Source organism: Equus caballus, chromosome 20 (assembly GCF_041296265.1).
Source record: "Equus caballus isolate H_3958 breed thoroughbred chromosome 20, TB-T2T, whole genome shotgun sequence".
In the NCBI taxonomy this organism is placed as follows: domain Eukaryota; kingdom Metazoa; phylum Chordata; class Mammalia; order Perissodactyla; family Equidae; genus Equus; species Equus caballus.
In genome coordinates, this window is record NC_091703.1 from 56,100,809 (window position 1) to 56,370,887 (window position 270,079).

The 270,079-nt window shown below is 37.4% G+C and overlaps 1 protein-coding gene and 1 long non-coding RNA gene across 7 annotated transcripts; one reads left to right on the plus strand and one right to left on the minus strand.

Annotated features, from left to right (window-relative positions):
• Positions 1-6,510: 6,510 nt before the first annotated feature.
• HMGCLL1 (3-hydroxy-3-methylglutaryl-CoA lyase like 1) lies at positions 6,511-151,226 on the minus strand. 5 transcript variants are annotated; one of them, XM_001499426.6, is made up of 9 exons: positions 150,763-151,220; positions 111,109-111,189; positions 110,793-110,900; positions 93,277-93,372; positions 91,126-91,274; positions 80,843-80,906; positions 77,521-77,709; positions 10,324-10,449; positions 6,511-7,530 (listed from the first exon to the last, which is right to left on the minus strand). In XM_001499426.6, exons 1-9 carry the CDS (start codon positions 151,126-151,128, stop codon positions 7,408-7,410), a joined length of 1,302 nt encoding a protein of 433 aa, XP_001499476.4. In that variant the 5' UTR covers positions 151,129-151,220; the 3' UTR covers positions 6,511-7,407. The 5 variants fall into 5 exon arrangements, with proteins under 5 accessions (XP_001499476.4, XP_070101811.1, XP_070101810.1 ...); XM_070245710.1 differs by lacking the exon at positions 10,324-10,449 and having other exon boundaries at positions 150,763-151,225; XM_070245709.1 differs by lacking the exons at positions 6,511-7,530; positions 10,324-10,449 and adding an exon at positions 27,916-34,259 and having other exon boundaries at positions 150,763-151,226.
• On the plus strand, positions 150,370-179,391 carry LOC111769353 (uncharacterized). Of its 2 annotated transcripts, XR_011430064.1 has the most exons (6): positions 150,370-150,533; positions 167,524-169,302; positions 170,938-171,122; positions 171,435-171,472; positions 171,942-172,197; positions 176,779-179,391. It is a non-coding gene; the product is annotated as an uncharacterized lncRNA (long non-coding RNA). The 2 variants fall into 2 exon arrangements; XR_011430065.1 differs by lacking the exon at positions 171,942-172,197 and having other exon boundaries at positions 150,379-150,533.
• The last annotated feature ends 90,688 nt before the right edge of the window (positions 179,392-270,079 follow it).

Genomic DNA, 270,079 nt, shown 5'->3' on the forward strand with positions numbered 1-270,079 from the left:
GTCATGTGAAATGCAAGAAAGGATCAGCTCAGAGTGCATAGCTCAGTGATGCAGCATAATAAGTAAGTCCTGAGACCTTGGTGCCAATCCGAGATTACATGATTCTGGAGTTTGATGGTGAGCTGTCTCTTTTGGGATCATGGCAGGCCCTTTAAGACAATGCAGCCTTCACATGGAAGAGGAGGATCTCTTACAAGAGGCTCTCTGAGCCATAAACAACTGTAAAGGAGGAAGAGTTCCACTTCAAGGCAGTGCCATAGAAAGGGACAATAAAAGTGATGATGGTTAACATTTACCGACCACTCGCTAAATGCCAGACAATTTGCCAAATGCGTGTAACCATTATTTCATGAAATCCTTCCAACAGCTGTATAACTAAGTGCTATTATTATCCAAGTTTACAGGTGAAGGAAGTGAGGTTTGAAGCGAATTTTAAAGATATTGACCAAGGCAATATAGTCACTGAGTCGCAGATCAGACGGTGCCAAAGAAGACTCAAAACTGGTGGCTATGCAGTGAGTCCATTAAACCTCCTGTCTCAATGGGACAGCATAATTTGGTGACAATGTCTCCCTCCCTCAATAGATGCATTATTTTTTTTTTTTAAGATTTTATTTTTTTCCTTTTTCTCCCCAAAGCCCCCCGGTACATAGTTATATATTCTTCGTTGTGGGTCCTTCTAGTTGTGGCATATGGGACGCTGCCTCAGCGTGGTTTGATGAGCAGTGCCATGTCCGCGCCCAGGATTCGAACCAACGAAACACTGGGCCGCCTGCAGCGGAGCGCGCGAACTTAACCACTCAGCCACGGGGCCAGCCCCTAGATGCATTATTTTTAATCTTCCTTTACGACTATCCCTAGTGCTCCCTTTAATTTGCTTTTATACTTTATCAATAAGCTTGAGGGATACTAAATATAGAAAACTGGTGAAATTTGTCTCTCATCCATGCCTCCTGGAGAAATCCTGAGGATAAGCCTGTTCACATGGCTCTTCCACCTTAGGCAGCAGGGAAACAGAGTCAAGGGGATGAATGTGGCAGGGGATGCTGACATCTGTTCTGCGTGCTCCACTCTCCCTTGTTTTATGTTGGAAACGTGGAGTGATACGGCTGTTTGGATTATATGAGTTTTATTTTAAATGATGCTTTGTTGTGTGAATGTAGAACATGCAATAAACTGAGTCTTGTCTGTTTTTCTCCTCAATTACAAGGGTGGTAAATCACTGTTTTGGAAGGCAGTTCACCCTAGAGCAGTATTCTCAAACTTTATGGTGCCTGAGAAGTGTCTGCAGGGCCTGTAAAAACACAGATTGCTGGGTCTCACCCCAGAGCTGCCGATTCAGTAGAACTGGGTTGGGACTTCAAATTTGCATTTTTAGTAAGTTCTAATTTGTCTTCTAATGAATTGGTATTCTGTTGCTTCCCTCATCTCTGGAGTAGACACATATTAATGATATGCATTTTGTCAGCTGACTCCCAGAGGACCCAGGTACATCTGAATAAAGCTTCTGGGAAAAGTAGGCCATATTGCTGACGCTGCTGGTCCTGGGACCACATTTTAAAAGCCACTACACGAGAGCAGATTTTCAACTGTGGCTGCACATGAGACCGCCCTTGTACACACGCTCTTTTAAATGCTGATACTTGAAGTCCCACTCCAGACCAGATACATGACAATCTCGGAGGTGAAGCCCGGGCATCAGTGCTGTTTCTTCCCCCTGCCTGCACCCCCAACCCCCACCAACCTGTCCTCCACTGATGGATCGAATGTGTGGCCGGAAGTGAGACCACAGAGAGGAAGTTTGTGTCAGCCACGAAAAATTGAGTATTATATCTCTCCCAAGACATGATTCTGAAATACCTATAAATGACAACTACTTAAGGAATACTAAATTAATGAGGTCTTCACAGCAAATTATCATGAAATCTTTAACTCTTAACCACAAAGATGGCAGCTGATGGAACGGGCTTGCTCTTCTTGATGACATGTCCCAGTGGACTTTGAATAGGCAATGCAGATCTGGCTCCTTGGATAGGAGAAGAGACAGTTCCAGAAAGTTTCAATGAGGAAACTGGGCTTTACTGTCCCTCAATGGAATGGTGTACACGTGTGTGTGTGTGCCTGTGAGTGTGTATGTGTAAGAGAGATACAGATAGGAAGGAATTACACGTATTCTTGTAGCTAATGCCTCTCTTCCCCCTCAGGAAGGTTTTTGTTGTTACTGATATGGTCAACCTTTTGTACTGATTCTGATGGATTGATTCCTGCTAAAAGGATATTTGTTTCTCTGACAATTTTACTTTCTCTAGCGTTTCTTAACATTCTCTCAAATTTCTTTGGCACATATATGTATCCATTCCTTAATTCAATTATTCAATATGTATTTTGAGGATTTTTAGTAAGCATTGCTTCCAAACTGTTATGAAACAAATAAACTCTAAAGAACTATCAAGGATTCAGGAAATTTTAAAAAATATATTAAAAAGACAGAGTTCAAGTGGAACGGTTTCCTGTCTTAAATTCCTAAATGTTTGAGTTAAACTCATTTCTTTTTTTTTTTTTTTGAGGAACATTAGCCCTGAGTTAACTGCTGCCAATCCACCTCTTTTTGCTGAGGAAGACTGGCCCTGAGCTCACATCTGTGCCCATCTTCCTCCACTCTATATGTGGGATGCCTACCGCAGCATGGTGTGCCAAATGGAGCCACGTCCGCACCCAGGATCTGAACCAGCAAACCCTGGGCTGCCAAAGTGGAACGTGTGAACTTAACCGCTGCGCCACTGGGCCAGGCCCTCATTTCTATTTTTATTTTTCCTTCTAACTAACATTTATTGGATAGCTATTGTACTAGGCCCTCAGAAGTAAGAGTGAAGCTGGTGCATATATTCTGTCGAGGAAAGAAAGAAAATAAACAAATAAGGAGTGAAAAATTCTATAATGAAAATTAGAATTAAACTAGTTGATGCGAGAGAAGGTAACTGAGGCCTTACTCTAGACTGAGTTGTCCAGGAAGACTCACTAAGGAGGTGATATTTATGCTGAGACCCGAATGGCAAGAAGGAGCCAGTCACGCCCAGAGAAAGAGCTTTACAGGCAGAGAGAATAACTGAGGGAAAGGATCCGAGATGAGTCTGAGTCTGGCTCGTCCCAGGAGCAGAGCAAAGACAGTGAGCTGGAGCGCAGTGCATGAAGGGGGTGGTACAGGTGTTTTGAATACACAAAGCTTCAGATGCCCAGCACACACCTAACGAGAGGCGTCCAACAGGCAAGTGCGTCTTAGACTGTAAAGAGCATAGGAGTCCTGTGAAGAGCCTGTTCAAAATGCAGATGGTGATGCAATCATCTTGGGTGGAGCCCAAGATTCTGCATTTCTCACAAGGTCCCAAGCGATGAGAACTCTGCCAGCTGTCGAACACATTTCAACTAGTGGGGATGTAGGCAGTTTTGTATTTGTGAGTCTATAGTTAAACACAAAGGAGAGAAGGAGGGGACCCCAAAATTAAAGAGGTGGTAGGACGTGGGACCAAGGAGGTAGGAGTGGGACGCGAGATGGACACAGAAACCAAGGAATGCTTCGTGTAGTTGGGACTGTGTCAAACAGAGAGGTAACAAGAGCAGGAGGACACATGGGTGGACTTGGGTTTAGCAGGTAGCAGCCCTTAGGAACGTTTCATAAAGTAAGTGACCTTCTAATCCTGCTCTGGGTGGGTTTCAAACTTCTCCCTTCTTCTCAAGCCCTCACTCCACCCCGACTCTAATGTCTGATGTCTCACTTCCTATAGTCCTGAAAAAAATAGAGACCAATTAGTAGGATCAACCACTTTCCTCAAAAAATCTACACCCCTGAAATTTAAAACTTGTCCTATTTCCATCCTTTTGTCCTGTCTCTGAGAAATTGGATATGGTCCTTCCTTAGAGTTGTTAACTCACCTGCCTTCAATTCCTCTACCCTGTCTCACCACCAAAGGCGCTCCTGTCAGCTGGTGTTCCCCACTACGTCCCTGATCTGCTCAAGGTCACCAGTGACCTTCAGTGGTCTATCCAAAAGGTCTTCCCCACTCTTAAGAGTTTAAGGAAGGGGCATGTGATGGTAGTTTGCCCAATGAAACATGAAAGGAAGACTGGGATGGCGGTGGGGAAACACTCTTCATTGATTTAAAAAAAAAAAAAGAAAAAAAAAAGACATTCCAGAAGAAAAAAGCCCTCTGCAGAGGCTGAGCACAGCGTGGAACGTGAGGCCCGGAAATGTCACAGAAACCTTGCAGTCTGAGGAGCAGGAGCCTGAAGGTGAGCCAGCACTTCGAGACAGGAACACGGGGAGAAACTTTTTGCTTGTAACACAATTCAGCCACTGAGTTAAACGATGGTGAAAAAGCAATATTTCTGAAATATTTGAGAAAATTGTTGTCCTTGCTTAAGCCTATTAAGGTTTTCTGTTACCACAGTTTAAAGCAGCCTGACCCATATGCTCTACCACAGCAGAATGTGCCCTTCTGCCAGAGCTGCTCAAAGGCAGGAAACACAGTTTCTCTCCGTGCTCTCTCTCTCCTTCCTTTTCTCCCACCCTCTCCCCCTCCCTCCATCCCTTCCTCCTTATCTCCATATCTCCAAAACTATTCTTTTCCCTTTCAGGCCTGCCTCACACAAGCAGAAAACTTATATCTCCCAGTCCACGAAAGCAATTTGCAATGATTATTGGTATTCACAACAATCCTTCACTTGCCTGTTATTTTAACTCAGTTTCCTGGCTGGTTCCCAGGCCTTAATTTTCTCTCTTCTTCACAATTGTGCTAGGGATGACATTTGTGGCTTATTTATTCAATGCTAAATCACCTGTGACTCTTACATCTGGAGTTCATCATTTCAGAGATGCAGGATGCACATATATAGAAATAAATAGCCATGTAAGTGCAGCTAAAAGGGTGTTTATTAAATGTTATAGTAATCAGAATAAATAATATGAGGGTATTCTGAATTTTCTCATAAAGTCATAGCTAGCTTCTATTTATGTGCTTTGTGAGTTTCATGAATCCAGAATTTAGAAAATCTTTAGTTTTCAGAAGACTTAAAGTCTTTGTCTATACTAGGTCATCAACATATATGTGTGGTAAAATACATCACGTATTCTAGAACATAGAAAGGATGTTTTCCTTAACTTAAAGGCACATGTCATAAAAGATTGCTGGTATGTGTTTCAGTAAAGGTCATAACTGCTTGGCTGCTTCTAAGCCTTCCCCAAGGCTAACCCTGGTACGGGTTTATGTGTGGGTAGGTTGTTTGGGTGGGTCCTGCAATGATTCCAAATAGTCCTGGTTCGTTGAAATATAGCTCTGGGGAATTCTGCCTATGGACATCAGGCAGCTTTATGTAATCATGTGGGGTTTTTTTCAAAAACCAGAAAAGAAATTCTCTTTAAGCTAGCAGAGGGGTTTAGACGGTTTGGGTGGAGGTAGGATAACAAACACCTAGAACACACACTTTCTCGGGGTGAGCGTGATCAGGAAGCATCGAGGTATTCTCAGAAATGAATTGGTAGACTGATGTGCGTGCCATGCAAGTGTGTGCTAGGCTGCACCTGGGGTTTCTGACTACCTGCTCTGCTTTTTTGAACAGTCCATGGTGTTTATTCCAGAACAGCAAAGTTCTGTCCTTAGCTGTTTCTATAAGCAGTTTCTATCAACAGATGCTTTCCCAAATATCTCAAAACTAACAACTTCACAGTTCTGTAAGAGATAGGAAAAGTCAGTCTCCTCAGAAGACAGGAGGTGTATACCTGCTGTGCACACTTAGGGCAGGTGTCCCGTTACTGCCCCAGTGCGTAGGACGGTGTTCTTTGTGAAGAGAGATGTACAAGGGAGATGGAACAGGCATATCCACGAAGAGCTGCAATTTTGTTTGCTCCCTGCGCTGCCGCCACCCCTCAACACTAACCCAAATGCAAAGAATTGCTCGGTACTCTGGATGACAAGCTCCTGCTCTGCTGCCCATCACAACCTGATGAGTTGGCCTCTTCCACGGAAATAAAACTTGGTTTTGTCAATTACCAATATATTTCCCTTGTGATTCTTTTCCTATTACTGTATATTTTTAAAGTTAACTTAGTTGTAATCAGTACTTCTCTTATGTTATTGAATTTCTTTTTATCTCAATGGTTTTGATGAATATTTAATAGAAATCCCACAATGTTCACTTTCACATTCCAAGTTATATTCAAATTTATTCAAAGATAAGATCACCCAGTATTATTGGAGAAGTCTGCATAAATAATAGAACTGACGTTTCAGAACTGCATGTAATAATACTGTCCCCGTATGATTTGCATAGGTTACAGAAGTGTTTTTCTTAACATAGATTCCTTGCTCCTCTTCTCAACTTTGATATATTAATTTTTGCTATTTCTGGCAATGCTTTCTAGCACATAACATAAAATTTCAGCCGCTTGAACATCAAAAATAAGCATAAAAAAGCCAGCCAAAAAAAAAAGACGTGATTTAATCAAAGGACACTGAATCAATGGAATAGAGTTTATTTCATGAATTAAAAACTGCCTTAATATTCCCAGACTCACAGTGACATTTCCTAGGACAATTTGGAAGTGATCTGGAAATGACAAACATGGATTATGGTATATGTATACATCTATTCTCATCACTGCAACTTAGACATCAGGATGAAGTTGTACCTTATATTTCTCAATAGTTGAGTAACACCATGCTGGTTTTTACTATAACTGATGAAAGGGAAAGGATGGTAAACTGGATGCATGTAACAAACATTGGAGGTTGGGAGGTTGTAATATGTTTCCAGGATATGGCATCTTGCCATTGACCACAGCCTCTTGGAACAAGATAAAGTCATTGAAATAGTTAACAGATGTTAGCCACACTTGAAATATAAAAGTTATGTTGCAAAAAATTACGTAGGGTCAGATGGTGATTTGGCGCTTGGTCCATAATTTCACTGACTTGGCAAATGGAAAGTTGAGATCCAGAGGCATAACACATAATATCGAGGCCACACACTTTGCACACTATGCAGGAGCTCATAAACTACTGACAATATATACACTGTGCTAAGCCAGCTTGATTAAGTATTAACACGGTATTTGATACTTAGGGAAATCTAAAGTCAGTTTTCATGTCTACTAAATTAAAAAGTTATTTTTATGAGAGCAAAAGAGTAGACTTTTCTCCAAGTTCAAAAGCATGTCGACAAATTTTATTATTTAGCCTCAGCTTGCAGTTTACCTGATAACTAGTATTGCTTTCCGTTGGCTTTGTAATCTATCCAGTTATACTCTTTCTAATCTTTTTGCTCCCACTCGTGTCTATTACTTCACATTTCAGAATAAGTTGACAGTAATGATTCTCAGATGAAGATCTGGAGCTGCAATGGATCTTCTCAGCCTCAGGCACAGATTCTTTCAAGTCGACCCTTGAAGGAGGCTTGTGCTACTTTGGAGTTCGTGCTTTTATTCACGGCTTTGCAGATAAAGTCACCAGCTTCCATCACTTTGTAAAGATTCACACCCTGGGAAGGGAAAGGGGGATACCAGGTGGGAAGGGGGATTAGGGAAGAAGAGAACAGACGGGCCCCTTTTAATTTTATTAGCAGTTACTCAACCACTTAAAATTATTAAAGAAAATGCTCATGATTGATTTGGGGGCAACGTTTGTCTCCATGAATCATGTAGTCAGCATTTTAGATTTTTCTGCTTTACTAAAAGATATCTTGAACCTAACCCGTGTATAAAACCATAGGCTGGCCACACCTGAGTAACTCAGTGTAATTCAGCCTGGTACCTAAACTCTAGGAAGGAAAATAATAGAACTAGAAACAGTCTATGAAACACCAGTGAAGGATAATTCAAATGGTAATTGTTTGGAGGAGATTAATGGTTTAGATAAAGATTTAGAAAAGAAAATCTTTATAAAGAAACAAACTTGACAAAGCTACAAGAAATATGAAAGGTGAATGCATAATTTTTATTACCACATTCAGAAGGACTATTACTGGTATGATACTGAAGGAAGTAGTTGTAGGTCAAATAAAATGAAGTAGTATTTAGTACACATCTGGAACTTGTTTGCCTGAGAAGTTGTTCTGTCTGAAAGCATAAATAGGATCAACAAAGGCTTAGGTAAATCCATGGATGACAGATAGGCAGTCAGGTATGAAGGCCAACTTCAGGGCATGCTCCTCATCTCTTGGGCTTGGTGTAATGAAAGGTCACCATCGAGGTCTCCACCACTCACCTTTGCTGTCACCGGGTGAGGAGAGCATGAGGTGGATTAACCAGAGAGCTGTCCTCATGTAGCATTTCATAAGCTCCTATGTCCTCCCTCAACATGGACTAGAAACAACGTGCACTTAAAATTGAACAGACTCAGGCCTTCTTGCTATCAAGGAGTAGTTTTTAATATTTATTTAAGTCTGTCATTTTCTTAAAATACACAAGTACAGTATAAATACTCATAGGGGCTTTTTATAACAATGATCATAAAGAGGTCATCGTTTTAACATAGCCAATTACTCCTCTCTAGACACTTTCAGAGCACTGGTTTCTTTGTAGTTTACTTCTCTTCACTTAAGAATATTCAAGAAAAATATTTTGTAAAATGACACATAAATGATTTTATTATTTCTTTTGATTATAAAGTTGTTCTTAGGGTACTAACATTTGCTTTGCTTTGAGAAATTTGGTTTTGTCACAGTGATGACTTTAGGTGAAGTATCTGTTAGGCACATCCTTTAGTTGTGTAAATTTAACATCCTTAATCCAGTGATATTTAAATTTTGTAAATAATTAGCTATATGTGTCTTTCGCTTCTGATTTACACGTAGCAAGGGATCATAGGAAGATTTTAGTCACCAATGTTCTTAGCTTTCCAAGAATTTCACTTATAGCAATCATACAGTGGGATTTGTTGATATCATATCAAAGAAGAATTTTATTTTGGCCTTTCTCTAATATTTTATTTAATTAACAGATATCATTATGAAGCAACATTGTATTTATTCTTGAATCACTCACCAGGTGCTTAAGTATGTCCCATGTACTATAATATGTTCTGGAATTTCAAGAACCTCATGTAGAATATGGTTTCTGTCTGCAGGATGCTTATGATCAAGTAGGCAATATGCACCCCTAAACAGAAAGTCATCTCCTATAGTTAGTCAATATAGTGAACATGGTTGAGCATCTCTATGCAACAAGCAGGCATGGAGTATGAATAAGCTGTAATAATTGCTCCTGCCTGCAGAGGGAGCTACACACAGAAATAAGATCATCATAGAATTCAGAGCAGGTTCACAGGTAGAGGCACACTGTTAGGAGAGGAACCTAACAGTATGGCCTGGGGGATAGACAAGGAGATGCTAGAAGAAAGAGTTTTTGAGGATGGTGGTGTCTCGTTCACAAGGTAAAATCCAGTATGGGGTCAAAGGCCATTCCAAGTGGCGGTGAAAGCTTGAATGAGGGGTGGTGAGAGACGGAATGGTGCAGAAATGGGGAGGACAGGCCAGTTTGGTGTTGCAGGAGCACCAACATAAGTAGATTGAGGAAAGAGGAGAGATGGAAGAGATAGAGAAGGAAAATTCCATATTGTAATCCAGATGATGCTTTTACATCTCAGAAAAGGTTTTGAACTTCTAATCACCGGTGAACAGTTTTCTCCCCTTTTATATTTTTTCCCTAAAAAAAAAATCTGTCTTACAGATTAATAGGTCATGTTAACAAATACGTGGCAAAAAAGGTGCTGATTTTGGTGGGTGTTATTACAGAGCATGTGACTTTTCACAGACTACCTGTACAGAGGCTACTCTTGCTCTCCAGTGTCTCACATGCTAAATGTCATTAAGCTCTGCTCTCCCACTGACCATTTTAAAAGTGTCCCGGGCTCTTTCCCAGAAGCATTAGTTGTCACTGTGAGAAAATCAAGATCTCAGTTTCCTCCGAGGAAAACATCCATACCAAAAAAAAAAAAAGAAAAGAGGCAGAAACAACAATCATAACAGCAAATGCAGGGGCTCCAACTCACAGAGTGTGAAATCAAATCAGATAATACGTGAAGAAGTACTTTGGAGGCCATGAAGCACTATAAAAATGTGAAATGGTAGCCTTATTGGCGATTGAGCGATAGCAATAAGTTACTTTCTAAAGCCCCCTGAAGAATTTTTAATGTGTTTTCCCAGTGCGCATTTTAGCAAATAGCAAAAACGTAGTAAAAGTCTGACCTCAAAATTGCTTCCCAAATCTGAGATGCATTCCAATTTGTATCTGCAAGGAATTCATGAATATTAAAGTATGTTAAATTAACTTACTGTATGGAGCCCTAGGCCATGAAGCATGTATATCAAATCCTCAGTGGCTACGTTCCCAGAAGCACCTTTTGCATAAGGGCAGCCACCTAATCCCGCTACTGCAGAGTCCACCACATTAATCCCCATCTGAAAAACAAACCAAAACACCCAAGGCCTGTGCATTTATGGCAGGTAAGTTGCTGCATTTCTATTTAACCTGTTCCACAGAGCAAAGAAACAAAATTTGAACCTGTTAACCGAACATATTCACCTGTTGCTGCCAGAACAGCCCCTGGGGTGTTCTTTTCTGACTAATCTTGTCTTTTTGGCTAACAGGAACTCTGCTAAGGATCTCAGGAACGAGAATAATTTGAGATGAAAATTAAAATGGTGCTATTCATTGATAATGAAGCTTGAAGTAAGTTTAACTCACTCCCAGGTCAGATAAACTCTCCAACCGCTTCCCTTGCTCTCTCCAAAAGGCATTATATAAACAACATGAAATATTTCCAACCCCCCAACTCAAAATCAAGGTGCCTTAGAAGACTCGAGGGGGTGGTGGGGTCACTGTGTTTAAAATAAGACTTTTTGCTCAATTCACCCATTCAATCCACCCAATCTTTACTGAGCCATTATTTTGCACACATGACCCTGCTGCTTTGGGAGAAGAGAAGAGATATTTAAGAGGCAAGACATCTGCCACTGACAATAGCACCAGCTCACATTTATTCGGTCCTCACTAAGTGCTGGATATGATTCTTACCTTATGAGCGTTAACTCCCAATCCTCACAAAAACCCATGAGGTAAATACTCTCCTATCTTCTCCAAATCACAGAGGAAGAAACTCAAGTACAGAGGGATCACACAGTTTGCCCAAGGCCACTTCTGTCTCCAGAGAATTCACACTCTGCTATGATTTGTGGCCTCTGGAAACATGCAAGGTGGTACACGTTATATGTTTGAATTTATCAGAAGAAGAGGGGATCTGGGTGTGCTGCAGATGTTGTGGAAGACATGAGCACAACAGAGTCTGCAAAGGGCCCCGGAGATCGGATGTATCGACATATCATTGCTCTGTGAAAGGTGACAGCTGGGTAATCAGAAACTACCAAGAAGCCTAACGTGATTCTTCACTCCTGGGCATTGAAGAAAAAGTAACACAGCTTCATCTAAACTGAGAAGCACCTGAAGGCGGAGTTCTTGGCCAACCTGCTAGATCAGCCGTTCTCATTTGTGGAATCAGAATCCCAGATTGCTGTCACATCCCCAGAGCTTCTGATATAGAAGGGCTGGGCTGGGGCCCGAGAATCTGAATTTTTAACAAGATCTCGCTGGTCTGGGAAATCATACTTTCTTTTTCCTTTGATAAACTTTTTATTTTAGAATAGTTTTAGATTTTCAGAAAATGTGTGAAGAAAGTACAGAGCATTCCCATATATTATGCACCTAGTTTCCCCTATTGTTCCATTATCTTACGTTATTATGGATATTTGTCACAACTAATGAACAAATATCGAGATGTTATTATTAACTAAAGTCCATATGTGATTCAGATTTCCTTACTTTTGAGCCTGATGTCTTTTTATGCCCCAGGACCCTACTCAGGACACCACATTCCATTTGGTACTCATGTCTCCTCACGTTTCTCTGGGCTGTGGGACAGTTCCTTAGACTTTCTTTGTTTATGTTGACTTTGACAATTTTGAGTAGTAGTTGTCATGTATTTTGTACAATGTCTTTCAATTTGAATTTGTTTGATGTTCTTCTCATGGTTAGACTGGAGTTCTGAAATTCTGTGAGGAAGACGACAGAGGTAAAGTGCCTTGCTCAATACATCATATCAAGGGAACCTATCAGCAACATGATTTATGATTGACGATATTAATGTTGATCACCTGGCTGAGGTAGCGCTTGCCAGGTTTCTTTTTTTTTTTTTAAGGATTGGCACCTGGGCTAACAACTCTTGCCAATCTTTTTTTTTTTTTCCTGCTTTTTCTCCCCAACGCGCCCCCCCCCCCCCCCCCCCGCACCGTACACAGTTGTCTATCTTAGTTGCAGGTCCTTCCAGTTGTGGGATGTGGGACGCCGCCTCAATGTGGCCTGACGAGCGGTGCCATGTCGGCGCCCAGGATTCGAACCCTGGGCCGCCACAGCGGAGCACGAAAACTTAACCACTCAGCCACGGAGTCGGCCCCGCCAGGTTTCTGTACCATAAAGCCCTCACCTTCACCCCATCCCCCACTTCCCATACTGTACCCTTCGGGGAAAGTCACCATGTGCACCTCACACCTAAGGGGCGGAGAATATCCACATAAGTTATTTGGAATTCTCCCATGTGGGAAATTTGTCCATTATCCCATATTTATTTATTCAAACATTTTTTATTAATACAGAGTCATGGTACTTATTTTCCACTTTGTTTTACAATCCAATATTTACTTTATATATTTTGTTACTGAAGTTGTTTGAGATTTGGCCATTGGGAACTCTTTCAGTTGGCTTCAGTGTCCCTTTGACATGCTAAGGGGACTGCACTTTTTGAACCACTCCTCTAGACTTAAGAGGACGTTTACCAAGGCTCACAAGGGCAAAATCATAGTTCAAAGGCCCTGGACGTCTTTGGGACCTAAAGCAGATTTATAAATATAATGTTTGCTTCTGCACCTCCATTTCTCCTCATCATACTCCTCCAAATGGGAAGGTCTCAATAGCTCTTCTTCCATTACCACAACCTCACTCAAATAGTGATCTGACCAGCTCAATTCTATTTAGGTGTGAACAACTCACCAGTTACAGTACTAGTCCATTTAGGACAACCTACATTTGCTATGAATCAAAATAATGAGTATAAAGAATTACGATCTAGGAGTGAAATGTGGTATTGTCCAGGAGTTGGGAAAGACAAACATTAAGACATTGACTCGTCTCTGGGAGTCTGCCGTGACATCAAATAGGCAGAGGCATTCTTCATTTATAGGCTAAAACTTATCAATTCAGAAGAATTGAATCCACCGCCCACAGAGAAAGAATTTTCAGTGGTTTTCAATCCTGGCTACCCATTATAATCACCTGGGGACCTTTTAAAAGTAAAACCCAAGCTTCTCCCCAAACCAATTAAATCAGAATCTGTCTTGGAATGGGGTCAAGCGTTGGTATTTCTTTAAAGCTCCCCCTGGTGATTCTCTTGTGTAACTAGGTGTGGGAACCCCTGAAACAGAGATTCTCATCCTTCTCACCCTTTATCAATCTTGGTTGTGAGTCAGCTTTAATTTTAGAGAAAGTTTGTACCCTAGGCAGCAAAGAGTTAACCGTGGCTGGTCAACTTTTCAAGGAAACCAATTTTTGAAAGACCCAAAAAAAGTATGAGGTAGCAAAAGTCAGAGGTACCAGGACGATAGGTAGAAGGTGGCTTTAACCCGCTATGTGGGCTGATTCGCTCTTGAGGTCTGGAATCCACGTATCATGTTCCTTTTCCCACCATTGAGGGTCAAGACCCTGCAACTAGAGAACTACAGAAAGGAAACATGTTGTCTTGTCAAAAGAACACAATCTTAACTGCCCTTTTGGGAGAGAGTGAAAAAAACAAAAGTCACTCTTCTCTTTTGTAACCAAGGGCCGATGTGACCCATTGCATGGGCAGAAGGGAACGGTTTATTTACAATAGGAACAGTAAGTAACCAACGTCCAAAGAGAACAAACTTGTTCTAATAATAACAAGTGAAGGTAGGAAAACAGGTTCAACCTCACACGAAGCTGAAGATGTTGAGTGAACACTACAACACTGTGATATTTTATGCTTTCAGACTGACAAAGGCTGTTGGCGATGAAATAGTATAGAGCAAGGGAATACGAAAAAGACCTACGACTTCAACAATATGGACAAATCTCACAAACAAAAGGTTGTATGAAAGAAGTCAGGCTCAAAAGAGGACAAATATGATTCCATTTAGATAAGTCTTAAACCAGGCAACAATCAAAACTGTTAGAAGTTAGGATAATGTTAACCTTTGAAACGTAAATGAAAATTGACACAAGGAGAGCTTCCAAGATGCTGGCAACATTCCATTTCTTGAACTGGGTTGGTTACACTGATAATATCACTCTGTGATAATTCTCATCAGTTTGAGTTTATGATGTGGGAAGTTTTATGTATGTGCATTAGACTTCAATAAATATCAATGACAGAAAAGGCAGTGTTTTTGGAACTGAAGGTAAACAGGGAAATTTAAACTGGTAGGAAAATAAATTGGAATTCTTTTTTCTGGTTAGCAATTAATTAGTAATCAGTCTTAATTGCTAACATCCATCATCCCAGCAATTCCTATCAAAAAAGTCCTTCCTAGGAATATTTCACAAATCCTAAGTAAATAATTAGATAAGAAATAAAAACAAATATATATGGGTGAATGTATGTGTGCACATGAAACACACCCCCCCATCACAACACCCCTAATATGGATTCATCACAGTATGTTTTACAAGAATAAAAATTTGGGGGCCGGCCCAGTGGCTCAGTTCGCACATTCTGCTTCTCAGCGGTCTGGGGTTCTCCGGTTCGGATCCTGGGCGGACATGGCACTTCTTGGCACGCCATGCTGTGGTAGGTGTCCCACGTATAAAGTAGAGGAAGATGGGCACGATGTTAGCTCAGGGCCAGGCTTCCTCAGCAAAAAGTGGAGGACTGGCAGAAGTTAGCTCAGGGCTAATCTTCCTCAAAAAAAAAAAAAAAAGAATAAAAATTTGAAAATATTCCAAATGTCTATAATGGGGAATAATTGAAATTAATTATGGTGTAGCTATAGAATAGAATGATAAATGCTATGTAAATGCATAGTTAAGGGAAAGAAACAGGTTAGGGGATGTTATAACCGAATGGTGATCCAGATTTCTAAAAAATAATAGGATTTGTATGATATACCAGGATGCTAATAGCAGTGAATGCTGGGTGGTCTGATTGTAGATATTTCTTTTATTTTAATTCTGTCTGTCTTTGTTTTCCAATGTCCCCACAATGAATGCTAATACATATATAAGCAGAAAAAGAAAGGTTTCTGCAAACTTTCGCCTGTCGTAGAATGATAGTAAATAAATGAGAAGGAGCATAATAAATGCAAGACTCTGAATGTCTTGATTAACATCATTATTTCGCATCTAACTGATCCTTCCAGGACTGCACAGCTCGTCTGCACACCTAGTCTGGTAAAGGCAGACATGGTCTGGGAGAAAGGCTCCCTGGAAAAGGCTTTCCCTCTTTCCTGCTATTAGATTAGCTCTAGACATGAATTCTCTTTCAGTAAGCTCTTCACAAATTAATTGAATCAATTCTAAGAGCAATATGTGGATCTAAAGTTTAAATAAGCAAATTTAAAGAGGGTTTATTAAAGTATACATCACCTATGAAAGAGAATATTAAGATATTAGTTCCTTTTAAAGCCTCTCTTCAAAAAAAACCAAACAGTACTTTAAAAATATTTCTATTCATTCAATATCCCCCAAAGTCTGTCCTCTATTAAATGTGCAGTCCTATTCCCCAGAAACCTTGTCAATGGATAATGTTACCCACATACAAAGTTACACGCTTTTATTTACAAACAATCTGCTTTGGAAGTTCCTAGTCATAGTCATTTAAGAATATTTGATTTTACTATGCAGTTTTAATTTACATCTGCTTTCCTATGCCATTAGAAACAGTGCGTAATATGATGGAAACAAGTTCCTAACAGAGTAGGAAGAAAAACATTATTTCTTCTCTTGATCCTGTCTTTATGGCAAATAGAGGGAACATATTTGTACTTTATTATTGAAATCATCATATTATAGTAAATGCCATTACGTTTACTATAACATCATCATATATTTAAAAATAACAGATGGGCCACTTGGTTGATTTTATCATACAAGAGATATCTGCATTAAAAGATTATTCTTGGAAAGATGTCGTTCCCTTTCTCAACTCTCAAAATATCAAGCACTACTTTCAGACTTTCAGATTCCCGGGGTGGGGGGAATGCATGGGGGTGTGTGTGTGTGTGTGTGTGGCGTGTGTGTGTAAGCACAAGTGATTCTTTGCGCTATATACTGCAAAAACAAAGCATTTGTTTTTTATTTTGAAGGAAAGTGCAACTTTAGATGAGTAACCAGAAGGTGGCAATGTAGCACCAAGATCCACCAGGTTCAAGCCAAGCATTTACAACCTCACCGTGTTCGAGCCCAAGATAACGGCAAACAGCTAAATAAATCACTTTATATAATCCAAATAACTATTTTTCTTACTTTTAAAAAAAGGAAACTTACTAATGATGTAGGACACATAAACTGTGCTCCAATATATTCAGTATATTTTTTATTACTCTTCCTTTGACTTGAGCGTGTTTATTAAGCATGTTCATTAAGCGTGTTCTATGTGCCAGGGACTTGGAACATGTAAAACCCTGTAGCCCACAGAGCTAAGCATTAGAAGTTAAAATTACTATATGTTCTGTCTGTTACTGAGAAGTAGCCTACTATTATCAAATGAGAAACACTTCTCTTTAGAGCCCAGAACGCTAATTCTCCCTAAAGTAAAACAAACCCAGAATTAAAGGATTGAGGTGTCCTTGGCTCTCACTTTCCTCAAAGCTCATGATTAAAACTATTAACCCAGTGACTCAGATATGATAAACCTGGTGAATTCAATTACGCATGCTTTATCTGCTTGGGCTCTCCAGATGTGCATTAGGACTTAAGGGACAAGGAAAATGGATAAAATATTAGTGGCCACTTTTTCTGGAAAACGGTAAATTGGCTGCAGGTATACCATGAGCATATCACTCTGTACTACAGTCTTAGGTGAGCTCTCAGGAGTATTAATCTTGTGTGCTGCGTAGTTCCCCAGACCGTGCTGATATGCTAACTCAAAGAAAAGTACATCTTGACTTTTTCTTGGTGCTGTAAGAACTTACTCCCCAAACAAAACTGGGAACTACAATAAAAGAAGTCAAAGAAATCATTTTGCAAATTTATTATCTTCTGTATATTCATGATTTCAAAATATTTAATGAAATCTGAAATATTAGGTATTGAAGATACTAAAGTCTCAAGAAACTTAAAATTTTGGTAACATTTTTTGAAATGAAATCTACTTTACCATCTAAGATCAAATTTTTCTTTAAAAATCTGTAATAATGTTAGATTTAATTTAAAATAACAAAATTTTTCATAGTGGAAATTACTCATTTTTGGATTTAAGTTACTCAGGGGGAAAAAGGCAAAGTGCATGTAGGATAAAATATTAAAAATATGCTCATTTTTCTAAAATTTATCTCCTGAACTGTTCCTCTTAGACAATATGCCCTCCAACAGAGGGCTACAATTACCCACACATGAGGTGCTACCTCTATTCCAGTGTCCAGGCCAGGCATCACTAATGGATCACAGTGCTCTTTCCAATAAGCCCAGATCTTGCCTTGAGGTGCTTCTCAACCAGTACTCTAAATAGTTACAATATACGGAGTTATGGTACCATCTGAGAAAGAACCCTATTTGCCATTCATGTGTATTGTGAACATAATATTCTATGTAAAGCAAAGATGATGGGTAGTTAGCATACATGAGTAAAGCCCAGTGTTCTAATAAAGTTAAGTATATACCAAAATTGGCAGGTAAATGATGATAGGCATATATACTGCTGTTGGGGGAGGATTAAGCTAATGGTGATTGATTACTAATGCTTTCATATAACATCGCTCACCTTTGAAAGGTTTTCCTACATGCTTCACTCCTTACCTTACCACATTCAGTGAGACAGATTATATTCTTAGCCTTATTTACTATATTTCAAATTGTGATAGAGATGGGAGTGTGTACATAGAAGGGGGTAAGGAAATAGAAAAACAGATAACAAGGAAATTCTCGATGTCAGTAGGATTGAGAAAATAATAAATACTAATAGCAAGCATTTATTGAGTGCGTTTTTTGTTTTGGGTTTTTTTTTGGGTGAGGAAGTTTGGCCCTGAGCCAACATCTGTTGCCAATCTTCCTCTTTTGCTTGAGGAAGATTGTTGCTGAGCTAACATCTGTGGCAATCTTCCTCTATTTTTTTCCTCTCTGTGGGACGCCACAACAGCACCGCTCAATGAGCAGTGCATAGGTCCGCACCTGGAATCTGAACCCACAGACAGCAGGCCGCCAAAGTGGAGCATGCAAACTTCACCACCAGGCCAGCGGGCTGGTCCATATTGAGCGCTTAGTTTGTCGCAGGTATTGTGCCATATGCTTCACCTATGATAAAGCCCCACAAATCAAGGTGAAGTGGGTAGTAAGACATGCCCATTTTACTGATGAGGAAACTGAGGCTCAGGGAAGGCAAGTGATATTTCCTGCTTCATACAGTTACTATGAGGCAGAAACCCACGTCTCACCACTAAGCACCACTGCCCAATATGAACAGTTAGCATTTAATGAGCACCGACTGCATGCCAGGTGCCTTACTGAAGACTTCACGTGCACTGTTTCATTTATCCATCCAACAACTCCAGGGGGCAGCATGTGAATTAGGGAGAGAGCATTGACGGATCAAAAGGCTTCGTTTTCTTATGAGACTTTCTTCAACTTTCTGAAAAGTTTCTACACAACCTAACAACATTTTCAAGAGACTTGCTGTCCCAGTGATTGTATTTGTAGGAAGCTAGTCCAAGAAAATAGTCAGAAATGTTAATAAAGATTTATGTTCAAGGATGGATATTCTTTGTAGCATTATTTGTAACGGTGGAAAAAAGTCCATAAGTTAAATGTCCAACAATAGGGAAATGTTAACAAAGTATGTAAGATAGACTACTATGAAACAATTAAATATTTTCAAAGAACATTTAACGGTATGGGAAAATGATTATAAGAAAACAGAAGATAAGAGAGCAAGATACTAAGTATGTTTGGTATGATTCATTTGTGTTTCTAAGACTTTTTTGATCCTCTATAATCAACACATACCACTCACGTAGTTAGGGCAAATGAACCTTATTAATAAATGTATATTCTTCTTTCACAATCATTCCTTTCTTCTGCCAGGACAACTCCCCCAAAAGTAAACTGGCCTACCTTATGCTCGATTTTCCCCTTTCTTGGACCCAATTCAAATTCTACAGATGAGACCTCTCGGACTTCTGCATTTCTAACAACTGCCAAATTGTGCTAAAGCTGCTGGTCCCCAGAACACACTTGAGCGGCAACAGACTCCGGTTCTTCTAGGCAACATCTCAGGTGTCAGCATATCCACATTCCCGTCACCACAATGGCTCCCTCCTGCCCTTTGCAGTGTTTCTCAGAATGACCCCATCCGAGTACCAGAACTACCTAAAGTCCTAGTTAAAAATGCAGATTTCTCTGCTCTATCCCAAAATCTGAATTTTTTATTGTAAAGCCCAAGTATATGCATCGTTTCAAACCCCAAGATGACTTTATGGATGATGAACCTTGAAAACCTCTAAGCTTTTTATTGAACTCCTCCTCTGTGGCAGGTAGTGCTAGGTCTCTTCTTTTGAGACGCAGCTAGATGACATTACCCAGCTGCCCTTGTGGTCGGGTGTGGCTAAGTGACTATAGTTAGCCAATGGCATGTAAGCAAAGTGATGTAGGTTTCTAGAGGTCTTTTCAGAAACTGTGTCTTCTTCCTCTTTACTAGTCAAATGCAGATGACAAAGCTGCCTTAGAGAATGGTGAGCCACAAAATGAGAGATGTCTGGGTCCCTGATCACCACCTGGAGGATCAATGCCTACTGACAGGAACATGTGCAGTGAACTATCTAATGAGCGAGGAACAAACATCCTTGTGCTTGAACACCTATTCATTTTGGGGTGTCCGTTTATATCAGGGTAGCCAATTAGAACTAATATATCAACTAATATAGTTGGATTAAAATCTGCCATTTTGCTATAAATTTTCTATTTGTTTCATCTGTTCTTTGTTTTGTTTTTCTCTTTTTCTACCTTTTCTTTTGTTAATTGAGTATTTTTTTATGATTCCATTTTACCTCTTCTATTGACTAAATATTTCCCCCTTTCCTTTAAATTATTTAATAGTTACTCTGTGGTTTACAATATACGCCTTTAATTAATCATACTCTGCCTTCAAATCTCCATGCCACAGGCGGGAAAGACCTTGCAACAGTATGTTCTCAATTCTTTCCACCCATCCTTTACTGTTTATCCTGATATTGTTTCCCTGCCTTTTACTTTTACATACATAAACTCACAATACATTGCTATTCTTTTCACTTTAGGCAGTCAGTTATCATTAGAGCGATTAAAAATAGGGGAAAAGAGTAATTTTATCTTGATTTATTCCATTTCTGAGTTCTCTGCAGGAACTTGTCTAGAATAAGAATAGCAGAGATTCAAATCCTGGGTTTTGGTGAACACACTTTTTGGAGGAAAGAGAAGGAAGACAAGTTAGTGAAAGAGAAAAGAATTCAGGAGGAAGTTCAGTGTCACAAGCCAGAGGGGAGAACGTTTCTCTAAATACTAATATCACAGTGATGAATGCTTCACATAGTCAAGGAAAACGAGAGCCGAGAAAACCTACTGAACTTATGCCACTGACAAATTTTGAAGTGGATTGTTTCAGCAGAGGCAGGATGGGGAGAGCTGGCAATAGATTTAAAAACAAATGGAGAGCATACAGCCTAATGCTTAAAAGATCAGTTTAGGAGACAGACTTCTGTCTGAATTTGCTCTTCCACTAGTCAACTGTGTGATCTTGGTAATGTTGATTTACCTCTCTGCTCCCCCACTTCCAAAATGAAGATAAAAGTTCTGATTCATAGGCTTGTTGAGGAGACAATGACATCTTCCATGGAAAGCATCTGTCACATAGGTTGGCACATAACACTCAATAAACATTGGTTTTAAGAAGTAGATGACAAGGATTTAGAGGCAGACAGAGGACGTGTGTGTGTGTGAGACAAAATGAAGAAGAGAGTTGGGGCAGACTTTGAGACGGGGGCATATATGAATAGAGGGATATGGGAGTTATGTGAGATATGTAAGTTGGAAGCCATGAAGGACAGAGCTAACTGAATAGAAGTCAAGATGATGCTGCATATGGAGGAGAAAATTGACAGAGAACAAAATCTTAGAGAGGTGGATGAGTTTGAGATCAGGGCAGCAAAATGGAGTTGAGCTGGGAAATTAGTGGTGAAAAATCCTCTGAGGTAGGGTGAAAGGAGAGGACAGACAGAGGTATGGAAATATGTCAAAGGAACAAGGACTTTGAAGCTTTTGAGGAAAATAAATGATGCGTCTTCTCAAAAACGTAGTAATTGAGTCCATCTGCTAAGAGTCGTGGAAGGAGTTGATCGACTCATTTCCAGCTCCCTGACACTTGCTCCTTAGACCCAGGCTTACCCTGCATTCACAATGCTCTTCAATGTGTGCACACAGAGAAATGGACGAAAATGATGGCAGTGAGGACGAGGAGGAGAGAGAAAAGTGGACAGATCAATAAATAACACTGTGTAAACAATAAAAATATTGTATCTATAAAGGCAGAAGTCACCATGTATTTTTCCTAAGAATCTGTAAATCATGGATGTTTACAGCCAGATAATTTAAATTATCCCCCAAATTAGCCAAAATCCCTTATATGATTGATTGATTGATTTTGGGTTTACAGGGAACTAAGTCACAGAGGTCTTCAGTTGTGGAGATGGATCTAGAACTTAGGCCTTCATGTTTCTGGAATTGCACTGGTAGGAGGTAAGTAATTTCTAGTTTCAAAATGGATGTTAGAGGAGGGACTGCCTAATATTGTGAAAATATAACTAAATGTTAATAAGTAAAAAAACAAAGTTAAAAGAAAAAAGAATTGAAAACACAGTGGTGCTGACAAAGAATTGAGAGTTATCAATACTCACAAACCAGAGAGGGCCTGTGAGAATGGGAAGACCAAATTAAAAAAAAAAACAACAAAAAAAAGTCCTTAGGGCAGGCCCAGTGGCATAATGGTTAAGTTCACACGTTCTCTACTTCAGTGGCTCTGTGTTCACCAATTCAGATCCTGGGTGCGGACCTATCCACCACTTGGCAAGCCATGCTGTGGTAGGCATCCCACATATAAAGTAGAGGGAGATGGGCACGGATGTTAGCTCAGGGCCAGTCTTCCTCAGCAAAAAGAAGAGGATTGGTGGCGGATGTTAGCTCAGGGCTAATCTCGCTCAAAAACAAAAAAAGTCCAAGCAGAAAGCAATATATATTAGCTTCACGAAGTCAGGAACTTCACTGTATCTCACTCCACTATACTCTCAATATATGGCCCAGTACTCAGAACATAACAAGTTACTATTCAAATACGTTTCAAAGAATAATTGAACAATTGTGCATAGAACAATAATAAACAAGACCTTGAAGCAAGTTTGTCTATCCGTGGTAATAACTGAACTTGACACAATTCAGTTGGAGACAGAACGACAGATTAAGCATACCAAAGTAAATGAAAAATTTCAGTGGATCACTACCTATTTTGTTTGCTCCCGAAATCTTCTTCTCTGAGAAATGCCTTGTCATAGAGATGGGTTTCTAGAAGCCGTTTGTTTGCTCAGTGACTCTATTAATCCTGGCTGCAGCTGATTGGACCTAAATTGAGTCAATCACAATCTCCTCCCCAGGATTTAGAGCAGAGACAAAGACAGAATCCATCTTTCTCAGAGGTGAGATGTATAGCATCTGAGCTATGGACAAGCAATTTTTTCTACGAACAACGGGGAGAGAGAAATTCAGTCTGTAGTAAGAGTGAAAGTAAAGCATAGTTGAATCAGAAATGCCACCTGAATTCCAAACAGCTATTCGGTCCTTCCTGAGGTCCAGCTTCATTTCCTCCCCACCTTTGTTTCTGAAATAACATTTAATGAGAACTATGCCAAGTGCTTTAAACCATACAATAATCCTAGGAAGTAGGTACTATTACCATCATCCTTATTTTGTAAATGAGAGAACTGAGCTACAGAATGTTTAATATGATCATGCCTGGTGTTACACATTTGGTAAATAGTGAAAGCTGAGATTCAGAATCAGGTGGAAAGGCTTCCAAATCTTTGCTCTTGACGTGTGTATGTACTTCCTCTAAGAGGTTTCCATGAGACACCCCTGTGTCCTCACAGTAAAGTCTCCTTTTTGCTTAAGGTAGCTTGAGTTGGCTACTGTTGCCTGGAAACAAAGAGTAGTAACTAACACAACATCAAGTTAATGACCTGGCAGAGAAGATATTAATAAATACAAAGTGCTATAATACAAAGTAGAGTGTGGAACTACTATGAGAATTATAAACGAAGCTATTCAGAAACACTAGTGAGATGGTTTTGATATTTTCTAGTGGAGCAAGGAAGGGGGTAAAAGGGGTAGGGTGAAAAGGTTGATGAATAGTTTGGCTCTGAATTGGGTTTTGAAGGATGTTGACAAGTGGGGGATGGTAAGGGAAGGGATATTCTACAGAGAGAGAAGAGCTTGAGAAAAGACACACACAATGAACAGGCCAAGGATATACTCATTTTTTATTGTAGGTAGTGTTGCAGTGTGGATGGAGTACAGATCCTCATCACAATAGGCCCTGAATGACTTTTCATAGGGTATAAATTTAATTCTCTAGGAAATAAAGACCTACCTAAAGTTTATGAATAATCATGTCATCATCAGCATTTTGTTTTACTTAAATTTTGTTAGTAAGGTATTGATAACGAAGATGAATAGAAGGTTGAGAAATGCGTAAGTAGGAATACTAGTTAGAAAATTTGTGCAATGCATCAAGTCAATGGTGATGAGTATTTAAAATGAAGCAGAAGGAGGATTTTTGTCAAGGAATAAATTTGAGATAAATTTCTGGGGTAAAATATTGTCTAATTAAATGCGGAATGATGTCAGAAAGAGGCATCATTAACAAAAGCACTGTGATTTCTAGCTTAACAACCAAGTGGAGGATGATCCATTAACAGGAATGGAATATAGAATCAACTCCAGTGAAAGGTAGAAGTTGCTTTCTTGAAGATCATTATAGACAGAGAAAACTGGATATTTAACATATGATGTTTCTTAAAGCATCCTTGATTTCGCAAAACTAACTTTAATTCCTTTTTTAAATCTTTCATTACAAACCTATTTCCACTTGCTTATTTGCATCTGGGGTGATTTCATGGTTTGGTAATGCTCAAATACAAGATTAAACATTCTTATAACCCAAAGCTTTAGTCTCTCTTGGGCAATAAAATAACTTAAAAACATACGACAATGTGCTTCCTGGGTCCCTGAGAAGAGTCCAAGGCTCCTCCTCTCTGCTGAATACCAGGGGTATGGTTGGGGGTAATGTGTGATAGAGATTCCAGACAGGTTTAGGGGGGCCCTAGAACAGAGGGGACTACATCCAAAGGCGTGTACTGAAGGGGTTACAAGATTCAAAAGCTCCCATCCAGCTGGCTGAGATGCTAGGGCATCAAAGTCTAAGTGAGGTGCCCGGCAAGTGGGACTCAAGGTAGCCACAAAGATAATAGGGCACTCAAACCTGACTAGAAAGAAAGCATACAACCATTTCCCATTTCCCCCAGTAGGGCTGATATAGCACTGGTGGGCATGAGGGATCTAGGATCACGTCCAGGAAGGTGTAGAGAGTATGGGCCAACATCCATAGGCCAGTTAGGGTACTATCACAAGGACAGAGGCTGAATGGGCTGGAGAGAAACAACGCAGGGGAGACAAGGAGGACTAAGAATGCCAGCCGATCAGGTAACCCCTAATTAATGACAGGATAGTACTTAAATTCCCTTCAAACTTAGCTCACTCATAGGAACAAGAGGAAGAGATGGGGGAGAAACTTGAGATACTTTATTTTAAATGAGAAATGACTAAGCTGATTAACATGTGTATTCAGCTATTTATTAGCAGATATTTATTTGGGGGCATTTCAACTGAAGGATTCATTAAACTGGACATTGTCACATATTTATTAGATAATAGAGTTTAAAATATTTTACAACGTTACATCACTGTATGAGTATTACTACTCACATCCTTGTTGTTCATCTCAAATAGCTCAAGTTCAACTTGATTTCTAAATGACTTCCAAGGACCTTGCTTATTCTTGAGCCATGATTTATCAAAATATCTCACAAGATATTTATGGTAACAGCAGTATTAATTTTTCCAAGCAGTGAGTACAACTTGAAAGAAGAGAGAAAGCTGAGCACACTGCAACCAGAAGGGGTTTTCCCTGTTCAAATCAATTATTCAAAGAAGGTAGGAAAACAAAATTAGGTATACTTATAGTTAAATATATAGGAGATGAAACAGGTTTGGAGCAACCAATAGATCTGGAAAACATGATATAATCAATGCTTATGGCAGTTGTGGGTATTCATCCTGGATAAGACTCGGAGGTAGATGACAGTTGTAGTTACACAGTTCAAGATAACTATGTGCTCAAGAAAGCACACATATTCTATATGATTCCAGAGGAAAGTAGATAGAGGTAGATTTTGGTTAATTATGAGAAATAACTCTCCCTAGCTATTTAATGCTGCCCAAACTTAAGTGGGTTATCTCTCGAAATAACGACCTCCCTTCCGGTGAAAGCATTAAAAGCCAATCCAAGTTTGTAGAAGAAATCTTTTCTAAAGTGAGTGAAGCTATTGGCTTTGACCTCTAGGGTTTTATCCAATCCTAAGGCTTTCTATAAATGCACGCTGAATATAGCTTGCTCAGTAACATCCTATTCTGTCATAAAGTTATAAACATAGCCAGATAAAATTAGAATACTAACGGCTTCTATTGTAGTTTGAGGCACACACTACTGGGGTAGGTCTACTCCTTGGCACCTCAACATCCAACAGGCACATTCTAAGCAAGACACCATGACTTCTTGGGAAGGCCACATGCAATAAGCCTCCAGATGGCATACAACTGTGATGTCCAGTGCTAATAGCCAAGAAAAAGTCATATAAAACATAGTTTTAAAAGAAAAATACTTGTTGAAGATTCCCCTGAAGAGTGCCAAACCCACACAGACTTGGAATTTGTGCCAAGGCTGCCAAATACCACTAGGCTTACAAACGCTTCCATGTGACCCGTCACATATTTTAGGATTTTTTAAACTTTAATACCTCCAATCACCTAAAATTCAATGCCATCCCCTATTTAAGAATAAAAATAGATAAGCAGATGAGAATCTTTAGATCTGAATCCAATTCAAGTGCTATTTCCCTCACTGGCTAGATAACATTCAGGAAAAAAAAAAAATCACTTACGGGTTATGCAGGAAAATACACCAAATGTTAATCATGAAAAGACCAGATTGATATGGCCAAATATCCTATCTTGGCCAGAATACGAGGTAGCCTCCTCAAGGTTCACAACAGAACAAGAAAGGGACCATCTGCACTTCTGATCTCCAAAGGACACAGCCCTGTCACAGTCAAGTGCCTGTTTGCTCTGAGACGTCTGGCTTGTCCATCCCTTTTCTGCTCCTTATCACGGGCACTGATCCCTGCAGGCTGCATTCCCCAGGCTCACTTATCAGCTGGATTCCTGCTGGATCCAGCCAGCCTAAGGCTCTGATGGCAGGAGAAGCCAGAATAGTTTCCCTCTCTGACTGCTTCAGGTGGAAACTCCGGCACTGCCTGTGTTTCCTCTGTGGTTCCAAATGCCCTGTTCACTATGGACAGGCCCACCATAGTGCCAACTCCCTCCTGGTGATTCCGGATGCTGGGCGCCAGTAACATTGTCCCCTTCCTTTTTTCCATCTCTTCCAACCTGGGGACCCCATTACTGTTGCTAATCTCAGAAGTGCCTCCTTAAAAGTGAGGTTCCCAGGGAGCAAGATTTAAGGAGGCACTCACTCTCAGGGTTGGACAAGTACAGAGTCAGCACCAAGAAGGAGTGCCTCCTAAATTCTGTACCCTGGGAACCTGGTTTGCCCTGCCCGATACAAGCCCTTCTTGTCTCTGAGTTGCCTCATTGTCTGATGTTCTGTTTTACGGTGCTCTCATCACCTGTATAATGAATTCCCTATAGTCATTTGCTTGTATGTTTCCTGCTTTCTTGCTGGACCTTGACATATCCTAGCATCTCTTTCATAAAGTTTAATCTTGAATTTGCTTCTACCTAACTCTTGTCAAAGGCAAATTGAGAGAATATGAAAGGAAGATGCATTAGGGAACATAGTGCCCATCCTCTTCTAAGTATTTGAGTTCTCTCCTTACATCAGTTGAGTTCGCCAGAAAGACACATACCTGGATCTCATTACCTCAGACTCCTGCAGAGAGAGCTTCCCTGAATCCCATTTTAAAGTTACTCTCTTGTCATTTATTGATAGTCTTACAAAACATTAAAAAAATAATCTTGTGATGAGAGATTTTTTTCCCCCCACATTTATCCTGAAAACTGCTGCTGGAGCTATTGTCCATTAATTTTACTATATTGTATCCTGTATTAATCAGGGTGATTAGGTTGAATTATTTAGGGGAAAACTATTGGTTCACTTAAGTGGACTGTGGAAAGAGTTTGGTGGAGCCGATCTCGGGAAGAACGAGAACAAAGGACTCCAACACCATCCTTTCCCCCTTCCTCGCTTCTCTTTCCTTCCCTTCCTTTCCTTTTTTTTCCTATCATCCTCTGTCTCTGTCTCTCTCTCTCCTCCCCCCATCATTTCTTTTCCGTGTGGGCTTTATTCTTTCATGTCCGCTATGCCAAAAGCCACAGGGTTTTATATAAGAAATGTGAGCACTTTTTCATGAGCTCCAGCTAAAGAATTCCTGGGAAAGGGATCTTTATTGACCTGCCTTGAGTCACATGTCAATCCCGGGACCAGTTATTGAAGCCAGTATACTAGAACACAAAGACGGCCAGCCCTGGGCACTGGGGCCATAAGGGGGGTGTGGGAGGGAGGGAATGCTGCACTTTCTAGGCCCTCACAAGAACCACATGGTTGGCATGGTGAGGGAAACAGTTTCCTAGAAGAAGGGGGATTTTACTTTGAGCAGACCCAATAATAAATATTTACTAGATGTCTTTTATACAAGTCACTCAATGCATTCTATTTGAAGTCTAATATCATAGACAGATTAATTAGTGTTGAGCTCTCTTGTATCTCTTTAAGTCTTTGTTTTTAGGAGACTTAAAATATCACTGATGCTTGGTAGTGACGACTGTTCATTCCATCATTGAACAGGTACTTACTGAGTTCCTACATTGTTCTGGGTGTCAGGTACACAATAGTGGAAACCATGCATCAAAATCTGTGCTCTCATGAAGCCAAATTTCTAGTGGAGGAGAAAACCACCTATGATGGTTAAAAAAGATAAGAATAGTGCAGCAAAGCAAGAGGAGAGATGCTAATTTAGACCATTCTTTTGAGGAACACTGTTCTGATAAAGGAGAATTTGAGCTGAGACCTGCATGAAGTAGGGAAGTAAACTATGAACTTACCTGAAATAATAGTGTTTAAGGCAAAATGAATAAGGTCAGAACAGATCCTTGAAAAGGGATGATGCTTGGTGTGTTTAGAGAGAGGTAGGAGACCGTTGTGACTAGAGTAGAGGGAACTGGGAAGACAGTGTGAAAAAATAACATCAGATACATAGCAGGGCCAGATCTTGTGGACAAGTATATTTTAATCATCAGTATAATTAATGTATCAGTTTGAAGCCCCGATCAGCATTTTTTCAATGATAGAAATAGAATAAAAAGTTCACTGTACTTTCTTTTCTTGTTTTTCCATGAGGAAGATTGGCTTTGAGCTAACATCTCTGACAATCTTCCTCCACTTTATGTGGGATGCCATCACAGCGTAGCTTGACGAATGGTGCTAAGTCCATCAGGTCCACACCTGGGATCTGAACCTGGGAACCTCTGGCTGCTGAATCAGGGTACACGAACTTAACCACTACGCCACTGGGCTGGCCCCTCACTCTACTTTCTTCCATATCACAAACTCTTTCTTGTTTGATAGACCACAATGTTTTGGATTAGTAAGCCACAATGGGCTAGGGAGCATGTTACGAGCCAAAGCTCATAAGAAGTTATTAAATTAATTGTGGCCATATTTACGCTTTCCTGTCTAATAAAATATGTTTACTTGAACAAAAGTCTCCTGCAATTGATTACGGGGTATTTTAGTTTCTTAGTGGACAATACAATATGAATTTCATAAATGTCTATTAGTTGAACAAGTTATTTCACAGGGAGACCTCCTCTTCTGTCAAAATTACTACAGAATGATAGCTCTTAGGAGCACATTCAGTTTTATGTAAATTAAAGAATTTATGTAAATTAAAGAATAAATCAGGCAATCAGCCAATATTTACTAATTATTCACTCACTCACAAAAGGGTTACATACGAATATATTTAAGATACAGTCCTTGACCGAGAAAATTCACAACCTAGTAGAAAAGATATGATATCTATGTTAATATTTAAAATTAGGAAAATATTATAAAAGTTCAAGGGGGAAGAAAATTATTTCAGACTGGTTTAATCAGGACAGCTTTCACGGAGGAAACGACATCTGAACTTGGCCTTGAACAGTAGGAAGATTCTACAGAGTATGGGCTTGGGGAGCAGTCCTTACAAAAGAACTCAAAACAACACCAGCGACTCAACTTGTCAATAACAATTTCCTGTTTACTGACGTTTAACATTAACCCTGACTTAATGCTGGATCCCTTCTGCTATGTAGCACAATTCGGTAGAAGTACCCCAAATATTATTCATTCACTATTTATTAAGTATTCTCTATGGATAACTCAGTATGGGTGACATAAATAAGAGTAAGATGCAGTATGATAAATAACTCTAGATGCTACATAAGAATGGATTTTTAAGGTAATGTTATGTATATACACACACATAAACTTTTAAAGTTCAATCAAATGCTGCATTAATGAATATGTTTAAAATAACTATATACAAATATAGAGAGATATGCATATCTATATCTAGTTATCTATGTGTGTGTATATATTTCAGCTATACCACATAATAATTGTTTAATTTAGAATTCTCACTTTCATTACAGCTAACGTCTACAGGACATCTGTAAGTACTATTGCATTTCTTAATATAAGTCTGTTCTTGCTCAGTACGTGAGGCCAGTACCTAATCATGTATCAATCACTCACATCATCTCCCATGTCCAGGAGGAATTTATATCAAAGTCTGAGAGCCATCTAACAAATGCACGCATGCTTCTCGAATATACAGCTATATTAGACACCTTACAGAGGCGGATCGCTTCCAGGTGTCATATCTCACTACGGATAAGAAAAACCCAAAACTTTACACAAAATGAAGTACACCATAGTATAGTTATCTATGCAAAAAAGAGCTATTTCTTTCAACATATAAAACAAAAATATTATTTTCAAGTTCGTATTTAGCTCTAAATTGAATCATTTATGTATGCAATAACTTATTTTCACTTTACCAGAGAAAAATGACAGACAACTGAAATTCATAGAAAGTTTAACTTTACACAAGTTTTTGTGCCTTTCACCAACCACATGTTTACAAACATTATTTGAAACCAAACAAGCTTTCGTGGAACACAGCAGTGTGGCCTTTGGTTTTGCTTTCAGTTCTTCAGTAACTGGATATTTGACTTTGGAAAAGTCGCTTTAATTCTTTGGGCCTCAGTTTCCACATTTGAAAGCATTTGAAGTAGTTCCCTTCAAAGTCCTACCTTTAGAGTGTATAACAACATTCTTGAAAAACAAAAAAAGAAGAATAGGGTTCATGGTTACTTTCCTAATTATAAAAGAAATGAGAGTGGCTTAAAAATTCCCCATAAAGTTTTAATAAAATGGCATCCAAGGTACTAATATTTACACCTGCCATATATTTATAGCACAGTTGTGCACATGGTAGGCAGGCAGCCTATAAATGTTGATTAAATTAACATATTTTGCACTTCTAATATATTATTCACCTGAAAAATATGACAGTTAAAAAATGCATGTTTAACATAAAAAGAATAGCATGTTTATTGTGCTGTAAATCTTCACGCTTCTTAATACCACAAAGAAAGCCTCTTCTTCAAGGTCACTGTTCTAAATACTTTTAAGTCAGATTCCTCTAGAAATCTGAAGAAAACATTATATCCTTCTGTTAGAAAAAAAATCCACAGAAAAGAAACACACTCAAAATTGTAGATAGTGATCTGATCCACGGGCAGAACACTTTCCTAAAAGAAGCATATTGAATTCACTTAATTGTCACCATCTCTGAGAAAGGAAAAACATTCTGTTGTTACTTGTGAACTCTGTAGCCCGTGTATCTAAACATTTCTGTGTCATTTAGTGTTTTTTAACTCAGCAACTTCTGAAATTTAGTATGAAGATAAGTTTTAATGTCAACATTCTTTATTTATTGTTACAACACTAACAACGTTTAAACATTTATCTGACCAATAAAGTTAAGTAAGAAATCTCTCTGAAACATACAAAATATAAGATGCAATATCTTCTCATGAGAAACAACTTAATGTGTTTTATTAAGACTTTTGCCCTTATGGTGCTGCTACGGGATTTGGAACCAAAAATCATTTAACTCTATGTCCTGAATATGAAAGAAAAAGAATAAATACAACGTAATTTGTAGACTCTATTCTGTGGTGTTTTGCTGGCAAGCAGTGTAAACATCCTAAAGAATAATGACCCACCATATTTTCTTAGTCATCTAGACATTCTTCAAGGCAGTAAAGATTTCTTTTTGAGAGTAAATGGATTTTTGGAGAGTCAAAAGAAGAAACATGTGGAAAGCATTCCTCAGCTTTCTGAAATCTCCAACTGTGAGTGACACATTACAGTATTTTGAAAGTTTCCAAAAAATGAAACAAGAAAAGCAAATCACATTATAATTCTCCAAATAAATAATACTATATCTACCAAATCCTGCTGCTATCAAGAAGGTGTAGCTAGTGTTTCAATGTCTACTAATCAATTTTGGGGAGAGGTGGCTAAAACCAAATATGTGAAGATTTGCTAATTTTGAAATACAGTCAGGGTTGAGTAAAATACTTGGCACATGGTAAGAACAAGAATAGAACTTTTTCCTTCACGTTACTTTGACTAGTAAATTCACTTATTGAGAAGTGACTTGATACTTCATTTAAAATTAAAACCACCCTTCAAATCAGAAAAAGTGACCATAATTTTATCTGAACTTGAAAAAATAGCAGCATAAAATTAGACAACATATCTACAACATAATAATTTATATTTTAAATATAGGTACACTTGATTGCACTATTTGGACTCAGAAAAACTGAAGAAGCACTCAAGATGATCAATAAGAAATTGGCTCCAAACTATATAGCTGTGCAAAACTACACTAACGCACATTTATAAGGAAATAGTAATATTCCTAACTTTAGAGAGATGAGTTAAACAGTGGTAAAACTAAATAAGAATATAATTCAAAGTGGTTGTGTACTAATAGGAGAGAAGGTTTGTATGAGTCATTGTGATCTATATGAATGACAAATACTGTAAATCAAGACAATCTTTCAGTCCCACGAGATATGCCATATATGCCATACATGCATGTGATTATGGGGACTTTGGGCATCCTAATGCAACCTTTGGTCAAAGTTAGAGTCAAAAACTATGAAAGATTATATAAAAATACCTTATAAATTAAAACAAGATGTGATAGGAAAGACTGCTTTGCTTGTCTATGCTCACTTCGCTAAACCATGAGTTACTTATCGCAAATGCTACAACCCCTTCTCTTGAGACCTTGCCTTCTTCAAAATTCACCTTTAGCTGTTGCAACCATACACAAAATCATTTCCTCTCTTCCTATGCTGGCCATGTATACGCACTTGTTAAACCTATATTTTGCTTCCTGTCTCAATTATACCACGTCATAGCTTTCTCGTCTCCCCCCTCACATATCTGCCTTCAACCACAATATCTGAAGTAACAATTATGATTTTAATTTCAGCTAGAGATTTGTTTCAAAATACAATCTACAATATTGTACCAATAGAATCTTATAAATTCATTAAATTGATCTAAACTAAAGCAGACAAATGATCAGTGAAAATGCCAGCCATCTTCATCTGTGCTTGGATAAGCTGCCATAAAACGGTCAAGAGGTTATTTTGAATACCACCCAAGATCAAACTGATTATGCAAACTTCCTATGTTGTAGGCATGCCCTAGATGCATCAGTTTTCTGGACCTCACATTGCTGCTGTACATTTCAGCCAAAAGGCTTCTCAGGGGTAGCTAACTGCAGAATGTGTAGACACAACAATGACTCCCTCCCAATTAAAAACACTGTTTATGAAGGAAAATTGTGCATGGAAGGTACAAAGAATTTCTTCCCAACTGGAACAATATGTGTAGTCAAAATTCACAAAGAACTTATGCTGGGTTTGGGGTACACAGAATCTTTGTCTGAGATGAGAGATAAAAGCTATGTGGAAAAAGCGGCCCTTGCAATGTGAAAAACTGTGAAGCTATTTTAAAGCAAAGGAAAAATGGATGTTATAATTCATAATTTATTAACTTTTATGCCTTAGTTTCCTTGATTTAGAACTCTATACTAAAGAGAAAATTCCAGAAAAGTTATGCTAGATTATACAAATTTTCAAAGCATTCCTGTAAGACAATAAAATATAGTCTGATACAAGTATTGCAAAATATAACAGGAGAAACATAAAAATTTCGGTCTGAAACATTGGTGCAATGGCAGACTTTCAAGTATCTCAAAGAAAATATCTACGTTTTCTCTAAGTGTAGTAACCCCTAGGCACCTCTCCAGATGGAATCATCGCTGAGGGAAAGCGAGCTTTGTGTTCATTCTGTTTCTGATTGAGCTGTTCGTTTTTCTGCTCCACACACTCCTGCTTTTCGGAGAGAACACATGGGATACACTTTCAGGATAAAATATTTCCAAGCTCTTTTGAATGTCTTGAGTCTCACCTCCAGGGCAATACTCTGTATGTCCAGGATCATAAAAAAAAGAAATGAGAATACAAAACAGGTGGAAATCAGGCACCACACGAGGCTTTAGACTAAAATGTCTTATTTTGATTTTAGCTTGTTTTGCTTCTCATTTTTTCTATACTTTAAATTATAAATATTATATTAATAATGAGACTCTTGTACAGTTACCTAGAGTTAAAATTTTTGTCAAGATACACATCTCTAGGGCACATAACTATGAACAATATTAACATTAAATTCCAAGAGAAATTAATTCTCCTAATTTGCTAATGTGTGATATCAACTGAAAACGTAATTGAATCTGTGTATGTCATTAGCTTTTCATGAAGATGATTTACTGGTTTTAAAAAAGTTCACAAGTTTATTACAGGAAAAAAATTTAGAGTCCTAGCTACAGGTAGAAATTAAATAAAAAAGGACAAAGTAAGGGGCTGGCCCCATGGCCGAGTGGTTAAGTTCACACGCTCCGCTGCAGGCGGCCCAGTGTTGCGCTGGTTCGAATCCTGGGCGCCGACATGGCACTGCTCATCAAATCATGCTGAGGCAGCGTCCCACATGCCACAACTAGAAGGACCCACAACTAAGAATATACAACTATGTAACGGGGAGCTTCGGGGAGAAAAAGGAAAAAAATAAAATCTTTAAAAAAAAAAGGACAAAGTAAAAGACGTGAAAGTCCTATTCTGCAGCCATAACACTGCCTACCATGACTTTTAGTGATTTGATTGCTTTTTTGAGTTTAAGAAAACAGTTCTACTGCCAGGACTCTATGTAGCCACGTGGATAATCACCTAAAGAATATTTTTAATAAATATAACCTAAAACAAAATTCTCCGAACACAAACAAATCATATGGCAATAGATGAGCCTAGCATTCAGTTCTGATAGGGACTCAGATTCATTCACTTCAACGACCTAGTCAGGATGAACCATAAAACAAAGTGCCCTCTGTGTGGTCCTCCACAGGTAAAACCAAATTCCTACCAGAGGGAGAGCGTTGACACTCAGAGGCCAGGCTTCCAGCCTCTCTCCTACTTTCTAGCCTTTAGGAATGAAGTGATGATCATCATCCCAGGCATTGTGAGCCTGCCTGGGATGCCCAGTAGAAACAGTCCGGGAGGCTGCTTCATCGTGAAGGCTAAGAACTTGATAACGCACGTTCTCCTATCGTGTTCTAAACATTTCTTGTTTACTCTTTGCTTCTTCTTCCCGTTTTGTTGTCTTATCCAGTTTTATTAAATATAATTGAAATGTAACATTGTATAAGTTTAAGGTGCACAACTGTGTCGATTTGACAGATTTATATATTGCAGAATGATTACCACCGTAGAACTAGCTAATGCCTTCATCCCATCATATAATTACCATTTCCTTTTTACGGTGAGAACATTTAAAACCTACTCAATTAGTGACTTTCAAGTATATAATAGAGTATTATTAGTTATAATCACCATGCTGTACATTAGATCCCAAGAACTTTTTTTATGTCTTTTTCTTTCTTTTTTCCAATTATTTTATTGAGGTCATAATGGTTTATAACATTGTGCAATTTCAGGTGTACATTATTATTTATCAGTGTCTGTATAGATTGCATCATGCTCACCACCAATAGTCTAATTTTTATCCATCACCACATGTGTGCCTGTTTATCTTTCACATATGAGTGAAATAATGTGGTTTGCCTGTCTCTGTCTGGCTTATTTCGTTTAACATCATACCCTCAAGGTCTATTCATATTGTTGCAAATGGAATGATTTTGTCTTTTTTATGGCTGAGTAGTATTCCATGGTATGTATACATCACATCTTATTTATCTATTCATCTGTAGAAGGCCACCAGGGCTGCTTCCACATCTTGACTATTGTGAATAATGCTGCAATGAACATAGGGGTGCATAAATCTCTTTGAATTGTTGACTTCAAGTTCTTTGGATAAATACTCAGTAGGGGGACAGCTGGATCATATGGTAGTTTCATTTATAATTTTTTGAGAAATCTCCATACTTTTTTCCATAGTGGCTTCTCCAGTTTGCATTCCCACCAGCAGTGTATGAGGGTTCCCTCTTCTCCACATTTTCTCCAACATTTGTTACTTTTTGTCTCGTTAATCATAGCCATTCTGACAGGTGTAAGGTGATATCTCATTGTAGTTGTGATAGGCATTTCCCTGATAATTAGTGATGCTGAACATCTTCTCATGTGCCTGTTGGCCATCTGTATATCTTCTTTGGGAAAATGTCTGTTTATATCCTCTGTCCATTTGTTGATTGGGTTGCTTGTCTTTTTGTTGTTGAATTGTATGAGATCTTTATATATTTTTGAAATTAACCCCTTGTCAGATATATGATTTGCAAATATTTTCTTCCAATTGGTGGGTTTTCTTCTCATGTTGTTCCTGGTTTCCTTTGCCTGGCAGAAGCTCTTTAGTATGACGAAGTCCCATTTGTTTATTTTTTCTTTTGTTTCCCTTGTCTGAGTAGACATGCTGTTCAAAAAGGTGCTGCTAAGACTGATGCCAGAGTGTACTGTCTATATTTTCTTCTGGGAATTTTAGAGTTTCAGGTCAGACATTCAAGTCTTTAATTCATTTTGAGTTAATTTTTGTGTATGGTGTAAGATAATGGTCTACTATCATTCTTTGGCTGTCCAGTTTCCAAACACCATTTATAAAAGAGACTTTCCTTTCTCACTTGTATGTTCTTGGCTCCTTTGTGAAAGATTAGCTGTTCATAGATGTGTGGTTTTATTTCTAGGCATTTCAGTTCTGTTCCATTGATATGTGTGGCTGTTTTTGCACAAGTACCATGCTGTTTTGATTACTATAGCTTTGTAGTATATTTTGAAGCCAAAGATTGTGATATCTCTAGCTTTGTTCTTTTTTCTCAGGATTTCTTTAACTATTCAGGCTCTTTTGTTGTTCCACATAAAGTTTAGGATTCTTTGTTTTATTTCCATGAAGAATGTCATTGGGATTCTGATTGGGATAGCATTGAATCTGTAGATTGCTTTAGGTACTATGGACGTTTTAAGTATGTTTATTGATCCGATCCATAAGCATGGAATATCTTTCCATTTCTTTACATCATCTTCAATTTCTTTCAATAATGTCTTACAGTTTTCAGTGTATAGGTCTTTCACCTCCTTGGTTAAATTTATTCCTAGACATTTTATTCTTTTTGTTGCGATTGTAAATGGAATTGTATTCTTGACTTCTCTTTCTGCTAGTCCATTATTAGTGCACAAAAATGCAACTGAGTTTTGTAAGTTGATTTTGTACCCTGACACTGCTGTAGTTGTTGATTATTTCTAATAGTTTTCTGGTGGATTTTATAGCATTTTCTATATATAGGATCATGTCATCCACTGTTTCACGTCATCCTTCCTTTCCAATTTGGATGCCTTTGATTTCTTTTTCTGGCCTAATTGCTCTGGGCAAGACCTGCAGTACCATGTTGAATACGAGTGGCGAGAGTGGGCACCCTTGTCTTGTTCCTGTGCTCAAAGGGATGGCTTTCAGTTTTTCCCCAGTGTGTATGATGTTGGCTATGGGTTTGTTATATATGGCCTTTATTATGTTGAGGTACCTTCCTTCTATACTCATTTTATTGACAGTTTTTGTTAATGTACTTGTTTTATTTAATTGTTTGTTTATTTTTGGTGAGGAAGATTTTCCCTCAGCTAACGTCCATTGCCAATCCTCCTCTTTTTGCTTGAGGATGATTGTCACTGAGCTAACATCTGTGCCAAGCTTCCTCTATTTTGTATGTGGGATGCCACCAAAGCATGGCCCAATGAGTGGTGTGCAGGTCTGCACTTGGGATCCGAACATGAGAACACCAAGCTGCTGAAGCAGAGTGCATGAACTAAACCCCTACACCATTGGGCTGGCCCCAATTGAGAGTTTTTGTCATAAATGGTGTTGTATCTTGTCAAATGCTTTCTCTGAGTCTATTGAGATGATCATGTGATTTCTATTCTTCATTTTGTTAATGTGGTGTACCACATTGATTGATTTGCAGATGTTGAGCCATCCCTGCGTCTCTGGTATAAATCCTACTTGATTGTGGTGTATGATCCTTTTAATGTATTGCTGGATTCGATTTATCAATATTTGTTGAGGATTTTTGTATCTATGTTCATCAGCAAAATTGGCCTATACTTTTCCTTCTTTGTGTTTTCCTTGTCTGGTTTTGGTATCAGGGTAATGTTGACCTCATAGAATAAGTTAGGCAGAGTTCTATCTTCTTCAATTTTTTTGAATTGTTTGAGACAGATATGTATTAAATCTTCTTTAAATGTTTGGTAGAATTCTCCAGAGAAGCCGTCTGGTCCTAGAATTTTGTTTCTTGGGAGGTTTTTGATTACTGTTTTGATCTCCTTACTTGTGAATAGTCTATTCAGATTCTCTACTTCTTCTTGATTTGGTTTTGGTTCTTAGACTGTATGAGTCTAAGAATTTATCCATTTCTTCTAGATTGTCCAATTTGTTGGCATGTAGTTTTTCATAGCATTCTCTTATAATCCTTTGTATTTCTGTGGTATCCTTTGTAATTTCTTCTGTTTTATTTCTACTTTTATTTATTTGAGACTTCGCTCTTTTTTTCTAGTGAGTCTGGCTAAGGATTTTCTAATTTTGTTTTATCTTCTCAAAGAACCAGCTCTTAGTTTCATCATCCTTTCTACTGGTTTTTTTTTGTTGGTATTCTCTATTTCATTTATTTTTGCTCTAACTTTTATTATATCCCTCCTTCTGCTGAATTTGTGCTTTGTTTGTTCTTCTTTTTCGAGTTCTGTTAGGTGTAGTTTAAGATTACCTATTCGAGATTTTTCTTGTTTGTTGAGGCTAGGACTTTATTGCTATGAATTTCTCTCTTAGGACTGCCTTTGCTGCATCCCATAAGAGTTGGTATGTTGTATTTTCATTTTCATTTGTCTCCAGGTATTTTTTGATTTCTCTTTTTATTTATTCGTTGATTCAATGGTTTTTCAGTAGCATGTTGTTTAGTATCCAGATATTACTTTCCTAGCTTTTTTCTTGTTGATTTCTAGTTTCATAGAATTGTGCTCAGAAAGAATGCTTGATATGATTTCAATCTTCTTAAATTTATTGAGGCTTGCCTTGTTTTCCAACATATGGTCTATCTTTGAGAATGTTCCATGTGCACTTGAGAAGAACGTGTATTGTGCTGTTTTTGGATGGAATGTTCTGTATATATCTACTAAGTCCATCTGATCAAGTGTTTCATTTAAATCCACCATTTCCTAGTTGACTTTCTGTCTGGATCATCTATCCGTTATGTAAGTGGGCTCTTGAGGTCCCCTACTATTATTGTGTTTCTGTTAATTTCTCCCTGTAAGTTTCTTAATAGTTGCTTTATATACTTTGGTGCTTCTGTGTTAGGTGCATATATAGTCATAAGTGTTATGTCCTGTTGGTGGAGTGTCCCTTTTATCATTATATACTGTCCCTCTTTTTCTTTTTTATCTTTTTATTTATATACTGCCACTCACTGTCTTTTTTATCTTAATGTTGGCGTTGTCTGATATAAGCATGGCAACACCTGCTTTCTTTTGCTTGCCATTTGCTTGGAGCATTGCCTTCCATCCCTTCACTCTGAGCCTATGTTTGTCTTTAGAGCTGAATGTGTTTCCTGGAGGCAGCATATTGTTGGATCTTGTTTTTTAATCCATCCAGCCACTCTATGTCTTTTGATTAGAGAACTCAATCCATTTACCTTTAGAGTGATTATTTATATTAGAGGGCTTAACACTGTCATTTCACGTCATTTTCCAATTGCTCTGTATTTCCATCGTTTCTCTTCCCTTGTATTTCTGACTGTCATTTCAGTTTGGTGGTATTCTGTCATGGTTTCCTCAGTTGTCTCTTTATTTACGATTTAAGTCTTTGCTCTGATTTTTTGTTTAGTGGATACCATGAGGTTAATAAAAGATCTCATAGATGAGATAATCCATATTCTTTTTTCTTTTTCTTTTTTTGATGAGGAAGATTAGCCCTAAGCTAACATCTATTGCCAATCTTCCTCATTTTTGCACAGGAAGATTGCTGCTGAGCTAACATCTGTGCCAATCTTCCTCTATTTTGTAAGTGGGGCACTGCCATGCATGGCTTGATGAGTGGTGTGTGGGTCTGCACCTGGGGTTCAAAACTACAAACCCCAGGCCCCTGAAGCAGAGCATGCAAACTTAACCATTACACCACCAGGCTGGCCCTGAGATAGTCCATCTTCTGATAGCTCTTTTCTCCATTGGCCTAAACAGGTTATATCCCTTTGCTCCTCCCCTTATAGGTTATAGTTGTCACAAATTATTCTGTTTTGTGTTGTGAGTTTGTGACTAAACTAAAGTGTTTATTAGTTTTGATGCTTTCCTTCCCTCTATCTTTTATGCTATAATAGTTTACTAACATGTTCTGATATGGAGCTTCAATTTTCTGATTTTGACTATATTTATCTCCTTGCTCAAGGTATTGTAAACCTTTGCCTTTTTATTTCAGGTATGAGGGCATCCTTGGTCATTTCTTGTAAGGGAGTTCTAGTAGGGATGAACTCCCTCAGCTTTTGTTTATCTAGGAAAGCTTTTACTTCTCCTCCATATCTGAAGGAGAGTTTTGTTGGATAGAATATTCTGGCTGAGAGATTTGTCTTTCAGTAGTCTGAATATACCATTCCAATATATCAAACCTATAAGGTTTCTGCTGAGAAATTTGCTGAAAGCCTGGTAGGGGTTCCTTTGTAGATTATTCTCCTCTCCTTACTGCCCTTAAATCTTTTTCTTTGTCATTGACTTCTGCCAGTTTTACTATTATATGTGTTGGAGAAGCTCTTTTTGCATTGATGTAATTAGGAGTGCTATTGGCTTCATGTACTTGTAAGTCCATTTCTTTCCCCGGGTTTTGGAAGTCCTCAGCTATTATTTCTTTGAACAAGCTCTCTGGTCCTTTCTCCATCTCTCCTCCCTCTGGAATACCTATAATCCTCATGTTGCATTTCCTAATTGAGCAGGATATTTCTCAATGAATTTCTTCATCTTTTTAAAGTCTCAGTTCTCTCTCCTCCTCCACCTGAAGCATCTCTAATTCTGTCTTCCATAAAGTCTACTCTGTTTTGTAAGGTTTCTAAATTGGTTTTTTATCTCATTCATTGGATTCCTTATCTCCAGAATTTCTTCTGGAGATGAAGAGGAGGCCCTCTGCCTCCACTCACAGAATTTCCATTTGGTTTCTTTTTTTTAGAGTTTCAATCTCTTTGGTGAAGTATTCTTTATGCTCATTAATTTTATTCCTGAGTTCATTGAACTGTGTTTCTGAGTTTTCTTGTAACTCATTGAGTTTCTTTATGATGAATATTTTTAATTCTCTGTTATTTAGATTGCAAATTTCTGTGACTTCAGGGTTTATTTCTGGACACTTGTCATTTTCCTTCTGCTCTGAAGTATTACTATAGTTTTTGATGGGGTTTGATGAACTCATCCTTCTCTGAGACATTTGTAGTATCAGGTCACAGATTCCACCTGCCACTTCTGGGGGTGGGAGGGCAGAAGCTGTGTTTTCCAAACCCATGACATCCACTGAAAGTTGTGCTGATAGGGTTCATCTGCATTCACCTGCTGGTCACAGCCACTTGGCGGGCCACATATGCACATGTAGGCACTCTAGTGCAGGACTGCCACCTTGTTTTGGACCACCCGAGCTGGTGTTCTAGGCAGGAGGTGAGTGGCACTTTCTTTCATGTGTGCTCTGTGCTCACATGTGGTTAGCTTGGGCAGCTGTGCCTGGTGAGGGCATCCATGCAGTGGCTGAACCACATCACTCAATGTGGAGCATTCCTGTGGGCTAGGCTGCAACTCCAAAAGCAAAAGCTTTGGTGCTCAGGCCTGCCTGCCTCCCTGTCTCTTCTTACAGTCACACGCTCGCTGCTATGAGTAACCTAGATCGTTGTTTCTGGGGAGAGGGAGGGGATCCACTTACCTCCTTCTACTGCTTCCCAGGGATCCAGTACTCCCACTTCAGACATATGGCTGCATGGATCTCTCAGACATCCTATTGTGATTTGCAGGGAATCTTCTGTTGGTTAATGAATGTCTGTTTGGTTGTGACTTAGGGGGCAAAGACTAAGGGAACAACTCACTCCGCCATGTTGCAGACATCACTCTGCCCCACAACTTTTTAATCTCATAACTGGAAGTTTGTACTTTTTGACCAATATCTCTGCATTACCCTACCTCCCAACCCCTGGTAACCACACCATACTCTGTTTCTTTAATTTTGGCCTTTTTTAGATTCCACATATAAGTGATATCCTACAGTATTTGTCTTTCTTTGTCTGACATCTCACTTAGCATAATGCCTTCAAGGTTCATCCAAGTTATCACAAATGACAGGATTTCCTTCTTTCTCATGGCTGAATAATGTTCCATTGTGTGTGTGTGGGTATGTTTGTGTGTATGTATATATACCACATCTTCTTTATTCATATATGAATAGATAGACACTTAGGGCTCCTTTGATGTCAAACATATATATCATGTCTCCTTTGTCAAGGAGCTTTTTCCCTGTTTTCTTCCAGCAGTTTTACAGTTTCAGGTTTCTCATTTAAGAGTTTAATTCATTTCCAGTTAATTTTTGTGAGTAGTATAAGATAGGGGTCAAATTTCATTCTTCTGTATATGATTATCCAGTTTTCCCAACACCATTTGTTGAAGAGAAGATCTTTTCCCCATTGAGTATTCTTGGCTCCCTTATCAAGTATTAGTTTACTGTATATGCAAGTGTTTATTTCTGGGCTCTTGATTCTCTTCTATTGATCTGTCTGTTTTTATGCCAGTGCCATACTGTTTCAATTATGATAGCTTTGTAATATAGTTTGAAATCAGGAATTGTGATTTCTCTGGCCTTGTTCTTCATTCTCAGGGTTACTTTGGCTATTTGGGGTCTTTTTTCATTCCATAAAAATTCTAGGATTGTTTTTTCTGTTTCTGTAAAAAATGCCATTGAAATTTTAAGAGGGATTGCATTGAATTTATAGATGGCTTTGGGTAGTATGGCATTTTAACAATATTAATTCTTCTAATCCATGAACACAGGATGTCTTTCCATTTGTTTGTACCTTCTTCAATTTATTTCAACAAAGTCTTATAGATCTTTCATCTTCTGAATTAAATTTATTCCAAAGTATTTTACTGTTTTTGAGGATATTGTGAAAGGGACTGTTTCCTTTGTTTTTCAGATTCTTTTTGTTAGTGTATAGAAACATAACTGTTTTTCATATGTTGGTTTTGTATCCTGTAACTTTACTGAATTTATTGATTAGTTCTAGCAGTTTTTTGGTGGAGTCTTTAGGATTTTCTCTATATAAGATCATATCATCTGCAAATAAAGACAATCTTACTTCTTCTTTTCCTACTTAGATGTTTTTATTTCTTTTTCTTGCCTGATTGCTCTGGCTAAGACTGCCAGTACTCTGTTGAATAGGAGTGGTGAGACTGGGTACCCTGGTCTTGTTCCTGATCTTGGAGGTAAAAGTTTCAAACTTTCACCATTGAGTAGGATCTTGGGTGTGGGTTTGTCATATATGGACTTTATAGATTTAATTATCAAGTTTCATGAACAAAGATCATTTGAAAGAAAACAAACTTTATAGATTAATATTTGGACAATTGCCATCTTTACAATAGTGAATTCTCTCTTATGTCAACATTACATATCTAGCTGTTTATTCAAATTTCTATATTTCTTTTGATACCAATTTTAACTTGATATATAGGTCTGCCATCAAAGATTTAATATATATTTTGTTTTAACATATATTTGTTTTTTTCTAGTACTGTAGAATTTTTTGTTGCTAACTTGAATGTTTTATTCTTTCTTTTATATCTTATTATTTCTGTGTAGGACCATTGCTATTTTGAATATTTTTTAACCTGAAACTATCCTGAATGCTCTTTTACCATATATATTCCCATTATCACACATGCACACGCACAACAAAATTATCGCAAATGATACAATCGTCTAGATGAAAATCCAAGAGAATATATACCATTATAGATAATCAATCATTTGAAAATATAGATTTTTTACTCTAATTATTTTTTATCATTTTTTTCTTATTTTATTACATTGGCTAAAACTTCCTATGCAATGCTGAAACAGTGACAGACATCTTATTTCACTGTCTTTTTTTAATTGAGATTGTTTTTCAAAGTTCATCAGTAAGCATAATATTCATTGTAGGTTTTTGATAGATATTCTTCATGAGCTCCAGCAAGTTCCCATCTACTCTTAGATTAAGAGGGTTTTATTATAAAAGTGTTTATAATTTTTTTCTGCATTTCTTAAGACATGTTTTTCTGCTGTAATCTGTTAATGTTTGATTGCATCTATTTCCTAATATTGAACTAACCTTTCACGTATTCCTGGTATAAACCTTACATGGTGTCTTAGTCAGTTATGGCTGATATAAAGGAATACTACAGACTGGGTGGCTTAAAAAAACAAACATTTGTTTCTCATATTTCTGGCAGGCTGGAAAGTCTAAGATCAAGACACTGGGAGATCAAGTGTCTGGTGAGATCCCTCTTCCTGGTTTGCAGATGGCCATCTTCACCTTGTGTCTATATGGCTGAGGGATAAATCATCTCTGTGATTCTTCTTATAAGAGCACTAATCCCATTCATGAGGGCTCCAACATCATGACCTAATTCCCCTCCCAAAAGGGTCCACCTCCTAATCCCATCACATGGGGTTTAAGCTTTCAGCATATGAATGGGGAAGGCAGGACACAAATATCCAACTCATAACACCTGGTCATGTTGTATTCATTCTTACTACATTCAATTTTGTAACAGTTTAAAATCTGTTGTGTTAAAACTCTTTCTCATTTTTGTTTAAGATTTTTTTTTCTATTTTTACATTTGCTTGTATGTTTTAAGGTTGGTCTGACTCCAAAACCATTGCACTTAATCTCTATTGTATACTGCCATTAGCAATGGAATGGAATAATGTTCCAAAGACATATTAAGGTGAAAATAAAAGCTGGATGAAAGTATTCCAGACTGTAAGACTCCTGAATGCAGTGTCTATTTGTGGAGACTTTGCTTCTCTCAGGTCCAGTATTGAGGCACAGAACCCTAGTTCATAATCCTTTATGGTTAGAGGGGCAGAAATTTGCACAACATTATACCTGATGGACTTAATTACTTTGACTAATCAGGAGGCAATATTACTAGCCATGCTAGAGGGGAACAGTTTTGTAGGAAGTTTGTAAGGGACGAACTTTTAGAATAGTGGTAGCTGAGGGGAATGAATGAGGTAGCAACTCAAGAACAAGCGCTTTGTCATCAAGTGCCACAAGAAATTGATGACCAAGTCCCACTTTGAGCTAATCTGACAATGTGAAATGACTCGTGTGCTTTAACACTTCTGTTTCCACTGCCTCTCCCACAGTTCAGGCACAACTGTTCTCTGCACTGGAGGACAGTAATAGCAGTTTAATAAATGCTCCTATATGACAATGGTTTGATCACTGATCAAGTCACTCACGCAAAAACCATGGGAATCAGCCTCTCCTTCCCTCTCTCTCTCTCCTTCCATATCCAGCCAATCATTATGTCCTAAGTAAATTTCCAGTAGCCCTCTTTTTGTTCTCTGTATTCTGTATGCCCTACACACAAAGCCTTCAATATCTCTTGCTTGGTTCACTGAAAGAGTCTGTGATCTTACCTGTTTTGTCCTATGTCCCTTACATCAACCCTCTACAGATCTTCCAGATTGATTTTTCTAAAACACAAATCTAAAGTGCAAATATAACTTCCCTGCTTAAAATCCTTTGAGGCTCTCCATAATAACCTACTGGATGAAGTCCAAAATTCTTACCATTGCTAGTGTGGCCCTTCATGTTTTGGCATCTGGAGATGTTGTGCAGCCCCATCCTTTATCATTGTCTTATAATAAATTTACATTACCATTGTCTTTATGTTACCACTGTCTCCAACTTTATATTTCAGCAACATAAAATTTCTTATAGATTCCTCCATACTGTTTCTAACCTCCTTGTTCTTACCATAATGTCTTTCTGCCTGGAAATTTGCCTATATATTAACTAATTCTTCCTCATCTGAAGGAATTGCTTCTTCCAAGAAACCATGTTTTTGGAATAACGTTATAGCTTCAACTAATAAAGATCTCATTTTAAGAAGTTCCTCCACACATGTAAAAAACATTTACTCTACGGATTCCCATACCTGGAGTTCAACTGTACAGCCTCCATATAATATGGAATGTATTTTCTCTATGTGTATATTTTCATCATATTTTTTGCAAATGTTTCAACCAAGAGTCAGTTAGGTTTCTTGTATATAGACATCTAGGATCAAGTTACTATGCTAACTATACTACCTGAGTAGATATTATCTAACTCTTGTTCCACCTTACATCTAACCCCAACTAGAATTGAATGAAAGAGGACAACCAGAGCTCACTTAGGGAAAATCAGCAGACCTGAAAAGAAACAGCTTCTGAATTTTAAAACTTTTTCAAAGATTCCCCATGGATTCCCTCATTACGTGCAGCTATCCTGCTCTTTTTGTATCCTTAGGTACGGTGGTATCAAGTAATCATCTACTTTTTCCACAAGAAAATCAAGTAAAGAAATTCCTCATCACTGATGGAAGACATAGAATGTTTCTATTGAAATTGTATATTGTCAGCAATATTTAATCATTTTGACTAAATAGTGAATATTATTCACATGTTCAATTAAACATTAAACATAAACTATGTGCTAGACCCTATGCTCAGAGCTATGACTCACCATAACACACACAGTCCTTCTTCTCACTAATAAGTGGAGCATAGACATGTAAATGAGCAGTGGATAAGGCTTCAATGGACATGAGAGTGGAGATATCTCTTCGATATCCTGTTTACATTTCCTTTGGTTATATACCCAGAAGTAGGATTGCTGGATCATATGGCAGTTCTATTTTTAATTTTTTAAGGAAACTCCACACAGTTTTCCATAAAGGCTGAGCCAATGTACATTCTCACCAGTTATTGAAGGGGCAGGATGCAGATTCTGAGAACGGACCTGCTCCCTGCTTTGTGCATCTTCGCAGTGTGAAGTTCTCTGATCAAGGGAATAATTCACTCTGTTATGATGCTTATGTCCTCAATGACTGACTTTTGAATGGTATAACACTCATGCACCAGGGTTCCCTTTTCTCTACATCTTCACCAACACTTACCTCCTGTCTTTTTTATAATAGCCATTCTAACAGGTGTGAGGTGATATCTCACTGTGGTTTAGATTTACATTTTTCTGATGATTGGTGATGTTGACCACCCATTCTTCACAATAGCAAAGATGGGGAAACAACCTGCGCCCATGAACTGACAAATGGGTAAAGAAGATGTGGTACATATATACAATGGAATATTATTCAGCCATGAGAAAGAAGGAAATCTTGTCATTTGTGACAACACGGATGGGCCTTGAGAGCATTATGCTAATTGAAATAAGCTAGACAGAGAAGACAAATACTGCATGGTATCATTTATATGTGGCATCTTAAAAGAAAAAAAGTCAAACTCATAGAAACAGAAAGTAAAAAAGTGATTACCAGGGGCTAGGTGAAGGTAGAAATAGGGAGAGGTTGGGAAACGGGTACAAACTTTCAGCTATAAAATTAATAAGGTCTGAGGATCTAATGTAAAACATGGTGACTATAGATGATAACATTGTATTGTATAATTGAATTTGCTAAGAAAGTAGAACTTAAATGTTCTATCTTTCTCACACACACACACACACACACACACACAAAGGATGAATATATGAGGTGATGGATGTATTAAATAACTGGCTGGAGGGAATCCTTTCACAATGTATACGTGTATCAAATCATGACGTACACTTTAAATATCTTACAATTTTATTTGTCAACTATACCTCAATACAGCTAAAATTTTTTTAAAAAGCAGTAGAGATATTGTGTGAACAGCAATAAGACAGGGGATGTGCCACATGGTACAGGCACAAAGCCCAGAAACACCTGTTCAGGAAGTCTTTCTAAATTGTGATTTAAAAGATGAATAGAGGTTGTCCAGAGGTAGAGACAGGAAGAACTGAGCCACAAATAACAGCCTGTGAGAAGTTCTCCAGCCTAGGCGGTTCGGGTGAAGAGGAGCGTGACAAGAGATGAAGCTGTGGTGACAGGCTAAGGGCAGCCTAACAAGGGTTTTGAGATCTACTTTGAGGACTTGATATTAAAGGTACAATGAAGTCACTAAAGACTTTAAGCAGAATGTGATTTATTATGTCAAATAATTTACTTTATAAGGTAACAATGGATTCAACTTCAATGATTTTGAAATTATTTGAAAGTGAATGACCTACTATCATCTCAAGAAAGTACACACACACACAAGTTCCACAACTAGTCAAGTCTGACACCTAGTAAAGAAGGCTATCTTCTAGAAGGTGCTTGACAGATATTTGACGCATTCCTGTGAGGAACATAGGAAAGTTCTTTCATAATGCAATGTCGCCACACCCAATTAAATACATATCTATCTTTTACATTTAGGATTTAGAGAAACAGCCAACCTTCCAGTGGAAAGGTAGAATGATTGAGTGCTATTCTTGATTCTAGTACGAATGCTGGACTGACTGTTAGCTGAGGAATGGAGCCAACAGGAAGGAAGAGAAAAGTGAACACTTCTAGTGCCTACCGGTACTCACATTCATTTAATCCTTACAATTGCTCACAAGTAGATACTATTAATGTTCCAAATTTACAGAGGAGGAAACATGAGTCATAGCAAAATTAAGTAATTTGCCCAAGGCCACAGAGTCAAAATTGGAACCTAGACATTTAGGTTCCAGAGGTCCTGTTTGTAACTACAATACTAAACCCTCCTAATTCAGGAGCTAAGATGCTATAGAAAGAATCAGAAAAAAATATGAGTTGGCTTATCAGAAGCAATAGCTGTACTTTATTTCTTTTAATTAATTAGTGTATTCACTTATGTATCTGCATATCTATTTTGACTAGACATTACACTGGATGTTTGAGCACAGAGGGAGCAAACATCTTGGGTAGCGTGAGTTTAACGGGGAACTATGTAGATCTATATTTAGTTGTGCATATTTCCTCTATTCTCTAAATTGTTCTATGAGTTTCAATCCAGGGCTTTTAGGATAATTTTTGACATTGGAACAAATATATTAATGCTGAAAAGAAGAATTTAATGGAGGTAAAATGCTGGAAAAACAGACAAAAGATTGCTCAAAAGATGAAAAAAAAACCCCAACAACTCTCAAACAGCAGTTCATAATAAGGGAACATGCTACATGCAGTGGGGAGAGGTAGGCAGACCGAACCAGCAGGGAAGCTGAAGTGAGGAATTACAAGAAGCCCAAATCATTGCACTGCTGTCCTACACATATTGTGGACACCACAAGACAGAGGCAGCTTCCACAGTCCATTGATCTTGAAGCCAGACATTTCTGCAGCGACTCTAAAAGCCACTTATTGATAACATGCAAATATATATATATATATATAAATAGTTCTGATGTTTTATATCCTTGATTATTTGAAATACTTAATGCAAGGGGATGGAGGAAGGAAAAGAGGGAGCTCTTGATCAAGCAGGAGAGCTAGCTAGGAGAGAAGGGGAGAGAGAGAGGAGGGGCAGGGAGAGGAAATGGAGAAATTACTGGGTACAGTTTACTAATTTTCACTGGCCCAATGGAATCAATGTAAAAGGGGACAAATTACAAAACTCAAGTATATTAGTCTGAAATCTTATAAATAAATCACTCTTAGGGATAACACCCTGCAAACTATCACTGTCAGTGTGAACTCTTCCATGACTTCCTGGTCAGCCACTAACATCTTGGTTCTCTTCTCCTTATAAGTGAGTCAAGGTCAAAATATGCCTAAGCCAATACAAAAAGAAGTGATTTTTGCAGAATTTCATTTTTTATTACCAGCTGCTAATGTTTTTTCATAATATGAGTAGCTATTAATGTAAGAATGTACTTATTTTTATATTTCTACGTAAAGCTTTAAAGAAACAACCAGAATATCATCAGTATTCAGTATCTCTTCACTCGAGAAAGCCTTAAGTAAACACTAATTAAAATATCTGCGTCCTTAGTTGTGTCAATACTTGTTTAACTGAAAGCTCTTTTAAATGAAAAGGTTTTCTTTTTATTGATTTCTTTACCTAGGATTCTAAGACATTCAAGAAACCAAGAAGTTATAACTTTCCCTCAAATTACACATTACACCCGTATTGTAAAAATACTGAAAATTAAATAAAATAATTAAATGTTGAGTTAAATACATGACTACATATAACAAACTTAGGAAGCGAAAGCATTAATACAAAAGAGGGCTAAAATAAAATTCTACATTTTCAAAAACAATAAAGTCTGTTATTTATTATCTAAAAGCCCATACACTTATAATTAGCTGCAGCCCATGTCAAAACATAGCATCACTCTTTGGTTTTGTTTGCTTTTACATGAGTCTTAGCAGAACTCCTAGAGAAATTAGCACCGAAGGATGTCAGTTCCAGCTCTTATCAGACTGTTAAGAAGGAACCAGTGGGATTTTGAACATATGTTATGTAAATTGTGGCCTGAAAATAACCTAAACTGAACTTCTGTTGGAATACAGTCATATGAATTTCACTGTACTGAAACTACATTGCCCAGTGAAAATTCCCATTGTTTGTTTAATCAAATAGTAGCCTATTGATGAAAAATTTCAGAAATTTGCAATACATTTCAACTTTTTATATTGTGGAAAAAACCAAATGTGAACAAAGAATCCAGAGGGCTTCTTCTGTCACGGCGTTGATGCAGGTGCATATGTATCCTTCGGCACGTTTGGGAAATGAAAATTCTACTCTTTATTCAAATGCCATTAAGTTATTTACAGCTAGATCTGGAGGTTTCATATTTATCATCATGAAGTATAAAGCCAAATGTCCCTTTTTCAGGAGCACCAAAGATTAACAGATTAGAATGTTTTCCACATGTCCATTTTTACTGTCAAGAGAATTTTTAAAAGGTTTTCCAGCTTCCGCAGCCGAGCCAGATGTCAGTGGGTCCCACAGTGAAATAAAATTGGCAGAGTAGCCTTCTCATGACCCTGGGGTTGTTTTATCAGGGATCAGTTTAACGTTTAAGAGCCATTCCTTGCTGAAGACTGTAAAGTTTTTGGGTCCAAACTGCCACAATTCCAGAAATCTGCTGACTTGGTTGAACCACTGAAACCCAGCAATATTTCTTACAGCTTTTCTCACATGGCGCTATAATTGTTGTTGGTGTTGGCACGGGAAAAGTAAAGGGTCTCACTTCCACTGTACGTTTCCGGTCTCTGGTTTCAGAAACATCAGTAGAGAACATTTTACCAGCCACATTTTTTGTTGTGTAAACAAGCCCTGGTGATTTACCCTATAGGTCCCTCCACTGTGTTCTCAAATAACCACGGGCTGAAAGATATCAGATGGACACTTTCTAAAATAACTGTAGCAGTTAACACAAAAATGTTTTTTTATTTTAGTTGATAGCTATGGTTCAGGAAATCATGGCCAAAAGTCTAAATGTGCTTCCACTGACATACTTCCTTCTTTTTTTGTTTAAGTTTAATTTGTGTTATTGTTAATGTAAAAAGCATATTTGTTAATGTAAAAAACATATTTAAACTAGATATATAGTTTAAAACATGATAAAAAAATACTTCTACTTACCACACAGTTTAAGAAATGGGGCATCACCAATATTTTTGAATTCCTCTGTAAGCTCTCCTGGATTGCATGTCCTCCCTCCCACAGAAAATTCTGCAAGTCATTCTTTTTTCTTTCTAGTGTTACAATATAACATGATTGCTAATTTTGTCTGTCTTTGAACTTTACGTAACTGGAATACTTTATAAATTATATAACTTTATGCATTCTTCAATAAATGGCTTTTCTGCACCCATTATTAGGCTTTTGAGCTCAATCCATGTGATTGTAAATAGCTCTAGATATCCTTTCTCATGGAATATTTCATTGTATGACTATGCCACGCTTTAGCCAATTAGAGATGGAAATTTGAACGGGTTTGGTTTTTATTATGATGAAAAATTTTGTCACAAACTCTTTTGCCATGTCTCCAGCTGTGCATGTACAAGAGATTTTCTAAGTAGACACCAAGGAATGAATTGCTGCATCAGAGAGTGTGCCCATGCTCAAAATCACTATAAAGAGCCAGCCTTGTTCAAAGTGGTTGTATTACCACATATTCGCACCAGCGGTATGTGAGATTTTCTGTAAATCCACATCATTACCAACATTGTCTGACTTTTAAATTTTTGCCAATATACTGATATAAAATTGAATAGTTTAATTTGAACTTTTGTGATTAATAACAAGGTTGAATATAGTTTATGTTTATGTGGCATTTCTGTTCCCATTTGTGCTAATACCTAATGAAATCCTTTGACCATTTTCTTTCTTCCAGTTTTTTCTTTAAAGGAAACTCTTTAAGTATAACATACACAAAGGAGCACACAGCATAAGCGTATGACAGATCACAAGTGAAACCACCAACCACATCGAAACAGAGTATTACCAGCAAGGGATGCCCCTCTCATACCCTCTCCTACATCATCCTACTCCGCTCTTAACATCTACCACTACGGATTAGGTTTGCATGTTTTCAAATGTTAAATAAATGTAATCATATCATAGACACTTTATCGTGTCTGACTCCTCACATTCAACACTTTTTTTCAACTGAACCAGGTTGCACGTAGCAATGTTTCGTTCATTCTCATAAATGATAAATGTAGATACCACAGTCTCTCTATATAAATTCTATTACTAATATACATTTGAGTTGCTTCCAATTTTGGGCAATGTAGATAGTACTAGTGTGAACACTCTTGAACATATCTTTTGGTGAACACGTGTCTACGCTAATGGAATTCCTGGGTTCTAAAGTATGCATACATTACAAAGTGGTGGTACCAATTTAAACTCCCACCAGCAGTGTGTGAGTGCCCTTTGTTCCACATTCTTGCCAATACTTGCCAGACTTTATAATTTTAATGATTCTTGTGGCAGTGTAGTGGTAACTCATTGTGGTCTTAATTTATACTTCTTTATTATTTTTACTTTTATTTTTATATTATATTTTATATATATATTTTATATTATATTTACATTTATTTATTATTGATTAATAAATAAATAGTTTAATGGCCATTGGTATACCTTCTTTTGTGAAATGTGTCTTCAAGTCATTTGTTCATTATTCCACTGGGTTATTAATCTTTACTTTTTCATAGATTAGTAGGAGGTCTATAAGCATTCTGTACACTATTCCTTTGTCAGATACATGAACTGCAAATCTTTCCCCACATTGTGGCTTGTTTCTTCACTCTCATAATGTATCTCTTTTTGTTTGAACAAACTTTTTATTTTAGGACAGTTTTAGGTTTACTAAAAAAATGTGAAGACAGTACAGAGAGTTATCGTATTAACCAGACCCAATTACCATGTCCAATTTCTCCTATTAACATCATTTATTAGTATGTATTCTGCTGCCATTGGATGAAATAACCTATGAATGTCAATTCGAACAAATTCACTGATAGTGCTGTACAGATCAACTAGATCCTTACTGATTTTCTGCGTGCTTTGGCTATCCATTTCTGAAAGAGATATGGTGACGTCTCCAATTATAATAGTGAATTTGTCTGTTTCTTCTTTCAGTTCTATCAGTTTTTCCTCATGAATTTTGTTGCTGTGCTATTAGATGCATGCACATTTACAACTGTTATTTCTTCTTGGATAATTATCCTTTTATCATTATTAATATACCTGTTTATCCATGATAATTTTCCTTGTTGTGAAGTCTGCTTTGTGTGAAATTAATATCGCTACCCCAACTTTCCTTTAGTATGGTATGTGTATACTTCTCTATCCCTTTACTTTTAAAACATTTGAATATTCATGTTTAAAATATATTTCTTGTAGACAACAAATAGTTGGGTGTTGCTTTTTTGTCCACGCTGACAATCTGTCCTCAAATCAGTGTATTTAAACTATTCAAATTTGAAATGATTATAGTTGATTATAGGTGGATTAATATCCACCATGTTTGTAATTATATTCTATTCATTGCACTGTTTTTTCTATATTTCTCTCTCTTTTTTCAGCCTTCTCTGGTTTTAACAGAGCATTTTCTATGATTCTACTGTATCTCTTCTTTTGGTATATCCATTATTCTTCTTGTAAAAATTTCTAGTGATTTTCCTAGAGTTTCCAATACACATTTTCAACTAGTCTAAGTTCACTTTCAAATAATACTATACCATTTCATGTGTAGTGCTGGTACCTTATAACAGAATTTTTGCAATTTCTCATTCCCATAGCTTATAACATTGCTATCATTCATTTCATTTCTCCATACGCTAAAATTACCCTATACTTCATAACTATTATTGCTTTGAACAAAAAGTTGTCTATTAGATAAATTAAGAATAATTAAAATAAAAGATGGTATTTTACCTTCATCTATGACATCTCTGATGCTTTCTTTCTTATGCAGATCTGATTCTCTGACATGTTTTTCCTTCTCTATAAAGAATGTCTTGTAACATTTCTAATAGGGCACATCTACTGATGAGGAAATCTTTCGGTTTGTGTTTGTCTGAGAAAGCATTTGTTTCTCTGACACTTCTGAAGAGTAATTTTGTTGGATATAGAATTCTAGGTTAGTGGGTTTTTCTTTCAACACTTTAAATATTTCACTCCACTGCCCTGTTGCTTATATGGTTTCTGATGAGAAATCCAATGTAATTCTTATCTATATTTCTCTATAGTTAAAATGTTTATTTTCCTCTAGCGTCTTTCAAGATTTTTCTCTTTCTCTTTGGTTTTCTGCAATTTGAATAATATACATAAGGGTAGATATTTTTATATTTATCTTTTTGGGTATTCTCTGAGCTTCCTGGATCTGTGGTTTGGTGTCTGTCATTAATTTTTGAATATCCTCAGCTATTATTGCTTCAAATATTTCTTCTACACTGTTCTCTTTTTTGTCTCCTTCTGGTATTCCAGTGGTACCTATGCTATACCTTTTAAAATCCCCCTGCAGTTTTAGTAGTCTGTTTCGATGTTTTCATTGTTTTCTCTCTTTGTTTTTCAGTTTTGTGAAGTGTCTATTGACATATCTTTCAGCTCGCTAATTCTCTCCTTGGCCATTTGCAGTCTACTGCTGAACATATTAAAGGCATTCTTCATTTCTGTTACAGTTTTTTTTTCCCCTAGTATTTCTTTTCAACTCTTTCTTAAGAGTTTCCATTTCTCTGCTTATATTTCCATCTCTTTTTGCATATTTCTACTTTTGCCATTAAAGCCATTAACATATTACTCACAGTTACTTTAAATTCTCTCTCTGAACATTCCAACATCTGTGTGCTATCTGATTCTAGTTCTGATGCTTATTTCATCTCTTCAAGCTGATTTTCTGGCTTTTTGCCTTGTGAATTTTTGGGTGAAAGGCAGACATATTGTATCTGATGATTGGAAAGGAGGTAAATGGGCTGTATAAGTGTGAGAATTTGTTAATCTGGCTAGGAGTCTGGCTGTGTTTAATGTTTGTTGTGGCTATAACTGCCAGAGGCTTCAAATTTCTCTAGTTTCCTTGATTTGTCTTCTGTCTTTTCTGTGGGCTTCCCTAAGTACTCCTCCTCAGAGAGAGTCAGCATCCTGCAGCTCTTCCAGCCATAATTCACTATTACAACACTGAAGTCTTGTTGGTAAGGTGATAAGATGTACAGGAAGAGAGGCACTCTGTAATCTTATGATTGAACTGAACAATTGAATGATTGAATCTCAGACTTAGTTGGCCTGTGGTTCAGGAGGTGACCTTCACAAGTGTTTCTCCAGCAGCATCAACTTTTTCTACCCCTTTGTGAGACATGAAGTCTAGAAGGGACTGGAGTAGGTGGAGTGAATGCCCTTCCCCAGCTGGGATAAGGCTTTAGTAAGCTAATTTTTCCTAGAAAATAGGCCTTTTTATGAAGAATGCTGTAGTTAATATTACACAATGATTATTCTTTCCCACTCCTTGCCTGAGCCACAGGAAGATCATTCTTAGATCCCCACTGTTAGAACCTGTTGGAGTTCCTGGAGGTAAAACTCATGAAATTGTGTTGACTCCTTTGAGATGGTGGCTCCAGGAGTTTCTCACTCTCATGCTGATCCACATTCGCCTTCCAGCAATCTGTCAAAATTATCATTTAAGTGTTCCACCAGGTAAGAAGAGCTCAGCTGTGCATCTCTGGATCTGTCTCTCTCTCTAGATTTCAGGGTGGAAGTTTGCCCTGCAACCTCACTTCTCTGAGGGGTCCAGGAAAAGTCATTTATTTTTGGAGTGTCTAGCTTTTTATTCTTTTAAGGATGAGGGTGAAGATTTCCAAGCTCTGGCGGTGGAGCTGACACCAGAATTTCACAATGTATCTTTTTATGGACAGAAAAATCTCTAATTTTATTGTAGCCTCTTTATCAATATTTTTCTATCTTGTTAGCCCTTTATTATGTAAAATGTAATCTCTGCCTAAGAAAATATTTTCTCTCATGTTATTTTCCTCAGTATTTAGATTTACAATCCACCAGTACTTGATTTTGTGTACAGTGTAAGGTAAGTGTTAAGAGCTTTTTCTATGTGGGTATCCAGTTGAACAAGCACCATTTATTGAAAAGATCATGCTTTTCTCACTAAAGTGTAGTGATGTCTTTATCACAAGTCAGATGATTGTATATGTTCAAGTCTCTTTCTTGGCTCCCTATTTTGTCCTTTTGGTCTATATTTCTATTCTTGCATTATTACTCTGCTGTCTTATTTATTTAGCCTTATAATATTTGTTATCTGATAAGTTCTCCAGGTTTGAAATTCCTCTTTTAGATTGCTTGGTTACTTTAGATCATTTGTAGTCCAACATCAATTTTAGAATCTACTTGTCAATTTCCACCAATAAAAAGAGCAAAAATCTTCTAGGGATTTTATTGGGCTCATACTGAATCTACAGATCAATTTAGTAAAAACTGATATTTGTATAATACTGAATCTTCCAAGCCAGAAATTTATTTGCTCTCTCCATTTATTTAAATCTTTAAAAATTTCTTTTCATAATATTAGCTTGCTTTCTACAAAGAAAATCACATGTCCATTATTACATTTATGCCTTATTATTTGATGTTTTAATATTACATTTGGAAATTCATTTCATAATGAAATATTGTTACTAGTATTCACAGGAATACTGAGTTTTATTTTTATGTTTGTTTTCTACAACCTTGCTAAATTTACTTATAAATTTTAATACTTTGTATAAAAATTCTTTTGAGATTTGAATACAGAATACGACATCTGAAATAATGAACACTTTATGTCATCCTTTCCAACTGGTGTACCTCATAGTTCTTTTCCTTTTCTTATTGCATTGGCTAGAAGCTTTTACTTTGTTAAGCACCAAGCAAGAGTGGGCATCCTTATTTTGTTCTTGATCTTAGAGCGAAAGATTTCAGCTTTTCACAATTGAGTATGATGTTACCTGTGGTCTTGTCATAACTGGCCTTAATTACGGTGAGGTAGGTTTACTCTATATCCACTTTGTTGAGAGTTTTAATAACAAGTGGACGTTGAGTTTTGTCAAATGCTTTCTCTGTATGTATTAAAATGATCATGTGATTTTTATCCTTTATTTTGTTGATGTGGTGTATCACATTGATTGATGTGCGGGTGTTGAACCATCCTTGCACCCCTGGAATAAATCTCACTTGACCATGGTGAATGGTCTTTAATGTATTGTTGAATTAGGTTTTCTAATATTTTTTGAGGATTTTTGAGGATAATTTTCTTTTCTTGTGGCATCCTTGTCTGGTTTTGGTATCAGGGTCATGAGTTTGGGAGTGTCCTTCCTTTTCTTTTTGGAAGAATTTGAGAATGATCAGTACTAATTCTTCTTTGAACATTTGGTAGATTTCACCAGTGAAGCTGTCTGGTCCTGGGCCTTTCTTTGTTAGACGGTTTTTGATTACTGATTCAATTTCCTCACTAGTAATTAGTCTATTCAGATTTCCTATTTGCTCATGATTCAATCTTGGTAAGTGGTATATTTCTGGGAATTTATCCATTTCTTCTAGGTTGTCAAATTTGTTTGCGTGTAATTGTTCATAGTAGTCTCTTATGATCCTTTGTATTTCTGTAGTATCAACTGTAACATCTCTTCCTTCATCTCTGATTTTATTTGTGTCCACTCTGTTTTTTTCTTGGTGAATCTTGCTCAAGGTTTGTTAATTTTGTTTATGTTTTTGAAGAAACAGCTCTTAGTTTCATTGATCTTTCTATTGTCTTTTCAGTATCGATTTCATTTATTTCCATTGTGATCTTTGTTATTTCTTTCCTTCTCCTAACTTTGGACTTCATTTGTTCTTCTTTTTTCTAGTTCCTTGAGGTGTAAAATTAGGTTGTTTGAGATTTTTCTTGCTTCTTGAGGTAGGCATATATCACTATTAACTTCCCACTTTGAACTGCTTTTGCTACATCCCATAAATTTTGGTATGTTGTGTTTCCATTTTCATTTGTCTCAAACTATTTTTTGATTTCTCTTTTAATTTCTTCATTGACCCATTTGTTGTTTGAGAGTGTGTTGTTTTATCTCATCATATTTGTGAATTTTTCAGTTTTCTTCTTGTAATTGATTACTAGTTTCATACCACTGTGGTTGGAAAAGATGCTTGATATGATTTCAGTCTTCTTAAATTTATTAAGACTTGTTTTGTGGCCTAACATATAATCTATCCTGGAGAATGTTCCATATGCACTTGAGAATAATGTGTATCCTGCTGCTTTTGGATGGAATGCTCTATATATATTTCTTAAGTTCATCTAGTCTATTTTGTCATCTAAGGTAAATGTCTCCTTACTGATTTTCTGTGTGAATGATCTATCCATTGATATAAGTGTAATATTAAAGACCCCTACTATTATTGCATTGCTATTTCATTGATTGATTTTAGAATATTTCACTAGAATTTCCGGAATACATCCAACTTGGTTGAAATGGATGTTTCTTTATATGTCACTAGATTATATTTGAAATATTTTATTTAGGATATCATGAAATAGATTTGGCTGTGATTTCTCTTTCCTGTAATATCCTTATAGGATTTGTCATCAAGGTTATACTGGATTCACAAAATGATTTGGCAGTGGGGAGAGTAGCGCAGTTCAGCATATGATATCATACTGGGACCTCGACAGCAACAGCAGCTCCTGAAGCAACTTAAGAATTTTCTCCCCTGAGTTTAAGACCTATTTTTAAATTATAGGCAATAAAAGAAAAATTGAATAGTGAGAAAAACTGGACACACAAATGCCCCATGAAGGAAGAATAGATAAGTAAATAAATAACATATGGTTTATATATATTATACATTGAGATAATCATGTCTTTTCCTTCCTAACCTTTTAAGGTAGTGATTTCTAATAAATTCTCTAATGTTGAACTTAAATTCCTGGAATAAAACTAAGTTCTTTGTGATATGTTACCTCTTCAGACATTACTGGATTTGGTTTGCTAATATTTTGTTTAGGGTTTGGCATCAATGTTCATGAGAGAGAGTGGCCATAATTTTCCTTTCATATACTGTCCTTATCTGATTTGCAAGCTAAGAGTATATTACTTGTAAAAAGAACTGGGATAGGTTCTATATTTCATTATTTTCTAAAAATATTTGTGTAATACTAAAACTGCCTGCTTATTTTACATTCAATATGCCTTACCTATAAAAGCATCTGAGTATGACATTTTCATGGTGAAAAAAATGTAAACAACTGATTTGATGAGGTTCTATTCCTTTTCCATTTCTGATAATTTATGTCATCCTATGAATTTTCTTTTTCACGTAAGTTTTCAAATATGTTAGCATAACCTTGTCAAAATAATCTCTTATTATGTCTGATCTGTGCTATCTTTGTAACGTGCCCATTCTAATTCCTTCCACCTTCTCATACCTACTTATGATGTAAAAACAAGATGATGTAAAGAAACTCAAAAGCCATTCAAGTAGAAAGTAGAAAAAAAATGTAGCTGATTTTCCACATAAATTCTAAACTGGAGAAGAAAGGAAAAAATAAATAAGAGAGGAGTATACATGAATGAGCTTATGAGTTTGATCTGTCAGGCATGGTGGAGAGAAATCTTACACATTTACAGAGCACCACCTTCTTTGGGCGAATGGATTAAAAGAGAACACATATGTGTTTAAAAATAATAAGAAATTTGTTACCAAAATAATGCATATAACCAAAAAAAAAAATTCTTAAAGATGAAAATATTATTTAGAGGAAATCTAAATACAGACATGAATCTGGGTTAGTAATCACATAGATGTTTAAATACTTTATGCAATTGTTTATTTTTTCAATGATATAAGAAAATTCTCAATTTATTAGTGAGGGATCATTGCAATCAGTCTCCTTGTTTTATGTGGAGAAAAAGTTTGCATTTGAAGTGGACATCTTGTTCAACTACCATTAAACTATTTCTTTTTTTCCAGTTTTATTGAGATACAACTGGTATACAACACTCTATAAGTTTAAGGTACACAGTGTAACGGACTTACATATATTTTGACTTACATGTATTGTGAAATGATTACCACAATAAGTTTAGTTAGCATCCAACATCTCATATAGATACAATAAAAAGAAAAAGGCGTTTTTTTCCCTTATGATGAGAACTCAGGATTTACTCCTAACAACTTTCATATAGATCATACACCAGTGTTAACTGTAGCCATCATGCTGTACATTACATCCCTCGTATTTACTTATCTTATACTGTAAGTTTCTGTCTTTCCATCACCTTCCTCCAGCTCACCCTCCCCTTACCTCTGCCTCAGATAACCGCAAATCTAATCTCTTTTTCTATGAGTTTAGTGTCTTGTTTTGTATTTTGGGGCTTTTTTTAGATTCCACACATAAGTAAGATCTTACAGTAGTTGACTTTCCTGTCTGACTGACTTCCCTTAGCATAATGCCCTCAAGGTCCATCAATGTCGTTGCAAATGGCAAGATCTCCTTGTTTTTTATAGCTCGATAATATACCATCATATATATATATATATATATATACCACAACTTCTTTATCGATTCATCTATCCATGCACACTTAGGTTGTCTCCATGCCTTGACAATGGTAAATAATGCTGCAATGAACATGGGTGTGCAGATGTCTTTCTGAGCTAGCGTTTTCATTTCCTTCAGACGTACTCCCAGAAGTGGAATTGCTGGATCACGTGGTAGTTCTATTTTTAAATTTTTGAGAAAATTCCATACTGTTTTCCATAGTGGCTATACCAGTTTATAATCCCAAAATACGGTGCAAAGTGTTCCCTTTTCTCCACATCGTCACTAGTATTTATTTCATGTCTTTTTGATGCTGGTCATTCTAATAGGCATGAGGGTAGTATCTCATTGTGGTTTTGATTTGCATTTCACTAATGGCTAGTGATGTTGACCATCTTTTCATGTACCTGTTGGTCTTTCATATATCTTCTTTATGAGTTCTTTATATATTTTGAATATTAACCCTTTATCAGATATATGTTTTGCAAATATATTTTCCCATTCTGTAGATTATCTTTTCACTTCATTTATTATTTGTTTTACTATGCAGAAACTGTCTTTTTTTTGGTGAGGAAGATTGGCCCTGAGCTAATATCTGTTACCAATCTTCCTCTTTTTACTTGAGGAAGATTGTCTGTGAGCTAACATCTGTGCCAATCTTCCTCTATTTTGTATGTGAGATGCTGCCACAGCATGGCTTGATGAGCAGTGTGTAAGTCCATACCCATGAGCTGAACCTGCAAACCCCAGGCCACTGAAGTGGAGTGCACGAACTTAAGCACTAAACCACTGAGCTGGCCCTGACCCTTTTTAGTTTGATGTAGTCCCACTTGTTCACTTTTTATTTTGTTGCTTGTGCTTTAGTGTTATATCCAAAAAAGCATTGCCAAGACCTATGTTAATCTTTTTTCCTATATTTTCTAGGAGTTTCATGGTTTCAAGTGTTAGCTTGAATTTTTAATCCATTTCAAGTTAATTTTTGTGAGTGATGTAAGATAGGAGTCTAGTTTCAATTTTCCAAGCACCACTTATTGAAGAGATTGTCTTTTCTCCACTGCATATTCTTGGTTGCTTTGTCAAATATTAGTTATCATATGTTCTTGGTTTTATTTCTGGGCTCTCAATACTGTTCCATTTATCTGTCTGTTTTAATGTCAGTACCAAACTGTTTTAATGACTATAGCTTTATAATATAGCTTGAAATCTGCAAGTGTCATACCTCTTGCTCTGTTCTTCTTTCTCAGGATACCTTTGGCTATTTGGGGTCTTTAGAGGTTAGACATAAATTTTAGGATTATTTTTTCTACTTCTGAAAAAAATGCCATTGGAATCTTGATAGTGATTGGTTTGAATCTACAGATGGCTTTTGGTAGTATATACCTTTTAACAATATTACTTCTTTTAACCCATGAACATGGAATAGCTTTATATTTATTTGTGTCTTCTATTTCAGACAGGAACACACTTCTTGTTTCCTGATCCTGCAGCAGGATACCATGATTTTAAATAATAAAACAAACACCATAACCAGGATGGCAGACCTTAACATTTCTAAATGACAAATACTTTGGATTAACATGGTCTCAGACACACTGGGGACTGTTAATCCTTGGGGAAAGTTCTGTGTCTTTAAGCAAATGAGGCAATAATAAAATAGGATAAAATTCAGAAAGTTGTCTTCACCTCTTTATTGAAGTTCTGTCTTAGCAATCAAAATGAGTCCCTCTTCTTTTCAACATTTTATTTTGTTTTTTAGTAGACTTGGCTGTGGATAACTCTCTTGGCCTTCTTTCTGCTGATGTGGGTACTAATATTTTTCACTCTAAGGTCTGTTATCTATAAAGTCTTGTATATTTTCAAGGGGAAGTGTTCCAAAATGTTCTATGTAGAAAAATAAGATTTTCTTTCTTTACAAAATAGAAACAGTATTCTTTTAATTTGGCCCTTCAATGAAAACAGTGGGTTTTGGTTAGTGAAGCAAGTTTCCTTTAAGAATGTTTACTGAACTGAAAACATTTTACTAAGAAATGTGAGCTTTATTTAGTTATCTGTAGTTACTATGAGTTCAAAGTAAAAAGAATACAATTCTCAAAGCATCCTCTTCAAACCTCAACTTTGTTATCTTAGGAAATTGGTGTCAAAACATATTTTCCATATCCTGCAAGGAAAGTCTTTCCCCAACAAATAGGTCAAGATATTCATACATTTAATATAAATAAATTTAAATGTTTTAAGCACAACTAAATAGAAGAATGTTCTAAGAAATATTCCTGATTAATGAGAAAATGAGCCTTGGGGAGACTTATAGTTTCTGAATGAAGGGAGGAAGAGAGATTGATAGAACACAAGGAAGGAGAAATTCAAAATCAGGAAGACAAACAAGCACATATTACAGTGATTCTCAACCAGGGAAGAAGTCTAAATTTGTAGGCCTTTATAGAAGGAAAATAATGATATTTCACTTTTATACAAACAACAACCTGAATAATTGGAAAAACATGGCAGATTCTTAGACAGGGAGATAATATTCTTAAGTCAATCCTCTCTAAATTAATCTATGTACTTAATGTAACGGATATTTTGGTTATGAGATTTTGGTCAAATTTAGTTAAAATTCAATCAGACAAAAGAAATGTATAGATATAATTAAGAAGGGCTTGATAGAAAGACTAAAGAAAGGGGTCATGCCATATCAAATTTAAAATCTAATAAAGCCATGTTAATTAAAAGTATGGCACTTATGAAAAACAAATAGACCAAAGGGACAGGAAGAGCCAAGATAAAGTGGGTTGGCATCCTGCTTCTATCCCCTTTCAAGCAGGGGGCTTTGGATACTGACCTAAACTTGGTAAGCCACAGTTGCCTTACGAAAAAAAAAGTTATAAAAAATTACTTCATAGCATTGTTGTGAGGACAAAATAAGATTATTCAGGTAAAACACGATTTAAAAATTCAATAAATGCCAGCTAATGTTATTGTAGAATAGAAACTCTAGAGATAGACTCAATAACATAAAAACATAGTATGTGTCATAGCTGAACATTTTTGTACTGGTGAGGAAAATATGGGTTATGTGATGAATGGATAGTAATGTGTTTATATAAAAAATAGATTCCTATCTTGCAGCATGAATAAAAATATAGCACACTTGGATTAAAGATTTAATTGTCAGAAATGAAGCCAGAGAAAAGATAGGTAATCATGTATATAATTTTGGAGTATTGAAGGTGCCTCTAAGCAAAATTCCAAAGGCAGAAGCCATAAAGAGAAGACAATATTGTCAATCCTTAGTTCTCATCTTACTTTACCCAGCATTTAACACATTGATCTCCTCTGCTTCCTTGATATACTTCTTCCTTTAGAGTTTAGGACTCAAAACTGTCTTGATTTTCTCCAACCTTATGAGTCACTATTTCTCAGTCTCCTCGATATCCCTCTTCTCTCTGATCTCTTAATGATGTAATGTTTTGGCGCTCCACTCTTGGTCCTCTTTTCTTCTCTACCCACCATCTCACGCATTCCCTTGGATTTAAATACTATCTATATGCTGATTTCTTCTAAATTTATATCTTTAGCAAAGACTCCTTACCAAAAGCCAATTATTATATATCCAACTGCCTACTCAACATCTCCATCTAGATGTTTAGTAGATTTCTCAAAAACAACATGCCTCAAACTGAAATCCTGATCTTCACCCCCGAATGTTATCCACTCATAGCCTTTCCCATCTCAGTTAATGGCAATTCTTTCTCCTGGTTGTGCAGGTAAAGACTTTGGTGCATCTATGATTCCTATCCTTCCCTTATGCTCCACATGTAATTCATTGTGAAGTCAATTCAAATTTTAGCTTAATACACTATCAAAAACATTCATTATATATATGTATATATAGTCTTGATATCTAGATAGATATATCTTTATATATACGAGAATGACGCATTTTAATAACTAGTAGTAATGTAAGCTGTGTGGTGGGACTATAAGTATAGTTATGCACACACAACGACATTTCAGTCAACAACATATATAGAAGATTATATGTATATGGTCCCATAAGATTAGTACCATATAGCCTAGGTGTGTATTAGGCTATACCATCTAGGTTTGTGTAAGTACACTCTATGGTGTTTGCACAATGACAAAATCGCCTGATGACACATTTCTCAGAATGTATCCTCATTGCTAAGCAATGCATGACTTTAATTTTTCTCTGTGCTTTTCTATATTCTCCAAATATTTACAAATTACCATAATTTTTTAACCACTAAAAACCAACCAATAGGAGAAGTGACATCCCCAAGATGGCAACATAGGTCATTTCTGACTTAACTCCCCCTCACAAGAACAAAAACTAATAGCTATTCATGGATAAGACATCACTGAGAGAATCCCAGGACATGGGAAAGAGGCTGAAGCACTCCCCCACGCCACACAGAGGAAGAGGAACTGCATGAGAAGGATAAGAGGAATGGCTACACTGACTGCATTGCCCCTCTGCTAGGCAGGCACAGCACCACACGGAGAGGACTCCCCTGAGCCTATGGTTCATTCAGTGGGAAAAGAAAGCCCAGGGGAGACATGCAGCGTTCCCCCCCCCCCCCACCGGCCCCCTCAGTGTTGTGGGTTGCTTCATAATAGCTCCTACTCCGGTTTTGCCCCAGGGGAATTGCACTGAGAATCTGCAGGCTTCGACCACTGGGAATCTGACTGTGACAGAGAAAGGGGGAGGGGCTTGCAACAACCAGCACTCAGATCTCGGCAGACCCAGTTCACACCTGCAGGGCCAAGTAGTAGTCCCCAGTAGTGGCTGTCCTCACCTGCAGAACCAAATTGATGGTACACTCTGACCATGGAACTTGGCAGCGTGCAGGTCTGCCTGATTTGGGTCATTAAACAAGGAGTTTTGACAGCACTAGTGCCTGATTTGCCCATGCCAGGGGACTAAGTTACAGCCCCACCAATTGTAGAGAATGACCCCTGGACCCATCTGACTAGAAGGGTTGGCAAGAATACCTGGAAGCTGTATAACCTAGCAAAGCTCAAGCAGAGAGGTAAGTGGACAGAGCTAACTGCCCAGAGAGCAAAGCCTGTACCAGGGGTTGGGGGTAGGGAGGTGGTTCCCCTGCTACACCCAGACAGGGGAACTTCCCTGTCTGAGGGTAGCTTCCAGCCTCTCCCAACTAGAAAGCCTATGTGACTAGAAGGGCTGGTGAGAACACCAGGAAGCTGCATAAACTGAAAATGCTTGAGCCAAGAGGTGGGTGGGCACAGCTGATAGTCTGCAGAGCAAATGCAATGGCCCTGTTCAGCCATGAAAATTGTTTATGGTCTTTACTCAAACCGACTCGCATCCCAAAGAGCCTTACTGGCTTTAGAGCTGCTTCTTCTGCTATGCCCAGGATGGGGAACAATTCTTAGCCTACTCTATGTTGAATACAGCCTTCAGCCTGCCCAACCAGGGAACCTAAGCAGAGCACACAGAAAGCTGTGTAGCCCATCCAATAGCCCCGCTTACAGTGGCACTTGAATAGAGAGCACAGCCTGTGGCTTTCTCTGACAGCAGAGCAAAACCAGAGGCCTCACCTGACCAGGGAATTCATATAACTCTTGTCTGATTTGGGTCCCCAAATAACAAGCCATAGAGGCCCAGGGTCTTGTCCTGCTGCCCTGCCAGGACAGGGAAGGCGAGTATAGAACCCAGTCGCAACCATCTAGTAAGGCTGACCAGAGAACTCTGGAGCCCATCTTACAGCCTCACTTGGGCAGGGAACCAAGCCAGCACTCCTATCAAATTTCTCAGGCAGAAGCACATACTCCTACCCCTGACTGCAGAGCTTGAACAGGTGCCTGACTCCATAATAGATTCTAATAGCAGGCCTCATCTGTCCAAGAACATTACCAGAAGACACCCCCAGAAACCCAAACTGAGCTCACTGGTGAAGAAGGGTCTCTGCCAAAGTAAACCTGTAAAAGTCTAGAAGAGGAGTCAGCTCACTCAAATGCACAGACATCAATGTAAGGAAGTGAGGATCTTGAAAAATCAAGTGCATATGACACCACCAAAGGAAACTAAAAAGCTCCAAAAAGTGACCCTGAAGAAATGGAGACATATGAACTGCCAGACAAAAAAAATCAGAATAATCCTCTTAACTTTAATGAACTATAAAAACACACAGACAACTAAACAAATTTAGGGAAAAAATGCATGAACAAAATGAGAAGTTCAACAAAGAAATAGAAACCAATGGAAAAAAAAATAAGACAGAAATACTAGAGTCAAAAAGTACAATGAATGAAGAATTCAATAGAGAGCTTCCAAAACAGATCCCAATATGCAGAAGCAAGAATCTATGACCTGAAAGAGAGGACATTGGAATTATCCAATCAGAGAGGCAGAAGAAAAAAGCATGAAAAAGAGTGAAGAAAGCCTATGAAACTATGAGACACAATGTAAAGAAATAATATTCACATTATGGGAATAGCGGAAGAAGAGAAAGAGAAAATGATAGAAAATACATTTAAAGTAATAACAGCTGAAAAATTTACAAACTTGGGGAGAGAAATGGACATCCAGACCCACGAGGACCAAAGGACCCCAAATAGATTGAATGAACATTAAGAGGGCTACATGGAGACACACTACAATTAAATTGTCAAAAGTCAAAAACAGAAATTTAAAAGCAGCAAGAGAACAAAGAAAATAACAGAACAGGAACGATTGTAAAACTTTATCAACAGAAAATTTTCAGGCCAGGAGAGAATGAAATGATACATATGAAATATTGAAAGAAAAAAACTGTTAACCAAGAATTCTACACCCAGTGAAGCTGTCCATCAGAAATGAAGGAGAGAAAGAATTTCCCCAGCAAATAAAAGCTGAGGGAGTTTACTGCCACGAGACCAAAGGTACAAGAAATGCTAAAGGGACTTTGAGTGTAAGTAAAAGGACACTAATTAGCATCATAAAAACACAAAAAGATAGTATAAATCTCACTGGTAACGGTAAATATATAATCAAAGCTAGATTCTGTAATATGGTGATGGTGGTACGTAATTCACTTTCAACTCTAGATTAAAGGTTAAAATGCAAACCGTAAAAACATCCACAACTATAAGAATCTGTTATTAGTTACAAAATATAAAAAATATCTAACATCAATAACCTAAAATGTGAGGGGGAGGAGAAGTAAAAGCAAAACATAGGAATTCTACTGAAGTTGTTACTGGTTTAAAATAGGGAGCTACAATTTTAAGATATTTTATGTACGCCTCATGGTAACCACAGGGAAACATCTGTAGAAATTATATAAAGATCGTGATAATGAATTCAAAGTATGCTGATACCAAAAAACATCAAAACACACAAAAAAGACAGCAGGATAAGAAACAATGGATCTACAAAACCCAGGAAACAATTGAGGAAGTGGCAATAGTAAGTTCTTACCTGTGAATAATTATGTTAAATGTAAACAAGATTGGCACAGATGTTAGCTCAGGGCCAATCTTCCTCACACACACATACACACACACACAAAAGCTATCTGCACTTCCATGTTCACTACAGCATTATTTACAAAAGCCAAGACATGGAAGCAAGCTAAGCGCCCACTGATGGATGAATGGATAAAGAAGCTGTGGTATATATACCATGGAATATTTTTCAGCCATAAATAATGACGAAATCCTGCTGCTTGCGACACTGTGGATGGACCTTGAGGGGCATTAGGTTAAGTGACAGGAAATACAAATACTGTATGATCTCACTTGTATGCGGAATCTAAAAAAAACCAAAAGACTAAACTCATAGAAAAAGAGAGCAGTTTTGTGGTTACCAGAGGTACGGTGTCAGGGCAGGAGGAATTAGAGGAAAGTGATCAAATGGTACAGATTTCTAGTTTTAAGATCAATAAGTACTCGGGCTGTAACGTACAACATGAGGACTATAGTTACCACTATTGTATGATATATATGAAAGTTGTTAAGAGAGTAAATCCTAAGAGTTCTCATCTCAAGGAAAAATGTTGCTTTCTTTTTTTGCTTTTTCTTTTTATTATGTCTATATAAGATGACGGATACTAACTAAACTTACTGCAGTAATCATTTCACAATATATGTAAGCAAAACCATTATGCTATACACCTTAAACTTATATAGTGACGTATTTCAATCATATCTCAATAAAATGAGGGAAAAAGGCACCATTATTCCAAAAAGTTTTACTTAATTTGAAGCCTTTAGTAGAAATATATAATCATAATCTGATTCTTACAGTTATTACAACTCATATAGGTTTTTAAAAATTTAAATCAATTTTATAAATTTTATATACAATTTTTTGAATTTAACTTGACTAAATGCCTAAGAAGTTTGACATGATTTCCACATTTTATTTGATAGATGAAAAAGTTATTGAGCCAACTGATGGTGTTTTACCCTGCTTCTTTCTTGTGATTTATACCCCATAGCAGAGGCTATCACACAGAAGGTAGCCAATAAATATTTTTTGGTTAAATAGTTTTAAATAATTCATAAGATAATTCTTCATGGTCAGAATTGATAGATATAATTTCCATTTTATATTCTGCTCTATATTGAAGAGATTTATCAATAAATGGAACAAAAAAAAAAGCTTTGTAGCTTCCAGATTGGGTTCCACGTTTGACTTGCACTTACTGAGTTCCTCATTCTCCACTGTTTTCAGTCTTGAAGCTAACCTTTACTGGTACTTTTAAATAAGTTCGGTGTTCTAAAGTGAGAAGTAATTTAATAAAAATGAGCCAGTATGATCTAATAGCATATACTATGTCTGCCTCATTCAAATCCAGAACTAGAAACATTCAGCAACATATGAGAAAGTCACTCGAACAATAAAGCCAAAGGATTCTTGACTTTTGACTATTACAGTTATCAGTGGCTCCAATTTTGTGTGTGTGTGTGTGTGTATTCATGTGTGTACTTGTTTTAGTTTTTAGTGCTGGGCACATAACCATTAACTGGTTATGTTAGAGTAAGCCAAAAAACAGTCATGAGAATAATACTTCTTGTTCAATAACAAATTGACCAATTTCAAACCAATATTCAAAAAAGAAAAGGTCTTTGTCACATTACATTCAAGGCAAGAGAGTATGTGCATAAAGCATCCTTGTAAATATGCATTTTATACAGAGAAAAAATTGAGAAAGGAAATTAGAAAATGAAAAGCTTAATGTGTCTTTATACAAACAATAGAGCAAAACAACAAGCTTTCCACATTAAAGCCACATGTGCTGAGAGAGATAGGACAAGTACTTGGTTGAAAACAAGATATTAAAAACAAGATTAAAACAATAAGATGAGACATTTGCAGAATGGATGAGAAACGCTCAAAAAGATAGTGAGTTTTGCAATTTCCACCTCTTAGGCCAAGGGAAGAATCATATCATATCCTGGCTCCATCCCCACCAATAACATAAAAGCCAAAGTTAAGTCCTAAAGAGAAGAAAGACGAGATTGAGAAGAAAATAATTGCATGAACAGATGTTATTTTTTTCTTGAAGGTGATGATAGCAACAAGGATTCATTTAAAATTAAAAATGGTTGTTTTTTTTAAAAAGGTAAAAATTGAGGCCAGGCTGGTGGTGTAGTGGTTAAGTCCACGTACTCCTCTTAGGCAGCCTAGGGTTGGTGAGTTCGGATTATGGGTGTGGTCCTACACACCACTCATCAAGCCACGCTGTGGCAGCATTCCACATACAAAACAAAGGAAGATGAACACAGATGTCCGCTCAGCAACAATCTTCCTCTAGCAAAAAGAGGAAGATTGGCAACAGATGTTAGCTCAGGGCCAATCTTCCTCGCCAAAAAAAAAGGTAAAAATTTACTAGGATAGGTCTGTCTTCATTATTCAAAAATTATATTGTTATACACAAAGAAAATGAAATAACAGCTTCAGCCCTGGATTGCTGTTTTGGTGCAATCAGAGGGAAAGACAAAGAGACAGCCATTAATCTAATTTTCAGATTAATATGGTCACACTAATAAAGTCAAAATTGCTAAGAAGAGCAAACAAGATATTTTGATTAACTATGCTTTGAACGGATGAAGAAAATTTCATAAAAGACATATGAACACATACTTTGATTTATCTTCTAGTGTAACAGACTTTGCATATGAGGAAACGGGAATCTAGAAAAATATGAGACTTTCCCAATATCACATTTTGTAGATAATAGAAAGGTCAATGTCTTAGCATAACGTTGTTTGTAAGTCTTAAGTGAAAAAGAAAAACGCACATTGAGAGGACAGTGGAGAATTTCCATAAAATGAAGCAGAAAGCACAACACTTAGCCTCGTGGGGAGGGAAAAGTCATCAGGCAGCTCTCTCTCCATCTTCTCTCTCAGCGGCACAGCCCCTGACTCTGCTGCTCTGGACACACTTGCTCCCCAGAGCTCCACCTCTGACTCAGCCTCTGGGTCCCAAGAGAGAGAGTCTAATTATCTATCATGTGTTAGGGATGCTCCTGGATCCTATGAGCTGTGACTTGTGGAACGGAGATCACAAGGTATAACCGTTATTCCTCACGCCTCCTCCTTGCTCCTGGAACGTCAATCAAATGTAAATTAAAGGAGCTGATATAAGGGGAAACAAGGATAAAAAAAAAAAAAGTGAAACCATGATTACAAAGACAGACAAAAGCTTCTGCTGATGAATTCTGTGTCCTTTCTTCTTTACTTTTCTGCCTAATCAGACTTTAAGTAGAAAAACCCTGATTTTCAATTTTTATAACATTTACTTATTTGATGAGCAGGGATGACTTGCAGAGAAGTTCTGGACATGTTTTCTTTCTTGGTGAGCTTCAAGTTTATGATCTAAGCGTAATCTACTATAGAAAGATTAAATACTTTCATTTTTAGCAAATTACAGAAGAATTTCATGTATTATTTCTCAACGTTGATTAATTGAATACCACTTTAAAGCCATCAAGCTCAGAAGCAGCTTTTCTCAACTACCCTTTAAATACCTGTGGATATGTAGAAATAGATAAAAATTACGTTATCTCTGAAAATAAAAACTAATTGGTCACCTATTGCCAAAACCAGAGAGAAGTTTATATTAATTAAAAGACGTTGGACATAAAGAAAACAAAATTATTCAAATGTTTATTCATTTTTCATCACTGATGTAGGCAATTGAACAACTTGAAAAAAATATATAGAAGGGCCTTGGTTCATCTTTTTCTCACTGACTTTTATGGCTCAGGAGCCCTGTGTGTACACACGAGAAGTGGATGGTGGTAATTTCTGCTGGACTTCTTGTCCTCTTTTATCTACCTATTTATTTTTTAATGATAACTTACACATTACCCCACCTTCCTATGAGAATATTTTCCAACAGGATGCCATGCTGTAGAAAGCTAATTGTGTAGCAAAAAAAAAAAAAAAAAACCTATTTCATGATCAAAAAGCTTTTAGAAATACTGAGTTAAACTAAAACAGTTTTCTTCAGAGCAGTACTGCTCAGAGCCTTTAACATGTGAATCTGACAGCTACATCAGTGTCTGATAAAACAAATATCTGTTGAATAAATTTATGCTGCATTTTCTAAAACCTCTGTAGGAACACCCGGTTTTCAACTTTTTGTTTTCTTTCTTGCTCATTGATTTCTGTTTAGCTCTTTAACAGATGATGATGAAATGAACAATATCTAATGCTTGTATTTACAAAACACATTTGTAACACAATGCTTTACTGGCTCTACTCACAGAAAGAGTAATAAGAGTTAGTATCATTGTTATTAGTAGTAGTTTTAATTGTAATTGGTGTAATAATAGTAGGTATTAACCAAATGTACTGTTGCCACAGAAATCATTCTAGAAATTGCATCTCATCTCAATTTGGTGTAATTTGAGGAGGCAGACATCATGGTATGCATTCTACAATACAGACCTGAGAACAGAGAGACTCATGTGGCTAGTGATTAGAATTTTTAAAATTCTCCTCGAGGGGCCGGCCCAGTGGCACAGCGGTTAAGTGCACACATTCCGCTGCAGGGGCCCGGGGTTCGCTGGTTCAGATCCCAGGTGCAGACACGGCACCGCTTGGCAAACCATGCTGTGGCAGGCATCCCATATATAAAATAGAGGGAGATGGGCACGGATGTGAGCTTAGGGCCAGTCTTCCTCAGCAAAAAGAGGAGGACTGGCAGCAGTTAGCTCATGGCTAATCTTCCTCAAAAAAAAAAAAAGAAAGAAATGAATGCTTTGATGTAAAAATTAGGTAAATAATTTGCTTTTTCTAAAGGAGAACAATAAATATACGAAAAACATTATGAGGAAGGGCACGTTAGCTAAGAGTCTATTAAGTTTAAAAGTAAAAAGGCACGTCTTCTTTCTTTAGGAGAAAGCCAAATATTGCCTATTGTGCTTTGTCTGTATGCTACCAATTAACGGGATACTGTATTTGAGGTATTGGATCTCATTTGTTTCATTCTGTTTTTACCCAATTATGAAGACTCAAATCACTTGAGTGGAGAAAAACAGAGACTGTGCAATTGTTTGGTATTCAGTAGGCTAAACAGTTTGTTCACTGGTGCTTTACTCAGGTACTTGGGATTACGCAGGAGGGTGAGTCTCAATTTTTACACAGAAAATTAAGACAAGTATATTGGGCCGTGTACGTTTCTTCCATTATTAAAATGCTGTACATTTTATCACCTCATTTTCTTGCTCTTTCGGTTTTGAGTGGTTATAAATATCCTGCACTTAAATCTATAGTCTCAGAATTATTTCTCTATATTAAATAATATGTGATGATTATGAGTTCTTGACTCCCATACAACCATCTACAGTCCTATAAGTCATATGTTTAAGTAATAAAAAAAAATACAATAAAACCTGGGAACCCAAGAAAGATCTGTCTACTACACAGTTACTGTGTGCTTTCCAGACTGGGGGGATGGTCCATTTATAACTCTCCTTTCTTTTCTACCTCTGTGGCCAAGTTTCCACTATTCCACGTCTCCTTGTCTTAATATTAACCTCCAGTTTGCAGCACTGTAAACTATGTCTCAACCCCTAAATGAAAGCAAATGCTATCCACTCCACAGCCATCACCAATTTTACTAGAAGCCACTTCAAAGATACCATTTCGAAAACTGAGGTACGTCCACTGCTTCCTGAAGCCAAGGTTACCCTGCTCATAATGAAGCGAGACTTTCTCTGACTTCTCTTCCATTTAAGCCCTGGCAGTTTTTTCCAAGACATTTTTTCTCCTCCACTAAAGGTAAACTTGCTCATTTTGTTGTTGTTGCTATCATTAAGGAGAAGACGTGAGATGACAAAAGGAAAAGAGGACTCGAGGACACCACCTTACTAGGTGCTGCCTGGGAGCAGTACCAAGGTGTGTTTGCAGTGACGCTCCAGGACCACATTCGGCTATCTTTAGGAACATAAAAGTTCCAAACATTTAAAGGTTGTCTCAGCCACATTCAGTTCCAAAGAGAGTAGCAGTAGTATATTTCTTTCTTATGCTGTCACTGACTCATCAAACTATACCAAAGTTAACAGCAGAAAACACAAAAAACTCTACCCCTCCAACTTTTAGCTTCCTCAGCAGGTCTCTGCTTTTTAACTATTTCCTCAATCATTCATGTTAACTAGCCCCTCAGGTTTCCTGTCAGGTTGCTTTTTATACAAGCCACTGTTACCCTCTTCTCCACCCATTCACACTTAAGCTACATCTTAAGCTCTGGGGCCACGGAACACTGACCTGGAAAAACACTCTTGCTTTCCCAGGTCCCTAACTTCCCTCCTGCCTTCTTGCCTCCCACATATACCTAGAGCTTGCGCACACAGTCAAAGAACAGAAGACACAGTGGCAGATGCTTGTAGACCCACTTCCTACTAACTACCACCGAGCTGCTGAAGAGCAGACTATCCACCCCTCCCCTGACACACAACACACAGACACACACCCTAAATAGCTCAGTTTAAGTTGAAGATGTCTTCCATCAGAAAAGATTTATATTCTTCCTGGCACCTGTAGGTGCTACTAACCCACAACCATTTGAAAATAATTTATCCACTTGGGTCTTTCCAAGTCTGCAGGCAATGTGAACTGGAACCCTAAACCCACATGAAGGTCAACAAAAGGTTATGATATACAAGCAGAGACTGGATTTCTCCTCTCCCCATACTCAAGGCCCTGAAAATGAATGTGCTTGCCTTCTCCCTTTGTGAGGGGAATATTGGGGGGGTTCACCCTTTGACTGAGGGTGTGGTATTTTGGGGGTTTCAGCCTTATATAGGTTCTCATCCATGCTCCCCATTTTACTGGGCCCCAAGGTTGTTTCCCATCCCCTGAGTGGCTGCTACAGGATGGGCAAATGCCCCAGGATTTCAGTCCTCACCTCTTTGTAAATAGAGACTTTGCAATTCAACTCGTTCAGCAAATGTCAGAAAGCTTAGCTTCTCCTCTGAATACATTAGTCTTCTTCAGTTCCTGAGGCATGATCCTCCCCTCTCCCAAGGCCTTTTGCCCAACTAGTTTCATCTGCTTGAACTATTTGTTTCACACACTGGTGCGCACACAAACACACAAACACACAGATACACACACACGTTATTGGAGTTAGTGCCTCCTCATTGCTTACATCTGACTTTAAACATTACTTCTTCAGATGGATAGGCTTTCCTTAACCATTAAAATCACAATGGGGTATCACAATACTCGGCACATGGACATTTTCAAGAGGAAGACAGTTTCCAGAAGCAGAAGTCTAGGTTCCCAGATTTTGCACTATCGCCCTGTAGCCCAAAGAACTGACCTATCATTAATTATATAAAAAATATGCTACATGAATAAAATATGAGTCCAAGTGTTACCATATAGACGATATATCCATATAGAGAAATGAGAGAGAGAGACACACACACAAACAGACCTTTTTAGGAACTTGCTGGTCAGGAACACTTAATAAGTTACAGAGGAGCTGAACACAGAATCCCGAAGTGATGCCTAGTTCTCTATTGTTTTAGAAACTAGAATACCTAGGGAAGGGAATTTGTAAAAATTCCCACGCCCAAAAGTCCATGGGATATCATTTTCTCTTCTAATTCAATACAACGTTCCTTGCCTGCTTCCAGAGGATAAATAAGGATTTGTGCACATATGTTACAAAATCAGAATAAGCCCTTGTGGGGCTTGATCTTCACATTGTTTTTTAACTTCTGCCAAGCAACTGTACACTTTAGGACTGTGACACTAAGCTTTACATATTGATTTTCAACCGCATCAAAAAGCTTTCATTTAGTCTTATCTTTAGTTGTCAAAATCTTGGGTTTTAAGAACATCAAATGAATCTAATTTTAGCCACATTTAAGAAACTAACATTAGTTTGAAAATAATACCCTTCAAATGCTATTTATATTTATTCTTTTAAATACATTCAAAATCACTGAGTTATCACTAGGACTGAATAAGAAATTCTTCATCCCCCGACTTTCTAAATCTCTTTGTTTTGATCATCTAACAGAATATACTTGATAAAAACCAGGGGTTCTTTCAAAAGTATGCTTGCCAACATCAGGAAAACATCTTAAACAAAGTATTCTATGTTTCAGCACCATATCTTCTCATCACGGAGCACCAAATTATCAAGAGGAGCATGAGTTACATGATTGCAACAGTGCACTCTACTATCCTTGTGCTTTGTGCTCCTCAAAATGCCATCATATTTCAGTCTATTAAATTTTATGGCTGAGAGCATATGGGAGTTGAAAAAAGCAGACATAGCTCTAAGAGGATTAATACTTTAAAAAGAGCGAATTCAGGGATTTTATCAAATCAAATTAACACTAATAAGAGATATCGTTGCCCTAGAAAATATGTGCAATTTACAAATATTTCCTGAGTGCTTGCCACGTGGCAGGCACTGTTTAAACAGTGTAGTCATAGCAATTTATAAATATTATCTCATTAAAGCTCTTAACGTGTTTATATTACAAATAAGGATATAGACCTTTACACACAGACACAAGTAATACCAAATACCTGAAGTGCCGTAAGGATATTTGCTAGGGCTTGTCCATATGTGTCATGACAGTGAACAGCGAGAGCGCTTGATGGGATTTCTTTCATGACACTTTCCAACATTCTTCTCATGCTTCCTGGAGTTCCCACTCCAATTGTGTCTCCCAGCGAGATCTCATAACAGCCCATGCCATACAATCTCTTAGACACCTATTGGGAAAGGTGAAAAGCTAGTAAAACAATGGAAATGAACAGACTCAAACCCTGGGTCTCCTTAGCGAACATCACCTAGATGTACAAGTCACAACCAAGATCAGTTACGTATCCATGGGAAACATATTTCAGCTTTCTGGTCCTTTTCCTTGCTCACTAAATTCTAAGCATTGCATAAAATTTGGAATGACATCACTGCAATTATCTTTTTCTAATATTCAAGTTTGTCTTAGAGTCATAACTATTTATCTACATGTTCAATTATGAAACCATAAGCTACCATTCCAATTATAGGGGGCTTGCTTCCTCAACCCTTTAATCAAACAGAAGCATTGCAAATTTACTTTGAAGGTAGTCTTTCTCAAGGCATTAGATTAGGGGTCGAGAAAGATCAATAGCAATTTCAGCTCTGTTACTGACTAGCTTTGTAATTGGTAGCATCACAATATTTCTGGCTTAATTTTTCTGGCTCATAAATGGATGCACTTGTGCAAGGTAAATTACAAGTTCCCTTCAAGCTGAATAACTAACGTTACATTCAAAGAGCAATGTGACTTTGCATGAGGGCTGCATGGTATGTTGACAAAGACATGGGTTCTGCAAACAGACAGGTTTGGATTTAAATAGCTGCCACACATGTTAGACATGTGATACTCGGCAGAAGAGTAACCTTTATAAGCCTCAGTCCCTACTCTGTAAAATACAAATGCCAAAACACCCTTACTTAGCATATTTTCTAAGCCTTATTAATTTTTAAAAATTACAATAATAATGTTGATGTTAATAATGACATGTTTGGTTGTAAAAATGAAATAAGAATATATGGAGATCACTTTGTACAAATTCTGGCAGGTGATCACTCATTAATTCATTTATTATGTATTTCTTCAGTGCCTGTTTTATGCCAGGCACCATGCTAAGTGCTCGAATATAATGGGGATACAAATATTGAGATGGTTCATGCTGTTATGCAGCTGGGGGTCAAGTAAGGACAGACTTTAATCAATTCCACTCAGGAATGTGTAAATACAGCTAACATAAGAATTTTTAAACAAAGAAACAGGATTTTAAGAGCATGTGGCGAAGGAACTTGGCCTAGGTCTGTCAAGCAGGAGGGCCTGAGATGTAGTAAGCATTTACTTGTTGAAGTGGGTGAGAACAAGTGTATGAGAACAATGTTCCAGGTGGAATATCAAATGCAAAGGCTGATATGTTCCAGGCAGCTGAAATATAAAATGCACAGGGCATACCAGGTAGGAAAAATGTCAAATGCAAAGAACAGGGGTCATAACAAAGCAAAAACCAGGGGAGAATGGGGCTACATGAAGCTGGTGAAGCAGGCGTGGGACAGACCCTGCAGAGTCTTATAAACCAACCAAGCTTGGGATTTTGGTTGAGGACTCTACCATAAGTGCAATACAAAGTCATGAGAGAATTTGGAGAGGTCGTGATATAATCAGATTTATGTTTTAGAAAGGCAATAACAATATTTAAGACAGGTTTAAGGGTACTCAGAAGGGCTACCTAGTCCAGGCAGAAGACGATTATTGGACAGAAACTGGGGTTAAAAAAGCATAATGCTCATTCTCCTCAACTACCTATTAAATGCCGGAATTTCTTAATGGCCAGGTAGAGGAGAATGAGGCTTCAAAGGAGAAACCTAACTGGAGGAAAATTGTAAGTGTGGTGTCACGGGAATACAAGGGACACAGGGATGTCAGGAAGGAGGGAAGGATCATGAGTCCCAAATTCTTCTGAGAAGTCAAGACAAGGACTGAATACGATCTTGCATTTCTGACCCAAGCACTAATTAGTGATCTTATAAAGAAGGATCTCAGTGGAGTGAAGGGTCTAGAAGTCGTCTTGAAGTATGATGAAGAGTTAGTGACACATGACTAAATGGCCACCACCACTGTAGACAGCCCTGTGAAGAAGTTTAGATGTAGGAAGGTGGAGGCAGATAGTCAATAACTGGATGGGGATGCTGAATTAATAAAGGAAGTTTTCAGATGGAAGAGGTTTGAACATGTTCAAGAGTCAATGGGAAGGATTCTATGCAGGTGAATAAATGGGAGTAAATGAGGGGAAGGACCAGAGGCTTGAATAGGGTGAACGCAGTTTGCAGTAGTCACTTCAGAGAGATGGAGAGTGAGTTGGCCACATAATGTATTAGAATAGCACAGAAGACCCATTTAAGGTTGCTGGTCCTGAATTCCTAATGCTTCCGATCTTTCACATGATTCTCTTCAGCAACTCCTCAGGCATTCTGGTGCAAATAATGAAGAACCTGAGGGTGTGTGTTGTCCATCCAGAGATGGCAGGAGGCAAAAGGCAGAAAAACAAAGGGTTTGGTGTACAGACAGAATTGCATCCAGGTTTTGTGAAGCCTGAAGTTACACCATTTTGGAAGTGTTCTTTAGAAAAGAATGTGTAATTGTGAATACAAATTAATAACAGAGTTTTGGAAGGGTTCTATGCAAGTGAAGGACTAAAAAATTTAAGCTTCATTATTTTATAGTACACTTGCCTCTGCGTGTAAAGGTCTTGCTTAAATAATAGACCATGGGATATCTCTGAAAAATCTGCAATATATTTCAAAAGTTCAAATGAATGTACAAAATAGGAATGGCTTTAGCCAAACTGAAAGTTTATCCTGTCTAAATTTTGATTTTCTAACAACGTCATCGTCACTGCTTCAGGACCATATTACTAAATTTATGAAAATTAACAACCTTAACACATAAACATTAATATACTTCATCTACAAATGAGTTACTGAGATAGTCTAATAGAACCTCCAAGACTGAGCATTTTGTATTCATTCCTTTCAATTAATAAACAGGAACAGGAAGTAAAAAATGAACTTCAATAAGCAAATTCTTAACAACTATAATCTACTGTGCACCCAAATGATCAGACGCAAGTGTTATTTAACTTTGAACAGTTATTGCCAATATACAGGTCTTCAGTGTTAACATGAAACTATTAAAGTGAGCAAACATGTCTGCCATTCCACAGTTCTCCTTGTTGTTTGTTGTGCAGGTGCAATAAATAGCAAGTAAAATAGCCCACTTTTTAAAATAACATATGGCATTTTACCATGAACCAAAAAACCGGAGGTCTATCTTACTTCTGTCACTTTCTGCGTCGTGATGCCTCCTTCATATGGACAGCCCAGGGCGCAAGACACATACCTAAATTTAAAATACAGAGCCATATAAATTTGCTATGGTGGATAAGCCATTTCCTAATTTCCATTTTATACAAATGAAGAAATAGCCAAAAATGTATAAGAAATTTACACTATTCTTTCATTATTGTCTTATTCTCAGACCAAACAAAAGCAATTTTGTATTTTCAATTTAGCTTGCAATTTTTACCTTTCTAAAAATTAAAATTTGATATATGTCATTTGATGGCAGATGGTGATAAGATAACAGGTGTTTATTTCATGGGGTTGTTTATACTATAGCAACATATGAACATTCAACACAAAATACCAGTGAAATATATCGTATTATTTAAACAAGTACATACACTCAACTGTTAAATATCCAGGTCTTTGGAATTATATAGAGAGAGCATGTAGATGACTAACTGAATTTCTCTCTTCACTCCCATCTGGATGTTTTGGCCTCATTTAGATACAGTCATTAATCATCCCCAAACTCCTAGAACTGGCCACAACCTCAAAGTTCATCTTGTTTATCTCCCGTGGGTGTACTGAATCATCCCAAACAGAAGAGTGTCTAGTCTGTGTTTAGGCTCCAAATAAAGATATTCCATAAACTTCTTCAACAATTTACTCTAATCTACAAAGTCAAGCCTTTCCGGCAAGGACAATTTCCATCTTAAAGTATTAAGCTTTAGAAAAAGCCTGTTTTAGCTATTTTCAGCTCAACACCAATCCCATTTTATTAAACTTTTCTCAGAGGTTGTATAATACTTCTATTAAAACAATGCATCATGTGTCTGATTGTCAGGAATGAAGTAATTCACATGAGGGAGAAACGGGTGGTGGGAAATGAGGCTGGAGATCCAATATTTTGGGCCAGAATATGAAAGGCTTTACATAACAAGGCCTTTGAATGCCACACCAAGGAGTCTGAAACTTTGAGACTGCCCAAAATTATTTTGAGGCACACAAAATTATTAGGCAAGGTAATGACAAGATCAGATTTGTTTTCCAGAAATGTAACTCTTTGGGAACTCTGGAAGTGATTGCCAGAGGACAATGGAGGCAAAAACGTGAGAGAAGACAATACCATTATTTCCTTGTTTCTAAGATGCTGTCATTTAGAAGATACACTATGAATTTCATAAAAGGTTTTGAAGTAAAGAAATAAAATATACATTCAATGATTCAATACATATCCATTGATTCTAAAGATGTAACCTAATTTCAAAAGTCTTAAAATGTGAATAAAAGTTGTGCTTTGGAATTAAAATAAATAAGCAGTTCCATAAGCCAGGCAAGCAATTATGAGGACAGGGAAGAAGAAAAGAGGACAAATTCAAGTAAAAATTGGACGTTATGCTGGACAGGAAACATCTCTCTGCTCTTTCAATTACTATAATTTAAGCTTACTCTTTGGATAATCTGTATAAATTTAATCAAGATACGTGCAAAGAAAATGTTCTTATGTGAAGGTAACACTGAGAAGGTGGCCAAGGACGAAAAAGGATAAATATTTTCAATTCAGATACAATGATTATAGATTACGCGCTGAAAATATAAGTACACTCATTCTAAACCCAAAATATCTTGACGTGATTAAATAGAAAATCCAAGCCATCCATTTACATGTCACCCCTCTAAATGTGAAAAATCAAACAAGCTAAAATCAACAAATGCAAACCAACAGAAAACAAACAAACCTCTCTTGTATTCTCAACTTACTACCCGGCTACAACTACCCCGTTATGTCATAACCCTAACTCTTTCTGTGTGCATTATCCCAGTTTTCCCTCTGAATCCTCCCAGGCCTATGGTTTGCCTGGTCTGCACACTCCATTGCATTTCATCCTCATATGCTCTTCTCCATCCTTGTGAGCTGTCACTTCTTTAACCTCTTCACACATGTGGCTACTTTCTCCAAAGCAAATGTGATGGTCCTCAACTGTGTCCATTAAGTGTACTTTAACACTCTAAAGCAGAGGTTGGCAAACTAAGGCCCACAGGCCACATCCTGCTCCTCACTCTTTTGCAAACAAATTTTATTGGAACAGAGCCATGCCCATCTGTCTACCTATTTTGCATGGCTACTTTTGCATTATAACAGCAGAGTTGAGTAATTGCAACGGAGACCATCTGACCCACAAAACCTAAAATATTACTATCAGGCCATTTACAGAAAAAGCTTGCCAACCACCAGTACAAAGCGAGCCGTTCTCATCAGGGTGAAAAGGGCTGGATCATGATGAAAAGGCTACATACTCTGCTTTGACTAGTGGCTAAAGTCAGTTTCTAGATTTCTGCTCTTCTTTAGCAATCTATTACAGTGGTTCTCAACCCTGGCTGTACAGAACCTACCTGGGGAGCTTAAAAAACAAAACCAAACCCTGATGGTTGGAACACACTCCAAACCAATTCAGAAACTTAGGGAATGGAATCCAACCAGTAATATTTTAAAATAATTTTTAAAGTTCCATTATTCTACCAAAATTGAAAACCACTCAACTATTAGCAATACTACTCACCTGGAATGCCTGATTGATTTCCGTTAGTAAAAAGTGATATTACACAGACTTGACAGTATCTAATCTCAGGAATTTCCTCATTCCTCCACCACAGCATTTTTAGCCATCTGTTACTGGCTGGTGATTAAATTTCTTACAGACCTATTCCAAATAGTTTCTACTCTGCTGAAGCCTCAAACTGCCAACTCTCCATTTCTTTTTTCATCCCATTCCTTACTTCTCATTCAATGTCCTCTTTACTGAGCTATATCCTATAGGAGTTCTTTCAGTAATGGCAGAATTTTGCAGACTATTCTATCAGCAAATAGTTTTATTTCACTTTCATTAATGTGTAATAGTTTGTCCAGGTATAGAATCTAGGTTGACTGTTATTTCATTTTTCCATTTTGAACATATTATTTTAGTATCTCTAGTCTCAGTTGTAGCTGTTGAGAATTTTGCTGTCTAATGATAATTCTTTCATAGTAACTTTTTCTCCACTGTTTTTAGGATTAGCTATTTATATCTAATATTCTGCATTTTACCATGAGTATGTCAGGACTTGTCATACTTCTTCAATATTAATATTAATGCTTTTCTTCTTTTCTAGAAAATTCTAAAGGTACTAGTTTATCAAATGTACTCTCATATCTATCTACCCCCTTTTCTCCTTCTGGAAATTCTATTAGGAATTTCCTTTTAACTTCACTTTCAAAATTTCTATTAATTTATCTTTCATTAGTGCAATTTCCTCAAATCCTATTTCCAGATCACTAATCCCCTCTCCAACTGTATGTAATTTGCTGTTCAATGAAATCATTAATCATTTTCATTTAACAAATGTATTTTTCATTTCTAGACAAAAATTTTTTTTGGTCAAATCTTTTTTTTTTTTTTTTTTTCAAAAAGGCCTCTTCTTTCATTACGTTCTTCCTTTCCCTCCATACAAATTTAAGGGGTTAATTCACAATCTCCTTTTTGGGTTGTTCTGTTTCCTTCTTTTCTCAAGTTCTCCTGCTTTTTCCTTTGATTATTTCTTCTTAGATAGTTTGTTGCCTGACGTGGTTTATAAGTTTTACTGTGAGTGCCTTTTCACGGTGATTTTTGTTTCTTTATGAGTTCCATGAGAGTCTTGAGTTATTTAAACGTCCCTAATAAAGGATAACTAATTTCCTTTTGCTCTTGCCTTGCAGACTTTACCAGTTCCTGGACAAATTTCTACCTTAATTTCTCAATTTGGGTTCCCACAATACTCATGTGTCATAAATCCATAACCCGTAACTATACCTGGCACAGGTTCCAGTGACTTTGCATTGGCAAGGAGGTGCTTCCAGACTCCAAGAATACTCACTTCCAAATCCATGTTTTAGCAGAACATCTATCTTCTACCATGTAGACATTTAAATCCCATTTCCAAGCCACTAGGGATCATATCTGGAATAGATACCCCGATGTGCTAGTGGCATCAACCTGCGTGCTTGCCACATTTTCTTTGATGACATCTGGGGACTTTTCTGAACTTGGCTATGTGTTAAAAGTTGTTATAATTACATGTCTGTAATGGGAACAGAAAGGGGAGTCTCCACATTAGCTCAGGCCCCCATAGTCTCTCTCTCTCACTCTTAGGCAGGTGTCTCCAGGAACAACTGAAAATCTCCTCATGAACATGATGGAAATTGATTGCTTGTCACATTCACCCGGTATATTAAGCTCAATATGTCCAAAATGGTGCTCATCCCTGTGTCCCTTGCATTTGCCATTTAAAAAAATCATACAGTCATTTTCAGAGTCTGTCCTGCTAAGTTACTTCAAGGTCACCTTTGAGAACATATTCAACAACCAAGGTTGGCTGATTCTTCCCCTCCAGCTGCTAGAGCATGACCTAGAGTGGCCTCTGCCAGTGCCAGCCCAAGTGGACAGAACAGTCCCTGAGTGCCCTCTCCAGGACAGCTGCAGATGTCTCCTAAGAGTTCTCCTTGCCTCAATTCTCACGCCACTCATTTTTACTGCAATATCTATTGCCAAAGCAATATGCCTAGAGCATAGATCTGATGACATATTTTTGCCCTTTGAAGAGCTCTAATGATCTGCCATAGTTTACTGAACAAACCTGGTATTCAAGTTCAACAGTTTGTGAAACCTCAGTCTAACTTTCTACCTCTCTTCCATTACACAGCCTCAAAAACTCCTATTCCAGTAAAAGTTAACTTCTTCCTGTTACATAAACATTTCTTGAGATTTCTCTTCACTATGCCTTTGCTCTTTGTGGATTTCTTGCCCTGCTTAAAAAGGTCATTATTTCCGATTATGTTTCCAGATGTTTACCAACCTTAGACATTTCTTTCTATGGACACCTTCTCCATGAAGTTTCTACAAATAACTCCAGAGAAATTTAATACAGTATTACTTTAAACTTTAATAGGATTTATCTGTGTCTCTCTTAAGGTACTGCCTTTTTTGACAATACAATAATTATTTCTATAGGTATTATTTTCCAAGTTAGCTAGAAACTCTTTGCAATTAGGCTACTTTTTCATTTTCATATTCCACATATTATCACAAGACAGTCAGAACACTAGGTAAAACACTCAATTAATATTTCTGGAATGAATTAACATACAAATATGTTATCATTTTCACTTTCTGAATAATTTTCTACCAAATTCCTAATCTTCACAATAAACATATAGCTAGTTTCAGGTTATTAATGTTCTAAATCTTGTAGCCAGGGATGATAGCACATATTTGGAACCATGTTTTAAACATTATTTAGTATGACAGAGTAATACAGAAATCACCAACTGTATTGAAGCTAATTGTGCTAAAATTAACAAAAAGCATAGTGTTATAATAAACTACGCAGATAGAAATGTGAGTTAAAAAATTTTTGTGAATGCTTGTTGGGGCCATTTATCAGTATTTTGCAAAATCATAAAAGATAAAACTGAGGTATTCAAGTCTTTAACAACATTACCCAGTAGAACTGAGTCATGGAAAAGCACCGGCAGTCAGGCCGTCCTCAGGCCTACCTTCCCACAATTACCCCATGTTCCCCCAATCACCCTAACAAAAAGAAACAAAGGGATGGGTAAAAGCCTTGAATAAATATCACAAACACCTGGAGTGGGGAGAGCCAACAAGGGCTATCCTCAGAAGAGAAAAACAATGCCAAGAGTGATGAGATGATAGTAATGTCAATTAAAGGTAATTAAGACATTTAAATACAGGAGCTGCTTTGATGCACTATACAGAATACAAAATAGCATTCCATTATTTATAAGCCAACCAAAAGCAAATTTTGAGCACCTATTAAGCACTTATCACTGTGGATGATATAAGAAATAAAGACTGTCCTTTGGTCTCAAGGAGCAATTCTACTAAAATTCTCGTTTTGCTCTAAAATGCTAATTTCATGAGAAATGACAAAACACATTCTTTCCTCAAAAGCTCTATACGAAAGCTATTAAACATGACTGCACAAACACAGCTTACACATATTAACTATATGTGTTATTCTGGCACACAGCAATGATGGGATAATATGTAAGGCTAAAAAAAGTATAAACCCTCAAACAAACCATATGTATGGAGGAAAATAGCTTTAACAGATGTCTCACTTTAGAGTTTTATGAACCATATTTTGGTAAATGAAGATTTGAATTGCTCTGCCAGACCGATAGAAAGGACTCACTTTAACAGTAGAAGTTGGAAATGGACTTGACCAATAAGCTGTCCATTTATAAGAAGATGGTGCAAGTGAATTCCACTGGGGTAGGTCACCCGATGGAAGGTATTCGCTACATCAGTCATGAGAAACACCACCTGCCAGTCAATATGTTTTTAAAAAACTGAACCCTTAATAAGGAGGCTCATTATCTCACTCAATAAGACTGCTATTACCTTCAGGGTCAGGATCAGAACCCATAATGATATTTTGCATTAGACAGGGGAAGGGCAGGAAATACAATATCATCTAGCTGGTTTGGCTATCAAACAAGCAGGTTTCAAGTTCTTGAATAAGTGTACTGAGTTATAAATTCTCTCTCAAAGGGAATACCAGTGAAAATTGACCATTTCGAGGGAAAAAAACTGTGCTCTTATTTCACAGTCAAAATATAATTCAGCACAGGAAGAATTTCCTAATATTGAGTGTCTTTCATCAAAGAAAATGGTCACTAATACACATGATACAATCTTATCCAGAACCTTTAAAACCAGATTGGATTTTCACTGGTTTGGGATCCGAGGAGAGTAGGAGGCGAGGGTGATAGACACTAGATGAAGAGATGTATCAAATACGCACTGTAGATGCATGACGGCTGTGGGGAGCCCTGATTCCTCATCCCCTCCTAAATGTTGATAAATATTAAGGATATTTTATATAGAAATTAATGACCAAAGTAAAACATTATCACATCCTACAATTGTCTTTGTTTTTCTGTATCTAAAAGTTATCTACCATTGTCTATGTTGGTTTAATTACTAATGTGCCTTTTACTCCTTGTTCTCATTATTTTGCACATTTACTTGTTCTGGGAATTTGAGAAGTTGAGCAGTTATAGTTCACAGTTAAATATTCTTACATTTTGTAATTTTTTTAATGATGGATGAAAACTTTTGTTTGGCCCCTAGGAGAGATGTTACAAATACACTTCTTTCAACTTTCAGGAGGTTAATCACAGATCAGCCATCTTACAGGAGAGGCCTAAGCCATAATTATGTAAAAAAGCTTTGCTTTGAGATGCACAACGGCTGACCTTATGAATTTATATTTGTAAGCCTTTTAATAGAGAAATTAATCATGGTACCTTAGTGACAGTTTCCTTTTTAAATTATTATTCTCACAAAGAGAGTGAGCATGTGATTCTTGTGACTTCATTAAAGAGAAGCTGATACTCGCTTTAAACACAAAGGAATAAAACCTGAATGTCTAATATATATATTAGAGCACTACTTCATATCCTAAATATAAAGATATGAAGGCATTTCAATTTTAAAAGGATATTGACAAACTAAGAGAGAATTCTTTCAATGCATGCCATGGATAAAAAGAGAGAAATTGATTACATTTATCACAGGCCTTTCAGTTTTAAAAAGATCTTGACAAACTAAGAGAGAATTCTTTCAATGCATGCCATGGATAAAAAGAGAGAAAATGATTACATTTATCACAGGCTTTTATTTTTCTTTGCCTTTTTAACTTTTTAAAAATTTAGACAGATAAGAGAAAAATAACCTAGATTTTTTTCAACATGTCATGTGAATTACACATTAAAGAATGAAGTCCAAAAGATAGACATTTCATTGCTCATTCACATATAATGTATATGCAGCAGTAGTTAGCTGACTCCGCATTTTATGTCAATGGTTTGGCATGGTATCTTTTCCCAATGTGTCCCAGATGTTATGTAAAGTTCTGAGCATGTATAAAAAACATACACATGAGTGTGTGTGTGTGTGTGTGTGTGTGTTTCGGGGAGGGAGGGAATCAAACAACAGCCTTCGGAACTTTAATAAAAGCTGCTATTTAGCCCATACAAAAGTTTACTATTTTTATAAAAATTTAAATGGTTTTAGTGAGCATTTATAAAACGTGTACTGCCTTATGGCCTTTAAATCTGACAGATGAAGACATAAATTTTCTGGATGAGGATCAAGTGTATGTTGATGCAGCTGCTGTCATACTAAGACATACTGAAGTATCTACTTCAGTTTCAACTAGCTGAGCATGGCTCTTTTCCTTAAACAAGCACCAATGGTGTGTGACTCATAATAATGAGTGCCTAAAATCTAGATGGCCAGGAAAAATAAAATGTAATTTAAATTCTGTGAAAGTTTGGGGGAAGAAGAATATAATTTTCAACTGCACAATGAATAGTGAACTCACATACTGAAAGGCGTATTTCTAAAAATGAAGAGTTTCAGAAAATCCAGGAGTGCTCCAAAGTAACAAACTAGCATTGGAAAACATCTTTTTGTCTACCGTATAACTCTACACCAAGTCGCCAATGTATTTTGCCGATTTTATTCAACTGTGGCCCACTTCTTGTTTGTCTTGTAATCTGTGCCCTTTTTATCAAAACCTGGGAAAACTTTTTCGGTTGTAGCATAGTTAGAAGTTTCCTTACTGATGGGACAATATTAATTGTTCAACAATCAGTATTAAAGAGGATTTACGGTTTCAGTTAGCTTTATTGCATGATCTATTCTATTTTATAAGAGAAAACTAGGATGACAAGATCTGATATCACACAATTTATGTTTACATCCATCTTTTGACATTAAAAAAATCTTCCTATTTGAAGTGCGCATGCACTCTACTTCTTATAGGATCCTTTCCAATGAGAATTACTTTCCTCTAAAGCCTATACTCCACATTGAAACACATATTGAAATAGACAAGCTTCTTCATTTTTCCCATTCTTTCAAAGGAAAGCAAGACAAAACAATTTATGGATGTTTCAATTTTGAAACTTATCGTCCATCTCTCCTTTTTGACTGTGGTTATGTAACTTTTGCCTTAAAAATACACATCCTCGACTTTCTGTCTATGGAAATACATTCTTGATTTTTAAATTTTCTTGTATGTGCTTTGTATGACATGCATATATTTTAATAAGAAAAATTATTTTACATCTTTAAAAACTCATGTTGGAAATTTACTATGGAGAGAGGGAAAAGATGTTAAAAAAAAGTAAGCAAACCAGCAAGATCATTCACTGTGGCGTAGTCTAACTCTATTTGCTATCCAAGTGACCTTGGATGAATTCCAATCTTCTTCTAATACTGTCACTCAGAATTGGATCCACTTGTCTTTCTTATTAGTCACTGAACCCTTCCTGCCACTGTGAATTTTGCTCACCTCAACCACAGGAAGTCCTACCTGCATCTAAATCCAATTAGAGCACTCAGCCTTCTCTTACAAATGCCACGCAGTTTAATTTATTAAGATGATAGGTATGCTTATCATATCTCCATAACTATAAAAATCAATAGAAAATTAGCCAACGTCTTAGAAACAACTTCTTTCTTAAGTAACACAGAATTTATTATGCATTTCACAGAACACAGGCCTGGGTGTAGAGCCTGTTCTCAATAGAGGCTGCCACTGCTGGTCCTGGAAGCAGACAATAACCAAAGCAGGTTTTCTCTCTTCCTCCTCATATACCTTTGCTTTGGGGACACAGAGAGAAAGCAGGGAATTCAGCATTGAGGGAGAGGTTGAATGGGTGAAACGACGGAGTCAACTTCCCAATGTAGCTCAAAGGCTCAGTTTTAGGTTTTACATACTCTGTTGAAGTTCTACATAAAATATTCTTGGAAGAAAAGTCATGGTTCTCAAAAAAATTAAAAAAATATTTGGAAACAACAGTTGATGATTCCTCTCCAAATGCTATAATGAGTTTACACCAATTTATCAACTCACACTCGGCTGAGACGAAAAGATGGTGGCATTTAGATAATTCAGTACTAATAAGTAACAATGTCAGAGTTGCATACTAGTCTCTATGATGCCAACTGCATCATACACTTCACAAGCTAGATACACCCTAATAATTGGTAACTGATATTAATGAGATGTATCATTAAACAGTGATGGCCCTGATCACATAGCATACAAATAAGATACCCTGTGTAAATTAGTCTAAATGGTAAAACGGGATCTAGATGGTTCGTAACTGAGCTTTCACAATGGAAGTTAGCTAAATAGAATTTGTGGTATTTCATTAGTACCCTCGTGCTGGAATGTTCATGTGCCTTGCAGACTTAACAACCTCCTCAAACTTCTCCATACTTTCTTCAATAGAACAGTTAATATTCTTCTTGCTAAAGGATTCAGATGCAGCACCAAAAACTGATATCTCAGTGGCTCCAGCAGCAACCTGAAAAACATAATTTAAAGGCAACAGCTAATAATTTCAAAACTGTAAATGACAGCGGTAGAAGAAATATTAACTACTCTATAAAAGCATACTTGTAATTCTTTAACATTTGCCTTAGAATTTAAAATTAGATTCCTCTCATCTTGCCACATATACACTTCTTCGATGTAAAAACATTTTATAACAGCAGAATGCTGCCACAAACTGCAACACTCATATATCTACGAGGCATAAAAACACAGTGATAATGGTCCAATTTCATTTTGCCTTTCCTAAATTACATGTTATCCTCAGAAATACTTTAACCCTAATTATGGAAAACACTAGCACCCTAATAAAACTTATTAACATCTATGGAAAACATTATTTTTAGACAAATTATTAAAATAGAGGATAGTAAATGCTGTTTTCTTCTCTTCCTACAATCCAATGGAAAAATGTTTTTCCAATTCATTATTTAGATTTTGCCCCAAATTTTCTTCCTAACTCAACCTAGCTTCTATTGTTCCATACCTTGACTGCTGCAACCATCAACCATACTCTTGGGTGTCTAATGCCTTAATCCTCTCGCCAGTCTTTAAATCCACTGTCAACCTCATTGATTTCCCTTTGCCCCTTTGCCATCTCCACTCCTCCCCAAGGCTTCTCTAGTGACTTGATTTCAAAGGTCAAGCCTCCTAGTTTTCCACCTGGATTTTTAAGATTGTCTGTTAATGTATCTCTAGCATTGTGCCTAGATTCCCCTCTCTTTCTGATACCCAGTAATACATTAAGAAATAAAAAAAATCTGTCATCTTTCCTCCAACAGTTTTAAAAATATTGACTTCTATTCCTCCATCCAAAGTAAAATTTTAACCTCTAAAATTAAAATTCTAATTATTGAACAGCTACTATGTGCCATTATCCTTGTTAGTACTTTGCATGCCCTGTTTCTAATCCACAAACAATCTTGTCAACTAAGTATTATTACATCCCTTTTACAGATGAGAAAACTGTGGCTCAAAGAGGCTAAATCACTAGTATGAGGTCACAAAGCTAATAAACGTCCTGGGGCCATGTTTTGAGCACAGGCTTGCCTGACTCCCAAACGAAGATTTGTTCCACCTCATCACTTGCTCTTCTAAGCTATCGTATGAGGGTGTCCTCTGAGATAGTATCTTTCTCAAAGTGGAAACACTCCCTACTTTGTTAGCACCGGATGGCAGCCATATTTCCAATTTTTCAAAATGCCTTTTTCTTTCTTTACAATGCAATAAAAAATTTTACCAAATCAAACAAAAGAAAAGTGGTTTCAACAAGATACACTAACGGCCATATGCCAGTTAGCCCTCACAACCTCAACTTCACGCAACACAGTCCCAAATACAAAAGTGAAAAATAACCATTAATTCCAGAATCGGCTGCTGCAAAACTTTTACATTAAAGCTGTATAAGCATAAGACTTCAAGCTTTTACTTAAATTGCATTGATTCTTCTTGTATATGTAATTATTAAAGCTTTTAGCATATACATTCCTAAGTCACATAGGATTGGAAGAAACAAGCCAGAAGAGAAATAGGGAAAGTTGCTAGACACAGTTCCAATGACAGCAATTAGCTTCCCTTAGAGGGAGAGAAGAGCAAGAGAGAGCTGACCCAAAAAAAGTTAACAAAAATAATTATCCACCATAAAAACATTAATAATTATAATATCGTATTAAGAAATGTTTGTTATATTCCATATTCCTTATTCAAGAGGGAAGCACAAAATATACCTTCAAAAGAATTTCATCCAAATGGATAATTGTATTTTTTTATTTTGATTCTGGAAGAGCCATTTATGGGGAGTGCTCTAGTCCCTAGGAATGCCTTGAGGTTACTCTCTCCATGTATCATGTGAGTAAATTGGCACAGTATTTATGCAGGATAAAAAGTGAGTTACATATGACACCATTTTGACTTTGTAAAGATCTTTAAAACAAAAAGAAGCATATCGATTTTAGAAAAATTAGTTACACACTTACAGCACGGTGAAAACCCTGAAGATTAGGAGTAAGGACAGGATATCGAACGCCTGGATGTTGATGAATGCCTTTCATCACTTCAGTGTGATCAGCCATCTTAAATATATAATAGTTATATATAAATATGTAACTTTGGATATTCTATCAAGCATTCTTTTAGTTTTTCGGGACAGTTATAATTATACATGCAATTATCTTCTATAAATAAATGTCTGCAATAACAAAATTATGTCAATGTTGCTAAAGACAAGTAGTTCTTGGTATCATAAATACATAATAACTAGATATGGGTTTAATTTAATCACGTAATAGGATCTGGTAAACGAGCGATTACAAGAGTCAGGAATTCTGAACTCTACTATTTTCACTTGACTGATCTTTATTCTCTTCCTTGCATTTCATGGCCAAGCCTCAAACACTCCTGAGATTGGGGAGAGTCTGAAAGGCAATATGCTATGCATTTACCTTCCACATGAAAATTTTATGTCCAAATAATTTTCAGAGTATGAAATTTTACAATGTTTAGTAAAATGTAAATTACACGTCTCTGTTAGAATAATCTAACAAGGCTGAGACCCTAGGATATTATTTGGTTAGCATAGATGTTTTAGTCAGTAACAGTCATAACGCGTTATGCAGTGCTATCATCAGATTACTATTTGTTCTCATAATGCGAACAAATGAATACAATGGAGTACACAACAGAAAAATGTAACCCATCCTGCCAAGACCTTTTCTATGAATCTATAAAAAGCCAACTTTGAATTAAAATATCAAATTTACTAGTTTGCCACAAAGTCTACAATTTAGCCTCCTAGAGCAATAACTAATGATCAAATCCCACAGTCATCACACAGAGAAATTGCCATTGACACACCATGAGCTTTGCATATTTAAAATAACAAATTATGGCATGAACAATAAATATAAGGAATAATATATAAGCAATAAAAAGTATACAAAATGAGCAAGGAGAAAGCTGTAAAAATATTGGAATGAATGAGGGCAGACTTGCTTTTTTCTCTTTACATCTTGGCTCATTACGATAAGCATGTACTGCTTTTAATTTAAAAATAAAAGAAAATTAAAGTATAAATGCTCTCCTTAATATAAGTACACACTTTTGAAAAATATAAAATATATAGACTTGGATAAAGTCTGGCAGTGCATCATAAAACAGCATAAAGGGCACAAAACCAATTTTATTTTTCAAGAAGTATAGGTCAAATTAACCCGTAAGTGATTATTTCATTCTATATGTAATTTAACAAAAATCTTGAATCATTATGAAGAAATTTATTTAAGTATACACTGATTTAATAGAAGTTTCAATCAGTAAAACTAGAAAATAAACATAGATGATAGTAACCAAATTCCCAGGTCATGCATACTAAACTTTATAACCATTGAAGACACCTTAGTGAAACGATGATAAATGCATTAATTAGAATCCAATAAACCAGTACTTCTTCATTTTTAAAAATAACTACAACTTAATAAGGTCATTTAAGAAATAACAGTATTCTGTCTAAATTTGGTCGGTAAAAATGATTATATAAAGAGCTTCAAGAAATCTTGACAGGTTATAATTTTATTCCAATGAATAAAATAGAGCAGGCTTCAATTAAAGGTATAAAATCCTTGACTTTTTTTTTTTTTACTCTTAGGGTGTCTACATTATATTTCAATCTTAATGCTATTTTAATGTGTAAAATTTAACTATTATTCAAACAATAATGGAACTATTCCTTTACAGTACTATTTGACATTTTAACACGATTTTCTACATCTGCTTTGATTTAACATATTTATAAGATTTTGCTCTGACCTTTCATTTAAGATCATAAAAATCCCCATGATTTGTTTGGTAACATGCTTTGCCATCATCTGGCCACAGTCTAGGAATGGCAATACCTGTATCTATCTAGCCAACAAAACAGCCTATACAATGGTTAATCAATTTCTTAGGCCTCTACATTTTGATGTGGATTCAAATAATCACAATATTTGTGCAACCCGTTGCAGTAATCTTAAAGATATGCAAAAGGTCATAAGGATTAGAACGTAACAGTCATATAGTTTAGAGATTTTATTTGCTACTAACTCCATTCATGGGGTAATTAAATTTGGACACTCCAAATTATACATAGTTAGACATCTTACTAATACTTTGCCACTATCTGAATACTCCCTGAATAATCTCTCCCAAATATTTAGGCTTTCCACGTGTTCTCCAGACAACAGCAACATAGTTAAGGTCTGCACCTGCTATGCAACATTCTGCCTAGTTAGAACTACCGCAGTGTACACTTAAAAAGTTGTTAAGAGGGTAGATCTCATGTTAAGTTTTCTTACCACAATAAAGAAAAAGAGCATATGAAGTAACCTCAGATATTACTTGAATTTTTAAAATACTCTTCCTTTAATTATGAGATATCTTGGATATTTGATAACTTTCAAAACTTTAAAGTTTTGTGAATTTTTTCCTCATTCAAAATTAACATTTATTTTCTTACCTAATTTTGTATTTGACATCATGTATTTTTTTCTTAATGAGGGTTCTCCAAATTGAAACCTTCAGGACCTGAAGTTCCCTGCAAGTGGTTGGCCCATGTCCCCTAGTGATTTCCAGATCTCAGCCAGAGAGACAGCCATGAGCACCAGCACAGCAGTTGCTTCATTTGGAGTGATGAGGCCTGGGTGCTGGCCACCCACTCTCAAAACTAAATGACCTCAGAGAGCAGACCATACTTGGCACCTTATCAAAAACACAATCCTTGAAGAGGAAGGAGAGTGAACCATCCCTAATGCTTGTTCCTTGGAAACTGCATATTCTCTAGTTCAAATGTTTATGATGAGAGACCCTGACAGAAGGCAATAAGGTTAAACTTGTCAGAACTTCAAAAGCATCGAACAGGAAGTAAATTTACCAAGAGAGGGAGAAGGGGAATAGACCATGATAGGTTTTTGAGTCTCACAACTAACACTGATATCTTTCATGGAAGAAAAAAAAAAAAACCCAACAAAATAAAAGTTGGATCAGAGCATTGGAGGACTCTCCATGACCTCACCACTTCCATGACCCACCATCACTCAAAGAAAGCTCTGTCATTGCAGCACAGATCCTTCCCTTACCCAGATCCATAGACTTTCTCTCTGCTGGCCCAAGCCAGGCACCCATCATGATATGGAATCAGGGGACTAAACAAAGATATACAGGGCCTACGAGGCATAAAGCAAAGGAGAATCATTAGAGAATGAGAAACTCTAAAACAGATGTGGGGGAAAAGACATCTGCAGAGGTAAGGAAAGTGGATTTTCCATGTCCTGTGGTAGGATATGAATCGAGTCCCCTTTAATCTTCTATGTGACGGACAAGTGAAGATTGGAATGACTTTTCATTACTTTGACATTCTGAATGTACCTCTAAATATTCAAGTTGTTGCCAAGCCATGATCCTGTGGGGCCCCAAATTTTGTTTTAATTGCACCCAACTGAAAGAATTAAGACCCTTCATCTTGTTAGCTACGCTCTGGGTAGAGCCAGCATTACAGTGAACTGGGCCTGGAAATCTCTTAGAAAATCCATTCCCACCAAGAGGAATGGGCATAGTCTGCAGCACTTACTGCAAGGTCAGGTGTGCCTAGAAAAGTGCCTCTCAAACACTGTGCTCTGAGGACAGCCTGGTCACAATTATCTGGGATGCTTTTTAAGACAGATATTTCTATAGCAGTACCAATGAGCCAAAACCTCTGAGAGCAAAACCTGGACATCTGCATTTTCAATAAGTTCCTTGGGTGATTTATACACATGGTCTAGAGAAGTCTGAAACCCCTCCCTGAGGTGAGAAATAAAAAAGTTTCTCCTTCAACCCACATAAGCCCTATAGAATAAGCCTTTTTTTTCTACTTTATATGAGCATCATCATTGTCCAGAGTCCTGTGGTCAGGTCACACCACACCCAACTTATAGGACTCCAGGAAATTGTGTCATCTTGGATCAGACACCCCTGACCACTATATAGCAGAGGACAGCCTTACATCAAGGTTATCCATTCCCCAGCTGGGACCCTGCTCTCCCCTCCCCACTGTTGAGATTCCAGAATGGTTTTCAGCTAATCCCTTGAAGGTCTTGAGAACTCCAGAATCCTATTTCTCCTTAATAGCTTATCTAGTTCTTGCTGAAGTGCTCCCAGCTTACCTTTAGCCATAGCGAAATGTCTGCAATGCTATGCCATGCTGCTTCACAACTCCCATCCTTGGCCTGTATCATTCCACCTGCCTGAAAACCACTCGGTCCTTTTTCAACTAGTCAATTTATTTCATCCTTCAATATTCAACTCAAAAACGCCTCTTATTCAATATCATCAACAACCAGCTTGATTTACATGTCTCTCTATATCTCCATAGCTCTCTCTGTATATATACAGATATATTATATATAGAAAGATATATATATATATAGTTATCAAATTTTGTATAATTTACATTGATTTATGTGTCTCTCTCTGTGGCTAAATTATTAGTTCCTTGAAGACTTTGCATAAAAGGGGCATTGAATAAATCATTGTTGAATTGAACGGAAATTTCTCCTCCTTGTCCCATATTCTAGTTTGGATTAATTTTAAATTCAATCCACTTTGAATCATGATTCTTTTTCTCCATTAACTTTTCTAAGATTTTATTGTTAGTAAGAACGGTGATAAACAATAAAAGCAAATATTTACTTTACACCAGTGTATATGTTAAGTCTATATGTGCTGAGTTCTTAAATGCATTATCTCTTTAAACATTTTTCACTACCTAATGAGAGAGACAGTCTCTGTTGAAGAACTAGACAGAGATATTGAGGATGAGGAAGATCATCCAGCTAGTGACTAGGAGAGTTGGGATGAGACCCAAGTCTGACTGTCAAGCACACTCTCTAATACCTCCTTGATAAATACACCCTTTAGATCATTTATCTTCTATATCTTTATCTTAGTCATTGCTAAAGATTTTGTGGATCACAATGTCAAGGGAAGAGCTCCCAGAAAGATCCTACACTCCGGCTGAACAGCTTAGGGGACATATTTTATCACATAACCCATGTCTCTCAAACTGCATTCATAATCAGAACAATTTCAGGTACTTTAAAAAAAATACAGATTTCTTGGACCCATCTGTCCAGACTCTGATGTTGATCTTCTATAGAACCCAGGAAGCTATCATCCACAAAACTTCTCAGGAGACGCTGGACATCAACAAGACTGCGAATCACAGTGATTCCATCACCAAGGCTGTCGCTGGGGCTGTGGGAGGCCAAACAGTGAATTTGAGGCCCCCACCTCTGCTTCAATAAGGAAGCTTCATTTTGTTTTTATTCAGAGGTAAATCTAGGTTTTATGGGTCCAAAATGATTGCCATTTTGGAGGAAGCCTCTTTAAGACAAACACCACAAAAATATCTAACTTTTGTAAATTTCACTAAAACATACAAACAGGAAAGCACATTGCTAGGGCCCCACCAAGGAGAGATCCATAAAAATATTTTATGGTAGTTTTCCTGTCTATGTCATATACTGACATTCTAAATAAAATTTTACCCAGGGTGAAAACAGTTCCACAGATAAAAAAATAAATAAATAAAAATTTAGAAAATACCAGCCTTGGTGAAATTTCCATCTTGCTCCTAGCAATCTCAAGATAGTTAAGGATCTTCCTGAAATACAGATTCATGGTGTCTATAGCATTCCTTTTGCTCACCACTCCAGAAATACTATCAAGAAAGAAGTGATATCATTTTGGCACTTCTTATTCTTGGTATATCCATAATATTTCTGAGTATATCCATATTTATAAATTCTCTGCCTAATAAATCAATTTAAATTTTGCCAGGAAATAGACTTAAATTCATTTTCACTGCTCACTAATATAGTTTGCTATTGAATTATTTTATTTTTTTTTTCTTTTGAGGAAGATTAGCCCTGAGCTAACTGCTGCCAATCCTCCTCTTTTTTCTGAGGAAGACTGGCCCTGAGCTAACATCCATGCCCATCTTCCCCTAGTTTATATGTGGGACGCGTACCACGGCGTGGCTTTTGCCAAGTGGTGCCCTGTCCACACCTGGGATTGGAACCGGTGAACCCCAGGCCACCGAGAAGCGGAATGTGTGAACTCAACTGCTGCGCCACCAGGCTGGCCCTGCTATTGAATAATTTTAAAAAATATTTTTGAAGAATTCTTTGTTTGCACACCCTGTCCCCCACCCCATCACCCAGAATAACATTCTTCTCTCTTTCAAAAAAGAAAATAATGTCAGAAGGTATTTGCCTACATTCTCCACTGGCCAGATGAGACATAACTGATGGTATTACTTTCTCCATGCAGGAGTGCAACAGGAAAGACGGATATAGGACGTCCAACTTCTTTAACACATGCCATCGATTACTATAAAAATGTAAATAATGTGGTTTCAGACCCTATAACTCAAAACTCAATTTGGGCAGTAACTCCTCTTAAAGGTAATACATTCGTAAATTCAGTAATGAGAAAAAATGAGACTAGAGCTCTTCCTGACAACCCTGGGTGAAAATGCTCTACCCAGCTATGAACAGCATTGTAGCCTGGGTACTATAGCCCTTTCTCATTCACAGACTCTTTGCACAAACCCCATATATCTTAGCCTCAGTAGCACAGAGGAAATCTTGGTCTGCTTGAAGTAGTAAGACAGTTTTAATAAATCACAGTCTTACAATAATAAACACAGGAAATCTCTGGAAAATTGAACATCCAGTTTTTTTTTTTCCACCCAATACCCTGTCTTGGCTGCCACTGCTAAAGTGGTCTGACACCATATTCACAAAACTTCTTAAGTCCAGAAGCCTTTAAAACTATTTTGGTCTGGTGTATAATTTCCTAGACTTCCTTATTTAACATTACCATTGTGTTCTAAGGACCTTTGTACTGCCCCCTATTGCATGGAATGCACATGCTTTTTAAGAGTGACCAAAGCAAGTAGCACATGACCCATAGTCTTTTACTGTGAATGTACACAAGACGTTTCAATCATAATCCGTTAATGTCTACAAATATTCACTTTTAAATTATAAAATAAACTCAATCTACCCAATGGATTTGTGGGTTATAAAGAAGGAGACCAATGTTCCAGACAGAGAAACCAAAGCCATTTTATTCAATAACATTTCCCGGTTTCCTAAGATAAACATACCAACTATGCATTCGCCATTCTTTGTTCAGGTCAATGCCTTTTGTGACCACCCTCTTGGTCTTCCCCTGTCAAAACAATCATGTTCCCAACATCACTCTGAAGTAGGGGCAAGAAGTCTCAAAGCTCCCAGTATAATTTTCTCTCCATTCAACTGTGTTGCCTCTCATATATCATGCCTCTGTGTTTCATAATAACATTGCCCGTGTCGTTATTTCCCATGCATGGAAGCACAAGTGATTTTTAAAATACTGTATCTAATTGCACTCATTTGATCCTAACTGTAAATGGAGTTTCCCTTCTACACCTACACTTCCTTGTGTAAGCCGCCTCTGCTCACAGTGGATAGCTGCACTGATGAGGAGAGAGGAAGCCTGGGTTGTCTGAGGGAGACTCACTCACTGGCAATAAAATACTGGCAACAAGAAAAGCCTATCGCAAAAAGGGTCTTGTTACCGTACAAGAAATGCCATCACTGTAACAGCTTGTGTGATCAATGGCTACAGTGATTCAGCCATCATATGCATCTGGAGGTCTCTGTTTTGGTAAGCAGCACAGAAGGCTGAATTTTAAAAGGTTAGCCAGAGTGACCAATGACAAGCTGCTTAACATATTACAGTTACCAGCTTCTATTTTAGTGTGACTCATTTACATTTATTCACTTGACTTTAAAACCTCTTTGCATGAGTTTTAATTTTTTTAGTGGTTTTATTCCCATTACACATTTAAACTTTACAGTTGGGGCTTATTACATAGATATTATGGTTATTGTTAGTGACTATGCATTATTCAATTTTTGAATCCAACAAAGAATTCAATGTACTTTTTAATAGAGATACAATAAAAGCAATAAATGGGTACATGAATAAATGGAAATGATCCAAGGCACAGAGAGATGAAAATACTTTGGCAAATCATATGATAAACGAGAGAGTCATGTCTCAGATTTTCTATCGTTCCATCAGAAAATTCATATGTTGTTATATCTAAACCACAGATACAATTATGTTGCCAAAAGCTCAGGAAACCTGCGACCTTGATACACATACTATAAGCTGATTCAATACAAAATGCATTGGTCTTGACTAAGAGTAGTATTACAGTTCGTCAATGGATCCCACATCAGAGCAGGACAAGAAGATCTGGAGTAAGTGGTATTAGTGCTCTGAAGTTATTGGAATGAATTTGCTTCAGCATGCTGATATTTCAAAGAGTACTTAATTATGTATTTTAAAAGGCAAACTTGAATGTGAGTACCTAGAAAAATTAAAACCATAACCTGTGAACTTTTGCAGCTACAAATTTGAAGTTGTCCAAGCCATTCATAAAACAAACAGCATCCTTCAAAGAATGTTCTATATATTAGCAATGAACAAATATCTGAAATTCACGGATGTTAGAAAAAATTCTATTCTCCTAAAAAAAGTATAATTCTAATCAAACGTTAATTCTATAAATTAAATATTCAAGTTAAATGAATTTGGATAAAATTTTAAGTATAATAAGATAAAATTATTTATAAAATATGTTTTCTACTTACAGGTATACTCTAAGTGAAAAAATACACACTACTAGTCCTTTTATTTTATTAAATGTGGAAGAAGTGAAACGTTAGCACATATATGTCTCAATGTCTAAGTTTTGAAATATAAAACTTACCTATTGTTTGATGTGATTTTTGGAAAGCAATATTACTTTTAGCATTCAGATTTATCTCGTTCTTTATGTTTCCTACATATTACTCCTAGAGAGCTTTCCAACAATCTAACCAGGCAATTTTAGATTAGTGTATATGTGGTGTGTGTATGTGTGCCCAAAAATTTTTCTTTAAAAAAATTAACTAGAAAGCACAATTCTTTATAAGCATATTAACAAAAATATGTCTTTTAAAATCATAATCTATTTAAAAATAACTGCTATGATATTTTCATTTTCACAGTTCAGGGACAAGGATCATGAATTTGAAAAGAGGTGCCACTTGGACAGACTTAAAACTGAGGAGCAAAGCAGTTCACATGTAATCTCTTACCACTTTAAACTTTAAACCTAGTTTTCACTAATGGTCGTGATTCTCCACGTGAGGGAGTCATACCTGAGGCTCACTGGAAGTCCTTTCGTTCCTTCCAGTCTATACCTCAGGACATCCTCGGTTTCCCTTAAAGCGGACTGCACTTAGGAGGCTTGGCAGGAGCCACATCAATGGGATGCGCTTACACTGAAGTAAGACTGGCAATGTCTGTCAACCAACTAATCAGAGTAACGTAGAAAAGCCCATTAAAAAGTTAGACCAATGTCTTTTTGTGCCAAACTGTACCTCTATTCAGCTTTTATGCAACTATATTATGTACAGACCTTTCAACTGTCAACACATACAGATAGTCCCACAGGACCAAATTTTAAGATAATTTTAATCAGATACACAAATGGAATTTTAATATGATCAAAATGGCTTGGAAAATTTCTTTCTTTCTTTCATGGGAAAACTTAGAGAAAATTTGATAAACAACATAATTGAATAAAAGGTCAGATAACGTCTTTTCTTTTACCATTTTGTTATGATTCCTTTTATAAATACCCAATTTGTTCAATAATAAGGACAAAAATACCCAATTTGTTCGTCAAAATGTAATTGATCAAATTAAGTAATTAGAAAAGCAGTGCATGCTAAGCGTAATAAATCTTTGAGTATAATTATAGCTTTGGACCTCATGGAAAAAAGTCCAAAAAAATATTGAATTATACCATCAATGTGAAAAGATAAAAAAATCTAACCAGGGGAACTGTTGACATTATTGCTCTTAATTATAAGCTTCGCTTTTGCATTGGACACAGTAGTGAAATGACATCTTACTTAGAGTATAAGTTGCTGTTGAATGCTAAGTAATATGTACAATGTTAACAATACATATTTTTTCCAATTTTATCACAAAGTATAACCTTAAACAAGTTCAGAAAGAAAAAAATGTAGTACCCACTATTCTAACCAAATAACCATTTTTATAATTCCATGTTCTTTTCTGAGAGACACAAAATGTGTTTTAAAAATTTGAGAATGTGCTTTAGGCAATTTGCTTGTCCGATGTGAGAATAGTAGCAATGATCTAATTGTACAAAGGAACAACTTTAAAATATTGCCATTCAGGATAATCACTGCTTAAAAACACAGAAAACGATTAAGCAAACCTCCCCCCACCCCCTCCCTGATCAGAGGAATGCAGGAATTTACACGACCATTATTTGTAAAGTTATAGCAATGCCCACTAATTTAGCAGCAACGTTAATATAGGATATAAACCAGATTCACCGCCATATTGTAGAGAGTTAGTACTCAGAAGGCATGGGATTATTTTCATTTAAAAGAAGAAAATGTTCACTGTAAATTTAGGGAAACATTTTAACACAGCAACTTAAAATAATTCAGGGTGTTTTGTGCTAAGAAAGAGCAACAAAAATCTAATTGCATTTTTCATTTCTTGAGGACATTGACAATTGCTCTGAAAAAAAAAAAGGCCTTCCTGCCCTTTATCATTTTGAAAGTAAGCAGGCATTTCCTAAATAATTTCACACATTGAACTGAATCATGTGTACATGACAAATAGATTACAATCGACTCTCTGAAAAAGTGTTAGTCTAGAAGTCAGGACACCGCTGAGCAGGTCTAGATGTGGAAGGCACAGTTTCATGGGGATCTAGAAACAACATATTCTACAGTGAAGCCAGTGATTTCCGCAGCCGTGTGTGCTCCCTGCTCTCAGAGTGGACGGCAGGGATTTTGGGGTGTGGAGCGAAACTGAAAGCTCTACCTTTTCCCTTCTTCTTCCTGGCTTTTTCTTCTTCCTTCCATCCCCATCTGGCAGGAGGTAAGTCTCCCCTCCTGTGGCCTCCTCTCTAACCTGGGCTACGTGTTGAGAAATCGGTATTTAGGGGGAAGCTGGCTTCACTCCAGGGCAGAAGCGGTGATGAAGGCAAATGCGTTTTACTCTTTTACCAGCTTCCACCTCATTTCTGCCTGAACCAGAGGTGAGGATGAGAAAGACATGGAGGGGGCTGTGGATGCAGGGCCTTCCCCTCATCTCTTAAGTTGTCCAGGGAACACACCTCTCCCTCAAATACCAACCTGAACCTCATGTGAGGCAAAACAACTTCGGAAAGAGAGCGAGCAGGAGTGGGAAGAATTAGCAGCATTGACAGTGCTAAAATATTTAATTTTTTTTTGGAATTTGGGTGTTTCAGAATGCAGAACCTGTTTTTCTATCAACTGTATTTATTCTTTAATTATTAGGAAGAAAAAGCACATAACTAGATTAAGTACTAGACCAGTTTTAGAAACATTAAGTGTCACAGATTATAAAAATGGCTCTAGTGATATTTCTGCCTCCATGTGCTCTTCTGAAACGCATTCCCCAATCAAGAGGTGGCATTTGTCCCCTCCCTTTGAAACCGGGCGCCTTTGTAACTATCTCAATGAATAGAGTATGGAAAAGTAATGCTATCAAATGTACTAGGCTTGGTTATTAAAGGCACACCACTTTTGCCTGCCTCTTGGAACGCCCACCTTTGCAGCTCTGAGCCACCTTTAATGTCTAAGGCTGTGAGGAAGCCCAAACTAGCCCAGACAGAGACCACAGGGAGAGGCTCTGAGAACATACGAAAAAAAAGAGGTGTTTAGCCAGCCCCCAGCTGCCCCAGCCTTCTAGCCCCTGCTGCTCCAGCTCTGACCACCATCTCTGAGAAACCTCTAGCCAGAGGTGCCCAACGGAGCCATTCATGAAATCTTGATCCCAGAAACTATAAGCAAAAACAAAGGTTGCTATTGTTTAAAACCACAAAATTTTGGAATTATTTGTTATGCAGATAATCAAAAGAACCAGTATTAATTCTACCAGCTTTCAGGGATATGTGGCAATTGCACATACTTAAATTCACATATGCACACACATTTGCACAAACACACAGCTTGAATATTTGCCACAAGCTACATAGTCAATGAAAAAACATCAGACTTATTGAAGCAATCTAAAGAGACTATGGTTCATGCCATTAAATGCTGGGAACAAAATGAGTTAGAAAATATTGTATGCTTGCTTTCTATTTTCTTGAAGAGCTAACATTTTACCTATGTGGATATAGCTCTCATAGCACAATTTTATCCCTATTTAACTTTCAATAACCATCCGAGGTCATTTACTAAAGAACTTAGTATCTTTATTTCCTCTCTGAGACCAAATATTAAACACAAAGCAGCAATTATTATTTGCCATGTAAGAAATTCAACATGCTCAAATAAGTTGAAAAATGAAACAAGCCTGGTAGACTTAGAAACTACTGCTAAAGAAAATATACTCTTAAACCTCTTTAATGCAAACCTTTTCACAAGCGAGCAGCTCTCCTGTGTGTTCCTGGCCTACCAATTCAGGAAAAAAGACAAGGAAATGGAAACTTCACCAATGACTAGTCTGGGTGAGTTCAACTGGCTGGTTTCTAACGCTGACAGTGATAATTAAACAGATCCACCTCTATCAGAGAAATAACATGTGGAAAGTGTAAGAATACAGAGGAGGATGGCAACTGAGAGTTAGTCCATCTTAGTGTGTAGAAAAGAGTGTACTAAGCCGAGAATTGAGCATTCCAAGTCAGCCTCCTTTGAAGGGAGTTTAAATTAAATCTTGCTCTCCTCCCCACCTATCTGAGTAAAAGGACTCCTGTAACTCCATGATATGGGCACTATGGTCTTGGTAAATATCACCAGGATCCTCTTTGGGGAGATGGCAGAGGCCAACTCATCTAGAGCGTAATAATGGATGAGACTCCTCCTGGAACACTTCCCAGATGATACAATTATCCTGCCAGTTAACTGTGCCTCATAAGCAAGAGAATTTGAGGGTTCTGTGGATTTGTACATGATCTCTCTCTTTCTCTCTCTCTCACACACACACACACACGCACACACAACCAATGACTCTGCTAAATTACCCCCTTCTTTGCCTCTTCCGCACACACTGATCCCCCTCAAAAAGAGCAGAGCTAGGAAGACAAGCCAGGAAGGGGCTCAGCAGCAAAAGCTACAGCCTCCTACAACTCATCAACATTAATCTAAATCTTAAACTTCAACCTAGCAACTGTGTTTTCATTACCAATAAAGAATTAATTGTATCACACACTAAAAGGAGGGTAGGGAAAAGTTTACACGTTCCTCCTTGCTTACATTGTACTTAGGCCTCATTTCTAAGTGTGAGACTGGCTTGTAAATAATCCTTACCGTCTTTTATGTATATTTCTTTCTACTTTTATAGAGAAAGTCTATTTCTAGCCCTCGCAGACATGTCAAGACTTGTGACCCACCCATTCCAACAGTTACAAATTAATTTAAACAGGGAGTAAATATTTATAATTGAGACTTTGGATATGACATATATAAACATACACTGTTGTATATGTTTAATGTATTATTTCTAAATAAATGATGTTCACTTTAATCACTCACGTGAATGAAAATGTTTAAAACCAAATGGTTAAATGAAAGATGAATGTAAAATTCTAGTTCACTTTTTTAAATTATTGTATTTATAATGATTTAAATAGCTTCCTATGAAGAGGCCACATTCCAAAGTTGCAGTAAACGTCTCTGTTTTTATAAATACGTTTTCTTTCTGCTGTCATTGTTGTTTGTTCCATTGAAGTGAGAGGCTAGCTGGACTCATTTCAAATGTCCTTATATTATATGTCACTCTAAGGAAAATGTTTTCCAGATAAGTTGTAAAGAACGTTTTTTTTTAATGGCAGGTATTTTATTATCTCTGGCCATTTATATTATAGGTGTGGGATCCTGTTTTATATGGCACCCTGCTACCGTGGAACTTTTCTGTTAGCTGCTTTAGTTGGAAAGCTGCTGCCAAATAAAACAGTAGGAGGAAAACTGTAAAAAAAGCTTTAAAATGCTAAAAAAAGAAATAAGCGAACAAGCAGCCATCTAAACATAAACTAGAGGACTATTCCCACGACCTATGTTTGAGGGAAAGAAAGAGAAGAAGCGGCAGAGAATTAACAGAATTCCAATTTCGAGCCACACTCATAGTCTTCAGAAGAAGTAGAAATTACTCCAGACAATGACATGTAAGCTGTTGCGCTAACATTGTTCTGTCACAAATCTCAGAAATTATTTTAGGTTCGATGAGTCTGATGTCTTAAGATTCTCTTCCAAAATGAGAGAGAATGAGATAAAATTCCAAAAGAGAAATTAACATCATGAATTAGTTCTGCTGACTTAAGGCCTTTTTTGTTAGCATAAAAACAATGAAATCAGCAGTGACATGATGAGAGAACTTGCAACTATAACAATAAAAAACGCTCTGCTGAGGCAAGCTCAGGGAATTCTTCAACGCAAACACAACTATGGAAAATCAACTTGAAAAATGGAATATTTTCAATAACACCCTTTCACAAACACTTGCTATATTATATAGTCAGTGACCAGTATAACTTTGGAATATGAATCTCATACTATCTTTGATTCAGGCACCCTGCTCTTTTACAGATATGTGATTTATTCAAAACACTTCTGTTTTTTTGGATTGGAATGCATGTAACTGGAAGAGTACTAAAAGTGAAATATGTAACATATTCTTTGGTATTTGAATGATTAGTATCTTTCATTATTCAGATTTGGCCCAAACAAATATGTAAACTAAACATCTACTTTAATCTTTACAAGAAAGGCTGTTTATCAAAGAGAAGGCAGTTAGCATGTATGGAACCCAGGATAAGGCAGTCAGTCCCTCTGTGAGTCAGGCATTCACTTAAATAACACTGCTGAGCACTGTCAGGAGCCAGGTGCTCTGGATTCTGGGCATTCACACACAGGGACCCATTCACAGGCCTTAGTGCCCCAACTCTCCCATACTGCAGGTGCCATTGCTGGGACTGCCAAGGTTCAAAGAGGTTACGTCACTTACTCAAGCTCAAGGCAGAATGTAGACAGGAATGCAGTACCACAGGTCCTTCTACCTCCTCACAGCTGTCCTCTGGAGCTATGTGGGGAATTTCATCATTTATTCCATAATACCTTGAGCCTAGGAAGAGTTCATGAATCTCAATAGGTTAAGTCCTGAATTCACCTCAGGACCAAGCCCAGAATAAATCAGATTATTTTATGGTCCCTTCACATGTATCTACTTAATGTGAGGCCAGAGGGCATTTTCCTATTACTACTCACAGAGGGACTGCCTTCCCTTTTGTTTTGTCCATCTTTTCTCTTAACTAGCTGTTCAACAAGAAGCATGGCCCTCTAGAAAGAGGTCTGGCCTCGTCCTTCTAAATGTCACGAGGTATGTCCTAGATCAGTCTGAAGAATAATGTATCAATCAATTTCCAGTACTGTATGATAACAGAATATGACCAGAAGCATCGTAATAGTAAAGAAGAATATTTTGCAGGCAGCTTTATAAAACTATTGGGAAATAAAAGTATGTTGAAGAGGACTAGTAAAATATAATGCTTGAAATATATCTTTGGATGGTCATCAATTAATATTACCACGACCTGTCCTCTTTCCTAATACTCACTCTCAAGTTATGCCAGCCTATCCAGCGTCTCTCCAACAATAATCAAACATCTGAAAGGAGCACTGACTGAATCAAACACAGAGGTAAGTTCATGAAGACTTAAAGATGATCAAAGGGTCTCACATTCCCTTAAAATCAATGACAGGTAGTAAAATAATCGCTAGCATTTTACAAAGCGACAATATCAAGGAAATACATCTAGTCTCATCAAGCTATGTACGTCTTCCTAAGAAAAATATTTGTGGCCTTCATCACACAGGACCAAATAAGTGAACAAAAGCAAGTCACTTGTCCATACCAAAGAATTGAAAGTAATACGTTATTACTTTTTCAGGCTGACTGATTCATTGTTCATTTCACAACGATTTATTGGGCACCTACTTACTAGGCACCAAGCACTAGGGATACAGTGATGAACAAGAGAGACATGGTCACTACCTCCTTAAGGCGTACAGTCTAGGAAGCAGATAAGTAGAAGACATTCTCAAAAATATATTATTATAAACAATGACAACTGGGATGAAAAAATTACAGTTTGTTTTGAAGATGAATAAAAGTAACCCTGATATTTAAATACTGATTCTGTGAAAAGTGACATATTACTAAAACTATTAATCCTATTGTAGTTTCTGTTGCTTCCCTTGCCTTGTAACTTAAAAAGCTTTTAAGCTTTTTTTTTACTTCTTTTTACACCATCTGGTTATAATGTCAGAGCAATGCAGAAAATGAGACGTACACAAGCAGATACAGATAAAGTGCTACATAGATGGAGACACAGGACATGTAAACAGGGAACAAGAAGCAATTTGGTTGGGCAGGGCTTCAGCAAAATGAAGTGGGGAAATAGAGTTCAGGCTGGAAAGGAAAGGAGGGACCAGGTATAGAGGGCCTCAATTATCGGGCCAAAGTTTCCAGACTTTTTCAGTGGAGAGAAGGAAACCTCTAAAGAATGGAGAACATGAGTGTATAAAGGCTGCTATTTCTGGGAGATTACTTTAGGAGCAATGGGCAAAATACATAAGGAAAGGGAGAAACAGTGCTCATGAGTATCATTTAAGGGACTATCACAAGAATTAGTCAATAAGAGTGTGGGTTACCACTGTATCAATGGGATTGAAAAGAAGAGGCAGGTAGGCTATATTGAGGAAGAAGAATTTTTCATGAGTCTGTAACCGACTAGATATAGAAGACAGCCTACTGAGCATTCAAGTCCATGATTCCACAGGGAACAGTTAAGCTATTAGCATAAAGTAGGACGGACAACAATGAGTTTGATTTTGAACCCACTGAGTTTGAGGTGTTGGTGGCACATCCAGCTGAAGCTTATCAGAGAGGGCAGGGCTAGAAACATAGATCTGTCACCCTCTTAGAAGTGACTGTTGATGTTGGAAGGATAGGCAAAGAGAGCATAGGCAGAGGAAATCACTGATGGCAGAATCTTAGGAGAACCTTAAACTTAGTGGTGGTGAAAAGATGCTGGGGATGGGCCTTACCCTCTGCTCATTACATTGAATCGTATACTCACCTACGTTTAGGACAGAGTCTCAAAAAACTTTTTAGGACTTAACTGATATATTTCATCAAAAGAGTTCCTCTTTAATCATATCTCAGTGTACGGGCTAATATTTTGTAAAAACACAGCGAATTAGTCATTCTATCAGGTTAACAACACAATGTATATCAACATTGTTTACTAAATCTTGGTAAAGTTGAATTAAGTGTCCAGCTAAGGAATTAGGGATTTACATACCTGTGGAACCCATCGGGAAGACACAAAGCTGGTCACTTCTATTACAGACAAGCCAGTTTGGGAAAGTTGATTGATAAATTCAATTTTTATATCTGTAGGAACTATAACCTATGAAAACATTAAATATTATAAGTAAATCTGTATAGAGCCTATTGAAACATAAATAGAAAATTACTTAATAACTTAAAGCAAATCCTATTTTAGATTCATACATTCAAGTAGCCATTGAGAACAAACATAATGATGTCATATATGAAATCCATGTTTAGAATCTTAATAAATATTAATATTTAGTGTAAAACTAATATCAAACTACCTTTTCATTCTGCAATCCATCCCTTGGTCCAACTTCTACTATTTTAACATACTCAGGGAGTCCAGAAAACTGAGATGATTCCTGAAATGGAAAGTATAAGGCAAGAAAAACAGACAACTGTTAGATCATCAAACATGCTTATGTGAAAAGTCAAACAGTTACACTTTGTTAAATCAAGTAAGAAATCAACACAATGATATAATCCAAATACCAAGTTTATATTATTGGCAGTCTGAGCTCTTCTTTTTCTTATAACTCAGTGATACTCAGTCTAGTTGTGATTAAAATTCAAAAGATTAATTTCTGAAACATAACTGTGGAAAAGACACCTTACTCAAGATCTAAAGAGCAAATCTACTGAGTAATTCTACATGTGATGATAAACTGACTATGGTCAGAGTTCATTCAAAAATTAGATCTTTGTATCAACAAGATTCTACCAAGTACAGTCATACAGATGCCACACTCCATAGCCTGAACTTGAGGAGCATGGATTTGATTTTCCAGCCTGTGCCCAGAAAGCTGAGGCTAAAGAAGGTGTGCTGTTTCTTTCTTTTCTATGTCACACAGCACAACCAGCCCCTAACACAGCTTCCTGAAGGACAGACTTTCCAGTAAGACCTAACCCTAGCCCAGCTCTAGCCCAGTGGAACACTCTGTTCTATTTTTCGCCCAAATATGAAATGACAGAGGGTCTGGACTCTGGAACCCCTGTCCCTAAACTAAGAACTATGAATACACCATAGTTAGAAGAACACTAGTTTAAAACAGGAAAAATAGGAAAAGCCTTTCTCAACTTCACATTTGTGTTGTCTCACTCTGTCCTTGAAACAATTACTGGTCTATACTGGTGAAGTGGCTGTTTTGGATACAGGACCCAGTTTGTTTCTATGACACAGAAAATGCTCACTTGCCCTTTTTCGGTCCATAGTGTTATCTGGTTTTATTAGCATTCTACGCTAACTCACTCAGCAAAGGAATCCAGATGGTCCCTGTTACAAGGTTTACATACTACCCTCCACAGTTTCCATGAAATCAGGCAATTCAATATGTAAAAATTAACCAAGAAGGAAAAGAATTCTCATTTCTGCATCTTCTGAGCAGATTGTGATGCAGGCATTTGGGAGGGTGGGGGTGAGAGAGGAAGATGAGGTCCCTTATCTTTAGGCTCAGTTTTGGATGGTAATCATGAAATTGTGCCTCATTTACAGAGTGCCCATAATGTCACCCAGGCAATAAGGGACAGGGATGGCATGGGAAGGTGGAGTAAACAAGAGAAGCTCACGCCTCTTTCTTATTACCTCCAGTCCTAAGACTGCAGAAATGAACAGGCACAACGAAAACAAAACCAGGCAATCTTAAGGCATGTGGCCTCCTTATTGCTGATTATTTCCTGAAACTGCGTTTTCAACAGCAATTAGCTTGGAGCATTCACGGATGAACAATACTTTTTTATTAAACAGCAAAGTTTAACCAAAAAAAAAAATAAAAAAGGAACATGGGTTTTTTAAAGTGATAACAAAATGCTACGTACAATTAAAGAGCTCAGGACCTTCTTTTGCGTCACTGTTGTAGTTAGCAGAATTAAAAAACAATCTGAAGAAATTAAAGTATAAACCACTACCAATCTCAGCCATTTCAGTCAAAGCAGAATACGTGCTCACTTGATATTACTTTGGATTTCTTCTTGAATCTAATGCTACTATTTTGTCTTTCTAGGCATGGGTATGAGTTCCCTCTGCCTGAATACCTGAGAAATCAGAAGAAAGTTAAAATGTGTCGGGTAAGGTCAAAGAGTAACAGGAAGGAGGGAGGGAAAGAGAGAAAGAAAGAAAAAAATAACGTCAATTAACACATACTTATGGAATATGCACGATGCGAGAGTCCTCTCTTGGTGATCTTTAATCTCTTTCTGGGCATTACTATCTCTGTATTGACTTTTCTAAGGAGCTTCTGCTATACAAAAACAATGCCTACTGGGAAAATCTCCTTAAATGTTGAACAAGCACATAGAATTCAATAATTCAAAATAGATCTCATTATTTCCCCACCTCATGCCTCTGCTCAGATATTCCCCCATCAGATGCTACTCTTCACCTTCTCTCTTACCACTTATATCTAATTAGTCCATTTATTACCTGTTCTATTTCAGCATACACCCAGCACAAAGCTTGACACTTAGACTGTGCTCAATAATTATCTGTTGATTATACTAGCGAACCTCTCCTGTCACTGGCCTCATTAAAATTGTCATTTTTTCTCATCCAGTCTATTTCTATGGCTCCCTAAATATTCTCCCTAATCTTGCTTTTCCATTTTTAAAATTCTTCAGCATCTATCAGTCACCTTCAGAGAGATCTATCAGCCTATGGTAAAAGACGATTCACGACTAGCCTCTCATCTTCTACCACACTCTACTTCATGCATCCTCTGGTTTCAGCCACGCTAAAATCACATCTTCCTCACTTTCAGGTCTGTATACATGAAGTTTCTGTCAGCTGGAAAGAGCTTCCATCTGTGGGAAAGACTTTCCATCAAATCCATTTCTCTTCCTCATGGACACAGGACTAGACCGCATTTCGCCCCCACCTAAGAGCTATCTTTGAACAAGTTCCAGTCAATGGAATGTAAAAGTGAATGATATGCACTACTTTTAGGCTTGGTCCATGAAAACCTCCCATGTGCATTTCTCCATGCTCTTTCCCCTTCAGCCAGCTTGATGCAGATGCACATGGCAAACTTAGAAGCTGATAAACGCAAAGAAAATTGAAGGAGCCTACATCCTTGAATCACTGCTTGAATAAGAATTCCATGCCAAGAAGCACCTATCACTTTGTACCTTATATGGACAAAAATAAATGTCAACTCTTTTAGACAATTGAGATTAGAGGTGTATCTTTTATAGCTACTAATTGTGAAGAATGTTGAAGGGTCGTAAATCTTACCCTACTTGTGAGCTAAGAAGTAAGCCTGCCATGGACGCTGGTGGAAGGCACAAGACTCCTGGGTCAGAGAAGAAAAACAGCTTATCACTCACAGCAATAGCAATAGCTAGACGATCAGGATCTGTGCTGGGTTCTCAAGCCCCAATTCCCCAACTGAAGCAAAGAGAACCATGTGACACTTGCACAGGCAATGTGTTGCATTACAGGAAAGGAACCCTAAGCACAGAGAATCCGACTCTTGGTAATGGGCAGCAAGCATATCTTCCCTCGGCAATGGAGATAGACATTATCTTTATTATGCTGGACCATGAGCATGCCTGTCTTTTGCTTCAAAGGAAGACACTATCTCTCTCATCTGCAGCTTTAAGTACACTTCGCCTTTGCTACAGAAGGAGGCATTATTTCTATCATGCAAAGCTGTCTCCCGTATAGAAAGTCTTGAAAAGATAGTCAGGAACTCAGGAACAAAGGCAATTGTGACTCTGCTTGCAAGATATACAGAAATTCAAGATACCAGTGGAAAATTATTTCCCAATAATATCCTCTCTTTATTTTTATGTCATCTTGGTTTATGGCAAACTTTTCCAATTAGTTAAGCTACTCTGTTGGCCTCTCTGATTAATGTGTCGAACAGATGCTGAGACCAAATTTGTTCAACCTATGTCATAAAACATTTAATTAAGGCTACGTTCAACAGCATTCCCAATAGCAGGAGAAAGCCAACCTGCAGCATTGACTTCAGCCATGCCCCCTCCTCCCAGGGGTCCTGGACCCAACCAGCTGAACAAATCCTTAGCAGTAGTGGCCTCTGCATCAGAAACCAAGAGTTGTTTACTTTGTGCCTATTTTATGATGGTGGATGTTGCCATGTTTACTACTACGATGGATCAGGCAGCAATGGTGGCTGGCCATGCAGGTGATGCCTTGATCAGCAGCTTGATTGCAGTGGGCCTCATGAGAGCATGGGCCTCGAATGATTCAATCAGCAGAGTGACTTGTTTCCACAATCCAGAGCTCCCCAAAAATGTGTCTTTAATCTTTCGGTCTGTAGTTTTCCAAATGGCAGGTAAATAAGCTAGACCACTGACCACAACCCAAGAGTCAGTAAAAATACAGGAATGGCCATGCGTTCTACTGAGTGAGGACAGCAATCACATTCATTTTCAGTTCTGCACAGCTGTTATGGAGGTTACACAACTGCAGCAGCCCAGTGGACATGAGGTCTCAGCTTAGCCAAAACAGCATCCAACCAGCCCCAGGTGTTAAGAAAAGAACAGAGGGGCCCCACTGAGCCAGGAGCTCTGTTTTAGCCAGTGGAGTGGGCAGCATATGGTAACTGCTACTTTTTTTGTGTAAAGCTGAGATTGCACTGGGAATAGGCTAACCGCTTTCCTGAATATACCATTTCCATTTGATTAGTGAAGCCTGTTGAGACTGTCCTACCTTGTTAGTCATTGAGTCTAAGTTGACTCCCCAAATGGAAATAGGCCAGAGAGTCACAAGGCCTCCATGACTCAGGTATCCAGTTTCAACAAGAGCTCAATAGCAAGCGAATAGCTGATTTTTAAAAGATACCTGGTAGCTGTGTCAGGGAAGTGAGGGCTCCAAAACCCCAAGCAGCACCTCCAGGTAGAGGCTGCCTGACTTTATCAGAAGCTCTCATTCGCAAAGTCACTTTGAGACTTGTAGCTCAACGAAGTCAGAAGGATTTGGGGACCCCCAAATATACGTTCACATCACTACACGCAGCTCTTCCTAACTGAAATGTTCCCCTCTGGCACTTATGGGACAGAAAATTATAATCACATCGTATGTCAACTTTCACCACACATTCAGATGTGGAAGCAATAACAGTCCATTGAATTGGGCCCAAAGCCCCACCCCAAGGTTACTTTGGCTCTCCTTTCCCACTGCAAACCCTGCCCGGACCCCATCAATTCAATCAGGACTCCCACTCTTGTGGGACTGAGCAGGCTGGTGACTTTGATGCCTTTATCTGACAGAGTCATAAAAGTTTGAGTCCCTGGTCTCCCCAAAATTCCCCAGCATTTTCAGATGGATGATCTTCAGGCACCGATAACCATCTTTATCATTAAAGTAGCAGAAGGAGGAAGGTTGGGAATAATCAGGGGACGCAGAGGGAGAGATCAGCTCCACATCAGTAAGCAAAGCACATTTACCTTCAATTTAAAGTAGCATAGCAGCTGCTCAGTGGCTCAACCAAATGAACTTGCAGTGTTTTGGCCCCATATAAAGCCCTACACTGGATATCAAAATCATCATTACTAACACCATTTACTTTAACCTTGGGAATCCCTGGACTTAACATCCATCGCTCCAATGGTTTCCAGTATGATGACATGGTTTGTTCCCTCTGACTGAAATGCGCTTGACTTGCATGTGCTCCATTATCAAGATAATATCTTCTAAGTCCTCATCCAGTTACAATATAATGGCTAAGGGAGTTTTGCAAGGTGGCACGGCTGACTATAAAATTTATCCTGAATACTTTGGGTCCTTTCTTATGCTCCGGTGGGTTGCCTTTCAGCATTATAAACACAATCTGGGGCAATAGGACCACACACATTAGTCAATTACCCATCTACACTTCCTCACAGGAGTTTGTCTATCCCAGTGAAATCTCCTGAAGAAGGCTAGAGTTCCTGTATACAGCCAAGACTCACAGCAGAGAACCTCAGAGACCTTCTGCTGTCATCTCCAATCGTATCTAAGTTTGGCAAGATAGACTGCAGCATGGGCTAAGCTGTAAGAAGTTCTAGTTATTGCTAGTCCTCCTTAACAATCATTATATACCCCACTCGCTCATCTCCCAACTGAACCAGTCAAAGTCCTTATGATTCACCAGCTTTCTTCTCATAAAGTTGGCCAAATTTCTTCCTTCTACACTCATAGTAACTCTTTACGGAAAGAGGGAAGAGAACCTTCAGCCCACACAGGAGTCAGCTTACTGCTAGTTGTTACAGAGGGTGGAACTGAGGCTGACCGCCACATTGCCCCGCCCCTAGGAAAGTTAGCACAACCAGGGCACCATTCAGCCTTTGAACCTACTTCCTGGAAACCAGACTGCAACCATCTTCCCAACTCCTCATTATTCACAGGCAATAACGTAGAGGAACATATATTGCTCAATTAAATATAAAATCTGGTCAACAAGTTTGTTACCAATTCCCATTGTCTTCCCTCTAATCTCTTTAATCCACCTGAAGAGCCCTCATTCTTCCTCATTCAGAAAGTCATGTCTCCCTCAGCATCCCATCCTCATCAACAAAACTGTCAAAACCTGTAAGGGTTGAGATTTTCTACGGTGCATGCTAGCTCATAAGGAACCCTACCACAGTTTTATGGCTGCTGGCAGAAGATATGAGACTCTTGAATCAAAGATAAAGGCTTTATTGTTCACATTAATAGCAGTAGTCAGAGCATCAACCCTTTCTTGCACTGGTCCCCGGAGCATGACAGGAGCTGTGTTTGGGGAATCTGAATATTTCATAAAGGTCAGATAGCATGCCTGCCCTTTGCTCCAGGAGACACTATCTCTATCTCCCAAGGCTCTTTACCAGAGAAATACCTCAAAAAAATATTTCCAAGAAAGGTAATTAGTGCCTTGATAGTAAGACCTGCAGAAACCTGAGAGATCCATGAAGAACTGTTTCTCAACATTGTTATTACTTCAATTAATACTCAATTATTGTCCTCAGTCAAAACTCTTATTCATTTCCAAGATTCAATTTGTCATCTACTCAAGAAAGACTTTTCTGACCTCTCCAGATAGAATTAAGTAATTTCATTTCTATGATTCCATAATACTTTGTGGAGACCTCTGTTAAAATATATCTATAATTACTTCTTTGTCTGCCTGTTTCCCATTTTTTATTAGGAACCTTCAGAGTCATCAGAGTGGATACACACTAAGCACGTGGTCACTATTAAATGAATGAATGAATGGAAGAATTAATGAATGAATTCACATCTAAAATTTAGAAAAGTAAGGTTAACCTTTTATTTATCTAACACATATTAGCCAGCACTATTATAGTTATTGGATATATGGAAATGAACCAACCAATCAGAAACCTCTGCCCATCACAAGCTGACATTTTTGTGGCACAGGGATCTGCATGCTACCTTCTGGGAGTGGGGACATGGCACTTTTCTTACATACTGAATATATGAAAGTCAATGAATGACTTGGGAGTTCCAAGAAATTGAATTAAAAAAATAGTCTGCAGAAGTTAGCAACATAGTCTTTAAGCAGCTCTATAGTCTAAATTTATTTTTATAGCATTAAAGTCCCTATGTTACTGAGCTCAGTGTATCCTGTTTAATGTGGAGAAGTGTATGATACCAGTGAAAAACAAAAGACGTATTATCCAGAATGAGGGTTTCAAAAAACCATGTTGTATGGCTGAGCATATGCCCACATTTGGCATCAGATTTCTAATGGTTCACTTTCATAGAGCAACAACAAAAGCAATACTATCTTGCATTTATATGTTGCTTTATTATTCCAAAGCACTTTTCTATCGACATTTCATCTGTGAAGCTACTCTGTGAGGTAGGCAGAACAGAAAGACTTTCTAAGGTTACCCAACCAGGTTCACTGGCTCTTATTCTAGTTTTCTTTAGGATGAGATTAAATATGTCACCGACCACTGAGCCTAGGTTGAAAAAGTAATAAAGACCCATTCTTTTATGCAGAATATAAGTGGGCTGCTTTATTCACATTTTGCAATCTTACATAAAATTAAATGGAAAGCATGTTTTAATGGGGATTTCTCTGAAACCTTCAGGGGGTGTGTGTGTGTGTGGATGCACTTTATATATATACATATATATACATTTTATTTTTCTCCCCATAGGAAAATGACACCATCCACAGTAGAAATTTCTAGCCAGATTTGTATATGTTCCACTCACTTCATTTCTTGCAGAGTAATTTTATGCGTAAATAAAGTCTTTATAAATTTGACATATCCTGTTTCCTAGTCAGTGCTCCCATGGAGAACCGCCACAGTGACCAAACTCAATGTTCCCACAGCACAGATGAACAGTCTGAATCAGGAAATTGTATCATTTTCTTTTGAAATTAAGTCGGACTTTTGAAGGAGGCATTAGACGTCCACTTTTCCAAAGAATCTAATTTTGTCATCTCATCTGAAATATGCACATGGTGCATTTTGTGGTAATGTTAAACTCTTCACACTTGCTCTTTGTTATTTCTTAGATATTAATTTCTCTTTTAACCAAACATAGTCAGAAACACACACAGCATTATCACGGACGGAGTAGATAGCCAGAGTAACCTTGGTCCTCTGGAGCAATCTAAGGACCTTTCTCTCTCTGGGTGCCTTTCTGGGATGAAGGACTGAATCCGCGAAGCTGACATTTGAAACCCTTCTTTCAGAATATCCCTGTCCCAAGGTTGTTTCAAAGCCAATCTCTGGCAGTTTAAGAAGAATTTATTTGTAACCAAGTAAAACTAAGTTTGTAATGTGCTATTAACCACCTCAAACTCCGAGAATAATATATCTTAATTTACTAAATCTAAACGTAAAGGAAGGTATCCACTTACCTTTTAGTAATTTTTGGACAGCCAGGAGGAAAAGTGGAGTATGTACAGTACTTTGTTCCCAACGGCATTCAGTCAGTGTAACAAAGGTTAAAAACAAGCTCTAAAAATGTAACACTCATCTGCATGTATGATACGAATATTTGTTCTCAGCACTCGATGGAAAATTAGTGCTGAGTGTTAGTGTAGATATTCAACATGATTAAATATGAATTCCATCTGGAAATGCGTAAATTTTATAAATGCTTAGATAAATCAAGAGTAGTTACAAAAAAAGAATTAAAAATATTATATAAGGGGTATGTGCCATATACGGCAAATTGAAATGTAGTAGAATGATGGACAACATAAGATCATCTAAAATTACTTATTAAAAGCTAAAGAATGAGGCTCTTAACATCTGCATCATGTAAGCCCACTTCCCCATTAAATAAAATCCATTTTTAAAAGTGTCTTGAGCAATAAATGCATACATATGTATTTAATAGTCATCTGTTAATTATTGTTTTAATACAAAAGCATAACCATATTATAAATAGTGTGTGGGAACTGAAAATGCAGAATATTAAACTAGATTGTGTGAACAGTTTATGGGATGATAAAATAGTAGAAATCAAACAAAAATGAGATGAAGCACATGTAGGGAGGAACAAATTGAAAATATTAAGAAGAAAAGTAATTTTTAATTCAAGAATTCAATAAACCACCCAGTGAAAGCATTAAGAAAAGTTAAAAGATGGGGCCGGCCTGGTTGCCTATTGGTTAAGTTCGCATGCTCTGCTTCAACGGCCTGGAGTTCAAGGGTTCAGATCCCAGGCACGGACCTAGATACCGCTCATCGAGCCATGCTGTGGTGATGTCCCACATACAAAATAGAGGAAGATTCACACAGATGTTAGCTCAGGGCCACTCTTTCTCAAGCAAAGAGGAAGATTGGCAACAGTTGTTAGCTCAGGGCAAATCTTCCTCACCAAAAAAAACAGTTAAAAGAATTCAAAAAAGAAAAACGGCTATGCCTTGATATAGCATGAGATCCTACACACCAAGTTACGCTTCTTTAAGTGGTGGCCATTTACACTATTTAGTTTCAAGAAATAACATTATTTATTCTTGCATTCATGGCAATTTAACAATAAAATTAAATAAACTCTACGAAAAAATAGACATCATCTATAGATTTTTCATTACTATTATTATCACTATTGCTGTATTAAGGATAAGATGGTAAGACAAGTGTTAATTAGAAAATCCAAAGAAAAAGTTTGACTTGAAATATTTTAAGTACGGAAAATTACCTTTTCCTCAGTGTGTTTGCTAAGAATTTTTTTAAACCACTAAGATTGTTTTTGCCTTTTGCAAACACAAAAGCAGCCAGATTGATTGAAAAAAATATACATATTTGGAAAAGCTGAATCTCCCAGGATAAAATATGATATGCCATGTAATATACCAAGTTTCATCACGGAAATATTTTTCAGGATGATAAATTTCTGAAAACACTGGCTTATAATAGAAAGCACAACTAACTATATTAAGCTAGTTATACAAGAAGCATGACCTTACAGCCAAGTTTAAGAAAACTGTCGGGATATATATAACTTTCTCAGAGTTTCGAGTTCATACTCCCAAGCTGCTATAGCGATGCCTTTGCTGGGGAGACTTAGCTTATTATTTATTGGCTAAGAAGCCACAATTCATTGTTCTAAATAGTTATTTAAATTTGGGTTGTCATTATAATTGACAAAAAGCAATTACATTACTTTTTGGTTATGCCATGTTGGTTGTTAACAATGGTAAGTTGGGAAATCACATCAGAGATGTGCTATGAGTTTGCAGGTTTCTAATACTCTTTGTTAAGCACAGAAAGACTCTTCAGTCATCCACAGAATTCATTCAAACTTTGAATAAAATTTTCCAGATCTTAATGAAACCCCTCCATCAAAATACTCCCTTCAGTAATGTGTATTTTCTGATTGGCAAAAGTCAATAGAAATGCCAAGGATTTCCATGGTTACAGATGTACACCAAAAATTCTCAGAAAATAAGAAAACAGATTATCTAATTAATAATTTATAATGTCTCATACCTCACAATATGTAAACAGTTTTGATGTTTGGTAGGGACGAACTGTTGAGTGCTAAAGGTGGCAGAATAAGAGGTTCATAGAAACGCTACCATATGCTAGTGGAATTCGGTGAAGTCTATACCTTTGGGAATTTTGGTTTCTATTATTAATGGACTACAGGGGATGTTTGGTGTGCTGCTCAGATATCCCTTTGAGGACTGAGACATTCCCAGAAGCTGGAGTTACGGCAGCTGATGACATGTCACTGAAGCCTTCTTCAGGAACTGACCTCAGCTAAAGAAAGCCACTTTACCCAAAGTCATAGCCGCTCCCCATGATATCCAAGGAGGGGTTGACACAGAAACATAAAATCCCAGCTTTGCCCCTTTCCTCAAGGTAGTACAACTCTGAAAGGCCAAACCAGCTCGAGAGCCCTGTGGGAGGGAGTGAGGCCTTTGGTATGACTGCATCACAGTTCCACCTCTCCCTCTGCCTACTCCATCTTCCCTCGCTTCTTCACAGGTATCGAATCAAGGGCAAGAACTTCCATCATCCAAGAATCTGATTCCTGGGGAACCAGAATTAAGAAAATTGGTGGCAGAAGTAAGCTGAGCAAGTACCATAGTCTCTAAAATGGGATTTGGGAGCTAGATCACTTGCTTGTTGTTTTTTTTTTTTTTTCCAGTTACTTTTCGTTTTTGGAAATAGGTGGGACATTAATACTCTTTGGCAATCTGCAGTAACACAATTGTTAAAAGATTCACTGGTTCTCAACCAGAGTAATCTTTGTCCCCCAGAAGACAGTTGGCAATGTCTAGAGACATTTTTGGTCGTCACAATTGCTGTGCACTACTGGCATCTAATAGGTGAAGACAAGGAATACTGCTAAACATCTTACAATGTACGCAACAGGCCCCCACAACAGATAATTATCCCACCCAAAATGTCACATGTTGAGTTTCAGGCCTCTTGATCTATATAATCGACATAAACCAAGAATATAGCTGATCAGGTAATTGAGGTTAGCTGCCTCGATAAAAAGTCACGACCCCTTGCATGGTTTACATATCTGACCCAATTTTCAGACCAACAACCAACTACTTGAAGAAAAAGCCAGATTCCCCTGAGGAACACCCTGTACTACTGTGGCAACTATATATAGCAATTTATATTATGTTTTCCCCAAAGGGAGCTGCAGCCATTTATTTGAATAGATGTATACTGGGCAAAAGAGAATACCATACATTTTAGACTCTTGGACACAAGGTCCAAGCTGACATTGACACTTGGAGACGCAAAGTGTCATAATACTCCCCTTGTTAGAATGGGGAATATGGAGGCCACATAACAAATGCAGTCCTGAGCCCTTGTTCCCCCATGGCCATCTTCCAGTCCCCAAATGTGTAATTGGAATAGACATATTTGGTCATTGGAACAGCTCTTACTGCACATTCATTCCTTGACCTACAATGTAAGAAGTGTCATAGCAGGGAAGGGCAGGTGGAAGCTTCTTAGATTCTGAAACTTCACCCCTTCCATGCCCCATTTAGCCAAGAAAGCAGGGAAAAAAAAGAAATCAAAGGAAAAAAGCATCCTGGGAGAAATGGCAGAGATTATTGCCATCTTTAAGTATCTGAAGTAAAGGATACAGGGTGACAGCCCCATCATAAACCCACTTCAATCACCAGTACCACCTCTACTAAAACCAGAAAGATGTTAAGATTTTGAAGGACAACAACGGACCACCCCAAACTCAACCCCAATTGTAGCTTCTGCGCATCTGTGTCAATTGTGGTATCTTTGCAAAGACAAAGTAATATTGCCTCAGATATATGTAGGTAGCCACTGATTGGGCAAATGCATTGTTTTTTAAACCTGATGGAAAGGAGAGCATAAACAATTCCCATTGGCTTGGGATAAACAACAGCAAACATTTATAGAATTCACCCAGGGCTATATTATCTCTCCTACCATCTCTCGTAATATATTTCAAGGGACCTGAAATATCTGGAGATTCTGGAGAATATCACATTGATTCTCTATATCAATGAATAGTTAATCCAAGTTCTAGCAGTATGAAAGGATACTCAAAGTGCATTAAGAAATTTTAGAAGTAATTCAGGGGACTTTGGGGCTGTTTTTTAATGCAGGCATCTAAAAACAACCAAAACAAACCAAAAATGACTGCTGAATATTCAGTACTGAATTCAAGGTGTCAGTCTGATAAATACCATAGAAAACCTGTCTCTGTAGGGCATTGTGTTGGTCAAAAATTCCAAGCATGAATACTACCACTCCTCTAATTCAGACTCAGGGTGGACAGCAGGAATCAAACATGGCAGTCTTTCACAACGAGTCCAGGTATGGTCTCCGAGGCCTTCTCAGGACAACCATCTACTTGAATCTCTACTATCCAGGTAGACACTAACATCTAAGTGCAGGAATCTACTATCAACGATTTAACCTTTCAGCCAGGATAACAACCTATTTGCCAGACCTGTCATAGTGGAAGTGTTCTTCTCACCACTCTGTGCCTCATTTATTCCTCTATAATATTGAGATCATAATGGCCCTAAAGAGTTGCAGCAAAGCCATGCATAGTGCTGTTCATATAAGAGCCATTAGACAAATAGGTACAGGCAATCATGTTTTGTTCATTCTTTCATCCATTCACTTAATTCTGACTGGACACCTAACGTATGCACAAACCCATACCAGACTTGGTCAAAGAGAGCCCATTTGAATATGAAGATCAATTTTAAAGAGGTACCTTCGTTAAAATATTCCTAAAACAAATCATTTGTTATTCTAGTGGCTTTGTTTCTAATGCTACTACTGAAGCAAATCTTAGCAGTCTCTTAAAATGATAACGCAGTGGGCCATCCAGTGTGGTAGGGAAAAGCTCTGGAGATGACCAACCGTGTGCTGATGCACAAACTTGAGAAAAAGATTTAAACTGGGAATCTGACTCTCCTCTGAGCCAAATGGCACTTAGCCCATAAGTTCGCTGAGAAGATTAAATAAGAATGTGAATATAAAGCATGGAGCACAGTGTTTGGTGCAGAGTTCCTACTTGATCAATGTGTTTTGTTTGCCTTTCTTAAGGCTAACTTGAAGACACGAAAAGTTTTTGCTAATACTTTGAGAGAAGAATAGCTTAAAATTATTCCATTTATCATTTTAAAATACACCAACTTCTTTCAAATCTGCAATGAAAGGAATCATTGTTGATAGCAGAGCAGATTACCTTATCCAGTTCTTGCCACAATCAAAATAATACATGGAAATCATTCAAGGTCTTTCAGCAAGGAGCTCAAAACACTTTGGAGACATTATCCCATTCTGGAGCCTGCCAACAATTTTATCCACCTCCAGTGCTGACACCATCATCTCCACCCATCCTGTTCCACTTGGCAATGTCAACCCCGGGTTGAACCTTTGAGAGGCAACAGAGGGGCACTCACTTCATCATGAGAGTAAATAAGAGCTCGTATTCAAAACCTGGCTGAAGAACGCCATAAGTGAACACAGGAATCACAGCTATTTACCTGTTGGAAATGTTTTTATGGAAAAAATATGAATTTAAAAGGCAAATTAAATACATTAGTAATTCTGATTGGCCATCACACGCTCAGAGGCAAGAGTATCAAAAAGGCCCTCTATCCTCTGCACAAGCCAGATTCTAATTTCTTCTCCGACCCCAGGGAGCTTCCTTTCAACTTCAGAGTAGTTTTGGGGCATAGAGCAGTTTTTGTAAAAATGTAGATCTTCCTGTGGAATACAGAGCTGGCAGATGAAGGGTTAGACATTCACACCACAGCATAGGGTTTAAGTTGATCCACACCCTTGAGCAAAAGAGATTTCACAATGCCATAACGCAACTCAATTACTCATTTTGTCATCATTCTTGGAGTACACTGGTTATTCCATCTGCCCCATAGGTAACAGAATGGAAAACGTTCTTGACCTCAAAATCTATCAGAATTTTCAGAAACCACATCATTTGGGACACTCATAATATAAGGGCAATGAAATATACTTTTGAACAATTGAAGCAGTGGAGGGCGGCTTAGACAATTTTCAAAAAGTTATGCCAACGCACGTGGCCCCTAGAGCCTGGAGTCCAGAGCAGGGGCCCAGGTCTAGGAGTGGTTCTGTCTGACATGGAGACTGAGTTCACTCCTCCACGATCTGTCCGCCTGCGGGCCTCCCCATCTCAGTAAACAGCATATTTTTCTTTTAAACTGCTGTTACAGATTGACTGTGTCCTCCTCAAAATGTATATGTTGAAAGCTAATCCCTAAGGTGACAGTATTTGGAGAGAGGGCCTTGGGGAGGTAAGTAGGTCGTGAGAGTGGAGTCCTCGTGAATGGGATGGTGCCTTAGAGACTCCAGAGAGCTCCCTTTCCACTTCCGCCTTGTGAGGACACAGTGAGAGGCAGCTGTCCATGAACCAGGAAGCGGGCCTTCACCAGACTCTGAATCAGCCAGCACCCTGATCAAGGACTTCCCAGCCCCCAAAACTGCGAGAAATAAATTTCTGTTGTTTATAAGCCACCCAGCTATGGTGTCCTGTTACAGCATCCCAACAGATGAAGATAACTGCTGAAGCTTGCATGTGGCTTCACCCGTGACTTCTCTCTTCTTCTTATGCCTTTTATCAGGTCAGTCAGCAAACCATGTTCTATCTTCAAAATAGTCATTTCTCACCTGGATTACTACAAGGGCATGACAAGTGGTCTCTCTGCTTCCACCCTTGACATCCAGTCCCCAGACAGTAGCCTTATGAATACTTTCCAAACAAATCCAATCACATCACTCCTCTGGTTCGACACCCTCCATGACTTCCCATTTCCCTTAGAGAAAATCCAAAGTCTTTATCGTGGCTTTGGAGGCCCTCCATGACATTGTGCATTATCACTTTTCTGAGCTCCTCTCCCACTCTTCCTTCACCCCTGCTCCAGCCACACTGAATTCCTGGCTGTTCTTTGGACACCTGGGCATTCTGCACTTCTCTCTGCCGGACTGCTCTTCCCCCATCTATCTCTGTGACTCACTTCCCTCAGATCTCTGCTCTCCAAAAAGCCTAAATAATACAAGAAAGAAAAAACTCAGAACAACAACAAAACTCCTCTTCACTCTCAGTCACCCTTAATCTTTATTCTCTCTCATTCTAGCCCTCATCACCACCTAGCATGGTATATACAGATCTGTTGATTTGTCTACTGTCTACTTTCCATTAGACAAATTGCCCCTTGAAGGCATGGACTCTTTGAGGTTCACTGCTATATCCCAGCCCTCAGAACAGAGCCTGGCATATGGACCATGCTCCGGAAACACTATGGAATAAACAAATAGGTACGGTTCATCCAATCAGAGTTCACAGAAGTTATTCACATAATGGAGGATGTTCATACTCATACTACGGCTTTGAAACCTAACAAAAGTTCACTACACATAATGCTCCCTGAAACTCTGATGAAGATAATTAGAATCATTATTTGCACACAAATTGTCCAAGGGAAACCTTCAGAAACACTTGAAAAGAGAGTTGCATGTGGTGAGGAGGCTTCAGCAAAGGGAAGGTGGGCCAGATACCTGGACCGCTGCTTTTCTAAAGGACAGAATGCCCTGTGGTCTAAAAGAATATGCATCTTTCTGTTGTGTAGATTCTCCTGGGCAGGGTGAGGCAGAGCAAAAATCTTCCACTGCTATTACTAGCTATGATATATCAAGATAATACATCAAGAGTCTTGATCCTGATGGTCCAAATACCTAGCAGTGTGCCAGATCTCTGCAGGGTTCCCTAAATTGGAAGGGTGTGGGGGGAGGGGGTCATTGTTATCAGCATCAACTTACCAAGATCTCCATGGAATTCTGAGACTATTACTCAGCTTAGCTTTCTTTTACCCATTCATTTCATTAGCCCTGGCACATAGCAGTGAAAAGAACAGACATAAGGCCCTGTCTTCAAGGAGCTTATAGATAACGGCAAAGTAAAATACATAGTGATAAGTGTCATAAAGAAAAATAAATCAAAGAAGGTAGGGAAAGAGGAATTTGGGGGACAGGAGACACGGTGTAATTTCACGTAAGCAGGTGTGCTTTGAGGTGGGTGAGGGGGATGGATGCTAAGCTATCAGGTATTTTGGGAAAGTGTCTTCTAACAGCCAGTGCAATGTTCTCTGAATTTACTAGGGGAAATGTGCCCCATGTGTTAACCATTCTAGGAAGGGCCAGAAAGCCAGTGTTGAATGGCAAAGAGTAAACAAGGAGTAAAATAACAAGACAAAAGCAATTGGAGATATAGAGAGGGCCCAGGTAAAGACTTACTCCAAGGCAGACAGGAAGCCACTGGAGGGCTTTGGAGCAGAGGACTGACATGATCTGAAGCAGGTTTTATTGGACTCACTCTGGCTGATGTATTGAAAATAGACTGAAGGAGGCCAGGGTAGAAACAAAGAGACTAAAAGTTAGGAGGCTATACAACAATCCAGATGAGAGATGATGGCAGCTTGGATAGGATGGTTTGGGTACAGAGGGCAAGAGGAGACCCTGAGGGAACAATAACCTTCACCCTGACTCCTGGGCTGGGCAGGACACATGAGAACCTTATTTCTGATTTTCCCTGTAAGTTTGACAGTATAAAAGGCAGAGAAAGCCAGAATACTTAGGAGACAGAACTAGTCCTAAATGGAAGAAAAAACAAATTGTTAAATTTATTCAAAATCCGCTTCTCCATTAACGTCCTTCCTACCTTCCCCAGAATGCTATTAAATATTTTCCTACAAGAAGCTTTCTCACACTTTATAAATTCAATCACCCTAAAGATACCAATACTTCATTTTCTTCATTTGACTCCCCCAAGCCCCCAAAACTAAGAGTTTATCTGCAGATACTAATTTCTACTAAACAGGGTTATTGTTGTTAGTGTTGTGGAGTGGATTGTGACTCCCAGCGGCCCATGCACAGCAGAGCAGAACCCTGCCTGGTCTTTCTGTGCCATCCTCTCCCCTTCACTATATCAAACAATGCTCGCTGCTATTCACAGGGTTTTCACGGCCAATTTTTTCATAAGTGGTGGCCAGGTTCTTCTTCCTAGACCGTCTGAGTCTAGAAGCTCCGCTGAAACCTGTCCACCATGGGTGACCCTGCTGGTATTTGAAATCCCGGTGCCACAACTATCAGCATGACAGCAACACACAGCCGCCACAGTATGACAACCGGCAGACCAGTGGTATGGTTCCCTGACTGGGAAACGAACCCAGGCCACGGAGGTGAGAGCACTGAATCTTAACGACTAGACCACCAGGGCTGGCAAATAGGCTTATACAAAGATTTAATTTTTCTCCACTTACTAAGCTTTAGAGTATAAGGCTGTGTTTAACCTGTTTCCCACTTTAAGTGATGAGCCCCTGAGCCTGAGCACTTCCCTCTTCTGTCTTGCTGCCTGTGATAGCTAACCTCAGGCCAGCCCACAGCAAAAAAACTACGTTGCACGTTGCCTGGCAGCACCTCCATGCTCCCTGACAGAACTTGCCACCACAACTCCAGCTCTGCATTCAGGGATTTCTAGACCGCTTCTCTCGCACTGACTCTTCACCTGGCTCCGCTCACACACTGACCTCTCCTGGTCCCAACTCTAATTAAAAGTTATGTTGTGTTTCCTCAGAGATCCAAACCCAGCTGATGAGGTTGCTACAGGTGGCCAATTTCATTTTAGAGATGCTCTATGTCGAACCTCAGAGATGTCTCTAATGTTGGGAACGAGAGCAGGCTGTTGAGGGGTGGTCTGGAGCCACTGAATTTCTGATCCTTCTTAAATCACATCACGTGTATATTTGTTGATTCCAGGTAAGCCAAAATCTAGCCCTGCTTACATCTTCTCCATACACCAGGGAGGAGGGGGTTACTCAGTAAATTATGTTGCCTGAATAGAGTACAGCTGGTACCCATACTGTACTTGAAAGTGCATCATATACTTGAAGACTGTGCCTAATTCATCCCACAACCTTCTATTCTCAAGTTGAACAAGTCAGCAATTGGATCCTCAGACAAAAATTTAACCTGTTGGGGTCAGTGTAAGATACCCCTGCCTTCCTCAGGGTTCGGTAGAAGTCTAGTGAGAGAACACAGTCCTGCTTCAGGCTTCATTCTAAGAGACAAAGAACTTAGAAAAAATCTGCAAAGTGATTAACGTAGCAGTTTATAACTAGGATCAGAGAGGGAAAAAAGTACTGGAAATACTTTTGTGTATAGAGAACTAATGGGCACGTTATGACTTACTACGTAAAGGGTTACCCTACAAAGATTTGTGTTTCTGTCGATTTTTATTTAACACAGAAATTGAAACAGTAGGTTGAGTGTGAGGATGAAATTTTCTCAGAGTCAGGGCTCTTAAATATTTTGAAGGCCTATTGTTAGATGAATGCAATATCTTAAAAGCAAGGTGGCCATACATCCCTTGTGGCATGAGGTGGTCCTGGATTACACCTGTGGTCCTAGGGTAATTAATACTCTCTCTTTTTACTTTCAAAGTGCCCATGTGTGGACTATAAGTTATATGATAATCTCATTTAAATTTCCTCTATAAATTTACTTTGAAGGAATACAGGCTTAATTACACTATGCATCCCTTCTACGCCTACCAGAATACAGAGCTTTCACCGTGACAGAACAAGTTCCTGTCTATGCCCCTGCATATAATTCTCCCGGTCCCTCCATGTGACCATGATGACCAAGGGCAATCACAAATAAGCAAAGCTACCCTCCCAAAATACTTTAATCCTTGTGGCCCACCCTAGAGACTGAGCATTTTCCAGTCTCTATGTTTCTACAGTTCTGGAAATGAGTTCTCTGGAAATGAGGGTCAGCTCCAGGCAATGTGAAAAAGGAGCCTTGTTTTCAACCCTGCTTCCCCCAGAGTTGCTTCTTGACTATTTTTTTAAAATTTTGTTTCTATCCCTCAATAGGTCCACCATCCTCAAAAGAATCCAAACTGCAGCTCTTTCCCAAATCTCATCAAAATTTGCCTGGCCTGGACCATAATCTCTCAGGACTACAATCTTGGTTATCTAAGTGCTACCTTCACTCAGAGGGAGCTGAGAACAAATTCTGGGCCGGTGGGCATTCCTGTCCTTTTCACCTCCCAGTGGAACCAACCCTAAGACACATTTTAGCAATCCGTAATTCCTTAGGTTTTAACTTCTCAGAGGCATTTGATGAAACGATCATCCTAAGGGAACACCAGTCTAAAGAGCCAGATATGCACCAAAGCTGGACATAAGAGGCCAGGGAGGTATTTAAATAGAATTAAATGGCACTTCTTGTTCCAAAGTTTTATTGTGGAGCAAAAATTACATACACAGCCCTTTATTTAATTTGCCCAGTTAGTTTGAATGTACCCAATTAGATTTACATTTTCTTCTAATTCAGAAAAAGATCCTGCCTAGAGATTTGGCAGGAAGCTTAAGTCTATATGGTAGAGATTACAATGGACACTCGCCTGCCACCCTCGCCTCTGGGTTTGAGCATTCAAGTGAGTTCCGGACAATGAAGTGAAACAAAAGTGTGTCACTTCTTGAGTTAAGCATTAAGAAGATGTGTCTGTCCTATGATCTCTTTCCCTAACCTCCAGTTAAGCGGAAAGGACCTAGAGGAGGACGGGGCCACAAGAAGAAGGAGTCTGGGTCCCTGAACGACCAAATCATCCACGATGGACGTAAGCAAGAAATCATCTATGATTATTATTTTCCACGGAAAATTTGGAGCTGTGTGTTACAGTATTTAGGTGTACTGGCTAATAAAATCCTATTCTTAGATTTTGAGTCTTGAGCAAAGATTGAGCCTGTGTTTGCAGAATCTTCATACATTAGGATTAAAGGACCTTTAAGTAAGTGCTGGGAAGGATGGCTGGGGCTAGAGAGGGGCATTAGCTTGCAGAATGTTGCCTTATCTTTCTCTCTAATTTCCTACTTTTCCAGACATTCCAAAATCTGGCATCAAGAAGAAAAATTTGTATTCAGAGGGAACTCGATTTTGTTTCTAAGGATAAACTTAAAAGCCTTTCGGGGAAAAACAGTTTTCATCCTGTATCATCTAAACTAAACATGGAGTCCTATTTATTCATTCATTCATTCCTTTATGCACTAATTCATTCATTCATTCACCATCGAGAGTGGGGAATTGTCAGCAGGCAAGAGAAATGGGCAGGAAGATATGACGGTGTAAAGCAATTTAAAGCAACACTGTCTTTACGCATTATGAATGAGTGAGTATTGAACTGCCAAAGTAAAACCACTCACTTGATCAAAGGCCAGAGCTTTTTAGGACTTTAAAGTAGGGCCAATATAATCAGAGTAAGACTATAAAGGTGTAATAGCAGGATGTCTTTCCAACTGTAAGAAATGATTTCCAGTGGCTCTGAATAACTAGACATCATCACTGTCCTTTGTCTTCCAAAAACATATGTCCCAGTATGTTCTGTATTATGCGAATCTTATGTTCTGTTTCACGTGATACCTATAAGCTGTTCTGTCCAAATTCCAATTCCAGCTTTGCATAAGTTCAGCTGTGATCTACAGTGTATTCTAAGTCTCTTCCACAATCCCTCCGTTCCACATTATATACTCACCTTCAGTGCTTCCTTCCCGCCCTCACATCCTAACACCTTCATTTAATCACCTCTTAATCATTTGCCTGAGAAGTAAACCCTCCAGTCACTTATTGTTCCCTTGCAGATGCTGCTGGGGAACGACTCTCCGCGGGCTTCACCTAACATTCCAGCCCTGCTCATTTGGCTGCGCAGACTGCGATTCCGGCACTCCAAAGCTTTTAAGCTCTTTCTTTCCAAGAAAACTCATAGCTAACACCATTATTTCCTCACAAAAAACAGCTAACATCTGCAGACTGAAACATCAAAACAAAGAAAAAAGTGTTGCACAGTTCTGCTAAAGTTGGACGCAACCTTGATCGGCCATTTTAGGCAATAAATCAATGTTCTTTTCGATTTCTATTAAAAAATAAAACATAGCGACTGATTTTCTATTTCCCCTCGGAGGAGCAGTTAACAAACAGGTTATATGCAACGACTCATTAGTCTTAATACCTTCCAGTTAATCGAACTAAGATTCTATTTAGAAACCTAATTGCTAACAAAATTCATCAGGTTGCTCAATCTTTCATCTTATTCTGTGTATAAATTCATTTCATACCCATAAAGTCATAAGTTCATTTCGGCAGCATAATTTAATTTATTCAATAAACTGAAATATCCCAACAAACTGCTAATTATAAACTAACAGTATGCAATATATTTACTATAATTATTCATTGAAGCTCTCATGTTAATTAATAGCTTTGAATATAACTAAACTGTACTATCTTACAAAAGTCATTTTTTAAACTCTGATCTTATTTGTTCTACAATCTCAGTTAATGTAGGGTCCTTTTTAGAAATAAGGAAATAAGGATCCTACAATATAAAACTGAGACGAAACCCAAGCCCCTAATTCCAGCTGTTTCCTGTGTAGATCATAACGGCCTGCAGTCATGGCCTCTTCCTTCAGATCAGTATTTCTCAAACTTTACTGTGCATATGAAACCCCCCGTAGAGCTTGTTAAAACAGTTTCCTGGGACCATCTCCAGAGATTATGATTCACGAGGTCAGGCTGGGTCCATGAATTTACATTTCTAACCAGCTCACAGATGATAGCAATGCTGTTGATCCAACGATGACAATTTGAGAACTACAAGTCTAGCTTAAGCCAACTTAAAAAAACAAACACCTATTTGATTATGCTTAAGTAACAGCCCATCTCCACCAACTACAAAATCAATAAAATTCCTCTATCGATATAATGTAAAAATGATAAAAATTAAAATTCCAATTTTTATATTAATACCCATTCTAATTCCATAGCTTGAATACCACTTTCTAACTCCTTTCTTTCAAATACCTCTATTTTATGTCGAAGTGGAAATGATTTATCTTTCCTCACTTAGACCATTCCAAATCGGTCTTCTCAGCACACGCTAGAGTAAATAATGAGTGAAATTTTAAACCATAACACTAGAATCTTAATTCTACAAAATCTCTTTACGGAGTTCACAAGTCATTTAAACATTTTTCTATCCCTCTTTAAATTTCCAGTGGTATTTTAGAAATACCAATACCAGGAAGATCGACATATGTTAGAGCGCACTAAAAGAAACAGACACATACCTTCACTATTTTAATGCTGCATAGTTCGACAGAATGGGAGAAGACTTTTCAGGAAAGGGCTCAGAAGCCGCTCCTCCCCCGGCCCCGGCCACCTTCCTTCTAGGGGTCTCCTTTCAGTCCTTGTGGAGGGAAGGGTTTGGACATCATTGCCTGACCAACATAGGTTTGGTCTAGCAAGAGTAAGAGTAGATCCTACTGTCCAAAGGCACATAATAACTTACAATGGTCATTTGAAAGCTTATCTGATATACATTGAAGTCTCAAGGATGCTCAAAGACAACAGCAGAACAGGAGAAGCAATCAACTACAAGCCAGGTGGGACTAACGGAGCAGGCACTGTGAAAGATTTATCCCAATCATTGCTTTCTCCCACATGCCACTTCTCAATGGTCTCTCTCAGTTCTTCTCATATCAATCTTACAGGCAATGTCCTCAACTGCTCCAGGTCCTAATTTCTCTTTAGTCAATTCATCATTTACCCCCCGAGTGCTCTAACTCCAAAAAATATGCTTTGACATACCACCATTTACCCAACAGCAGCAAATATGTACTTACATATATTCACAGACATAAACCTACATACACAAGACTGACATTCATACACTCACAAACACGTCTGGATATGGATGTTGTCATTTTCAGTGAGTGTATATACATACACATGTTGATAAATAAACATATATTTACAGGAACAAGTTCATGAGCTATAAATTTTTGTCCTTTTGAAAATTAGAGCAACTAAAATTTATCAACGCTTGGAAAATATTCAAATTTTTAGCTGATAACTAATAAATAAATAAAACCAGTGTTCTAAGAAAGTATTGACATGTGCTGGAGGGGATGTTAAAGTCAAAATGTAAACAATAAAACACACGCCCTATAGACCACATATAACTATGCTCTGCCACAACAGTAATCAAATAGCAAAAGTGGAAAGACTGCGCTCAGTTTTTATGGTTTTCAATTCCTGTGATTTCTACGGCATATAAGAATTGTATATTTACTAACGATCAGGCACAAATTTACCTTTTCACACTTACTTCTCCGTTTTGGAAATTAATGAGATATCATTATTTTACAGCATGTCTCAGCCCATTTTAAATATTTTAAGCTTTCTAAAAAAGTTCTCGGCATTCACTTTCTGGTTAATAGGAAATGTTTCCAACTACAGGATGAGTCTGAAAACGGAAGAAAATTATTACACGTAGTTTAAGTAATTAAATAATCTGACACCAAGTGTACATGTGGCTCCATCAAAAATAGCTAACCAGGAGTTCATAGAAAGTTAATGACAAGGATCGTGTTTTTATCCTCCTTTCCCAACAGTTTGAGACTGAGCTGCTGGTCTTCTCTTGCTCTTGCTTTTAGAAAAGGAGGGAAAGGTGCTTCCTCAGAGGTGGAGGGCACAGCATCAAAGCCTGATGTTTCCTTGAACAAAGCTGCCCCCTGTGTAGAGGAGAAATGAGGAGCTGCTAAAACAGCCATGGGGAACTCCCGGCTACCTCAACACTCCACGCCTTCAGCACAGAGTTTAGAGATGCTGAGGTGAAATGGAGGGACAGCAGAGCCGCATGAAAGTGCGTCTGTGATAGTGGAAACAACTCAAATATTCAGTCGTAACGTGACTGCCTGTGGTTCCTGAGCTCTTCGTTTCTCCAAGGATCCTGTAGTAGTTCTCTGAGGGGCACACTGTGGGTGTTAGAACAACGGCCTTGTCATTATTTTTTTCTTTCTCATCCATTATCTTTTTCGTTCTACGAGCAACTGTATACAATTGGTTTCATTATCTTTACTTTTGTGCTTTCAGTGACAAAGGAGAAGGAAATTACTGTTTTCTATGCTTCAAAAACCCATGTCTCATTAATAAAGATTTCTATTAACTTCACGAGAGCACTTCAGCACATTTGAGGTCACTGAGGGTTTTTTTTATTCCATTTATTCTATTATAGTATGGTTTTACTCCACACACTATGGTTTTGGATGACCACTTAGCAAAAAGAGTAAAGATGCAATGGTTGAAGTAAAGTAATAGATTTTTCCAACAGAAGTTACCCAGGAACTTTCAATATCTATATAAGTCTACATATACAATATTTGGTATGTATACAACAATACATTTTATATAAATCTGGCCACTTTGATAAGACTTTGAGTCAACTATACTTGTCCTACAGGGCAAGTAGCTCAAGACACTTAGTGAAAACCTAAGGAAGGATGTACACCTCAGAAATACCCTATAAAACAATTTACCTGAGCACACGGTAAAAAGAAGGGATGTTGGTAGGTACACAGTGAAAGGGAGAGGTCAGGAAAGGTTACAAAGAATGATGGAATCATTTTAAAGAGCCTAAACAACCTGTCTCGAAAGTAAGAGAGATTCATTCAGTTTCACCCACCTCAAATTTTAAATGTTGGGTCTCAAACTGAACTAATGATGGAAGTTGAGCTATATCATCTAAGCCATTTATAACCAACTACAGTTTGCTTCCTTAAAGTGATAGCTTAATCTAGAACTTTACTAACATGTTAAATGAGGAAAAGTTATATTAAATGAGTACAAAATAATTTTCTTATAATTTAAGTCCCTACTGGTCAATATGCTAACATGATGTAAGGGAAGAAATACAGGCTTTGGAACATGACATAGATTCAAACTCAGTGCCTCTACCAGCTCTGTGGCCTGGAGAGAGTTTTATTAATTCTGAGCTTCCCTTTCCTCCTATTAAGAATGAGAGTAACCGGGGCCAGGCCTGGTGGCCTAGTGGCCAAGTTGGTTCGCCACACTTCAGCGGCCCAGGTTTAGTTCCTGGGTGCGGACCTGTACCACTCATCTGTCAGTGGCCACGCTGTAGTGGTGGCTCACATACAAAAAAAAAAAGATTGGCAGCAGTTGTTAGCTCAGTGTGAATCTTCCTCAGCAAGGAAAGAAAATGAGAATAACAGGATCTTCTTTGCAGAACTATAAGAGTTCAGAAGTTATGTAAAGCCTTCTGCAAAGTCACAGGAATAAGTTTACTATATGATAATGAGTGGTTGATATTAATGTTATTATTAGTATATAATTTCCCAAACTCTTGCTAATAATACTCTAGTAACAGTTAATGTAGCATTTTGTATCTCATATATTCTTTCATTTGTCCCATGCAATATGTCAAGTGCAAAGCCAGAGCAGGTATGCTAAAATAATACTACTGCCCCTAAACAAATACTTTTTGATTAACACAAATAATTGACATTTTATTTAACAAGTTATCACCATGTCTTTCCCATCAAAAGGTCAACATCTGCATACATTCTTCAAAGAGCAAACATGGAAGAGATCATGCTCTCCAGAGATGAGTATTTTTGCAGGCTTGTGTTCCATCTCCTTTAGCTCAAGTTTTCCTTTCAATATTTTCTGGAGCATGCATTCAGCAGAATTATATTGAATTAAATATTAAAATCTTGTCATAAGGGAATGGGGACTAAGTGATAGCAGACATCCATGAGTGAAACTCTGAATAGCTACATCTGTTTCTCCACAAGTCTTGAAAACGTCTTTTAAACTCAGCCCTAAAATCTAGACAAACAGAGCTCCAAATTGCCCTCCACTTTTACGTTTTACTGGGTCCCCAGCTTTCTGGAAAATGCAATGTTTGAACTCTGTCATAGCATTTTAAAAATCCAAGAATTCTCAGCCCTTAAATCAAAATTATCAAAAAGTAGAAGTTGTGTCTAACTAAAATAAGATTTATATTTTGACTTCAACATTAACCTATGATCGGCTTCTATTTCACAGTGAAATAAATACAGATTGAGGAAAGAATTTAAAAAGTGAATGCCAGACTCTGTACACCCAGTGGGTTACAGATGTATGAAAGTGGTGGCAGAGAGCCACTCCACTTCCTTCAAGATCCAAAAACATTTGGAAGGAAATCCCAGAAGGAAAGACGTCTGACAGACATGTTCTCTTCGGGGTTTCCTGCCTCCTCGTTTGCCAAGCTTCTAAGACCCCATTGCTTGTTAATAAAGTTTAACAAAAAGACTTTATGAAATGCTGATTTCACAGAGTGAAATTTCTATTAAAGGCCTTTTTATGTAGTTGAAGTTTCCTCCCATCTGCATTTCCCTACTTCACAAATCCAAGGAAGCGTGACTTGGAAAGCTACAAGCATAAGGTGACATTTGATGCGCTTCCTATCAGTGGGATATTCACCCCCAACACAGAATCCAAATCAAGCAACCATAGCTTAGACACTGCAACAGAGAAGCTGCTGCCCCCTGAGGGTATCCTTATGCCCCTCAATGTTCCTACTCCTTCTCCTGTAAAATGGAATCTTTAGAAGATGCGTACTGTACACTGTGTGAATTAACTCAATAAAAACAGATACAGAAAATGAATGAAAAACTAGATTCTACTTTCTCTGACCTTTACAAAGGTAGCCAAGAGAGAAAAAAATAGGTTTTCAAACTTCCAAAATTAGCATCTAGATCCTACAATATACATTAGTCCAACACAAAAAATAATGTGAGTTAAAACTACTAATTCTATTTTACAAAAAGAATATCTTTGATATAACTAAACACATATTTTTGCTAATCAGAAAGTCAGTTAATTTGGCTAAAAGCACCTGAAGTTTTTCCTGTGGACATTTGCTATATTTAACACATATAAACTACTCAGTTCTATAAACATTTAAAGATGATCTAAGTATTTAGGTCTTTTGGATAACAGAAAGGTAAATAAAATACAGTTTCACCCCTTGTGAAGACCGCAGTCTAGCACTACAAATAGATATTTCACAAAGGATATTTCAATCTATGCAAGCATACTTGGGAGGGAACTCTGCTTCAAGGCAGGAAACAAAGGTGGGTCCACTAAGCACCATACAAGAATTGGGGTTGGTGCAGGGAGAGGTGAAGGACAGAAGAGAAAACACTTAGAAGAAAAGTTTCACCACTTGTAAAAAGTGAGCATCCATCTTCAAATCAAATATAAAACAAATAAGGCAATTGTTAAGATTAGGGGTCTTTAAATTAGTTTTGTTCTGTAAAAACAATAGATTAGATATATGATAAATAGATGGATGGATAAATGATAGATATAGATAGATGTAGATACAGATATAGATTAGCATGTATATACTCATACATATATCTATTTATAACTAAATGAATAATTCTCCATGATTTCACAAGATAATTCTGCCATAAATCTTGAATCATTTTATTCTGACCAGGAATGCTATCTACCCAAATCCCACTTGACCTCAAGTCTACCTCCAACACAAAGATTATCATCATCATGCGCTCCTCCTGCACCGAATTAGAACAAATTTACAGGCTTGTGTTTTTAATTCAATTGCAAGAAAGGAGTGCAGGAAAAAAAATGATGCAAATACAAAGCAAAATGAAGAAATGAGCTTTCAGGGGACTACAGCAATGAAGAATGAAAATGTGGCCTAGACTGTGCCCTTGAGACAGAAACTCCAGCGATTCTGCCTCCCACAACACTCTGTCCGTCCTCCCCGACCATGGTCCTCACCATCTTGCAAGCATCAGAGAGCCAGAGCACAGCTCCTCCTCTCTATAGACCAGGGAAGGAAACACCAGCTCCTCCTATGAAAGCGTGTTGGGAACTCACATCTCTGCTTCCTTCATCACTGCCTAGAAACAATAGCTTTCGTTATATTTCATATTTCTCAGAGAGCTTTTCCATTCTTATTATTACTTGACTTTCATATAAATTATATGAAGAAAGTTTTAAAAAATATAAACTTCTATGAACCTAAATAATGTTTAAATTATCTTCACATAAAATTCTCTTTATATAAAGTCTGATTTTAGAATAAATGTTTTAGGAACAAGATCTGCCAATCAATACTATTTTCCATGAGAAAAGAACATAAAAATTGGCTCATCAAGATGGTTAGACCCAGGAGAAGAAATTCTAAAACACCTGAGTGTTCATTTAGCAATAAAAACCGATCACTCAGAAAAGAAAGATCATCGGAAAGGGAAGATGACACACTTCTTGTAATTTAAAGACAATTTCCTGCCTGCTGAATGACGATGATTAGGTTCTATGTTGCTGAAAAATATTCCAATGTTCAGAAATTTCCTGGATGGTCTCATCAAAGTCTCCCCATGTAACTGTCCATCAGGGATCACAAAATCCAATATCCACAGGCACATATATGGTAACCTGGACCACATATATGAATAGAGTACAAGTTCAGCTTAAGGCACTCGGATGCATTTACTTATCTTTTAAGTGTAATCTCAACCAAACAAAACATTTCCCGAGGTGAAATCTAGCTTACTAGCAGCAGCTAATTTGCATCTCCTACTTAGTCTAGAGAGACCAGCCGGAGGAAACTGGGATTCTAGATGTTGCTTTTATTATTAGGGCCTCAAGCGAGCTGGACAATCACTTCCAAATCAGAATTTCTGTCAAAATGATATTCCCCAAATATATGTTTTTGCTTCATTTCTTTTAAATACCATCTATTACATGAGAGTGACCCATAAAGTTATGGGTCTGCATAGTCTAGCCCCTTCGTTGATTAGGGAAAATAAAAGGAAACAAAAATAAAAGCTAAACTTGGAAGGGGATAGACGAGAAGAGAAGAAAGGGTCAGGGAAAGTTACAACACAGAGTGAAAAGGCACAAAGAAAGCCAGAAGACTTGGAGGAGCTCAGAGCTAATGAAAAAAACAAGGACACAGGGTGGGGGGAGGCAAGGATGTGAAAGCCAGCTGGAATAAGAGAGAGCAAGGAATACAGGAGCCAACAGAAATCCAAGGACAGAAAGTATTGGAGATTGAAGGGAACAGGAAATTTATTGGAAAGCGAGTTGTTTTTCCTTTTGTATCCAATGCAATTCTATTCCAGGCAGAACTCTAGTCTGAACCTCAAAGAGGATAGAAGGGAAGTTGAAACTCATAGGGGTCTTTCATGGGCAGGAGCCAGGAGCTCTGCAAAGACAGATTAGAGGAACATGATATGACAGCAGACCGTCTGACAGCAGGTACAAGGACGGAGGGCTGGCAGCTTCATCCAGCACAGTGTCTTCCAACTTAGGTGAAGCAAAAACAATGATAGCTGGGCTCCAGCTCAGAGCTACTGAATCAGAATTTCCAGCACGTGTAATAAACACCTCGGGTGATTCCTATCACCAGAAAAGTTTAGGAAGCACTAAAAGACTGGGGGCTCTGGAACCAGAACAGCCAGAATTCAGTCACTGGCTCTGTTACTCATTAGCTGTTGACCATGAACAAGTTATTTAACCTTTGTGTACCCCAATAACTAAATCTATGCAATGGACAGTTGTGAGGATTAAATGACTTCTTGCCTATAAAGCAGTTAGGCAGTGCTTGGTACATATTGAACACTCAATAGTGGAAGCTATATAGCTATAAAAGTCCTTTGAATAGAGAACTCATGCAAAATGACATTTTAATTGATTAAAACACAAAATATGAGGATGATATAAAAAAGGCTGCCTCTCTTATAAAACACTTGGGAGCACATTTCCCAATGGCACAGAGATCAAGCCATAACTCTCAGAGTTTCTGCCCTTGGTCTCAGCATGCACAAACCAGGCATTTCCCTTTGGGAATCAACACGTGAACAATCTTGACAAAAAGCTTTTTTTTTAAGCATGTATAAGTCAATTCAAATTAAAAGTGACTCCAAGATCTAGAGTCTCCATGCTCAGGGGTAAGGGCTCTCTTGAAATGAAATAAATCCAGGACATGGCCAATGCTGAGATACCCAAAGAGACCCACATCCATCACAAGACTGTTGAGGATCATTTGCCTGGTAACTCTCATCTCTTTAGTCATTTCCCAATATATTATTCTCAATAACCACCTACTTCTTCTGTAGAACCTTGCATAGTTCTCTGCCTTTCCTGTTATGCTAAGACTCAGGTCTCTTTATATTTCCAGCTGAAAACTCAGCTCTATAATAACAAGCTCCATGACATTCTCAACCTCTTTAGTGAACATTCCCACCATCTTCTGGCATTAAGTGAAGCCACAATCACCCTTGTGGAAAGCACCTGACCCGTAACCCTCTCATATAGAGACTGCTTAGTCTCCTACACCTTGCTTAGTGACAAGAAGTATGAATGACATCTTTAGTTTCCATTACTTCTTTAAAATTGTTACTCTTTTCAACTTGTAGAAAAAATCCTGCCCCTTTGAGATCTGAGTGATTTGACCACACTGTCCTTTATCCCTGCTTGAGGACTTGTATCCCTCATATACCAAAGCCATTAAAACTTAATTCACCATTGTTCCCCTTACCCCAAATTTTGACACTATTTTCCAATGTATTCAATGTCCTGATGAACCTTTCATTTAATATTTGAATTCCGGTGAAATTCACTGGAGTTTTACTCCATTACAGCCATGAATTCACACGGTCATACAAGGGGCTTATTATTGCTTGTGACTGGTCACTTATTAAGCCTCTGACCACAAATATCAATATTTTCAACTTTCCAACTTTGCTGTGTCCATGACTAAAATCTTTGGCTTTATCAGTTCTACGTGTCTTTGGAACTCCCTACTTTCACCTTATCTGTCAGATATCTTATGTCAACAAAGCGGGTCTTGAGAATGGCACTGTACCCGCTCACATGATATTTGAGGAACTATGGTGTAATAATAATGAAACAGATTTTTTTCTCAAAGTGAGTGAGTTCATTCTGTGAAATACAACTTTTTCTGTAAACAACAGTATCGATTTAAATGTAAAATAAGAAAACCAAAAAGGATAAACAGCCTCAAAGATAAGAAATATAAAGTCGCGAGTGAGGCTGAGAGATATGGCAGAAAACAGGATAAACATATCAATAGTCACATCACACATAATTAAAGTTAAATTCACCTAATTAAGGAAGACAATCAGATAAGTGGCTTATAAGAGATACATTTAAAGCAAAATAATAGAGAAATGAACATTGTCTTAAGGCATTTACTTTTTAAAAAGACTAAAATCTCATGAGTTAAATATTCAAATAAAGAAAATTAAAATGCTAATGCAAAAAGAATAAAAATATATGAATGTTTTTCAAAAACTAGCAATCAGTCGTCAGTACATTACACATGTGCACACAGACACAAACACACACATAGACGAGAGGGCTAACAAATCTAGAAGATGCTTTTTGAATAAACTGATAAAATATGTAGATTTCTAGAAAGGTTTATTGAATGACAGAGAGACAGAGAAAGAGAAAATGAACCAGGGATGAAAAGATGCAAAGCAAAAGAGAAGATTAAAAAGAAAACGTTAATAATAAGAAAAAAATGTTTACCAACTTCGTGCCCCTAAAATGGAAAGATCTGAAATAAACATATATCAATAGAGATAAAATATTATAAAGGAACTATCCATTTAATCATTCATTGATTCATTTAACAAATTTTATTGAACTATGTCACTAGAGAAGGAGTAAATAGTACATTGTTTCTCTGAAGTCAAATACTGAAGTTGAGCATATTACTTTTCATATTCTTTTAAAAAGACCTTCTTTATCTTTTATAACTTTTATCTATAGTGAAAAACATTCAAATAGTAGTCTATTTTTCTATAAAATATTACTTTTCCATGAAGCAGCCAATCTTTTTGTTCCTTTGTTGAACTTTTGTTATTCTATACAAACTTCAAGCTATAAGATGAATAAATTCTGGGAATCTAATGCATAGCATGGTGATAATAGTTAATAATACTGTATGACATACTTGAAAGTTGCTAAGACAGTAGATCTTATATGTTCTTGACACACAAATAAATGGCAATTATGTGATGTGATGCAAACGTTAGCTAACGCTATCATGGTAACCATTTTGCAATACGTAAGTGTATCAAATCTGCACACAAACTCACACAGTGTTATATGTCAAATATATCTCAATAAAACTGGAAAAATATGTAAATAAATAGTTTTTCTAAACAGTTTGCATATTACCTGGAATATAACCATTTCAAAACTTTTGTAATATGGTAAATGAATATATTTTTACAACTCAAATTATATTGCAAAATTGGTATTTTTTATATTTTCCCTGTTATATTGTTAATCTTTCAACTAGCTTCTTTGGAACAAATTTCTCACTGAGAATAATCAGAAAATCTGGACAAGATATTAATGAGAAACACTTGCTTGATAGCCTGAGAGAGTTGCAAAGGTAGTGAGGACTTCAGTGACCAATTTAGCAAGGAGGAGACACCCTGGTAAACACCCTAGGCCTTTTAGTTAGAACCCCTGAAGAGCTATAAAATAAAAGCAAGAGAGAAGAGAAAAAGACAAGTCCTCACAAATGAAGAAGGCTCAGCCTCAAACCAGCTAAGCATCTGACTGGCTTAAGGTAAGCTGTCTTTACACTTGCTACTGCCTGCTAGAAGCAAAAGATCATCCCTTCTCCACCTCACATCTGTTAGAACGACTATTCTCAAAAAGACAAGAAATAAGCATTGGCAAAGATGTGGAGAAAAGGAAATCCTTGTGCACTGTTGCTGAGATAAATTGGTGCAGTCACTATGGACTTCAGTATGGAGGATCCTAAAAGGTTAAAAATAGAACTACCATATGATGTAGCAATTCCACTTCTGAAACGCGGAATGGGTATTTAATTGAAGGACAGGAAATCACTATCTTGAAAAGACATCTGTACACCCATGTTCATTGCAGTATTATTTATAACCAAGACATGAAAACAACCTAAGTGTCCATCAACAGATGAATGTATAAAATCTGGTGTATATATATATATATGCATATATCTCTCTTAGAAATCTTGCCATTTGTGACAAGATGGATGAATCTTGAGGGAATTATGCTAAGTGAAATAAATCCGAAAGCAAATGATAAATACTGTATGTTCTTACTTATACAGTGGGGAAAAAAGGAATACCTCATCAATAGAGAACAGATTGGTGGTTGCCAGAGGTGGGGAGTGGGTGAAATGGGGAAAAAAACAAATAATCCCTTGTGGAGAAGGATAGTATCACTCAGAGCCTCAAATTATTTCCATAATTTTTCCATATCAGGTGTCTAACAGAAACTCAAAAATTAGTAGGCATTTCAGGAGGGAAAACATCATGAAACAGACCCTCTGGAGATCTGAATATTGGAGCTATCAGACATGGAACTTAAAATAACTCTGATAAATATTCAAGAATTCATGATAAGACTGAGAATTGTGGCAGAGAATTAAAAACTGCTTTTAAAAATCACATAGAAACGCATTAACTCAAAAATACAATGAAAATTATGAACTCAATAAATTAGATAAACAGCAAACTAGACAAAGCTGAAGAAGGAATTAGTGAAATGGAATACAGGTGAGAAGAAAATATTCAAACGGAACATGGAGAGAAAAGAAAGGGTGAAAATACAAAAAACAATGTAAGAAATAAATGGGGTACAGGAAAAGTTCTAAGATTCTTCAAACTATAGGCCCAAGTGGAAGGATTAAAAAAGAAACAAGCAATACTTGAGGAGAAATGGCTGAAAATTTTCCAAAACATATTAAAGCAACAAGTATCAAGCGATAGATCCAAGTGCTATGAACCACTAGCAGATACAAAGAAAATTAAATCTAGACACATCACAGTCATATTGTTGGAAACCAACGACAAAGAGAAGAGAATGCAATATACATTATCATGAAAGAACCAAAAATAAGTCTGATAGCTAATTTCATTGTCTCTGTTGAGACAATGTTGAGAAATCTGCATTTTATATTGCTGTCATGTATTTTATTTATATGGACATACATTTATACTCAATATCCATTTATATTTATGCACATTATATATATATGTATATGTGTGTGTTTCAAAACAAAGTAATTTCAAACAAAGAAAAACTGAAAGAAATCATCAGCAGATTTTTACTAAAGAAAACATTAAAGCAAATACTTCTAGTTAGGAAAATAATTTCAGATGGAAGAATGGAGATGAACAAAGGAACCAAGAGGGGGCCAGCCCAGTGGTGTAGTGGTTAAGTCCGGCATGCTTCCCTTTGGAGGCCCAGGTTCACGGGTTCAGATCACAGGCGCAGACTTATACCACTTGTCAAGCCATGCTGTGGCAGTGACCCACATACAAACAGAGGAAGACAGGCACAGATGTTAGCTGAGGGTTGATCTTCCTCAAGCAAAAAAAAGAATAGGAAGATTGACAACAGATGTTAGCTCAGAGCAAATTTTCCTCACCAAAAAGAAAAAAAGGAACAGAGAGCAAAGGAAAAAAAAAGTCTATAAATATAAATGTATATTGGCTGTACAAATACATATTACAAATATATCATATAGAGAATTAATATACACAACAATATAAAAAGAAGGCAGCAGTAAATGGAGTTAAATTACTATATTTGCATTTTTAATAAGTTGCAGTAGTACTAATATATAATATTTTTATAGATCAAGGTTGTGTATTGACATCTTATAGATAAAAACAGAGTAGACTACAAAAAGTAAATAACTAATAAGCTAATGCAGGGGGAAAACAAATAATAAAAATACATAATTTCAAAGGGGCCATAAAAGGAGAAAAAGGGGTAAAAAGGAACATGGAACACCTGAGACAAACAGAAACCAAACAGCGGGAAGCTACCTTGGTTTCCTTCCGAAAATTCCTCCCCAAACATGGGAAGGTATTTAGTAAATGTACTAACAGGTGCATGGTGACAAATTAAAAAGAATATAGTCACTTTATCCTCCAATTAATTTTAAGTAGAAATATAATACATTTAGGTCTAATTCCAGAGACTCTTTAACACCAAATACTTCACTCTGAATCATAATTTTTGCTGACAGCAAATGTAACTTAAAGGATCAAGATATAATGTAAAATAGCTATAAATTTAATCTCACATAATCTACAATTTTGCTTTTATAAATCTAATATATTTGAAACACTGTCTGTGTTAGAATTTAGATCATGGGAATTTTATTGTTGCAATGCGGTATTAACATATGAAGAAATTTAGCTACTGCTTAAGCAGCACTCGGAAATCTCAAGGTATTAGGAAACTTAAATTTAATTGAATCTTTAAAACATAGCAATTAAGCCAACTTCATCACACTCGCTTTAACAGAGACAAATATAGAAAATAAAACAAGCCCTAAGAGACACCTTGAACCGCGAAATGATCCATTTTAACCTCTTGGTCTATTAAGGGAATCTTCTGCAAACCAGTACCATTAGCAAAAAATTAGAGGCAAAGAATTTAGTTAGTAGAGCTAAAGTAGAGTAAGTCTTTCTTTCAATCACACTGACACGTTTTATATTTAATAATAAATTAAACTTCAAATGTGTGTATGTGTATTTATATATACACACACCCAATATTTAATTTTATCCTAATAATTTATCAGGGATATACTATTACCTCTAATGCGTAATCTGAAAATTTAAGATCTGGCCAAGCTACGGCCTGCACAAAATCACAGAATAAACTGGCAGCCGAAAAAGGTTAGGTTTCCCATAGAAGATTGGATTCTTTCCTAATACAGCAATCTATCTGTCCCAGCTGCAATCAGATTATTTCAAACCACAGGGGTCCTGCTCATGACTCTCTCTGCCAGACTTAACAGTCCGCAATTGGTTAAACACTGCGCTGTCTCTCCACAGCCTTCAGAATCCACATTCAACTCTTCTCCCCATAAAAGCGTGACTAAGTCCCATGAAATGAAAAAGTAAGACACAAACAGAAACAATATTCATCTTCCATCACTAAGACCAAACTCTATCAACACCATGTATTAATTCTCATCACTCTGCATTCACTTAAGAAATATTTATCATTGTACTCCAATGTACCAGTCATAGTTTTAGACCCCGAAAAAGTGCTAAGAAGAATGTCATGGTCCCCATAAGCATCAGATGCTTATGGCCTAGAAGGCTAAACATTCATTTATTTGTTCATTCCACAAGTATTTGCTGGCCATCAAAAACTAACCAGACATTCTATTAGCTGCTGAGAACTCTGTGGTGGATTTTTTCGTCGTTTTTATGATGCTTAGAGTCTGGTAGGGAATTAAACATCAAATAATCACAATAAGTATATAATACATATTACATATAATGAACAGTGCACTGTGCAATATATGATAATGAGGGCTGCTTGCCTCGAAAGTCTAGGAAAGAGCTCATGAGAAAGCAACATATGAGTTGAGATCTGAAGGGTGAATAGAAGTCAATTAGCTGAAAATCTTACTAGCAGAAGGGAAAACAAGCAAAGACAGCATTTCAAGAGGAAACATTATTAGAGAACTCAAGGAAGGCCACTGCGCAAGAACAAGAGAGAACAGCTTAAGGTGAGGTTGCAGGGAGATGCAATGAAAAGACCATTTGAAGCTTCAGAGAACACCTTAAAAGGTTTGGTACTCATTCCTAAAAGCAATGATAGAAGGTTGTGAAACGGGGGAATAGCATGATTCCGCCTGAAAGAGAGAACATCTCCCAACTATCTACACAGACGTTGGGTTGAAGAAGGATTGCAATAGTCTAGTTGTCCATATGAGAGAATGTCATTTTGAAATTGGCAGTAGCAGTAAAGTTTGAAAAATGAATTTGAGAGGAATTCAAGAGGGAAAATCACAGGACTTAGTGATAACTTGGATGTGGGGAAGTGGAAATAAGGAGCTCTTGGTTTGTGGCTTGCAGAGCTGAATGAATTATGATGGTGTTCCATGTGATAGAAATATTGGAAAAGATCCGGAGTTATAAGGGGGAGAACATGAATCCAATTTTGGAAATGTTGAGTTTGAATTACTTTTGAGATATCCAAGTGACGGTGTCAAGTGAGCAGCTGAACATCGGGACTGGAGCTTAAGAGAGAGATGGGAACATAAATCTGGAAGACACAGATACACAAATAGTAACTGAAACCGTGAGTGTGGATAAGAAGTGATGAGGAAGCTGAACACTTGCCAGACAGACAGAGGCCACTGAGCCAGTCTGGTTTAGGACTGAGGAAGCCGAGGTAGGGCTTAAAGCAGGAAGGGTGCCATTAAACAGAAGCCAAGGAAGGAGATACGTTTCAGAGTCCACTGTCAGGTGTCAATGCTGCTGTGAGTTCAAATAGGACAAGACATGAAAAATGACAATTTGACAAGATTGGGACTAAAACAGAATTATGCATAAAATGCCATAAGTGCACAGAAATGGGGCATGAACTCTGGAGGAAGAAAAGAGTTGATAAAAGAAGTGATATTTAAGCCGTGTTTGAGGAATGAGTAATTTTCCAGGCTAAGGAGTTGAGGGATAAAAAGGCAGTATTTAGAGAAGGTAGAGGTATTTCTCAGAAAAGAGCAAGAAGTTCTTCATTAGGTTGACAGATGTCCAAAAATCCTATTCCTCGAATTCCTTGATGAGTCATCCAGTCATTTTCAATTACCCTTCTTTCACATCCTAACAGAGCAAAGTAGACATCCTCACGTGGCAGCCCAGCATCTATCATTGTCCCCAAAGCCCACAAAATCAGAACACAGGGGGAGAGAGAAATACAATGTTAACCCCACAACAGAAGTCATATGAAGTCAGGTTTAGGGAATAAAAGTTAAAGATTCCTGATTATATAACAGATTGAATATGAAAGTTAAAAGAAAAGTTGTAATGGCAAGATCAAATTAGAATGTAGGAAAACTAAATAGCAAGACGTGAACATATGAGAAGATAAAGAATAACTTTCCTTCTCTTGCATTGTCAGCAACAGACTTTGAGTCGGATGACCATGACCGTCTTTTAAGCAATAAGGAGCAAAGTGTCTCGTAAAGAATCCACAAATGATGAATTCCAACTTGTAGAACTAAGATTACAGTTTCACATATTCATACCCTCAACTGAGAATACACTAAATGTAAAACTATAGGAAAATGGATATCTAACGTTAGAATAGTTGATTTAAAGCCACATCGTAAAATTATGCTTACCCTCTAAAATATTAGAATTAATACAAGTTATCCTTTTGTTCACAAAATGAATCCGGAATAATCATTTTTGCACCTAGCAAAATTCAAAAAACTAACAGCTAAACCTTCACACTGTCCTTCCATTTTTCCATGTTTTAACACTTACATAATGATTATCACTGTCATTGCTTTGGAGAATTTTAAGCTCTTTTAAGGGAAAAGTACATTTCTTTACATATATGTTTTTCATTTACTTGCCATTTCTGGTTGAGAGTGCATTAAATCGCAAATATGTGGATACCATTAAGTTGCCTATTGTCTTAAAATGGGTTTTCAGGAATCCCAGGGGAATAAATTTTGATCTGAAATCTCTATCTACAATTTATTTTCAAGCTTGTTCCAGTGTGTTGAAGCATAAATACATTAAGGATAATTAACGATATAATGGATAATTTCTTCCTACTATGTTTTCTTAATCTTCTAAGTTGGCTTCCTTCCCTTTCTTGCCTGCCATTCTGACGCATTTGTCGTCTTTGTTACAACAGAACAAGGAGAGAACTAAAAAGAAGGGCGCTATCCTTGGAGGAGAGCCTACAGATACAAATTAAATTATCTAATGCATCTCTTCCAAGGGAAAAACAAAGAAGGCACAGTCTCCTTTAGGCGACCTGCAAACGGCCACAGGTAGGAATTTTGCTGGGTCTGTTCTTTAGAGGCGGGTCTATATGTTCACAGCAGAGAGACGATGGGAAACCTTTTAAGGGGTGAGGCCTAACACGACAGAAATGCTCCAGTAAGGCCCCTGGGGTGCGGAGGCGACATCATAAGGGGAGAGAACACCAGCTGGTTGATGGGGGAGAGGCCGGCTGGCAGTGGGCAAGGGGTGGGGACGCCCTGGGCCGCGAGGTGGTACCTGCGCGGGGTCGAGCGCCCCTGCCACTGAATCCCCGATCCAGAGATGCTCCCGGAGAAGCTGCTGGTAGCTGAGGCAGTGCTTCACCGCGGATGGCACATTCCCCATGGCGGAGCCTGGGGCTGCTGGTGGCGACAGGAGGGAGCCGCAGGACAGGGCTGCGGGGCGCGGGCGGCGAGGAGCAGCGGCTCGGCGCACTGCGGCGGCGCCGCGAGCGAGGGAGGGGAGCGGGCCGCGCCCAGGCCGGTGCGGAGGCACCTGCGGCGGATGCCGCCAGCACCGGGGAGGAGAGGCCCCGCCGAGCCAGAGGACCTTCAGGTGTGGCGCCCTTTGCACACGGCGCTGAGCACGCCGGGCTGATTGCATCTGCACACGCCCCACTTGCCGGCTTCGCCTCTGGTTCAGATGGGATGGAGACAGCAAGGGATCGAAATAAAAGGAAGGGGCCTGCGTTTTTGTGTCGGTGAGTTTGTTCCTTCCCAGCTACATCCTTTTGTGCTCAGTGTAGATTTGTCCCGCGTTGAACTGACTGAGTTTATGCTTGATGACAGTAAACTCGATTTTAAAAGATTTTGAGGCAGTTTGCAAGGTTAAAACATATATACAACAATCTAATAAAGAAGAAAATATAGAAGGTACTAAATTAAGCGAGATGTCACAGATAACTTGGTAGGTCAGTAAGTTGTCAATAAGTCACTGAAATGACGTTGAGTTGCTCAAGAGATGCATGGGCCCAAAATTATGGAAGCCCTAAAAGATTAATTCGTTCCAACTGAAGGTTCTAAACAAATCCTTAGGACGTTAGAATAGGAGCAATCTATGGTGAGGAGGGGGTAGGGAAGATGGTTCTGGAACAGACCACTATCTGCTTCCCCCACTTTCACAAGCACACATGTCGACCCACTCTAAAACTCATGAGAGGGGGTTGGGCAGCCTGCTAGCGAGCCATCATATTCATCAAGAAGAGTCTCGTGCAGCCAAGTGCGCATGGCCAGGAATCCCAGTCAGCCTTACTGGTTGCTGCAGCAAAGATAAATTAAGAGCTCGCTGCTGCACACATAGTTGCACACCAGATGAAAGGATCCAGAGATTACATTGTAAAACAGAGTGTAAACACACTTAAAAGGAGTTTAACACCCAGAATAAACAAACCGTCATTATTGTATGAGGGTGATGAGACTTGTGCTGGTGATAGAAACAAAGCGGTTAAAGATAGAAAAAGGCAAAGAATGGGAGAGGTAGCGTGGATCCTGCAGAGGAACAGCTCTGGGAAGGGCCAAGAGGATGAAGGGATCTTAGACGTCTCACAGCTGTGACCAATGGTGGTTAACTTGGAGAGCATGCTCTGAGCTGCCAAACTGAAGCCGTGCTGTTATTGGGCACCTTTAAAACTCTCTACAGTGCCCAAGTTTCCAATTATTATTTACCTGAACATGACAATTTCACAGGTATATATTCACAGTGCTAAATCTCTATTGTATGTCGTTTTTAGCAGAGCTTGTGTTAATTATTTTTCCACCAGAGTTGAAATGCAACATACAGTTTGCGTCAATGCCCACTACCATTTTTCTCTCTCTGTTGCAATTTTATAACAAGGAACACAATATCTGAAAGAATTTAAAAGGGTCCAATTTGAACAACAGTAATTTAGCAAGGTAACCTTCATAATGGGTTATATGGGTTTGAAGTTCAAAACAGCAAAAAGTTTTGACAATTGACATTGAAGTCTAAACTTTTGGAGAATATGACCTCTAAGATAAGCCAAATATTGTATGATCCTGCTACCAAGAAAAACAACACCTAGACATAAACTTTACTGCTTAACAATTTTCTAAATGGGAAAAGTCTTCAGAAAATTTCATATCCCAATTAGTTCACCATAGTAATATAGTTCTTTTACAGAAAAAATCCTTATAAATATGAAAATATTTTTGACAGTTTTATTTTAATGCATTCCAGATGGAAAATGCTATAATTTCAAAAATTTAAACTATAATTCCTATAAATAACAAAACCATTAGCAATAATAAGGACCAAATATCTTAAGAATGTTTAATCACATGAATTAAAGGGAGTGAAAATAGATGTGCTTTTGCAGAAAGTATGGTTTGATCTTAAATCTAATCATGAATGCTTAAAATTTATAGATTTGCACAGCTTCAAATTATAAATTTGAACGTTTGTTATTAGTATTCATCTCTTTTTGTTTTATGATTAAATGAACGTTCCCAATATGTACCTCTGTTATTGAAAATCTAAAAAGCTCTAGGTGAAATGATAATAAATACAGCAAACTCCTGTCGTAGATAATGAAGCTTTCTCTCCCTAATGTTGAAGGTTAGAAAACCTGGGCTCCATCAGAACAGTAAAAGAATCACTTGTTAAAAATCACAATACTTGTGACATATCCTGATCTGCCCTCTATACGACTCCCCTTCATCATAGGACTAAGCTACCTCTATTTCGTTGCATTTCATATCATTCAAATAGAAGAAGATACAAAAATTCATCGCAAACTAAAAGGAATTAAATTTCTTGTTTTCTCTAGTGAATTTAAGTAACTTTTAAGTTACGTGCAAAAACATTTGAGTTTACCTGTCTCTCCTGAATTGTTCTTGACTCCCTTCTCTCTTTTACCCTCCTACCCCTCCTAATCTGTTAACCAGAGGTGTTAGTTAACATCTTGGACCCATCTCTTGTCTCTCTGTGTTCCATTGACTTCAGGGGCCACCACGGTGAAGGGAGGGAGAGCTGAAGTGCCCGTCTTACATTACCTGCAGTGGGAGACTGTCTTCACTAGTTACTAACTGAGTGACCTCCAGCAGGTTCTTTAGCCCCTGTTTCCTGATCTGTATGAGCATGATAATAAATGTTCCTACTTGGGGCTGGCCTGGTGGTTGAGTTCGCAAGCTCCACTTCGGTGGCCTGGGTTCACCAGTTCAGATCCTGGGTGCAGACCTAGGCACTGCTCCTCAAGCCATGCTGTGGCAGCATCCCACACAGAAGAACTAGAGGACTTACAACTAGGCTCTACAACTAGGTACTGGGGCTTTAGGGAGAGGAAGAAAAGTTCCTACCTGACAAAGCTGTTACCAAGATTAAATGAGCTAGAATCTATAAAGTGCTCAACATGTGGTTCCTGGCACATAGTAGGCCTCCAATAAATGTTAGCTATTATTACTACAGTAGCCTAGTTTTCTGCTTTATTTTGCATGCACAAATCTACACTGTTAAGCCTGAACAATTTTTTTTTTTTTGGTGAGGAAGATTTGCCCTGAGCTAACATCTGTGCCAATCTTCCTCTTTTTCTGCTTGAGGAAGATTAACCCTGAGCTAACATCTGTACCAATCTTCCTCCACCTTATATGCAGGTCACTGCCCCAGCATAGCTGACAAGTGGTGTATGTCCGCGCCTAGGATCTGAACCTGCAAAACTGGGCCACCAAAGCGGAGCGTGGTGAACTCAACCACTACTCCACGGACCAGTCTCCAGCATGAGCAATTTTTGAAAATCCATATCTAATCAACACTTCTAAGCTTAAAATTCACAGAGATTTCCCATCACCTTTACAGAGAAGCTATTTCTTAAAATGACAAGGTCAATTTTTCTTGATGAGACTCTTAATTACCTTTCCAGTCTCAACTCCTGTCCATTTTCTAAACTCATCCTTAACTCCAGAAATATCAAATTATTTGTAATTCCCAAAGTTTTAGGGCTCTCCGTCATTCCAATTTTGTTCCTTATAGACATTTTGGGAAATACAGAAGATGTGTACAGTTATCAATGAAATTACCCATCAAAGTAATCCTAGAAATATTTTAATATATTTTCTTTCAAGGAGAAAATAAATTAACGTTTTCCTGTCTCTGCTTTTTATTCTGCCCTTTTCATTTGACATTGATTTGAATTCTTTGAAACTATGATGCTAATGGCTATGTAATATTCATATATACATGTATAATCAAAATCATTTTTCCATAATCTTCTAAGGTATAGCCTTTTAATTGTTGTTGAAAGGGAGATGGTAAGCTGGAATATGAATATGTGAATGTTTGTGTAAATAGTTATTTAATTAATCTTCCGAAAATAGCATGCAGTGGAAATCTTCCACTGTAGTTGTGTTTCCGTCAATTTCTATTTTCTTTTTAATGAAGTTTTGCTTCATATACACAGTATTTCCTAGTAAGGTTTATAATTTGCTTGTTTAAACTTATCTTTGGTGAAGGTATTTTGTGTGTTTCCTATGGGGATCTTGTATGGGTTATTGGAATACCCCTAAAGGCTGGTTTCACTTTTGCTTGGCCGGGATTTCTAATGAGTTTGGTTTGACAGCTCTAGGATTTATTTTTTTGTTAGCATCTTAGCTTGGGGTACCACAGGGATATTATGAATCTGGAACTTGAAACCATGCACAATGGAACTTGGCTTCAGTTTTCTTGCAGGGGTTTAAGGTCTCACCTGCAGAATCCGGTGACCTTTTTCCATTTCGCATGTGTGGAACCGCCTTTGGAGACCCAGTGGTTCAGGATCTTGGCTCGCTGAGCTCCCTCTCCTCAGATGGCTATTGGTTTAGATGTTCCTTCCCATGAGATTGAAGGCCCAGGCTCTGGCTGTCCAGCCCTGTACCTTCTTGTGAGCTTCTTGTCAGTATTGAGCCCCTAGTTATGTCCTTCAGTGTTTGAGGGGAGGGAGAAGCATCTCTCACATCAGCTTAGTCCTCCCTATTTATTAGAATCCTAACTTGAACTTTTTTCTATGATCATTGTGTTTGCACATATTTTTCAATACATTCTGGAGTTCCTCTCTCCTCTAGGAAGGGAAAGGTAGGAACCCAGAGATGCTGAACTGAACTAAGAACATGACATTTCACTCGGAGAGCCTGAGAATCTTACTACAGTTCTGATAGCTTGATGAATCCACAAAGACGGAAACCCCATACTCTCTATACCTGTTCCCATCCTTCTCTCTATCTCCTCTCCGTGGAAAACGACAAGAATGAATTACAGACTTGTGCATCGCCCATATCCTAAACAAAGCCTCTCAGAAACAAAATGGGGAGGGCTTTATACTCCGGAGACTGGTCAAGCCAAAACTAGTAGATGACCATATCAATTCTCTCAAGTGGCAAGTCCTTGAGGAAGAAAGGTGTAGGTGAAACAGGTTATCTTATGAGTCCCTCTGCTCCCAAAGATGCCTATTTCAGGTCTGTGTGATGACAGCATGGATAGAATCAGAAGCAAGGGAAAAAATCAAAATTTTAGTAGTGGTAAGTGCCAAAGTGGCATGTAGCCAAGGTACCTACTGGGCAGGGATCAAAGGCACATATGGTAAGTCGCAAAGTGATGCCATAGAACTTTGGCAAGTATCACAGCAGTAATGTGCTCCAGCCTTAAACAATAAAAAAGAAAGAATGAAAACAACTTGGTTATCGGTACTGGATGATACCTAAGGGGAAGCAAAGCTTTCATCATCTTGGTTTTATTGCTAAAAAATTTAGATAACTTCTCACACATGTTATATCTGGCTGATCTAAATTGATGGGAAGGATCACAGAGCATTTAAAAACATTCTTGGCATTTGGTCACTAAAATCAAAGTTCCATTAACAATACCATTGCTCTGAAATAGAGCATTCTTTTGAGAATAAGTAATGAGATCTATTTTACCAAAATAACTCCCCACCCCAGGTGATGGATACCTGGCACTCGATACAGAAATCAGAACAAAGCTGCAAACCATATTTCTCCAGATGTAGGAGTCTATTTATTCTTTCACTAATTCAGAAGGATCCAAAAGCATTAGCTTTGCCAACTGTATTGTAAAATGAAAGATACAGACATTGATTGTTCATTAACTATTATTAGTTTATTAGATGGCCACGGTGCACGTATTTTTTTGCCAATAGATATAAAAATATCTTTTCATTCCATTACTTACAAACTCAGACTCTACTTGGAAAATACTTTTATCAATCAGTTGATATATTTTGATGGGTTATAGTAAAGTGAGCTTAACAGGTAAGCTATATTAGCTCTTACTCATGGACAATGTCATTCTTTGAATCTTTCAATCTGTATCAAGTAGTATTGAACAAGACAACATGTCAATATCAATTACAAGGACAGAGCACTTGATATTTTTCTTTGCACACAGTAGGTACTCAATAAAGCTTAGCTTTCTTTTTCCTCTTTTCAAATTAAATCAGTCCACTGTTAAGAATGTATATGTGACATTGTTCCAGTTCAAGGAAATCTGTAAAACCCCAATTTAATTAATGACTTCTATAGAACTTTAACTCACGAAAGAGATTTTTGGGTTTTTTATTTGGTAATAGCTAATGGGAAAAAAATATGAACAAATATGTAAGATATGCTTTCTTGACTTTGAAGATCTCACATTGTAGCAGCAACATCTGAAGAAAACTACCTAATTATAAATATTAGATGTAGCAGATGCGTTCTAATCAGAGGACTGTAAGAAATTAAATTCCGATGTTGTAGAATCTGGATTTAAAAAAATTATTTATAGAAGAATTTGCATGTTCATCAAATGTTTATTGAGTAATTAATCACATAATAAAATAGTGCTCTATACTACTATGTGGGGAGTAATGATAAGCAAGGCAGTTTTCAACACAAAAATCTTCTAATTTAGTAGTGAAATATGATGCTGCTCAAATATCTGCAACAGAGCAGCATGTTGCCAAGTACCAAGTAATAGTACTGGTTGAGAACTGTAGAAGCAAGAGAGTCTATTGACTCGGCGTTCAGTTGGGAAAATGAGGGAAGACGTCCTGAAGGAGGCCCCGTGTGAGTTAGGCAGACGGTGCCTATCAGGATGAAGGGCAGGGGCTGGGGAGGGGAGAGAAAGATCTGCTGATAACAGGCTGCATTACTGCCAAGAACTATCAAGACATGGAAATAACTTTCAAAGGAAAATCTTCATAAAAGCACCGGATTTAATGATATTTTTATATCCATGATTATTTCACTGTGGATATCATAGGTAAAATGGTCATTTTCAATTTTGCCACAGATGAAGGTAAACACATAAATCCACCAGAGGTGCTAAAGAAATTGATTTTAAAGTATTTATTTTGCAAGTCAGGCTTTTATATACAGCTTTAGATTTTTTTTTTTTTTGGTTAAAATTCACTGCCAATCCTCCTCCTTTTTTATGAGGATGATCGGCCCTGAGCTAACATCCGTGCCCATCTTCCTCTATTTTACATGTGGGACACCTGCCAAGCATGGCTTGATAAGCAGTGCATAGATCCATGCCTGGGATCAGAACCAGCAAACTCTGGGCTGCAGAAGCAGAGCACGTCAACTTAACCACCGGGCCAGCCCCCATATACAGCATTAGATTTTTTTAGAGGGTGTTATGCCTGTTCTCCATGGCCAGGGGAGGAAAGATCATATATTTAAGTGACTAGACCTATGGAGCACTCTGCTGGGTATCTTAACTGTGTGCGTTGTTGCTATTTAACAGGTGAAGGAACTGAAGCTCACAGACCATGGAGAACTGTGCCAAAGTAAAAAGGAAGTGTAAGAGGTGGACTCAAACTTGTGTCTGTCAAAGCCTTTGCTCTTTATTTTTCATTTCATGACTTTCAAGAATAGATAATAAAAAGACACTGTTGACACATCCGGTCATTTGTTCCTCATACCATCTTTTAGAAAAGGAAACCCTTGCTCAGAGAGGTTCAAATGTTTCCAGAGAAGGTTCTTAAGAGCTAAGAGTTGAACTCAGTCTTCTGACTCTGCATTCCATGAGATTTACACAATATATGGAGGAATATATATGAAAGAGACTTGTCCTAAATATGAAACCCAAGGACCTTTTCAGGTTTGATGACATTAAAAGTAGCATTCATGGGAACAACATAAAGTTAAAGAACTCTCTTAATAACTTCAGTAGTTGTGTGTGCTCTGTCTTATTCGAGAGTAAGCCTCACTTCCAGATCTTCAAAGACAATTTGTGGAGGGGTACTTCATCTTGATAATGATGTGTGGCGCTGGTGGTAATGGGATTTCTCTTTTTATAAGCCACTCAAGCCATGGACGACTTATGGATCTAAGTTTGTCAAAATATCTGTGTATCTGATAGGAATTTTGATTTTTGAGTTCCTGATCATTTCATTTTTTTCTTTTCATTTTTTTCCCTCTATGACCTGGCATATTCATTAGTATATTTCCCAAATATCATACGGGTTTTTTTTTTCCTGAACTAATGAACTCTTACTCTACCACTTTAGGAAGTTTTACCATCATGGAAAAAGTGGTTGCCTTATCAACAGTTTCCCAGAGTTTTCTTGGAAGTACAATTCTCTAAAGAATTCACAACCGATTGGATAATAGTGTTCCTTTCTTACTGGAAAGCCATCACTCCAAGAACCTTTTATTTATAAATCGTAAGGGCAGAAAGTCATAAGAGTGCTTTAATAATTGGCATTATTCAATGTCCTGCATTTTTCTGGCCTCAGATCTACACTAAATTCACAAATGGAAATGCACCAATGTGGAATAATATAAACTGTCAAGGGAATAATTTATAGTTATTGTGTAATGCAATATTAATTTTTGTAACTTTAAAAACCTCATATGTGATATTTGGATAACTTTTCACTTATTCATTTAAAGTTTGAAATTAACTAAACAGTTGACCAGAGGCCTGGGGGTGGGGAGTGGAACAGGAGCCCTAAAACCACGTCCCCTCTCCCCGCTCAATCTCTGCTCCCGTTAGTTTTCCTCCAATGTCTTCCATTTCACCTTCTTACTCTACGTTGCAGGAACACACTTGTTACCTAATTTATTTTATTATTCCCTCAGAAACTTTTCTATACACCTTAGTGGTCTATTCAGGGATATTTCTGAATCTTGATGATTCATACTTTGCTTAACAGAAGTGATATAGAGTTCATGTTAGGATTAATCAGCATTATTTGAAACATTTTAAAAATGTTTTTTGGGCTTTAAACTTCGTCTTCCACAGTGGAATAATTTAAATCTATGTTTCTCAACCTCAGCACTATTGATATTTTGGGCCTGATAATTCTTTGTTGTAGGACCTGTCCTGTGCATTGGTAGGAATTTTAGCAGAATTCCTGGCCTCTCCCTACTGGATACCAGTACCTCCTCCAAGTCATGACTGCCAAGACTATCTCCAGACACTGCCAAATGTCCCCTGAGAGGCTGAAATCACCACTGTTTGAGAACCAGTGGTTTAAATGATGATGATGGGGTGGTGGCTCCATAACTCAGGGGTTAGAGCACTGGTCTTGTAAATGATGACAATGGCAATGATGACAACAAACTTATCATGCACCAGGAACTATTCGAAGCACTTTAAGTGTACGTTATCTAATTCACGAGAAAGACTCTGTGATTCCCACTTGACAGATGAGACAACCTGAGCACAGAGAAGTTAACCAAATCACTTAGCATCACAGGGCTAGTTAGAAAGACAGCTGCAATTCACACCCAAGCAGTCGACTTCAGAGCCGACATTTTTAATTGTCAGGCTATTGGTGCTTTGCTGAAATCACACTAAGCAAGAATGAAATCATCAAAAACGTGGAATTTTTAGGTTTAAATTCTTTTCCGTCATTTCAAACATTTAAAACTTGGAAAATAGACTTCCTACAAATTCGAACCCTCTCCAGATAAGTAGCTTCCCTTGTTCCCTTAGTCCTGCTCTTTGAGCTGTTGACACTCCATCAAAGACCAGATTTCCAAGGCAGACATTTAAAGCTCAGGTCAAGGAAATAGATTCCTGGGATCACATCCTGACAAAACCGTAATCGTGAGTGTGAAACCCATGAACATCATGAGGCTGCTGACATGTTTTATTACTTTATAATCATCATTCGGAGGTTAAGAGGATCTATTTATTCTTGTTATTATTAGTTCAGAAGAAAATGATTAAAATTAGTTTATAGCATTTATCCTATGTCCCTCATCATTCAAATGTCATTTTTTATATTCTTATAAATAAGAGCTAGCAAAAATTAGATTTCTTTTTTCACCTCCCCATCTTAACTGTGTGTGGCAGAGGTGATATTTTTACACAAAATAAAAACTATCATACAGCATAATTTATAAGGATTTAGCCTTTGTAAGTAGTCTGTCTTCAGAAAATGTGGTTTCTCTCTTGCTCTAAAATCTTGTTTTAATTCATTTCAGGCTGACTATAAAATGTTTAAAGGAATATAGTCTAATAACCCAAGTTTTATATCTAATCAAGCACAATTAACTTATATAATATTAAGTGCATGGTACATATTATCTCCTTTCAAGTTTCTAGGAAAATTGAAATAATAATAATAACCTATATTTAACTTACATTTATTGATTGATTTCTATGTACTATGGACTATCTTAACAGTTCTTTACACATTAACTCATTTACTCCTCACAAAAACACATTTTGGGTAGGTATCTTTAATATCCCCATTTTAGAAGTGAAGAATCAGAACCACAGAGAGATTAAAGAACTTGACCGGGTCACATAGCTGATGTAGCTGGTTTATAAACCTGAGCAGTTTGGCACCAAAGCTGTGCTGGTATCATTTATGTATACTGCCCTCCTAAAATGGGAGAATTATCACCATATCTTATTCTTCATTTTAGTAGATAGATGAATTAAATTAGAAAATCTATCTCATATTGGGCTGGCCCTGTGGCCGAGTGGTTAAGTTCACGTGTTCCGCTTTGGCAGCCCGGGGTTTCCCAGTTCAGATCCTGGGTGAGGACATGGCACTGCTCATCAGGCCATGCTGAGGCGGCATCCCACATGCCACAACTAGAAGGACCCACAACTAAAATATGCAACTATGTAGTGGGGGATATGGGGAGAAAAAGCAGGGAAAAAAAAAAAGATTGGCAACAGTTGTTAGCTCAGGTGCCAATCTTTAAAAAAAAGAAAAAAGAAAGAAAATCTATCTCATATTGACACAGTAGGAAAAATGTACCTGGTTTCTTAAAAATTGTACCATCTCTGAGATTCTTGGCAGCAGAGGATGAGGATTTTATCTTATGAAGAAATTAATTAATAATTATAAAAATGATATTCAATCTAAAGAGTCTAAATTATTAGAAAGTTAATTTATTTTCCTTCTTCTCCTCTCATTAGCTTAAATATCTGGGTCCTCCATGCCTTTCACATCACCAGTGTCAGTGAGACCAAATTTCCCAGTTTGCTTGTTTCAATCCTGGGTTATACTTGTCCTCGTGTCCTATACTACTTAGAATTCCCTGAATTTCTCACTTTTAACAAAGATTATTTTACTTAATAATTGTATTAAAATAAGCTGGGATGGGGACCTGCCCCATGGCCGAGTGGTTAAAATAAGCTGGGATGGGGACCTGCCCCATGGCCGAGTGGACCTGCTTCAGTGGCCTGGGTTCACAGCTACTCCACTCATCAGCCATGCTGTGGAGGCATCCCATATACGAAGTAGAGGAAGATTGGCACAGATGTTAGCTCAGGGTGAATCTTCCTCACCAAAAAAATAAATAAATAAATGAATAAAATAAAATAAGCCAGGATGGGTTGAGTCAACCTCCACCCTGTACTTCCAGCTTCTGCCATAATCTCAGTTTGCAGTGTGTGAGACATTTGTTCCAAGGGTGGAGTTCTCACTTTAACATGTAGTTAAATCTGTAAGAAGGCCAGCAACAAGCCTCTTTCTTTCTTTGATCTTTTTCTGAGGCAACATAACTATTATCTCCCTTTCAAGGACAGCATGCGGGGTGCCAGCTGATAAAATGAAATGTGCTTTTCGAGAAGCAGGTAGGGACAGTTAACTCCCTCTGGTCCTGGGTGGTGATGGTAGAAGAAGAAATCTAGCCATCAGCCCCTGCTTGGTCTACCAGCTAGTTAGTTGTTTCATGATCCCTTCCTAGTCCTGCGAGATGCCTGAAGTTGTCAGGATAGCAATCATCTGGGTCAGAGGGGAGGCTGAGTAGTCCCACTATGGAGCATCGAGAGTAGTGAACACTCCAGATATTGTGGGTTTTTTAAAAAATTATTGTCCTATATAAATATACAACTGTTAATTGACATTGTATTTAGCAAGTACCTTTCATTTTGTAATAAAATCTTTTGATAGCAGTCGCATGAGAAAACAGAAATGTGCATATAAAATAATGCTCTGAATTTCCATTTCTGAAGAAAGTGGATGATGCACTTGTACTTTGAACAAAGTGCATGTCAGCGTTCACCATCTACCACGAGGGTTGAGCTGACCACATGAAAATCAGAAGACGTAAGTCACAACAGAAGCATCAGCATTTTAAGAAGACCATACCCAAAGACATCATCTAAACATATGCAAGTGCAGAGCTGATATATGTATCAATCTATAGAGCATGACTTTTCACTTAGATAAATGACTATTCTGAGTTACATTATAGGACTTTTGGGGGGTTGTGTGTGTGTGTGTGTGTGTGTGTGTGTTTGCCCATGTGGATAGTAAAGAGAGGGCTGTTAATATATTCACTCCGTGAGGAAGAGAACTCGTAAGTGAGGCCTGTTTATTACATTGTCTTCCAAGATTTCAAATAGAAAAGCAGCTCAGCTAATTACCACAGAAGTTTGGTTTTGTTTTTTACCTGATTCATGGAATCAAAGTCAAGCTGTTGATATTTACTCCTCCAAGATAAAAGATCTGACTTTATTGTGAATGCTGTTATAAGTTCAGTTCGAAGTTCAACGCCGAAGATAATTTTTTTTTTTTTTTTGCCGTAATACAAAGAAAAATTTCAGTGGAGCACAGCAGTATAGTAAAAGCAGCGTTCTTACTAAAGAACCTATGGAGGAAAAAGTGTCTTTGGAATTGGTTGTGAAGCACAAATAATACATGAATGTGGCCAAACTGGGGAAATATTCTACTAATCACAATTGAAGATATGGATGTCAAAATTTACACATATTAGGAAATATATCATTGAAACCACATTTTTTTTGCAATGAACTGATGCTGAATCAACCCAAACCAACCAAACCCTGCAGCACAGCAGAGGGACAGTCCTTCTTCAGGGGTCATCTCTGGTCTGATTTTAGAATATTAGAGTCTTTGGGAACAGCCGTGAATCAACGTCAGTCTCTAATCTGCACTGAGTGTTTCTGCAAAAGATCTTTCTAAATCATGATGGCATTTTGTTCAAAAAGATCTGAAAATCTTTAATACACATGTTCAATTAATAGAGGGTCCAAGACTTCAACTTTTGAAAATCTTAGCAAATTGCAATTATAGAAAATAAAGCTTGCAAAGAGCAATCTTTGCTATTTATCTTTACTACTTCAAGGAAAATAGTGAAAGTTAAATGCTGTATAAGATTTGTCTGAAATTCTGTCATTGAGTTTTGTGATTTCTTGAATTTGGGGAAGAATCTTTTGATAAAATTCATATGTTTGCTTGAATAAATTCATATTCTGTATGGGAATAAAATTAAATGATAAGATTTGTACTTTCACAACATTTAATTTGTAAATATTCAACAAAATAGATATTGGATGGGATATTGATGTTCATATTGAAAGACAGATATTGAACTTGAATAAAAGAACAAATATTCATAGAGACAACTTGCTGGATGAGTTTTATCTTGCAAATTTCTTTGTCAAAGCATAAGTATTCAACATGCAATTAAAAAGACAGTACTTTATAATTAGTTGGGTTAAAAGATTTTAAAATTTGAATAAAATATAGTAATTGAGAACATTCTCTATTTAGAAGATTTTTTTCTGAGTTTACCAAGAACCTCAGCAACTGTATAAAACTATTTTCTCAATTAAAAAAATATTATAATTCATAAAGAAGAGTCCAATAAAGAGGTAAAATTTCAATTTTATTAAACAAAATATATATCTTTGGAAAATAATGTGGAAGTGTCATGGAAAATTTTGATCTATATTTGGAATATACATTGGAAAAGCATACACACACACATTTCAGACAATATCAGTGATATGCTGTTACAGAAAGATATGACTAACAAATGGATTAAGTTCATTTAATGTTCAGATAATTACTACAACAAAATCTATTTGCTTCAATCTATTTGGATGTATATTTTTATTTTTTATAGAAAACAAAGTACTTTTTGCAAAGAGATATTTTGTAGGTGCACCAATATACTGATCAATAAATAAATATTTCAAAATTTACATAACTTTAATTACTTTTAGTGCACTTTTAAAATTCAAAATGATCTCGGTTTGGATGACAAAATCATATAGTCACTTTATATGATCAAAACCACAGCACACGTGGGAAGCTGCAATATGATTGTATTAGTTTTTGGTCGCTGTGTAACAGATTACCACAAACTAAGAAGCTTAAAGCAACATACATTATTATCTCACAGCTCTGTCTGTCAGGAGTCTGGGCATAGCCCAATTGGGTCCTCTCCACAGCGTCTCACAAGGCTCTGATCAAGGTTGTATTCTTAACCGAAGGCTTGGCAGGGGAAGAATCCACTTCCAAGTTCATTCTGGTTGTTGGTAGAATCCATTGTTCTGTGGCTATACCAATACAAGTCCTGACATTTTACTGGGTGGAGGCTGGAAGCCACTCTCAGGTCCTAGGGGCCACTCATACTTCCTTGCCATGTGGGCTTCTCCAATGTGGCCACATACTTCATTGAGCCCACAGGAAAGTATCCAGCTCCAGTTGGCGAAGTCAGCGCCTCAGATGATGTAATGTAATCACAGAAATGACATTCCATCACCTTACTCCACCAGTCAGAAGCAAGTTCAGATTCTGCCCACAAAGAGAGGGGGTTACACAAAGACGCGAACCCCAGGAGATGGGAATTGCTGAGTGTCAACATAGGGATGGCCTGTGACAAAGACGATATTAGATATTTTAAAATAAGAAAATGAGTGTGCTGGCGTATGATCGCATATTATTCATACATTGCAGTAGTTTTAAAATATGTCCTCAAGTTCTTTGGTAATCCTGCCCTGAGAGGTCGTGTCTTTGTGTCCTCTCCTTGATCCAGGGCCAAGCTTAGTTGACTTCTTTCTAACAGAATGCTGTGGAAGTGATGTGTTGTGACTTCTAAGACTAGGTCAGGAAAGACTATGCAGTTTTTGCCTGATTCGCTTCCAACTCTCGCTCTTTGGAAGTACCTCCTGGGGAACCCAGCCACCATGCTCTGAGGAACCCACATGACATGGAGAGGTCACGTGTAGGTACTCCAGTCAATGGATCCAGCCCAGATGCGAGAATGTGAGTGGAGCAGCCATCTTGGAAGTAAGTCTCCACGGCCCAGCTGTTCAAGGCCACAGCCTTTCCTAAGTCTTCCCAGCTGAGGCTCCAGACATCGTGGACCAAGGAAGATTTGTCCTCTCTGTGCCCTTTCCTACTTCCTGATCCACAGAATCCACGAGGGTAATAAAATGGTGCTGCTTATAGCTCTAAACTCGAGGTGGTTTGTTACACAGGAAGAACAAGTAGAATGTATATTGAGGTCTTGTGTGTGATTTTTTTTTAATATCATAAGATCAGAAAACTGATATAATTCAAAATGTCTCTGGCAAAACTATGAATTAAAAAAATGGAAAGTTTGGGAACTTCATAGATTGGCATTTTAAAATCTTCTCAAGTATATTTCCCTATGTATTTTAATTACATACGCACTTAATTCTTTTTTCAAATTTGTTATCAGCAATTAGTTCATGAAGTTTCTATCACTAGAAGCACAATTTTGCATTAAACTATTGTCTGCCAAGTTAAGCATTTTACATTTAAAACAGCTGTGACATTCTATTTACTATGTGGATATTGAAAATCAATAACAAACACTCAAATACACATAGCCCATAACTAAAGCCAGTTGTTAACATGGGAAAATATTTAAATTAAATACTACCAACTAAATGAAAAATATATTAAAATAACATGTTATGCATAAAAAGTAAAATGTTATGTGTGAAATGCAGTAACTCTCGATCAGCAACAAAATGTGGGTATCATTTGCTTTTCCACAATTTATTTGGGTTTTATTTCAAGGTCAAGTTGCAGCATTTAGATGTTATGAATAACGTAAGATCTTCCTTGGAACGTAACAAAAGGAAGTAAAAATATTGTGATTTTTGGCTTTCATTACAAACACCATGTCAATAAACTTAACAGTACTTTAATAAAGAAATTCTGAAAAAATCTGGGAGTCATGCATACTTTTAGAATGTACAAAATATGATGCCTCTATGAGACTTCCCCTTTCATCACAAGAGTACTAAAAGCATATTAAAATAAATGGTTAAACATGATTTACAGCTGTTTTCTATCTAGGAAGACATTGCTTCTTCCATAACAAAACAGTTGTTACATAAGAATTAATCCCAGATTTTCAAAACTGCCATTGCAAAGGGTACAGAAGTTGTTAAGAGGGAATTGAAACACAAGATATACTAAGGAGTTGTAAAAGGAAGAGGTTGTAAGAGCCCGGGGCTCATGGCCCAGAAAACTACACGTCTGGACTCTATGGGAATGCCCCAAATCTTTGAAATGCCTGCACTCATTCCATTATCTTTGAGGGATGGTGGAAAGCAACTACCAATGACCATGGTAAAAGGAAGTCATTATTTTCAAAACTAAGGGCTTACAATATAAATTCCAGGTAAGACGCTAACTCAAATTAGAAATGGGACAGTTTGTAAGTACAGAAAATAGAAATGTTATTCATTATGGCCAGCACAGCATCACAAAAATGTCATTTTAAACTAAACCCATTTTCTTTTTTTTGACAGGCTTATTAGCCTGGTCAGACAAGGAAATGGAGTTGAGTATCTGGATATTTCACCTTAATAAGACAAAACTCAGAAAAGAGCATGAAAACTAAAAGGAAATGTCCGGGGAAATCCCTTGTGGAAGAAGGAGCAGACTGGTGCTGTCTGACTACAAAGATGAGGATTTGGATCAGGTGTCCTGCATGTACAGAACACGTCCTGTATGACAGACTTATTTTTCTGCCACAGTAATTGATGCTTAAATCACTTAAATGACAACATTAGCTGAAAGACACAACTTCACAAATAAAGATCTGGACGATCTTTTATGTTTCTCCTGCAGTTTTGGATGAGGGAAGATCAACAGGGGGCACTGATAACTAAAAGCACTTATTTTTCATATTCAAAGAAAGGAAAGAAAAAGACTTTGTTTTTAGCCAGAGTGCTAAGTCGTGACAAGTAACCACCATTGAGTTGAGATAACTTCCCATATGCGCACATGCTCTAGAATCAGCCAGTCAACAGCAGTCTGGCTGTGGAAAGTTAGACAATGAACGATAGCCCAAAACTTTTGAAAGTCAGCCAACCAGGGACGAGTCTAGACAACAGCCAATCAGCCAGCACCTCACTCTGGTGACTTTGAAGGTCAGCCAATCCACAGCAGCCTTACTCCTGTGCCCTACACTAACACAGCTAAGTCCATCAAAAACACGCCCGTTGCTGAAAGTGCACCAATCCTGGAACGGCAGGCTTTCCAAAACGTTACAGAAGATAACCTCTGGCTTTGCACTGGTGTCTTAAAATACAGGCAAACGGGAAGTTAACCATTTTTTGTATCAGATATCGGTCATAATATTGTTAGCTTGGAACTCTGATGGTTCAAGCCAATTACAGTGAGCTATGAGTTTGCACTCCTGAAATAACAGATGCACTGATGCGGCTGCAAGATTATCAAATGGAATCTTTTCAATTCTTGCAGTGCTTGCTGTTATCTATTTTTTATTTGTGTATTTGTACCCCAAAATGCAAGGGTACATTTCGTGATAAATTTTCTGAACGGTGGACGTACATTAAACAAGGAAAAAGAATTATTGAAGCTCTTTGAGCAGTATACATTTGTTAATTCAGTGTTGAAAATGATGGAAAGTCAGACACAGGCCAGCATATTCCAGCTGAGATCTTCAATTAGTGCCAAAGAAAGAGAGAAATTACAAAAAATTTTTTATGAAGAGAAATTCAGATAAAGAAAAGTTGTAATGGCCCTTCCCACTAAATTATTTCGTCATTCTTTCAGCTCAAATAACTGAATGCCTTACTACCAGAAGTATTTTCTGATTCCAAAATTGCAAGCAAATCTTCAAGTGCCAGGACAAAATCTACCGCAATAATTTAAAAAAAGTATTGACTCTATTATTATTATAGAGATTATCTAAGATATAAATATCTCACTTTTTACAGCATAAACCGTGGACACAAGTAATCACAATGCAGAAAAAATTTTCCCTTTGCCCATGCAATATTTTTCTATGAAAAAGTCTTGTTTCTAAGATGGAACTTCAGAAACAATAGAAATTTTGGCAGACTCTCTTATTAAGTTAGCAGTTAGTGAGAAAAAATGTACTGCTTTTGGTGGATGTAATACGAATATAAATTTGGAGAATGTTTGCTTAAAGGTGAAAACAGTGTTTATTCAAAGTTGAAGCAAAACATGAGCGATTCTTTGGAAGGAGTTGGCTGTTCTGTCCATATTCGGATAACGCTCCTGGAGCATCATTGGATGTCCACCCTATTGACATTGAAGTAAGTGTTATAAAATTATTCTCTCACTTCAGCATTTGTTTTGTTCAAACTGAAGGATTCAAGAATTTTTGTAATTACTTTGGCCTTCAGCGTTCTTTAATTCTCTCACATTCAAAACCCTCGTGGCTCTCTTTAACAAAAGCAGTTGAGAGAATCCTCAATTTCTTTGAAGCTCTGAAATCTGTTTTAATTCTGAAAAGGCCCTCAAAATTCTTGTTGACATTTTTAATAATCCATTATATGAAGCCTAGATGATTGCTTTAACAATGGTATCATGCAAATTGAAAAAAGAACAAACAGTGTTGCTGAATTATTCCTGTGCTTAAAGGAACTAGTTGAATGTATTAGAAAAAGAATTAATGAAAAATGTTCAGTGTCAAGGCTATTCTTAAAAGAGGCAACAGCACTTATGAATAGGAAAATAGATGCTGATTTGAAGAGTGTAATTGTTAAGGTACTAGTCATGACTATCTTTTGAAATACATTTCATCCCTTAAAGAATTAGATTCTTGTATACGGATATTAGAAAATACTCTTCCAGCATGAGAATATGAAATCATATGTGTAATGCTGAAGAGGAATGGAATAAAAATAGATAACAATGCTCATTTTTGTTAGTGAACGACATTTTAAAAAATTGTTGATCAAGATATGCAACATTATCTTGAAGAATGCAAAACCAAGTTTTGCCATGAAAAATAGTGTCATGTGCTTCAACAAATCAAATCGAAAGTCCTTTCTCAGAGTTGTGAATTTTATGCCAGTAAGTGCTCAGTATACTACCTCGTGATGCTAATGTTGATGGTTTTCTCATTAATGAATGCTCAATGGACCAAAGAACAAAATAAGCTGGATATGAAAATAGTAGAAACTATTGTACAGTGGAAATGGAGCATAATTGTAACTGCAAGGAATTTGATAAGCAAGCTGTGCAAAACAAGGAACCGTTCCATACAGCCACATCAATGGGGAAATAGTTAAAGAAAGAAGTATGTAACTTAAATATTTATAATTTATTGCAGATAAATAAGACATAATTTTCAGTATAGACATGCCCTGTGGAAATTTTATTTTATCTGAATGTAATATACATAGCTAATTAGAAATAACTCAAATTTAACTGGGCATCTTGTATTTTGATTAGCTAACTCTGGCAACCCAAATGGCCACAGATAGCAAAACCTTAATGCCAAACACTTGTGAATGAGACCTGTGTTGTGAATTATGTCCACAGGTCAGGTGGCTGGCACTGCTGATCTGGGCCAGCCTTGCTAATCAAAGGTGGGCTTTCTCCAGCATCTGTATTCACTTGGTGGGAAAGCTAAGGGCTGGTTGTTTGAGGATGGCCTCACTCGTTTGTCTGGCTGTTTGCTGACTGTTGACTATGACTATTGGGTGCCTGGGCCAAAGCAAGTCCCAGGTTTAATCCAAATTCAAAGGGTAAAGATATTAACTTTACTCCTTGAAGTTACTGAGTCACACTGCAAAGGGGATGAATATAGGAATAAATGGAGAATCGCTGCCATTTTTGAAATAAACTTACCACAAAGGGATTCAAGTGGTTTAGCTCTAAAAACTATTTTTTTCTTAGTAAGTCAGCACACATTCTAATTATAAAATGTTCTTGATTAAAAGGTGAGTTGGGGGTCTGGCCCCACAGCCAAAAGTGGTTAAAGTTCCACGCACTCCACTTCGGTGGCCCAGGTTCATGGGTTCGGATCCACTCATCAGCAGTGCTGTGGAGGCATATGAAGTAGAGGAAGACTGAAGATTGGCACAGATGTTAGCTCGGGGCAAATCTTCCTCACACACACAAAAAGGTAAACTGGAGAAAAATTAATGTTTAAGAAAATCGACTGGGATGTTAAGCACTGATTTTGAGCAAATTTCTTAACTAGTATGTTTTATAGTATTAATTTCTAATATTAAATAAAGGCTATACAATATAAATATTTAAATCATAGGTAATACAACTTAAGCTTTATAATATAAATAAACTATAAGTAATATGACTTAAGCTTAGTATGTTTTCTTATTGTTTTGGCAATTATTTTCCTATACATTCTTTTCAATCTAGACAAATGCAATCTATTCAGTCCTCATGTTTTCCCCTTATATGCCTTTCCTCATAGTTTCCATGAAAGTTTCTTCATTTTAAAAGAAGATAAATGTGAGTAATATCTTATTACTAATATATCTATGTTATGTATCTAAAAACTTTTTATTTGGCTCTAGATCTGTTGCAGGCTAAATAAAAATATACAAAGATTACAGTAAAAGAATATCTTTAGTCAAATAATGAAATCAACAAAATCTGCAGAGCACGGAGTAGTGTAGAGCTGGCATTTTATATTTGACCCTCTGGTGCCAAAAGAAATTCATAGATCTTTTAGTTTGAGAATAATTTGACTTAGTTAATTTGGGGTGGTACTTGAGAACTTAGTTTATTTAGGTTATAATTTATTCTAGGTTTTATCTGTAGTTAGCAAACTCCATTTTTAACTATAGGATAGGGAGATGTTTGTAAGCACTCTTGCTACCTGTGTGTATCTATTCATGTCAGGGATTCTCATTTCTCAATTCGGGAGATGTGTGATTGTTTGCCATTTTAGCTGACATAATCGCTTGTGTTCCCTCAGCAGAGGAATGTACAGATTCTGAATGCGAAACTCTTCTCAGTGGTCTTGGTGTTTGATTCATTCACTTTATGATTTGGGGACAGAAAATGTCCACGCCACCAGCTTATTCAATTTTGTGTCGCCATGGAAGCTCTTCTTGTAGAAGTATTGGTGGTGTCCTCCCCATGGCCCATCATTGACTTTAGTCTTTTATTACATCTCACCAGTCTGAAAGTTCTTAGGACACTGAGCTTGCTTAACCTGGAAAAACGAAAAGGTATAGAGCATGTTTATGTTTCTCAAAAATTTCCTTTAAAAAATCAGTAATTTCTCTTGTAGTTTATGATTTCTCCAACAAGAACGTTCCACTTTTTCCTTTTTTTTTTGGTTGAAGATTAGCCCTAAGCTAACTGCTGCCAATCCTACTGTTTTCGCTGAGGAAGACTGGCCCTGAGCTAACATCCGTGCCCGTCTTCCTCTGCTTTATATGTGGGATGCCTACCAAAGCATGGCTTGCCAAGCAGTGCCATGTCCGCACCGGGCATCCAAACCGGTGAACCCTGGGCCGCCGAAGCTGAACATGCGAACTTAACCCGTGCGTCACTGGGCCGGCCCTCTACTTTTTCTTAATAGGGGCAAACTAAAGAGCAGAGGCACAGTAAGCCTCTTGGTCTCATCCTGTATCGAAGTTAGACTGTCTCAGGGAAAGCAGTCAATAAAACAACGTAACTTGATTTTATTCCGTAAGTACATACAGAAGTATATTGATTCAGTATCTATTTCCAGAGACAGGTAGTTTGTTGGGTGTCTAGAGAGTTTGGTAGGGAGAAAGGTCATTCATAAAATTGTCTCATCCAAAATTTTCCTCTCCTTTTTTTCTTTTAAAGGAGGAGAAAGGTCAAGTGGGGCAGGGAGCTGGCCCAGATGCTGCGGGTTCCCCCACCAGTATATGTTTTATCTGCAGAGCTCTTTGCCAAGTTTCCTACCAACAAAGCAGCTCTGAAATAAGAACCCTTGAGTCAATTCCTCGGAAAACAAATATTACATATAAATTAGTTTGAGGCAAAGAAAATCATACACATTCTTTAACTTCTACAGTTATTTTGAAACAAAACAAACCCCTCCCACCTCTGCCAAAGTATACAGCAAACACACATAACCAGCTAGGTTTTAAGCCTTAAGGCTGAATCTATATTTCTAGATTAGTTTCAATTAGCTTTTGTGTTGCTCAAGTTTTCTAGGTTTATATTTTATAATTTTCAAATTACATCTTCAAAGATTCTGCATTTAGTTTCCTAAAGCTTTTGATTAAGACAAAAGAATTTTTAAAATATTAGTGTAGAAACTGTGATACTTATACTAGGGGGACATATTAAAAACATGACAAAAAAAAAAACAGTGGAAGTTTTAAGGGCTACTGGCATAAAAGCTTGCAGTTTTAAGGGTCTTTTTTTTTTTCAGTTTTTAAGTTAATAATCAATGAAATGTTTTCCTTGAAAACATTCCAGTTGACGGAAAACCTAAATGTACAGAACAGTTATTAGGATGAGACGAGCTATGAAGATTTCACCCTCTCTGAATGCAGGAAGGTATATTACTATTTTATGATCACTAACATTCATACAATGGGCACTACATTACAGAGAGTATTCTAAGCATTTTTACATGTGTTAATTTTCAACAGTTCTGTGTATAAAAGTGACCATTTTAAAAAATGAGGAAACTAAAGTACATAGAGGTCAATTAGCAAAAGATCATGTACTGTTGTTTATATTATTTAATGTGTTGATATTTAAACCCATAATGTGATCTGCATGTGAACAGGGAGATCTGCCATCCAGATCCTCCCAATGGAGAATTTGTAGCCCCAGCTGCTAGAAGTGCTGTTGGCAGAAAGCCTTCAGCTGGCGCTGCTTGCAAGGATGGCCTCAGTGCAGAGAGCAGCACCCTCCCCAGGGAAGCCGATCTCCAGTGACTGATGGAGACTGGGGTAAAAAGACTTGGCCATTCCATCCAAATGGGCCAATTCTGGCTGCCCATTCTGGCTCCAGAGGCTGTTGTCAGGCTTACATTGCAGCTTGAGTATTCCCTCTACCCTGTCTTGCTTCTCCCCCTTCCCTTCCACAGGTATGGATTCCAAGAACACCTCCTAATAAATATATTACGCACTAATCTCCAGTTCAGAATCTGCCTCTCAACACTGGAACACTGCGTAATAATGAAACACATTTGTGTCTGTGACTTACATTTCTAATTACTCTATATAATGTTTCAATGAACATCCTTGTACATATATATGTAGGAATTGGTGAAAATTAATATTCTAATGGATATGATTATTTTTTATTTGATGGCTAATTTTGCTTTGGTTTAGTATTCCATGTTATGTCATAAAGACTTATCATATCTTGATTTAGAAAAGCCACAACAGCTCTCTAAGTGTAATAGTAAATCTTTTGAGATTGGTGATCTGCTTATCTGTTCTCTACATTGCCGGTTTCTGCAGTGACGAGTGATCGGAATTGCCACTGCAGAAATCCTCTGAATCACCGCCCCAAGCCCCTGACTTAGAAATCCATTTCAAATGTTTTACTATTGTCTTTTTCATAAATCATTCCTGTTACATAAACCTTGGGATTATGTTTTCATCAATGTCATATGTGCTTTGCAATTTTCCTCCAGCAAAATAATAATGCAGTACAACTTTTGCTGTATCCTTTCTGAAATAGATGAATAATATAAGGAATTCATTTTATAATTTTGTTTGGGGTAGACTGAAAAGGTGCAGGTTATTGAAGGGCTGGTCATCTCATAGTAAGAGAAATAAGAAACAAGAATTCAAGCTCCTGAGTGAAGTTCATCTCTCTGATTAAAGCTTTGGTTGAAGAACATTTTAAATAGAAAAGATAATATTTGAGATATCTAGGGTTTTTTTTCATAAACATATCTCCATATTGGGACAAATAACCTATTAAAGAATGTAGGAAACGATCTTTTTATATTTTATATCTCTAATGAACCATCCTACATTTAGAAAGAGAGACTAAGAACCACGAGCTTTCACAATCAGTTAGTGGCAGAGGCAAGATCTGAACCCAAGTAATTCAGTTCCTGGTCCAATGTCCTTTCATTAGCCAGTCAGTGTTTCCTGGACCGCCTAACCATAGTTCTTCATTTAATATTTTGTACAGTATGAACCAATACTAAGCAAATTTTTATAAGAATTTTTTGGCAGGTATCCTAAAAAAAGGATAATCTGTATTTCTACATCAAAGAATGAGTCTAAAGGCCTGGCATCTCAGCCCAGTTGGGGACAATGCCAAAGACCATTCTAGCACCAGAGCTCCCTGTGGGTCAACTGTGACCATCACAAAGCCTGACTTTTCCCTCTACTCATTCCTGCTTTCTTCCCCTCCCTTTCCCAGGTGTTGATCCCAAGAAGAGTCCTTAACAAACATCCTACATGCTAAACTCCAGCTCAAAAATCTGCTCCTTTCAATGAAAACTAAACTATTGGTGGTGAGCACGATGCATTCTATACAGAAACTGACATATAATAATGTACACCTGAAATTACACGATGTTATAAGCCAATATGACCTCAATAAAATAATTAAATTTTTAAAAATCTGCTTCTTTGAGAACGCAACCTGCAAGAGATAAGGTTCTTTGAAATCTAGTTCTACCTGTTGCCATTAAACATTTGTAAGTTGAAGAGAAAGCCAGCCTTCCTGCCCCTCCAATTCTGACTTCTACTTTCATATGAAAAACAGTATTTTCAAAAAGACTTTTGTTCTTTTAATGCAGCTAACTCTAACCCTCTGCCTGGTAGACCAAGATCATTTTCTATCTTCTTAGTATACGTTAACTTACTTCTTATTTTAGTTAAACATCTAGGATATAAATCTTGGCATTCTCCCCAGTTTTCTCAGATACTATTCAGTGTTTGTCCCCTTCTAAGCCATTTCCTTGGTCAACTAGAATCTACTGCTACCACTTAACTTCTGACCTTCCTTCAAAAGTCTTATAGTGTATCTTTTGCTATTTCCTTTATGGGACACGATTACGTGTACAGTTACATATATCATCTTTGGAGAAAGTCAACACCCTGCACTTGTCTTTGCTGGAAATAAATTCTAAGTTTACTAGTCAATATGTCAGTGGCTCCAGAGAAGTTTGTGGATGTTTAGTTTCTGTTCCAGACTGAAAAGAAACCCTGCTGACGTTTGTGTATTTCTGCTGGGAATCAGACATTCTTTAGATAAAGGTACTGAGAATGAAAAAGAATTTAGAAGAGGGCACCAAGCTAACTCAAATCCAAAGAAAGTTTATTTTAGGGCAGCCAAGAAGACCAGTCAAAGTAATTGCGTCAAAATAAAGGGGGGAAAAAACCCCAATACATCATGGTAAGGCAACTCTTCTTTTCCTATTTTTTTTTCATCCAATGTACATGTGGAAATTAAGGAAAAATATCTATCTTCTTTCCAGTCGCACCTAAAATAATTTCTGAAACTCACACTGTGGAAACTCTAGAGTATTATAAAATGGCTTGCATGACAGCTCTTAAAGTTGAGTTTGAGCGTATTGAAAAGTACTAATATACATTATGTGTGGAAATGTGTAGATGTATTATATAAATAAATTTCACTAAAAATGACCATATGCTATGGACTAAATCTTATCCCTCCCAAATTCATATGTTGAAGCCCCAACCCCTAATGTGATGGTATTTGGAGACGGGGCCTCTGGAAGGTAATTAGGTCAGGAGGGGAGAGCCCTCTTGATGATATTAGTGCCCTTCTAAGAAGAGACAATATCCATCTCTCTCTCTCTCTCCTTCTCCCTGATGCATACACAGGATACAGCATGAAGGTAGCTGTCTGCAAACCAGGAAGAAAGCCTTCACCAGATGCCAAATCTGCTGGCACCTTGATCTTGGACTTACCCGCCTCCAGAGCCGTGAGGAATAAATGTCTGTCGTTTAAGCTGCCCAGTCCATGATATTTCTTATAGCGGCCCAAGTTAACTAAGACGCCATAATTAACATATTTTTACAAGATGGACTAATTCTAATCACGTGCACGTAATCTTTCTAGTTTATGAAATTTCTGTTACAGTTCTTTCTTCTGATTAATTTAAGATTTGGAGATATCTGTGAGTTTTGTATTTTTGTCATTGTTGTTAACCCATCTCAGTGTAAAGAAAGTTTGGGTTTTTATTATGTTCAAATTCTATAGATTACTTAATATTTAACTTTCTAACATTTAATCTTAAGATTAGAATTATAAAACTTCAAGAATATTTACAATGAGAAACATATCGTTCAGCCCAAGCAATATCGACAAATACCCCCACTGAGGAGCAGTTTCTCTATTAAATATGAGATGGAAAACTTCGTACTATATTCTAATGAATAACTTTATGAATAGAAATAATAATCATGAACTATATTTTATTGCCATTTATCAAGGGCACATTTCATTTTGGATTGGCTTTGATGTAAACCAGGCAGTGGTTTTCTAACACCAGATTATATGTAAATGGTTGGTTGCAGTTTTGTAAAAGTGAGAAGAAAAAAAAAAGGAAGGAAGCATGTATATCTCCTCCGCTTTCTCCTGTAAAAGTTACAATATGGTTAAAACCCACAGAAACAAAGAAAACAGGAGAGGAGATGATAGCAAGGTGATAGCAACAAAAGGTTGAAATGTGGAAGGTGTACAGAGGAGGGCTAACCACCCCAGCACATCAGAGGAAAGCCAATCCAAAGCCAGCAGCTGGAATAGCACTGCAGACGCTGGTAAGATGCCAGGGCTGCAGGCACCTGGTGCCTCTAAAAAGTCTGCATGCAGATGGAGCGGAAAATGGGGAGTTTGCAGGAAATCTTCGTAAGAAGAATTCCCAACTCGGTTACCTGATCCAGTGCACTTAGGATGGCCAGACTTTTGTGGAATGTCTTGGACTGAACATCAGGGAAGGATTTAGCCATAGACTATTTCTGAAGAATAGTATCAAGTAAATCCTGCTCAAAAGCCAACTATTGCATCATAGGTACATTCCGTCTCTATTTAAGTCCTTGTCTACTGTCTACACAGCCAGACAACTCCTTCCCTAACACACTATCGGAAGAGTGGAAGCACACTCTGGGGGAGTAGGGGGCTAAGCCAGGCGGTCTCTTGATTCAGGGTCAATAGGCAGAGATGAGTGTGGGGCATCAAGATGAATACAGGAAGTTTAAGAGAAAATTGGCATAGTGACTGGTAAGACCCTTCCAGCCACCCCCCACACCATGCTTGAAACAGCAGTATTTAGACTTATATTCCCTTGAAATTTTCTTAAGAGAAAAGGCTTACAGAACTCAAAATTTAAAAATATCCAACAAAACAGCTGGGAACATTTCTGTGGTAGAGTATAAAAAACTATAAAAAAAATTATTTAATGAAAATAGCAACTTAGTCTTCTCCTCCCTGCATCTTGCAGTGTGACATTGCAGAGCTTCTCATCAAGAAGCGGGGACAATTTCCCCACCCATTGAATGTGTGGTAGCTATGTGGTTTGATTTGGCCAAAGGAACATTAGCAAACATGATACAAAACAGATGCTTAAAAACCATTCGCGCACTGGAGTTTGCTCTCTTGGTGCACTTGGAATCCTGAGACAACCATATGAACAAGCTCATTCTAGCCTGCTGGAAGGTGAGAGGAAGACAACAAAGATGCCCCAGCCAACGGCCTATCAACCGCCACACAAGAGATCATAGATCATCCAGCTACCAGTCAACATGGCAGTTGATCAAAAAAGCATGAGCTAACCCAGAGAGATCAGCTGGGCCAGCTCAGACTCCACCTGAACCACAGAATCATGAGCTAAATAAGTGATTTATTATTTTAAGCTACTCATTTTGAAGATGAATTATTTCACAGCAAAAACTAACCGGTACACTGGCTGACCAATCTCTTGTAATACTCAGCATGGAATAAGACCCATTTTTGGACGTGGAACTTCCTATCAGCTTTGCGGGACCTAATTTTGACCAAGGGAAAAAAAAGTCAAGTACAGTCTTAACTCACAGATGAGAAAAACACTTATTTAAAAAATTTGTTTTATCTGTGTCTTAGTTTTCTAAGAACTAGGATATAACAAAACTAGCAAAGACAAAAGAATAAAACATTATAAAAACTTATTTAATGGCCTTGGAGAGATGAGAGATGATATTTCACTATGTAACATGAAGAGAAAGTTATAAAAGCAGAACCTTTAAGAATAAAAACGTGCTATTGGAATTTTTAAAAATGATAGCAGAAATGGAAAACCGAATAGAACATTGGAAGATATAATTGAGAAAACCTGCTAGAATAAAAAACAGTAAGACAAAGTGAAAAGCAAATGGAAGGGAAAGGAGAAAAAAATTTGAGAATCAGTTTAAGAAGCTGAGCATGAATAATAGACATTTAAGAGAGAGAGAGTAGAAAAATAGAGAAGAAATTATCAAAGAAATCATTCAAGATTTTTTTCAGAAGTTAAGAACACTAATATTCCAGATTAGTGCACTATAGTTTTAAAAAGACTGAGGTAGGGCATATAACTTTGAAAGCTTACGACTCTAGAAACAAAGATCCTAAAAGCATACAGAGAGGAGAGGAAAGGAAAAAAAATGTTCATAAGTAAAATTTCTGGAGTAAGAATGTTATTGGACTGCTGAATGAGTAACTTTTTAGATTACTGGAGATTAAAAAGCTAAAGATCGTTGAAAGTTAAAAAGCACTGAAAGCTAAACACCTTAAAAATGTGGAAGGGAAATAATTCTCAACTAGACTGATATACCTAGTGAGCCTATATCAAATGTGACAATGACCTAATGACATTTGCAGGCATCAAGATTTTAAAGTTTTTACTGCCCATGCAGCTTTTCCCAGGAAGTTATCAGAGATGTTTCCTCAAAAGAGGAGATAAAACAGGAAGGGAGGAAAACATGGATTCCAGGAAACAACGAATCTAACACAGGATGATGGAGACCGTCAGCAGGCATCCTGAGCAAGCTGACACACTTGGGGTGAGAAGGGGGAGGACTCCATAGCGATGTCGCAAAGAAGATGAAATTGATACAACATTGGATGCATTGGGAACATGTGGAGGAGGATGGGAGAGAACTTTCATGCTGGGTTCCGTATACTCATTTATTATGAGGTTGAATCCATGTAGCACCTGTAGTGAAAACGTTTTAGTATAGAAGAATTGTGCTGTACATGCAGTAAATGCAAACTTCCTATAAATTAGTCTCCAAAAAAATGAGACTTTGCTTTTAACATGAACTGTAAATTATATTTTTACAGAGCCAATAAGGCTACTGATTTTAAGATGTTTCAAATTCAAACCAAAGTTTCAAGAGTGGGGGTATCCTGTAGGCTGCATATATTTAAATGTGGTCAGTTACATGCATTGATTCCTCCACGAACCATGGAGTTAATGAATACCTTATGATGAATTATTCATACCACTATAACCATGAGCGTCTTCCCCAGGAGAAAATCATTCTATAAAGACACTAAGGGGATGGTTGTCTGCCAAAAGCCAAGATTTGGGGACAGCCTTTCAGAAGCGGTGCTGTCCCAAGGACAGCCAGCATCCTGCTTGGTACCCACAACGCCCGGCAGCATAGTGCATTTCCCATGAAGTCCCCTGATTCTAAACTAGAACAAAGGATACTGCTGTCAGAACAATTGTCTTATACATTTAGATGTAAGAATTTATTGATTTCCTCTGTCCCGTTACTGGGCACCACCTCCACAATTCACTCTGGAATTGATTCATGTGTTCTAAGTACAGTATGAGAAATAAATGAAGACAGTTTTAAATATACATAAATTAAGTTTGATATAATAACGCTTATACTCTCCACCCTCCTCCATCAGGTCGGATGCTGACAGTGTAGTTTGGAGGCGCTGAAGAGCAGAGAAGGGCAGAATTATCTTCCAGGAAAGGTATTCCACTAGCCTTCCCTGTTTTCTCATATGCCCAGAAGGGATGCTGAGATTAGTCTCTATGAACGCGTGTTTCCTAAGTATTCAGCTTTTGTTTGTTTTTAAACTTTTTAACGAAGCCATGACTGAAATAGATCAATACCCCATGGAAGCCCCCAGATAAGAAAGCAGGGAAAGCATAACAACCCTTGAGCCAAGATGCAGCCTATGATGGGATGCACTGGAAAAAAAAAGTCGAGAGGACCATTTCTACTTGCCTCGCATTGTTCACCTTAGTAAAAACGTATAGTAATTGAAATTCAGAAAAGATTAAATAAGGTTCTAGTCGGCCAAGTCTAAGAATTCTTATAATGAGAGAAAATGGAAAATAATGTACAGCTAATCACAATTAACTGAAATGATCTTGGCATGGTCACAGCATCTTTATTAATTAAATGAACATATTTTAATATGTTTATGTTATATGCATAGTTTATTATTAAGAATAATATGTGTAAATTTTATATAAAGTTATATATAATTTATTAATAGTTCAAATTAATTATTGTTTTATATAAAAGAAAAAGAGCAAGCCTGGCATTTTGATTCAACCTACGGGAACAGATTTCTTGTTCTATTTTAGACGTTTATAATAAAATTCATATCAATTTAAGTTTTTTGGAAGTACTTATCTTTCTAAGAGACCTACTAATCACATCAGTTGAGAGACAGTGAATTTTTTACATATTTGTATTATAATATATATCACATCATAATGGATAGTAAGCTCCTGAGGGTGAGTAAAATATTCAAAGTATCAGATACTACACCTGGTAGGTAATCAATACACTTTGGTTTAATAAAGATATGATCATATTTTTCCTCGGACTCTGCTAGATGATTTTGGGGATAGAGAATTTCAGCACATAGTTCATTCTCCTGTGGATTTTATTGACTAGTTAGAGAGACCCCACAGCTATACGAGAAGCAATGAGGAAACCTCACAAGGCACATAGGCTCTTGACATCTCTGAGAGAATCATCTAGAGTCCTATTTGGATCTCCATATTGGCAAGGATTTGCTTTTGGGGTGGGTGTTCTTATTCACATGAAATAAAAATTTTATTACTTTACCAAAGACTGTAAATGTGAATATAAATCAGAGGTCTAAAGTGTTGGCCACTTTGCTCGCTAGTAAGTGACTCACTAGCCCACAACAGCCTCAAGACATGTATGATTCAAATTTACGCCTCACTCAATTACATGGAAAAATTACATGGGCTTTTGTGATCTTGAAAAGGTCAAAACCACTAGCGTAAATGTGAGAATGCCTATGGCCTAATATATGGTCAAGTGTGCCCTTGAGTTACAGGAATCAAAAAGGAGCAGACCAATGTGGGCTGGTCTAGTCATTAATTGTTCATGGAGGAGAGGATATGTTGAACAGCCTCAGAAGAAGGGTGTGTTTGAATAGGCAAAGAGAACATTTCAAGTAGATATATTCACATAGCTTAGGAATAAAGATTGAAATGAGAATGGTGTACTCGTGGAACAAGGAAGAGACCAATTTAATGCAAGTAACAGGTAGATGTATGAAAAAGTGGACAATAAGGTAAGAAAACTATAGAGGAACTATATTATGAAAAAAAAACATTAAAGTTAATCTGAGAAATTCAACCTTGACACAGCAGGCATCAGGGAACAACTGATGGTTTTCCAGCAACGTAAAGTGATGAAAGCAAATCGTGTTTTACAAAGAGTAAATCAATATTGATGAACAGAACAGACTGAAGACGTTAAAATTTTATAGCAAGAATACTCATCGAAAAACTTTGAAGTGACTAATTAAAGTGCAGGCAATGAGAAATAAAGGGGAATGTACAAACCAAAAAGACACTGAAATTATATTATTACCAAAGCTCGGCGACTGGATATAGGGAAGGAGAGATAAGTGACAAAAAGTTGTTTTGTTTTTAAGCCAATTTCCTTAGGTGTTGCAAATATCTTCTGAATAAATTTGCAAATATCAACACATCTCACTTTGAGAATTGCTTCAGCTTGTCTTAGCAAATATTCCACTCAAATCCATTATGTCTTCTCATATGTTATTACTGCCAACCCCTTTACACTTATTAAAGAATTATATTTTTAACTTATTTTTTGTCTATACTCTGACCATATTCTTTTTTAGCTGAAAGAAGTTAAAATTTTTGTTGAAAATAACACCAAAGTCCCATCATCAAAGACAGAAAACAATGTTAGGTAACTAATAGGAGTGTTACAACATGGTGTCCTGGATTCAAAGTGTCAACCAGCGGTTGAAGCTAAGGAGGCCATTGACCAATGACAGATGTTAATGAAATCAATAGATTTAGATCTTTACTGAAAATGTGTATGTGCACATGTGCACATATAAATGTGTAATGTTTGCTAAAACATCTGCTCAGCTACAACATTCAGTGAGAGTAGCAGAAGAAATGAAAAGGAAAGGGAGATAAAAGAGAAATTATATGTCTGAAACCTCAGAATCCCTAAGTAAGTTTTTGCTACCTGACTTTAGCATTTGCTTCGAGACTACTACTGTGAACCCAGCAGGAATTTAAGACAAAGAGGAATTAGAGAAATGACTTGGAACCTCTTAATCCATGTAGCCAGAGGTGATAAATGACATTTCTAAAATGACTAAAATGCTTCTTCCCAACATTCCAGCCGTTGAATGTCCATGATAATGATTGTAAACCCATCACATCTCTTTCCCAAGTAGATCAATCTGTTGATACTTTCCCAAATTCTGAAAGCGTCCTTGGTTGAAATAATAAGCACGCTCACAGCACGTTGAGTAAATTACTCATCTGTGTGGGGAACATTATTCACATCCCGGAAAAGAAAGATTCCTCAGAGGAGAATTTGATTCCCTAGAATACGTTTTATTTACCACCCAGTTGGACCTTTTGTGAATAAAATCAAACACTGCCTAATGTGAGGGTGGAAAATTGCGTTCTATAAAGGCAATTGGAAGACGAGGATTTCTAAATCTTCTAAAAGTAACCAAGACAGTTTATTATTTATTAAGGCACATGTAGCTTGAGTCTCCGAGTATACAAACCTCCGAATATGAAAACTCAAAACCTCCCTAAGGGAGAGTTGGATGTGCCCACAAACTGGAAATAAAATGACCTAGACTAAACACTTAAAGTGATATTGTCTGGATAGACAAAATGATCTGATTCTAATAGACATGTTTTCACATCATTCTTGAGAACTGTGAGTAACTAGTAGAAAAAAATCATATACCCATGACAACAAAAACAGAAAAGTTGAAGTATATATGCAATTTTTTTCAGGGAAAGTTTATATAGCTTTATTATTTAGCTATATTTTTCTTATTTAGCTATAGAATTTATTATTATTTATTCATTACATAGCTAAGGGAAATGCTGACTAGGTAAAGGGCAAACCCATAACTTAATCTGAAACATCACAGAACCAGACACTGTTAAATCAGGTATGACGAAGACCTGACTGTTAGGAGGCCCTAGCCAGGAGTCCTGGGTGAGAAAAATTCCCTTCACTTTAGTGGAATATACTAGCTGAAAACAAGGAACTAAATTTCATGTATATTATATTCAATTTTCTGTGATTGAATTGATTATCATATCAAGTTCCTAAGACTATGTACCTTCTTTCCAAAACGTACTACTTGTCAATTAAATGCCATCCTTACAGAGGGTCAATTTTCACTTCTGCTTAAATTTGTGGAGAAGGTGCATCATTTGAATGCTTTGCCAGGCACCTACAGCAGGATTCCTTCTTTACTACACCACTAGGGAGTGGGGCAGGGGAAGGGCAAAGGAGCTCAAGTGCCAGAGCACAAACTCTGAGAGGGGAATTCTTCGTCCGAGCTTCATTGACCCTGGCCATCACTGAACGCAAAGAATGGCGACGCGTAAAAAGGAGTGTAACTAGAGAAGTAGAATTGTAGCAGCGAAGAGAACTGATCACAGATGCTGCTGTGAGAACCTTGCTTGTCTGCTGGCATCGCCCACCATCTGACCTGACACTAGTCAGGTGGGAGACAAACAGAGGTCCTCCGATGGTGTCTTGAACCCCTGGATAGAGCAAGACTCCATTCTGAAACACTGAATCTGTAAATGTCATGGCCAAGTACAGCACTGGCCTTTGGGACTCTTGTCTCATTTTCACAACTGATCAGTGTTATAACGCAGGACATCACATAGAACCCACTGACACACTGATAAAACTGAGACCATCTCAAAAGGGAATATAAATGAAGAGTGATTAAAATCATTTTAAATTAGAAATCAACATTATAAAGCATTTTAAAAGGTTTATGTGTCAATAGTCTGTAAATGTCAGGCATAGAGTATACATAAACATTCAGATAGGGATTGTGATGGAATATCAATGGAACTTTGAAGGTTAATATGAATCACGAGTTAAATGTACGGTAACGTATTCTCACTAAGAACAAAAGGTCAAAGTTGCCTGGCTATGCCAGTCTACAGCTCCTTCATATTTCCATATGTCATTATTACTATAAATGCCTTGTTTCCAGTGGTGCAGCTGGGCTCACAACCTAAATCTTTTAAAGTCAATTGCTGGTAAGCTAAATAACTTATGGCTTAGTGTGAGGATTCGTATTTCTTCACTTTAAGCAATGAGCTCTTGCCTGTGGGGATGTGTTAAACTAACATCTGAGTAATACGCCTCCAGAGAGGTGTGGCTCGCATTCACACCAGGTCCCCCGTGTATTTTTCTCATGACTATTACAGACAAAATAGTATCATTTTTAAATCTGTACAATAATAAAGAAAAAAAGATTAGAGACCAAGGTGATGAACTGTTTAACAAATTTAATAAAAGGAAACGAGCTCTGCAAAAGAAGGTGGATTGAAAAGCAGGTGCCTGGCTTCATCATTTACTCCTGACAGACCCACCAGGGGTAAAGGACGATGGAAGGAGCTTCCTGCAGTGATATAAACTTTGAAATCAATTTACTCACAAAACCCATACATTAACCTTAATAAGAGTTTTTCATCCTCCTGTTAAAATTAGAGAGAATTCTTCATCCTAAGGTAAACCCTTTCACCCATACTCTGGATCTCATATCTTCTCTTTCATATTCTGTTTCTACTGGCTTCTTCCCAACATTTATACATGTTGCAGTATTTTTTCACCAAATTGATAGGTACATGATAGATAGGTAGATAGATAGATAAATAAATAGATAGACAGACAGATAGATAGATACAGATTTCCTCTCTAGACCTTGAGATTGCTTACAAATACCACCCTAACATACTGAAAAAAATATATACTTACCCTTTCCACCTAACTACCCCTATTTCTTCCTCAGTTAACGGCCACTTCAAGATTTACCAATACTTGTCTGCAATACCCTCTTGACAACGTTATCAACAGCTTCTTTTGGCTAAATTATTAAATAACTCTCAATTGTTATCTTAGGTGATGTCTCAACAGCATTTGAAATTTTTAACAATTTCCTCTTCTCAGAACCATCTATTCCTATCACATCACCCTCTCCTGGCTTAACTCCTGTCTTAACCCACTCCTGGTTATACTTTGGCCCTCCCTTAAAATTTGCTGTTACTTAGTTTATCTCTAAATATCATTTCTTCTTAATCTTCCTAGTTAATCTGATGCATTCTCTTGATTTCCATTCCTATCCACACATTGATAACTCCCCAATAATATATGGGTACCCAAGATCTCTCTCCTAAACTCGCCAGTTAGAAACCTAACTTCCTACCAAGAATTTTCAACTGAACAGCTCATCACAGCCTCAACTTTAACATACTCAAACTTTCCTTCTCCAAAGATGCTCCTCATCTCTGTGAGTAACATCTCTATCACAAATCAAATATTATATGTCATTTTTGACCATATCCTCTCCCTAACCTAAATTTCTCCAGGTCCTGTCTTATGGCCATGGTGAAAATTTTGCAATACGTAGGCAGATAATGTTAGGGCTCACCAATATCTGTTCTTTTTTATTTCTTCCTGGGAAACCAGCTAAACTATATTCCTCAGCTCCCTTGCCATTATGTGGGGTTATGTGACTGAGTTATTTGGTAGAAGTTATATGTGCCATTTCCAGGCCCGGCCACTTAAACATCTTGAATACTTCCCTCTCTCCACTCCATCTCTTTCATTTCATCTATCTGTTGGTCAGATCCAGAAGATCCAGCAGAAGATTCTGAGTCCCTAGGGGATGGTAGAGTCACAACATGGAAGGAATCTGCGTCTCTGAATCCCTACAAGAAATACTGCCCACTGAATTGTGATGTTGTTAGAAATAAACTATTACTGTGTTAAGCCACTGAGGTTTCCTTTTTTTCCCCAAAAGCAAGTAGTTTATCTATTGGAAGTTTCTGAGCAGAGAAGTAGCATGATACGATTTAAACTTTAAAAGATTACTCTGGTTTCTGTGTGGAGAAAAAGACTAGGGGCAACTGGTAAAAGTTAGTTGAGGAGGAGCAGTTAAAAGGCTATTGCACTTGTAAGCAAGAATGCTTTCTTAATTACCTTTTCCAATAATTCATTGTTAGTAGATAGAAATGCAGCTGACTTTTGTATCTTAATTTTGTGCCCTACAACTTTACTGAATTAGTTTATTAATTCTAACAAGGTTTTTGGTGGTCTTTCGGGTTTTTGGTACAAAATATCATGTCATCTGCAAATAGAGGTAATTTTACTTCTCCCTTTCTGATTTGGATGTTTTTTTTTTCCTTTGCCTAATTGCTCTGGCTAGGACTTCCATTACTGTGCTGAATAGAAGTGGTGAGAATGGGCATCCTTGTCTTGTTCCTGATCTGAGAGGAAAAGATTTCAGCTTTTCACTGTTGAATATGACTTAGGAATAAATTTAACCAAGAAGGTGAAAGATCTATACACTAAAAATATCAAACATAGATGAAATAAATTTAAGAAGATACAAATAAATGGAAAAATATCCCATGTTCATAGATTGGAAGAATTAATATTTTGAAAACGTCCATACTACCTAAAACAATCTACAATGCAATCTCTATCAAAATTTCAACAGCATTTTTCATAGAAATAGAAACCAATCCTAATTCATAATGAAACACAAATGACCCCAAATAGCCAAATCTATCTAAAGCAAAAAGAACAAAACTGGAGGCATCACACTTCCTAATTTCAAAATATATCACAAAGCCTTAGTAATCAAAATAGTATGGTACTGGCATAAAAATCGATATATAGACCAACAGAACAGAATAGAGGGTGCATAAATAAATAAATCTAGGCATTTATGGTCCAAGATCTTCAACAAGGGTGTTAATGGAGAAAGAACAGTCCGTTCAATAAATGATATTGGGAAAACTGGATATCTAAATGCAGAAAAATGAAACTGGATCCTTATCTCACACCATTTATAAAAATCAACACAAAGGTCCAGCCTGGTGGCACAGTGGTTAAGTTCACACATTCTACTTCGGCAGCCAGGGGTTCACCAGTTCAAGTCCCAGATGCAGACCTATGCACTGCTTATCAAGCTGTGCTGTGGCGGGCATCCCACCTATAAAACAGAGGAAGAAGGGCATAGATGTTGGCTCAGGGCCTATCTGCTGAGCAAAAAGAGGAGGACTGGCAGTAGTTACCTCAAGGCTAATCTTCCTCAATAAATAAATAAACTCTAAATGGATTAAAGACATAAATGTAAATCTTGAGACTATAAAACTACTAGAAAAAAAGTAGGGGAAAAGTTTCTTGACATTGGTCTAGGCAGCAATATTTTGAGTATGACCCCAGGAGCACAAGCAACAAAAGGAAAAATAGACAAAGTGGATTGCATCGAGCTAAACAGCTCCTTACAGCAAAGGAAACAATCAACAGAGGTAAGAGACAACCTATGGAATGGGAGGAAATATTCGCAAATCGTATATCTTATAAGAAGTTAATATCCAAAATATACAAGGAGCTTAACAATTCAATAGCAAAAAAATAAATAACTCAACTTAAAAATGGGAAAAGGACTTCAATAGACATTTTCAATAAAAGACGTACAAATGGCCAACAGGTATATGAAAAGGAGCACAGCATCACTAATGACCAGAGAAACTCAAATCAAGACCCCAATGAGATATCACCTCACACCTGTTAGAGTGACTATTACCCAAAAGATTAAAATAATAAGTGTTAGGAAGGATGTGGAGAAAAGCAAAATCTTGTACACCATTGGTGGGAATGTAAATTGGTACAGCCATTATGGAAAAAAGTATGAATTTCCTCAAAAAATTAAAAATGGAGCTATCGTGTATGACTCGGCAATCCCACTTCTGGGTGTATATGCAAAAGAAGTGAAATCAGAATTTTGAAGAGATATTTGGATTCCCATATTCACTGTAGAATTATTCACAGTGGCCAGAATATGGAAACAACCTGTGAGCATTGACAGATTAATGGATAAAGAGTATATTATATATGTATATGTATGTATATATACATACCGTACATATATGTATATATACATATAGATAATGGAATAAACAGAAGTTAATGGTAGCTTGATCTTGAGTGATAGCAGGGGAAATGAACAAATGAGAAAGAGACGTGAACAAATGCAAGGGTATGGGAGAAATAATCTATCACACATGGGTGAATATAGGTGTTGAGAGAGAAAGAGAGATCAAGGGTTACTTCTGGGTTTCTGGCTTATGTAACTGAGTAGATGGAGTTGTCATTCCTTGAGAGGGAGAATACAGGAAAAAAGTAGAAAGTGGGAGCAGGGAAAAGCAAATGACTATTTGTTAAATGCATAATACAACAGAATTGCATGATATAGCCCTAACGGAAACAGTTTATGACTTTATTGGATATTGTCTCAATTATAGTTCAAAAACTCTCAGGGTTGAAAAAGTAAATTTACTTCCTCTCTCTCTGAAGGGGCAACCCACTCTACAGTGATAGAATCAGAAACACATGTCTTAGATGTCAAATGACTGCTAAAGAAAATAGCTGGCTTAATTGCTTAATTGGTAGTTGTCAAGTAACTGAAGAGAAAAGGAAATGCAATTAGAAGTAGGTGATTTTTCCAGGCCTCTCAGATAACTATCATATTCTTCCTTTTTCTGCCCAAGAGGTGTACATGAAGTATTATTTTTCATTGACTGGTTTACTTATATATTTAAATTTTTCACATTTTCTGAGATGTTGATTTCCTTACACAATAACGAATTATCCTGAAGTTCCACAGACGTGTGTCTTCATTGTTCACTTGACGCTGCATTGAGCACTAGATAATTCCTTCCTCAATACAGCTGAGAGGTAGATTAGCCTACAGTATCCTCTAAACTTAAAGTTATCAAAGCATTTCCTCCTAGAGGTGGCAGTTTATAATGTAGCTGCAAGATTAAATAGTTATGAATATTCCTTTACGTTTTGGAAATACTGCTCTCTGGCCACACAGCAGAGGGCTGCAGAATTAGCAATTTATTTAATTCATTGCTTTCACAGGGTATCATGGTACCCAGCATCAGAGAGGGGCAATTTTATTTCAAAAGCAAGTGCATCCTTTAGAATTTTCATCCAAACTAGATTCTCCTCAGATTCAAAGAGTCAATTGAACAATTGGTTAGCGAACTGAATTGTTTTATCAAAGCTTCTGACACCCTGCATGACTGAAACATATTCATTAAGTAACAAGTATTTAGTAAGTCATTATGTAAATTGAGTTACATAATTAACAAGTAGATCAGGACTCTATCCATGTCTCAGAAAGTCAGGGACAAAGCCAGGGATACTCACTGCCCTCTCACTTTGCTTTTCCTTTTTTTCTATTTTTCATTTGCCCACGCGCCTTCAGTCGTCTCCCTCAGCCCTCACCCTGTACCTGCTGAACGATTTTGTCTTGCTCCAGCTGTGGCTGTTCTTTGAAATTAAATCGAACTGCAGCACTTGCATAGAGTCTTTTCTCAGCCCCTCCACAGTGACGTCACCAAAGGAAAGCAGCCACTCCTTGCTCATCTGATACCCCTTTAGCTGACACTTTGTAGGTGGCCCTCAATAAACACAAAGTCATCTAAGCACAGCTTCACTTCCGTTTACCAGTCTTTGATGACTGATTCAGTTCTCTCGCTATTTTATGTCCACATGCTCATAAACAAAGAGTAAAAACAGATGACCAACGGAGGCAAAAAATTCAAACATATATAAAAGACACAAAGCTAATTTTCTTACATATGAAATGCTTCTTCAAATCACACAGAAAAAGATCAGTGACCCACTGAAAATAAATGGGCAAAGAGTATGAATACACAGTTCATAGAAACACAAAGAGCTTTTAGATATCCTAGGAAATGTTCAACCTCACTGCAAATTAAAATTAGACCTAAAAGGCAAGCATTAAGGCCAAACGGAGCCATTTATTTATTTAGACTTTGAGACTGACAAAGATCTAGAAGTTTGAGAACCACATTAATACAAGGGTGGGGAAGAGAGCACTGCCTTACATTGCTGAAGTGAGTGTAAATTAGAGCAAACTTCATAGAAGGAAAACTGGGCAATATCCACCAAAATTAAAAATTCAAAAAATCTTTGGACACAGCAGTTCCCTTTTTTTTTTTTTTTTTTTGGCAGGGAAAGATTTGCCCTGAGCTAACATCTGTTGCCAATCTTCCTCTCTTTTTTTCTTTTCTTCCCCAACGCCTTAGTGTATAGTTGTATATCCTACTTGTAAGTCCTTCTGGCTCTTCTATGTGAGCCACTGCCACAGCATGGCATCTAACAGACAGGCGGTGTGGTTTCAGCACCAGGAAACAAACCCAGGCCACTAAAGTGGTGACAGTGCTGAACTTTAACCACTAGGCCATCAGGGCTGGCTCCAGCAACTCCATTTTTAAGTTATCCAATAGGCCCAGATACAACATGTTGATTTTAGCATTGTTTGTAAGAGCAAAATACTGTAAATCAAAATGGTCATCTGTGGGGATTTTGATGGATAAACTAGGCACCTAATAACTTGATTCCCAAACCTGTCAGTAAGTTGAAAAGCAGCATGTATAATAGTTATGTGGATGGCTATTTTGTATTTTTTAAAGATGTATAACTATACCTACTTGTATATTTAATGACTATCCCCAGATGGATACATGAAACAGTAATAGTGGTTATGCCTGGGAAAGGGTACCACAGAACAGAGAGCACAGATAAGAGGGAAACTTACTTTTTAAACATAAACAAAGATAAGTAAATTATATATGTATATATGCATTAGCGAATATACTATTAAAACTGTCTATAAAGTAAAATGTTACATTTTTAAATAATAAAGTATTTGATTTAGCTGTCTATTGCGATATGACACATTATCCCAAAACTTCAGGGCTTAAAACAGTAAATGTTTATCTAACTATTGTGGGTCAGAAATCTGAATGAGGCTTAACTGAATTCCTCTGGCTCGAGGTCTCTCATGAGATGAGTTCAAACTGTTAGCCGGGCTATAGTCATCTCAAAACTTCATTAGGGCTGAAGGATTCACTTCCAGGCTCATTCACGTAGTGGTTGGCAGCCCTCAGTCCTTTTCTACATTGGCCTCTCCACACAGCAACTCCTCACTGCATGGCAGCTGGCCTCTCCCAGAGCCAGTGACCAGAGGAAGAGCAAGAGGGAGAGTGAGAGAGATCAAGAAAAAGCCGTGGTCCTTTTGTAAGCTAAACTTGGAAGTGACATCCTCTCACTTCTACCATACACAGTTCTTTAGAAGCGAGTTAATAGGTTCAGACCATACTCAAGAGGATGGGGGATTACACAGGACTGAATACAAGGAAATGGGAATCATTGGGGGCCGCGGAGGGGCAGCCTACTATGTATTTTTAAATGTCTACCTTAAGAAAATAGACTTGTAACTAAATGATGCAAGAAAATTTTAATTTCGTCTTTATGGGCAATCTTTTCTGATGTTTTTAGTTTGATGTTTGGAAGCAGAGAAGTATCTTTTTAAGTAGAATCTGAAGAGTATGGTGGATAATCAAGTTAGGTAATGCAATTTACTCCAAATTAGGGCCTGACTGTGAAGTGAGGGTGCACTCCCTCGTTGAGTCATTTGTAAGTTTTCGTTCATCAGAGGAGCCACAAGACAGTTTTTAAGTACACACATTTTCTTAATTAGGCGGTTCCTTTATGTTTTGGACGGGGAAACGTTAGTCAGATTATAGTTGACTGGGGAATATAAGATTTAGGAAGAGATTCCAATGCTGAAACCGGTGGTGCCCCTCTTGATAATTTCACTAGCACATTATCTGCCTCCTTCGCCCACGCGACAGTTTTGCAGCTGTGGAAGTCGCTTCCCCATGCAAGGCCAGCTCCAAACCTTGCTTTTTATTCTTCTTGGGAAATCCTCTTGGGCTTTTAACTGGAATTACAACGATACTGAAAAGTGATCTGTCTCAAATCTCGACTATGGTGCAAAGGATCTTCATGTTAACTGAACTGGTTACACGAGATAATTATTTAAATCATGCTTAAAAATCCTTCATGTAGCCTATTCAAATATTTCTCAAGGTCAATAGATGGAATAGTTCATTAAAATGTTTATTTTCCTGAGTTCTAAGTTATATTTTATTATAAAGGCAAAATAATGTACCTACTAGGAAGTTGAATAAATTGATAAATTATTAATTATGCAACTGGAACCTGTAGGAAGGGGCACATTGCTCCTCGATAACCATAGGAGAAACTACTGCTCCCTTGACTGGAACGTAAGCGTCTCAGAATGAAGTAACAGGGAGAAGCTGAGGAAAGGAATTCCTATGCTCATGACTTTTCAGCTCACACGCTTTCCCTCTACAGAAATGCACTTTTATAAACACTCTTTTTTCAGCTCTGAATCAAGCGTGGACTCGGCAGTCCCAATCGTATGCTGCAAAGTAATGGAACCAACATGACCCAGCCATGCAAATAATTTTTACAAATAGGGCCTAAAAAGGGCATTAACTGAAACTGCACAATATGCTAGAAATAGGATCCCATTTCAAGAGTTAACCCACAGGGTACTCAATAATAAGTTAACCCTCTTCGTGAAAAAACACATTTTTTATCCGCTCAAAGTATCACAAGTCAGTTATTGCACTTTCTGAAGTGCCTGAGTTCGTCAAGGTAGGTAGTTTTTCTAAAACTTTAAGCTAAAGCAGTTACATTCTCTTCTCTCCCTCCCTGCCATGTGAGAGAAAAAAAAAATTACATGTTATTACATCTAGTATTACATGTTAAAGGCTTGTAAAGATTAGACTTTTTATTTTTTTATTATGGGAGACCAGGCCACAAATTATCATAGCTTCATAGCAGAACTCATTCATTTTACTTTAATATTTTCTAACTAACAGAGCATGAAGGACTCACACAGATATTCTTTCCAAAGCAATAAAACTCAAATTATTTTCTCTGGGCTATCATCTTAAAGGTTTGATTTATACCAAAAGGAAACAAATCCTACTGCATGGGTAGCAGCCAGTTTAGAAAGCTGCACCAGTTAAACATTTCAAAATTTTTGGAAACATTATTTGCCAGAACTGCATAGAACACCCCTTAAACAGACATGGAGGAGTGTACCAAAGACACTCTCTTTTATAACATCGTACATGGAAGCCAAGAAACATTCACAGTTTTCTCCAAAAGTTTGGACTTCTATACATCATGTGCTTATACAGACTGGGTTATAAAAATCATGAGCTGAGTTTCCATTGACCTTTGCCCTGCCTTCTTAACTTTGAAGAGCATTGTGACTTGTGTTTGAAGATAAGCATAAGTGGGTTTCCAGTAGAGACAGTCCAGATTCTAGTTACCTTCTAAGACCACCACATATGAGGAGGTGGATGTGTTTAACATTTAGAAGCCTTTTAATTTACTGGACACTTACCAAGACCACATCATGAATCAGAAAATATTCACTAGTTGTAAACAATTAGTTTTCATTTTATTCAACAACGAAGATCTTAGAAGGTAAAATGAATACCTTTTATTAACATATTTAAGAAAAAAGACATGGATAATACCAAGCATAACTAAAATGTACCGAGAGATTAGTATGGACCAGTCTCCAAAATTCCCTCGTTAACACTCTCAGTGATTCTATGAGTTTGGAACTGACGTTATCATCCTCATTTGACAGATACAAAGAATGGATGCAGAGAAGCTGAGTGACTTGACCAACGTTACTCAGCTATTAAGTAACAGGAGAGGGTACAACGCAGGCTTTTCCACTTCAGAGTCCGTGTTTTTAACCACTACACATTAAGACATAAACATTTCAGAGGACAAGAATCCAGTTTGTGCTTTGAGTTTGTTGTTTGTTTGTTTGTTTATAGCACAGTCCTAAAAATGAAATATATGTCGTTATAAACTCTAAGCACAATAGACACCAGTATCTATGCAATATTTTCCTTATCGACTCATGTTGAATACCACAATAAAAGCACTTAAAAATACTAGTTAATTTCATTAAACCTTCTAGGTATATAAAAGAAACTAGTACTTTTACTGGTATAATTGATCGCACTTATTAGTAAGTAAAGCAGGACGATCACGTCTTTTGTCTTATACGATATACTCTAAACACAGTGGACACTTACCACATTTCCTGGACCTTTGATTCCCCTGGCCATGCTGAGGCGATTACCTTCCGTGAGGTAGAACCCATAGGACTCACTCCTATGGCTCCTCAGACACAGGCATGTAATATCATTTTCATCAATTAGGTTCACCTATGACAGACCTGGATTTAGAAGTGAGTGACTTGAGCTAGAAGGCATTTGGGGGTAAGACGAACAGTGGTTTGAGTTCTGGGTTTGGGGACACAAAACCCACACTGACTCCACACTGAGAGCAGCAGCAGCTGTGGAAAATCTGTCTCTGGTAAGTGGTTACAGCAGCTGCTTGTTCATCAGGCAGGTTCTATGGCAGGATTAGCAGCCTTGTTCCTCAAGCGTGGCTTCAAGCATGAGTCTTCAACACTCCCAGCAATTCTAGGAGGTATCCAATAAACTTAAAAAAAAAAAAAAAAAAAAGGCAGTTTTTCTTCCTCATCAGCCAGAGTCAGCTTCTATTGCTTATGTTTAAGAACTCCAAGTTGGGGATGCTGGTTCTGGATAAGATGTGAGTACACACGTACCACCCTGTCTCTCTTACTGAACACAGCTATCAAACCTGGACAGATTGAACGTGCCACACTTTGAGGACTCCAAAAAGTAGAGAGCAACAGGTGGGTAGAGGAAATGCACCAGAATTCAAAGCATCACTAAACCTGGGGTGAATTTACAATTGTTTCCTGTCTCTTCTGAACCAAGTAGAGCCTCCTGGACTCTTGACCTACAGAACCATGAGGTAATAAACGTAAGTTGATTTCAGCCACTAAATCTGTGGCGATTTGTCATGCAGCAACAGAAAACAAAAACAAGCACACTGGAAAAAAAGCTTTGACATAAAGCAAAAACTGAGAGAACCGAAAAAATGAGGGATTTTAATCTCTAGTTGAAGACTTCAACACTCCTCTCTTAGGAATAGTTAGAACTAGCAGACATAAAACCAGCAAAGATATATAAGAACCTAAGCTTGAGGGTTTTTAATTTATTCATATTTAAATAGTGGAAACTTTCAACTCAGTCCTTCGAGGAAGGAATATCTGGAGTCAGGTCCCCAGACAACAGTGGGCACAGAGCATGAGGGAAAAACAACCTTTTGTTACATAATCAACTGAGACTTGGGGATTTTTGCTGATGTTACTGCAGCAACATCTAGCTTCTCTTGGTCAATACATTCCCTCAATAGGGTATTGTGTAAATAATTACAAAATATTCATAAAATAAAATTCCGTAAGAACATTAGATAAATGAGAAAGCTCTCTGGATACTGGTCTGGAAAGATCTCTGAGATACATTGTCAGTTGAAAAAGAGACAGTGCAAAAGAAAGTGAAAATACACTAGCGTATAAGGGCACGTGTTTGTGTGTGTGTGTGTGTGTGTGCATACGCTCCTGATTAGCTGGGCAGGTGTGTAAATTGATAATACACACTGATTATTTTGGGGGACAGAACTGGGTGCCAGGGGATAGAGTTGAGAGGGACCTTTTCAGTTCACTTTTTGAATTTTCAACTTTGGGAATGTATTACCTTTTCAAATATCAATAACTAATCTTAATTTTTTAAAAAATCTGTACGATCACAATCATGTTTAAAAATACATTTCTAGAAAGGAGAGTAAAGAGAAATAAAGTAATATAGTACCTTTTAAATTTTCTGATTCATTAAAATATACTCTGTGTACTTTTGTCTTCCATGTTTTGTAGAGTAAACATAAATTAATTGTATGAATTTAAGTTTGATAAAATAAGAACTTATTTATTATGCTCAAATTCTTAGCCTAAGAGTAAACTTTAATTCCTTGTTTTGGCATTCCAGATTCTGTACCATCTTATACCTAATCTACCTTCCTAACCTACACTATTGTCCTCCTTCATAAGCCTCCGATTACAATCAAATGGAACGACTTTCTCTTTCCTTGAACACATCTTGCATTTTCTTGCCAAAGGGCTCAGATACACCATTCCTCATGAAAACCCCTGTTTCCTTCAACCGTCAAGGGTATGCCATAACGGAACAGAACAACAAAGCGAAAGTGGGAGGTAGATGCTTTGCAGTTGACTTTCACCTAAGTGTCTTGTTACCAAACATCAGCCTTGAACATAAGTACTATTCAAACATGTCTATACCTCACTAACATTACTATTGAATGTAACTGTACAGTATTACAATAGACTTAGATCCCGCTCTTTACAGGAACCTACATCTTACTTGAATTTTCCATTTTGTGTTATTAATAATTAGTACTTCTGCATTCTAAAAGTAGAAAGATCCATTTAACCATAAGAATTAATATAAATATATAATTATAATCAATATATATTGATTATAAGTGCATGTTACACGTTAGCATGGAACACTTTTAGGCACACTACTATTGGAAATTTTTTAAAGTTCTGCAGGATTAAGGTTTCCAATTTCCACAACTATCATTATTGACAACTCAGTTTAGCCACTGGATGACCCTAACAACTCTTCCTTAGGAGATCTAAGAGGTAGGCCTTTTAGCAGGGTGGACTTCAAGGCCTCCAAGTGACATAAATACTAAGATGCAAACTTCCTAGGGGGTCATTGTCCAAATAGAAGGTGTTTCTCATGCAGCAAGATTTTAAAGTCAATATGAAAGTCCAGAGTCTTCCAACCGTTGGGGGACGATCTGCCTCCTCACAGCTCCTGTATAAATTTCAAAGGAGGCAGGAAACTGGATCCCTCTCTTAGTGGGGAATCCAGCTCTATTCAACCTAATTGTATTGTCTAGAAGCAAAGTAGACATAATTGTGGAGAGCCGTGCGCATCTTGCCAGCCTCTGCGTGTGAGCTTCATTGAGCCTGTATAACGTGTTTTATGTCTTATGTGTTTTATATGGTGGTTGCCTTCTCCCTGTGTTGACGATTATCAAACTTAAAAAAAACAAAGAAATGAAAACAAAAACTACCTACATAAAGATAAATGATGCAGTATGACCAAAAAATGTTAAACCAAGCTGGAAATAAACACAAGTGCAAATAAACAGCTTGTGGGAAGATAGTAAACAACCATTAACAAAATTAAACAAGCGAATAAACAACAACAGAGGATAGGATTGGAAAGCAGACATGTCAAAATATTCCTAAGGCTAGTAACATGCTACAAAGTAGATATGAGTAATGTGTAACAGAGAAGTCTATTCTGGTGGTGATGTCATTTAAGGGATGATGATAATAACAAAAAATAATATAATTACAGTGCTAGTAATAATATTTATAGTTTGCTTGTTGTGTGTCAGATATTTTACAAAGTATTTCCAATGTATCATTCCATTTAATTCTCATAGCCACCCTGTGATGTTGTGGTCAATTTTGGTTTTGCCGTTTTATGGATGAAAAGACTGAAGTTTGAAAATATCCAGAACTTTCACATGTATCAGAGAGGGAATAAATGCTAAATTTAAAACTCAAAACCCATACTCTTAACAACTGCTCTCTCGCTCGCTCGCTCTACATATATATATATATATATAGTCAATATCTGTGAATACAAATAGAATAAGAATAAGATCCATAAGTTTGAGAGTAAGCAGGGAAGAAAGAGAATGCTTCAAAAGTCACTAGTATTTCACAGTGTTTGTGGATGAAACTGGTGTAGTTACATGTCATTATCAAATTATTCTTTGGATGCCATTATTTTTTATATATTGACTCCTACAAGGACTTTAGTGAATTAGAGACCTAATCTAAAACAGGATAAAAAATTTGGAAGATAACTAACTTAATTTAGGTCATAGGTAATACGAATAACTAATTTAAACAATATCCAATACAAAATTCCTAAATTACAAAAAACAATGCAAGGATCACAAGGAATCTGTAAATTTACCTTTACTCTATGTTATTATCATGATTACCTGACAAGTTACACGATTGAGCTAGGCAGCCATACCTTTGTGATAAAGTACAGTTTTTTGAGGCTATTCTTCCCAGCTTGGGGCTCCACACACGTGGGGCAACAGTAATACGACTATAAGATTGCATTCAACAATTTTAGCAAGGATAATAGGACCTATGAGGAAAAAGTCAGGGCTTGGGGTTTTTAAATGAACTGAAAAAGAGAAAGTTAAGGAGGGACTTATTATTGTAAGGAGGTGATGTCCAACAGCTGTTCTCCTTTTCCAGCGAACCCAGAGGAAGAGGAGACAGGCTTCAATTGTGGCAAGAGAAATTTAGATTTGACATCTGCTGAGTTGACGTAATGACCCCATATTTTTTTGGAAATGGAAAAAAAGGAAGAAATCCATGAGTTGAGGTTTGAAAGTATTATTAAAACAATTTCATAAAAGACAAAAATCCAGTCATGCCAATAAGGAAGGAAACAAAAACATTTACTTGTGCCTAAGAAGTATTTTTGGTTGCATCATCTGATAGTATAAGTAAATAGTTTTGATCAAAATATTTAAATCAAAAGTTCCATGTAAACATAGGTGTAAGGTAGGAGTACAGGATGTACTGAAAACTGTTTACGGGGAGTTTTGAGAATACATTTTACGTTTGTACACAGGCAAAACAGAAAATGCCAGGGAAGCATGCACATTTTTATCTAGTCTATTCTTATCCTCTCTGAGTATACTGATGCTAATGCTGCCTGTAACGATAAAAAGTTTTCCATCCTTGGAAAAAATGATGAATCTTCTCAGGTGTCAGCGGCTATGTTCAAACTGACTAAAATATCAAAGATTGGTTTTTTTGAGAAGGCTATAATGACTAGCTATCTTGTTGTGATTCTTGGAAGGCTCCTAAGGCATTTGAAAGAGCAATAATATGAAATAACGAATAATAAATGAATTTAGGCAGGAAATATATTTCGCCATGGCCATTGGCTCTCTCTTCTGTCACGCGTGACCCTTTTTGAGATCCTTAAGACTTCTTTAACCAATATAACCTAACTACATCACTCTTTGTGTGTGTGCTCATTTTTATTACATCTGAATATAAAATAAAATAGGAAAGTTTTTACTTATTGCTTATTTTGAAATTGCTGGTAATGCAATCATTTCATTTATGTATCAAACTCTCTAGCTTCTGAGCTGCAACACTTAGAATCAAGAACTGAATGCTTGCATCACCTACAGCCAATTTTGCCTAAAGGTTGTTCTTATGTGTTTGATTATTTCTACATATTTAAGGCATATGCTTTTTGAGAAGGCGCACTACATATTTTTAGAATTTCATCACTCAAGGCCACAGCTGGTTAATACCAAACACTACTCATTTCCCAACTTTTAATGACCAGCAAAGCACAATTCTGCTCATCAGAGAAACAGATACTCTTCTGGCTAGTTAATGTACAACGTACAAATAGGCAAAGATAAACCAAAAACAAGGTGCTACGTCTCAGCTACTGTAAAGAACTGGCAGTAGAGAGAGATGCAGCAAATGTTCCTTCAATTTTCTTCTCTTCTACTTTTTTATGAGAAAGCATTGTAAAACAGTGTGAATATTCAAACATATGCCTTCCAAAATTTCAACACTACTAAAAGTCTGTGAAGGTTAAGTTCATTAAATAGCCTTGCACTGAGGAAGTGCTGATAGCGACAGTCTAACCTAAATTTCTCCCTTTTCCTCACCCCTTGTCCATGGCCCATTTCCAATCATTTCCCTCACTATTATACATTGCCTTAAACTTAATGACACCAGTGCAGGGACAGCATGGGACCTACAGTTGAGACTAATCTTTATAGCCCTTGAAATATCCAAAGTCATAATAATCCCCATACACTTTCTTTCAAAAATGCTTGAAACAAACATTGTGTATTGAAATGCTCCAGTTTGCAAAATGTTTTAGTTGTGCACTGTTTTCATACAAGAACCAAAAGCGAAAGCTTGTTTTTAAGAATAAAAATAGTTTCTTAACAAAGGAAATAAAGAAACAATTCAAACAGCCCACCTTGACTGAAGTTCTTAAGAGATAGTTCCCATATGCAGGGAGAATGCTTTGCCTGCTTTTGCGTTTGCTTCACACTCAGGGCCTATTTATTATCCCATATTCTTGGATGCAACTATTAACGCATAGTTAGAAGGGTGGAGAGAAGCAGTATTGTGGTAGATATAATCTGAGTGTTAGCAAATGTCATATAGTTATTATTTTCTAGGCTTTATCAAGCCCAGATAACAGGAAAGTTAAAGGATAAGACTTTACGAAATCCATCCTCTATAATACTCCTTACAGCCTGAGATATATTGTGAGAAGAAATTTACTCCATCAAAATGCATACTTCTAACGCCAAAGATTGTTTTTCCCCTAAAACCAAAAACTGCTTTATACTTATGGGCTGCTATTTTAGAGTCAGAAGAATTTTTGAAATTTCTCTGGTTGGGGATTCCGTTGCAGTAATTTTTAAATCAAAATCTGTCACAGAATGCTGGAATTCCTGCTTTAGACTATACCTGCTATCAAATGATTACATAGATATTTATTTTGCTAAATAACCTAGTCGCATCTACTTAAGCTCAATCTTACAGTCCATTGAGAGTAAGTGTGAAGTAAAACACAACCTTCAAACGATAATATCACAGCGGCATACGCTGTCTTTTCAAAAGCCATTTGCATTCATCTCATCTCATTTTCACGTTTATCCAATGAGGTAACTATAGAAGGATCACATTTTATGCTTCTTGGCTGACTCCATGCTTCTATCTATCATGTTTCAGGACTTAATATTAGTGTCTGACAATGATAGCAATATTGATGTTGATAATGACACACCCCCAGGCACTCAGTGAGACTATAGCCTTGTACAGAATAGATTCATGGACGTACTCCAGCCTCCAGACTCTTTCCATAATACCATGCTGAAAACATCTATGGGGTATGTTAATAGCCAGAAAGTTAACACGTGTGAAGAATTGTTAACTGCTTTAGGACCGGGCACTGGCTCATGGATGCGTGGTATTTTGAGAAACCAGAGCTCTAGCTGAGGTAATATTGAGTAGGGATTTAAATACTTGGTACCATCCAACATATTTACTCTGGAAAGATCATTCCAGGTCTATCTTTGCCTTTCTCCTCCAAATCCTTTATCATTATTCCTCACCTGAACTAAAAGTGGAGGGATAGCTGCAAAGACTTTTGAACTTACTAGGGACAGAAAAAGGTCAATGGTACAAACTTTAGAATCTCAATGAATATTATCCTACACACAAGAAAACAGCACATGGAATAAATGGAAATGCAGGAAATAAATAAAAAATAACTGATAAATCTGATTTATGGTCTTAAGGGGACTGGCCTATGTGCAACGACTGGAAGTGACGTAACAGTAAAATGGCGCCTCGCTTGTCAGGTACAGCACCTACGAAACCTGATCCATCCAGTGACACTGAGGAGAAGAAGAGAAGCCACAACACAAGGTGGCTGTTTCTATCTGATGCTATCTCATCAATTCAGTCATTTAGTTAAAAACAAAAACAAAACCGAAAACTAGTTTTATATCATTTAGAAAAACAATAGTCTCACTGACTCTCCAGTTCATTACCATCACTAGACACAGCCTGAGAAAAGACACAAGGTTTTGACAGAATTATGTTTATTAACCGGATGGAAAGAAATTGGAGGGGGGAGGAAAGAGAGAGAGCAAATGGAGCCCCAACACATAAGCCTTATTAAATATTTATTGGTAGCGTCTACCAATAAGTTGAGTGTCATTTCTCCTACTTATACCAGCAAGCTCCGTGCCCGTGCAGGAACCTTACACCCTAGACTCAGGCGTCCGTGTCGTTCTCTAGAGCAGCGCTTATCAAACTGTGCTGGGCACACGATCGCCTTGGTATCGCATTAACAGGCAGGTTCTGAGTTAGGACAGCTGGGCTGCCAGGAGATCAGAGACCACACTGTGGGTAGCACCGCTTCAGGCACTCCATAGCAGCTTCAGTGAAGGTCTTAAAATAGCACCTTTCTTCCTTTCTCGTGGTAGATTATAATAAAGAGGTTAAATATTTTCCCTAATTAAACTTCTAATGAGGACTTACATCCTCAAAGAAAAAGATCCCCACTCTAAGCAGACGATATTATCAAAGCGACTTATGCTGAAATGAAGCTGTGCTACAATAAGCTGAGACCCTACAGTATCTTCAAGACAGAGGAAAAGCAGAATGAAAGGCTGTTTCATAACGGAATCGTCAAACAAAAGCGATGTGTGTTATGGAACTGAAGGCTGTCTACCCGCACGCTCCAGTCTACAGAGGTGCCATTTTTTCAAATGAGTCTTAGCAGCACTTGTCTGCTTTTTCAAGCGAAACCCTTCACTCCTCTCTATACTCAATATCCAAATATGTGGAACAGATAAATGGGAGAGAATTTCTAACCTCAGACATCGTCCCTGTGTAACGATGCTAGGAACTCGGTAAGTACCTCCGGGAAAGCCCTCTTTTATGAAAACAACTTTTTCAGGAAAAACGTCCTGTCGCCTTAAACCAAACCTGAGACGAGGGCCTCACACATAAAGTAAACCGCAAAATGAGTCTTTGCTCGTCTGTACTGGTTTTCAGCTCAATTAACTCTGTCCCTTCCGGTCCATTGACCACCTCGCCAACAGCGATTTTGCTTAAATATCACATTTCTGATGTCCCTCTCCTGCTCAATAAAACCTTCAGTGCTTTCTACGGCTTTAGAAAACAGCCCATTTTTATCAACGCAGCTTTCAAGATTTGGAATGAAGCATGCGTCTACTTTGTTCTCTGACGCAAATCTCTTGACGACTCTATTTTATTTTCGCCAACTCCGAAATGAGGATGTGCAATTAGGTTGAAAGAAATTTGGAAGAAACTAGTTGAATAGGATGAGATTTTTGTCAAAATGACTAGTTGGTGAGAAACAGATGAACACTTTTTTTCCCTCACGAACTGGTTACTTTGTAGGGTCACTCTGAAGTTTTATAATCTCTTTTGGGTTTTAATTCAGTTTTTTGTTCTTTTGAAAGATTTTATACCTGGTTTTCATTTTCATTCAAGTATTATCGCTTTCCCCTATTTATATTACTCATATTGTTAGTTTACATCAATATGTATGTTATAAGCAAGATAATAAAATATGAACTCAGTAATGGAAATAAAATGAAAATTTACAAATTTTCAAAATATTGACACATTATCAGAGCAGCTACAATAGGATGAAAAGAAATTGTGTAAGATGGAGAGATGGATTGGGTAAGATAATTCTTCCGAATAACAGATTCTTTTCTTTAACTTTTTTATTATTTGGCTTACTGAGTCCATTCAAATACTGTTGTTGAAATTGGAAAAATATAAAATATCATGGTTCTATCGTAAGAATAAGAACATTGACAAATATAAGAAGAATATCAAAAAGTTACAAAGCTGTTTATACAAAGTCAACCATAGTCTACACCTATAGATTTTATAGACTTCCAAATATATTTCTATGCATATATACATTAATTTACAAAATAGAGGGCTGCTTTGTCACTGTGCTAAATACTTTGCTTATTAACTTCACAACAACCTCAAGGGGTAGGAATTAGCCCCATTTTTCAGATGAAACAACTGAGGTTTAAAGAAGTTCCAAATTATCCCACTGCCTTGTTATGTCATAATTTATTTAGCCAATTCTCTAATTTTAGAAATTTATGTTTTAAAAAATTTCACAACTACAAATAGCTCAGATTAAAAATAATTGATCCCAAAATAGTTTGAAATAAAAAATTAACAAGAGCAAAAACAGAAACTTATTATTATAGTTTTATCAGTGCTCACATCTCTACCTTCTCAGCCTCTTTTTGGCCAGCACCATATTGCGGCTTTAATATTACACCCTGCTAAACACTGTTTTCTCATTCAGTGCCCGCAGTAACTCTGTAAAGCTGAACCATTATCCCCATTTTACAGAGGAGAAAATTACGGGTCAGTGAGGTTGAAGAACACGTCCAAGGTCCCAGGGCTAGTATATAAAGCATTCAGGACACAAGTCCGGGCCTGTCTCACCGAGGTGCTCTTAGCCGGTGTGGCAACTTGCTTCCCATCCTGCTGGAGTCTCCAAATAACAGGAAGAGCAAACACCAGCAAAGTGACACTCTGCCTCCTCTGTTCTGAACCCCTCATCCCTCTAATGCTCCTACTAAAGTCACATCCGCATCCTCTAAACACTTACAGAAACCTCTCATAGATAACCATCATTTGAACTTTTGTTATCTTTATGTTTCTTTTAATTTTTCTTCCAAGTGGCCGTGAAGATGGAAGAAATAATGAAATTAATTGTTACTTTTAGATTGTTTTGATCATAAAAGTGCAGACAAAGACCTTTTTCATGCCTTTAAGAATTTTTGTTTTCTCTTAAGGAAAATCATTGTTATGAGGTAATTTCACAAATAAAATTTATTTTCCTATTGACTTTTTTGTAACTCAATAAGTCATAACTAACTTTGTACCTTTTTTTTTTTTTTTACCTTATAATCATTTTTGTCAAAAACTAATTTTTCCACAGCCTTTGGTTGGTACTTTTTCTTTCTTTTTATTTACAGACAATCTGTAAAGTACCTTCTGGACATGCCTGTGTAAAAAGAACACAACAAGAATTTTTGAAAAGCCAGTCTATTTATTGTTTTGATTCTAAATTTTAAAGGTTCATAGCAAAATACTATAATAGGAAAATTTTAATTTTTTTACATTTTTATTTTGGGAAATTTCAAACACATATGAAAATGAAGAGTAATATAACTTAATCTTCATTTATCCATCACCCAGCTTCAGGAATTGGTTGTTTTTTCCATCTGTATCCCAACCCAGTTTTCTTTTGTTAAGAAATCATCTTTTAACAGATGTCTATGATCTATTTACAGTTTTTGCAATTGATAAATATGAATTATTTATGCCTATTCTTCTCCCTATTTTTCCTCTTTCCTGCCTTTTATTGGGTTGGATTTTTAAGTTCCTTTTCATGTTTTGTATATTATACACTATATTTCTATTCTTTCAGTAATTGCTCAAAAGATGTATCACTTTTTAAAAATTAACAAAGCCTGAAATTAAGCAATATCTCTATCCTGCTACTGAATACAAAGGCCTGAAAAAGGTTTAACTCCTATATCCTAATCCAGATGCTGTTGTTGTCCAGTATTGTATTTTTACTTTGTTTCATACCCTCAGGCAATTGTTACTGTTAACGTACATAGTCAACGTTTCTTTTACGTTAACAACTTGTTGCTTCGCGCTCTTTTCCATTCTTCTCTTCTGGATACAGTTCGCTTCCACAGTGCCTGGTCCTTTTCTCGGTGATGACCTGGGAGTAGTAACTTCGTGCGTTTTTACTTTATCTGAAAACGCCCCTCCTTCACCCTCACCCTTGAACGATGGCTTCACTAGGTGTAGACTTCTGTTTTCAGGTTTCTTTCCTTACACAAGTAGAGCTATCACACAATAACACTGTGCTCTGGACGGTGAAATTTTCACTACAGAATTATTTGGTGCTTGCGTTCACCAAAACCCTCAAGGATTCCCAGGATGCAGAAAGAGATTTTATAGTAAATTCTTACAGTTTTGATTCTGTGTGGCTGAATCATGTCAGACAGCACAAGCCTGTGATTCTGATTTCTCACAGATGACATCTCCACTCCCAAAGTTCCAATTTCGCGTTCCCACTTTTCTCAGTAGGTGGACAAAAGTCCCCACCACAAAAAGGCCCACAGCAAGTCTCACATACTGGAATGGCAACCAGAACCCCAAGCCCAAAGGCCTTCTCTGATCTGAAACCATGAGGGGCTGCAGCGCTCTGACAGTTTCCTCTAGGCACTGGCCTTTGCTTTCTCTGTGCTTTTGGCATACGGAGATTGATGTTCTTTCCTCGGGAATTTAGCCACAGAATGTTTAACAGCTTTGTTGAGATATAATTGACATATTACACGCTGCATATATTTAAAGTGCGCAGTTTGATTTGTATATATGAGTGTTTGTGTATGTGTAGTGGTATCTCATTGTGGGATTTTTTTTAGGTTTTTAAAATAGCTTAAAATATGATTGACATAATAAATGGTACATATTTAGAGTGTACAATTTTATAAGCCTTGACATATGCAGACACCCATGAAAACATCATCACAATCAAAACAAGGAACATATCCATCATCTGCAAGATTTCTTCTTCCCCTTTGTAATCATTCCATCCAGGACCTCCCACCAACCCCTAAGCGATCACTGATCTGTTTTCTGTTAGGTTAGGTTAGTTTAAATGTTGTAGAATTTTATATAAACGTAGTGATATACTATGTATTCTTTTCTGTCTGGATTCTTTCACTCAGCAGAATTATTTTGAAATCCGTGCTTCCTGTTACTTCAATGATTCAACAGTTTAGTCTTTTTTATTGCTTAGTAGTATTCCATCATATGGTATATGACAATTTGTTTATCCAGGCACCTGCTCATGGATGTTTGGGTTGTTTCCAATCCTTGCGTTTTACCAGTAGAGTTGCTGTGAAGCTCCACATACAAGTCTTCGCACGCTTCCTTTATTCTCAGGCAAATTCCTAGGAGTGCAATGACTCTTTCAGCATATTTACAAGTGTATGTATAACTTTTTAAGAAACTGCCAAACTCTTTTCCAAAGTGTTTATATCCATTTTACCTTCCCACCAGGAGTGGGCGAGAGATTCGGTAACACTATATCATTGCTAACATTAGCTAAGGTCAAACTTCTAAGTTTTATTCATCCTAACAGGGATGTAGTGTTGACCCTTTGTGATTTTAATTTGCATGTACCTAATGATTAGTAATGTTGAGCATCTTTGCATGTGCTTACTTGCCATCCATATGTCTTTGATAAATTGTCAGCTCAAATCTTTGCCCATTTCTTTATTGGGTTGTTAGTTTTATTGTGATTGAGCTCATATATTTGGACATAAGTCCTGTATCAGATATTTTCTCTCAGTGTACGGCAAGTCTTTTTTTTCTCCAAACAGTAACTATGGAAGGGCAAAAGTTTCTAATTTTGATAAAGTACAACTTATCAATTTTTGTCTTTTATGGATCATACTGTTGGTGTCATATTTAAGAAATATTTGCCTAACCTAAGGTCACAAAGATTTTTCTCTGTAAAGTTATATTATTTTAAGATTTTTACGTAAGTGTACAATGCATTTGTTGCATATGAGTATGTAACTGTTCATTTGTTGAAAAGACTATCAGTTCTTCACTGAATTTCCTGGGCATTGCCAAAAATTGCTTGTCTGTGTATGTATGGATCTACGTCTGGACTCTATTCTGTTCCACTGATCCATTTGTCTATCTTGATTCCAATACCACGTGTCTTGATTACTATAGCTAAATCTTGAAATCAGAAAATGTGAAGCCTTGAACTTTGTTCTTTTTCAAAGTTGTTTTTATTATTTTACACCTTTATATTTCCACATGAATTTGGGAATCAGCTTGTCAATTTCTAATTTAAAAAACCGCCCAAGTTTAGGTAGGGATTATATTGAATCTATATATCAATTTGGGATGAATTGGCATCTTAACATTAGTCTTCCAAGCCGTGAACAAGATGTATATATTATCTTTCCGTTTGGGTTTTTAAATTTCTCTCCACGATGTTTACAGCTTTCAGTTTACACATCTTGTACATCTCTTGTCCCATTTATCCCTAAGATTTGTCCCATAATTATTTATCCCATGTTTTCAACGTATTGTTTATTTTATATCAATATGCCATTTTTCACTAGTGGTGTATAGAACATACTTGAATTTTGTATAGTGATCCTGTATCATGTAATGTTGATGAAATAAATAGTTCTGGTAGCTTTTTTTATTTTCTTGGATATTCTATATAAACAAGTGTGTTAAATTAAATTAATATAATTTTCTTTCTTTCTTTCTTTCCTTTTTTTGAGGAAGACTGGCCCTGAGCTAACATCTGTGCCAGTCTTCCTCTATTTTGTATGTGCAACACCGCCACAGCATGGCTTGGTGAACGGTGTGTAGGTCCACACCCAGGATCTAAACCCAAGAACCCTGGTCCGCCAAAGCAGAGCACACAAACTTAACCACTACTCCACTGAGCCAGCCCACATTTCTTCCATTTTAATCTGATTCCTCTTGTTTCTCCTTCTTGCCTTATTGCACTGTCAAAACCTTTTAGTACAATACTGAACCAAAGTGGTGAGAGCTGACATTCATGTCTTGTTCTTGATCTTAGTGTAAAAGCATTTAACACTATTAAGTGTGATGTTAGCTGTATGGTTTTTGTGGATGTCCTTTATTGGTTTGAGAATGTTTCCTTCTTCTCCTATTTTGGTGAGAGGTTTTTTTATTTTGTTTTGTTTTATTTTGTTTTGCTGGGAAAGATTCCCCATCAGCTAACACCTGTTGCCAATCTCTTTTTTTTTTTTCCTTCTTTTTCTCCCCAAAGTCCCCCAGTGCATAGCTGCATACTGTAGTTGGGGTCCTTCTGGTTGGTCTACATGGGATGCCACCTCAGGATGGCCTGATGAGCAGTGGCATGTCCTCCAACTGGTAAAACCCCTGGCCATGAAGTGGAGCGGTCGAACTTAACCACTCGGCCATGGGGCTGGCCCCTGGCTAAAGTCTTTGTTATTTCTCACTCTTTTTTTCTTTGTTTCTATCTTAAGGTAGAAATTAATTTCTCATTAATTAGAGAAATTTATGGCTATAAATTTCCCTTTTGTATTGCTTTGCATTTTGTAGCAGCTTTCCACAAATGTTGCCATCTTGTGTTTCATTTTTTTAGTTAAAAATAATTTCCAATTTTCCTTTCCACTCCTTTGACACATCAATTATTTAAAAGTGTGTTATTTCATTTCCTCATATTTGAAGACTTTCCAGATGTCTTTCTACCATTTATTCTAGTATATTTCTAATTTATTTCCACCATGGTCAGATAACATACTTTGTTATCACCTTCATACTTTTGTATTTATTGAGAATAGTTTTATATCCCAGAAGTGGTCTGGTTCATAGAAAATAATACATATACTGTTCTTACTGGGTGAAGTGCTCTATAAATGTCAGTTAAGTCAAGTTGGTTGATAGTAGTAATTCAAGTTTTCTCTGTCCTTGCTGATTTTCTGTTTATTTGTTCTGTTACTCATTGAGGAGGGGTTCTCAAATCTCCAACAATGATTGCGGATTTGTCTTTTACTTGTTTCAGTTCTGTTAGTTGTTGCTTCATGTATTTTCAAGCTGTGTTATTAGGAGCACAGCCTTTAAGACTGTTCCATCCTCTCAAGAACTGACCACTTTATCTTTATATAACGACTCCCTTTAGCCTGGTAATATTCTCTGTTCTAAATATTTGACTTAATATTAATGTGGCTGCTCCAGCTTTATTTTTACTTCTGTGAACAGAGTACATTTTTTTCCATCCTTTCACTTTTTACTCATTTGTTCTTTATGTTTACACATTGTTTCTTACAGCACCATGTAGTTGGTCTTGCTTTTTTTCCCAATCTGACAAAGTCTATCTTTTAACTGGAGTATTTAGACCATTTACATTTAATGTGATTATTGATATCGTTAGGTTTGAGTCTATCATCTAGCTATTTGCTTTCTGTTTGTTCCATCTGTTCTCTTTATCCTCTTTTTTCTGCCTTCTTTTGGATTAGTTGCATAGTTTTTATTATTCCAATTTATGTCCTTTATTGACATTGGCTATAACTCTATTATTTCAGTGGTTGCTTTGGGATTGATAGTAATTATTACAGTCTACATTCAACTGATATTAATACTCTTTCTTATACAGTATAAAAAGTGTAAAATGGCATACTTCTATTTCCTTCCTACCACACTATATTGTTGCATACACTTTACTTATTCATATGTTATAACTCCATATTATATTGCTATTATTTTTGTTTAAACAGTCAATTACTTTAAAGATATTTACTTTTTTTAAATCTTGTCTATTTACCTACGTAAATAGACAAGATTTGCCATATCTGGTAATTTTCATTTCTCTCTGTAAATCTGTATTTTCATCTAGAGTTATTTTTCTTCTGTCTGCAGAATTTCCTTTAACATTTCTTGTACTATGAACCTGTCGGTGATGAATTCTTTTAGATTCCAAAACAGTCTTCATTTCATCTTTGTTTTTAAAAGATATTTTAGCTGGATATAAATTTCTGTGTTCCTACTCCCCACATTGTGACTTAGAAGTTTCTCCCGAGGCAGGATACCAGGGCAATCATAGGACTCACCTCATTTGTATCCTATATCTCAGGGATCACTCTCCTTCTTTGAGTGATGCTCACTGTCTTGAAAAACATTGTTTCATGTGCTTTGTCCCTTTTTGGCTATTCTAGTTGGGAGCATAAATCCAGTCTCCGTTATTCCATCTTGTCTGGAAGTGGAAATTTCAGCTATGCATTTTTAACAACTGTACTTCATCCAACAGTTCCCGTGTTTAGAGAAGTGGGAAAACTATCTGCCTCAGTCATTCCACCATGTTGCCAGAATTCAATTTGGTTTCCTATGTGACACTATAGATTAAACACAAGCTCCCATAAGAAATAAGTGAAAGACACAGAATTAAACTAGACAATAATAACCATTTTTAAGGCCAAATTTCATTCACATTTATTTCAATAGCCTTACTTAAAAATACCTGTTACAAGCTTGTAGTTATTGTGGAAAGAAAAACAAAAGTATGAAACTTAGCATTTCAAAAAGAAGAACTGTGGGTAAATTATAATGAAATAATTCAGAGTAAAAATTTTAAAAATAGTGCTTAGTTGAAAACAAATGTACAACCCCTTGAAAACTGAATTTGACTATTAAACATAAAATAGTATTCTAGGTAATAAGTATAAATAATATTACATAAAATTTTCAATTATACTAATTTTTCATTACCTCATAACTGATAAAATTCAAATGTGTTACTTTGTAAAGAATGGCAATGATTATTTTTCAAACAATATTATAAACACATTTGGAAGTATTAAGTTCGTTACACCATTTTTCTATTAGCACATCTATGCTTGTTTAGGCCACAGGTGACATTATTTAAAATCAGGGTCCAGCTAGGTTTAAATGCTGCATGAAAATGCAATCTTTTATCATCTATGGATTTTCGATCTGTAATAAGTGGTTTATGTATGGACAATTATTGACATTTTAGACAATCTCAAAATAGTGAAATCTTTCCCTCATGAGTCACTTGTATCTTAAATAATGTTGACTCAGTTTAAATAATTGTACCTCAAACCCAGATAGACATATGCAAAATGCGTCAGGTATATTATTAGTCAAACATTTTATTTTAACAAGTAAGTACAAAATTAAATATAAATTCTCCATTTTAATATAAAGCCATAACTATTGAAAAAACAATACAGATGCATTCCACGCATAATGTCAATGCTTCTGCTGGTGCTTGCTATAAGCTGTTGTTTCGCTTTCTCACGGGCAATACACCAAGTCTACCTATATACATTCCCCTAAGTTTTACTGTTCTTAAAATAATTTAAAATGAACTGTTTGGCAAGTTCCTTTGATATTATCCTTTTCTTTCTCTTTGTGTTCTTAATATATTTTATTTTATTTATTTATTTATCTTTTTAAAGATTGGCACCTGGGCTAACAACTGTTGCCAATCTTCCTTTTTTTTTTTTTTTTTTTCCAAAGATTGGTACATGGGCTAACAATTGCTGCCAATCTTTTTTTTTTTCCTTCTGCTTTATCTCCCCAAACCCCCCTGTACACAGCTGTATATCTTAGTTGCACGTCCTTCTAGTTGTGGGATGTGGGATGCCACCTCAACGTGGCCCGACGAGCAGTGCCATGTCCGCGACCAGGATCCGAACCCTCGGGAACCGCAGCGGAGTGCGCGAACTTAACCACTCGGCCGCGGAGCCGGCCCCCTTAATATATTTTAGATTGCAGTGTTATGAATCATTCCCTTCACTTCTGTTGCCCCCTACGATTTCTTCTCTCTGAAACATGAAATTTCTTAGGTTTATAGACTAATACCATCACAGCCTTTGCGGTCTAATCTTAACACACTTGAGTGACTTACTCTGTCGACAACAAAAAATTAAAGAAACAATATCGAAACACTCTGTGGATATTAATAATGTCAAGATTTATATTTTTGTCTAACTTGCACTGTTTCTCTATTAAAACGAGGAGCGTTATCTTCATGAAAGAACAAACGAAAAACAAAAGAAGAAATTTATTTTCTCTTAATCCAGCCTGTAGAAAAGCATTTTCTTTTCTTTTATGTGGCCGAAATTAAGTAAAAACATCATACTCTAAGCAGGGAAATCATGGAACAAGCCCCTCCCTATTGTGTGCTGATGTTAATATGGAAGAGAGACTTCACGGCTGGAAGGCATCCATGACATTAAACAGGCCGGGGGGCTGTGAAGTGCTGAGAGTGGCCACGCCGAGCAACAGGCCACAGGAATGCAAATCATTCACAAAGCCAAGAGTGGAGCTAGCAGGTGGCCTTGCCCGTTCATCTGATGTTAACACAAGGTTCAGCTCAGGCCCTTTTAACATCTGGGAAGGCCCTCCATTGCTTTTAATTAAGTAGAATACCGGCCACACAATGTTCCTTCACACAAGAAAACCAGAGTGAACAAAAGAGACATCTTCTGCACTCTCATTGTATAAATAAGTATGGGCATGGAACTTAGATTGTGTGGTGGTTCTACTTTCACGTATTTTCCATATGTTATTTCAGCATTTTATGGAATGTATTTCTTTGGCTTTTGCATGAGTGACCAAAATTTTCATGAGGGAAGAAATGTGTTCTTTGAATTCTCTATGATTAGCATTTTATACTTTTGAAATATTTCTACTTCAAGGAGTTTTGGGATAACTATAATACATCTTTTTAAAATAAGTTGATGGAAGATTAATCTGTAACAGTGGAATTGTCAGGGTATGGAATTAAGTCGTTTTCTGAGGTCTGAATCTGAAGCCGGAACCATTTGTAACTAATTCTGCCTTGAAGTGTGTACACACGCACAGACACACACACATAAAATATATCAGGTTATGTAGAACAAGTCACTGTCAAAAACTACTTTCAACCACCACTCTTTTCTTTTTTTTTTTTTGAGGAAGATTAGCCCTGAGCTAATATCTGCCACCAATCCTCCTCTTCTTTTTGCTGAGGAAGACTGGCCCTGAGCTAACATCCATGCCCATCTTCCTCTACTTTATATGTGGGATACCTACCACAGCATGGCTTTTGCCGAGCCGTGCCATGTCCACACCTGGGATCTGAACCGGTGAACCCTGGGCCACTGAAGAGGAATGTGCACACTTAACCACTGCGCCACCGGGCCGGCCCCTCAACCATCACTCTTTAAGAGCCTATGAAGAGTGAAATTTCTTAAAGATACTTATCATGTATAGTAAATATGCAAATGAGAAAGGCCTACCAGTGTGGTAAGAGTTGCAGCAGGTTCATTTAGAATTTCATTACAATGATCTTATGATTTAATTAGTTTAGTATTTTGTACCTTTAGGTAGCTGTGAAAGGCAGAATTTTGCTTTCAGAGGTAAAATGTTCAAAGTCTTTGTGAGAAAGCATGGTTTTTTGGTTGGAAATAGATTAAGCTTCCCTACATAAGTAACTAGTTGATATGAATTCTAAATCGTTAACCAATGGTAACATCTTTACTAAGAGTCTAGTAAAGTATTAAGAGAACCATACTAAGAACTTATCCATATCCATTATCTGTCTCTAGCACATAATAGGTGCTCAACTTATGCTTGTTAAATGAATGAATAGAGAAAGGAAGGAAGGAATGAGGCTGTGGGGGCACTTTTCATAAATGATAAACATGAGCAACAATATAAAATACAAAAATGGCACCTACTGTTATGATAAAATACAACACAATACACAGAGAACGATGGAACTACCTCCATTCAAAGACCAAACTTCTGAGCAAGTTGTTCAGCATTCTTCAAAATCCAGATCTATCTAGATTTTGGCTAAAGTCCCATCATTCTTTCCAGCTGACTCACCCCTCCATCCCCATGTTTTTCACCCTTTTTGAGTGCATCAGACACACCTGTAGAACTTCTTCAAAGTCCACCTAATAGAGCCCCATTCCAGACCTACTGATTCAGACTATCCCACTTACTTTGCTGGTCTATGTACCATATACGCAATACTACCGATTGTTCCCATGCCCAGCCAATGGGAGTAAGCACTGCTTTAGTTACACCAAACTACACACTTTTCTTCCAACATGTATTTTTTTACCTCCACACATTTGCTGATTCTCCTCCTTCCTCCTCAAATGCTCTTTCCCCCTTCTATTTCTAATCGAAGCTTACAGATTCTGCCCAAGTTTTACATTCCTCTCTCCAACACTAAAGTTTCCAGAAAAAATTCATTGTTCTCTGCCCTCTCCTAAATCACTTCATTTACAGTTAACGAGATTGTGTTACTTCAGAACACTTTGCAGCACATTAAACTTGGTTCCAAGCCCTCAATTGCCAGGAGATACCAACATAACTCATTACTAGAGAACTGCTGACGTTATAAAGGACTTAGACCGGGCAGACAAGGGTCATCTTGTCTTCATTGAGAATGCCCAGACCCTCAGGAGCATTCAAATGGCTCTTCTCCTCCCACACAAAGTAGAAGTCTTGAGCTCTCTAACCACAGCTGAGTGTCCAGCCTCCAGGCACGGTACACAGCTATCCCTCCCACAGCCTGAGAGAGAGAACCTAGATTTGGTCCTCCTGGATTAGCACCTTCTACTTACTCAATTCCTAGAATGAGTTTCTCAATGGGATTCAGTCTCCAAGATACAACCTGTGTAAGGATCATTAAGAATTTCCAAAGATTATGAAGGAGTTCTTATTTCCTACCCCACTAAAAAGGAGCCTAGAATTCAGAACACAGGTCTATATATACACTTTTGGGCTCTTTCAAGGAGGCAAATGTACTTCTGATGCTTTCCTGTCACCAGAACAACAAAAATAAACTGCAAAATAACCTCTCAATGTATTATCCCATCACACAATTTTTTTTTTTAGGAAGATTAGCTCTGAGCTAACATCCGCCACCAATCCTCCTCTCTTTGCTGAGGAAGATTGGCCCTGAGCTAACATGTCTGCTCATATTCCTTTATTTTATATGTGGGACGCCTGCCACAGCATGGCTTGATAAGTGCTGTGTGGGTCCATGCCCAGGATCTGACCTGGTGAACCCCAGGCCACCAAAGCAGAGTGCACAAACTTAATGGCTACTCCACCGGGCTGGCCCCCCATCACACAACTTTTAGTTAGTTACAGAGATGTCTGTTTGTCTTTCTAGAATGTCAATGGCCTTGTTATGAGATCTATAGCTCATTCATTCAAAAACACACATTAAGCAACTACTCTGAATATGCTAATGTTGTACATGTAATCTACACTGTGTAGTATACACTGTGCTAAATGCTGGTGATAACAGAAAAAGAACCTATAAATCCCCACTTTCATGATGCTTGTAATCTGATGGAAGATGCATGCAAATAAATAGGCAATTAAAATGTAGCATTTCAAATACTGTACTGAGAAGTACAGGAGACTAGGAGTGTACATGAGAAGAGCATCTAACCAAGGCTTTCACCTTTAGAACACAGTGCCTATAGGTGATTGGTAATTAGTAAATGTTTGTTTTATTAATGGAATCATTTTTAGAAGACTTAAATGAAAAGGTTATGCTATAAGTGTCCATCATCACCCATTCCTCAAGGTTGACAAACTCCTACTCTGAGGGAAATACTTTATAAATTATGGAGCATGAAGCAGTTAGAAAGAAAGTTTTCTTTCTTCACTATGGAGTTAAACTCTACTGCTTTGGGAATTAATGCTTATCTTTAAGACAGCAGAGTGTGGGAGGGTCTACAGTTATTTTCTAGACTATGGGGAGAATAAACAGTTTCTAAGAATCACATTGGTGGAGAGATGTCAATGGTATCAGAATTATGTCCAGGTCTCCTGTTGAGACTTACAAGGACAAAGCCGTACATGTCCCACACCACTCAGGAGGACCTGGGTTTTTAATGACCAATCACATGGAGCTTTGGAATTATTAATCTCTAGATTGATTAAGGTTTGGCAGTGGGAAGATGGTGAGTCTTGAGACAAAGTAACCCTAAAGAAGATAGAAGGTGGAGTATCCTAAAAGAAAGTGGATATTTACATGATAGAGGTTAAAAGAAAAGCAACGTTGGGCAGGGGCCAGCAGGGGACTGGCAATAGAGAAAGCTGACTTCAAAAAATGGGTACCCCAAAAAGTAGACTGATTGGTGCATGGGGAAATGCAATTTAACAATAAAGTTCAATTCTCCTATGTTTTCTTCTTCTCCTATGATTTCATTCCCTTACAATTGCCACCAAATTTTGAGAAAAGTCTGATAAAGCCATAGGTTGAGTGGTAGTGACGTGGAGGAAGGGAAAAGTTGGCAAATTGAAGACATTGTACCCCAGAACAAATTCTCTGCTCGTTCTTCTGGTGAAGAATAGTATCTTTTTAGGGAACCGAGTCTGGAAACATTAGGCAGTGCCCAGTAATAAAGTAAAAAGTTTTCCGTGATGCAGCATGGGTGCGCCTGTGAGATGTGGAGTGGCTTCATACTACATCACTCAGGAGAAAACTGAAATAGCCTCCCCCCTGACACCCTAGAAAAACAGAGGGAGAGGCAGATGATTGGTTTCTCTAATTTACCTTAAGCGAAATTCACTTTTCTGTCTCTCTGTTTCCTAACGAGAAACACGATAATATTTTGTCAACTTCAGTGGATTGATGTGGAGAGGAATTTAATCAGAAAAAGAAGTGTAAAAGTTCCATTTTAAAAAACCACAGGCTAGAGTATTCTCATGATGTGTAGCAATGATTAGGATCACGTTTAAAATTTTAAAGTTGCTAAAATCCTGAATAGACAATGAAAATGAGTTGGCGTGTGAAGAATTTGGAGAATTTTATATATGTTCATAGGATTATTAATAAATAACAGAAAAGAAACCTATGAAAGTCAGGGGAAAATGTCGTAGAAAGAAGGAGCATTTATGAATTTACAGTTTCACAAAAAATGCGTTCCAATGCTCAAACGTCTATTTTTTTAATATTATTCTATTCAGGAATATTGTATGCTAGACTCACTCCTTTTCGTTGCATTTCTTCTTGTCATTCATATTTATTGTTTCAAATGACTCTGTCTAATTCCTACATTAGCCTTGATTGGTAGGTCATATGTACTTCTGAAAGAGGACATTCATTAAGGGTATTAAAGAATATATATAACAAATTCTTTTGAGTAAGCATGGTAATAAATATCTTCAAATTTACTATCATAGAAATAAAGTTTCTACTTCAGAATTCAAGTATTTCTTCAGAAATATTTTTAGCTAATTACTTGAATGTACTGGAGGAATTTCTTTACCTCCTTTCACTGAAAGTTGGAACCTACATCATTTCATTTACCAGCTTGTGTTAATACTATTCACATAGAATAAGAAGGTTGGTACTCAACTGCATGTTTAACTAGAAAAATATTTTGTGTGTTGAAAATTTATTATGCTGTTCAAAGGTGCTAACAAAAAATGTCTCCACTGAGCTAAATAAAAGAGATTAGAGAAAATTTATTCAAGCTCTGTAAGAAAGGTATGAGAGTATCTTCTGGTTTATGTAGTTTTTAACAGATGATTCAGACTCTTTGGAAGAAAGGCAGTCTTTCAAATACTCTCTCCCGTCCCTGGCTTCCTTCTAGTATTTTATCTGAATCTATAGAAGAAATGAGAGGCTTGGGTCGTGTTAATATGCTGAAGAAGCAAGACTTGTGGCCACGTAGTACCCTCGGAATCTCTGCTGGTTGCTGCTGCAGATTCACAGGTCTGATCTGGCCCCTGGACAATGACCACTTAAACACAATGACAATGCAGTCCAGAGAGGGAACTGTTTCTGGAACTAAGCAATAGTCAGGGAAGAGGGACCGCGATTGGGTGAATAAATGCAACATTGGGCTTTCACAGAAACAAGGACAGGACACCCATAGCAGTAGAGGTTTGGCCAAGTGTCCCTTGCATATATATGCAAGTTCACAGGTGCGGTAGTTATGGAATGTGGATTCTCTGCTGATTGCTTAGCTTACAAATCTTAGCAGATTTGTAGTATTAAAATCATTCTTATACAGTGCGGTGAAAGGTTAAATCAGAACAACTTTCTCAAAGTCACTTTGGTAATTATTTTTAAGAACCTCAAAAATGTACATATTCTTTGACTCACTAATTCTGTATCTAGGAATTTGTTTTCGTTTGGTTCTTTTTAGTATGTTTTAGGACAGAATCAGAAATGTGTGCTTCTGATTTTTTTTGAGGTATAATTGACATATAACATTGTATTAGTTTAAGGTGTACAACATAATGATTCCATATATATATTCATCATGTTTAATATGTATATGTTTGATAATCAACATATGATTCAATATGTATATGTATATATTGTGACATGGTCCTCACAATAAGTCTAGTTAACATCCTTCACCATACATAGTTATAGAAGTTTTTTCCTTTTTCTCTTGTGGAGGACTTTTAAGATCTACTGCCTTAGCAACATTCAAGCCTGCAGTATAGCATTAGTAACTGTGGTTGCCATGCTGTATATTACATCCCCAGGACTTATTTATTTTATAGCTGGAAGTTTGTACCTGATTATTTTTATTTGGGCATTTGTTTAGGATTATATTAGGGAAAAATTGAACTCATCTTAAATGTTGGAAACACCTTGCAGGAAATGGTTTTACAAAGGTAAATAGAATGATACACTGAGCAATCTTTGAGCGTCATTTTCAAATAAAATTTAATAACAAGGAAATCTTCATGGAGCAGGCTACAAAACTCTACATACCCAGTTTGCTTCTCAAACAATTATGTATGCTTCGGTGTCTGTGCTCAGGGGTTTTGTGCTCACATAATTACATTCATAAAGCCTGAAAGGAAAAGTGTCAGTAGTGCACACCTTTGGATCCCGGATGTCTTAAAAACATTTTTTGAAAGTATTCAGGCTCTACCCCATATGTGAACACTCAGCTACAGTTTGAGAGAAGTCAATATAGAAGAAGCAAAGATGAGCTACAAAGTTAGAACCAAGGAGTCTCGACATCTTGTGGATTTCTGGATCCAGTTGTGCATCCATCCAGCTTCCTGTTATCCTTCCCACAATGCTGTTGAATATACAAATACGTCACTCATGCTTTGCTTTTTGTTTGTTTTGTTTTCTTTGGTTTTTCCTTGTGTAGATTTAACTAGGTTTTTATCATCTGAATGAGAGTTGTAGAAAAACAATATAACCGCTATTATGAGTTAGACAGCAATGAATTCTCAGTACTTAAATCTCTGTCCTAATTTTTCCCCATTTCCTTAGATTCCTAGAAGGGACCGAGTGGGTCAAAATCTTACTGGCTTCTGTTGCAGTTAAAAGAATTATGACGCAGAGATGTCATCCAGGAAGACCAGCGAGCCATACAGGCAGGATTGGAAGGGTGACCATGTGGATGTGCTCACGATGTCTAGGTTCTGACCCCCAGGTTTAAAAGTCAAGAAAGTGGACTTTCATTAGTGAATGCAAGGGTCAGAGAGAACAATATCAACTCTAGCAGGAATGCCAATTTATGGAATTAGAACTATTACTTTCAGGCCAAATGAAATATTCATGGCATTTGATGTGTGATTCTCTATAGAGGAGCCAAATTCTCCACTTCCAGGGCCATTTGGCAATGTCTGAAGACATTTTTGGTTGTCACAATTGTGGAGTACTGCTGGCATCCAGTGAGCAGGGACCAGGGATGCAGCTAAACATCCTACGTTGCATAAAATGCAGCCCCCGTGACAAAGGATTATTCAGTCCAAATGTCCTTAGAGCCAAGATTTAGAAACCCTGCAATAGACGCATACACTAACCCAGTGGTTCAGGCAATTTATCTCAATTGATCATGTATCTTGTTTCATAGGAAGTATCGGAGGTACATTAATACTTTTTTTACTTTTATGTTCTCTATTTCTAGCCTTCCTGCTGACTGTTGATCATCCCTAATTCAGAAGCCTCCAAACAGGGTATGACAGAGTTAAATTTCAGCTTTCTGGGTTCCAAAAACATTCCACCCCTGTCTCCCTAGGATTATAATCAAGTCAACTTAATTGGAGATTTAAAATGTAGCCACAATGCTTTATTCACATAGAAAAACTGGATCTTAAGATACACATATTTCAGCCTTTCTAGAAATTGTCCAATTGGTTATATCAGTTTATACACCCTCCAACAGAGTTTTACTCCATATCCTAACTAATACTTGGCATTTCTAGACTTTAAATATTTGTCAGTCTGGATATAAAGTGATATTTCATTATTGTTTTAATAAGCATTTTTCTGAATTCTAGGACAGTTGAGAATCTTGTCAACAGTTTCATAACCATTCTGGTTTATTTTTTCACAATTTGCTTATGCAATTCATTTTTCTATTAGCTTTTTTTCCTTTTCTTTTTTTTTTTAATTGTTTCTTATTGATTTACAGATTTACATTTCCTGGAATCTAATTCCTTTTCCTGTTTTACATGTTGTTACACCATTCAGTAACATTTCTTTATGAAAATCCTTATGATTAAAAAGACATTTCAGATCATTTTTAGTCTAAGAAAATGTGTACCTGAGCGTTGTCCCCAAAATAATACTACCCCCTAATAGTGTACTAATTTCATAGAAACAGAGGTAACCGTCATGTACATTATGTTTGAACATCTGTTTTCAATTTTAATAAATGTTTTCAAATTATAATGCCATTCTGTAGTTTTACATATGTATATTTCAAGGCACCTTAATCTGTTCTTTACTTTACCTTTGAATTTCCCTCAAAACACAAATCTTCTATAATAAGTTCACCAATTATTACTTCGATTTATGTCATTTAAGGTAGTCATAATCGTTTCACCTAATGATTTTAACATAGACTGTGATGTAATTTGCTGGTGTTTATCTTTGCGATGGGAAAACTACAACAGAGACTTTATTTTTGACAGAGCTGAATGGCGTCTGTCTCATTTGGTTAATCAACAAATATTTATTGCATTCCAACTGGGTGGCAAGTAGTGTTCTAAGTACAGGAAATACACTAGTATACAAACTAAATTTCATTTCTGCCCTTATGAAGCTAACACGGTAGAGAGGGAGGCAAACAATAAACAAGATGAATATGTAAAATATGTCAGCAGTGATAAGTGTTTACGACAAAATTTAAGTCCAAAGAGCGAGTATGTGTGTGGGAGGTGAGGGGGGAGGATGATTGTCAATAGAATAACCCAAAGAGCCTCACTGAACTGGCCTTCCGGGACGAATTGAAGGATGTGGATATACAGAAGAAGAGCATATGTTCATTTCAGCTAAAATGCTCTTCTGCCATATATCTGCACCCTTCTTCAGTCCTAAAGGAAGGGCCAAAAGGAAGAACAAGAAGAAAGTCGCTGAAGCACGAAGGGTTAGGCATTGAGGCCTGGGTGGCTGGAGGTGAGTGAACTAGCAGACACAGGGAGGAGGTCAGGTCAGAAAGACCATGGAGGAGCCAGATATGGATTTTGGCTTTCACTCTCAGTGAGATGGGCAAGTTTGTAGTAGAAAGTGACCACATCTGAGTTTGGTTTTAAAAACGACCACTCTAGCTTCTGTTTTGAGGAAAGTCTGCCAGGAGACAAGGGCATAAACAAGAAGATCAGTTAAAAGATGGAGTTGTCTACACTCGTCTCTTCTCCCATTCCTTTCTAAAGCCATTCCAGGATAATAATGACCTCCACATAGGTAAATCCAGTAGTCACTTCTAGGTCCTCATCTTAATTGACCTCTCAGGATCATTTGATCTTCTTGCTGCACTTTTTTCACTTGGCTGCCAAGACATCACAATGTCTTCGTTCACCTCCTAACTTACTGGCTCTTCCTCCTCAGTTTCCTTTGCTGGTTTCACCTCACATCCTCAGACACTTCATGGACGGAATCCCGGGGCTCAGTCTTTGTTTTCTCTTCTCCGTCTACATGACTCCCTTGATGATCTCATCCAGTCTTCTGGCTATAAATTCAATACAAATGCTGACAGTTCCCGATTTCTATTTCTACTGAGACTTTGCTATTGAATTCAAGCCTCATATATCTAATTATCTGTGCTGTTCATCACAGACCTGCTCTATCCGCAGTCTTCTTCGCCGCATCACGACAATTCCATCTTCCATTTGCTCGGGCTAAAAACCTTCGAATCTAAAATTAAGGCTACAAAGCTAGGCTAGAGATATCCGTGCTAGGGTTATCAGCATATAGATGATTTTCAAGGAATTTCCCTAAAAATTATGTTTGGTTTGTGTTTAGCAGGATAGTTATAAAGGGATCCCTTCTGTTTGTAAACAGCACTCTTCAATTCGAATAAATTTCTTACCTACATCTTAACTACAATCTGTAATAATTAAGTATTTAGTCAACTAAGTAATAATTATTGTATATAATATTAATTAATTAATAATTAATGAAAGACTGAACTAAACAATTAATACAAATTACCAAATAATTACACAGCGAAACACAGATTTTTCCAAAGTGGTTTAATTTACTGGTCACAGTTTGAAGGTAACTAAACTAACCACATTTGTTTTACCCCCCACCTCCCCCCCGCCAACCTTTCTTCCAGGCCAGATAATCAATCTCCCGATAATTTCTGCTAAAGGATAATTTTCTCAAAAAAAGGGAAGTCATGACTCTCATAAGATATAAAATGAACATCTGTAAAATATTTTATTTAATTTGTTATTCATGAGGTAAGTAGGCAGATGTTAAACCCGTTCCAAGGAGAAGCCAAAGAACACATACATTTATATATTAGAAATGCTGAAATGAATTTGTGAATAGACACAAAACTGGCTTCTTCCACAGTGGAGCTGGGAAGTCACCTGAATCTCCGCCTGACAGAATTTATTTGCATGTCTGTAGATGAGAATTTTTTTGTATCACTGTTAGCACAATTTACAGAGTTGTGAAATAACTCCAAGGCAGTGAAAGGCACAGAGCGCCCACAAAGCCAGAGTCAAATAACCCAGAAGAGGGTACCCTGCTGCGAACAATGCATAGTTTTTCACCAGAGACATCCACTAAATCTTTTTGCTATTTCAAACTTTCTTACTAATGTAAGTATTTATACTGTCTATCTGTCACTTAAGAAAAGAATTGAAAAACTGGAGAGTAATAAATAACATGAAAGGAGGAAATTATTTTGTTCACTAATTTAGACATATTTAGAAAAGAAAGTAAAATATGTAAGAAAAGTAAAGAGGAAAAAATACACATGGCTTAGTGAAACAATATGAACATTAATTTTTTAAACACATTCAAATGGTAATACCCAATTCCATTTGCATTCCATCTCCATTGATAGGAATGAGAAGGGTTTAGGAAAGCATGAACAGAGAATTTATACCTCAACAGATACATTTCTATTCTAAAAGGGTGCTAAGAAGATAGCCGCATTTTAGCTGCCCAAGCGGTTAGTATTAGCCAGCATGAGCCAGAACCACATCAAGTTGGCAAATCTTAAGCCCCGTGAACACAGAGCTTCACATTCAGAGGTATGTTCACGATCCAGGAGTCACTCACCTAGGGCTGTGGTTCCCCCCTCCCTGGCTGAGGCAGGGTACAGAAGGTGATAAATATCATTACCCAGTTTCAGAGAAACGCTCTTCTAATATGATAATAAGGGAAACTCAGGTTGTTTGCCTAGATCTATATGTCTCTGTTACTGCATCTTACAACTGTGGCTAGCTGGATGTTCACCCTGTTTGGAAGGATATGTCTGCTTAGAATATGAAATATGTGGCATGGCAAGGGGTTATTTATTTGACGTGAGTGAATTACTTGCTTGAGTAAATTATTACTTGAACTATTACTTGAGCCAGCAATAGCATTACTACTGGTCCCACCATCAATGATCAATAATGAATATTGAGATTTTTTTTTTTTTTGGTCAAGTGCCTTGTACTGTGTTCATTGCATACATCTACTCTTTAATCGGCCCATGGTTATGATGATTTAATATGTTGATCCTACTATTCAGAAAGTGAAACAGGCGTAGAGCAATGAAGTACTGCCCAACGTTACAGAGCCATTAAGTGTCCGAGATGGGATTTGAACCCATGCAGCATAACTTTAGAGCCCAGACTCTTAACCACAACTTGATCCCAAAATAAATAGCTGGATATTGTTCATGAATTTAGTGGCCAGAGGAGAATGGGGTAGAATGGCTTCAGATTTCTTTTTCTTTTTTTATTTATTCTTAAAGATTTTATTTATTTTTTTTCCTTTTTCTCCCCAAAGCTCCCTGGTGCATAGTTGTGTATTTTTAATTGTGGGTCCTTCTAGTTGTGGCATGTGGGACGCCGCCTCAGCATGGCTTGATGAGCAGTACCATGTCCACGCCCAGGATCCGAACCGGCGAAACCCTGGGCCGCCAAAGGGGAGCCGGCGAACTTAACCACTCAGACACTGGGCCGGCTCCTGGCTTGATATTTCTGGTAAGCAAACTAGTGAAAAGAAAAGAAAAAAAAGTTAAGAGATGTTAAATACAATAAACATGTTCTAGTGACAGCCATTCTTTAGTCATTTTTGCTATATGACATAAAATGTTATGTTTCTAGTTCTCAAGGTTATATCAAATTTTTACTTTATTCTCCTGATAATTCAAAGTATGCTAATACTAGCAGACCGACTAGAAAACGATTATTTGTCTCTGTAATAAATTAGCAGTTGAGAAAAAAAAAATTGTCTTGAAGAGCATCAGTCAAATAACGTTCAGTTAAACTTATACATGTCTGGTATACTAAAGAATTTCTAGTCTTTGTCCCTGGTTCCTGATATAGAGTTTCAAAAAACCTCGGAATTTTCTGAGTAGGAATGCCTTTGTTGTGCTAATTAGGTGACTCCTGGTAGGCTTCTAGATGGCATCAGGATGAGGGCTGCTCTCCAGAAAGACCAATCCTGTGATTTGACCATTGAAACTTTGGGCTAGCCCAAAGTCTAGCAAGAAGAAAGGAGCTGGAGTTTGAGTTCATTCGTGGCCAATGATTTAACCAATCATACCTACTTAATGAAACCTAAATAAAAACCCTGGACAACAGCATCAATAGAGCTTCTGGGTTGGTGAGCGTATTGATGCGCTGGGAGGGTGACCTGCCTTGATTCCACAAAGAGAGGGCATGGAAAATCCACATTCCGCCCACTCCCCACCCCAGACCTTGCATATGCGTCTCTTCCATTTGGCTGTTTTGATCAGCACCCTTTGTAGTAAAATTGTAACCACAAATAGGGTGCTTTGGGTGAGTTCTATTAGTCATTCTAGCAAACTATTGAACCTGAGTGGGTGGTGATGGGAAGCTCTGAGTCAGTTGGTCAGAAATGCAGTTGGCGCCCAAGACTTTTTATATAGCCTTTCAAGTGGGGGCGGTCTTGTGAAGGAAGTCGCCCTTAATCTGTGGGGTCAGCACTAACTCTGGGTAGTGAATGTCAGAATTGAATTGTAGGACACATATTTAGTGTCTGAGGACTGATGTCAGAGCAGAATATGTAAATACTGATCAGTGTAGAATAATATGTGTCAGCAAAAACGGGGAAATGTTATGCTTAAGTGAAACACCTAAGGGGTCACCAAATTTGTTGCTGAGTCTGTCCATTCAATTATCACATCAATTCAGTTTAACACAAATCAATTTATAAAACAAATTTTTCTGTCTCTGAGTATTGAGATCCAGTTGCACAGAAATTACAATAACTTTTACCAAAGTAACTTTTCCAGAGGATTTCCTTTCCCACCCACATAAATATATAAAGAGGAAGCTTCTGGGCCAGTTCTTCCTACTGGAAAGTAGAAATATGGCAGGTATCCAATGAATGGGAATAGTGTAAGTGGTAAGCCTGGATGATGTAGGAACAAAACCCACTTTTTAAGTCATCGTATTTCATTGCTTACACATCTTTATGGCATCAGCGCATCTTGATTTCATTTAACTGATTTTTTTCAGCCACCTACAAAATAAAAATGTAAGGCTTTTACAAAGAAATATTGAGGAAAATAAATCCAGATATAAACAGTACATCTACAGGATTGTTATAGCAGCTCCAATTATAATGAAACCAATGTTTTTAAGCTTTCTTGCATTATGAATATAATGCTCCCAGTATTTCAGAAGCCAGGGGGCTGTTTATAATGGTCTAGGCATCACTATGCCAAATCCTTAGCATGTGAATTGAAGCCAGAAAACCAAGGATCCAAATTACACCATGTAGAATGCCAATGCAAGTTTCTTTTCCATTTCCCAAAGCATAATAAGACTAACAATTTAGAAAGTCCAGCTAAAAATATATTTACTCTTGAATCTTCAAATGTGTGAAACAAAAACAAGCAAATGATCTCTATTTCTTGGTTCAAATCTACATAAAGCAGCACTGAAATTATTAGAAACTGATGTTATGGCAGAGAGGAAGCATCACAGAAAATTTAAACTAGACAAAGAAATTAAGTCAACATAAGACCTCACCTCTTTCCTGCAAGACACAACAGGGAAAGCTTACTGGTTTCGAAAGAAGAAAAGAAGCTGCTACTATGTTAAAAGATGTAAGGATAACCCTGCCAGAAAACAAAGTACCATGATGACACCTGCTAACTGTACATCTCAGGTGGTGAGGGAAACACAAGGGATGGATGGTTGATGACAATCACTGGAAAACTGTGCCCTGTCACTGAGTAAAATTAGCTCATGAGAACCTTCATTTCCACATAAGTCATAATGAGAGTATTGGTTTTCATACCTACATGGTGTTAGGGCATTTTACGAACTGAAATATCTAAACTCTAGAACTTGAGCTATTTTTTCTGTTTTCCATTTCAACTATTGAATTAGTACCAAACCATCACAGCTGTATGTTTATTATTACCCGGGTTAAAAGCTAGGAAGCTCTGAACATTTCCACTATAAAAATATCTTTCTTCCGACCAGTACCCAAAGTTTCCTTAGCCTGGATATTTCCAAAGTGTCGTCTAATCCAAAAATGAATTCTAAATTCTTTAATTCCATATTTTCTATTTGAAAACAGTAAATTAATAAACATTCTGTTCAGCAGACCTTGGCTTTTTATTCTATTTTTATAATTCAAGAGATACATGGATGTGCTACCTTCTCCTACTCAGTAGGCATAGAAATGATATAATGTAACACCCAGTCAGGTTCATTACCAGGTCCCCATATCTACCAGCAGGGGAGACTCCAGTAAACACTTCTGGGGCAAATGGAAGTTCTCCTTGGAACTCCCACGGTTCCCTTCAGAACACTTCTCCACTTCAGAATCCCTCACATTGCTCCAGGATCCTCTCCTTATCAAGGACTCCTCAGGATTATTTATGATTTACAGGACAGTTTCTAAAGAGGGTAATGCTTAACATAAAGAAATAAATTATATTAGTGTTATTTCAAGTATTTCACATTGCTTATTCAGCTTTCACATTAGCTTATTCCTGCCTCTGCACAATGATGGAGATGACAAATAAGCTTTTCCTTTACAACAGTGAAACTAATTTGATTTAAAGATATTTAAGATTGATCATTTAACCCAGAAATGTTTATATGACATGGAAATACTATCTTTTGCTGGATGGCATTCATTCTTTATGAAAGCCTTCTTTCTAAACCTAGAACATTTAAATCATTTCCTTCTTCAACTTGTCTACTATCTAGCTCCCTTGTCTTTGATATATTCCTCTCTCTACAATTCCATCCCAATACTAATATCTAAACAATATCTAAACAAAATTACTACTTTTTAAAGTTATTGTTGTAGTTTTCATAAATCTAAAAAAACTTGTGAAGTTGTATTAGAAGACAATAGGCATTCTTATTCATAAAACAAGAACCTCAAAGATTATTATTTTGGAAGCGATCATAAACAGTATATCCAAAATTCTCAGTCTTTTCTTATTATAGCCCTTGACTTTGTTTACCCTCAATAAATTCAGAATCTCTTTCACAGTGACCTAATATTTTCTATCCATTTGAACAGTATTTTACTTCTCATTACTAAGGCTTTTAATCTATTAAATAGATAATCTGTTACCTTTTAAACTTAACATTCTTTAAGTATCTTTGTATTAAATAGATAATCTGTTACCTTTTAAACTTGACATTCTTTAAGTATCTTTGTAGTACACTTCCATGTAATTCATTTCCACATAAGCAAATAAAATCCAATTCAACACGGTGTTATTTATCCTTATTATTTGAAATGTTTTCAATGTGTTCAAGAACTGGAATACAGTCTAGATTTTAAAAATAAAGAAAAGATAAGAAAAGAAAAGGCGTGCTAGCATCCTACCCTTAAAAGTGTGGAATGGGTGCCTGAGCAAGATGGTGGTAAAAAGCTCGCAAGCAAGGAGACAAGTTTTTTCATGGTGTAAAAGCAGTAATAGAAAGAAACTTTCTCCACATTTCTTCCAATTTTTTGAAGGTCTATTTACTGTGCGTATGTAGAATTTACAGTCTTACCACAAAATGAATAGCATTAGAAAACCATTCACTACCATGCTCAAAGGAGTTGGAAAACATAACACGTGTGACTTGCCCATCTTCTTTATAGGGAGAAGAAACATGCCTTGATTCTTTTGAAAAGTGGCATGATTAAAGCGCTTGTGGTAAGACCTTTCTGAAATTTAGATATAGGTCCACATTCATAAACTCCTTCCACTGGCCCATTCCAATCCCCACAGCGTTGCCTTAATGTCAAACCTCATACACTACCGTTCTGTTCACAGCAATGACAGAGCCAAATTCATGCTTCTGATTTTGACAATTCTGTGTTTTTAAAGCGATTAATCAATGCCTTCTGCCCGTTAAAGCCAGCAAGAAGTATTTTACAGAGACCAGCAAAAGGAATGAGTTAAAGGCAGGCAAGGGAGGAAAGTAAGATTGGGGGAAGGTGGGAAGATGTGATGCAAATGGGAGAAAAGGGCGAGGAAGTGCTCCCGGGATTTATGGCCTACTCCAGCATTCAGCAGTAAGTGATGCAGGGAAACACCTGAGCTGCTGGGTTCAGGTAAGCTGAAACAGGAAGTCAGAGGCACCAAGATGGACATGTGTGCTTTTATTTCCTGGAATCTTGTAGGTAGTTGTCAAGCTCATTTCATAATTACACACATACACTCACACACACAGACAAAATCATCATATGATTGCTAATTCCCTTATATGCTGATTGGTAAGACTTCTTAAGGATAGTTTTAGTTTCCTTTGAAATTAGCTTAAATCAAGCTGAGTTATGCACATGTTACTTATTGCCCGTTCTTAGAATGCTCTGCTTGTAGGAAGTTTGCCTTTATGCTTCGTCCCAGGCATAAATACGTTTCTCCAGCAAGTGTTTGACTCAAGCTCACAAGTGCACATAAGCCTCAGGAGAATTTGCAGTAGGTAAATTGGTTTGTAACTAGGCCTTTTTTAAAATTAAAAAAATGAGATAGCATCTTTCAGATTCCCTGATACTTAATGAAGGAAACTGCAAATTTTTCAGAAGTCTAGATAAACATTAGTCCAAGGGGAAGTTTGAATAAGTTTCATAGCATGAAGTTTGGGGATAATAGTGACTATCCATTTGAAAAGTACTTAACACATTTCTGGAAGGAAATGCTGACAATTATTTAAGAGCATTCTTTAAATTTGCCTGGAACCATTGCTAATCTTGGTCTGTTGACTCTTGGATCCAGAAGCCTGTGGTAGTAAAAATTTTTGATTTTCTCTACCTTTAGGCTATGCATCTGATTTAAAAAATTAGATAGTGGGGAAAACATGTCAAGCAACTCTTTTGGCTAATGTCTGGGAATACATTTGATTTTTGTTTTGTCTTATTTTCTTTTGTTTCATTTCTTTGGAGGGGTGCAACATATAAGAGGTATTGGCATTCACAGACCTAGTAAAGGAAGGAAAGACAGCATCAAGATTAAATGTAACAATGTGCAGAATGAGCAAAATGTCTAATACAGTTCCCTGCGTATCACAGACTCTCAATAAATGATAATAGTTTAACACTTCGTTCCTATTATATGCCTTTCTACATATTTACTTGTATAATCTTCACACTATGAGGTAAATAGGGGTATCATTATCCCCATTTTACAGATAGGAAACTGAAGCACAGAGAGGTTAGGCAACTTGCCCAAAGATAACAGCTGGTAGATGGCCCAGGAGGCTTTGAATCCAGAAATCTGCTGGACTGTTGAAAGGGCAGGTATGCCAACCACAGGAAGTGAGTGGAGCATGGGGCCAGATGAGGCTGGAGAGGTGGGAAGGGAGCAGATCACAGCAGCTTATTAGCCACATGAAGAAGTTTTCTTTTAATCCTCAGGACACTGGGAAGTCATTGAAAGGTTTTTAAGGAGGAAAGTACAGGAACAGGTATGCCAGATTATTACTTGACTGCAGTGTGGAAAACCGACATCAAGAAGCAAAGTGGATATCAAATAACCAAGTAGGAGGCTTTTACAGTATCTAGGCGGGGGAGATGGTATCTGGGTCTAGGAAGGTGGGGTGAGAGATAAAGAGAGCTTTGGGGAGGCATTTCCTATCCTAAAGGCATTCACTTTCCTCCAACTAAAATTCCCACTCACTAAAGTTCCATTGTCTGCTGAGGCCATTTAAAGCAAGTGAACACGGCAGTATAAACAACTAATTTGTTCAGGTTCAAAATTCAGCAAAAATTCTGCTTTCTCCAAGAAGTCTTCCCTGAACGATGATCCTAGGTTAGATAGTTCAGCCCTGCCAAAGGCTCCTGTTATCACCTCTCGTAGCACTTTTAAAGCAGTATCTTGTAATAATCTTCTACCATTCTGTCTCTTCTGTGGAGCCACAAGCTCTTTGAGAGCTACCTGCCATTCATCACGGAATCCCCAGGATTTGGCACAGTGCCCATCAGTAGTTAATAAATGTTTAGTGGATTTTGAATGGAAAAAAGAGAGTGTAGCTGCATCCCACAAGAGTAGTTAATTAGTTCAAGTAAATTTGTACCTGGGAAAAATCTATGGTGTACTGTAGTCTTCCCTTATCTGCAGTTTCACTTTCCACGGTTTCCGTTACCTGCAGTCAACTGTGGTCTGAAAATATTAAATGGAAAATTCCAGAAATAAACAATTCATAAGTTTTACATTGCATGCTGTTCTAAGTACCATGTGAAATCTCACGCCATCCTGCTCCATCTTGCCAGAGACATGAATCACCCCTTTGTCCAGAGGACCCCAGCTGTATATGCTACTGTCCCATTAAGCACTTAGCAGCCTTCTCCACGAACAGATCAACTGTCAATGCTTGTGTTCAAGTTGTTTCACTTAATAACGGTCCCAAAGTGCAAGAGTGGTCATGGTGCAATTCAGATACGCCAAAGAGAAACTGTAAAGTGCTTCTTTTAAATCAAAAAGTGAAAGCTCTTAACATAATAAAGAAAAAAAATTGTATACTGAGGTTGCTAAGATCTACAGTAACTTCTTTACAATATACTGTTGTAATTGTTCTATTTTGTTAGTTGTTGTTCATCTCTTACTGTGTCTAATTTATAAATTAAACTTTATCGTAGGTATGTATATATAGGAAAAAACAGTGTATATAGCTTCAGTACTATCTATGGTTTCAGGTATCCACTGGGGGTCTTGGAGTGTATCCCCAGCAGATAAAAGGGGGCTACGGTATACAGGTCTGGGCAAGAAGATTTGTAGTTGTAGGTGAGTATGTGTGTGGTGGGAGGAGGGGAGATGAGATGTCCATCCTTCTTTAGGAAGTCACCTCATATTACTTAATAAATCATTACACTAGGCAATAGTTCCATAGTAAGCATTGCTTTTTTCTCATACAGCCTCTCTTCTACCTAAATAGTTTCCTGTTCTCGTCACCCCCACAAAACCTTGTCTCAAGCGATACACTTCCACACGTTCACAAAAGACTCCATATTTCATTGGACTTAATAAAATCAAAGAAATCCTCATGGAGAAAAGTCCTAAGAAGAGCAATTTAAAATTGTGAATTATAGAACGAACAATAGAAAAACTCTTGTGTTCATATATACTCATTCTATGTAACCAATTAAAAATACTTTGTGAAAAAAATCAAATGGTTTTCTAACTACTTGACCTATCTATAAAGTTAACTGGAATTATTATTTGTTGTATAAACATGTGTTGAATTTATTGAGTGCCTGTTATATGCAAATTTCTGTGAGGGACACCATGAGTGCTACAAAAATAAAAATAACCTTTTTTTCAAATAAAAGAATGTCCTTCCCAAGAAGATGAAATTCATGTATAAACTTATATAAGTAAATTCTATAGTCTAATGACTCGAGGAAAAATACAGCCACGTCATATCCTTCATGGACTATTCCCAATCACAAAGAAGCAATTACATCCAAATAAACAAACAAAAACCTAAAAATTCACTGAAGAGCAGAATAGATTTTCCAATCCAGTGTGACTACAGAAATAAGTACTAAAATCATCATTTTGACTTTGCTAGAGGTTACAGTGTATAGTTTATAAAGGACTTCTTTGAAATCATAGCAGATTCTAATCCCGCCCTTTGCTTGTCATGTAGGGGTCTCAGTTTACTTATCTAAGAACAACAATGGCCACTTTGAGTTGTAGGAAATAACATGCATTAAATATCTAGCGTGGTGCCTAACACACAATAGCAACTAGCCATCATTAACAGGCTGATAGGCAGATTCAAAACAATCTGTATTTGAGACCTCAGCTCCGAATCCTTTGGAGTAAGCAAAATCGCACATTAGCAGGATGCAGAATTTCAGGGAAATACGACAGAAATAGCAGAGAAACAGGAGGAGGGAGTGTGGCAATGGGAGTGGGCTGTATTTTTTTTTTCTGGTGAAGAAGACTGGCCCTGAGCTAACATCTGTTGCCAATCTTCCTCTTTTTTTTTTTTCTTTCTCTCTCCAAAGCCCCAGCACATAGTTGTATATCCTAGCAGTAAGTCATTCTAGTTCCTCTTTGTGGGGTGCCACCACAGCATGGTTTGATGAGTGGTCAGTAGGTCTGCACCCAGGATCTGAAGCAGCAAACCCCAGGCTGCCAAAGCGGAGCAGGGGAACTTAACCACTTGGCCACAGGGCTGACCCCAGGGCTGCAGTTTTATGAGTGTGGTTCCCTTCCCCCCCGAGATTGCTTTCTAGGGCGGGAGAAGGAATGAAAGAGCAGATGATATTCTCAATGCAGCAAGAATGACTGAGTATACCTATAAGACCATATCAATTACATATAGGGGCTGGACATGAATAGACGGATTATTTCATAGGCCAACTAATATGGATTTGCTCCATGATTCAAGGAGTCAATTACAGGCATTTTGTTAAAAGTTTGGACCTACACACCCATGATTAGTAGCTGGCTTCCTCAGGTACATGGTGATCCACAAAATATCTAGGAAAGGATACCGAGTCGCACGAGCTCCGTCACCTCTCTCTACGTCTCCTTAACTCCCCTTTAACTGGAGAGTTAAGGAACATATGGAAAAGAGAACGGTCCCCTATATTTACTGCCACAGAGCACCTATTTGATAACATTTATGATAGTATGTCTGAGATGCTAATATATCTCTTGAGGCGAAACATAAACTATGGCCAGAATATGGATTGAGAAATCCAACAAATGAGCAGCAGCTGTAGACAAGATGTCTTTACTTTTAAATATAATCAACTAAAATCTTAAAATCAAATTGAAATATTTTTGAGACTAACATGGTCTTTCAGGTTTGCGAAGGCAGGTTTATGAACCAAATTGCAGAATATATGTTATGTTTAGTTAAGTTCAGCTACTGAGCTTCTCTGTCTGGAAAAGGACCACAATATTTCAGACTCTCTGTAACAAGTCACACCAAGAGGAATGGTGAAGGGAGACTGGCCACCTAGATATATTTGTGACTATCCCTTCAAAGAAGGTATTTCCATGACTGCATTGCTAATTTTTAAATAAACCCTATCCATTAAAATTTAAACCACTAGTTGTAAATCTGGGATCTTTAGTAATTTTACTGCCAAATAGAAAAATGAGAAGGAACTCAAGGGACCACACCAAGCTTTCGCAACAATTGAAAGCCTACAACATTAGCAAGCATTTAAATGATTTTCAGCATCTTTGGCTTAAAAAAAAAAGAAAAAAAAACTCCGAGAAAAATAAATACCAGATATATCTAAATGTCATTAATTTTTGAAAAATAAAAATTTCACCGTCCATTTAGCACTTTGCCAAACAAAAGCCAAAAATGCCTGAGTGTAGCTAGAAATCCTTGTAATGCTCTAAATCTCAGCCTTCCTTGGCGCAAATGTTATGGCTAAAATGGTGAACCCAGGTAGACAATTAACTGCAGGGCCATCTTTCTTTTCTCCCTATCTATTTCATCAATGAATGACTTTTTAGTTTAAATAAAGCTAGCAAGACTGATAAATTAGTAATAGAGAAGAGAAGACTTTTAGATTAGTTTTGTAATTCTAATAAGATTAAGTAGATAACAACTCTAGCCAGTTACAATGCTGAGAAATATCCACTCTATGGGTTGTTACATTGAACATATAGACACCAAGATTAATGCTGACTGGGAGTGTTTTGTTTCAAAGGAGAATTTCCTATAATAAGAGACAGAGATTTTATGAGAAATAAATACTTTTGGCACTATTTCTAGGATGGTTAAATATAGATATTTTAAATTCACTATCCTGTAAAAGGAATTTTTAAATAATACACGATAAAATTTGGGGGAAATTGTCTCTTTTCTCAGGGATCACAAATTGAAATATGAATGCATTAATGCAATTTATTAAAGTGAAAAAAATACCTAGTAGATATGGTATATGCCCAAATCCTTTTCAATGTTTATATAGGCTTCAACATTCTCACTGAAGTTAAGAGGAGTTTGCTACACACATATAAAGTGCACACTCTTAAAATTTAAATAATGTTGCTCTTAACCATAAATGATTTTCCTCTTGTATATAGCGTATTATAAGGTTAAAATAATTTTAATAATATATGTATATGTTTAAAATATGCATGACATAGGGTATGTTTATATTTATAAATGTGCCCCAAATACAGCAGATTCTTGACAAGTATTTTTTGTTTAAGCATCCTTTTCATGATGGTCCATCTTGATATTAGAAATCAATGAAAATATGGATATATCTCACAAACTGCAAGAAATAGCTCTTTGATGAAAAAATAATATTGAACACTTACATTTTTAAGATTTCTCATGAATTTACAAGTAGAATCAGACTGCCCTCACCTGTGGAAGCTATTTAAAGGAAGGTTTTTCAATATAAAATGATTTTAATGAGGAGAGAGTTCCAAAAACGTTTTGAATAGTGGCAAGGATTCAGAGTTACACACTTTCTTTTAAAAGTATGACGTAGTTGCTGTAGGTTTTCCTAACATTTGGGGTCAGGATGTGAGGCCAGGCAAAAGGGCAAAGATGACTCAAAACCAGTAGATTAATTTACTTTTAGCCAATTATAATTAGTATTACATCAAGGCTGTTTACATTTCTGCTGTCATCCATATGCATTAGCACCAGGTTAATGGGCATGCCGTGAACCAAATGATAGCTTGCATAAATCTCCACTGTTTTAGATAGCAAAGTCCATTGCCCTATCCTTACTTCCTGGGAATAACCTTTGATCTTCAGATCAACAGTAAAATAATTACTGACTTTGGCCAAACTGGGATTAGTCATTTTGGTTCTGAGTAGCTGCACAGCTGGAGACAGATGTGCAGGTCTCCTGCACAGAGCCTGAAGGATCTTCCCCAAGCGTTTATATCATGCTTGTCATTCGTTTATCAGAGGCCAACTGTTTCTCTTTTGTAAACGTGTGTAAAACATTCACAGAATTTCAAACAATAACAAATCAGGGCTGAATGTGGCCGAAACACAAAAAGGAAATCTCCCATCTGTCCAAATCCAGCAGTTGAATTATCAGAAAACGAAGGCTGAAAACAGCACACGCGCACACAAACACACACACACACACGCAGTGATTTAAAATAGATTTTCAATAATTCGTCCAAAGAGAGAATAATATTAGGAGGAAATGCCAAAAGTTTACACAAGAAGAAAATTGTTATGGAAAAAATTTTTAATCGTGAAAATATCTTTTAAAATGTGTTAACTCCTGAAGTTAATTTTTATTGTTAAATTTGTTATTCTTTTTTCCCATCTTATGCATCAATATTATTATTAATATGATTTTTTTAGGAAAGATAATATACATCCATATAATATCCCATGCTACATTTTATGTTTATTGTTGACACCTTTAAATGTCGTCTGTTCAGAGAAGATTATTCATTCATTTATTCAATAAATGTCATTTAGGCTCTAGGCGCTAGGCACAGTTCTAGATGTTGGGGATACGAATGTGAACAAGATAGAATGTAACTCTGCAGGCTCAGATGGAATACAAACTCGACTGAGAAGAAACAGGCAGTAAAAGAATAAATAAAGAAGTTAATTTCAAGTAGTGACTGATGCTATGACAACAGCAAAACGCAGTAATGTGATAACTGAGAGTGACTGGGCGGGGGGGCAGCCTGCTCTCGATAAGGTACCCGGTAGAGGAAGACCCCCCCTGAAATTGGTGTCTCCTGGTGTAAGACTTAATGATGAGGAAGAATCAATTATGGGAAAACTCGGGATTAAAACCATCTAGGGGCAGCCCAGGGCTGGCCAGTTTGGATCCCGGGTGCAGACCTACACACTGCTTGGCAAGCCATGCTGTGGCCGGTGTCCCACATATAAGGTAGAGGAAGATGGGCACAGATGTTAGCTTAGGGCTAACCTTCCTCAAAATAAAAAAAAAAAAACTGTCTAGGCAGAATGAGCAGCAAGTACGAGGGTCCTAGGTGGAAGGAGCTTGACATGGAAGTAACCTAAGCATCCATCGATGGGTAAATGGATAAAGAAAATGTGGTATACATATATACACACATACAATGGAATATTATTCAGTCATAAAAAGAAGGAAATTGTGCCATTTGTGACAACGTGGAAGTACCTTGAGGGCATTATGCTAAGTGAAATTAGTCAGAGAAAGAAAAATTCTGTATGATCTCACTGATATGTAGAATCTAAAAAAACTAAAAACTGAGCTCATAGATACAGAGAACAGATTGATGGTTTCCAGAGGTGGGAGAGGGGATGTGGAGTTGGAGAAATGGGTGAAGGTGGTAGAAAGGTACAAACTTCCAATTATAAAATACATAAGTCCCGGGGATAATATGTGCAGTATGGTAATCATAGTTAACAATTCTGTATTGTATATTTGAACGTTGCTGAGAGAGTAAATCTTAAAAGTTCTCATCACAAGAAAAAAATTGTAACTCTGTGTGGTGATGGATGTTAACAACACATATTGTAGTTATCATTTCACAATATATACAAATATCAAATCATTGCACTGTACATCTGAAACCAATGTAAAGTTATACGTCAGTTATATCTCAATTAAAAAAATAAAGATGATGAGGTCCAAAATGTTGATAGCACCAAGGTGAGAAACCCCAGCTTAAGGTAAGAAATCTTCCATAATCTTTGGAATTGGAATGACATTTGTGTTCTCTGTGGACTAGACAGCAGGGCTAGTTGGTCCACAGAGAAAAAGGAGAAAGAAACAGTTTTTGGAGAGAAATGCACACAGGGAAGCTAATAGCTTCTACCACCTGGGCCCTGTACCCGGATGGAATGGCTACATTCTTGCCTCTGGTTCCATGAGGCATTCCATTGTAACTTTATGTTAATTCCTTCTTAAACCAGCCATAGTTAGTTTCTGCTACTTAGTCTTGCTTTGGACCTGTACTTTAAGAAGTGGTTCCAAGAAAATGTGCTTTTTGTGAAGAATATAAATGGAGGATGGCTGATTAATGCATCTGAAAAAAAAATGCAAGAAAAATTCACCCCGAGGACAAAATAATCTACAAAGGGAAGTAGGAGGAGCGATTAAATTATCAGTGAAGAGTAAATGTGAAAAAAATGTATTTATAATAGATTTAAGTTTGTAAAGTGGGCAATAGAAGTAAATTTAAATAAGATGATGGAGTGAAGTATGTTCCCCTTTACTGTAGACAAGTTTATTAGATTTCCTGAGCTCAATTTCCTCATATGCAAAACCAGAGTAATAAAAACAATATGAGTTAGACTCTTTTACTTGAAATGAAAGAAAATCAACTCTATTTTATGAACACTGTGTGGCACCCTCCTAGTGTGCTCAGAATCAGGAGAGCCCCTAAGTCTTAAATACATTGAAAACCAGGTACTGGTTTGTTATCAGAGCTCTCTCTTTCTTTTTCCCTCCTGCTCCAAAGCCTTTACTCATTCATTTTTTTAAATGTCTTCTTGAAATATAATTTATATTCCATAAAGCTCATCTTTTTAAAGTGTATAATTCATAAGGTTGTGTGACCATGTCCACTATCTAATTTCAGAATATTTTCATCATCCCAAAAAGAAACCCCATCTCTATTAGCTGTGTCCTCATTCTCCCTCCTTCCAGCTCTAGTCACCCACTAATCTACTTTCTATTTCTCCAAGATTTGCCTATCCTGGGTGTTTCATATAAATAGAATCGTATAATGTGTGACCTCTCACATCTGGCTTCTCTCACTTAGCATAGTGTTTTCAAGGTTCATCCAGGTTGTAGCGTGTATCATAACTTTGTTCCTTTAACTTCATTGCTTCATTTTGCTGATTCTTTCTGAAGACTAAGGGCCGGGGCCCCTCTGGTCCACATGGAGGGAAACATGGCTGCCAACAGGTCTGGAGCTTAACTTCTTACGAGTTACTCACTGAAGAGAGAATGACTGGATTCTCTGAGACCCAAACACACATAGAAGAGCTCTAATTGGTTAAACTTTGGTAAAGCTCATCTCTAGACCAATCACCTGGAGTTAATGTGTGTGTAGCCTACCTTGGGTTCCCGTTTGGTACAATCAACTGTTGTCAGGGAGACAGCACCAGGTTATAAAAATGTCTGGTTTGAGGAGCCATGTGGAATAAAGATGGAATCCAATTTGAGAGTTACATTTCCAAGAATATTTGGGGGTGGATGAGTGAAGAGATGAAATAATTTGTTCAGGATTTTTCAGACTAGTTGAAGAATAAGAAAATAGATATGAAAAAACATTTAAGTATATGACAATATAAAACTTTGTCAATTGGTTTATACAAGAAAAACTTAGACGTTCTAGAGAAACTATGAAAAGATAGTGAAAAGAAAATACAACTAGTTGCCAGGGTTTTGATTGGTGGAGACCTATAAGCACTTTCACTTAAGGAGCACTGGTAACAATTCTTAACTGCTTTTTTCTAGAAAAGTGTTGGGTTTCATGGGATTAGTAGAAACGAAGGCCAGATGAATAGATTAATGAAAATTTGTTTCATTACTAATTTCTAATTCCCTTTGAATTGAAAGAAATGTGAGTGTTAAATATTAAGATTGGCTTTTACAGATTTATTTCATTTCAAAAACTTAGGTCCTTACTTACCGTAAGCTCCCTAAAAACAGAGGTGCTTCTAAACCCTCCATGCTAGCATTGCTGTGCCACACTGACTGGCTTACACCAGGCAGAGTTCATTCACTTGATTGTTCTGTCTTCAAAATTTGCGCTCATAATCCATAAAAATGTTTGGAAAAGAATCTTTGCTTATTTTTAAATTGACGTCTTGGATTTTGCATTAATAGTTTAAAATACTTGCAAAACAGGTAACATTTGGTGTTTGCAAATACTAACATTTTAAAATTAAATTGTTAAATCATTTGTTTAAATATAACTAATTATACGTAAATATTATAGCTATTTAGTACTCAACACGATGCATTTTAAAAATACATGAAAAGACAATCAGCAATTTTACATCATCCGTTTTATCCTTGAAGTCATACTCCCATTCTAATGGCCCCAAAGAATATTATTCAAATATATTATCTAAATATGATAAATATGGAACATTCTGTGATAACTATCTATAATAAAAGTACATATATAATTTGAAATCTAAATAATACTATTTTCTATGGTGATAACTCTCCAACTGCAGATGCATTCTTCCGGATTCAGTTATCCAGATTATTATTAATGTGTAATCATATACCAAATACATATGTTAATATACAATTATTAAACATAAAAATAAAATTTTATTGGAAGTGGCTTAATAAAATTAGTGTAATTCTAAAGTTAGTTAATGTAAACATGATGAATACTTTTGTATTGCTAGAATGAGCTGGGATTCAACATAAATTATATAACTAAGTTTTCATATTTGAGAATATAAACTGTATATAACCACTTTGGTTATCCCTAAATACATAGATAGGGATAAAAGAAGTCCAGCTACAACAATACCACTTAATTTTTTTTGTATGTTCTCAAGGTTTATACTAAAGTTGCAGAGTAATATAATAAAAATGTTTTTAATAAGCTACAAGGTTACAACTCTTTTAAGTTCTTTTTAATTTTATTGCAAGAAAATAAGCTGCCTGAATTATAAAAAGTTTTGTTATGCAATCATAAAATAATTATATATTTAGTTACTAACCCCCATGTACCAGTGTCCCTTAATTTGGTGCCTGGAGGAAGATTTTTGCCCTTAAAAGCAATGTGTGATAGTAAGATTCAGGAGGGTGAGAGAGATGTTTTTCTTTTACAACATGAGTCGTGGGCAATCGTGAAAGAGGTAGTTGGAAAGGAGTAACAGCAAGTGTGTTCTCCAGGCAAAGTAGTTTTTATAATGGTGCAGGAGGAATTTGAGGATATGGAGGTTGAGTCCTCTAAAGCTTCTCTGTCTGCGTCAGCCCAGAATCAGAGGATTGAGTACCCTAGTTTAAAGGTGACTGGTCTTGAACAGTGGCCTCCAAAGTGAGGTGCACGATCCTGAAAAGATGCACAAAACCATCCGCGTCCACCAAGGTGCAGGAGGAAAGTAGCATGATACTCATATTTTGATCTAAAATAGAAAGAGAATCAATTTTTTTACATATTCAATGTATACATTGACACCAAGACCCCTAATACGTAGCATTAGAGTTAGTCTGCGGGAAAAGGGCCACGAAGCTGAAGGGTTAAGAGTTGGGTTCACTCTTGATCATTTGTTTTCAGCATACTTGCTACAGATTGATCACCAATGTTTGCTTTCATGAATTTTTGGCTTCTAGTGTTACAAATAACAGAATCATTATAATTCTTCGATATAAAATGGAGAGTGATCATGAAAAGTCTTTTATATTCCACATAGGTTCAGCAGTTATTGTGTGGCAACATATTTAAAACAGTAGTTGAGTATGAATTTGACCCCCCAAAAAAGAATTTATAAAGGCAAGAAAAAAGCATAAAAAAAACAATATGTTTTACTATGTGAAAAATTAAGAATTCGTACTCATCTATACCATAAAAAGATTGAAAAACCAAGCAACCTGGGAATATACGTCTGCAATGCATATAACAAAGGGTTAGTATTCTGAATGTACCTTTAGAATTTCCACAGGTCAGTAAGAAAGCATAAAATACCCACCACCATCATACATAAAATAAATTAATACAAATTTCATAGTATGGGATGAAAAAATGGCTCTAAACGTATAAGATGCCCAATGTCTTCAGTAATCAGGAAAATGAAAATTAAAACCACAAGGAAATACCATTTCACACCCACCAATTCTCATTACTAAGTGCCCATGAGAATGTGAAAATAAATAATCTGTCAGGAAGGCAAGTGAATTCAGCCTGATGGTTAACTGGTGGCAGTGAGGAATGGCATTGCAATCTTTTTCTTTTGGTGAGGAAGATTGGCCCTGGGCTAACATCTGTGCCAATCTTCTATTTTGTATGTGGGACGCCTGCCACAGCGTGGCTTGATGAGGGGTATGCAGGTCCATGCCTGTTGACCTGGATCCAAACCAGTTGACCTCAGGCTGCCAAAGTGGAGCATGAGAACTTAACCACTATGCCAACAGGCCAGCCCGGAATGGCATTGTAAGAGGCTAGGAAAGGAGTAGAAAAGGTGCTTCTAGAGTATAAAGTTCTGTTCTTTCACTTCGGTAGGGGCTACATGGAGATATACTTTTTTATTGTTTTAAAATTATGCCTGTACATTTTTATTTACTCTTGTATATATGATATATTTCGTAATTTAAAGAGTCACCCCCCACAAACAAGAAAGAGGGGATGGAGAGAGAGAGACTACGAGGATGAATTGTCTTGTTTTTATTTTGTTCTTTACAAAAAGACGATGTTACAAATTTGCTGACCTTTTTTGTAATAATAAACAGCCAACATTTACATGTCGTCAAAGACACAAGTGGAATGGGTGGTGGGGAACACGTTTTATGTGACCTTCAAGATAAAGATAATATTATAAAACGAACATAAAGGAGAATATTGAAAATTTATTTTAGAAAATGCTTTTAATCATTAAAAGATTTTGTGGTCAAAAATAATGTGTATCACCTGTAAAAATTATATACATATTAAAAAAACTTGTGAAAAAAGGTATTTATTAACTACTTTTAAAACATTTCAAATGAAGATTTTCAATGGGTAGTTAACCAATTTGTTGAAATGGTTAAAATGGTACAACTGCAAATAGTTTGTAAGATCAACCGGTTGATACCAAAGAAGATGGAAATTTACCAGCCAAGTTACAGTAAGAATTTGGGGTCTATGTGTCATTGGGAGTTATTTTTTTTATCTGACAGTTTCAAAACCAAGATTGAAAAAAACCCTTGAAATCAGAACAGATTTTCAAATTGCTGCATCATATACTATTAAACAAAGATTCTAAGAACAACCAAATAAATACAATTGTGTTACATTCACTGTAATATTAGTATTGAATAAGACAGTTTCTACCATTAATAGATAAATTAAAAATTCATTAAAATACTATTTACTTCAAATGGATTTATTACAAATTTTTTCAATTTATTTCAAAATCTTAAGTATTTTAAACTTAGTTTATCTCATTTTTAAATGTGTTTTGTTTACTACATAATGTTTATGGTCTGCTGTTCCAGTGGTTTATGTACATTATTTATATATAAAATAAATATACATACATTGTGTTCATGCTCCAAATTCTAATGATAAGAATACATGATTTTTAAAAGTTTGGAGACCAATGGTCTAAAATCTTTCTATCACCACACGAAATATTAAATTTGGATTTCTTGCCCTTAACCATAAACGTATGGTGATGAGAGGACCAATATCAGGCATCGGGATAAATACACAAGTACTAAAGTTTCATGTCTTTTGTTCTACAAATCCACGTTCTTATATCAGCTCTGTGAGGTAATTGTTTGGAATGTTCATATGGTTTGCTTCTTTCTTTAACCGGAGTTTCTCATCACTTGCATGGAGCTTGCAAATGTTTTCTGGTTTTCCAATATTTGACAAACCAGTTATTAAACAGCACACTTATACAGACTATATGAATTGTTGAATTTCTAAACAGAAAGGAAATGAAGTTGGAAGGATGGATACTTTCTAATACATGAACTGTGTAACTATGGCGTTAGGCCCTTCGTATCTCCGAACCTTGCAAAAACACTTTATATTCATCTATGTGAAACGTCTTCTCTCTCTCTGGCAAATGCTTTGAGAGTCAGCAGACACACCAACTATTGGATGAAATTTCCTCTGTCTTCTTCAGCCAGGCTCAGGCCTTCTTTCTTCTGGTCTCTCTCTGTCTTTCTTGTATAAGTTTTGTTAGATTTTTAAACATTGTTATTGTTATCACAATGATTTTTAAGCCTTTATGTGTTTGTCTCAATCAGTGAGCTCCACATCCCTGAGGACAGAGAGTATGTCTTATTATCTAAACTTGTAGGAGATTGTCCAAGAATTGTTTTTAAATGAATAAACCAGTCATACACTCATTATTCCTTACATCAGTGTTTCACAAAAAGTATTCAAAAGAATAGAACTACCTGGAAAGCCTGGGGTGAAAGAGCTCCATTGCCAAATATTCTTGTGCGAGGTATAAATGCACATCAGTCTGTTAAAAGGCCCTGAGAATTCCTACAACAAATAAACCTGCTTAAATTTCCTTAACTCAGTATTTCCCAAATATATATGTCAAATCTCTCTCTTTCTTCTTTTTTCCCTGAGACACATATTAATGTCCTGTGGAAGTGGTTTTCTGTGCAATAATACTCTAGGAAATGCTATGTTACGACAATTTCTGTTGTTAAACGTGAATGCAGAGAAAGCAGCCAAGGGGATGAGCTGTCATTATACCTATGTAATTCAGTGGGCTGTTTGCAGCTACAGTAAAGGAAATGAATTCTAAATAGTTAAATTATTTACCCAAGTAGAACTTTGTCATTTCTTTATATTAAAAACATATGTTCAAAATTGAGAGGTAGATTCCATTCCACGAACATTTTTAGAGGGAGAAAAATAGTTTGTAGTTTGACTTGTGTAAAAACGACTGTAAATATAAAAACCAAAAAATGTTGCTTTAAATTAATTGTCAACAGAATTCATAAATCCAACATGCAATTGTGTGTTGCCCTCTGTAGTGTCAGCCTTGAGAATCTCTCTATTTGATACCATGGTGTTAAACATCTCTAAGGATAGTTAACCAATCATAAAAGGAAGTTATTCTCATCTTTTAATTCTTGACCTCAGAGTGTCATGAATTTTATTCCTCAAATTTGGATTTCAATTCTCTTAATCTATTTTTGTAAAGAAAACTTCTTCTTAAAGGGTGTAAATATTTTACTGCTGAAGTACTCAAAACGACCTCATTGGGTATGTGAAAATAATTTAATCAATAATATTCATAATGAAATTACAATTTTACATTCAAAAATCATTCTCATTCCTTTATATAACTGCCATGGTAAGGATGCTTGTATATGAATTTGTCAATGAATATGTTAATTATTTGTGATATTCCTAAGATCACAGATTTTATTAACTCAAAGAGATTAAATTAAATTAAAGAGATTTAAAGAAAATACCTTTTAGGTGAATAAAATACTGAAAGAAATTGCAAATAATAGGTCATCTTTATTTATTCCCTCAAAAGGTATCAGTTATCTATACAACTAACCAGAATGAATATCAGTGAAAGATTTCTTAGAGTATATGTTTGGATAGCAAACCTGCTTAAAGTTTGACTTTTTTAGTACCAGAAAATACTTAATGGGTGTTTTTCACATGGAAAAACAATGAGTTATTTCACTCAGTTTTAACCATGTGATTTACTTGGGGTGAGGGGGCAGAAATAAACACAAAAACAGTAAGAATTGGACACATAATGTTTTGGAATCCTTATGCTCCTGATTGGGACCCAGTCCAAAATGCCTTAATACAGATTCTGCAAACTCTTCACTCTTTACCCCAATGAAAGCCTTCAACACTGCAAAGACAGGGAGTAATTTTCAATTTTCTGTGTATCTTATTTGTTCCTTGAGAGAAGAGTCAAAGGAAGAAGTCTACTTTCATCAAAGCAGCATTAGAACCAAAGAGAATGTCTCTAATAACTAGGGGAAAATTACATTTTTCTCCCCTTCTAAGTGATTAAATTGCCTGAAATTAATACAAGTGTAGCATATGAATGACTATGAGATCACCAAGTTAGCAGGACATACCAGGCACCCTTTTAGCCCTGAAGTATCTGCAAGGAACTCTCTATGACAGAAGAGGGAGGAAGGCGCTGAAAAAGAAGAGATGGGACAAATAAGAGAAAAATAACTCTTACTTTGTACAGATTTGGGGACTACACATTTATGCTTTTTGAAAACCGCTTTCCACACAGCCTTTTTTCCTGGGCAAATGTCATTAATGGTACACTTATGTTACTAATATAAGTATAGACTAGGACTAGAGTAGGATATTCGACAAAGTGAAGCTTAGGAGTGGAGAAAGGGAGCGATAAAGTTATTTCTAAAAGCTGGGAAATGCAATGTTCTTTTCAAACATAGCAGAGTCCCACACATTAACTTTAATACTTTGTTAGCTTTTTTGAATTATCTGTTAATGGTGTTTACTCTAGTTTTTACTAAAATCCATAGTTACTTCCTATTTCCATATATATAACATTGTCATTGTGAAAATTTCAACAGTTTACCTATTTGGGCTTAAATTAGTGTTACATTTTTAAGTTTAGAAGACTGATGGCTTGAAATCACACTATATATTCATTTCTGCACATTTATACACACCATCATAGCACAAAAATGTAGACGTGACTGTCAATCATGCCAAAATAGAATGCCCTGAAGCATGTACTATAGTGTCAGTGACCTATATAGTGTGACCTGTTTTAGAAATGTCAGTTGCACAAAGGAAAATGTAACCTGTCTGAGAAATATTCCACTGACTTAAAATCGCATTCTATAATATAGCCGTTCCTGTTTTTAAGAATGTCAGCCATAATTGTAAAAGGAAGGCTTTAGTCCAACTTGGTGCATTGACCAAATATTCACACTTGGGCTGGGAGTGGGGTCATTCACTGGATCCCAGAGGATGAGCAGAGAAAGCAAATGTTTACCACAAGCTGTAGGGGAGACTGAGGTAAGAGAAGGCTAAGGAATCAAGAATTGAGCTGGAAGCAGAGTTGACTAAGCTATAGAAGTGAGTCAACTTCAGGGGACTAGAGAACACATCAGGATGTAGAAGCATAGAAAATGGGCTGGGAAAAGTAGATGGAAGCCAAGCAGAGAGGGGTCGTGTATAATCATCTAGTAGGGGGATTGTTGCCAAAGGCTGAATTTGAGGAACTTATTGAGGGCGACCTAGAGAAAGTCTGGCACGTAAAAGACTGTTGCTTTCAACTGCCTCATTTGACATTTTCTTTTCAGAGGTACATGTGGTTTTTTCCTAGCAAACTAAATTATAAACAATTTGAGTGACAAGACTGTCTCTTCTACTTTTTGTCCACTTAAGGGAGAACAAAACGAGGTGTCAGAAGAACTTGGTTTCCGTTTTAGTGTTTGTATTCCTTTTCTATTGTTGCCATAACAAATTACGACAAAATTAGCAGCTTAAAACAACACAAATTTATTATCTCCAAGTTCTGTAAGTCAGAAGTCTCGACTGGCGCAACTGGTTTCTTGTCTGAATTTCCCAGGCTGTGATCAAAGTGTTGGCAGGATAGGCTCTCATCAGTAAGCTGTGGGGAAGAATGGGCCTCCAGGATCATTCAGATTGTTGGCAGATCATTCAGGTCGTTCCTTGCGATTGTAGGACTGAGCTCCCCATTTCCAGCTGGTGATTTTTCTCAGCTTCTAGAGGCCGCCATATTCACTGGCCCTCCTTCCTCCATCTTCAAAGCAGCAATGTTGGTCAAGGTCTTCTCATACTTTACTTCCCTTCCCGCCTCATCTCTCCAGCCTTCCTCTTCCACTGCCTCCCTCTGTCTGGCTCTTCTGTCTTCATCTTCTGCTTTGAAGAATTCAGGTAATTAACTTGGGCCCAACCAAATGATCCGGGATAATCTCCCTATTTTAAAGTCATCTAACTGGCATACTTAATTCCACCTGCAAAGTCCCTTAACAGTAGTGCCTAGATTAGTGTTTGATTAAATAACCCAGGGAAGGGAAGCTTGGGGCAACACCTTTAGAATTCTGCCTTTAAGAGTTTTACTACTAAAAAAATTGCATGATCCTGGGCAAAGCAGGCATCTCCTCTTAGATTCAGTTTCCCATTGCAAGAATTAAGAAATTAGGCCAAATAAATGTTAACTTTCTTTCCAGCTCTGTGTCCATACCTAAAATCTCTTGACCTATACCTAAAATGCAGTGACAAGCATTCAGTTAGTGCTCAATGAATATTTGTTGTTTGAGATGAAATAAATGGCTGTAATTGTTGAATACTGACCTTGCGTCATTTGTTTGTTTTATGAAACTATTTTATGTAAGTAAAAGTTCATATAATTTATTATATTCTATTATGTATCTAAATAAAAATTCATATAACATTTCAAAAGAGTGATACTGGCAGAGTTTTAAAAAAACCTCCTCTGCCACATTCCGTGCCCCCAGATGCTCTCCCAGAACTGGCAAATCCTGCTGTTTACATCATCCAATGCTACAGTCATGACTTTAAGTAGTATATTTACACTCCTTTATTTTGATGTAGAATATATCTATTGCTTAGCCACTATAAACGATGAGGAATTTACCAAAATTGCACTCCATTACCCTCCTCCACTTACATCCCAAGTGTGTTGGTGACCATAGCAGATCGTATTTTCCAAGCTAAGATCTCCCACCTCTCATCTTCCAATGTTACGTTGACCCTCCTCTCATCAAGATGTAGGATGCTTGTTCCCTCCCCTTGAATCTCACATGCTTTTGAAAACAGCAGAAGTGATGCTACTTGATTTCAAGGGCGGGTCATAAAAGACAATACAGCTTTCTCATGGTTCTCTTGGGATAGTCCTTCTTGGAACCCAGCCCCATGCTCTGAAGAAACCCAGATCACAAGGACAGGCCATCTGCAAATGTTCCAGCCAACAGGCCCAGCTGAGGTCCTAGCTGACAGCCAAAATCGGCCAACAGACATGTGAGGAAGCCATGGAGATGACTCTAGTCCCAGCCACCATCTGACTGGAGCAACATGAGACCCAGAGTAGTTGAGCCAAGTCAATACCCAGAACCATGAGATACAATAATAACAAAATTATTGTTTCAAGCTACTAGGTTTGGGGTCAGCGATAAGTAACTAGAACAGTTATATCTATATTTTTTGTTATTCTCTCAGCATTCTGGTCAGAAATTCAATTACAGTTTTGTTTGATTTGATGAAAAATTCATTTTAATATATAAAGCATAAAACCAAAATTTAGCGTATTAGGGTTATATAAATGTAAGTTAATGCAGAATTAAAAAATGAGATTAAACCTCTAGGAAAAAAATGCATTCCTACGTCACTAAAGTTCCTGAAACTCAAAGAAAAATGTGACAAACGCCGAGGTGCGATATTCTCTACTAAGGTTTGCAGCTTTCGTTTTGCTTTCATGGTCCGAATCAGCTATCACTCTTCTTTTATCTGAAGCCCTGCTCTTCTTATAGTGCTCTTTTTCATTTTGCTTGACTAATTTTACCTTTACTAGGGATACATGAGCAGGAAATATTCTGAAGTGCTATGTTTCTTTCTTTTGAGGAAGATTAGCCCTGAGCTAACATCTCCTGCCAAGCCTCCTCTTTTTGCTAAGGAAGACTGGCCCTGAGCTAACATCCGTGCCCATCTTTCTCTACTTTATATGTGGCATGCCTACCACAGCATGGCTTGACAAGCAGTGCCACATCCACAGCTGGGATCCGAACTGGCAAAGCCCAGGCCGCCAAAGCAGAACGTGCAAACTTAACCGCTGCGCCACCAGGCCGGCACCACTATGTATTTTTAAATGTCTGTATTGTGTCCTCCTACTTTCTTGATAATGGGGCTTGGTATAGAATTCTAAGTTGAATTATTTTGTAAAAGAAATTGAAGTCGTTTCTCTGTTGTTTCCTAGTGTCCAATGTTATCTTTGATTCATTGATTCATCTTTAGCTCATTAGTGTATAATCTATTTCTTGTGTTTAATCTGTTTCTCCAAAAGATTTTGGAATTCATTTTCCTGTTCATTGGGATTTTGGTTTTTCACCAGGAGGCATTCATGTGTAGAACTTCCTTAGTTCATCTCTTTTGGCAATTATGGGTTCTTTCAATTTGAAGAACTACGTCTTGCTGTAGCTTGGGGAAATTTCCTTTTATTAATCATTTGGTTAGTTTCTTCCATCTTTTTGTCTCTCTCCTTCTGCTTCTAGACTTGTTTTGGAATACTTCTGAGATCTATCTTCCATGTCTCTCACATTTTTTTCCATGTTATTTTCACATTTGTCTGTTCTGCATTGTGGGAGACTTCCTTGTTTTTATGTTATAGATCACTAGTCTGGATTTTTAGCCGGACCCATTTTATTCTTTGGTCCATTGATTTGATTTGTTTCAATTTAGGGGAAAATTTTTTTCTTTCAAATTTCTGTTTTGATTTCTAATTGCTCATTCTTTAGAACAATTTAGTCTTAATTTATTTATATAATAGTCTCCTATGTCTCTCTGAATATTCCCAGTGTTTCTCAAGTGAATTAGCACCCCAGTGGACATTGGGCAACATCCGGAGACATCACAGTTGTGAGGGTTGCTACTGGTATCTAGTAAGTATAGGTCAGGGATATCGCTAAATATCCTCAACTCACAGGAAAGCCCCCTAGAAGAATTATCTGACCCAAAATGTCAATTGCATCAAATATGAAACCCTGAAATATCTAACCCTGTTAGAAATTAAAAATTCTCTTTGTTCCATATATCACTTTTGATTCCTCTGGAGTTAGTGGATATATTTTCTTCCTTCTATTTATGTTGTGTGTGTGTGTGTGTGTCTCTGTGTGTGCCTTTTCCAAATATGTGTTGATCTTAGTTCTTCATTCACATTTACGCAAAAAGTACAAAGTTGATTCATGGATTTTCCCTCTAGTCATGTTTGTCTATTTTCCCAAGAGCTTCTCCCTTAAATGAGAAAGCCAACTATTGCTTTCTGTTAGACAGCAGGGTGATGTCAACAGATCAATACTGTTGGAGAGTGCTTGGATATGGAGCAGGCAGCTAGAGATCCCATCAATTATCAAATTAAAGAGAGTTTTACTCTGGGGATAAAGTAATTTATTGTATTCCACTACCAGATGGAACTTACTTTTTCTTCTTTTTTTTTTCCCTCTCTTTCTCACTTTCTTTCTCTCTTCTTTTAAAATGTTTTCTCTTTGTCGGATGTAAAGGTCTGGAGTTATTTCAAACCCTTCTCCACTTCTTTCACAGGCCCAAACTCCTTCTAGAATACCTCCCAAGACAGGAGTTAGGTCCTAGCCTGAAGGCAAATACTACTGCTGTCTGTCATATCAACTGTGTATATGGCAGAGGATGAGGGGAAGGAATAGGTGTCTCCAGGCCCAGCTATTCCTAAAGGAGTCATTAATTAATTTCCCTGATGATTCCGAGGACCCTCTCCCAGTCTTTGTGTTGTCAATGATCTTAGAGTTTCTCATGGGCTCCATGAGGATTGATTGCTCTCACTTCTGGAATCTTGGCTTGGATTCTCCAGCTCTGTTTTCTCCATTAATTCCATCCCACCTGTTTTTTAGTTTCCAGAGTTTGCTTAAAGTTTCTGGTCCACTGGTAGCTCTATTTCCTGTTTCCTAACACTCTTGTGTTTTGATTCTTTATTTAAAATGTAGGTCCCAATTATATCAATGAAACCACGGATAGGAAGAGAGGTAAACATACAAAACGGAAGCTTCCCCGAATCAATTACAGACATGGGCTTTAATAGATATTTGTCATTTTTTATTGTCAAATGTCCTGTATCTGGTCATGTTCCCCAAAACCATATCCTTAGATAATGATTCCTGTGAAAGTGATTTATTGAGGAAATGCTGCTAGGGGAAACAATCATGGAATAGGGGGGCAGGGACGGAGGATGCCAAGGGTGATAGGCAGAATAATGCCCCCCCCCCAAAAAAAGTCACATTCTAATCTCCAGAACCTATGAATATGTTATCTTACACGGAAAGGGAACCTTACTGCTGTGATTAATTTAAGGATCTTGAGATAGAGAAGTTACCTTAGATATTCCAGGCAAGCTAACTACAATCAGAAGGACCCTTAAAAGTGAAAGAACGAGACGGGAATGTCAAAGACTTAGAGAGATTTGAAAATGCTATCTTGCTGCCTTGAAGATGAAGGAAGGGCCCACAAGCCAAGAAATGAAGACTGTTTCTAGGATCTAGAAAAGACAAAGAAACAATGTTTCCTTAGAGTCTCCAGAAGGACCACAGCACTGTCAACACTTTATTAGCCCAAAGGAACCAATTTTGGACTTCTGATGCACAGTTTGTTTAGTTTTAAGCCACTGGGTCTGTGGCAATTTGTTACGGCTACAATAGGAAACTGAAGCATCAAGCAAAGCTGAAATCTCAGGCAAAATCCATCAGAGAGCGTCTTTGGCTTGATCCCACAGGAGCACCCTACAGGGTGAGAACTGCCTCAGAGTTGTCTCCACCTGAGGTGAGGGCCCTGAAGCTTGCATACTGCCATGCCTGCCCCTGTTGATTGTTAGTTATAGTTACATTCCCAGGTATTTCTGGCTCTCTGCCTGAGGTGAGGAAAACACATAACTGTGCAAAGGGTTCTTGGATCAGCACTGACATTGTTCACCACACCTCCATTCACCTAATCTTCCTTTAGAAACCATGCCGTTACAGGTCCAGGATTTTGGAGAGGTAGTATCTCTCTAAATGTCCATTTTCCAATCCTAGGTTCCAGCAATCACTTGATTCTCTATGACCCTAATTTCTAATTTTCTATCTAGAAAAGCCCTGTTTTGAATAAGATATAGTCAGTTTCCATTTGTTGCAACATAAGTTTTGAAAAACATAGCAAATGGATTGCGAGAAAAAACCTTCAGGAAAATGTAAGGAATTCGGTATTGGTCATCTGACTGGAATAGGGTAGAAGGTGGTGGAAGTCGCATTAATATTCCCAGATGGGACTCAAACAGCTCCTAACATGAAGTGACGGCACCTGATTAAAGGTACTATCTAAGGTCATCAGTAAGCAAATGCCCTTTGGAGGCAAAGATCTGGGGTACTGTGAGTCTCATGCTAGGGGACAGTATAAACGGTATAAAGAAATCAAAGGCAAGTGAGTAATTCTAGATTTGGAAAGTTTACAGGAAAAAAAACTCCCACAAATCTAAATAGTAAATAATAAGCTCAAGGAATAATTCCAATAACACATATCCTTAAGTCTAAATCTCCGCCCTTTACCTAATAAGTGAAAAAACCTGAATGGGATTGTTTCATTCTTTATTTCTTTCATCTACTCATTTATATTTGAGTGATGTATAATATACAGTCACACACTACCCAGTGACATACTGGTCAACTGCAGACAACATATGGTGGTCCCATAAGATTAGTACCGTGTAACCTAGGTATCTAGTAGGCTATACCATCTAGGTTTGAGTAAGTGCCCTCCATGATGTTCACACAGCAATGAAATGGCCTAACAATGCATTTCTCAGAACATATCCCCGTTGTTAAGTGACTAATGACTATATTGGCACCTGGACAGTTGCTAGAAGTCTGAGGGATAATACAACACACATACACAAAACATCCTTGCCTTCATGAGGAAACTTACGGTCTCATATTGTAGGACAGATATAGAATCCTAAATATCAGATACACACATATTTAATAAATATAAAATATTTAATACATTAGATATATTCATTAAATACTTTGACCTCCCTAGGCTAAAGCGGATAAAAATACAATTATGGCAATTAGATCATTAAAGATTAACTGGCTCAAGATATACTGTTTGGTTAAATAATTACCTTGAAAATATGGGACAGTCAAAATATCCAATCTAGGTAACAAATTCCTTCCCACCAACACACTCTTCTGATTCCACAAAGAAGTTTCCATCAGCTTTTGTAGAAAAAGTGTATCATGTATCATCTTCACCAGATGAAAAAGTAATTGCCTATTTCATCAAATCAATGTGGTACTTAAACATGTAAAGATTTAACCAGCTGTTTATTATTTCACCCTTCTTTCATTTTACTCATATTAAATTAACATGGAACTTGGGTAATTGCATGATGGGAATTCAAAACTTTCATTGGTACAGGAGATGAGGTTTGAAATTGATTTTTCATATTGTTATACAATCTTAGATTTAGAATTGTTGATTCTAAAATAAGGATCCTATTGCTGAAATTAAACTATTTCTCTACCCTGTAAACTACCCTCACTTATATCCCAACTAGAAAACAAACTCAAGTTATATCTATTCAGTGTGACGGAATAAAGTCACATTTCTTGGATTATAAGGATTACGAGGATTTTCCTTGAAGATATTCAAGGTTAAACCGTAAATCCAAAGCACTTATACTTAATTTTCCTGGACTTTAAATTGTATTTAAAGATTTTAAGGTAAAAGTGAGGTTTTAGTCTCATAATAAAATGTTTATAAATCAGCTCGAGAGTTCTGGTTTGTGTATTCAGTTAGTTAGGTTGAAATCCAAGTGAGAGAAATTGTGACTAAATTAGCTTGATCCCTTTTGTGAGTCAGAACTACTCCAGTCAAAATTTTAAAATTTTAATACATTATTTGTAAAAGATCCCCATCTAAATTAAATTACTAACTGAGATGCTTGGGAAAGGAGATATATGGCCCCATGATCAATATCTTTATACTCTTCCTGTATTGGTTTTAACACTCTTCTCTTCAGCATATACGGTATTTTTTTTCCTCTCTGCTAATATAAAGGCTGCTAAGAAATTTATTTTATATTGAGCTCCCTTTTCTTTGTTTTTTTATGTGTGATACAGAATTTTTAAGAAAGTCTCAACAGTTTATCACCGCTGTTGCTAGTTTGGAGGTTATGCCTTGTTATCGTTGCTGCTGATGTTGTTCTTGTCATAGAAAATGTCAGACAGAATGCCATTTCTTGGAATTCTGTGACGGACAGTGTGGTCAGGGGTCCAAGGCTAATGTTACAGAGACTAAGTCCTTGAGAGCTGAGCCCTGGACAAGAAAAGGAACTCCATATGAGCCAGCTATACAAAAATATCTTCCTCACCAAAGAGTTTCTGTGATTCTTTTTATCTTTAATCTGCTGAAACTGAAATATATTACTTGAGCTAGGATGAGATATTAAACTAGTGACACTACCCTTCCGACTTCCCAAAAGTAAATATGTTAAGAGCAGGACCAAACAAAAATGGTGCCCAGTAGTATATGGTATTTGGTTGCTTAAGTAGAGCAGGGAAGAGACAAAAGGAGTTTCTGGCATCAGAGACCCAGACAGCCTTGTCTAAACTGGACTCTTAAGGTATACGAGCCTTCCAGACACCTGGGAGAGAAGTGCCAGAATGGGTATGATATTCTAAGAAGGAAATATTCAGGAAGAGGGACAGGGACAGGAGAAGAGCAATGTATTGTTTTTACTCCACCATATTTCTCAAGATCAGCCCTTGGCGGACATAACACAGCAAATACTTTTCTAATGTATTTTATTCACCATAGTATGCTCCTTTGAAAAAGTTTCTAGTTCGGATTTGTGAAATGAATTGTTTTGGAATATATCTCCCACCAGAGAATAAACAATTAACCACTTTATTAAAAAAAAAATAATTTTATGTTAATGAGAATGTATAAGGAACAATGGCCCATGGCTATACAGATGTTCATGAAACAAGATACATCAGCTAGTACGAGACAGCATCCAAGAATCAGGATCCTTCTACCATGTAATTAAACTATAAACTATCCTGTTTTTTAAAGACTGTCACTAAGTAATTATTCTTTTGACACAAAATAAGGGGGAAATTTCTTATTATTCTTGGGAAATAACTTGAGCTTCAGCTCCCCAGAGTGACAATTTGGGAACTTTCAACAGGAATGCACCAGTTGTTCTTAATTGCCGTGAGGACTAAAGGGAAATAAAGTACACGATATAGTACTATATATTTACTATCTGCAAAATTAAAGGAAAAGAAATCAGGAAAATAATTCCAACTGTAAGTAAATGATGTTTGTTTAAAGAATTTAATGATAATAATTACCTTTGTGATTGGATAACCACATTGAAAATTATTTGACTTGTACAACAAAAATTAACTTTGGTTTCTTTCTCTTTTATCATACCGTAATATGGGATGTAATCCTAAAAGTAGATCTTTAGTTTAATTCCCATGGAAAAATAATAAACATATGAGAGATATTGGACATTTATATTCATTCTAGAAATAAGCTATATAAAACATCTCTGTGCTTGCCCAGAACTAACATTTCTGAGAAACCAGAACATAATGATACCCAAACTCTGGGGCTTTTGTTGTATCAACCAAGTGTCTTTCATCACTGAAAAGGAGAAGAGAGCCCTTGGAACAAAATTCCACCTTATGTTTACAGCTCTGTATCAGTAAGTCAGATCCACAATAATGCTCTGTAACAAGCAACCACAAAAATCTCAACAGCATACAGGAATAAGCATTTATTTACACACAAGTCTTGAGGTTTCTCATGAGTCAGCTAATCTAAACTGGGCAAGACTTGGCAGCTCTGTTGATCTTGACTGGACTCTTTGATGTGTCCACGGATGCTTAGCTCCAAGAGTTACTTATCCTTTTCCCGGAACAGCAGGCTAGCTTAAACCTACCCTTATGGTATTAGTAGATGTGTAATAGAGAAAGCACACCCATACAAGTGCTTTTCAATGCTTTTTTCATATCACACCCACAAATCTTCCATTAGACAAAGTAAGTTATGTGGTCAGGTTCAGAGGCAAGGAGTGAACAAATACACTTCATCTTTTTACTGAGGAGAATTTCAAAGTCCAACGATGACGGAGCATACATAGAAGGGTGAATCACTGGGTCTGCGAATGCACTCTACCGTCACCCCCACTGCAGCACAGAGGAGTCTGCTCCAGCTTCTTCTATGGCTGCCTTCTCTAATTCCATGGGCCCCAAGAGCCATTGCATTTTGTCATTGGTGGTTTTCATTTGCTTTAAAACATATATAATACTATTTATCCCTTAAGCATCTTACACAAACCATTCACAATTAATTTCAATATAATCAAATCTTTCTTGATCCATAAAGACATCTCTCAGAAAACACCTCTTCTAAACTGCCCATTTGGGGAAGTGATTTAGGTGAATGTGGTATCTGAGGTTCATTCTTTGGAGAAAAGTTGATACCACAGGTCAGCACTTGAGCATCTTCTTTTAATGAGGGGTCCTAGCAGACACAAATGCACCATAGCATGAATGCGATAATCAGGCAGAAAAAGATAACCAAGAATGTGGAGAATGGACATTCACACACCCGGGTTTTCTGCCTCCCATCCATCTTCTAAATTGCAGCTAGAGTAATTTTTCTATTTAATCTTTCCTTTCTAAATTGTTCTCTTCACTGCATCACCCCCATTCATTGTTTTTTCTTCTTCTTCTCCCCAAAGACCCCCGGGACAGAGCTGTATATTCTAGTTGTGAGTGCCTCTGGTTGTGCTGTGTGGGATGCTGCCTCAGCATGGCTTGATGAGCAGTGCTATGTCCGCACCCAGGATCCAATCCGGCGAAACCCCTGGGCCGCCAAAGCAGAGCATGAGAACTTAACCACTCAGCCAAAGGGCCGGCCCTTCATTTTTAAATTCTTTGTTAAGAGCCACATACATCTGATACAACAGAAGGTAAACAGTGAAGATGAACAAGCCTCAATAGTTTTAGTATTTGCTTTTGGTTTGAACAAATTTACATATTTATCCACAATTATCTGAATAATAAGCTCTTCCCCCTGAAATTGTTTAGATTCCAATTTCAAAGTTTTTATACTCAGCTTATAACTTTCACAAAGATCCTAATAATAATCATGAATAAAGTTACAGTATCAGGCTTTTCTGATTTCCTACCATTTCATGCATCATTTTGTGCAATGTTTGGCAAAGCACAAGTTCTGTCTCTTTAAGTAATGTTTACTTCTCAGGGATCAGGTAGGTTCATTTGAAAGAAATAAAGGATCATCTTCACATTCTTTTCACCGGTCTGTCTAACATGGACTTGGGATCTCAGGGATGCAGGAGGAAAGTTCTAAGAACATGGTCAAGATGCAAGAGAAAGACTTACAGAGTAGCATCATATCCTGATAAATGCACAAACTCAGGACACTTGATCAGATTCTTGATTCAGAAATCATCTGAAAGACACCACACTGTTTAAAATAGCTTTTATTTTATTGTCCATGATTAAAATAACTTTCTCCAAGGCTAGGTTGCATGCAGTGAACTCTGTGAGCTAATCTGCTTGCCTTTTTCACTTCTTGCTTACTACCGTCATACCCCAGGGGAATTTTTGATGGAGTTTGCTCAGGATTCTTTTGCCACAAGAATTATAGCTACCACTCACTAATTTCTCTCTATGTGCCAAGAACTATACCATATTACTTGAAATATTATTACTAATATTCACAAGGACAATCAGATAGTTATTGTTATTATTCCCAATTAAGAATGAGGAGACAGACTCCACCCAGGACATTAGGGGTCTTGTATGGCATGTTAAGGACCTAGGATTTTATTCTCGAGGAGATGGGGAGTCAATGAACAGTTTGAAGCAGGTGAACATCATGATCAGAATTACGTTTTGGATAAATTATTCTGGTGACAGAAGTTACCTAATCCTTAGTTGATTTGTCACGGAAAACAATCAAGCTGGAGGCTTGTTAGGAGGCAACCGTAGCTGGAGTGAGGAGAAATAATAAGATCTAGAGCTAGGGAAGTCGCAGAATGGAGCTCAGCCCCCTCTTTTATTTTTTAACCATGTGTAAACTCACCATATGACCTTTCTCAGCAAATAAACTTCCAGGCAGCCTTTACCCATAGATGAGAATTGACATGCAAATAAAATCCTTTTTGCTATTCTTTCTTGCCAAGATTTTGTTTTAACCTTCTAGATGGGTTTCCTACAAATACTTGCTCTCACACTGCTGCCTGATAGCTTATATTAGTCGCAATAATGGCTAATTAATGGCCAAAAAATAAGTTTCATACCCTTCCTCCTATCATTCAAGTCCCTGTGCTGACACCCTCCTTCATACAGGGTATTATTTCCAATAGCTGTCATTTAAACCTTACTGTTTCAGTGAAATTAAAGCATAAAGCAATCCCCTTCAGCCTTTTCCTTTCTTGCTTCAAGCTTATTTATTCTGCTAGACTGTAATGCAGCCTCACCTTGCCAAACCCTAAGCCTACATATTCATCAAGTCATGTCAAATGCTCCCTCTGCTGTAGAGCCTGACTTGGTTGCTTCAACCAGAATAACTCTTCCTCCATTAAGCATGCTGAATTCTTTACCTATATCTCACTATAGGGGCTCATCATTTTTTTAAAATTTAAGACTTTTATTATGGAATATTGAATATATGCAAAGTAATGTATAAAAATGAATGTGGTGGATTATTGCAGTAACAGCACCCAGTTTGTTCATGCCTATTTATATTCATGTATTTCCCTCCCACATAGACTCCGGGCTTGGTCATACGACCTGCTTTGCCTTAAGAGACGATAGCAAATGTGATTCAAGACCATGAAAAGGGCTTGCACAACAGGCTGTGCTTTCTAACTTCTCCCAGGAATCTGGTAACCACTAGCATGGAAATAAGCCTGGGTTAGCTGACTGGGGACATGTGGCCTAGCCACCCCTACAACATTTAGCTAACCAGCTAGCACCAACCAACAGCCTGCCCCAACTGCCAGGCGTGAATGAGGCTCTCTTAGACCACGCAACCCCAGCCGATGTGTAAACTGACTGCAGTGCCAGCATAAGTCCAGACAGGAGCAGTAGGACAATCATGGCTGAGCCGAGTCCAAATCTCTGATCCACAGAATTGTGAGCTAAGAAATCATTGTTGTAACTGACTAAGATGTAAAAGAATTCTTTTACACAGCAAAAGCTGAGACACGATATACATGCATTTTTAGAAATATTAGTAAACAAGCATTTGTATGGTAATTCATACTAAGAAATAGCATTATCAATAGCCCCCTCCTCAATTAAAACCACTTTCCCATCCCTTTCCCATTATCTTGAATAGTGAATTTTTTAAATCATTCCTTTGCTGTTCTTTAATGTGTGTGTACATATAGATGGATATTTAGTATTGCTTTATTTTGAGATATATAAAAATTATATCATACCATATGTAATCTTCTATGATGTACTTTATGTTTTCAACATATTTGTAAGATTTATCCATAGGGTTGCGGGTTATTCATTTTCACTGCTATATAATATGATGTATTTTTCCATTTTCTGTAGATGAACATCTGTGTCATGTCTGGGTTTTTAGTTGTAACATACATACATTTATTTGTTTTTTTATTATTGTTGGCTCAAATTAACAGTTTTGTCATAAATTTTCTTGTATAATTTCCTAGTTCAGATCTCCACAAGTGTTTCCATGGTGAAGATTTAGAAAAGAAAAGAAATCATTAGGTGATATAGTATGTGAATTTTCTTTACATAATTATGCTCAAATGTTTTCAAAATTATTTTAGCAATTTTTATTGCCATTAGCAGCATAATGATCCATATTCTCTCCAACTGTCAATGTTAAAACATTCTTTAAAAACTATTTGCCACTCTGGTGTGAAATGTTACTCATTGTGGTCTTTGTTTGCCTTTTCATCAACGGTAGTGCGGTTGGACATTGTTTCACACGTTACTTGGCCATTGCTCTTCCTTTTTTGGGAAATTCTATTTAAGTTTTTCCTCACTTTTCTATTGGATTGTTCCTATACCTTTTATCATCCATTATTTTAGGTTTTTTCTGTCTTATTATCTTTAGAGTATGTCTCATGTAAAATTAGTTAGTTAGTAGGAACTTAAACTCTTCATCAAGGAAAGCTACTTTTTTAGACCATAGAGTATTACACATGTGCCAATTTATACAGATTTTTCACGAAAAGCATTTTTCCAATTTCATTTTCTTTTTCACAGTTAACATTATAGTAAACTGGGTTGGTACCCTTCTCTCAAAACAGATTAAGCATCTGTCTTCCTGATTTGATTGCCTGGCGTTCTCCACATCCTTGTGAGGAGATGCTTGAAAGGTAAAGTAAGAAAACAGACTTCTTCAAAACGTTCCTCCTAGTTCAACATGCAACAGACTTGGCTAAGCCCTTCTAAATCAACTCCCACAACATCATCTAGGATACAGCACTCCCTAAGAGAGCTGTTAGAAACTTTGAATAATAAAACAGATAAAATACAGAGCATACTTAAAAGACTTCTTCAGGCTCTAGAGACAAAATATGAGGCACTGATATTTAAAGCTAGTAAAACTGAAATAAAAGCAACCAGTACAGATTAAAGAAAGGTATCAGAAAAAAATACTATGTTCTATTTTTATAATTAGTATTAACACATGATACATGATTATCTGTAATGGTAAATAAAAGACCTTAACCCAGTAATAACATTATCCACCTACAGAATAGTTGCACGAATACCACAGTATCTAGAAAATTTTGGACTGATATTCACATTGTTTCCTCATGATGTAAATTCTTTTGTGTTAGTATATACAGTTCTTTAAAAAACAAACTTCTTTACTAACTAATCCTAATGCAAAACAGGTTTCAGCTTCACAACCAGAAAATGGCTATAATTTCAGCCCAAAATAAAGCTATGTGAATGAAAGAAATTTTAATAGTACACAAAGGAACTTACAGTCAAAGAGTTCAAGGCAGAATTGTGTCTTGTCTATGCTGAGTGATAGGAATGATCAAAAATCAACAGTACTTCTGGGGCCGGCCCAGAGGCCTAGTGGTTAAGTTCGTGCACTCTGCTTTGGTGGCCCATGTTCACAGCTTTGGATCCAGGGCACAGACACAGACACCGCTCATCAAGCCATGCTTTGGCGGCATCCCACATACAAAATAAAGAAAGACTGGCACAGATGTTAGCTCAGGGCCAATTTTCCTCAAGCAAAACAAGGAGGATTGGCAACAGATGTTAGCTCAGGGCCAATCTTCCTCACACACACACATGCAAAATCTACAGGGCTTCTATGAAATGTCTTTCAAAGTCTTTCTTAGAAAGCCATTTTAATATTCAGCAGCACTTTAAATCAGAGATGGCTTCCTTATGTCTCTCCTAAACCTTTTATGCTACCATTAAAGCTCTTTTCCTTCCTCATTACATGTATAGAATTGGTGGAAAATCATGTGTTACTTTTTTGTTCTTCATTAAGAACTTTTTTGCCAATGACATTTTACACAATTGTTCCCAGATAGTCAGCTTCATCCATCTTTTTTTTTCTCACTGCTGTGTTCATTTTCCCGAAGCTCCTTGAACTATTTTAAATACACAGCCAGCATTAGTATTACAAAATTAGACAAAAATGTTTTATCAACTAACACCTAAATTGTATTTTCTGCAAAACTGATAGGAAGTTCCACTTGACCTTTCATGGTAAAGAGAGAGAAGCTGACCACAAAGCCCTGTGGCAGACAGGACAGAACTAAGTTCATTGTCTTCATGTCAATATCTGTTTCCCACAGACAGACCTTGGGTGTGATCAAGCTGTGAGTAATAAAAGCTGGAGAAGCCTTCCCATTTACCACAGGTACCTGGATCTGCAGTGTGATCTCACTGACTGCATGGCTTTAAATGCCATCATACGCTGATGACTTACAGGTTTATATCTGGCCAGGACCTCTCCTGTAATCTCGGGACTTGTATTTCTAAGCACTTTCTGAATGTCTCATTCAGAAGTTAACATGCCCCAAATCAAACTCTCAACCCCTTGGGGCAATCCCTCCCCTTCCTCTGCTGGAGCTCAGTAAATGATTCCTCCCTCCTTCCACTTCCTCAGGCCCTATTAATGGAAGTCATCCTTAACTCACTCTTCCCTCACATCCCATTAGCAAATCCTATCAACACTACCTTTGAAATATTTCCAAGTTCACATTACTTCTCACCACTTCTACAGTTACCACACTGGTCTGAGTTACTATACTCTCTAGGACTGCATCATTTCATTATCCCCTAAACTGTGCTCTGTGCTTCTGCTTTTGCCGTCCTACCCAGTGCTCTCCTCACAATGGCTAACATTCCTTTGAAAACACAGTCATGACTTTTTCTACTCAAAACCTCTCCAAATGGCTTTGCACCTCAGAGTCAAAATTCAGAGACCTTACAGTGGCCTTTAAGACCCTATACCCTCTGACTCTCTGCTACCAGCCTGAACTCATGTCCTTCCTCTCTCCCCATCACTCACTCCACCAGGCCACAACGGCCTCCTTGCTACATCTCAGAAATGCCAACCATACTTCTGCAGTTGTTGCTGCGTTTGCCTGGAATGTTCTTCCCACAGAGACCTAAATGCATCGCTCCTGTTGTCGCCACATTCAATTCTGTACCACCACCGTATGCATGAGCCTTTATAGAGGTCTTCTTTTGTCTCCTACAATTTAGGAATACTAAATCATCCTGTGGGCTCAGACTGTGCTCCTTGTTTTATCCAGATTAGAATGCTCTGCAGCTGCTAGTGCAGGATGCAACGCAGGAAGGACCTGAACTCCTCTCCTCCCATGGACACACCGAATCTACAGCTAAATATGTAACAATTCCCTCAAAAATCTACTAAAAACTGGCAGACAGACCCCTTCATGTTGGGCCAACAAGAAGGAAACCACGTTGAAGCAGCTTGGAAATGCTGAGACACAATCTCGCCATAAACCCCAACCCAAGCATGTTGAAGCACAATCCGGAGGGAATTCAAAAGTTGGAGCATCTCCCTGAGCAGCAAAGGACTTGTCCCTCACGTGGGGCACCCCAACTTTCAAGGCCCACACTTGAGAGATAAGCCTCCAAGACACTTGGCTCTGAGGACCAACAGGAGACCAGCAGGGCTGTGGGGATCTGAGGATTGGTTCTTTCTTTGTTTTTTCGTGAGGACGATTTGCCCTGAGCTAACATCTGTGCCAATCTTCCTCCACTTTACATGTGAGATGTGAGGACCGGTTCTTAAAGAGCCACACACAGACTCACCTCCCAGGCCCAGCACAGAAGCAGCCATTTAAAAAGCATCCAGGCTTTGTGTGAAAGAGATTCATTTGCTGATTTTGAAGCATTGGTCTAAGGGGCAGGTGCCTGCTGGGATACTTTCTGTAGACAGAGGCTGGTAGACGCCATCTTCCTGCCTTCTTCTGCCTTGCCAAAACTGGAGGGTGCCATGTCTGTTTTTAAATTTTCATTTCTTTTCTTTTTATTTCTTTTTTCTCCCCCCCGTTTTTTTTTTTTTTTCCTTTTTCCATGGTTACCATCTTTGCAGTGGGCACCACCTCCAGCTCTCCAGCGGGCCAGTACCCACTAGAGGGGAGCTACTACAGGCATGTGGTGCCTGTGGCAGCTGCCACCCAAGGGATGCCCCTTGATCACCTGGCTCTGGAGGCCACGGGACTGTAACAATCGGAGAGACAGTTCTTGGCCAACTACCATCCCCAGGGCACTGCACAGACGGCAGGCTGAAACCCACCAGGTCCTCCTGAGAAAGGGCCTATTTGCTTTCCAAAGAGCTTTGGCTAGAGGAGCCGGCTTCAGGTCTGGCACACACAACACATGGGGGCCTACGGAGGGACTGTCAGGGAATATAGCCCTGGGGACACCAACTTTGTGCTCTCCCCCTGGCTTGCTACAGCTCCCCGGTGTCTACCAGAAAGGAGCTCATACACACTTCTGGAGCCCTGGTTTTCTGCCTGCTACCCAGGGGACACCTCCACATCACCTGGCTCTGGTGGCCAGCAGGGCTTACACCTGTGGTCCCACAGGACTGTATATATTTGCATTCTTGAAAAGCTGCTGCCTGAGGGTCTGGCTTTTAATCCACCTGAGTCTAGCTGCTGACTGAGGTCCTCCCCTTTGGGATACTGACTGGCCATGATGCACTTTCAGCTGCCAGGTGCGATTCAAAACAAAATAGGCTGCTGGGACAATCACAGAGGTTGGAGAGACAACTGAGAGCTAGGGCAGGGCTGAACGACGAGGTTCATCTCCTACACAAGGCCACTCCCTCAAGACTGGGAGAGGTGGCTGTTTCACCTAATGCATAGAAACCAACCCAGAGAGTCAGGTGCAATGAAGAAACAAAGGGAGATGTTTCAAACAAAAGAATAAGATAAAATCTCAGAAAAAAATCTTACTGAGGGGCCAGCCTGGTGGCCCAGTGGTTAAGTTCACATGCTCCACTTCAGTGGCACAGGGTTAGCCAGTTTGGATCCCTGGTGTGGACCTACGCACTGTTTGTCAAGTCATGCGGTGGCAGGTGTCTCACATATAAAGTAGAGGAAGATGGGCACGGATGTTAGCTCAGGGCCAGTCTTCCTCAGCAAAAAGAGGAGGATTGGTGGTAGATGTTAGCTCAGGGCTAATCTTCTTCAAAAAAATTTTAAAAACCTTACTGAAACACAGATTAGAATGCATTAAAAGTGAAAGATACTTTGGCAACATTCATTGTAAGGTGAGGAATTCAGTCCCCTCACTGTCTCAGTTTTGACAGTCTTCCTTTTATGTTCGCTGTTTATTTTCCATTAAAATAATAAATTAAGACACTTCCTACTCATTTCCAAATCACTTATAGAACATCAACTCTGAGAATATGTTTATGATAATGTTTTAAGGGATTAATAAATGAGTGAACACGGTAGGATATCTTCATCTTAGGATCTCGAAGGAGTGTAAGATTTTCCCAAATAACTACAGTAGCTGGCTGTACTTGTCTCAGAAGCCAGAGAGCGGCAGTGGTTTATTAGAGAGCTCAGACAAGGGTTTGGTGTGTTTGGTCTTTTTGAGGAAGTAGCAAAGGAGAAAGGCCTCCAAGAATCAGTAGGATATCAGCTGGCAGAATTGAGGGAGGGCATTTCCGATGAATGGGAAAATGTTATCAAGACCCAGAAGCTGTATTAGTGTATTGGGGACACAGAAAGTACTTTAATTTACTTTCACTTAATAATAGTTCTCACACTCCAGAAGTGTGAGGTGAGAGTCATTGGAGCCATTAGGTTCAACAGCCAAGATTTTTCAAAGATTCTTCCTTTTCATCATAACGTCTTTGGAGAAGTGCTTGTTCTCTTATATAGACTTTATTTATTTTTTAATTAGTTTTTTTTTTTTTGAGGAGGAATTGCCCTGAGCTAATATCTACCACCAATCTTCCTCCTCTTTTTGCTGAGGAAGATTGGCCGTGAGCTAACATCCTTGCCCATCTTCCTCTACTTTATACATGGGACACTTGCTATAGCATGGCTTGACAAGTGATGCGTAGGTCCTCACCTTGGATACAAACCCGTGAACCCCGGGCCACTGAAGTGGAATGTGCAAACTTAACCTCTATGACACAGGGCTGGCCCCTATAGGCTTTATTTAATTTCCTAAATGGAACAACTTACACGTATTATTGAGAACAATATTGTGGACTTTCATCTTTAAGACAAATAGTCTTCTAATCACCAGAGTCTTAATAACCTTAAGAAGAGAAAGCCGTTATATCCTTTTTTCTTTATTAATTTTAAACAGGTAATTTTAAAAGCCAATCTACAAACTATGTTATGAGAGATATGCCAAAAATTGAATAGGCAATGATAGTATGTCCTTATATTCAAAAGGAGGGCACTCTATACTCACAGATGCAGCCTTTCTAGATGACGTACTCGGTCCATTGTCTATTTGCACATCTCAAATAAGAAAGACAAAGAAGAAATAGGTTGTTCCAATATTTTCTCATATTCTTGTCACAAAAGTAGTCTGAGTTAGCAAACTTATTCTTTTGAAGTTGGTTGAAATGATCAATTTTCCGACATTTTCCATATTTGCTCGAAAATAATGTATTTCTTAAATATTGTTTGCGCATCCATTAAGTCACGTTTGTTAATTGGGCATGTCTGCTCTATCCTCACTGATCTTTTTTCTTTTAATCTATCAGTTAATGAGAGAGATTCCCTAAAATTTCTCACTAAAAAGGTGAACTTTTTTTTTTTTGATGAGGAAGATTGTCACTGAGCCAACATCTGTGCAAATCTTCCTCTATTTTCTATGTGGGATGCCTCCACAGCATGGTTTGATGAGATGTGTGTAGGTCCATGCCCAGGACCCAAACCTGTGAACCCTGGGCCACCAAAGCAGAGTGCGTGAAGTTAACCACTATGCCACGAGGCTGGCTCCAAAAAGTGCATTTTTAATTTCTCCTTGTAGTTCTATCAGTTTTTTGGCTTGTGTAGTTCTAAGACATAGAATACTCTGTCTTACGTATAAGCTTAGAAATGAGAGTAGTGATTAGAGGTGTTATCAATATGTTTTGATCCTCATTTCTCTAGTAATCGCTGTTTGCATCAAAATGTAAATTCACTTTATTAACATGGTTAACTCAGTTTTCCTGTGACGGGTATTGTCCTGTTACATATTTTACCTTCATTTTACTATCAACCTTCTTATGTTTTTAAGTTTTAGGTGTGCCTCTTTTGAACAAAATGTAGCTAGTGGTTGAAGTTATTATTATTATTATTTTTAAAGATTGATACCTGAGCTAACAACTGTTGCCAATCTTTTTTTTTTTTTTTTTTCTGCTTTGTCTCCCAAATCCCTCCAGTACATAGTTGTATATTTCAGTTGTGGGTCCTTCTAGTTGTGGCATGTGGGATGCCACCTCAGCGTGGCCTAACAAGTGGCGTCATGTCCACGCCCAGGATCCCAACCAGTGAAATCCTGGGCCACTGAAGCAGAGCATGCAAACTTAAGCACTCAGGCACAGGGCCAGTCCCTGAAGTTACTATTTCAATCCAATCCAGCAATAGTTGATCTTTTGAGTCCATTTACATTTAGTATTAGATGACTGGCTGAATTTAGTTCTATCATATTATTATATGTAATATTTCCCCTTTGCTATGTTTCTTTTATCCTTTTCTTCTTTTTTATTTCGTTGAATTGATTGCATTTGGCCATATTGCAATTATTCCCCCTACTGGCTTAGAATATGGGTCAGCAGACTACATCCTATGGACCAAATCCCACCTGCGCGTGTTTTTGTAAATGAAGTTTCATTGGAACACAGCTGCACATATTGGTGTACATGTTGCCTATGACTGCTTTCACACGGCAGCAGCAGACTAGAGCAGTTGCTACAGAAACACAGAGCCTACAATATTTACTATCACGTGCTTTACAGAAAGAGCTAGCCAACCCTGGTTTAAAATATACTATTTTGCATCCTGAGGTTAATGAGTCTAATTTAATCGCTATCACCAAGTGAAATGCAAACCTATATTTCCAACCATCCACCTTCCAACATACGTTCTGTAGTTGTAACGTATTTTACCATATTCAACCCTATTTAATGCTATTTAACTCTTTTGTTTTTTTAAGCCACAATTACCAGACATGGTTATTTATTTTAGTCTATGCTTATGTTTGCCACTTTCCTGCTCACCATTTTTGTGTATATTTCCTTCTGGGGTTAATTTTGTTTCTTCCTGGGCTATAACCTTTAGCAGTGGCTTTGCTGTTGATGCTAAATGCTCTGTCAGTTTTATTTGCCTGAGGATGTTTTTATTTTGCCCTAATTTTTGAAATAGTTTTGCTGAATACACAATTCCAAACAACATTTATTTTTCCTTAGCAATTAGGAGATAATAATTGCCTGTTGACTGACTTTCAAGTTGAAAAGCAGCTTTGATTGAGAGGTCGGCTGTTAGCCCCAAAATAGTCCCCAATTCTCTGGAATACTGATCAAACGGATGCTAGAACTCCCTTGGATCCCCATGGACTTGAAGGTCTTTTAGATTTTCCATCTCTTTCTCTGTCTCAATGCTGCTGCCTTCTGGATAATTTCTCCAGATCTACCT

Bases quoted from the DNA above. Each gene is read 5' to 3' on its own strand.
- HMGCLL1 (XM_001499426.6), bottom strand. From the start codon at position 151,128: ATGCAATCAGCCCGGCGTGCTCAGCGCCGTGTGCAAAGGGCGCCACAC. The intron at 93,373-110,792 runs GTATGTAAATCC...TATATATTTAAG, and splicing joins CTTCCCGATGGGTTCCACAG to ATGGCTGATCACACTGAAGT. The intron at 7,531-10,323 runs GTAAGTTAATTT...TTCCCTTCCCAG, and splicing joins ATGGCCTAGGGCTCCATACA to GGTGTGAATCTTTACAAAGT.